The sequence below is a fragment of the Ciconia boyciana genome, chromosome 8, assembly GCF_034638445.1.
Source record: "Ciconia boyciana chromosome 8, ASM3463844v1, whole genome shotgun sequence".
Taxonomy (NCBI): domain Eukaryota; kingdom Metazoa; phylum Chordata; class Aves; order Ciconiiformes; family Ciconiidae; genus Ciconia; species Ciconia boyciana.
The window spans coordinates 22292155-22526358 of NC_132941.1; the positions used below are offsets into that span (position 1 = coordinate 22292155).

The 234204-nt window shown below is 51.7% G+C and overlaps 16 protein-coding genes across 43 annotated transcripts; 10 read left to right on the plus strand and 6 right to left on the minus strand.

Moving 5' to 3' along the window:
- The first annotated feature begins 3784 nt into the window (after positions 1–3784).
- Positions 3785–4723, plus strand: RPP25 (ribonuclease P/MRP subunit p25). The gene has a single exon (XM_072871002.1). The coding sequence runs from the start codon at positions 3960–3962 to the stop codon at positions 4608–4610; it is 651 nt and encodes a 216-aa protein (XP_072727103.1). The 5' UTR covers positions 3785–3959; the 3' UTR covers positions 4611–4723.
- Positions 4724–7651: 2928 nt separating this feature from the next.
- On the plus strand, positions 7652–16014 carry COX5A (cytochrome c oxidase subunit 5A). The gene is made up of 5 exons (XM_072871175.1): positions 7652–7884; positions 11681–11797; positions 12894–13015; positions 14420–14542; positions 15845–16014. Exons 1-4 carry the CDS (start codon positions 7803–7805, stop codon positions 14531–14533), a joined length of 435 nt encoding a protein of 144 aa, XP_072727276.1. The 5' UTR covers positions 7652–7802; the 3' UTR covers positions 14534–14542; positions 15845–16014.
- A 717-nt stretch (positions 16015–16731) lies between these two features.
- FAM219B (family with sequence similarity 219 member B) lies at positions 16732–21226 on the plus strand. 7 transcript variants are annotated; one of them, XM_072869489.1, is made up of 6 exons: positions 16732–16812; positions 18187–18268; positions 18557–18647; positions 19059–19139; positions 19427–19475; positions 20012–21226. In XM_072869489.1, the coding sequence occupies exons 1-6, from the start codon at positions 16735–16737 to the stop codon at positions 20168–20170; spliced, it is 540 nt and encodes a 179-aa protein (XP_072725590.1). In that variant the 5' UTR covers positions 16732–16734; the 3' UTR covers positions 20171–21226. The 7 variants fall into 7 exon arrangements, with proteins under 7 accessions (XP_072725590.1, XP_072725592.1, XP_072725591.1 ...); XM_072869491.1 differs by having other exon boundaries at positions 20015–21226; XM_072869490.1 differs by having other exon boundaries at positions 19062–19139.
- Positions 21227–21312: 86 nt separating this feature from the next.
- MPI (mannose phosphate isomerase) lies at positions 21313–25546 on the minus strand. Of its 3 annotated transcripts, XM_072869484.1 has the most exons (8): positions 25253–25542; positions 24674–24801; positions 24116–24316; positions 23891–24032; positions 23541–23723; positions 23240–23413; positions 22887–23095; positions 21313–22420 (listed from the first exon to the last, which is right to left on the minus strand). In XM_072869484.1, exons 1-8 carry the CDS (start codon positions 25266–25268, stop codon positions 22202–22204), a joined length of 1272 nt encoding a protein of 423 aa, XP_072725585.1. In that variant the 5' UTR covers positions 25269–25542; the 3' UTR covers positions 21313–22201. The 3 variants fall into 3 exon arrangements, with proteins under 3 accessions (XP_072725585.1, XP_072725586.1, XP_072725587.1); XM_072869485.1 differs by lacking the exon at positions 23240–23413 and having other exon boundaries at positions 25253–25546; XM_072869486.1 differs by lacking the exon at positions 23541–23723 and having other exon boundaries at positions 25253–25545.
- Positions 25547–25807: 261 nt separating this feature from the next.
- SCAMP2 (secretory carrier membrane protein 2) lies at positions 25808–40051 on the plus strand. The gene is made up of 9 exons (XM_072869488.1): positions 25808–25966; positions 31472–31552; positions 32205–32294; positions 33295–33412; positions 34154–34282; positions 34803–34962; positions 35479–35580; positions 37342–37459; positions 38527–40051. Exons 1-9 carry the CDS (start codon positions 25910–25912, stop codon positions 38671–38673), a joined length of 1002 nt encoding a protein of 333 aa, XP_072725589.1. The 5' UTR covers positions 25808–25909; the 3' UTR covers positions 38674–40051.
- A 79-nt stretch (positions 40052–40130) lies between these two features.
- On the plus strand, positions 40131–43586 carry ULK3 (unc-51 like kinase 3). Of its 7 annotated transcripts, none has more exons than XR_012043956.1 (16): positions 40131–40272; positions 40468–40608; positions 40811–40931; positions 41047–41151; positions 41238–41381; positions 41473–41555; positions 41654–41809; positions 41882–41987; positions 42100–42140; positions 42280–42382; positions 42488–42552; positions 42662–42740; positions 42831–42871; positions 42924–42994; positions 43094–43148; positions 43436–43486. XR_012043956.1 is itself a non-coding variant. In XM_072871280.1 (16 exons), exons 1-16 carry the CDS (start codon positions 40165–40167, stop codon positions 43450–43452), a joined length of 1413 nt encoding a protein of 470 aa, XP_072727381.1. In that variant the 5' UTR covers positions 40131–40164; the 3' UTR covers positions 43453–43586. The 7 variants fall into 7 exon arrangements, 5 of the variants coding, with proteins under 5 accessions (XP_072727381.1, XP_072727383.1, XP_072727382.1 ...); XR_012043957.1 differs by having other exon boundaries at positions 42834–42871; XM_072871280.1 differs by having other exon boundaries at positions 42947–42994; positions 43436–43586.
- A 5691-nt stretch (positions 43587–49277) lies between these two features.
- On the minus strand, positions 49278–51505 carry CPLX3 (complexin 3). The gene is made up of 3 exons (XM_072871103.1): positions 51345–51505; positions 50906–50993; positions 49278–49502 (listed from the first exon to the last, which is right to left on the minus strand). Exons 1-3 carry the CDS (start codon positions 51503–51505, stop codon positions 49278–49280), a joined length of 474 nt encoding a protein of 157 aa, XP_072727204.1.
- An 8996-nt stretch (positions 51506–60501) lies between these two features.
- CSK (C-terminal Src kinase) lies at positions 60502–72027 on the minus strand. The gene is made up of 13 exons (XM_072871097.1): positions 71711–72027; positions 65812–65889; positions 65309–65422; positions 64573–64685; positions 63637–63856; positions 63081–63174; positions 62941–63006; positions 62707–62806; positions 62470–62560; positions 62129–62202; positions 61821–62016; positions 61506–61592; positions 60502–61392 (listed from the first exon to the last, which is right to left on the minus strand). The coding sequence occupies exons 2-13, from the start codon at positions 65824–65826 to the stop codon at positions 61210–61212; spliced, it is 1353 nt and encodes a 450-aa protein (XP_072727198.1). The 5' UTR covers positions 65827–65889; positions 71711–72027; the 3' UTR covers positions 60502–61209.
- An 8965-nt stretch (positions 72028–80992) lies between these two features.
- Positions 80993–84316, minus strand: LOC140655574 (cytochrome P450 1A5-like). Its single transcript, XM_072870287.1, has 6 exons — positions 83459–84316; positions 82889–83015; positions 82244–82333; positions 82034–82157; positions 81546–81632; positions 80993–81299 (listed from the first exon to the last, which is right to left on the minus strand). Exons 1-6 carry the CDS (start codon positions 84314–84316, stop codon positions 80993–80995), a joined length of 1593 nt encoding a protein of 530 aa, XP_072726388.1.
- A 4857-nt stretch (positions 84317–89173) lies between these two features.
- Positions 89174–94641, plus strand: LOC140655531 (cytochrome P450 1A4-like). Its single transcript, XM_072870215.1, has 7 exons — positions 89174–89298; positions 90248–91113; positions 91344–91470; positions 91743–91832; positions 91921–92044; positions 92612–92698; positions 93944–94641. Exons 2-7 carry the CDS (start codon positions 90256–90258, stop codon positions 94248–94250), a joined length of 1593 nt encoding a protein of 530 aa, XP_072726316.1. The 5' UTR covers positions 89174–89298; positions 90248–90255; the 3' UTR covers positions 94251–94641.
- A 2805-nt stretch (positions 94642–97446) lies between these two features.
- EDC3 (enhancer of mRNA decapping 3) lies at positions 97447–126457 on the plus strand. Of its 2 annotated transcripts, none has more exons than XM_072869378.1 (7): positions 97447–97492; positions 99940–100121; positions 101582–101895; positions 110304–110639; positions 119534–119687; positions 121283–121500; positions 122637–126457. In XM_072869378.1, exons 2-7 carry the CDS (start codon positions 99958–99960, stop codon positions 122969–122971), a joined length of 1521 nt encoding a protein of 506 aa, XP_072725479.1. In that variant the 5' UTR covers positions 97447–97492; positions 99940–99957; the 3' UTR covers positions 122972–126457. The 2 variants fall into 2 exon arrangements, with proteins under 2 accessions (XP_072725479.1, XP_072725478.1); XM_072869377.1 differs by having other exon boundaries at positions 97454–97521.
- A 239-nt stretch (positions 126458–126696) lies between these two features.
- Positions 126697–137442, minus strand: CLK3 (CDC like kinase 3). The gene is made up of 13 exons (XM_072869379.1): positions 137343–137442; positions 136550–136698; positions 133910–134117; positions 131650–131743; positions 131325–131391; positions 130372–130488; positions 129710–129876; positions 129186–129280; positions 128671–128800; positions 128136–128218; positions 127695–127774; positions 127432–127522; positions 126697–127097 (listed from the first exon to the last, which is right to left on the minus strand). Exons 2-13 carry the CDS (start codon positions 136696–136698, stop codon positions 126912–126914), a joined length of 1467 nt encoding a protein of 488 aa, XP_072725480.1. The 5' UTR covers positions 137343–137442; the 3' UTR covers positions 126697–126911.
- A 10091-nt stretch (positions 137443–147533) lies between these two features.
- Positions 147534–182253, minus strand: ARID3B (AT-rich interaction domain 3B). Of its 9 annotated transcripts, none has more exons than XM_072869374.1 (10): positions 182011–182136; positions 178519–179189; positions 169051–169122; positions 167368–167440; positions 155152–155335; positions 153671–153930; positions 153192–153449; positions 150231–150329; positions 149732–149845; positions 149351–149489 (listed from the first exon to the last, which is right to left on the minus strand). In XM_072869374.1, coding segments are annotated over exons 2-10 (1644 nt in total). In that variant the 5' UTR covers positions 179101–179189; positions 182011–182136; the 3' UTR covers positions 149351–149487. The 9 variants fall into 9 exon arrangements, 7 of the variants coding, with proteins under 7 accessions (XP_072725470.1, XP_072725473.1, XP_072725469.1 ...); XM_072869373.1 differs by having other exon boundaries at positions 150231–150332; XM_072869369.1 differs by lacking the exons at positions 149732–149845; positions 182011–182136 and adding an exon at positions 182176–182253 and having other exon boundaries at positions 147534–149489; positions 150231–150332.
- A 2-nt stretch (positions 182254–182255) lies between these two features.
- On the plus strand, positions 182256–184406 carry LOC140655212 (actin, cytoplasmic type 5). The gene is made up of 2 exons (XM_072869375.1): positions 182256–182396; positions 182900–184406. Exon 2 carries the CDS (start codon positions 182911–182913, stop codon positions 184039–184041), a length of 1131 nt encoding a protein of 376 aa, XP_072725476.1. The 5' UTR covers positions 182256–182396; positions 182900–182910; the 3' UTR covers positions 184042–184406.
- A 1015-nt stretch (positions 184407–185421) lies between these two features.
- On the plus strand, positions 185422–191938 carry UBL7 (ubiquitin like 7). Of its 2 annotated transcripts, XM_072870281.1 has the most exons (12): positions 185422–185773; positions 185913–186146; positions 186714–186833; positions 187494–187576; positions 187698–187782; positions 188484–188541; positions 189082–189215; positions 189676–189725; positions 190440–190607; positions 190843–190965; positions 191351–191514; positions 191636–191938. In XM_072870281.1, exons 2-11 carry the CDS (start codon positions 185963–185965, stop codon positions 191486–191488), a joined length of 1143 nt encoding a protein of 380 aa, XP_072726382.1. In that variant the 5' UTR covers positions 185422–185773; positions 185913–185962; the 3' UTR covers positions 191489–191514; positions 191636–191938. The 2 variants fall into 2 exon arrangements, with proteins under 2 accessions (XP_072726382.1, XP_072726381.1); XM_072870280.1 differs by having other exon boundaries at positions 191351–191938.
- Positions 191939–196007: 4069 nt separating this feature from the next.
- On the plus strand, positions 196008–230781 carry SEMA7A (semaphorin 7A (JohnMiltonHagen blood group)). 4 transcript variants are annotated; one of them, XM_072870279.1, is made up of 16 exons: positions 196008–196059; positions 197139–197272; positions 198738–198847; positions 219258–219391; positions 220315–220365; positions 220671–220766; positions 221181–221265; positions 221820–221930; positions 223253–223392; positions 223765–223943; positions 224149–224257; positions 224948–225146; positions 226858–226973; positions 227592–227743; positions 228307–228374; positions 228713–230781. In XM_072870279.1, the coding sequence occupies exons 5-16, from the start codon at positions 220348–220350 to the stop codon at positions 229126–229128; spliced, it is 1689 nt and encodes a 562-aa protein (XP_072726380.1). In that variant the 5' UTR covers positions 196008–196059; positions 197139–197272; positions 198738–198847; positions 219258–219391; positions 220315–220347; the 3' UTR covers positions 229129–230781. The 4 variants fall into 4 exon arrangements, with proteins under 4 accessions (XP_072726380.1, XP_072726377.1, XP_072726378.1 ...); XM_072870276.1 differs by lacking the exons at positions 196008–196059; positions 197139–197272; positions 198738–198847 and adding an exon at positions 203865–204042; XM_072870277.1 differs by lacking the exons at positions 196008–196059; positions 197139–197272; positions 198738–198847 and adding an exon at positions 203865–204042 and having other exon boundaries at positions 228779–230781.
- Positions 230782–234204: the final 3423 nt, after the last annotated feature.

The following is a 234204-nucleotide window of genomic DNA, read 5'->3' on the forward strand; positions in this document are numbered from 1 at the left end:
TTTGACTGTTTGCCCACTCAAAATGAAGATTATCTTGAGCTCTGCTGTTTTCTGTTTGTGGTAGGGACAAGAGGTTTCTCTTGCTGGCTCAGTTAGTGGGGAGCTGGTGCTATCCTAGGATGCTCCTGGGGTTCCTCTGGCATCTTGAGACAGCCCCTGCACCCCAGGGAGCCTGGGGTTGTATCCTCTGGGGCTGGTCCCGGGAAGCAGTGGCTCCCAGACCCTGGTGAGGATCGGGGCAGGGGGTCGCTGCAAGCTGCAGCACCCCAGGGATCCATCTGCCTCCCTCCCTGGGGCTGCAATCAGCCTGGGCATCAGCCTGCCACCAAGTGCAACGTGATGAGCACCTGAGACTTGAGCCGGCCGATGTGACGCAGAGATGGACAGCGGCACCGAGACTTTCCTTGTATCAGATGCTTCAACTTTCCAACCCACTCCCATGCAGGGCCACCTCGGATGAAAGAAAATATAGAGAGGGCGGGTGGAGGACAGTGGCTCGGGTTACTGCTGCTCTCCAGCTGCCCTGCTCTCTGTTAGGAATATGTTTCTGGGTTTTTTCCCCCCTTTCCCAGGCTTGGCTGGGGCCACTGTCAGCTCTGGCTCCATGCCGTCCCCTGCAGCCCTCTCCAACCCTGCCACCAGCAGCCCTCCTCTCTCGGCTCCTCTGCCAAATGGCCCTCCCAAGCTCACACCTCCTGTGGGGTCGGAGCCAGGCAAGAGGGTCCTGCAGGGATGGGGAACCCCCCTGGAATGGGACCCCCAGCCCTGCGGGGTGCTGACAGCCCGTGGCACTGGGAGGTGGGATGCTCAGAGAGAAACTGTAATGGGGAAAGGGAGGAAGAAACTGGTCCCTGGATCCCAGTGTGACCAGAGCGGATGCTCAGGAAGGACAGACAGACGATACGCAGGGTGTAATTGCTTTATTCCTATTTTTGCCTCTATTCCTGCCTTTACCGTTTGCCTCTTCTCCATTTTAAATGACTTTCCCAGTGGTTTTCTCCCAGTCCCCCCCATGGCTGGGGCTGTCTGTGCCTTTGTCCCCCCGCCCCCACTCTCCTCCCTCTCCCACCCTGCTGTTCACTGCGGCTGAGCTCATTTCAGCTATTCCTTCACTTGGAATAACCGATCCACTCTGTTGTCCTCCAACAAATAAGCTGACAGGCTAATGAATGGCTTCAGATGGTAATTAGCAACGGAGTTTCTAATAATGAATTTCATTTACATTTTAAACACTGCAGAGGAAAAGCAAGACCCTGTCATTAATGCCCCCCTCCCCACCGCAGCCTTTGCCTTGGGGGGAGCACACCCTCCGCAGCCCTTTGAGGGATGCAGAAAGGCTTGGCCGTGATTGCACCTCGCCTGCCTCCATTTCGGAGGCTGCAATAAGCAGAGTTTGTTAAGCAGCAATTAGAGGCAGGGGGGAGAAGCTGCTGCCGCTTCCATCATCCGATGGGTGGGGAAGGTGCCCCGATGCCATGAAAAATGGGCCACGGGAGGCAGCAGCTGGTCCTGGGCCAGGAAAGAAGGGCTGGATGGTTCACCCAGCATTAGGGATTCATCTGGCTGCAGGCTCGGCACCGAGCAGCCCTGGCTTGCCTGGAGCCCTGGCGCTCCCGGTCCTCAGTGGCCACGTAACCCTCCCGTGCTGCCAGTGGCTGTTTGCACACCTGAATAACGACTTGGAGGGATTTCTCAGCTCCCTTGACCGCACACGGTCTGCAAACGGTTGCTAAAATCCTTCCCAATTATTTTCCTAGGGTTTTAGCAACTTTTGAAGGCAGCAATTTCCCTGAGAGGCTTAATCCATCCTTGCTTGCCCAAGCAAGGAGCCAAGAGCCTTCTGCAAGGATGCCACAAATAGTCACCAAGCAGAAAGGGGGAAAAATGACGTTGTTTTGTCTCATATGAGCAAGGGATTCATGGTGGAAGCACAGCGACTAGGCATGCTCCCTACCGCAGAGCACCCTGCGGGACTTGGGGGATACTCAAAGCCTGAATCCGCTGCCGGTGCTGCGGGTGAGCCTGGGAGCATTGCATGCCCTGCCTCAGTTTCCCCCTCTGCACCAAAGGTGCCTCATGGGGTGTTAGCTGGATCAGGAAGAGATGCTCTCCATCCCCTTGGGTTTTCCAGCACAGCAGGGCACTGCTCTTAGATGGAGCATCCCATCCCAGGTGGGTGAGACACCGGTGCTGTCCTCCCATCACCTGCAGACCCCCCTGGACCCCAGTCTGGTGGTCAGATCAGGAGGTGTCCCACACCCGCCCTCCATTTAGGGCAGCAGTACCCACAGAAAGCTGCTTTGGGGACCACAGGGATGCAGGGGTTTGCCACGGCCAGGAGGGGACGGCCACATCCTGCCTTGCCACAGCCTTCACCTCTGCAGATATCGGATCGACTGATTTATTTATGTATTTTTTAAAGCCCTGCTTGGAGTGAAAACAATCCAGGGGCCTCCAGAGGCTGGTAAGATTTGACTGCAAGTCAATACTCGGCATGTCTTTCCAATGTGCAATGATCCATCCCCCAGCCAGCAGGGCAGGAAGCTGGGGGTGCTGGGGGCGGGCAGGGGACAGGCAGGTGACGGGGCCAGCCTGGGGCAAGGACATCACCTCTGCCCAGGGCCAGCACAGGGCAGAAAGGGGAGATCTTCTGGCCTGCGATAGGTATCTCCGGGGATGTATTGCCAGGCAGCAAATATGATGGTGATCCCATGGCAGGCAGCTCCACGTTGGGGACATGGAGATGAGCGAGGGACAGGGTCTGGGAGAGCAGCCGGGAGGGATGGGGAAGGAGGAGCAGGAGGGAGTGAAATCACCCATGAAAAACGGCTCTGCCGTGACATCTACTCCTCGGGACTTTTGGGATGGAGAGGTTTTCCTGCGGGCAAAGCCAGGGCTGAGGCTGCAGGATATTGGGGGGAGCACAGCCCCGGCGCACTCGGTGCATGCCCCAGCCCCACAGCCGGTCGACAGGCAGCTGGGCACGGCCGCGATGCCATCTGCCAGGATTTCTCCTGCCTCCGGGTCCCAGGACTGAAGTAGCTTCTCTGATGGCTAATAAGGATTGACTTCAGGCTGCCAGCTTTCCCCAAGTACCTCCTGCATCTCCGTGCCATCCCCGGGCGCAGCGTGGCCGGGACCCCTCATCCCTCTGGGGATGCTGCCGGGGAGAGGGTGCAGGGGAGGCAGGCAGGCAGGCAGGCCGGCAAGGCAGGCAGGCAGGCAGGCAGGCCAGCTGCCCGCGCTCTGCTGACATTCGCAGTTAGCAGTTGGCGTCCTTGAGCAGAGCGAGCGCCGAGAGAAGGGACCAGGTTCTCTTTAAGGGGGCAGGACTCCGGGAGCATCATGAAGGCAAGAGTGAGCTTCTCCCTCTGCCTTCCACCTTCCCCTCCTTCCCTGCCTGCATGCTCCCGGCCGGGGACCTGGGGTCCCTGCCCTCCCCTTCGCCTTCCCCGGCTCTCGGTGCTGGGCAGGGATGAAGGCAGGAGCTGGGTGCTGGGATGGGAGGCTGAGCGAGTGGAGGAGGAGGAGGAGAAGGAGGGGAGGAAGGGGAGGGAGAGGGGGAGGATCTGCTAATTACACAGAACAGCTCTGGGGGCTGCTGAAGTCCAGAATGAAGCAAAGAGCAGCAGAAGCGAGTGCTGCAGTGGGAGCGGAGGAGCCCAAGCATCACCGAGAGCCGGAGCCAGCTGTCGTCCCTGCTGGGAGCGACCGGGGGCACCCAGGGGATCCTGCAGCCCCGTCTTCCCCGGGGGACAGCCTCTGGCACAGCCCCCAAGCCCACTGCCAGCTCCTCTGCAGTGAGCCCCGGGCAAGGAGAGGGGAAGGGGCTGGTGGTCCCGGGGATACAGGGTTAAAGTCAGCCCTCCTGTGGGCTGGGCTGGAAGGCAGCAGAGTCAGCCCTGCCATGGCCCCGGGGAGCTAGGAGCCCGAGCTGATCCGTCAGGAAGGGGCGAAGGATGGCTGCTGAAGGAGGGGGAGCCAAGCCCGTCGCCCAGTCCAGGATGGAGAACTTCCGAAAGGTGAGGACCTCAGAGGAGGAGAGCCCCTTGCCTTTCCCCAACCTGCCCCCAGATGTGGTAGAGATGAAAGTGAAGGAGGGCAGCAAGATCAGGAACCTGATGAACTTCGCCATGGCCCAGATGGAGCTGAAGGGCAGTCGGCAGATCGTCTTCAGCGGTTGCGGCAGGGCGGTCACCAAGACCATCACCTGCGTGGAGATCATGAAGCGGAAGCTGGGAGGTCTTCACCAGGTCACCAAGGTGCGCTACAAAACCTTGCTGGAGGTCTGGGAGAACCAGGACCCGCTGCCTGGCGGCCCGGCACAGAACCTGACCGTCCACAAGAACGTCCCCTCCATCTGCATCCTCCTCTCCCGAGACCCCCTGGATCCCAACCAGACGGGCTACCAGCCCCCGGAGCCCCGGCACGGGCTGGGGACGCAGCTCGGTGAGGCAGGAGAAGACACGTCCAGCTCCTCCGCCAAGGGGCTGAAGCGGCCCCTGCCACCTCCCCGCGAGGAGCTGCTGACCAAGAAGTTGCAGGTACGGGTACCCGACAGCCCGAGGGGCTCGGGGACCACAGACCGCCAGCTGGACCAGCACCACTGACCCCACCACCTCCTGCCCCGTCCAGCCGTACGCTGGGTATATAGGCAGGAATATGCCCTCTATACAGGCAGGAGATTGTATGCTGGAGAGTCTCTGGGGGTTTTAGCCGCTTTGCTGTGGATAAAGGCAGTGCCATGCTTGCTCCGGGGTCACCGGGGTGCTGCAGGCTCTCCCCGACACGCTGCTGCTGCTCCAGGTGACCCCCATGCATGGGGGCTTGCTGCTGGGGGGGGGTACCATGTCCCCAGATTTGGGGTGAGGGTTAAAGGGTTAAACCTGCCAGCCCTTGGTTATGGCCTGAAGGGGGGGCGGGGGGGACGTGCTGGGGGGACATGTTGGGGGGAGCTGCTGACCCTGCATTCAGCCACCCAGAGGCAATGCCACCACCAGCCACATTTCTGCAGCAACTCCCACGGAGCCAGAGCACCCGTTGCCTTTCACCGAGGGGTGCCCGGACTGGGGAAGGCGGCTGCACATCATCGTTCCCCATCGCGATGTCTCAGCCATCAGGAGAGATGGTTTTGCCCCAAGCCCGTTGGAGTAATACCTTCATTATCAAAACCACTGCAATTAGGCCTGGCAAGGAGCTGTCAGGTTTATTAATGCTGGGCTCAGCACCCTGCGGCGCCGTGATTCATCCCGAATAAAACACACAAACAAGCAGACGGGTCACTCCCTCCCCGTGCCCACAGAGCCGAGCGCTGTGCTGCCTGCCTGCCGGACAGTAGAAGAAAATAAAACAACCCTTCTTCTTCTCGCATCAGATATTCAGGTCTTTGCTCTCCCAGAGGTGTTTGTAGGGTCTGGAGCCAGGGTGAAGCCCCGACGTTGGGAGCCGGGGGCAGTGGGAGCGTTAGGTGGGTTGTCGTCGTGGCTGGAGGCAGTGCCCAGTGCAGGACGGGGAGGTTTTGGGGTTGTGGGCTTGGCTGCAGAGCCCTCGCTGAGGGCTGGCTCCCTGGGAAAGCCCTTCAGAGCAAAATCCCTGCTTCTTTCATGGGGTAAAAGAGAACGAATGGAAAATAAAAGCTCTTTAGAAATAGTTGAAATATGTCTATGGGAAAATGGGGGGATCATCTTGGTTGCTGACCGTGGCACAGCGAGGGTGGGACTGTCACTGCCGCTGAGCCAGGACAAGGGGATCCCGGACAAATCCTGTCCCAATGGGGGATGGGATCGGGACCAGTTTCTCCTACATGCCCTGGCAGCAGCCTGGCCCCCGCCAGCACGGCAGAGCCTGGCAAAGCCCCCGTGCCAGCCCTGCTGGCTGGCACAGCGGGGACCGGGGCAATGCGGGGAAGGCAGGGGACAGGTTATGGGAAGCCAAGCAAGCTCCGATCCACCTGGATCCCCTTGACCCAGCCCAGGCAGCCCCCAGGGGCACCGCAGGATGAATTAAATCCGTATTAATGAGCATACCCTTCCCAAGAGCCATCCGGGAGGGATGCTCCGGCTGCAGCTGCGTTATCTCCCTGCCTTGCTCCCGCTCTCCGGGGGCAGCGAGCATCCCCTCTTTTGTCAAGGGCTTGCTTGGCAAGCGCTTTGCTTGGCTGGGAGCGGGAATGAAAGGAGACAAGGGGAGCGAGGAGGAGGAGGAGGAAGCAGGGGGCTGTTTTGTTTGGCGATGACCTTGTTATCTCCCTCAGCAGGCAGCTGTTCCTCCGGGCCGGGAGGCTCACGCTTATCTGCCCTGCCACAGATTGATTCACTTCACTTATCTGCCACCGTGTAGTTGAATATTAATGTCCAATTGGGTTTTTTTTTTTAACGATTATTTTTGTGAGTTTGTGGCTGGGAAAGCTTTAGGCTCCATTCCACCCAAGAGTGATCGCTCTTGCCAGCCTCCTCTCTCCGGTGCAAACACCATTCAGGTTCAACCCTCTGCCCTGCACGCAAGGGGAGCACCGCGTATGGGCTCCTACCGCAAATGTACTAAAAATCATGCTAATAAATAAAACCCTCTGTAAATGGTCTGATCGGAGCCTTAAGACTGTCACAGCCACACAGCTGAGAACTAACAGCCCTTCACCTCCCCAACCCTGCCTCACTGTTGCCATCTCACATTGCTCCCAGCAAGGAGAAAGAGAGGAAAAAAAGATCACTCCTTTCTCTTTATTATTTTGTTAATGTGCAAAATTATTTTTAATTTATTTTATATGCAGGCAATTTCCAATCTTGGAGGCAACAGGAGCCTGGGGATTTTGCACTCCTCACTTTGTTGGCTGTGGACCAAGGATTTCCTGCATGAGAAAATGGTTAAAAAAAAAAAAGACTGTAACCCAAAATATGAAGCATTTAAAATAGCATGATGGCATCTGGCTCCACAGGGTCCTAAGTGGACATGGTGAGCAAAATTATCACGATGATCGTGTGCTGCATTGCTGAGGCACAGCCCCAGGTGCCTGCGAGGAACAATCTTCGGGGTCACTTTGTGAGCCCAGCAGTGTCCCTTGTGGTGGCCCGAGAGCTGGTGGCTGGGTCGGCGCTGCCCTCCTGCTGGCACACGGGGCATTGGAGGCTGAAGGCAGCACCCTGTGGTCAGGGTCCATGAGGTATGGGGACAAGGATGTGACAGAAGCTGCCTTGCCAGGTGGCCACCGGGGCAGAGCCGCAGAAAGCCTTGGAGAGCTGCCGGATCCTGCAGCCAGAGTCAGGCTGGGTCCCCCTTTCCCCTCACTCGCTGGGAAGAATTCAGGCAACTTCCCCTTGCCAGAGTTGGTGGCAAACAGCGATCACAAGTAGGGATAGGGAAGGGCCTCCTCACTTCCCTTGTAGCCCCAGTCCATGAGGGGATGCGCACAAGAGTCCACCTTGGGGCCGTGCCTGCACAAGCTCAGTTAACGGGGCTACCAGGCCGCCACACACAGGCAGCAGCACAGCACCACAGACCCAAAGCCCACAACACCACACGAGCCGCCGCTACGGCCTTTTATGAGGCGGGAGAGGCCGACAGCAGACCACCACCCGCCCCCGACCCCGCCACAAAATGGCGGCCAGCACCGCCCCGCGGGCGACGCGCTAAGCTCCGCCTCCTGCAGCCTTCCCGCCGTCACGCGGCGGCGCGGTGTGTCCCCGCGAAGCCGCCGTAGCCGCTGCCGCCGCCTCCTCCCTCCCTCCCTGCCCGCAGCGCGCGCGGTCCGGTGCCAGGAGCGAGCGGCGCGCGCCCCCGCTGCCCGGTGCTGCCTCCCCGCCGCCATGCTGGCCGCCGCCGCGCTCCTCCGCCGCTGCGCCGTCTCTGGCCTCCGCGCCGCCGTCCGCCGGCCTGCCGGCCCTGCAGGTGAGCGGCTGCCCGCGTCCTCCCCGCCCGCCGCCGCCGCCTGCCCCGACCCCACCCTGGTTCGGCTCGGCCCCGAGGGGCCCGGCCTCGGCGGGTGGGAGGCGGCGGGGCCTAGCCGGTGGCGCCGTGTCCTTGTAATGACCCGCCGGCGTCACTCGAGGGCAGGCCGCGCCTGCGGCCTAGTGCGCGCCGCCTCTGCCGGGCCCGGCCGCTGCCCCGCTCCCGCCGCCCCCGGTGACCCCTCGCCGTCACCGGCCACGCCGCCTCCTGGGGGGCGCCGGACCCCTTCCTGGGGGCTGTAGCGGGGAGCCGGCGGCGTCCTCCCTGGGCCTCTCTCGAAGGTGACATTGACGGAGGTCGGCGGTGACCTCCGTGGCCGGGCAGCTCAGCCCCAGCCCCGGGGGGCACCGGGCCTCCCCCTGGCCCCGGGGGCGATGGGGACGGGCCAGCCATGCTCCGCTCCTGGTCTCCTCTCGCTTTCCTTATTAACGCCGTAATTAATAGGAAGAGGAAGAAAAGCAGCCACAGGCGGTGGGGTGTGAATGCTGAGCGGGGAACCAGAGCTAAAATACCAAGACTGCAGAGAAAACAGTGTCCGTGCATCTCAGTTAAATAGCTTATTAACAGAGAGTGATCACGTTTACAACACTGAGACCTGTGTGAGCCTCTCCTGTAGCACATATGAATTAAACAGTTGCCGTAGGGAGTGGATTGCTGCATTTTTTGAAAATGCAAAGTAATAAGTGGTGGTCGTTCTGTTTGCATGCAGGGATTTCTTGCATACTTTTTAAAAACCAATTTTTTAAAAAATCCATGAAAATTCCTTGCTTGCAGTGCCTTTGTACTCCTGCTGAACCCCAGCTGCTCGTAGCCCTTGCTTACGAGCAGCCTCCATGTTCTTCTTTTCCAAGGTCTTGTATTACAAACGCCCCGCTTAACACTTCTGACCCAATTCACTGTTGCTGGTGGCCTCGGGGGGTTGTGTTTCGGCAGATCTGGGTTCATCTCACGAGCCTGTGCTCTGCTGTTCTTGCTGTGGGTTTAGGTTTACATTATGCAGTGCTGCAAAATGTTCCATATGTAATGCACATGCACACCTGGGCTTGCCGTTGCCAGTCTGGCCTTTTTCAGTAGATTAATGCTCTTCTTGGTGCATGTTTTTCTTCTGTGCTGGTTAACAGGGAAAGCTGACAAATTCTGGCACTCAGGGAAGATTTAACACATGTTTGTGTAATATTAGATGATTTTAGGCTTCTCGGACTCGTGAAGCTTGCTAAGTTCTCTTGAAAATGTGCCTCTGCAAACATAGGTGTCCTTTGCCTCTTCCTTGAGTTGGGAATCTCCTCACGGATGCGCTGGCATGGTTTGACTGTTACACATGCATCGCATGTGTGACAGTGACCTTGATGGACCCCATGTGAAATGCGGGGCACTCGGTTGGCTCCTGCGGCACTTCTGCTTTGCCAGGCTGGCTCACGGGGTCTGGTCTCCAGCATATTCTGGTCCTGTATATAGATGTAAATGTTAGTATGGAATACAAAGGGTGGTAAAGAAATATAGCAGCAATTGAAAAATGCGTCTTGGAAATCCAGAGTTCAAATTCTTGTCGTCTTTTTTGTTTTTCTTCAGGATCCTTTTAGTCTAACCAAGTTGTTCCCTTGTTTAAGACTAAAGGGAATGGTTTGGTTGAGTGCTCAGTGGAAAGAAACTTTAGTTTTTCAACGTAAAGATGGCATTTGAGAACTTCAATCTAGGCTTTTCTCAAACTGAGATTTGCTGTTTCTCTGTGGGATTTGCTTTCTGTTTAGGAAAAAAGTTTTCTCCCCCAAGCAACCAGCATCTGAGGGCTTTTCAGCAGTGTGCTCCCAGTCCCTGCCTGGGGCACTGGAGCACTTACAGAGGAGTGCTCTTGCTCTGAGTTCAGCTGTGCGTGCGATTTATTGGAGAAAGCAGGGTCAAAGATCTGTTTTGGAGCTGGGGGAGGGGAGGGATAGGGAATCTTCCTACAGAACAGCAAAAGAACATTATAATTCCATCTTGGCCTATCATTTACTTTTCCCTTACCTAATTATGTAGATAAAACAAATTAAAACATTTTCATGGTTTGAGAAGTATTGCATACACCAGAATTGCAACTGAAACGTTGGACCACCTTAAATTTTGTTAAAAATCTGGATAGTGTTCTGATTGGGCTGTCATTTAGTGCAATTAAAGATATTCCTTGAAATTGTTGTGGTTTGTTCCATTATATTTTATGTAGAATTAGGATGCTGCTTTGCAGCGTGCTACTCACTGTGCTCTTCAAACTAGAAAAATATATCTGGGAAGGGGATGCAAAAATGCAACCCAGTCCAATATCTTGTGCACAGAATGCAAAATGCGTGGTTTGGGGATTTCTTTTAAACAAAACTTTGTAGTTGGTCAGCATGAGTGGTTCATGCTAGGTTAAGAAAGAAAAAGTGACTAGCTATATCTGACTTCCTCTGAAGCAGAACTTCGAACTGGCAAGGTCATATCTGGTGTATGACCTCTCTGCAAATATTAGTGGAGTGAAATTACCAGCAGGGAAAAGGAAGCAGTCTCTAGCCAGGCTGTGTTCTGCTGGTAAGGCAGCTTTCAGAGTGCTTGGACTTTGCAGGGAGGACCCAGTACAGCTCCGATGTGGGTGGAGCTGGCTGTAGCCTAGATTTTAGCTCCTTTTGGAAAACTCTTCCAACTGTTGCAGATTAAAAACCAGACCAGCAAAAAAGCAATCTGTGATGGAGTCGTGTTGAGGGAAGAAATAAGATTATAATCATATCAACCTTATTTGCCCATTGGAGTACAATCCACTTTTGTGCTTTATTAATTATTAAATATTAATGCTATTACAACCTTGAGATCCAGGAGTTTTATCTTGGATAGTCACAGAGACAGCAGTAATTTTGTTTTCTCCTTCAACTCTTCAGTAGCCTGTAATAGCTCTTGTCCCTTGTGTTCTTTGTAATTGGGCTCAGGTCATTTTGCGCAGATTCCTAAAACCACTTTGAAACAGGCCTTCATCAGCTCTGAACTTGTGGTGGAATCAAAGACCTGCAGCTCGTTGCTGTTGAGTCACCCATCATAGTGAGTCTGTTGGTTGGGAAATCTGCTTTTCCTGGATTACAAAATTGGTTATGGAGCAATTTCAGGAGTTGTCTACAGCGGGAAGTTACTCCAGAATAAACCAGCGTATTCATCTTAAGTGGATAATGGTATAACTAATAGGATATAAGGGTTTATTTCCGGAAGGAATGCCACTGAAAAACTGATTCACGTAGCTAAATTCACTGCATGGACAGTCCTGTGGTTTTGAGAAGGGTCGAATGTGGGGAACAGAACAATTGTGCTACTTAGAGTGTCTGTTAATGAAGCACGTGTATGTTAGGTTTCTCTGGCTTGCTTGCCTCTTGGAAGAGGGAAAATTCCTGTATCTTATGGAAACAGGGCTCACAGAAAAACGTCTCTTTAGGACTGGTTATACAGAATTGTTTCTCTCTTGCATTTCCTCATCTCTCTTAAGTAATCCTGCTGGGATTACTGGATCTGGGAACACTTTGGAATTCTGATGTGAAACAGAAAATGCACACATTGCCTCAACACAAACAACAGGTATTTAATAAGCTATATTAATCCAGTGCTTATCCAGGCTGAGGACTGATCTGGATTGACTGTAGTGAGTGAAATACATATTTTATGGCTTTTGGTCTCTTGATCAGGACTAAAGTACACTTATTTTCTGTTTGCTCAAAGCCTCTTCCTTTCTTTCTGCATTCAGCTGTACTGCATGCCCGCTGCTACTCTCATGGGTCACAAGAATCAGATGAAGAATTTGATGCTCGCTGGGTGACGTATTTCAACAAGCCAGATATTGACGCCTGGGAGCTCAGGAAAGGTATGTTGAATGAAAAGGGAAGAGTAACATGGAGTAAATGTAACTGCTTTGTAATAGTTTTGGGACCAGAAATAACAACTTATTTTTACTTTGCTGTTAGAGAGCAGAAATGGTGAAAACTGGGAGTTTGGTGTAGGAAAGCAATCCTGTAAATAGCCAGCTGGGACAAGGCACTATGTGAGCCTTTCTTTATCTGTTCTGAGTCATCTGGCTGCTCTGCGTGCGCCTGTGGTTGCTGTGCTGCTGTTTGCTCAGCTCTGAGCCTATCGCAGCAGGTGATGGCACCTCACCAACCCAACAAGTGGGTTGGAAGGAACCACAGCATGCAGAATGAGGGAGAGTGGAGGCACAAGGCAGTGGGAGGCTTTGTAAATTTTAGTGCCCCAGAATATGTGTTTTAACACCTGGATGGGAGGGAGAGAAATGTTTGTTCTGAGGAAAGTGTATTTGAGCTCAACTGTTGCTTAGTGAATAACCACACACGTTTTTCTTTGGACTTTGACTTAATGGCTTGGCCATAACTCACTGTAGACTGTCTGGTTGTCTTCAGTTGTTATTTTCTGTGGAGTTGCCAGTTCCTATTAAACTACCCCAATTAGAGCTTATAAATGTGTTTGCATAACAGACAGAGGGATCATTCCAGCATCACCTGGACGACTAGGTGTTGGCCTCTTCCTTTGGAAAGGAGAGGAAGGGAATAGACAGCAGCTTGAGTTCTAGTTTCATTACACCTGTAGGAGTGAAGTCATTTGGATTTCTTAATGATTCCGTAACTGATGTGCCATGGTACAGACAATAACTCCTTTTGGGAACGTGCATGAAACTGGCCCACTGGGATTTAATGAAATCCACTTAAAATCTTAATCTACAGTAGTGAGCAACAGTGAGAGGGAGAAGAGCAAAAGAAAACCCTTGGCTCTGTGGATGTCCCCCCCAAATAGCAGTGAAAATTGTAATTAGCTTCTAATGGCGACTGGTGATGTGTGTTAATGCTTAATCCTTTCATGAGGTGGAGCAAAATAATGCTCAGCAGGTTCCTTTTGATAGCATAATGAGCTGATGCCAAGTTCCTCCTGGTGTTTTTTTATATTCACAGGCATAAACACGCTTGTGGGTTATGACCTGGTTCCGGAACCAAAAATCATCGATGCAGCTCTGAGGGCATGCAGACGGTTAAATGACTTTGCCAGTGCTGTCCGTATCTTAGAAGTTGTAAAGGTGAGTGGAATGGCAGCCTAGGGTGTACCTGCTGCATTCACACTGCTGAGAGCCCAGCAGCGGAAGAGTTTTTCTTGGCTTAGTGTTAGTGGTGCAAGGGGAAACCACTATTTCCTGCTGCCAGAATCAATAGCTTCATTATGAGCACGTGCTCCGTGGCTTGAAATAATTGTTTTGAGGTAAGAGTGCTCAACAGCATGGCTTCACAAGTATAACATTCTTACTTCCATATTTTCCTTTCCTGATGCTGACTCTGGCGGGAAAGTCTTTAAGGATTTTTCTTCCCTTTTTTTTTTAATAAGCATTACTAGAAATATCTCAAGCAACGGCAGCTTACTGGCTTCTTAAAGTACTGAATACTGATCTGGCTGGGAGTAGTAACTCAGGAAGCTGCATAGGCTTGAAAAACAACATAAACCAGCATCTTGAAACCTGAGTCCAGCCTTCACTTAACAGGGAGTTAAAATGGGTGGGGATGGAGGCAGGAGTTCTTTTATTTCAGTCGTAGAAGCCAGCAGCTATGCTCTTGCAACTGTTTTTTGCCACAACTGGGGAGGACTGACGTTGGAGGTCTTTGCTGCTAGCTGTTAAATCCACTTGCTTCAAACTCTACTCCACAATCAGTTGCTTCTCAGTTTGCCATTTCTGCTTTCTGCATTCTTCTGTAGAACTGAAACTCTCTCAGTGGTTTTAGAGACGTAAGACCAATGGAAGAATCTTCATATGTTTTCCTTATCTCTTTTTCTTTTTTTTCCTGTCCTTTTGTCCCCACCATCTAGGGGACAATTCAGTTTATCAGAACCTGGGGACAAGTATATGCTCTTCCTGGAGCTCCACCTAAATATTAGTCAAGGGGTGATGTTTTTCCCCTGATTTCCAAGCAAGTTAAACTTTCTCCCAGGTCTGCCCAAAAGCTGATTTCATTTTTCCCGTTTTACTGATTGGATGTTATTTTCATTGCATTTCCTAAGGTGTAAGCGGTCTTCAGGCTGGCTTGCAAAGCATGCCTTGTTCAAGGAGCTTGGCTTGGCCTCTGGTTTTGTGTGGTGTGACACACGTCACAGGTCACATCAGCCTGGTGTTAAGTGAGGGAAGGGTGTCAAGTGTTAAGAATAATCTGCAAATCCCCCAAAAGGGGAGTTCAGCATTATTCTGGGGTGCTTTTCAGCCATGGTTGATTGGTGGGAGGACTTTCCAGTATAGCTATATGCAAGTCTTGTTTACTTGATGCACAGGTAAAGCTGGGCCGTGCTCTCCTGTCCCGCATGATCCACCCTCATGAGCAGTAGGTGGATCAGGCCAGAGACCGTTTGTGAACACACATCTTGATTGCAAACCTGGCTGGTGTACGGTGGACCTTGACAGCAGCTTGCTGTTGAAATAATGTCATTCTTTTTCATTTAGGACAAGGCAGGACCTCACAAGGAAATCTATCCTTACGTTATCCAGGAACTTAGACCAACTTTGAGTGAACTGGGAATCTCCACTCCAGAGGAACTGGGCCTGGACAAAGCATAAACCTTAGCGGTAAGGGATGCAGTCACTGCTGAGACTCTTGGCATGGGACTCCTGTACCCTAAAACTCTCCTGGCGAAGACAGAGTCCTCTTCCTTGCCTTCATGGGTCTGTGAAAGGCTGTGAAGTTCAGGCTTGTAACGTGATTCTCCAAATATCTCTATAACTACAAGTCTCCTAGAAAAGGTAGTAACCCTTTTCAAAGAAGGCTTAAAAAAAGAACAGTGCAGTTGCTTGAGAAGGGATGGGGTGGTTGGCAACTATACCCAACCTCCCAGAAATTTCTGGGTAGCAGTTGTCGAGGCAATGGGTATTGTAGCACCTTGTTGGCAGCATGTCGACCTTTGCTCCTCGTCAGCTTTTCCCACAGGAGCATTTTTAGCAAATGGCAGGATCATTTCCTCTGGAAATGCACAAACTTTCATTGTATTGTCACAGTGTAGCCAGTTTAGAAAACTGGGAGACACTAATTATTAGCTTATGCTAGAAAATGGGCCCCTGATGGTAGTCGCCCAGCAACACTGAAGTTTCTTCATGTTACACTTAAAATAGCATCTTTTTCTGTAATTAAACACTAATTTGGAGGGCCCCTTGCTTACAGAATAAACAGATCAGCTGTAGCATAGCCACAGCTTAACTGCTCTGTGCACAGAACACTCATGAGCCTCAGTAGATAATTTCAGGAGCCGTGCATGTAGTATTTCATCCTGACTGCAGTGGCCTCAAGTCTCGGAAAGCCACTTGTTTTACTGCCTTTTTAGAGCTGAACTTCTAAGTACTTTCTACACTTGAAAACAACTATAACACATTTAGATCCACATCATATATACCAGGCTCTTGTATGAACTGCAGTATATGAAGGTGGTGTTACTAAGCAGCAGCTTCTCTAGTTAACAAGGATCTGTCGTTAGGTATAGGCAAGACCTGACATGCTATAATCCCAGACTAAAATGAAGCCCTAAATGAAAGTCCTCGTGGAAGTGAAGTTATGTAAAGGCAGTCTCTTAACTCAGTTCCTTCAGGAGATGGCCGGTGTCATATTCTGGCCTTTTTTTAATATTATGCTTAGAATAGAGCTATCAGGTGTCAGACTGCAAATAGTACTTAATTCCGGATCTTTAAGTCCCTGCCCTTCTTCTTGCCCTGGGATATGAAGTTGGGAATGCAGTAATTGCATTTGGAAGCTGTCTGTGGTTAAATGGGGCTTTGAGTGTAAAAGCAAGCAATGAAAATAACATATTTGAGACCCCATGGAAACTTTGTGGAGATAACGGGCTGCTGCTTTAATGGCTTTTCTGTTCTTTTCTGTTCCAGGTGCATTACTTGAGCATTTTACGGATGCTACCTGATTGTACACAGTCGCCTGGAGACACAAATGTTAAAATATTACCTTATTTGAAATAACTTCTTCCTTTATTGAGTCACAATGTATGTGATGTGAAGTTGGACCTAATAAAGGAAAAACTGGTTTGACTGCTGTGGTAGCGGTGGCTTGTGTGATTATTTATTTTCGCTTTTACGGGGAAGAGAAAGAAACAAATGGTAGATGTGCTCTCCCAGGAGAGTACGTGTAAGAGCTTATAAATCCTTATTTGCTTGGCAAAGCGTGTGTCCCTGGCCTCGCCCGAGCACCTAGCTCCACCTTCGGGAAGGGGAAGGTGAGGACCTGCCTGGAGGGCACGGTGACCCCTCGTACGCGCGGCTTTGGGGAGGAGGAGAACGAGGACTTGCGAAACTCCCCCTGCCCTCGGAGGACTCCTTTCCCTGCGATGAGGTCGGGGCCTGGCGGAGCCTCCGGCGTGGGTGGGAGGCTCCTGTTCGCCAGGGGCACGCTCTGCCTGCCGTGCCTGCGCAGGGCTAGCAGTCTGTGCCGGGAGAGATGTTGCTCCTGCGCGGGCAGGGTTTTCACCAAAAAAAAGGGGAAAAAGCAACACTCCTTTATTTTATATTTTTTTTTTCTCCCAGAAAAGGGGAATTTTTCAGGAAAAACATGAATTCGGGCAGGGAAGCGGTTCCCCGTTGCACAGCGGGGTCACGGCAGGGGCCGTGCGCGGCGGGATGTCCCGGTGTCTGTCCCCGTGCCCGGGGGGCGCCCTGCGCATGCGTGGCGGAGACCCGCACCACCTCCCCGCCTCCCATTGGCTGGGCGCCGCCGCCGCGAGCTGCCATTGGCGGGCGGCGCGGGGGCGGGGCGGCGGGCGGCCATGGCGACGGGCGGCGGCGGAGCCGGCTCTGGTGTCGCTCCCGCTGCGAGCAGACCCGGCGGGCGGCGGGGACCGGGGGTACGTGCGGGGCTGGGGGAGTGTGTGCATGGGGGTATAGGGCTGCGGTATGCGCGTCGGGCAGTATAGGGTATGTGCATGGCGGGTGTAGGGCTGGGGTATGTGCGTGGGGGGCAGTATGGGGTATATGCATGGGGGGTGGTGTGGGGCAGTGTAGGGTATGTATGTGCATGGGGGGGGTGGTATGGGGCAGTATGGAGTACGTGCATCGGGGTGGTATAGGGCTGGGGTATATGCATAGGGGGCAGTATGGGATATGTGCGTCATGGGTATAGGGCTGGGGTGTGTGCATGGGGCAGTATATGGCTGGGGCATATGCACAGAGGAGCAATATAGGGGTAGAGTGTGTGCATTTGGCTGTGAGGGGGTATACGCGTGGAGGCAGAGTGTAGGGTAGGGGCAGTGTAAAAGCGGAGCGTTGCAGGGGGCTGTGCAGGGAGGGGTATAGCACGTACGGAGGGGTATAGCACGTACAGAGAGGTGTAGCACATAGGGAGGGATACGGGGTGCGGGCAGAAGTTTGCTGCCTGCCCAGTTAACCCCGCTGGCTCGGGTGGCCCCAGCTCCCTGCGCATGGAGTTATTCCCGCGTGTAAGGCTCTGCCCTGCTAATTCCGGTTTAAGGCACTGAGGCTAATCCTGGTTGTGCTGTCCGATCACCACCCCAGGTCCTCTGCGTTGTTTCTTCGTTAACTGTTTCCTCTAAGCCCCCGTCCCTCCTGCACCGATTCTCTGCTCATTTTCTGACTGTTCCTCCATTTTCTTTATTAGTTATTATATTTGTAGAACTTTTTTTCTGCCTGTTGTCATTTAGCAGTGCTGGCTCTCCTTGGCAATAAATGCCTTACAGATGGGGGAGGCTTTTCCTTAAAGCCCTGACTCTCAGACCTGATTATATGACACTGCTTTCGTTTTAATGATGTAGTTTTATTACTGCATGGGGAGAAGCTTGAAAGGCTCAAAACCTGCGTGGAAATTAAAGTATCTTTATATTTTATTTGATGAACCTGCTAGTTAAATCTCCTCTATCGCATCATGTCCTGAGTATTATTGGAGTTAGACTTGCAAATAAAATGCCGGTTGCCATGTGCGCTTTTAATTTAGCATTGCCATTCCCAAATAATCCCTTCATCTGCTAATAGATGTGCTTATTCCTTTTCCTCTTCCTCCTCCGGCCGCAGCACAGGACTGGGGAGGAGGATCTGTCCCCTCCCAGCTCTCCCCAGCAGACGTGGTGGCAGATTTCCCCGCTGATGTTGAGATCCCAAGAATGACCAGATACTCTGAGATGACTCTGGTTTACTTCATCCCCTTAGAGAGATGCTACTAAATTTGCTTCTTTCCCTTTTTTTACCTGATTTGGGCTGAAAACAAGAGGCTGAACAAGCCGACGGATGCGGTGGAGAAAAGGGGACCGTACATCATGAGCAAGCCTCCCTCCATTCACGCCAAGCTCCGTAAGTGATGCTCGGTGTTGTCCCAGGGCCTCTGCCGGGATTCGGGGAGTCATCTGCGCCTCTTGCCCAGGGCAGGAGCGACCAAAAGCCTTCCTATTACTTGGTGGGATAAAACTGTAAAAAAATACACCATAAAAACCCCTAGGTGCTGCCTATGGAAAAGCACTGCGATGCTCCCATGCTCTCCCTAGGACCCACCTGCAATGCCCGCCCCGCCCCCTCCCCCCAAAAAAGATTCTTGGGGAGTGCTTGGGTATTTTTAGCTCTGCCCCTGTGCTTGGCTTTCAGAGAGGCAACGTGAGCTGGCAAAGGCAGCGCTGCGAAGGCAGGGGCTGCTGGGGGGACCCACACCGCACCAGCCGAAGCCGGCGGCTAAAAGGTCTGATCCCGTTTTAATTTTCCTGAGTTGTATTTTTCACATTCCTTGAGGAGACTGGGAAACTTGGAGATTAAAAAATGAGTTTGGGACTTTAGTCTGCTGGCTCTGTTGTGGCCAGCAAGCATCCGATATAATAAAAGATAGCACTTTTCCTGCAAAAGTTAGGAGTTGCTGTAGCAGGGGCCATGCTCCTCCTTCTCTTTGTTTTGGGCATGGTTTGGTGTTACAGATTTAATCGGGTAGCCTAGAGCTTAGATGGAGTTTATTCTTAGCTGATGGTGGTCCTGGACAATGTCTGGGTGGGAAGGGACATTCAGGACTGGGATTCCTGCCCTGGCTCCTCAGTCCGTCAGCTCTGTGGCTGCATTTCCACATCAAAATGTCTTATGGGCTCGTTCCTCTGCTTTCCAGCAGGTCAGTGAAGTTTAACAAGGGCTACACGGCACTCAGCCAGATGGCGGATGAAAACCTGGTTTCCCTCGATTCGGACAGGTGGGGACTGGGTGAATATCCCAGGATTTTGGGTGGGGGGTGTTGCAGGCTCAGAGCTGGCTTTTTTTTTGGGATTGATTTTCCTTGTCACTTGTAGTGCATCCCTAATTGCACTGGGCACTTCTCAGCAGCAAAACACTCCTGTTGTCCCAAATTTAACAAATTCAACAAATCCCTTGGGGTTATGCTGCCGGCTCCCTTTTTCCCCCCACCGAGATTCCCTTGTCTGTATCCCAAGCAAAAACACTGCTTCCCAGCTGGCTCTGATCATTTCCTTCTTCTCTTAGTGACGGGGAGCTGGGATCCAGATGTTCCTCGGGCTACTCCTCCGCCGAGGCAAGTTTGACCCTGATGGTGCGGTCCCCGCGGGTTCCCTCGCTCCCGTAGCACCTCAGGGTCTGTATAGGGGCTGAAATGAAGCATCACACTATGGCATGTGTCCATCCCTCAGAGCTCTGCTTTGCAAACTGCTGCCTCTGCTGCCCGATACATTGAAGCCATACATAAATCTCCCTTTTGCAAGCCCCAGCTGGCTGTCACTGCTTCACCCTTTGCACCTAAAGCATCGTCTACCCCCAGACCCTGCAGCGGGGCAGCTGAAGAGCTCCATCATACAAGGGTGTTACAGCCCACGGGGTGTTTTGGGGTGCATGGGGTGTGTGTTGGGGTGCTGCAGCCCAGGAAAAGCTCTTTGGTCTTTTGCTTTTGTCTTCTCTGCTCTGGTTGTGCTGCTTCTCCCCATGCAAAGGCACTGGAGGGAGGATGCGATCCCTTCTTGCTCACAGCCCTACACTTTGCAAGCCCTGGGACCTAGATTTTAGCCAAACTGGGACTAATTTTAACCAGCTCTGCCTCCTTTGTTCCCCTCCCAGCAGGTGAACCAGGACCTCAGCCGGCAGCTGCTGCAAGATGGGTACCATCTCGACGAGGTCCCCGATGACGAAGACCTGGATCTCATCCCCCCAAAACCCATCGCCTCCTCTTCTTGCCCCTGTTGTTTCGGAGAAAATCTGTCCTGTGTCATCCAGTAGACGCTGCTCGGCCAGGGCCGTGCAAGAACAGGTCAAAAGCCAGCACTTTCTTTGTCCTGTGGGATGGCTGTTGGTGTCCGTGTCCCATGCTGGGATGGTGACACAAGGACTGAATGATGCTGTGATGCTGCTTGTGGTGAGCAGCAGCAGCCAACCAGCCCCAAAGGACTTTTCCTTACATGCAGCAATATCAGGGAGAGGTGGCACGGTGATGTTTAGGTGGCCTGGATGGGACCTGTTGCCTGGCTGGGGTGGGAAGGGAGGAGAGGCAGAGCCCAGGCACCTCCATGGGGGTATAAAGGGAAGGAATTGGGAGGTGCAGCAGCAAATGCTCTTCGGTTTGCCTGACCTCCCCTTTTCCTCCTTTAATTGGCCACGTTGAAGATTAGGACCTGGCCCTGGACACGGGTTGCCCTCCCCAGCCCTCCCTAATGAAGAGGTGGTTGATGGTGGGGTCAAACTCCCGTGGTGTGGGGCCGGGCTGGGCAGCCCCGAGACATTTTCCTATTTATTTTTGCTTTAGTCACCCCTCCTCCCTGGCAGGCCGAGGCCAAGGCAGTGAGGTTGGGGTCAGCTAGCAGAGAGCTGCTTCATTTACCTATCTCGTGCTGCTTGCAATGAATTGCTGCCAGGTTCCCTCCTCCCAAAGCCTGGACTGATCTGAACCAAAGACTGCAGCTCCGATGGAGAAGAGAAGATGGGGGGAACCCAACGGAGCGGACTGGGGCAGGCTGCTGAGCCTGCAGTGTCTGCATTTGTTCTGTCCACCAGTATCTACCGCTCGGGCTGGGACCTCCCCGCTTTCTGCCTCTCGAGGGATCTGTTAAGTTCTGGGTTTGGAGCTAATGGCTTGTTCCAGTTCTCCCCAAAGCTGCTTTGATGGAGGTGAGGGGCAGCTGAGACCCCCCCATGCCAGCTCTGCACAGCTCCTTTTGGGTGCAGATTTGTGGTGGCTGGGGAGTCTACCTGCTGTGAACCTTAAAAGCTGCCTTAAATCATGGTCCTGCTCTACTACATAGAGGACAATCAGCTTCTTATAAAGAAACCTTATTTAGATATTTCGTGTCTAGAGACTTGAACTGTTTTGTTTTAGGGGTTTTTTTTTGTATTTTCCTTGCTAAAGGGAGCACTCAATAAACTGGATCTCATTACTTGGAGGGTGTGTTGGTGCTGTGGCGGGGGGCTGAGCCCCGTTCCCCCCAGCAGCCCCACTCAGGAGGGCTCCTTCACTGACCCTGGTGCATTTTCAGAGCGATCCAGTTTCCCTCGTCATGTTTTACCCAATTGTCCCATTTTCCTGCGGAGCTGCCACGTTGCCCGGGCTGATGCTGACACAGGGCGATGTAGGGAAGGCCGCAGCTGGCACCAAGGGGATGCCAGAGCCGCCCCCAGCCTCCATCGCCAGTCCCCAAGCCCTGCAAACACCACGGCTTCTCCCCATCCTCCTTCTGCTCCCTACACCACGCTGCCCCGTGCTGAGAACAAAGTCACCACTTTATTCACAGCACCGGAGGCTCTCCAGCTCCATCACCTCCCCCAGGCAGCCCCCTTTTACAGCTGGGGAAGGGGTGACATGGCTCAGAGGGCTGCCTGCCATCGGCCAGGCTCGGGAAGAGCCTACCAAGCACCCAGGAGCAGCAGAAAGCCTCAGCATCACATTCGCAGGGGGGAGCAGCAGCTCTTAGAAGTCAGGCAGAGATGCTTGAGACCCAGGGTGCAGAGCTCAGGCCTCCCTGCTGCTTCTTGGTGAGAAGGAAGGGGGGGAAAAAATAATAAAAGGAGTTGCTGTATGGTATTAGCAGCACCCAGAGGGCATGATGTCATGGGGACATGGCTAACGAGCTTCGAGGTGAGATGCTCTTCCTCTGCCTGCTCTGCTCCACGCCACATCCAAGGAGTCTATTCGTGGAATTGCTGTTTTGGGGGTTTAATAGATGGAGGGGAAGCTTCCAAGCGAGACGACTTTGCCCAGGCCAGTTTCTATCTATCTACTCGAATGTGGAGTGATGGGGGAAGGTGTCCGGGTCCCACTCAGAGGAGGCAGCAGGCTCGGAAGAGCAGCATGCCGTCCGGCGAGGAGAGGTGGAGGGAGATGCTCTCGTTGGCAGAGATGAAGAGCACGGAGCCACGACGCAGAGTCATTTCGGAGGCTGCAGCTGTGGAGGTGCCCATGGCTGTCCCTTGGATCACCAGCAAGATGCTGGCAGAGTCCACGGCAGAGATGAGGTACAGCTTGATGGAGGGGGGGATCTGCAATGGAAAGGGTCACTGTGGCTTGAGTCTCCTGCAGATTTTCTTCTCTTTGGAGAGCTGGAATGGGGTCATCCCCATTCCCACCCTGCTGCAGCCTTTGCTGTGCCCAAGCCACCCTGTGCCTGCAGCAGCCCAAACTCAAGGACCTCAGCTTAGCTGAGGACACCCAAGCTGCACTCCCAAGACCTCTTCCTGGTCCTCCTCTGCCTGGAGCTGCTGGAGAAGATGAGTGAGCTCTGGGCAGGGGGAACAGGGGAGGGAGAGGAGCCTGCAGTGCTGCCCAGGGGTGACACCAGCAGCCCCAAGCATCCCTCCATCCTGCCTGGAGCAGTAGCCACAAGGGCGAGCAAACCCATGCCAAGAAAACCCCAGCCAACACCAAGATGTCCTACCAAGAGCACAGCCAAGATGGGGGAAAGCTGGTGTCCCCCTGCATCCCCAAAGTGGACCCATTGCCGCTCACCTCTATCCTCATGATGGCAAAGTCTGGCACGGGTGGGTCGTAGAGGTAGACGCTGGGGTCGAGCTGGCTCTGCGCAGCCGGGAAGATCTTGGAGCTGCTGGGCGCCGGTGTGTAGTTGAGCATCTCACACAAGGTGAGGACATCGATGAATTTGGGGGTGAGCCCGGCGCGCACTGTGTTATCCGAGCACGCCATGCACTCCACGCAGTCTGCAGGGACAAGACAGCACTGTCAGCCCACCCCAGCCCTCCCGCACGTCCTGGGGGGTTCCAATCTTATGCAGGAGACCGCGGCCACCCGGGGGGACAGTCCCTGCGAGGTCCTGGGTGAGGAAAGCCCACAGCAATGCTCACCTCCGTGCAGGTAGGCGTGGGGCTCATTGGCTCCCAGGAACATGGCCTCCCCTGGCTCCAGCCTCACCAGGTTGAGGAAATAAATGGTGAAGCAGCCAATGTCCCCTGGGTACTGGGAGTGCAGCCGCAGCAGCAGGTCCCCATTGCTCCCCGACGTGTCCTTCCCTTCTGCCACTGCATGGGCAGAGACCAGGCGCAACACTGGGGAGGGAGCTGGGGGGGGGGGGTGCCCCATTCCCTCCCCTAAACACAGCCCCCCCAAAAGCATTCTGGGGGGCCGCGGTGGACAGAGAGAACCCACCTTCCTGGGAGATCCTTTTCACCAGCATGTTCAGCTGGTCGACAAAGAACTTCTTCTCGCTCTTCATCAGGCGGGTGAAGCAGACGCGGAGGGCAGCCGAGACGCCACGGGGGTCATCGCTCCCACTGCGTTCCAGCTGCTCCGCCGCCACCTCCCCAATCAGCGCCCGCAGCTCGGGGACAGCTGCCAGGGTGGCCAGCCCAAGTCATCCCCGGTGGCCGCCACCACAGGGGAGCCCAGCACCCCCAACCCAAGGTATCACAGCCACTGTCCCTACCCCGCACCCACCGCAGGGAGGGAAGGTGGCATCGGGGTCCAACCTCGCGACCACCCTCCCTCGCCATCCTTACCCTGGAGGAAGGAGACTATCTCCTCCACCGGCCGAAAGCCGCACAAGCCCTCGAAGGGGGTGAGAGCGATGGCCATCTCGGGCTTGTGGTTGGCATCGGGGTAGTGCTCGGGGAACTGGGCGTGCAGCTTCGCCGCTAGCTCCTGGAGAGGGGGGCAGAAGAGCTGGGTGAGCTCCCCAGGGGCACGGGATCTGGCCGGGGCTGCCCCCCTGGGGTTCTCCCTACCTTGTTGGGGTGCGCCTGGATGGAGAGGGCGGTGTTGACCGACAGCACCTTGAAGAGGAAGGGCAGGCAACCCTGGAAGGTGTCCTTCACTTTTGCCCCCAAGCAGGCGGGGTTGTCGGCGATCCACTGGCCCAGGGTCTTTTGGGGGATGCGGTTATCCCGGATGATGGCATCACCCCGGGGGTGCGCGCCCATCCAGAGCTGCGGGAGACAGACAGACAGACGGACCCCTGAGCTGGGCAGCCAACGGGATGACTTGGGCTTTTCTCGAGGCTGTTTGGCCCTGGAGGTGATTGATGTGGCCAAGGCAACTCCCTCGGGGGCTGAGTCATGCCAGGCTTCTCCTCTTCTCCTCTCCTCCTCCCCAGGCAGCCCTGCAGCCCCCCGGGGCTATAGGAGACCAGGGATGGGCAGGGGGCTGCATCCCTCCCCGAGCCAGCCAGACCTGGGATGGCGAGAGCCACAGCCGGTTGGGATGGACACATGGATTGGATGGACACACGGATGGGATCGACACACAGCCAGGACGGATATATGGATGCACGGCCGGGCACTCACCTCCGCGTAGGGCTGGTCGGGCTGGATCTGGACCAGGGGGTCACTGCTGGCCAGCAGCTTGGCCACCTCGCTCTCCAGCCCCACCTTCCCCCAGGAGTAGCTCTGCACGGCGCAGGAGAGGGGGAACACTGCGGGAGGGAAGCCATAATGTCGGGGTGGGGGGCAGAAATAACCCTCTGCCCCCCAAAACCCTCCCAGGCACCCCGGCGGTGGGGCCGTGAGCCGGGCAGCCCCAGGCCCTCCGGTGCGGGGTGAGAGGGGGCCAGGGCAGGGCGGGGACCGAGGGCTGTGGGAGGGAGGGTGTATCGGGGGGGGCAGTTTTAAACCATCCCCTTGGGGGTCCCCGTCCCCGGCTGCAGGCGGGAGTCTCGGTGCCCCGGCCCCACCGCCCTGGGCGTCCCCGGGGGGTGGCCCGCCTAGCCCAGGGTCCCCATCCCCACGGGGGTGCCTACCCCCCGGGGACAGCCTGCGGGCCCACGGGTCCCACATCCCCCGGGGAGGTGCCCTGCCCGCCCGCGGGTGCTCCCCGCCCCGCCGCCTCCCCCGGGCGGCTCCCGCTGCCCTCCGGGCCCCGCTCACCGCGGATCTCCGCCATGGCTCGGCGGGCACGGCACGGCACGGCACGGCACGGCAGGGCAGGCCGGGAGCCGTAGTCCCGCGGCGGCGGCTCCGGCGGCGGCACCGCCTCCCGCGGCCGGGCTGGGCGGAGCAGCGCCCTACGCGCACCCTATAGCGGCCATAGGGGAGCGCATATGGGGCTGCGCGGCCGGCGGCGCCCGGCCCGAGCACCGGCACTATCCGCCCGCGGGAACCTCTGCGGGCTCTAGGGGGGTCTAGGGGGCGCTATGGGGGATATTCTATAGGGGGTATTCTATAGGGGGTATTCTACAGGGGACGTGCTACTGGGGACGGGCTGTGGGCCATACGGGGACACCCCCTGCAGTCCCTGCCCCCTCCGCCCCCCATAGGCCCCGCTATAGGTGTCCCCCTGTAGAGCGCGGCCCCGCCTATAGCGTAACCCACCCCACCCCCCCCGCCGCGCTATAGGCGGTGACCGCCGTTGTGACGTCACGCGGCTCCGCCCCGCGGGAGCCGCCCGTCCCGGCGGGGTCAAAGCGCCTGCGCGGTGGGGGGTCAGTCACGTGGCTGGCGGCGCAGGCGCCCCGCCTGCCCCGGAAGTGCCTGGCGCAGCGGCGGCAGCGGGAGACGCGGAGCGGAGCAGCGGGGACCGCGCCCATGTCGGGCTTCGACACCAACCCGTTCGCCGACCCGGTGGACATCAACCCCTTCCAGGTGGGCACCGGGCCCGGGCGACCCCTTCCTCCCCCTGGCTGTCCCTCCCCTGCCCGCCGGCGGCGGGACGTGGCACTGACTGAAGCGTCGCTGGCCAATGGCGGCACCGCTTCTCCCCGCCGCAGTCAATCAGGGAGAGGGGGAGGGCTTAAGGGGGCCGGGACACCCCCTCCCGCCCCGGGTCGTGCTGCGGGGCCGGGACCCCCGAGCCCTCCGCGATCGTCCTGCCCCCGCCTCACTTATCCCTCTCTGTCCGTGGCTGGGGGTTCCGGGGGTCAGGCAGGAGCAGTGTGATCCAGCCGGGATCCATTGGCGCTGGGAGCCCCTCCCGCCGTCGCTTGCTCGAAGCCCGCATTTCTCTCCCCCTCCGCGTGAGAGGAGGGTCTCACGTCGTCCTCTACTTCGAGCCCCAGTCGCTCCCCACCTCTCCAGGCTTTGGGGAGGGGCCTTCAGCGCTAGCGGGATGCCCCTGCCTCGCAGGATGTCGAAACGGTTGCAGATGCTTAAGTTGTAGAGGTATTAAAAATAATCTAGCGAGAGACCTTTCTTGGCTGCGTTACATGGCAGTCTAACCAACTCTTGGGTCTCTTTAGGGTCCATTTTTAACGTGCTGCAGCGTTGGCTCTTAAAACTGTGCCTGTAAGGCAAAATGTGTCCTTTGGCTGTGGTTTTCAGCAGCCAAAGCTTTTGAGGCTCTTGGAGACTTTGTCTACTTTCACTGGGTTTTTCCTCTATGGGATTAACCTCTGTGCTCTGAAACATGGGCTCTTTACACAGGGACTTGGCCAGGAGCGGCCTCTTGGACCTGACTCATGTGGCAGTGGTGTGAAAATGAGTGTCCGGGCTTTGACTTTCATCAGTGAGCGGCTGCAGACGCTGCCTTACCTTTGCTGTTTGACTGGGATGTAATCTGCAGGAAGGCGTGACTTCCTGATCTCTGATTTCATGGCTAAGCCAAAGTGAAACTGTTTGTTGATCAGGCTCAGTAGTTTGAGGAATCAAAGTGAAATCAGAAGAGAAAAATCCTTCCTCTCCCTCACCTTCATGTTAATGTGTTCCCGTGTGTCTTGGGAAGGGTTTGGGTGACCGTGTTCCAGTGATATTCCATCTGTGGGGGGAATGTAGGCTGGCTTACATATACAGTCGCTGTTCCTGTAGGGATTTATTGCTTTGGCACTGAGGAAGTAAATATTCTGTTGCTTTATGCACAGTATAGCTGCCCCGGTATCTGAGTGAACAGGGCTGTGCTCGCCCTTTACTCACTGTTTAAACAAAAAAGATTGGATGCAATTTACAACAGGTAACTGATGTCAGGCTTACTTTTTAATGAGGACAAATGTACGTTGCACCATGGATGCCCCTGCGGTTCTCTGACAGCTCTTCGCAGCTACAGCTGGTCTTTTTGGCAGGTTTTATATCCTCCTTTTGGGAGTGTGAGGTTTTTTGTTCACCTTTGTCCTTTTTTTAAAGAAAAATTTCCCCAGTCATCAGCAGCTGGACGTGAGGAATCTCCGACTACTGCTGCCCGGAGCCTCGAAGCCCTGTCTCTCTGATTTGAAAATGGCATCTCACAATGTAGGACAGCATTGCCCCGATCTAGTAAATCTGATGAAATGAGCTCATTCCCTGCCAGGGTTTGGATCCATGTGCTGGCTCGGCGCTGTGCAGGGCTGGGGGGACGGTATGCCTGCCTGGCAGGCGCTGACATCCCCTTCCACATGCGCTGGAGATCTTGCTGAAAGACTAGAAGTGCCTTCACCCTCCCAGCCTTGTCACGCTGATGAATATCTCTTGGGCAGAGCACCAGGGTTGTCTGTCTTTGTTGTGGATTGCAATATAGTGCTTTGTACTCTGTAAATCGTGACATAACTGGGGATCTTTGCCTTTTAAGGAGACTTTGTTCATGATGTTGAAATGGCCTCAAGTTGCGCCGGGGAGGTTTAGACTGGATATTAGGAAATTTTACTTCACTGAAAGGGTGGTCAAGCATTGGAACAGGCTGCCTGGGGAAGTGGTTGAGTCGCCATCCCTGGAAGTATTTAAAAGACGTTTGGATGAGGTGCTTAGGGACATGGTGTAGTGGTGGTCTTGGTAGTGTTAGGTTTACGGTTGGACTCGATGATCTTAAAGGTCTTTTCCAACCTATACGATTCTGTGATTCTGTGTTCAATAAGCTTGATATAAAATAAGCTGGTTTGGTCCTGTTAAACATATCTCTGGCTCTTCTTTCTGTTACTTATTGTAACCGGTTAATGAGAGATGATTAACTGCCTTCATTTATTCAGTAACCTGCTATAAGTGGCAGCTGCCTCCAAAACTTTGATGCAAACTTCAGACAAGGCTGGAAACTTCCATCCTCTTTAGAGATATCGATGATAAAATCCTTGAGGTTTCTCTCAATGCATCTCCCAGGCAGTGGCAGTGCTCTGAGATCCTGCGTTGGTGGCTGACTGCAGGACTGGTGATATCTGGGGCAGTTACTGTGATATTTAGACAACCATGTTAAGTTCCAGGTGATTCTTGTTTGAGTTCTCTTGCCTTGATCTCATCTAGAGAGACATCTCATTTTGTTTTGTTTCTTCAACCTGTGGGAACAGAAAGAAACAGAAGAATGTCCTTTCTTGCACAAACCTGTTGTATCAAAGTCTTCCAGCAGCTCTGTCAGCTGGCACAGTGTGACAGCAACTTTGTATTTGCATTAAACACTGTGTTTGAAGACACTTTTAATCTTCCTGTCAGTGCAGTTTGGTCCAAACACGAAATTATTCTGCACTGGGGAATTTGAAGTCATGAAAAATGACATCATGCATCCCTACCACTTGTGCAGGCAATGGTAGGAAGGGCAACAAATGGGGATCTGCTCGCTGGCATTCTGAAGATCAATCTAATAATTGACTTGTGAGCACGAAGTTTGTGGCTGGACGTACTTATTAAATGAAACAGAATAGCTGGAGGAGTAAGAGACTCAGGTGCTCAGGCTCTTCCTTAGGTCTGAAGCAGGAAACAAGTTGAGAAGAATTGCTCAAGTTTAACTGGGTGTCCTGACAACTAAGCCCTCCAAAAGGAAAAGCATGTGGGGCCTTGGGAGCAGAGAGGAGAGCGCTGTTACTTCTTTGGAGGAGGGACAGCTGGGTAACATGGCTTCAAGTGGTTCAGTGTCTGAATCAAATCCCTGTTTCCATGTTTCACGGTATAAAGCGTCAGGCTTTTGCTTGTTTTAAGAGGGTCAACTGTCTTTCAGCCTGTAGCTTGCAGAAAATAACTGTAAAATGTGAAGTTTGTGGGCAACTTCTCATTCATCTCCTCTGCGTTTCTTGTGCTTACTCATCTTTCATGCTGTGTAGTCCAGGCTTGCGGAAGCTGGTGCCTTTATATCACCCGCTGTTTCACAGCTGCTGTTTTCCTTCCTGCCCTACCCGGGGCACAGAGGCACTTGTCCAAACACACTTCAGCTTTGTTGCAAATTCCCTTCTCTTTGTGTATCTATTTTAGACACACTTCCACAATAGCAAGCAAGTTAAGCTGAGCTGCCTTGCCTTACTAATTGGCCATACTGCCTAATTAAGTAATTTTTTTTTTTTTAAGCTATGCAATAAGATGAGAGGTCATCCCCCTTTGAAATCAAATTGTTCTGCAGCTGGAAGCAGTAAAACAGTGGTACTGCTCTCCCTGCCCTGCTCAGGCCGCTGGCAGCCTGTCCTTTTAACAGCAGTGCTGCACTGGTGAGCCTCCGCTTAATTTAGGAGCTTTCTTTTTGAATGGAGGTGAGAGATGGGAAGAGAAAAATGTGTTTTGCCTCAGTATTCTAGAGTTTCTCCTTATTTCTGAGCACTTTCTTCCCAGCCTGACCATTCAAGCTCTTAAAGTGGTTTGGCAGCCTTTGCTTTCCTCTTCCCATACCTTTTAAGGGAGTTTCTCTTCCTTGTGCAGTCATCTTCTGCTGGACTTTAGTCAGGCTGGGACCTTGCCTGGTCTGGATTAAATGGTATTGTGCTAGCATGCAGTAGCTATCATGTGTTAGCTGACTTGTAAGCTTGTGTCGACAGCCCATGTGTCTGCAAAACTGTTTAAGCTAAAGCCTCCAGAGGAGTAAGTAGTGAAATAAAACCTGTGCCTTGAGTCTTTGCAGTCCTTATTTCGAGTGTGACAGTTCAGCTGGTGCTCCACACTTTTTTACAGCCCTGCCTGGCTGGGGAGTTGCACTTCATCAAGCAGCATCCGAAACCTCCTCATCTGAGATCCCTCAGCCTGAGGTGATTCATAAACTAGTGCAACCTGTTGCATGAGGAGTGCCTGCTATCGAGGAGATGTGTGAAGTTACTCATTAACTGTTCTGTATGCATCTTGCTCAGCAGAAGGCTGCGCTAACACCCTGGGGAATGGCCCCAGTGGGTTGCAGACAAGCCAAATCTCTTTTCTGCAGTGCATGGACTTGGTCAGCCTCTGCACGCCTCGATTGCTCACTATTACCTTGTCGCAGCCTCAATTGTTTCTCACCCCATTAACCACAAAATTAAAACGACTGATCTTGAGACATGAGTTGCTCGGGGAGGGAGGGATAAAAAGCTACTTCTTAATTTTTTTTTTACTCACACCCAGCTATCCGGTTGCCAGGCTGTTCTTGCAGTAGGATTTCCAAGTTCAAAAAGTACCTGGCTTCTCTAATAACTGGGGAGAGAAACACTCCACAGGTCCCAAGTCTGTCTATTAAAGAGGGTTCTTTTATGGAAAGTAGTGTCTATAAAAGAAGAAATAAAAATAGTGAAGTGCATTGCAGGTGGGGGAAGAAAGGTGTTTTCGGCAGAGGTGCTGAGAGCCTTTTTTTAAACAATCAGACTATTTGATGGAGACAAGTAGGAGGTGCTGTGAGTACAGGTGAATGCAGCTGTTATGCTGGCAGAATTAAAACCTCTGAAAGTAATTGATGTCACACCTCCAGCTCAACTTCCCTGGTTGTTTTGCCTTTTCAGAGCAATCATTGGCATTTTAGCTTGCTGGTCCTGAGTGGCAGCTGGTACCTATCAGCCAGGACCAGTTGTACCTGGAAACTCATTTTGTGAGGCTCTGCTGTGCTTTGTGGATCCTCACTCACTTTGTGGTGCAGGTGAGGTCTGGGAGGTGGTCCCAGGTGTCCCGCAACTCTCTGACTGTGGATGAATGAATCTGTGTCCTGCTTCAGGTCTCTGGAAGTTAGGAATAACTCGCTGTAGGTAAGCAGTAGTAATCTGCAGAAAGGGCTCCTGTGCCAAAAGCTTGTTGTAGTTCTTCAAATATACCTCTTGGCTGAACAGGAGATTACTTCTGCCCACAAATCTTGCCTTGCTTATAGTCGTCATCTTGGTTATTTAAATTCATTGCTAGCCAAGGCCATCCACATGTGTCAGGGGTGCGTTTCACCCCATCCTGTTCCCAGTTAACAAATGGATGGAAGGCAAGCAGCATGGATAACAAGCTAATGATGACCTGTGTCCCATGCTGATTTGTCTTTGTGCTCTCTCCTTTCAGGATCCCTCTGTGACACAGCTCACAAACGCTAGCCAAAGTGGCTTGGATGAATTCAACCCCTTCTCTGAGAGCTCCCAGCTGGTACGTGCCATGTATCTTTGTGCTAGGTATCTTGGTGGTGGTGTTAGTGGTGTAGAAGGTCCCTTCGTAGGTGCAGCTTAAAAGAAACAGTGAGGCATTCACAGCTGATTTCCCCATGGACAGTAGTTCATTGCGTGCATGGCAAGCTACAAGCAACTGCTCCTGCACTGGAGCACTAATAAACTCCCAGCTGGAGCTCTCCACTCGCATGGAACAGCTTCTCTCAAACTCGCTGCTGGCTCACAGTAAAGCTATATGAAGTGTGAAGGGGAAGATGTTTTGTGGCAGGACACATCAATATTTATTTGGTCTCTGGGTTGGGAGCTGAACTCCTGCGGTGATACCATTGATGGATCGGTGCAAGAGCTTCATTCTTAGTTCCTGGTTGCTGTCATGTATGAGATGGGAAAAGGAGAACAGGAAGTCAGGGTAAAGCACTATTTGCAGTTCAAACAACTGATCAAAATCCCTTTTTTTTTCTCCTTTGCCTAATATCCATTATCCCAGTGCGTTAAGGAGCTAACAAACTTTTGAAAATGCAGAGTTGCATCCTGCTAGTGCTTTCTGTTTAGTAGTGCTAAAAATTGAACTATTATTTGCTAAAAGAAGCAATATGTGATGGTTTTGCCTTGTGGTTATGATTTATATGCAGACAAATGCAGCACGGACAACGCCAGCCACACAGCCCTCTGGCCGCTCGCAGCCTGCTGTTTTGCAGACATCTGTGGAGCCCACTCCCCAGGTATGGCAACCCCTCGCTGCCACCTTCCCAAGAGCTGGGCTGGAGAGCGTGAAGGAGCTCCCGTGGGCCTCTGAAGGCATGTGGGAATAGGAGGGGAAGGGGATTCTCTGGGGTTAGGTGTGGGAAGCTGCAGGTGATCTTTTCAACTTGCATTTGTACCTGCCTTGTGAAGCAGATCTCTGTAGGGAATGCATACACACAATTCTTTTTATGCCTTTTCCCTGTCCCTCTGGTGGCAGAGCTCACTTTGCCTTGTATCCTGTTTGCTCTGGCTTCACTTTGCAAACACTGAAATGTATCCTGCTAATGCTTTTAGCTTGGTTCTGGTGACTGGTCAACATGCTTGGTTCCAGGAGTGTAAATGCAGTCTAGCTATATATTGCAGCTGCTGCTTAGACTGGCTAGCAAGTACATGACTGCCAGGACCACCTCATCCAAAGAGCAGAGAAGCTGAGACTGCTAGGAGAAAGGGTCTGTTCTCAGAATAGCAAGCAGGTAGAAGAGATGCCTGGGAGGTGTGGTAGACAGCTGTCTTGCCTTCCCTTTGAACATCCTCTCCTAGCTAGGAAGGGAATTGTCCTCAAACTCAGCAGTCCTGTTTGCTGCTCTGTTGCAAGGCATTTAGAGCAGTGAGGCAAACTGGGAGGTAGAAGAAGCTGCAAGAAAAGCATAGCTTTGCTGAAAGGGAAGGGCATAGAGTACTGGCAACAGACTGGATAGCCTCTTGAGGGCTCTTCCAGCCCTATCTTCCCAAGGGATGAGAAAGGAACATCGGGTGGAGTTCTGCATTGATCTTGATTTTTTTTGTCCTCCAGCAGGTAAGGCAGAAAGCCTCAAGATGTTTCAGATCAGCCACGGGTATTCTGCTTTCAAATTGTCCTCCACCCTTGCTATTGAATTGCCTTTGCTTCTGTTCCAGTTTGGCATCGGGTGTGTTTGCTGATGGTATTGCCACGGTCTCAGTTCGGGAAGGACTTACCTTTTTCTTCCCCTACTTTAGGCTGTGGCTGCAGCAGCACAGGCTGAGCTTCTTCAGCAGCAGGCAGAATTAGAGAGGAAGGCAGCTGAGTTGGAGAAGAAGGAAAGGGAATTGCAGAGTAATGCAGCCAGCATTAATCGTGAGTAGTGCTTACTGCCCTGCCTGCAATGAGCGTGATGCCCAGGGAAGCCTGGGTTGCTTGGTTTGTCATGATTCGATGAAGGCCTAGCCTGTCCAAGTGTAGGTAGCTTTTTTAGAAGCCATGTGTCTTTCCTGTAGTCCTTCACAGCTGTGGCAACCCTCTTGGGACTGTACCTGTCATCCCATAACTTACAAGATGGGAAACGAGCTCAGAGATGAGATGCTGGAGAACAGCTCTAGTGGGTCTCTGCCCTCGAGTGTGCTCTCAGCATCTGCACTTGGCCATGTGAAGTTCTTCAAACATCAGTTTCATATCCATGTCTGAGCTGTTGTGTGATGCTTCCACATTAAGACTTTTCATTGAGAGCAATAAAGCTTTTTTCAGTCTTGAGGCTCTCTTAACCACAGCAAAACGATATTTTCCCCTAATCTTGGTTTTAAATGGCTGAATCTGGACTTGTAGTACTGAGTGGCAATGGTTGTGATGGCTCTTTAGCCATTGCAGGGCAATTCTGCCTCCCACGGAGGAAAGCCGTCGAAGTAGGCTGGTCTGCCTTGCTGCTGCCAGCAGACTTAACACATCCCTGCTGTTTTGCCTGCTCAAACCTAGTTACTTACTAAGACCTAGCCTCTTCCAAGGTTTTAATGTCAGAATGGCTGCTTGCAAATTATGATGTGCAAATTAGTCTTTCAATGAGAGAAGAGCAAATGAAGAACTGCTCCTTTCTCCTCTCCACAGCAAGGCAAAACAACTGGCCACCTCTTCCCAAGAAGTGTCCGATCAAGCCGTGTTTTTATCAGGATTTTTCTGCAGACATCCCAGCTGACTACCAGCGGATATGCAAGATGCTGTATTACTTGTGGATGCGTGAGTAATAGCTTGAACTGCAATAAAAATTCTAAGAAGATTCTGTATCAAATGCTGAGCTTTGCCCTACGGTAAACTCTGTAGGTGTTGTCTGCAAGGGTAAAATAATGTCTCCCTTCCTTTTTTTATGAAGGCAAATGTAAAGGACTCCAAGTTTATGCTTTGGGAATAGCTCATTTGTGACACAATTTTAATTGTTGTTTAATGGAGACTTTAACAACTCTCCTGAGACTCTGAAAGACAGTGGATAGTGCAGTTCAGAGATTGGGTGCAAAACAGTCTCAACTGTATTTGTCAATTTTGGTGCTCTGAAAAGATTTAAGATTTGGTTGTAAGCAGCAGGATCAGATGAAGTTCTTGGTTAAGCTCCGTTTTTCTTTCAGGGGAGGCAAGGAAATTAGATGGCCCAAAGTCTCCTTAATTTCTGCAGAGCTCCATGTGTTCAGTGGGAGATAGGGATGCTGCTGAGTTTTCCAAGAACTTACTGATGTTTTCTCTTTCTCTCTCCCATCCTGAACAGTGCATTCGATTACCCTGCTCCTAAACCTGCTTGCTTGCCTGGCATGGTTCACAGTCCAGACAGAAAGAGGAGTAGACTTTGGTCTCTCGATCCTGTGGTTTATTTTATTCACTCCTTGTGCCTTTCTCTGTTGGTACCGACCAATTTACAAGGCTTTCAGGCAAGTACTGTTTTCTTCTGTGATGGAGATATATCTTTTAGTGGGAGGAACTTTAGTTTTATCTGTTCCAATTGTGTATTGCCTGCAGGATTTTTCCAGCTCTTTGCGTCGTTAAATAGATCAAACTCACTTGTTCCTGAACATACTAGAAGTATCTGATGGAACTTAATTATGATGGTCCTTTTTCATCTTGAAATCCAAGCCTATCCAATCATAGGGACCTGCTTTTTTATTCATTTGAGAACTGTTTGGTACATAATGCGTTGAGCACACTGCATGTGTTAAGAAGGCTGCCTTCACCCCATCTTGCACGGGGCAGAGCAGTGGTTTTGCGATACGCAGTGGATGTGTTGTAAGTTGTGTTGCTGCATGAGTCCCTCCTGAAACCACCTCCCCTTAGCAGCTTTCCCCTGGAGAAAGGAATTCACTGAAATTTTGTTTCCCTCCTCTTAGAGAAGGGAGTCTGTGCAGGGATCATGTCCCTGGGTTTCACTCCTGCTGCCGTCTCTCCTGCAGGTCTGACAGCTCCTTCAGCTTCTTCGTCTTCTTTTTCGTCTTCTTTTGCCAAATAGCAATCTACGTCATCCAGGCTGTTGGCATTCCTGGCTGGGGAGACAGGTAAGCTTGGCTTCACGGGCTGCTGTGTCACAGCCCTGCATGGATGCTTTTTATCACCAGGGCTGTGACTGTCAGAAGCTTTGGGGTCAGTTTCTGACAGCTGTCTGTTCTTTCTCCCGTGGTTTTCCTCTCTCACCTGATACACAGCTTTGGCAGGTCCCAGCTGGGCTGCCTCTCTTCTCCGCTCTTCCTGTCCTAGTCCCAGCAAAGCTGTGTACCTTTGCTGTGGATGCTGCAGGCCAGCGCTGAAAGGAGTATGTGAAGTCTTCCATGCCTCCTCTGCTGCCTTCCCCCTCACTTAATACATATAATACTTATCCCTTCTTGATGCTGAGTCTCTAGTGTTGACCACGTCTGTGTTGTGTTAAAATGGAGCCTTCCCTGATGGAGGCTGTAGCGTGGGGGTGAGGGATCTCTGACCCAGGGTCTGGGTACGGCTTAACTCGGTACTGCTGCTAGCAGCCTGATCCTGTCCCCAAACTTTTCCTGATTTTTCTCTCAAGTGTGGTGTCGGTAGGCTGTGCTTCCAAAAGAAAAAAAAAAAGCAGAGAAGGTTTTATCCTCACCCTTTCTTGATAGCATTGTACAGAAGGGTGAGTCTGGGCTTCTGGAGTGGGTCCAACAGGCCCCCCGTCAGCAGTTGCCCCCTGCAGTGAAAGCACTGGCTTTCTTTTTGCCTTGCTGCGTTGGCTGCAGATCAGATTCCCGAGTTACTGTGAACAGTGAAAAGGTTAACAGCTAGTGGCTTTCTCCTGAGGGGGATCCTTCAGGTGATGAGCGCTGTGAAACTGCTGTCTATTTTTGCCCGCTGCCTGCAGAACGGCTCATGGGCAAAGCTGTCCTCGTGCTCCCTCCCCTGCTAGCTGGTGCTGCCTTAGTCATGGGGGACTGGGAGGGGGCACTCTGTTTTCAGTCTGACTTTGGAGAATGTGCATTGAGCTTTCCGCTATGTTTCTTCAAGCCAGACAGTGTGTTTATTTTTGGCTGTAGTGCATGGTGTGCCTTTCTGCTTCCGTGTGTGTGGTGTGCAGCATGTCAAATGGGATGGTTTGGCTCACTTGATTCCCTCTCTCCTGGTGGCACATGGCTTGCTTGGTTTAGCAGTTGGAAAGATTCCTTTCTCCAGCACCCAGGAGGGTGTTTTGAGTGAGGTATCTCGGTGTTTTTGCCCACGGCCAAGCAGTGATAACTCCCAGCATCCTCCCTGCCCCTTCCCTTCAACAACTGCCAGTTTCCTCCTTTCTGTAGCTCTTTACTTCATCCCTTCCCTCCTTTTCATCCCCCTCCCAACACTTACATCCCTGGCCACAGGGAGCTGTCATGGTGATATGTAGGTCTAGGCTCCAGATCTGCCAGCTGATCTCTTCCAATTCAGATGTACCAGCCTATCTTTACACTACGTGGCTGAATTTTGAGAAGGTGTTCATGGAAGTGACTTGATTTATGACAGTGCCAAGGGTATCAATTGCTGCCTAAGGGGGGTGGTTCAGGGCCAGGGCTGTAATGTGGGTGGGGTGAGCACGGCTCTCTTGTGTAGAGGTGGATTGCTTCTAAAAATGATAATGGAAATTCTGGCCCTCAAATGAGTGCCTGGATGAGCTCTGGGTTCCTGCTTCTGCAGCTGTTATGTTTGGGTTTGCACTTCCCTGTAACCTTCCCCCAAAGGCTCTTGTGCAACCGTCAGTGCCTCTTCTCCCTCTGCTCCATCTCATCCTGTGACGAATGCTTGCCAGCCTCACCCTGCTCTCCTCTCTCTTGTAGCGGATGGATCGCAGCACTGTCTGAGCTGCATGGGAACTTGGCCGTGGCTGTTATCATGATGATGGTGGCAGGATTCTTCACGCTGTGTGCGGTTCTCTCGCTCTTCCTCCTGAAGCAGGTGAGTGGCTTGGAGGCAAAGCAAGGTCTTGGCTGAATCCCAGATCCACAGGTCAGGCTGTTCCCAGGGTATCCTGGGGTTGCCACCTCCTCTCATCTGTCTGGGGATTAGCTTGTTTTTGAAGATGCAATTGGGGCACTGTCAGGTCAAGAGTTTTTAATGAAAGTATTTTTGCTTGTGCTTCCTGCATCGATACCAAGTTGCTTGAACACTAAGGGGATTTGCAGGTGGGAAAGTAGCCTTTGGGGAGGGAACAAGAGGCGTGGATGCTTCAGCAAGGCACGCCATTAACCATGCATGTTGGAATAAAGGAGGGTGTAGTAAGGCTTGCTGCATTGACTGCTGTGCAGAGAAGATGGCCAGCGAGGTCCCAAATGTCACCCTCATCAAACAAGGACATCAAATTTCTTGCACCTCCCTTTAGCTTGAGTCTGTCCAGAGTTGTCTGAGGAGAGAAGGCCATTGCTTTGTTTGGGTATCCAGGGCTTTACAGTCACTGCTACCACAATGTTGTGAGACTTTTCAAAGCCTGGTGGGATCCAAACGAGTGCCTTCCCACTGGCTCCCAAACACAAGCCCCTCTTCCTCCTTCTGATCGACCACAGAAGGGCTGCATTTCTGCAATTAACAGCAGAAATATGGCTTTGGGGAAGGCAAGGACAGGCTGAACTGGTCCTGTTTCTGTTGCTTCCTCCTTTTCTCCTAAATTGTATCTTGAAGGAAATAACTTGATGCTTGTAGTTGCAGGCACCTTCAGGTCCTGCCCTGCAAGCATCTGTAAATGCAGGGGTTAAGTATCCATACCATCATAGTGCGGGGAGAGGAGTTTTTGGTCTGATACTTGCCATTTTGCTGAGAACTCCACATTTTACCACAAAGGAGGGTCTCCTGAAATCTGCAGCATCATGCGCTGGGTGAGGTGGAGCCGCTGTCTCCAGCCCATCCTCTCTAGCTGCCAAGAGAGCTGGTTAGTGGTGGGGCTGAGAAAAAGCAAGCTGGCAAGCGAGGTGTGTGCAGCAACCTGTACCTGCAGGCTGATTATTTTTTTTCCTCTCTTTGTTTCCCAGGTGCATTCCCTGTATCGGCGCACGGGAGCCAGTTTCCAAAGGGCCCAGGAAGAGTTTTCCCAAGGCATTCTCACCAACAGGGGCTTCCAGAACGCAGCTGCTGGGGTGGCCTCCTCAGCCACACAGAGTGCTTTCCGGGGAAACTAGCCCTTCCCGGGGATGCCTCCCCCTCGCTTCCTCTGCCATTGTCACCCCAACCTTCTTTTTTTTTTTTTTCTAAAGATGCACTTTTTGGGGGTACCATGTTAGTTCTGTGATGCCGGCTCCAGATGAGAAGAGGTCTGGTGTTTTTAGCTTCAGCTGGCCTATGTTTATGAAGATTAGTTTTCCCTGTCTTTTTTTAGGGTGTGGGGAGATAGGGGAGACATTCTCTGAAGCAAATATATTTCTCTATCCAGGACATACCGAGTGTTTGTGTCTCTTCCTCCCCTTGCCCTGTCTGTAGCAGGAAGGTGAGGGGAAGCAGGTTTTTAGTTTTACTCTCTTCTATTGGCCTTTGCTATGAACAATTTGATTATCTGCTGTTTTTGGGGGGGGGGGGGGTTGTAACTTGCATGTAGCTTATCTTGTTAATTTTAAGAGTGGAAACTGTACTTTTGGTTTATTACACTTACATGATGCTGTATTTTGACCTCTTGACTGCTCAGCTTCCTGAGAGTTGGGGTAACGTGGCACGAAGGAAGACCTGGGAGCAGGGGGAGTTAGAGCAGAGGGGAAAGGTCTTTCTTGTTGTGTCGTGTCCCCCCCCTGCCCCCTGGCAGATCCCTCCCTCCGCTTCCACAAGGATCCTGCAGACGATGGCCCTCGGGGCTCCTGTGCCCTTTTGCCAGCACCCACGGCCCTGGGCACGGAAAGGGGAGGAAGGGATCGGTGGCAGCTGTGTCTTCTCTGTGGCCTTAAACCAGGGGAGGGAGGGGAAGAGGTTTTTGTTTGGCTCGGCTGTTCGGGAGCAGCAGCATGGAAGACGCCAGCTCAAACACCACGTGGTGCCTGCGATGTCCTTCTCCAACTAACCTTGAGAGCCTGCCAGCTGAGAGCATGAATGAATTTTTCTCCAGGGACAACTCCTTCCTGCCTTCCTCCTCCCACATATTATTTTTTTTCGGCTGGGAAAGAAGTGGTTTGATGCGTGTTTAGCTTCAAAAGCTGTGCCCTGAGATGGGATGTCCCTTGGGATGTGGTGAGGTGCAGGGGTTGGCGTGCTGGTTGTGGCAAGGCGTGATGGGGACAGTTTCCCCCTGGCCCTGCTCTCCAGCCCTGTGTGGGTGTCGATGCGGGAGGCGGTTTTACTTGTGGACTTGACTTTGCGCTGCCCCTTTCTGTCCCCTCCTGCCTAGGAGCGGGGTTGCATTTCGTGTCCCTATCCTCCACTGGCAGAGCAGAGCATGTGCTGGGGGGGCCAGGGGCTGCCCAGCCTCCTCATCCAGAAATCGGCGTTTTTACACCCCATTCCTCATGTATTATTTTTTTCCCGCGTCTGATCTTTTCATGTAAAAAAAAATAAAAATTAATAATAAAATTTATATGTGCTCAGAACAAAACGCCCCTCCTGCCTGCGGGGGCGTGGCTGGGGGCGTGGCGAGGGCCGGGGTGCGCCGGGAAGGCGGAAGCGGGGCCGGGGCCGGGGCCGGGGCGGGCATGGCCGGGGCCGGGGCCGGCTGGGCCCCGCCGCGCCTGGACGAGTTCATCCTCACCGAGCGCCTCGGCACCGGCACGTACGCCACCGTTTACAAGGCCTACAGGAAGGTAGGGCCGGGCCCGCTGCGGGGACCCCCTCCAGCCCCCCCAAATCTGCCCCTCCCCGCCGGGACCCCCGTTTTCACAGCCTGGGACCTGTCCCTCCCCACCCGGGACCCCTCTGGTAGGCTGGGGAGGGACCCCCAGGGTGGCTGCTTGGGTGGGGCCGTACGGGGGGGCTCCAGGGCTGGCTCCCCTCGGCAGAGGGACACGCGTGAGGTGGTGGCCATCAAGTGCGTGAGCAAGAGGAGCCTCAACCGGGCGTCGGTGGAGAACCTGCTGACGGAGATCGAGATCCTGAAGACCATCCGCCACCCTCACATCGTGGAACTCAAGGACTTCCAGGTGGGGCAGGGGGCTTCCCGGGGAGGGGACTGAGCCAGCATCTGTCCAGCTCAGGTCCTGGGGTCCATCCTGGCTCCCCAAAGGTGTATCCGTGGGGCTCTGTGCCAGCAACCGGGCAAACCGGTCCAGGTGGACCCTGCGTGGGTGGGATATGCGGTGGGACTGGCTAGGGCGGCGCGACGGGGTCCCCTTTGCCTCGCAGTGGGACAGCGACCACATCTACCTGATCATGGAGTTTTGTGCCGGGGGGGATCTCTCCCGCTTCATCCGCATGCGCAGGATCCTCCCTGAGAAGGTGGCACGCGTCTTCCTGCAGCAGCTCGGTAAGGGCACCCTGCCCAGTGCCCCCGCCAGCTCCATCGGGCACCCTTCCTGGGGATTTTGGGGGGCAGGGCTGTGGTGGTGTCCCCCCTGCCACGTGCCCATCTGCCTGCCCAGCCTGTGCCCTGAAGTTCCTCCATGACCACAACATCTCACACCTGGACCTCAAGCCACAGAACATCCTCCTGAGCACCCCAGAGAACCCCCAGCTGAAGCTGGCAGGTCAGGGCACATCCCCAGGGAGGGGCTCGGGGTGGCAATTCCTTCTCCCCCTCTCCCACAAGCTCTCTTTGCCCTCTCCCCTGTAGATTTTGGGTTTGCACAGTACATGTCGCCGTGGGACGAGAAGCATGTTCTGCGGGGCTCCCCGCTCTACATGGCCCCCGAGATGGTGTGCCGCCAGCAGTACGATGCCCGGGTGGACCTGTGGTCGGTGGGCGTCATCCTTTACGGTGGGCTTTTGCTTTTATTCCCGCTGGGGCTTGGCTCGGGGCTGGTTTCCCCCTTCCATCTCCCCCCGCTTCTCCCTCTTCCCTCCCGCAGAAGCACTTTTCGGGAGGCCGCCCTTCGCCTCCCGCTCCTTTGCCGAGCTGGAGGAGAAGATCCGCAGCGACCGGGCTGTTGAGGTAACGCGGGATGGGACGGAGCCGGGTGGGATCTCACAGCCTGTCCCTGTGCTGGGGCTGCAGCAGGGCTGGTGGTCTCAGCCCCCTTCCCTCCCTAGCTGCCCAGCCGGCCCCTCCTCTCCCCGGAGTGCCGGGATCTCTTAGGACAGCTCTTGGAGAGGGACCCTTTGAAACGCATCTCCTTCGAGCGCTTCTTCGCCCACCCTTTTGTGGATATGGAGCATGTCCCTGGCCCTGAGAGCCTCTGCAAGGCGGTGAGTGGGGTACTGGGGTGCTGGTCCCTGGGGGCATGGGGAGGCCGAGCCTTGACCCCTTGTCTCCCCCAGACCAACCTGGTGGTGGAGGCGGTGAAGAAGGACCAGGAGGGGGACACTTCCGCTGCCCTCTCCCTCTACTGCAAAGCCCTGGAGTATTTTGTGCCAGCTCTGCACTGTGAGTCCACTCTGGGGGGCTGTGCCAGGTGTGTTTGGGGGGGGCAGCACCCTGGGGGAGGCCAGTTTGCAGCCCATCCACCCCGGTGTTCGGTTGCTCTCCCCCCCCCCAGATGAAAGTGATGCTCGCCGGAAAGAAGCCATCCGTGCCAAGGTGAGCCAAAAACCCCTGGGGAGGTGGGAGACAGCATCCCCCCGTCTTCCCTGGCCAGCTTAGCTTGGCAAGATACCCCCTATCCTCTGTCCCCCATAGTGGGGATCCCTTCACCCCCTCTCCCCCCCACTGTGGGCAGGTGGGACAGTACATCTCTCGAGCGGAGGAGCTGAAGGCGTTGGTCACCTCCAGCAGCAAGAGCCTCCTGCAGCAAGGAAACCCAGCCAGAGAGCTCCTTAAAGGTAGCAGTTTTTGGGGACCGGCATCGGCAGAGGGGGCACATGGTGGGTTTTGGGCTGAAGGGTGCTTCCTGGGGGTGCTCCCCAATGCAACGTCCCCTCTTGCAGAGATGGCCAAGGACAAGCCTCGGCTCTGCGCTGCGCTGGAAATGGCTTCTGCTGCCATCGCTAAGGTAAGTCGTGGATTTGGGGGTCCCCTCCCCCCTCGAGTGGAAGGGGAAAGAGCAAATGGGAGCCGGTGTATCCCCTCGGCTGCAACCCAGCCTCTGGGATCTCTTGCAGGAGGAGGAAGGCAAGGACGATGGTGACACCCTGGAGCTCTACCAGCAGAGCCTGGGAGAGCTGCTGCTCCTCCTGGCCGGTGAGTTGTGGCTGTGGCGGGTGCTGCGGGGCAGGGGACGGATCCTGCGCCAGTGGCTGATCTGACGGCGCATCCCTCTTCCCTCTGCAGCAGAGCCTGTGGGGAGGCGACGGGAGCTGCTCCATGCGGAGGTGAGTGCCAGCCGTCAGGCAGCAGCGTGTCCCTGTTGGCATGGCTTTGAAGGGACTTTCCTCTCTCTACTCCAGATCCAGACCCTGATGGCCCGAGCCGAGTACCTGAAAGATCAAATGAAGGTATGGCTCCTTGGGGGCCTCTGGAGCACGCCTGGGGAGGCTCTGGAGCATGCCTGGGGGTGGTTTACAGGCTGGAAAACACTCTTCTCCCCCTGGCAGATGCGGGAGGCACAGTCCATGGGCAAGGAGGCGCTGGCAGAGCCCGTCCGGAGCAGTGAGTCCCCATCTCCGTCCCCTCTCATTCCTTTGGAGGGGGCTTGGTGAAAAGGGCCTGGGGAAGTGTCCCCCCTCGTGGCTGCAGTCCTGTGGTGGGGAATATCCCTACAGCTGCCACAGCCATGGGGATCCTATGGCAGGGAATCCTGCCATAGCCCGTGGGTAATCCTGACCCTGCACACCCTCCTCTCCCCCCAGCATGGGGTCATCCATGCCCGGGAGCCCACCCGGGCTGGGTGATGGTGTGTGCAGCCAAGTGAGTGCCCTCTGTCCCCCTCCGCACAGCCTGCACTTTGCAGTGATGCACAGGAGCCGGCCGGTGGGATGCTGCTTGCTGCCCTGGCACTGCCATGCAAAGAGATGCCGTTGGCAGGGTGGAGGAAAGATGAGGTTTTCGTCCCGTCCGCTTTGGGGTAACTGCCTCGGGGGCTCACCCTTGCCCTCCCATCCCCAGAAGGTCCCACAGATGGGTCCGCAGGGCCATCTGCCCCTCTGCCCGGGCGCTGGCGTCAACTCATTTCCCGACAGGTGGAGTCCCCTCCCAGCCCTGCCTCGACCGTCTGCTGCTGCAGCCTCCCCTGACCACGGCGGGCGGGTTATTCCACTCTAATTCCCTCTGCTGGCTGCAACAGGCTGGGTATTTTTATCCTGGCACCAGGCTCCAGCACAATATCCCCCCTGCCAGTCGCATACATCTTGCCTTTTCGGCTGGATGTTTCTTCCACCTCCCAAATTCTTTTGGGGGAGCCCTGAGTGTATGCACAGCCCAGACCCACAAAACCACACGGGTAGCTCCAGGCTGTTGGTGATAGCAGCAGGCAGGGGTTCGGGGACGCTGCCTGCACCTGCCCTCTGCTGTGCCTTTCTCACCCAGCAACTACCTCTCTGCACCCACCGCTGCTCGCCCAGCCTTGAGCACCCAATTGCACTGTCCCAGCCCAGCTGTACCTCCCTCTCGCTGCTGGAGCATCGGGGTCGAGGCTTTTGCTTCCTAAACCTGCCTGCACTGGAGTCTGGCAGGTACTGTCTGCGTTCATCATTTGTGTCATGAGGTGTTACCGGTGCTCAGCGGGGACTGATTGATTGTGCATGCTCCTCCGTGGGTATGGTTGTCGAATAAAACAGATGAGCAGAAATCAATCACCTTCAGGGACAGAGTCGCACAGCTGCAAACAGCAACACCTCCCCAAAGGCAGAGCCTGGGCATCCTGCCTGCTCTGCTCCTCAGGGCTCTGACAACCTGAATATCCAAATTATATTCCTGGGAGCCCCCTCAGCCCTGTAGAAGTCGCTTATCCGGGGTGGTGAGGTCTGCCTGTCCTGCAAAGCAAGGGACTTTTCTCAAAATCTACTGTATTTCAAGGGAATGTAATTTATTGTCTTTATTAAACACTTGTTTTCTCCAATTACTCTAGTCTCAGGTTTGTGCTTTAAGACCCAAGAGGGGTCTCCAGCCGAGCCCAGGACCTAGAGCCAGCCCAGGGTGCCTGGAGCCATCGGGAAGGGCCGGGGACCCCTCATCCCTGTCCCCCTACCCAGGACCAGACCCGGGGGGTCCCCCCTCCTCTCCTCCAGCCAGCCCTGGCTGGAAGTGTGCTACCTCCCCAGCCTCCCTGGGGACATGAGGCAGCCGAAGCAAGGTTTGACCTTGTTTTCGCTTCAGATTTTTTTTCATTTCTGTGTGTGTAAAACATCGAGCAGAACAACATGAAAGATTACGTAAAATCACATTTTTCCCAATAGATTTTTATGGTGGGTGAGGAACGGCTGGGCTGGGCAGGGAGGTGTGGGGGAAAGGCAGAGGGGCTGGAGCAAATGATGGGGTGATTTTTGGGGGGCCCTAGGGGATGGTCTGAGCCGTGACCCCAGCACAGCTCCTCCCGAGGCTGCCTTTGCCCCAGATGCTGCCCCATAACATGGTTTCTTCCCCCCACAGCCCCAGCCTGTAGCCCTTTGCGAGCTGCTCCGTGCCCAAGCTGTCGGAGAGCTTCCCAGGCAGATGTGGCAAGGCATTTTTATGTCTTTTTTATTATTCTGAGCAGAGATTATATCCTGAGGCTTTAAAGAGCTTTCAGACCCCCTGCCCTCCCCCGGCCTGTGGCTAGCGCAGAGCCGCTGGGGATGGCTGAACCGGCTGGCTGCAGCAGCCGGCACGGGTAATCGCATCTGCCTTTACGCTCTGCCGAAGACGTGACTGAATCCGGAGCCTTTTGAAGTAGGGAGAGGCTCCAGCCGCTTCCCCGGGGGTGACGGAGCTCAGGGCGCCTTGGCTTTGTGTCGGGGTGGATGCGAGTCTCTTCTGCGTCAGGGCTCGCAAAGCGCTGCCCAAATGTCACTGCCCAGGCTGAAGGGAAGGAGGCACGAAGCGAGCAGTCCCCAGCCCAGCAGCGTGGGGCCGGCTCTAGTGGTGGCCTCTGTCACTTGGCATGGCTTTGGCTGCAGTGGGGAGGAGCGAGCGCTGCCGTACTCCAGCCGCCTTCTCCCGTCCGTGTCACAGCAAAGCCCGGTGGGGATGCGTGCCGAAGCGGTCCTGCCTGCTCGTGCCATCCAGCCCTTGCAAAGGGCTCTTCCGATCCGGAGCCTCCCGTGCATCGCTCACAGGGCGGCTCTTGGGTATGGATTGTCACCCAGAGAGGGACACGGGCGGCAGATGGGTTTATCACCCTCCTTGTACCAGCCCGTGGGTTACTCGGTGATATGAGTTCAAACACTTTTAAAGGAAGAGAGGGCTGGGGAAAGCTGGGTCAGTGTGTGGAGCCAATCCTGGGCTCTCCTCCATGCTCTTTAATCCAGATTAATCCCAGTATCTGGACCAGCAGTGCAGCGATGCTGCAATGGGATAGACGGGGCCATCCCTTCCCGCAGCAGCTCGCAGGGAGACTTAATTGCCTGCCAAAAGAAGAATGAAGTGTTCAGCGGAGATCCCCCATCCTTTGATGGTGGTTCATTTGTTTCAGTGCTTTAACGATTGCTCATTTAATGCTTTGGCCATTGAGGAAACCACTCACATCATCCTGCGCTCACCAGCAGAAAGGAGGCCTGATCCTGCGGCTGTATGATGAGGGGTTGCTCCACATCTGGTGCAAGAGGGTAGGAGCTCTGCTTGCCCGCGCAGCATTTATTTCTAAGCTCAGCTGCCAGCAGAGATCCTCCAGCGCCCAATAAGGGCTTGCTCAGACAAAACCACGCCGAACTTGGTCCCATAGGTTAGGGAATTATGTAGGGGTTTATAGTGTAGAAGAGAAAAAATAGATTTTCTGCTTTAATCCACGCTAATTCCTTGCTTTACGTTTTTTAGCCCGTGTGTTGATGCCCAGAGTGGTCATATGGCATGCAGGCAGCCGGGATGCTCGGCTGCAGGGGTGCTCGGGGACCGAGCAGTGGGGAATGCTGGCAAATGGGATGCATCTCTTGACGGGCAGGGGACAGGCAGGAGGAAGGCTGCCTGCCCCTGCTCGCCCCACCCAAAACTCTCCTCCCCAGTATGGGCACCGGGCCAGCGATGGGAGCAGGGCGGTGGGCCCGGAGCATCCTCAGAGCTCACGCTGCTTTGCCAGGAATGCTTTACTGAGGCTTAACACGTCGCGGAGCTGAGCGGGAGAGCGCGTGCTGCTTGCTTTTCACATGCCTGGGGGTCATGGTGCCTCCTAAAATAAACCTGCCGAGCTTCACGCGGCCTTTGCATGGCGGCACGTGGGCCGGGAGCGAGCATGGAGCAGAGCCGAAGGTCCACGACTGGGGGAATGGGGAAGGGGGGCAAAATAACAGGTGGGGGAGAGGGTCCAGGCTGTGTCCTGGTGGGGTTACACTGGTTACGGGTGGGGATGAAGCAAAGGGCTGCATCCCCCAGCCCCATCTGCCTCCCTCTGCTCCGGTGGGGATCCAGCTCACCCGCGGGATGTTTTATTGGTCAAGCCTTGCCATCAGCCGGGGATTTAAAAGCCAAGCCCGGCTGGAGGGCTTGGCATGGTCAGTGCCTGCTCTCTGCTATCCCTTTCCTGGTGGGGGATTAGATGGGCTTGGGCTGATCCTCATCAGGTATGATCTCCTTTCAAAGCTAACGCTGCTTCTGCCAATCTTCCCCCTCCTTTCTCACCAGCCTCCAGCACCGTGTGGGGCTGGGTTAGGGCTCTGCCTGGGGCAGATGTCCCTCGAGCTGCCGGTGGGTCCCTGCGGGGCTGGAGAGCAGCCTGGTCCGTGGGGCTGGAGGGTTGCGATGGTGTGTGTCCCCATGGGCAGAGCATCATGCCTGAGCTGCGGCCAGGAGGCTGAGCTGCCTCTGTCTGTCTGTCCTGTCAGCCAAAGTGGTGGCTGATTTCTTCTCAAAGGTGAGACAAACTCTGACTTTGGAGGATATCAGGAGTTTCTCAGGACTCCCTGGCCCCAGCACGGTATTACCAGGGCACTGGGGGTAGAAAGCAATCTCCTAGCCATACCAGGGAGCTTTGCTCAGCCCAGCAGCTCGCATCCATGCTATAATTAATAATAATAATAATAATAATAATAATAATAATAATAATAATAATAATAATAATAATAATAATAATACCAGTTTCCCAGCACCCTCCCCTGCATTTCCTGGCTGACCTACCCCCCGCAAAAGCAAATTGCAGTTAATCCACTCCGTTGGGATTTGAAGCAATAAATTCCCAGCCTGTGCCAGCTCTTTCCAGGAAGCCTCGCTGCAAGAGCCCACCACCCGCCAGGATGCCAACAGGCCAGAGCTGCTCCAGCTTGAAGTCACACCTGTACTTATCATGGTCTCTTCCCTGCAGAGACATGTCCTTGCTCGGAGCAGCGCTGTGGACATCCCGCAGTGCCCATGAGACTGAGGCGGGGAGCTGGTGAGTGATCTGAAGGCTTTTTTACTAAAATAGCCAAAAATCTGTGAAATCTGGGGGTTTTGCTTGCTTTTAAACCCGGCTGCTCACAAAGAGCTGCTCGTAGCATCCCTTCAGTACGAAACATGGCAAAACACCCGACCACAACCAGGCGTGATGCTTTCTTCTGGATGATGCCACAAGAGATTTCTCCCTTGAGCTCCCATCACTGCTCGCCCCTGCCCTGTAAAGGGGATGTGCTTGATCTCTCTACACCCCTCGTACCTCAGGGCACCCCAACACCTTTATCAGGAAAGCACTGCTCGAGGAGAGAAATAAATGCATAGACATCTCCTGGTATTTATTCCACCGGTTATAACAGTACCATGGCATGGGGACAGCATAGGAGGTGGAGGGACACTCAACTGAGCACAGCGCACAACTACAGCATGACAGAGGAGGAGGAGATTTTCCCTTATCACTTTGTTCTTCTCCTGGAAGGAACAAGGACACGAGTGGATCCCGCCCCGGGAGAGGGAGGGTGTGCCACCACCGCTCCAGGGAAGGGCTGGTGTGGGTTCAGATGAGCACCGGGGAGGGGTTTTATTCCTCTCCGACATTAATTCAGGCTTCAGCCCTCTGGTCCTCAACACCCCCCTTCCCACTGGGCTAAATGGGATCATACAGCAGGTCCTTCCCGGCTGACTCCTTTGAGAGGGTCCCTCAAGGGCAAAGTGGTTGGTATTTCTTGCACGGATGGGGTGTTACTTCTCGTGTGATGGGTATGGGATGCAGGGGGGGGGTGGGCGCATTTCGCATTGTGCCTTGTCCTGGCAAAGCAAATCGGAGCCTCCCTGTCATTTCTAGGAGGCTTGGTCAAAATGTGTAGGCAGAGACATGGCATATGGCCACCAGTCTGCTGGAAAGCCTTTGCCTTCCCATGCTGATGTGGTTCAATAACACTCCAAGGTCACTCAGAGCTTTCCTTCCATGCAAACCCCCCAGCTCTCACTAAAGACACCCACTGCCACGGGCACAGGAGAAGGCGTTGGGGTACGGGGGGGACATGCTGGCTCTTTGCTCTAACCTCAGACCGGAGAACAAAACAAAAACCACACATCAAGGACATCTGGGTCAGGGACTTGAGGCTTCACACGGCTCAGAAGGAGGACCCGACTCACACAAGGCAAGGGTGACAACATCAGTGGGGTCCCCGCTGCAGGCAACAGCCACCACCAGACCCTTCGCTGCGTCCCCTCCCTTCTCCCCTGCCGTCACGTTGACGGGGAGGGGGGGGTTCAGCCGGGTCACATCACGGCGCATTTCTCAGCCGATTGCTTCAGGTCCTCTAGTGTGGCCGAAGCTTTGTCTTTCAAGGAATCAAGGTCCAGGTTCTGGATGTTGCTGAGCTGGCCGATAACCGAGTTCTTCTCTTCCTCCTCCTCGTTGTCCTGCTCGATCATCTTGGCCAGCTCTTTGGGCAGCTCCACGTCGCCTCCCACCAGCTGGATCTGGTTGTCATCTGTTTCATTCTGAAATGGGCCAGGAGAAAGTCACGTGTGGGATACTGCAGGTGGGAAGGGGAGCTTCTGGAGGCACTAAAGGCACGTGCAAGGTTCACACCGGTGTCTGCACGGGCTTTGGGCTGTCTCCCCATTTTAAGGTCCATGTGTGTTGGTCCCTGGGGCTCACAGTCATCCTTGTGCTGCAGGTAGGATGGTGCCCATAAGCTCCATCACTGCTGACCCAGAGGGGACACAGCTGAGCAGAGCCCAGGCACACACCAAGGGACACAGCAAGAGCTGAGATGATAACCCGAATGTGCCAGCATCAGTATAAATTGGCTTTCAACTTGCATTGGAGTGGCTGGGGAGGCTTAGGCACCCAATTAAGCTACACGCATGCTTAATGACTGCACCCACTGGAGATGGGGGTCAGCTCTGCGCTGGAGAGCCACAGGGAGACTTTGCAAGAGGCAGCCCTGCTGCCAAGCGGGATGAGTAATGAGCAGAAGAAACTTGTCGAAAGATTAAAAGGGACATCTCAAGCATGAGAAAGCAGCAAAAGGATCGGGGGGGCAGATCTGAACAAATCCCTGTTTCCCCTGAAGAAAAAATCTCCATCTCTTCTTTTTCTGCCTTTTCTCGCTGTTGGCAGGGGAAAAATAAATTCTCCAGCTGTTTATTTCCTGGCAATAAAAGGGGTGTGAGAAGCAGTGGCGTGTGCATCCAGGCTGGCTGAACAATATCAAACAATCTGAACAATATCACTTGGCTTAGCTGACCTTTCTGAACTAAAATTAGCCCGGCTCCAATTTAGAGTATTCACCACCGAGAGACTCTTGCTAAATAAAGGGTGCGTTTGGGGGGAGAAGAGCTTGCGGCAATTCCAAGAATGGCTGAATTATCCCTTGATTAAATTGTGACTAGTGAATCATTCATCGGGCAGAAATTCCAAAATAGGAGTTTAGCTGGGAAATCTTTGCCAAATAATCCGGGGAGAGGAGCTGGCTAATCCAGCTGGGAAGGTGTAACTCCGGCTCTGCTCCTGGCTATGGGGCTGGGAGTCCGGGGTGAAGGTGGCTTTCCCTCGTCCAGCTGGGGTTAGGGGATAAAAGAGAGGAAGAGAGGGATCAAGCAGGGCAGAGGGTGTGTGTCAGGGGTCCCACTGTTTGGGGCTGGTGGCTCGTGGTGATCAGGTCTGATGGGAAAGGACCAAGATTTGGGTGGAAGGATGCTTTTTAGGGGAACTGGTTTGCACTTGGGCTTTGCAGTTCAAAAACCCACCCAGCCAAGGGGGTCCCGTGCCCCTTCCCCTCCTTGCAGAGCAGGGGTGCTGTCTGTCCCTCCATGGTGCCATCCACCAAGCCCCCCATGAGGGTTGCTCTGGGGCTTGGCTCCCTGTGTGCCTCCCCCCATGCCCAGCACGGCCGTACCTTGGGGAGCCTGTACTTGTCTCGGAAGTGGGACCTGAACGTGGCCCTCTCCGCCTTGCGCTGGGCAAACTGGGCATCTCTCTCCATCCTGCGAACCACACAGGGCAGTTACCGGCAGCTGCTGCCCCCAGTCCCTGGGTTTGAGCATCTCTATCCCCCCCAACCCGGCTACCCGCCATGTCCTCTGCAAAGTCCCGGTTCCCCACAATTTCCTCCCCCCAGGGCAGTCTGAAAGGAGAAAACAATTCCATCTCACGGGCGAGGAAGCGGATTAAGGGATTAGGGCATTCATTAAACTCCCTCATAGCCCTGCTGCCCCCAGCGCCGTGTCCCCCCATCCACCCATGCATGGGACAGGGGGCTGCAGAGGGACTGCCCCATCCTGCACCGGACCCCGGGGGTCCAGCCCACCCCGGTACCCAGTGCCGGTCGCACTTACTTCTCTTCCACCAGCTGCCGCTGATATTCCTCATACTCCTCGCGGGTCATGCCCTGCGCCTCGGCCGGAGACTTCTCACCCTCGCTCTTCTCCTCACCGCCCAGGCCGCCTGTCAGGTTCTTCAGCTGCCCTCCCACCATGCTCTTCACCATGAAAGCCATGGTCGCAGTCCTGGAGGGCTGGGGAGTCCGGGGGCTGGGGGAGCACGGGTACCGGGGAGCCGGGGTGTGGAGTTACTGGAGCTGGGGTGCTGGGAGATCCGGGGTTAGTGGGGAGATGGCGTTCTGGGGTATGGAGGAGCGGGGAAGATGGGGTTGCGGAGTTATGGGGGAGGCCGGGGTACCGGGCTAAGAGTGAGCCAGAGTGCCGGGGAGCTGAGGTATGCTCGGTGCTGGGGTGCCAGGAGTAGGGAGCTGCTGGGAAGCTGGGGTGCTGCGGGTACGAGTTCCCGGGGAGCCGGAGTACCGGGTTATTGAGGAGCCGGGGTCAGTGGAGCCGAGTTCCCGGGACGCCGGAGTACCGAGTTCCCGGGGAGCCTGGATGCCGTGGAGGTGAGTTCCCGAGGCGCCGGAGTATCGAGTTCCCGGGATGCCGGCGTGCAGCGGAGCCGAGCTCCCGGGATGCCGGAGTACCGGGTTATCGAGGAGCCGGGACGCTGCGGAGGTGAGCTCCCGGGATGCTGTGGAGCCCAGTTCCCGGGGGCCGGGAGCCGGGCTGTCCGGGCTGCCGGGGATCAGCGGGGCCGCGCCGCCCCGCCGCCCATGGCGGGGCCGGGCTGACCGGGGAGCGGAGCCCGAGCGGCGCGGAGCGGCCGGCGCTGCAGCACCGGGGCGCGGACAGCTCCGGTGTGTGCGCGGCGGGCGGCGGCACCGCCTCCCGCCCGGCCCCCGCCGCCCCCGCCGCCCCCCGCCGCCCGGCAGAGAGGCGGAGCCGCCGCCGCCCCAACCCGCTCCGGGGGCACGAGGGTCCCGCCACCCCGGGGCAAACTTCGGCGGGGGAGGAGCCCCGGAGCCCCCAGCCCCGCAGGCAGCGGCTCCCGGCGGCAGCCCGCGCTGCCGGCCCCGGGGCACGGGCATGGTGGGGGCTGCCGTGAGCCCTGCCCGACCCTCCCGGGCACCGTGCCCTGGTCTCCTCCTGTTCGGGGACAGCTAGCCATGACGCCTGGCTGTCTTATCCCATCGAGGGGCTGCGGCGGAGCAAGCCCACAGAAACACCTTTTTTTCCACTCTATTCCCCATGCTTTGGGTCTGGCTGGAGGAAAAGCCGGGATTTAGCGCTCTGTAAAAGCCATATGTACCACACACGAGTCGCAACTGTTGTTTGCTCGCAGATCTAAGGGCTGTCATGGCCAAAAGCTTGTTCCTCTCTTTCCCAGCGGTATTAATGGTATTAATTAATCCTAATAAAAGCTGCTATCAATCCCCACAAGCACTGCCTCGCTGATGTACCAGAGCCGGCCCAGGGACCCACGTGTTAATCGGTCACCTAAATCAGGAGGCCGAGGACAGAGCAGGCATTGATTTCGTTGCGTAATTCCCTCGTCCCCTCCAGCTCTCCTGGATCCCATCCTACCCCCACTCCCACTCCCACTCCTGCTATTTCCTTTGACTGCAGCCGTCTCGTGGGCCTTGGGGAGTGAGCAATTAATGGCATCAGAAATGCACCTCCCTTCCAGATGGCCAGCCTGGCTTTAACATACATTTCTCCCTTTTTCTTCTCTGCTCATGAAAAATGAGCGCGGATCCAAACCCCAATCCCGGCTTGCGGGAAATCATTTCATTTCCGAAATTTAAAGACAATCTCTGCAGATTAAAATGATGGAACAGCTGTGAAGCGATAAAGTGAAAGAGGGAGGGGGAATCGGCCCACCTTCTCCCTTCCCCCCTTGTCCAAGGTAGCGCCAGGCAAAAATTTGTCTTAAAAGGAAAATAAAAATTTTAAAAAAAGTATTTTTATTGGATAATAATCTGATCAGCCGTTAGGCAGTGACCGCTGCTGTTATGGATCAGAGCCCACTTTTGGAAGTGAGAAAAGGGAATTTGTCCCAGTGAAGGCTCTCGGGGGCTACGGCTAAATCCCGGCAGAGTAGAGCCCCCTGAATGATGCCGGCAGTTCCCCTGCATTCATCTGAACGTGCAAATTGCCTTTCCACACAGCCATGAGGCTGAGAGACACCCGTCCAAGGCACCATTTGTCACAACTCAGCATCACCCACAGCATCTCACCACCACTCAGATGCCCCTGTGGCTGCTGTCTGCCCTGACCCAACCCTGAGCTGGCTGCTCATGACTCCTACCAAATGTTTGCAGTGATTATTTTCACTTTTCACACCGATCTGCAGACCCTCTAAGCATTTTCCCATGGACAGCCCATGGAAAATGAATTTTAACCCACAATGAGCTTTCACAGCCTGCTTAGAAATAGGCTGAGAGCCCCAGGCACTCTGCAGACCTCCCATCACCAACAGTGTGTTCAAGTTTTGGCTGTCAGTCACAGAAGAACTGGATGAAAAGAGGGGCAGAGATGAGGAAAAGCATCCCTGCTTGTGTCCCAGAGCTGCTTTGGCCTTGGATGCCGGGCAGGTTTGAGCTTTGGGTCAGTCCAGAGCAGACTTCTGATGTGGCTGGTCCTAGGATCTTGTTCAGTCTGGATTTCTATCTAAGCATTCACTAACAGTAAGAGACTTGAAGTCAGGACCGATTTTTTCCAGCTGGGTTAGATGGGTCAGCTACCATGTAGCCTCCCTGTCTGAGAAACTAAGAGAAAACAGCTCTTGATGAGTAGAAATGCTTGGCCAAAGCAGCTAGGTGAAAATTAGCATGTGATTACCGGCAGCGGCTGGGACTCAGTCACTCGTGGCAGGGATGCTCGCTCACCAGGAGATGGACGTGCCCCACGGAGGGGGACCATGAGGTTGTTCTTTGCAGCCTCTTGCAGCCCAGGGTGGTTGGGGAACTGGTTTTTAGGGATGGAGCAAAAGGCAAAGGAAAGGACCTCCAGCAAGGTCTCACAGCTGCTGGCAGCTCTCCCATCCCTTTGGCTCTTTGGGCCATGCTCTTTCCAGGGAGGCCAGTGTCCCATCTGGAGGTGGAAGAGAGAGGGAACCCAGAGGGTGCAGAGGTGATCAAGCCCACGGCAATGCTTCAAGGTGGTTGATTTCCCATCTGCTTTTCTTTGGGCAGCTGAACTGTTCCTTATCCCTGAAATATATTCAAATAAGAATGACTCATCCTCCTCCCAGGACTCTAACCTGCAGTAATGAGATGTAAATCCTTGCATGACCTATTATATTAGCTTAAGCTATATCACACATCTCCGTGGATTAGACGGGAAGGAGATGAAACGTCGCCCAGTAGCAGCCAGCCTCAGACAAGCTGGTGGAAGTTAAGAGGATCCTCTATGAGCATTGACACCTGATTTGAATAGGATGCAAGCAGTTCCATTCCCTTTGCCATGGTGAGAGGGATCATTTCAGCTCTTCTTTCCACGTAATGGGAGAACTGGCTCCAAAGCCACACCTGGAAGCTCTCTCCTCAACCAGGGTTTCATAGGATGCTCCAGAGATCCCTGAAGGGGACCAGAAATGGCCAGGATTTCCTGGAGTGGCTGGTTCTTGGAGTTTTCCCATAGATTGTACAGGGGAGAGGAAGCGCCTGTGACCTTGACTTGCAATGCAATAGCAATAAGGCCACTGAAGGGCAGCAACCTGATCCTTGTCAGCCTGAAATCCAGGGGAACACAAAGGTTTAAACCTTTGAAGACCCTGAGTAGGTGAGTTAATCCTGGAAAGACGTGTGTGTGTGCTGGAGACGCGACAGGGGAGGAAATGAGAAGGCGTTTCTAAATAAAGCAGGCAGCCTCTCTGCTGGGAGAAGTCACGCTTGCACTTGGTGGTTGATTGTCACTTCTTGTGACAGGGACAGGCACTGCAAACACAGGGACCTCTGCGCTCAGCCCTGACCCTGGGTGCACAGGAGCAGAGTCACCTCTGCTCTTCCCACCTGCGGGTGGGGATGCTCCAACGGGATGGGGACAGGGATACCCTGCTGTGCCCATCACTGCCATGAAGCCGGGGCAGCTGCCTGCTCCGGGCACGGGGATAAGGCACAGTGACATCCATCCCGTGATGACGGCATCTGGAACAGACCCAGGAACTGAGCATCCCCTGGGCAGGGAGCTGCTGCCAGCAGTGAGGTGGCTCTTGCCTTGGGCACAGTGGGGGACATCTGCCCCCTTTCTTTGAGGTCTCCACCAGCAAAAAAGCAATAGAGCAGGAACTGATTAAACCTCAATACTGATTAATCTCTGCTGAAACATCTTTTTTTTTCCATAGAGCAGCCAATGAAGGTATGTTGTGTATCCTCACTGGCACAAGCAGCTTCTCTGTGTAAAATACTTAGCTGTGAGAAGGTAACTATTACTCCAGGACAGTTATTAAGAAGTTATTAAGAAAATGCTGAGGGTCTGAAGCACTGGGATCTGGGGGGGAAACGCAGAGGGACCGCAGGGGGGACAGCCTGGCCAGAGGGTCCCGGTGCTGTTATGGACCACCACAAGCTTCAACTACCAAAAGCTCAAGAGAAAAATGTCCTGTGGTCTTGAGCTGTAGCATCCCTTCGAAGGGCAGTGAGTTCTCTTCTGCTCAGCACTCATTGGGGTAAAAGTGCCACTGAGTCATTAACATAGGGAATAAAGAAAGTTTAGGGTAAGGGTGTTGTAAATTATCAAATAAAATTACTTCCTTTCATGTTACTTGAATATCATTAAATAAAGCTAAGAGCGTCGGGAGTTTGTCTTGGCCAAGGAAGATGAAACGCGACGCAGCAGTCAGCTTTGTATGGAAATGAAATCAAAGCTGCCTTTTCATGACCTAGGGAAGCCATTTCAATGCAAAGCCTTCCTACTCCTATAGAACCAAGCCTTTAAGTTCCAAAAATCTGTCATCATTGCCTAAGGACAAAGAAATCCCATAGAGGGGGGTTTATTACTGTTCTTAATCGATTTTAAGCCTTAATTATACTCAGGCAGTGCTATATATCACATAGGCTCTATGTCACATGTTGCATCAGGTAATGAATTTTTTTTTTTTTTAAACTTGTGTTTAATTGCATCCCAAGCTCTCATGCATTCATGCGGCTGCAGAGCATCCCTCAGTGGGGATTTCACTGCCTGTGCTTGTGGCAGCACCGGCTGACTGTGAGAGGGGGCACAAAGGAAGATATTGCAAGGGCCTTTACAGGGTCATGCTCATCTCTTCTCTTTCCCAGTATATAACAACTAAATAGTTTTATATTGCTAGCATTATTTTGATAATGAATACCCTACCGTTCTGTGCAGTATATCTCCCTTAAACCTCTGTTATGGGTATGCACACGTGTATATACACACACATGTATGTGCACTACAAATTATTTTGTTCAGATTCCCACAAGCTGAAGACCATCAGAGCCCTCACTGCTCAGGGAGGTTTAATGCCAGCACACGGAAAGGATCAGGCCTTCCCCATTTATTTCTAGGCAGGAGAAGATGCGACAGCCAGGTACCCTGACAAACCCGGCACCTCTGGCTGGCCATCCCCCTCCTCACCCTGGGGTGGCCTGGCAGAACATCCCCTGGGAGACCCCAGACGGTACCTGGGAAGGGAAGATGGGAGTGGGGATGCTGCTGAGATGTCCCCCCACTTTCCTCTGATCCCCCTCATCTCATCACGGTGTCTGGCTGAGCACCCTGGCTGAGCACAGGGCTGCCCAGACTTGGAATTAGGATTTTGAGCACTTTTGGATGGGTGGGATGGGAACGGTCCTGCCAGAGCTGTGTGGAGGGGGACATACAGCCTTCGCCCCAAGGGATGGAGGATGTTGGGGATGCCGTGGGTGCATTATCAGAAGAGGAGGATAACCAGGCAGGGGAGCAGGTCGCACAGAGCAGGGGTGGTTATAATCCCTGTTGGCACACGTGCTGGGAGGAGAGATGCTGTTGGGGGGGTGAGGAAGAAGAGGGAGGTGATTGGGGTGGGGTGGGGCTCCCACGGCAGAGTCTGCACCCGAGCAGTGACACAAATACACACGGACAGACACACAGAGCATGTAAACAGGCACATGGGGAGACCATGTGCTGCTTCGCTGCCGGTGGTGGAGAGCAAGCCCGGAGCAAAGGCACACGCCAGCTGAAACACACACACAGCCACACACACACACACAGTTTTCCCACGGGCAATCTTTCCAGCCTTGCCTTCATTTCCTGGAGTGCTCGGAAGGAAAAGCCAGAGAGTGGAGCTGGAGAGGTGAATGACACCAACCGGTGATGGGAATGGCTTTGTACATCACGCTAAAAATAGTCCTTGTGATAAAGTCAATCGCAGAGCGGGAGGAGGTGCAGGCAGTGCACAGATGCTGGCGAGGTCTGCCAGGGGTTCGGAAGCCTGCACATCACGGATGGAGCAGAAAGAGCCTCGTTAGGCCATAATTAGAGCTGGTAATTTGCTCCAAGCAGCACTGAGGGAATTAAGCAGTGGGCAGTTTGGGAGGGGGCCTGCCTGGGCACGTTACACCCCTTCCTCTTGGGATGGATGCTTTGCAACCCTGGGAAATGGGAAGCAGTAAGCGATTGCTGCAGCTGGAATTGTGCTGGGAACAGATGGGCACTCTGATTTCCTTTGAAGTGAGTCTTGGTTTTTATTTGTTTAGAAGAGGAAGGCTCTCCGCATCTCTGGGGCTCGTGGGGTAAGAGGGAGAAGGCAGGCAGGGGCTGGGACATGGGGAAGGCGCTCAGGAAGAGCCAAAGCCAAAGGCAAGAGCCCCGATGGAGAAGGGAGAGGATATCTGCAAGGAGCAGAGGGCAGCAGGGCAGGGACAGGCAGCACCAAGGGAGCCAGAGCCAGCACTGGAAGAGATGCTCTGGCCAGGGTGACCCCAGTGAGTCCATGCAGGGGGGCAGGTGGAGGAGCCGGCAAGGCTGGGACAGAGATGGTGGCCAGGGAAGGAAGAGCAAAGCACGTGTGACTTCAGAGATCGTCCTTTCACCTCCTGCAGCTTCTGCAGACCAAGACACTCCCAGCCCGGCTGATCCCTGGCAGCAGATACCCTGAGCCAGCTGGGGATGCTAAGCTCCAGTCCAAGCTGGGATCCTGACCAGCGGTGCAGAGAGGAGAGGCACGAGGGCTGCCAGAACTGAAGGCTGAACTTTCAGGAGCTTTTTAAACCAGGACCTCCCTGCGTCTCTGCCCTCCTTGCATGCCATGTGGCAAAGGCGTAGGGAGAGGCAAGGTCCATTTGTGCCATGGCATGGGCACCCTGGTGTTCGGCAGCGCTGGCCTCACAGGCAGCAGAAATAACTCCCTGCCTGCTGTTGCCGATGATGATTCACACTGCAAACTTGAGGCAGGATTGGAGCTGACACAACTGGGCCCAGTGCCGATCTCCTCGTCGCCGACGGGAGGAGGAGGAGGAGGAGGGGACATGTTGCGAGCTAGCACCCGAGAGCCACAGTAGCCCCTGGGTGTCACACAGGAGCCAGCAGCCTGTCCCCTCTTCCCACACAAGCGGCGGCGGGCAGAGCTGGTCCACAGCCTGCTGATGGGTTCACAGCTGATGGAAACAGTCCCAAAATCCCTGGGGAGAAACACTTAGTGGGATACAGGCTGTCCTCGGCTGTGCCTCGCCAGGCAGCAGCCCAAAGCAGGGGGCTCGGAGACAGGAGTCAGGAGCAAACAGCCCTGTATGGGGGAAACTGAGGCACAGACACTGGCAGCAGGAGGGGCTTGGCAGGTTTAAGCTCCCCTCTTTGCAGTGAAGACTGGCATTTCTTACAGCAGCCCTCTCTCGGCATCCTCCAACCACATCCCAGAGGATGCTGAGGATGTCAGTACAGCACCAAACACTCCCAAACCCTCCCCGCCTGCCCATGGGAGCAGGCATAGTCACAGAGATCGGCAGCACGGTGCCATTTAGAGGAAAACCAAAGGACTAAATGAGTTTTGGTTTAGGTTTTCTCCCATTTTTTTGATGGCTGGCAGGGGTCCATCGGCTAGCGGTAACCTGGGGCAAGGGGACCAGAGGGGATGTGATGGGGGACTGGACCAAACCTCCTCCCTGTTTGCTGATGTCTACCATCACATGAACGTGCCAGACATTTCTCGCCATTTCAAAAACCATGTTTCTTGCAGGCTTTGCCTGTAAATGACTTTAATCTTCATAAGCCTGAAAAGTAAAGCTGCTTATATGGCTGGGGCCTGCTGGAGCACTAGGAGGAATGGGGAGGGGAAATGGACAAGAGGTGGGGGGCATTGGTCCGGGAGAAATGAAACCCTACAGTGGATCAAGCCCCACCACATCCATCTCCTCTGGACATCCGGACACCCTGAGGTCTCAGGGGAACGGGGTCAGGAGCACTCGACTTCCACAGCCACTGCCACTTCCCCTCCGCACCCGAGGGCTCTTGAAGGCTGTGTCACTCCATCCTCCATCCCACCCGTCCCACCTAGACCTGAGCTGTGCCTGCTGTCCCAGAGCTCCCTGTTTTCTCCTCCCCCCCTCCCCAAGAGGAGTCTTGGTCCCAATCCTGGCCCCAAACAGACTGAGAGATCCTGACTCTGCCTTCCGAACCAGGCAGCCGGTAAAGCCAATGCCCCACGCATCGTTTAACGCTGCATAATTCTCCCTTGGCTGAAGGGAACTATTTTAAACCTGCTGAGCCCTGCGTGCCAGATGCCACCTCCACTCAACACCCTTCAAGAGTGCAGGGACTCCGTGGGGACACCTCCTTTGGGGTCGGGGGGCAGGACATAGGGGGTCCCGCCTTTAGCCAGAACAAGGTCCACCAGGTCCAGGCATCAGCCCCAAAATGCATCCCCACATCTTCCCCCAGCTGGTCCAAGCATCTCCAAGGGTGGAAGATAAAGCCTGGGTTAAAGGGGAGCTTTGCCATCACTTGGCAGCTTCATCACTGTCACAGCCTCGCTAGTTCTCATGGGTGGGATGGAGCCAAGTGATGCCCAGGCTGCTCATCCCAGCTATGTGGGGACTCTAGGCAGAGATAGGGGGACCGTCCCCACCTTGTAACCTGTCAGGGGATCCCAGGACCCCCAGGGTGCTGTGTCTCCCCCCAGGGCTTTATCCCATGGGAGCACAGCCAGAGACAGAAGGGTGGTGAGGCAGGATGTGCCGCGTCCTTATGGAATGGTTTTTTTATTACCGTTTTTATCTCACAGTTGGTAGCATTACATGAGAATAAAGCACTGGACAGGACTGGAAAAAAAGGCCTCTGGAGACAGCATGCAAACATTGCAACAAGTTTAAAGCAAAACAACCCAAAAAAAAGCGTCTCGCGGGGACGCGGCCGCGCTCTCCCGACTGGGCGGCGAGTCCAGCGTCTCCCCTTTAACCATCACTTCTGTCGTTGGGGTTTCCTTTTCGTGTGTCCGTTTCATTGGCTTATTTATTTTATTATTATTCTTCTTTTATTAACCTTCTTATATCTTTTTTTTTTTCTTCTTTTAATTACATTAAAAAATAAGATTCGTACTTTAGTAAAATGCCCAGTGCTCAGCTGGGCCCTGCTTGAAATAATAAAAAACCAACCAAAAAAACAAAAAACCCCCCTCAAAACTGAGAAAACAAAAAAAACCACCCAAAAATAAAAAAGAGCCTGGGAGACCAAAAAAACCCCAAAACCTGACCAAAAAAAAAAAAAAAAAAAAAAGACTGATTTGGAAGTTTGGAAGCGACCAGAAGAACTGGGGGGGAACACCCCCGGGGTTCCCTTCCAGCCGCTCCTGGTGCCAGGGCCGGGCAGGGGGGCTGCCCACACCCCGGTGTCCCCCCCCAGCGTGGGTCCTCTCCGGCTGCCGGGGTGGGTGAGCCCCCCCTCACAGGTAGAGCTCCTTCTCTTTGATATGCACTAGCTGTTCACGGAGCTGGTGGAAGGATGGCCGGTGGCCGGGGTCCAGGGTCCAGCACTTCTTCATCACCTCGTAGACGACGGCAGGACAGCCGTCGGGAGCATCCATCTTATAGCCCTTCTCCACGCGGGGTACCACGTCCTTCAGGGGCTGGGGGTACAGGGGACGGTTTCAGGATGCAGGGGTGTGCGGTTCCCCCCCCAAACGGGGGCTCAGCCCCCCCCAAAACCAGCCCTGAGGGGAGGGGGATGGTCCTCACTTACGATTCTCGGATAAGGCACTCGCCCGAAGGAGTAGATTTCCCAGAGGAGGATCCCGAAGCTCCACACATCTGACTTGGTGGAGAATTTCTGGGGGCAGGGGGGAAAAAGAGAGGCCCCGTGAGCGGCCTCAGGCAGGGATGGGGGGCAACAGATCTTCCCCACCCTCAGGGCAGCTATTTTTTGGGGGTCAGACAGTGGGAACTGGAGCTCAAACACCATCTCTGCATGGAAAATTTGGGACAGCCCGGGATGTGCCCCCTTCCTCCAGCCTCCACCATGTCCCTGCAGCCCAGGACCCCGTCTCTGCTCACCCACCTTTTCTCTAAGTGCTTCTGGTGCTGTCCACTTCACCGGCAGCTTCCCTGTGTCCTGCGTGGAGGAGGCTTCCTTGGTCAGCCCAAAATCGCTGACCTTCGCAATGTTGTCCTCCGAGACCAGGACGTTCCTCGCTGCCAGGTCCCGATGGACAAAGTTGTTGGCTTCCAGGTACTCCATGGCTTCACAGACATCTCTGGTTGGGGTGGGAGAGAGAAAGGCGTTAGCGAGGTGGCCCCAAAACGTTGGTGGGTGCAGGTCAGGGTGGTGGGCACAGCCAACCCTTGGTGTCTTGCTGTCATACTTACAAGGAGAACTTCAGTAGGCAGTCTGCACCGAGGACTGACCGCCCGCGTGACCGCAGGTAGTCTACTAGGCTGCCCTGGAGGGAAGGAGACAGATGGTACCACAAGGGTCAGGATCCCACCCGCCACCCCCTCCCACGTGGAGCAGGATCCGGGGATGATGTTCCTCCCTTGGAGCCAGGGATGCCACCCCCAAACACCACAGTGGCCCTAGGGAGATGTCACCCAAGCTGGGATGACCCAGCTGGGTCTACCAGGGTGAAGCCCTGTGACCCTGGGGGGATGCTGGGGGCGGGGAAAAGGGGGCAGAGCGGGAGGGAAGGTGCCCAGGGTGGGGGTCTCACCTTGGCCATGTATTCAGTGACGATGTAAAGGCCGCTCTTCTCCTCCACGATCACGCCCAGGAGCTGCACCAGGTTGCTGTGTCGGAGCTGCCTGCGTGGCGCAGGAGGGCTCAGGGCAGGGTTTTGGGGAGAAGGGGAGGCTCCCACAGTCCCTGCAGGGCATCGGGGACCACCCGCCTCTGCTCGTACGGACAGAGGTCCCCACTCCCTTGTGTTGTCCCCCCCAGTAACACTCACGTCATCACGGACGCCTCCGCCAGAAAGGCTTGCGCTGTGGCATCGTTTTTAATGCACTTCACGGCAACTTTGTTCCCCCGGTAATCCCCCAGCATCACGTCTGTGGGCCAGGAAAGATGGGCACTGGAGGCACTGGGAAGCATTCCGGCCTCCCGGGCCCCACCCTCACCTTGGGGGGGCTGCAGAGGAGCCCCCCTCTTAGGGCCACCGCGGCACTGGGGACACGGGGCTTACCTCCAAATTCCCCTTTGCCAATGATCTGCAGCAACTTGAGGTCCTTCATGTTGAGGGCCCAGCCGCCTGCGCGGGGGAGAAGGGAGAGTGAGGGGGTGCTGGGGGTCCCCAGGAGCTGGGGAAGGGGCACGGCCACTCACTGCGGGAGAACTCGTCCTGCGCTGCCACTGTCCCCTCCATGACCTTCGGTTTGATGAGGCGGGTGCAGAGCCCGTCCGCGTCCGTGGTGTAATGCTGGGGGAGACACAGGTGAGAGGCAGGTCTGCCACGGCCACGGGTGACGGGCCGTGGTGCGTGGGTGACACCCTGGGGTGGGGGGCTCCCCGCCAAGGCGATGCCGGGCTCTGGGATCCCACCAGGTGGCAGCACGAGGCCACGGATGGGACCGGCAGGGGCTGGGGGGGGGGGGGGGGCGGTCCCTGTCCCTCCTCCTGGTCCCTCTGTCCCGGGGCGCATCCTGCCTTGCCCATCCAGCCGCTCCTTCCATTCTGCCCCGTCCCTCACCTTCCCCCAGGGGTCTGTCCCCAGCAGCCCCAACCCATGGGGCCAGAAGAGAAGGTGCCACCATCTCCTGGGCTCCAGACCTACAGCCCCACAAGCTCTGACCCCTATGTCCCCCCCCAGCCTCAAACATATGGTCCCCGGGCTGGGGACAGGAGCGGTGGCAGCTCCTGTCGCCGGCAGGTGAGACCTCACCTCCACCAGCTGCATGAGGTTTTCGAAGTAGACCTCCTCGTCGATGCTCAGCTTGCTGGAGGAGTAAATGATGCGGTAGTGCTCCACCTTCCCCTCGCAGCTGACGCACAGGGTGTAGTCCCCGGGGTAGTTGGTGCTCTCTCGCACCAGGAAAAGCCCTGTCTCGGGTGGGTACAGCAGCCGCTCTGCCTGCTCCCGCGTGATCTTCCCGTGAAACCACCTGCAACGGGGCACACAGGGCAGGTCAAGGACTGGGGATGCACTGGCCGGACCCCCGTGGGGCTGTGCTTGGGGGGGATGGGAGCACGGAGCAGCCTTCATCCCCGCCTGCACGGGGCCAGCTTGCCCATGCTCCTCCTTGTTGCCCCCATCAACCCCACGACACAGCTCCTTCCAGGGCATCCTGCTCCCCTCCTCCTGGTCACCAACCCAGGACTCAGCCCCTCCGCACACCCTTGGGGGCTTCCTCCCCACTGGCTCCTCAACTGGGGGTCACTGGTGGCTCTGGGATGCAGCAGGGACATCAAAACCATCTATCCATCCATCTGTCCATCTATCTGCCTGCCTATATCCTATTCCTCCCGTACAGACGCCGTTCCAACTGCCCTTCTTTCTCCCAGCAGCCTTTATAACAACAACTTTGGGTAAAAGACCCATTTTGAAATGCAATCTAACCATCCATCATCTTCCTGGCTCTGCAGGCAGCTCCAAAGGCGCTCAGAGCTTTCCCCAGCAGCAGCAGGTCCCAAATCAATGCTGCTGGGAAAGCCCAAGCCCCTGCCCCTTCTGTCTTTCAACCCCGCTAAGCCCTGCGAGGGATGTTGCTTCTGTTGGGACACGGGGTCAACGGGGTCTTTGGTCTGACACAGTGGGGATGCTCCAGACCAAGCCAGCTCCCCCCAGATTCACCTCGACAGAGACCCAGCAGATACTCACGGCATGAGGCTGAGCTTGATCCCAGCTTTCACTCCTTCCCGCTTCTGCACATAGTTAGCGGGGATGATGCCCTCCCGGCCCACCTTGTTCTTTGCCTTGTACCAATTGGGATCCTGTGGGAGACAGCAGAGATGTCAAGATGAGCCTGCGGCCCCCAAAGATGGCAGCATCCCACCAAAGAAGCCCATGAGGGTGTCAGCGCTGCCCCTCCGTTCCCAGCCAGCTGCCTGCGTGGCCCCAAGCACCCCGGCACCCCCTGCCTGGCTGCGGGCAGGATGGGGTGGGCAGGGGACAGCCACAAAGGTCAGGGTCGGTGCTGGGGCCAACAAACCCAATGCTGGTGGCCCCGCGGAGGTCACTGCGATCCCCTTCCCAGGCAGCTGGGCATCCCGGAGCCCCCCGACCCACGGCCTCTCTCTTTTTCTCCCCTGGCGCCAAGCACAGCACTGCTCCCCGATTGCGAACCTCTCCTCTCCCTCCTCCACCTCCCAGGAGGCACTTGAGAGGCTTACATTTTGGAGAAACCTTAACTAACGAGGCCATGAATTAATTAACCGACTGTGTGGCCTGATTCCTGCCCTGCTGGCTCTGTGGGACTTCCAATGGGACCAGAGGATCCCACTGGCATGGCAAACGCCGTGTTGCTGGATGCAGGGATGCTCCCGGCATCCTGTGGAAACCCAGCACAGGGGGCAGCAGCAGCCCAGGGGGGTCCGTGGGGCGGCGATGGCCTTACCTTGGTGACAGCGACAATGGTAAGGACATCTCCTTTGCTGAAGGGCAGGTCCTGCTCGGCGGTACCATGGAAGTTGTATTTGGCGATACATTCTGTACCGGATGGCCAAACGGCCTGGCCGGGGAGAGGGGAACGGTGTCAGAGCCTGGCTGGGCATGTCTCCCACCCCCGGCACCCCCTGACCCCCGGGGATCCCCCCTACAGGGATGTGGGGCTCCTGTCCCTCTGATGCAAACCCAAACAGGTTTCACTTAAACCAGAAGCAGTTGGGGGGTTTTGGGCAGTCCTGGGAGCTCAGACGGTGTTTTTCAGCTGGCATGGTGGGAGAGGGGGGATGACACACAAAACAACAGGTCCCCGTGGTACCGGGCTTCTGCAGGGACATGGGGGGATGGGGACAAGTGTCCCCATGTCCCTCCTCAGCCCTGGAGCCATCTCTGAAGCAGATGGAGAGGCCGGAGAGCCTGCTCCATCCCTGCCTCTCCTCTCTGCCCGGCACTTACCTGCATCCCTGACATCTTCTCCGGAGGTTGGGGGGCGCAAATCTCACAGGGGGGACACGTCACTTGGTACCATGAGACCTGCAGCGGGAAAGGACAACTGAGAACCGGGCATGGTGGGGAGGGCTGTGTAAGGACGATGCACAGGGAGCAGCCCCCCCGCAGAGGATACTCCCTGGGCCATGCGAGCATCTCTTCTACTGCCAAGAGGAACAGGTCCTGTCCGAGGCACTGCTTCCAAAACGTTCCCAAACTGATGCGAAAACCCATCTGCAGGAGCTCCAAGTCCACTCAGCCCCCCTGCAGCCGGGGACCGGACCAGTGTGGAGCTACTCGCCTGGATTATAAGGTATTTGCACGGATACTGCTGCGTGGCCACCACAGCATCTGCATCAACGGAGCAAGGAGAAATATGGTACCATACAGAGGGACAGAGGTGCCCAAGGATGGGAACAGAGCAGAGACAAACTCCAGGAGCAGCTGGAGCCCATTCCCCAGCCCGGGGCAGTTACTGCACCGTGACGGCCGGCTGGGAACCAGCAGTGAGAGAGAAGCTTCAAACCCTCCAACTCGCACGTGTACGACTGCCTCTGCCTTGCAAAGTCCCCCCAGGCTCACCCTGCAAAGCCTCCTCCATCCATCTATGGGGGGCTGCCAGCAAGGCGGTTCATGGTCCCTGCAGCACCAAGGGGGAAACTGAGGCATGGGGCGGCAAGGGGATCCAGACAGCAAGAAGTAGCTCCCCCAAGCCCCAGGCTCACACCTCGGCAAGCATCTCGGTCCCTTCCCTGGCAGCACCAGGGGCTGTGCAGCCAGAGCCCCGCTCTCCCATGGCGCCTGGAGTCCCACGTGGGGAAACATCCAGCCCTGGGAGCTTCCCAGGCCCGGGATCCAAAAGAAATAAAATAAAGCTATTTCCTGCAGGATAAAACCCATTGGCACTCTGGGACACAGGAGCTCCCGCCAGCTCCTAAATCCCAGGGGGATGCACCGACCCAGGGTGCCGTGCTCCCCCCGGCAGCGCCCCGAGGCCCTGGGCTGGGTCGCATCCTGCCCTGGCGCGTGGGAGGGGAACAAACCCGGCTTTATTCTTGCCGCTTTGACCCCCGGGAAGAGATGAAGTCACCGGCCCCGGCATCAAACCCGGCTTTCTTGGGCCGGGGCACTGGGGTCATGCTGGGCTGGGGGCACGGAGCGGGACGCACCGGATGCAGGCAGGGTATCCCTGCCTGCACACCCCCAAAACCACCCAGGTATTTATTAATTCATCGCATCAATTTGGGGCCATTGGCGGCCACTGCTCCCAGCCCTGCTGTCAGCAGCTCAAAAAATTTTGAGGTTCCAAGCTGTTGGGAAGGAGGAACTGAAACAAGGGGCAAGGCCGGCAGAGACGGGAGGAGGAAGAAGATAAGGGGCAGAACCGCGGGGAGGAAGAGAGCGAGTGCAAACACAGCCCCGTTTCCACTGCAGCCGTGCCCGGACCCCTCCGGAAAAGGCATCACGCTGCCACCACCTCCCTCACCTTGCCCCAGCGCAGGGACATGACACAAGGCGCTTTATTTTTGGCATCAGAGAGGAGAAACCGAGGCTCAGACGCTCACCCTAAGGACATAGTTTGGGGACTCGAAGCTGAGCACTGGGTTCAGTGAAGCCCATCACCGCAGCATCTGGGCCCCGTGCGTCAAGTCAGTTTTATTCCCAGCCAGCCCCGGAGCTGTTGATGAAGAAATGCCTCTCGAGACGGCACCCAAACCCAACTTGATGGCAACCATGAGCCTAGGGACGCTGCCACGGAGGTGGCTGGGACCCAAGGGAGGGCAGTGCTGGATGACGCCGGACCGGAGAGCATCAGCTGGGAACGCAGCCCCCCGAAACGTCCCCGGCTCATACTCTCTTTGTTTTCAAGCTGATTTTTGGTTAAATCCTGAATTTATACCCAACATGGAGTAAAAATTTCAGCAAAGGGTCTGGATACTGCCAGTCCGAAACGCAGCCCAAGAAAAATAGGGAATAAACTGCAGCCCTCCATCAGTCCCTAGAGGGATTCGGCTAAAGTCTGGAAGGAGCTTGTTTAAGACAAAGTTCCCCTGTGTCCCTGCAGAGACAAGTTCCCACTGCCGGGGTTTTCGGCCCTGTTCCCCATCCGGCACCCGGTGGGGACGCCGAGCAGGAGCCAGCCCTGGGTGTTGCTCAAGCAGCTGCTCATCCCCAAAGCGCTGAGTCAGCACTTCCCACCGTCCAGGCACTCCGACACCGCTATTTTAGAATAACCAAAGGAGAAAAAGCAGCAGGATGGAGGTTTCATCCAAGATGTGGCCCCAGTTGGAAAATCCTTGCTGAGCTTTGCCCACCGGCACCGGGTCGGGATGCCAGGTAGCATCACCTGGAAGGGATGCCCGAGGGTCCATCCCTGGACCGCAGCCCTTCTGCAGGTTGGAAAAGCCATTTTCCAACCTGCATGAGAGCCGGATCTTTCCAGTCCCAAAGGCCAGTTGTTTGGGCTTTCAGCTCACGAATGTCACCAGCATTTATATTTTATAAATGCGGAGAGGATACAAAATTTATAGCCTGCCTTTGGGCTTTCGAGCCTTTATAAAGAGTATTTTTTTTCTCTTTTAAAGAGGAAACTGTCCCAGCAAACCCCACCAAGAGGAACACGCTCCAGCCCGTCCCAGCATTTCTACCTTCCCGGACCATGGATATTCATGGCAGCAGACAGTGGCATTGTTATAAATATAGCGCAAGAAATTTGCTTATCAGTTTTACAGGGGTAGGCGGTTAACGGCACCGGGAACTGCCCTTTACAGAGCCCCTGATGCCCCTTTCTATATTTTGGCACAGACCTTCTTCCTCCCCAGGGTGACTTTTAAGCAGCAGCCTGACTTTTTTTTTAATCGTTACCTAATTTTTGCCTCAAAGCCGAGGCTTTCCGAAGAGGAGGAAACCACACGCCCCCAAGAGCACCGAGCTCTGGGGCCGCTGCCAACCGGCCCCCCGAAGGCACCGCTGCCTGCGGTGGCCTCATGTGACAGCCAGCGGTTCCTGCCGATCGCGTCACCCGCCGTCACCCAGGCTGGCCCCAACCTCGTGCCCGCGTTCGCTTCCGCCGTCCGGGCTCATCCCTATGGGTTGCCAGGTTGGGAGAAGGATGCAGTGATGCCGGCGTGGATCCAGAGCCTAAAGGCAGCATCCCCTGTCTTCCCCGCTGGAGAGCTCCGGGAAAACACAGGCATCGCCCCTTCTCTCCTGAAGCAGAGGTGCTTCCCCAAGGAGGATGCGTAGCAGCAGTCAGCTTGAAAAAAATAAATAACAACTACAAAAATAGCCAGGGAGCAGCCCAACCAACTTGGTGGAGCCGAGTGCCAGGTTTGGCTATTTTCAGCCCTGCCAGGCGAGGGTTTCGCTCCCCCTGGAAACTCCCCATCCCCAAAGGGGTGCTCAGAAAAGTAGCCGGGGCGTGCAGAGGAACCCACCAGCCTTTTCTCTGCTGAAAACTGCCTCCATTTCTTCCCCGCCCTCCGCCTGAGCATCCTTCGAGCCACTCTGCCCAGGCACCCTGGTGAGGAACCTCAGCCCGATGCTGCACTCCAAGAGAGGTCAGGGTACTTGCTGGTCCCCACCACCTCCCTCCCAGCCCTGCTCCTGGATTTCCCTCTGGGAAGCCTGGCTCAGTGTCCAAGAGCCAGGGAAGGCAGGCAGGGCAGGTATGGCAGATACCTTTGCCACCCTGATAATCCAAAGGGCACCAGGGAAACGAGTCGGGGGAAACCTTTCCTCTCGTTAATCACCAGCATTTCCTTCTCCTGCCAAAATCGTGCTGTGCCAAACCCGCAGGCAGGCGGGGACCAGTGCCCAGGGGGAATTTGGGACCCCCAGACCACTGGCACCATGGGACGGGTTGCGGGAAAGATGCTGCATTTCCATTTCAAACCCAATTAGCCGGAGGGAAACGGGGAGCAGACCCTGCCCAGCACCAGCTAAGGACGACTCTATTTTAAATAAAGTTTAGTTGTAGATGGTAGGAAAGCTTCATTCCCATTGAAAATAGGCATGCAGGCACCATCTGCGTCCACCCCGCTCCGCTCATCCATCTCACCCTCGCCGAAACATCTCCCAACGCTCAACAACCCGAGTTTCTTTAAACTTCAAAAAAAAAATTAACCCAAAACCAGACAACATCCTCACTCTCTCCAAAAGATCTTATCACCTGTTATTACAAGTAACACCTACGATTACTATAATCGAAAGAAAAACGTTCCTCCTTTATCTCATCAGCGAGCTGGCTGTGCTCACAGGGAGGGTTTTGCTGCTGCTTCCCCGACCCAGCCTTGACTGCGTGCCCTGCCGGGGGAAAGAGGGGGTCTTCCTTTCTTTTTTTTGAGGGGGGGGGTTTTCTTCTTTTAAAAAGAAGAAGAGAAGATGTTGCTGTTCAGACCACAGAAGGCGCCTGGGGGACAGTCAGAGGCAGGTGGAGGCCTAGAGAGATGCTCCTGGCCTCTCCATTGTGGAGGGGTTTTCCTGGTCCTCTTTCCTACAAAAAAACTCATCAGGGTGATTTTCCCTCCTCGTTACCCCACAAATGGCCCCAGCATCCCCTTCGCAGGTCCCGGAGGGTGTCAGGGCGTCCCCAGGGATGGGCACGTGGCGCAGAGAGGAGCGGCTGCCAGTGAAGCCGCCCCAGTGCGGGCCTGGGGAATGCCGGGATGCGGTTGAAAGGTTTTCTTGCAAACACCCACCCAAAACTGAAAAGATGGGGGAGGCAGCGGTCGCAGGACGAAGCGCACCCCAAACTCCCTGGGTTCACGGGGTCGACATCTTGGGGGGCTTATCCCGGTGCTGCTCCCTACCACGAGGCTTTGCTTCATCACCACCATCCTGCTGGTGCTCAGCGAGGGACGGGAGGATGGGGACCTGCTGGGACTACTCCCGAAACCTCCCGCGTCCCTCTGCCGCGCTTCCACGGATCTCTCCGGCCACTCGCCGCCTTGCCAGGATCAGGATGGGCTCCTGCGTGGGTCCAGTGGGAACAAACCCCACAGGAGTGTGGTGGGTGAGATAGCCCCTGTCCTGGGAGGAAGGCAGCCATCCCCCTCCTCCTGCTCCCCGGCCCTCGCACCTTCGATTTTAATTTATTTTTACTTTTTTTTCCGCACGATGGCACGGCCCCTTTCACTCTCGATAAACCTACAAGCAACTGCCGCGGCTATAAATAACCCGTCACCGCCTTATTGACCAGAAAAAAAAAAAAAAAAAAAAAAATCGCTGCCAGCCCCTTTTGACGCCTGGACCGAGCTCCCTCCTTCCGCCCCAACCGCTCTCAAAAACCCCGCCAGCAGCGCGGGACTCGGCCTCACAGTGCCAAAACGGCCCCGGCCTTTGTACGGGATGGGGATGGAGCGGGAGGAAGCTGTGGCAGCCCCCTTGCCGGGCAGCGGGCTTGGGGGTGAGGCGACAGCCCCCCAGGAGACGGGGATGCTGCTGGGGTCCGTCGCTCTCTCCACGGCTGGAGCTGGAAGGATGCGGCCCCCGGCCGACGGGGGACGATGGGGTCCCTGGGGACAGTCGCTGCGCGGGAGCAGCAGCGGCCCGTGACGGGGTCACCCGCCGGGTCGAGCGGCACGGAGGCGGCTGCACGCCCCGCATCCCCCCCGCGTCCCCCCGCATCCCCCGGCCCCCGCCCGCCCCGCAGGCCCCATTGTCTGGGCTCCGCCGCCGCCGCGCTCTCGGCCCCCGGCCCCGCTCCCCCCGCGGCGGGGGGCGCGGAGGGGGCGCGCCCCCCAAGCACGGGCGGGATGCGGGGTGGGGGGGTGGGCGACCACCCCCCGATGTCTCCCCGCCCCCCGCCGCCTCCCGGGGCAGCGGGGGTCTCCGGCACGGCGCGGGTGCGGGGAGCGGCACTCACCTCCCTCCGGGCAGGGGGCTCAGCCCGCCGCCGGCTGCTCCATGCGGCGCTGCCGGGGGCCTCCGGGCTCGGCTGGGCCGGCGGGGGGGCGCGGGGGGGCGGAAGGGGCGGAGGAAGCCGGAGCCGCCGGAGCAGCCGCCGCCGCCGCCGCCGCCCGGCGGGGCCGAGCTCGGGGCGGCGGGGAGCCGGGGCGGCGGGCTTCGGGGGCGGCGGGGTGTAAGGGGGGGAGCGGCGCGTCCGCCGCCCGCCTCGGGCCGGGCGAGGGGCGCGGGGTCCGCCCGGGGCGGCGGGGCCTGCTGGAAGGAAGCGGCGCCCGGAATCGGAGCGCCCCGAGCAGCGCGCCTGCGCCGGCACGGCTCGGCTCGGCACGGCGGGGCACGGCGCGGCGCGGGGCCGCCACCTGCCGGGGGCCGCCGCGCCGCCACCGGCACCGGCCCCGGCACCCGCATCCACCGGCACCCGCATCCACCGGCACCCGCCCCGGCACCCGCATCCACCGGCACCCGCATCCACCGGCACCGGCACCGGCGACGGGACCGCCGCCGGCGTCCGCACCCGGCACCCGCACCCGCACCCGCACCGGCACCCAGCCGTGCCGCCCGCCCGCACCCCGGGCCCCGGGTTCCTGCGTGGGCCGGGGGTGCCTCCTCCGTGGGTGCTCGCATGGGCACAAAAACGCACTAAAGTGATGCTAAAATAATACTAAATTACTAATGAAACAATAGTAATAAGAGAACAATAAATGATAAAAGTAATAAAGTGCTAAAATATCAAAGTAATAACAAAATAATAATAAAACGTAACATAGCGTAACATCTGGATGATCTTTAAGGTCTCTTCCAACCCAAGCCATTCTATGATTCTATGATTCTATAACAACAACAACAACAATAATAATAGTAATATAATGGTGATGGTGATGGTGATGATGATGATGATGATAGGGGGTGAGGGTGGTGGAGCCTGGCTGCAGCAAGGTGGACAGAGAGCAGGGGTAGCCGTGGGTTGGGCACCTCTCTGCCATTTCCCTCCCTGGCTGGCTGCAGCACCTCAGCATCTTCGGAGACCGCAGGGTGTTGGAGGGACGGCAGCACCCCGCTGCAGGCGGCTGCCCGGGCCCGGGGCTCTGCTGCCTGCCTGCAAATGTGCCTTAGGTGTTGGGGTCTGTTCCAGCAAGTGAACAGAATGGAAAGAGGGATGGGAGAGAGGAAACAGGATTTGGGCGTCCTGGCATGTTTCCTTATGCCCCACCATGATGGTCCCTTGGGATGGTCAGGTATCGGCTCAGTCCCCAGCGCATCCATCCCCTGGAGAAGGGCACAGGCTCATGAATGCAGGGGCAGGGCAGCGCTGGCCTGGCAGCAGGTCTGGCAGGGACCAGAGGCTCCCCCACTTCCTGCCAAGAGGCCACGCTCGCTGTGGGCCGCTGGAATGCCGAAAAGCCTTGCCGACACCGAGGTGGTTGTCACTTCCTGCCCCAGCGCTGCTGCAGCCATGTACAGCAAAGCAGGAAGCCCAGGCACCAGCCTCCCTTCGCTTTTTAGCTACCCTCACTTCTCCCAGTGCTTTGGCATCCCCCAGCTGAGGCATGGGTGACCAAAAACTGGCCGGGGGGAATGATGTCAGCAGCTCCGCTGGCCCAGGGAGGCTCTGAAGAATGTCATTGCATGGGAAGAGATTGCGGCCAACTTCCCTGCATTGAGCGTGATACCCCCAAGGATGTTGGTGGGGGGCAGGGGGGGCAGGAACCCTTCCCACCCACCTCTGCCCCTCTCCTGCTAGATACGGGACTTTGAGAGCTCAAAAAACAAGCCCGAGTCCTAGCCCTGCACGGCTGGGAGGGGAGGATGCTCTCCCTGGGATGAGAGGACCAGGGAGAGGTGATGGAGTTGTTTGCAAGGGGGACAAGGGAACCACAGAGGATGGGGAAAGTCAGGGGGCAGAGCCAGGGAGATCCCAGTGGCCAAGGGAGTGGGTTGCAAAGCCCAGCTTATTTTTAGGGAGCACATCCTTGCTTTTATGGCGCATGGGACAGAGCCTGGGACCCACTGCTGGAGTCAGGCACCCCAGGGCCTTTGCAGCCCCAAGCTTCCCCAGGGGCCTGGTGGGTTCATTCAGCACTGGGGAGGTGGGGAATGGGCTCATCCTCACACAGCTCCCGAGCAGAGCGGTCCTGGGAGGAAATGAAACCAGCTCATGCATCTGTTTGCATCAGAAATGCACCCACAGATGCAAGCCCAAACCCACCCACACACGCATCAGTGCACCCACCCGGGCTTGCACACGCATCAACGCACCTGTGCACGCTCACAAGCACAGATGGGTGTGCAAGCATGCGTGTACGGTGTGTGCGTGCGCATGCCGACGCCCGGTTGCACACCCAGCACGCCCAAACCCAGCATCACTGTTCTCTGCTGGGTAAAGATGCAGCCCACCAGGCTGCCTGCAGCTCAGGGCCAGAGTGCTGCCTGCTCCTGCCTGCCCTCTCCCTGCCAGATCTTGCCTGCTGGGACCTCGACACAGCCCTGCTGGCTGTCCCCTCCACTGCTGTGCAGACTCCCACGTGGGCTGCACGCAGGGGTGACACGGCCACGGGGACCAGAGACGGAGGAGAAGAGGGGGTGAGACTCAGGTTTTTCCCTCCGGGTGTTTCCATCAGCAGGTGGGAATTTTGAGATGACTTTTTGTGTGACAGTAACTAGAAGTCCAGAAAGACCCTTCCTTGCACTGCCAGATCTGGGAGTCCCCCCTCCCTGGGGCTGGGGAGCAGCACAGGGTTGGTGGGTCTCAGCTCTCAGATGAAAAGACCAGGCATGAACCCAGCTTGGTGGGGAATCGTGCCCACTCCCAGGTTTTCCCAGTCCATCAGACCCAGGAATAGGGCAATAGCCCACCAAATGCACAGCCAGCTCAGAGCTGCTGTCAGTGGTTTTTTTGCCCCTTTGAAGGTCCATCGCTGAAGCCCCAAGACCACCAGCATCCCCAGGGACGGCTGGAAGGTGATGGTGGCCGAGGCTGGGCCATGCAAGAGACCCGGAGGGGAATCCTCTGGGCGCAGCTTGCTGCAATGTCCCGGCTGGGATTTTTCCCAGGAAGGGTCTTGGCTTGAGGGTGGGTGATCCCCTGTCTGGGAGGAAAGGATGGATTTGGCCATGCCAGGAGGAGATGTGGATGGCCTGGCCTTGCACCAGGAGAGGGGGCCCTTCAGCTGGTGGGAATCAGCAGGAAAAGGGAAAATAATAGAAAGAGAAAAAAAAATGCAACAGAGCATGTTGTGGCCAAGGAGCAGCTGAGAATAAAATCCCGACCAGGCGGTACTCCTTTGCGTAAGGGAGCAAAGTATGGGCGATCACCCGCCCTGTTGATCTGCCTCTTCTCTGCATCCCCTGGCTGGTTTAGTCCCTGTAGAGCAGCGGGTTTGGTGCCTCCAAGGGATTTCAGGCAGTGCAGGCTGGATGAGAAGTGGTGGGTAGGGAAAGGGGAGGGTTGCTGCCTTGGATGTACTAGACAGGGGAGAATCTGCAGGCAGTGGCTGGGAACGTCAGAGGAAAGTTAGCGTAAAAGCTCCCAGCTCATTCGACCCTGGAGAATTCACCTTCGAGCTGAAAATACCCTGAAGGGAACCAGGTTTGGCTGGTTCTGCAGCTTCCAGAGCTACAGGGGCGATGGGGGACATGGGGTGCTCTGCAGGGGGGGTTGGTCCCCTATAGATCTCCCTCCCCAAATGTGCCTCCCCAAAAAAACTCCGAGCAGGGGTAAACCCCCTCGCTCTTCTGTGCTCAGCAGTGAAAGGCACTCGTGGAGCTGGTGTGACAGATGCCACGGGAGGGCGTTCACGTCCCAAACCCCAGCGAGAGGGAACAAAAATGCTTCGGAAGCACCAAAGTGAATTAGGATCCTGCCCCCCCCCCCCAGTGCTGGCAGCTGGCCCTGGCTCTCGGGGGGCTTCTCCCCCCCGTGCCAGCCCCGAAAATCCTCTTGGGTGCAGAGGGCAGCCTCATTTCAAAGCCTCTCCCGGGGAGCCCTCGTTTCCAAGATGGTTTTAATTAAAGCAGAAGGGGAGCAGGCTGGGGACACTGCCTGTCGGTGGGTGGCTTTTCACCTCCAGCGTGGGGTCAGGCTGGACCCCCCACTCTGCCTGTGTCGGCCGCCCCCCGGCACCGGGGGGGTCAGCACCAGCCCTACTTTACCCACCCTGAGCGGGTTCAGGGAGCTGATTTTAGGGGCATGAGACCGGAGCAGTCAACTGGGACCCCTTATTATGGGACCAACTAGTGGGGGGGGTCTATGGGGGGAGATGAGAGCCTTGTGTGACCCCCAAATCCACCCTTGCTCTGTGGTAGCTGGTGCTACCCTGCCGCCGGCAGACCCAGCACAAGCTTTGGGGACATACAGGTGACTGCCAGCCCTGGATGCATCCTAGCTGTCCAGTCCGCATCCTGCTTCCGAGGCTGGGTTTGAGGAGCACCCGAAATCCCATTGGCTTTTGGCTCATGCTGCCAGTGCTTGCGGGACCTGGTGGCCCCTGCCTCTGTGGGGACGTGTCTCTGGGGCTGCTCCCCATCTCTCCCCTCTTTTCCTTCCCCCCCAGAAAACCATGGCCGTGGCCATGCCAGCATTGGGGGACAGCCAGGTTTGAGGTCATTCCCGGGAGCTTGGAGCTTTTCTCCAGCAGCACTTTGCAGGGAGCGGTTATCTCTGTACCTCTGTTGTTCCCTTCTTAACCCAGGGACAAACTCCATCCTTACCTGCTTTCATGTTCTCTGATTAACAGGTACCTTGTACCTCTAATGAGATGGAGCAATTGATCAACCCAAACACTGTCTCATTTCCAGAGGGAAGATGGAGGTGAAGGGTGGGAGGAGGAAGAAAAGTTCATACTGATTTGGGAGCCCTCACAAAATAGGAGCAGAGCCATTTACCAGGTTTAACGTGTCCAGCTCTGTCGTCTTGAGCTCTCCTCCATCCACAGGTCCAGCCTGGGTTGAGCAGAGGACCAGCATCTTCTCCAACCCACTGCAGAAGGAAAATTCACCAGAGGAAGGTCCCACCAGCTCCAGCACCCCAGAAGATTCTCAGTCTTGGAGGCTGAGCAGAGATTTTCTCCCCCAAAAGGCAGAAACTAGCCATTATCCCGCAAAGCGGCTGCTCCTGGCGTTCAAGGCATGGGGGAGCCCAGCTTTGTCCCAGAAGTGGAGCTGCAAGGAGAAAGGTGGTGTTTGGGGGTTCCCTTCTCCATGGGAAGGAGCTCCCAAGGCCTGATGGTGCAGCAGGGCAAGTGGGATGCTGGGGCAAAGCTCACCACACTTAGAGGATCAGCTGCCACCAGCTCAGAGGGAGGTGTCCCCAAAACCCCTGGCAGAAAGAAAGCATGCATGACTCAGAAATACAGAGTTTAAGGTGTGATTCAGAGCTTTATTTTAAGCTCTAGGACATCAAGAGATGATATTTTTGATGTCCAGGGACTGTCACCAGTGTTGGGGACAAGCAGCAAAAGGGAGACACCCAAGAGTTAATCCCCATGGGGAGATGATTCCCAGAAACAGATTTCACGGGAAAATAAACAAACAGCCAAAGGAAAGAAGTTAGAAATACAGGATGCGCCTTTAACGAGGAGGGTCATTAAGTGTTGGAGCAACTTCCCTCTTCCTTCCATCTGGGAGGAAGAGCCACAAGTGGTTCCTCTAGCCCATTTCAGGGCTGGGTACAGGCTTTCCTGGCGAGGAGATGTCACCACCCGGAATGCTGGCACCAGGCAGGTGTCTCAGCTCGAGAGAGAAGGTATGCGGCTGCCTGAACCTTTCCCGGCAGGAATGAGGGAGCTGGGAGCGTCCCCCACTTTGGAAGTGGAGCTGGAGCCCAGCTGCCATGGCTGGTCTGCTGACTCATTTTAAAACCAACAATAAAAGCAATTGGCTGCGGGGTGATAAAAGCTCCCCTGGCTTATCACCACCCTGGTTCCAGTAACGAAATCACTGCACTTGCAAGCTACCTGGGGAGTAGTTGGAGGCCTTAACTGAGGAAGATTGTTAGGGGAAAGACAAAGATAGGGGAGTGGGAGTCCCTTACCTACTGTGAGCAATTGGGGCTTTCATTACAATGACCGATGAATTTGTTTATCAGGAGGCAACGGGGAAGAGGAGGAGGTAAAGACCTGACAACCTGCACCCCTGAAGGGAGCAGGGTGCCTCCCTCCCTTCCTCGCAGAGGGTCCCTGGGCGGTGGGGGGATCTGGGGGTGCAGCTCCTCTCCAGAGCAAAGAGCAGTGCAGAGCTGGGGTACCTTGTTTGGTGCTCGCGCCATGGTCACTGCTCTCCTCCCTAAGTGCTGTGGGCTGCCAAGACACCTGGCAGAGAAAACATCTGGTCAAGGAGCCTGCTCAGCTTTGATGTTCCAACCATATTGTCCAGGAGCAGGCAGGATGCCTGTCCTTGGGATCGGGGTGGCTAGGATTGAAGGGACAGTTTGATGGCAGCATCCCCAGCAAGAAAAGTGGGACCTCACCTGGGGTCACTAGGCTGTTGAACGGGCCAGGATGTCCAAGGAGATGTGTGCATGCAGGGCCATCAGACCAAGATCTCAGGGGGTCCTTCTGCCTATGTAAGAAACGTCTTCTGCAGAGGCATGGGATGTCTCCATTGGCATCAAGGGGAGGGAGAGATGCCAAATGAACATGGGGCTTTACAAAGTGAGGTGTTTTGTCTCCAACACCATGAAGAGAAGGGCTGCGCTGGGAAGGATAACCACCTGCCCATTTCTCTCCCCTCGAGCCTCTTCCCTTCCCATTCTCCATCCTGACACTGGGGTGAGTTTTTCTTCTAGGTCTCTGGTCTCCAGGCTGTACCCGATGGAGACTAGCAGCAGTGTCCCCAGGGGAGGCAATCCTGGGGAGACCTTCCACCAGCAAGGGCCTGTTTCACCTCAGTAACGTTAATATTAATCTGCTTATCTGCCCCGGGGCTATAAAACACTCATCTCCAAAGGGAAAAAAAAATTCCCACTGTGCTTGCTTTATATCTGTCCTTGCTTATTGCAGGCCTTATCAGCAAACACAGCCAGCCTTCAGGGCAAAAGAGTCACGCAATGGCTCCAGCAAATGGGGCCTCTGGTCCTACACCAGCATTGGCATTGTGTGTTCCCACTGCAGCTGGAGTCACCGGGCCAAGTCCATGAATGCTTCTCCACCCCACAGAGATGGTGTGACACACTGCCGAGTCCCTGGCAGTCTTGGTGCTCTTCTGAATCACCAAGTTAGGCACTGAGAGACCCAGATCCATGTCCAGGATGATCCCACCTTCCCCTGCAGTAGATGAATGCCAGCTTTGGGATGTCCCTTGTGGAAAGGTGGTTCATGACTCTATTGCCTTGACCTGTGGCCCTTGTCATAGGTAGGGGAGATGTTATTTGGCTGATGGACCTCATGGGTTGAGGTCCTAAACCATCCTTCCACTTTTCCTCCAAGGCCTCTGATAGCCTGAAGCTCAAACAACAGTTTGGACCTCCTGGTCCTCACCCTTGCTTTTCCTAATATTGGGATTATGACATTGAATGGTGAAGACAAAGCCAGTGTGACATGGAGTGAAGTTGCTCAGGCTGGTTCAGTGAATTCAGGTGGGTCTGAGGCTGTATCATCTCAATGTTTCATCACAAATTGGTGACCAGGCAGGACCTGGACATAGTTACTCCTTTCATTCAGGCTTGTTTAGCGGGTCTGAACACCTCCCTGCTTTAGCTGGAATCTCCCTGAAGTCTTGGGCAATCGACTTCCCCATTTTCTTCCCCAGCACGCTCTTTCATTTCTGTCTCTTCTTGGAAGTTTTTGTGCAATGCATGATGAGTGATTGGTATTCGGACCTGAAAGGAGCTCTCATTGGTCAGGGTCTGGGGCTGTAGCTGAGCAGATGCCACCCATGGGAACAGATTCAAGAGCAGTGTGTGTTGCACCAGATGGTTATACTTGTTCCTGTATTGTTGCTTGCCAGGTACTTAGTTGGCTAATATGTCTTTGCATGCACATTGAAGAAAAGAAGGCATCTGGCTCTGCTGGCATGGGTTGACTAGCAGCCAATGTAAACTCTTGGGTTTCAGTTGGAGAAAGTCCTGTTCTCCTTCTCTGCCCCATTGTGAAAACACCCTTGCTCCAGCCCAGAATACCAGCAGCTTGATTTTCTCAATAGCAAGGGACTGCCTGTTGGGCTTGGTGGACCTTCTCACCCCAGGTGGACTGCAAAACTAGTGCCAGGTGCATGGTGGGACTGATAGCCATCGCAGTCATGGTAAGACACAAACCCTTCACAGCCATCACTAGCCCAGCATAGAAACATCTGGTGACCACAGTGATGGGAGAGGTAAAGGTGTCCTTCCTTGCGTCCTTCAGGGCCAGCAGGGACTATGGTGAATGAGGCTTAAGGTGGCTGAAGTCCTCCAACACACTGGTCCCTCCAGGGAGGCTTTCCTCCAGCTCAGTTCATTTGAAGGATCCCTCTCATTTTTCTGAAGAAAGTAATCTGAGCAGCAGGAGAACCCCCAGTGCAAGGTTGCCTGATAGATTCTCAAAAAGGCACTAAAGTGCTTTGAGCTCCTCTATGGACAAAGATAAACCTCTCCTGAATGGGATCTTAGAACAACATGACAAATCAGCTAGACAATTAAAAACATAATGCAGAAACAAGGGAACATCCTTAGAGGACTTGGAGAAGTATTAGTGTTTTTCCAAGATTTCCAAGGTTTTCTTCCCTGCAGGCACATCTACAGTGAAGGTAAATTTGAACCACTGAAAATTTGTCCCCTGATTAGTCTGGAAATAGTGATACTGGTTGGACCTCAATAACATCATCCTCATCTCCACCCAAGCTTTGGGCATCACTTCAGCCAAGATCTTAAACATCGATGGAGGCTGTGGGAATATGGCATGGGTTGGCTGTCCTTCAGCTATCAAAGAGCGATTCTGAAAGAATACAGCCCAATGGTATTCAGATGGTCTGGTTTTGGGTACATTCCCTTTCCTTCTAGCAAAAGACAGTTCACACACCCCATAAATGTGCTTTGTGGTACTAAGACTAGCTGTGATGGAATATCCAATATTTGATGGAATATCCAACACTAGAAATACTGGAAAATGAAAAAGGCAAGAAATGCTACAAAGTGAACAAGATAAGACAGGAGTTTCAATGGCTTCAGTTTATTATATCATCCCATAAAGTTTACCAGACCCAGCTTTGCTAGAAGGACACCCAGGTCTTTGCCCCCTGGGAATGTCTGGGCAATGTATAAGCCCACTGTTCAGTTGATGCTCTTCATGGGGAAGCGCTGCTTGACCTGGAAGTGCTCACATCTTTTGTGCTTCAGGGACAGTCCATAGAGCGGTGTCATGTCCACCTTCTTGCCATCGCAGACACTGAACTCCAGCTGCTGGAGCAAGGTGGACAGGAAAAGGAAGACCTGCCACCTGGCAATGGGTTCCCCAATGCACTTCCTTTTCCCCAGGCCGAAAACCAGCACCTTCTCCCCATCCACTTTGTTCACTTCAGTCCCTTCAGCATTGAGGAAACGCTCTGGGTTGAAGGTCAGTGGATCCTTCCAAATTTTCCTGGAAGGGAAAACATCAGATGCTGAGATGGTGTCTCCTGGCCACAGGTGTAGGAGGACACTGGAAGGTGGTAGCTCAGAGGGATCGGGGGAGCTGTCAGTAAGAATATCCCTGAATTCAGTAGATACCTCACCTGCTCCTTTTTCTCTTAAAGCAGGTTGACCCCAAGTCTGCCCAGGAAGATAACTGTGCAGGAAGGGGCCTGTACGTTGCTGCAGGAGGCTTTCTGCCTCTGAAGGTACTTACTCGTCATGATTCACTTGCCACTGATTGACAAACACGCAGCGGTCCTTTGGGATGTAGTAGCCATTCAGCACCGTGTCCCTGGTCGTGCTGGAGAGAGAAACAACTCTGAGAGTTTGGGAAGCAAAAAGGCTCTTCTGCATCATCAGGAGCCTATTAGTTTGCTCCTGATACTGCTGAAGTAAGGATGCGGCCCAAAGAGATGGCTTTATGAGGGGCAGTTGCATTGTCCGTGAGCTGGATTGGGCAACCCCTACCTGAGCTGGGTAGAGTATCTTCAGTGAATTCATCAGAAGGCAAGGATTGGTCTTTGGGAGCTCCCACATTACCCTGCACAAGAGCTGTGAGCTCCCCGTGTCCATGATGAAGCCATCATTCTACAAGTCGATAATAATCTCCCTGCCTCTCACCACACTGCTGCTGGTGTGGCTGTAACAAGATGCCTCAAGTCCACTTTGTCCCTCCAATTCCTTTGCAACCTTGGCACTTGCCTGTGTGGGATGGTGAAGGGCAGGAAGGAGGAGTGCCTGAACATCTCCAGGATAAAGGCTTCTGTGTAGGGCAGCATGCCCCGGTCCGACAGCCTCGGTCTCCTCTCCCGGCCAATGGTCTGGTCTGCGGGAGGTCAAGAGGAGGGAGCGGGCCCCTCAGCCCTCACCAGAGAGGTTTTGGCCCCAGAGGAAGCAGGTTCATGGACTCACCTAGTTCTTCCTGAATCCTCTTCTGGATGTCAGGGTACGTCACAAGATACATGAGGCTCCAGGAGAGGCCAGTTGTCACGGTGTCAAACCCTGGTGAAAGAGGAAAGCATGTAGATGAGGTCTGTACAACACGCAGGGCACATGCCTTGGCTTTCTGTCTAAGCATCGCATGGAGCAGTCTTGGATGGCTAAGAAGGCAGAGGACATCCTGGGCACACAGTAAGACTTGGGTTTCTATCCTGTCGGAGAAAACTTTGCTAAAATACTCTGCTCTCATTCATCCTGATTCACTCTTGGGTTATGTCAGGTTTGTATAACTTCTCTGGAATAGGGGGAGTTCCCACTCAAAGATGAATCAGTCAATAGACATCTCCCTCAACCAGGAAAAGCCACCCTGGCTTGTGAAGCTTGACTGAGCTATAAGCTGTGCCCTTCGCTTTTCCCTGAAGCCTCTTTCCAGAGCTAATGTCCCATGCTGGTCTCTAGGGGTGTCCCTGGAAGGTCCAGGAAGACCAGTGAGCAGGAGAACAAGTGCTTAGACCCAAACTGGCTGCCTGGTGTTGGACAAAGATGGGTCAGACAGAGCTATAACAGGAGGAGCCTGAGAAAATCTGCAGTAGCTGAGGGACTGGTGGGAAAAGATACCTGCTCCAAAAAGGTCATTCACAAGGTTGACGATCTTCTCCTTAGGGATCTGCGTGGCAGTATTTGATTCCACTTTTTTCTCCAGGCACTGCTGAATGAGGGAGTCAGTGATGTCTCGGATGTTGTTCTGAGAGGAAGAGAAGACAAGTCATGGCAGCAGAACCAGCAGAGGAATGGGTGTTACTGAGTAACAACATGATGCTGGCGGAGCCCAGGGTCATATGAGCTCTGGAGAACATCATCTTTCAGCCCCCATGGTCCCTACTCCTTTTGCAACCTATGAAAACAAGGAGATGGTTCTCCAGGGAACCTGTGGCACAGATCAGATGTTCAACCAACAAACTGGCCCTGTCACACAGGGCCATGGAGGAGAAGGAGAACTGCAGTACTGGACATGGTGAGACTACAGGTGAGTGAGACTACAGCTGGACTTGCTAAATGCAGCAATATCTGCAAGAACGTAGATGCCCGCTGATGCTTGGCTGCAAGAAGAAAAACAACTTGCTAATAGAGAGGGGCAGAGAGCAGGGACGCATCTCTGCTGCAGGTGAGGGTCCTGCAAGCTCTTACCTTGTCGTAAGTCTTGTAGTGCTCTTTGACAATCTTCTGCAGGAAATGGAGGAATCGCTTGTTGAAATCTTTAAATAAACTCATGGCGCGGCTGGGAAGATACTGGAGCACAGGGATGAAGTCAGCGGGGTTGCCAGCAGCAGCCACGTTGTCAAACTGGTCACTCACATTCACTATATTGAGCAGCTCTTGGTCATTTTGGTCATAACGCTTGCCAAAGCACATGGCACAGATGACGTTGGCCACAGAGACAACCAGGTACCGGTAAGGGTCAAAGCTCTTCTCCTCATCCATCAGCTGCAGGAACTTGGTCACCAGGTAGTCGGCCTCCTTGGAGACATGCTCCTCCAGGAGGCAGGTGGAAGAGGAGGTGGGGCTGGGGGCAATGGAGAAGGTCTTCAGGGCATTCTGGGCCAGCTTTCTGCGGGCTTTCCACACCTCTCCTGAGTCGGGGCTGAAGGCCAGGCTCTGGCCATCCGCAACATGGCGGAAGCTGTAGAGATCAGGGCGCCCCATGAAGTCTTCTCCTTGCTTCACCAATGCTTGCCTGATGGTGTCCAGCCCACTCAGCACCAGGACGGGCCGGGTGCCGATCCTGACCTCCATCACGTCCCCATACTTCTGGCTCAGCCTGGTCAGGGCTAGGTGCGTGTCCTTCCTCAGCTCCAGCACGTTGCCGAGGATGGGGTAGCCTCTGGGTCCTGGGGGGCTCTTCAGCCCCTTGGGCACGTGCTGCCGGAGGGACTGGATGAGCAGGAAGACCAGGCAGAAGACAGCAGCCGCAAGGAGGACCTCGGTGGCCGAGGCAATGCCTCGGCTTCCCACCAGCGACATCACAGCCTTCATCACTGCTGGCATGTGGGAACTGTAAAGGAGTTAACCAGAAGTGTGGCAAAGAGCCAGGATTAGAAAGAGGTTGAGTCCCACAGATGTCCCTGATGGTGAGAAAGGGCACCAAGTGCCCTTAAACAGTTCAGGGTAATGGAGCTGCCTCTGCAGCACTTTGGGGCTTTCAAGAGACAAAAGTTGGAGACCTATAAAGACTCCAAACACACCCGTTGTTTAAGGGGCACCTTGGCTGCCCTGAAGCCTCTGAGGGCTTAATACCCCAGCACCCACTGGCACAGCCATGGCTCCTGCCCAGGGGAGACGGTCTGTTTGCAACAAGGCACAGAAAACTGCAGCTGAAAAAAGCGCAGGGAGGCAGGAGGAGAGGAACAGCAACTCCTCAATGAAGCTGGCCCCACGTTCACCAAATCTGTGACGATTTATAGCCAGGACGCTGGATCTGCTGGGTGACCACCCGTGCGTGGGGGCAAGGGGAGCAGGGATGCCACGGGGCTGCCCTGCAGGAACGCATGGCTCGGTGGGTGGGCAGGGGAGAGAGGGGAGAGCCTGGTGTGTGAATTTCTCCTTCAGACCCAAATATGACCTTCCCGGTCCTATATCCATGTTCAAACACACACACACACATGCACATGTTGTCTCCTACCTGCAGGTCCTTGTGATAGAGAGGGCTGGTTTTACTGCCTGTGGCTCTCAGCAAGGATAGGCAGAAGGTGTCTGGCAGCTGCCTGCCCTGGGGAGCAGAGGGGATCCTCTTCTACCACCCGGACCTTCTTCTCCTGCTGCCTGGAAGGCCACGGCTTTATATGCGTTCCCTTTGTCACATGCCGGGTGCTTATCTCTGGGGGGTCATGGCACGAAAGCCCTGGAGAATAGCTACCCATTAACAAACAGGGCTGAGCCTGGCTGGAGCCAGCCCAAGAAGCCAGGGAAGATATTTCCTCAGCTCCAACAGGCTCTGGGGGATGAATAGCTATTTCTCGTGCTGCCCAGGGCATGTGCCTGCCCTAGAGCCCAAGACGGGGAGGCAGAAGGGGGTCCCTAAGCCCTGCACTGGGGAGGATGGAGGACATGCTCTCGGCGTCACTGCCCCATGGGATGTGGGTGCTAGCATTTCCCCCAGAGACCTCTCCTGGGCTGACCAGACTGTTCCCAGCACACAGAGAGGGCTGTCACCTCCATGGCCACTCTGGAGGTGGTAGGAGCTGCAGGCTCTGGCTGCTTCCAGCAGTGAGGGGATGTGTTTGCAGCAAGGCATCTGTGGCCACAGCCCTCTCCATCCCCACGGAATCATCCGGCAGGTCCCCGTGCCCTGGGACTGGTGGTGGCAGGACCTTCAGGCCCAGCGGCAGAGCCAGGCTCAGGTTAACGATTGCCCAGGTTCGCGTGAGAAGGCGGCTGGCTCGCTTCCCCCGGCTCCTCCGTGGCAAACAGGCAGTGAGGGAGAGGAGTGGTGGGGCAGAGGGGAGGAGGTGAGCCGGAGAGATAGGAGAGGTGAAAGGGGCAGTGCAGGGCAAGGCTGGGGCAGTTCATCCTTCCAAAAACAAAGCACGCCACCGGGCAGGAGATGCAGGAGCAAGTGGGGCTGCTGCTCAAGCTGGGGCAAAATTCAGGGCTTTGGGAAGTGCAGGTGGGATGGGCTGGAAACATTAATTAGCCATAAGGAATGAGCCAGAGCTTTGGGGTTCAGCCCTAAGTTTCATTCAATCTTTGAAAACTACAGTGGGAATTTGGCCCAGGTAAAAGCTGAGCTACTATTTAATAAAGGCTTTCAACATCTGGTCTAATCAGGCTCATTAATAGCAATGATGCTGTTCATTAACGCTTGGCAAGAACAGTTACAAAACCCTGGCTGCTAATATTCATTCTGATAATTGCCAGGCACCTTGCAGACCTACCAGTCCCGGCTTCGCCAGGTGATGCCTCCCAGCGAGGAAGATCCTTGGGAGTGCTTTTGGGGAGGCAGGCTGGGGTTTCATAGGAGCAGGGCAATGCGGGGCTTGTCTCGCAGGCTGGATCCGGCCGTTTTCTCCCATCCCTGTGGATCTACCCGGCTCCACTGCACGGGGATGGGCAGATTGATGCCCCCCAGGCAGCATTTCGAACCTCGGTGGCCTTGCACTGATGGAGAACCCGCACCAGCCCCTCCTGATCCATCATATCCCAAAGCGCTGGAGAAGATGGAGAGGGTCCTGGGGCCGCATCAGGAACCCCCAGAGGGGTTCCCCAGGACCCACCTGCCCCTCTTCCACCTCCCCATCCTCTTCCCTTCCCCCCCCAGCCTCCTCCGTGCTCACTGCCAAGCCCTGCAAGGGTTGGGTGCCTCCTGATGAGAACAGCGTTAAGAGCTGCTGCCTTGCATGCCAGGCAGCCTCACACCCCAAACACATCCTCACCCAGTGCCGGGCTCCCTCCCCGGCCACCACCCCTTGCTGAGCCCTCGGCTCCCCGGAGCTGGCCAGGGGGGCAGCCGGAGGGCCACTGCTGGTCCCCTGCCCTTGGCAGGGCTCGCACACACCTGCGATGTGGATGCACCTTGCTTCCCTCCATGGGTCACCACTCCGGGGAGGATCCCAGCTGCGTGCCTGTGGGTTTGCTAGTGTATATAGTCGTGCCAGCATGTGTGTGCAAGGATATACGTGAGCAACAGGACGACGGTGCCTGCAGGTGTGTGTGTGTGTGGCAGAGCATGTGTGTACGTGAACACATGCAATTACGTACATGCAAGAGCATAAATGTGCTATGCATTTGTAGGCAAGTGAGCTATTTATACATGTATAAGAAACATATAGCATGTTTGTGTGCATTGGACCAGGCGTGTGTTAAAATGTGCATGCGTGCACTGCGGGAGAGCACGGATGCATGTCAGCTCTGTATGTGCAACCTGTGTGTGTAGTCTGTATGTGCAGCAACACACCTGTATAGGTGTACATATAGACGGGGTGAATGAACGTACACCAGCCTCACGCACGAGAGGAGGGACGTGGGTTCTCCAGGAGCTGCAGGCGTGGGTGCCTGCGCGTTTTAGGAGGCACCACAGTGTGTGCGAGCGTGCGTGGAGACAGCTCCGCCTGGGGTTTCTGGACACGTCGACGTGTCCTGCGTGGTCCGTGTGTCTCGAGCAGTCCTCCTTCCAAGCCGTGGGGAAAGGCAGCGTGGGGGGCATTTGCACAGCGTGTCCCCTGGGGACGGACAGCCCTGCCTAGAACAGTCGGAACAGCCAGGGGAACCACTCTGTGTCCCCTGGACTCCAAAGGGGACATTCGTGGTGGCACAACTGAGACCCCGCCTTTGCACCGTGGGAAACCACTCTCTTCCCCCTTTCCCGTGGTGGGAGAGGGCTGGGATGCCTGGATCCTGTCAAGGGAGACATGCGTGGCGGGGGGGGCTGCTGTCCCCTTGCAGGTGATAGCAGCCTCCCGTGGCAGAGGGGACCAAGCCGACGGTGTAGCCGGTGCTGGGGAGCCCCCCGCCCCCAGCCAGCCGGGAGGGACTGATCCTGGGCTGCTCCGGCGCCGCCTTGACCCCGGGCCAGGCTCCTGGACGTGGGGCCACCGCCCCAGTCCTTTAAAAGGCATTTCCCCCCCACACCCATAGCGTGACTGCGAGTGACCGGGGCGGCCCTCCCGGGTCTGTCCGGAGCCCCTTCGCACGCGATGTCCCCAGCGCTACCTCTGGGACCCCCGGCGGGGCGGGACCCCCCGGCCCCTCTCCCATCCCACTGTGGCCAGGCTGAGGACAGGGGTGCGGCTGGAGGGGGTGAGATTTGGGGTGCGGGCTGGTCCCCCTTGGCCTCCCTGGAGGGCAGGTCCTGGCTTGTCACCTCATGGGGACCGGGGATGGGGGGGCTGGAGCTGCAAACTCTGCCTGAGACCCTCCTTGGTCCCGCCGAGCATCGCCCCCTGACGCGCCCCCATCTCCGGCTGCACCCCCTGCCCAGTCCCCGCACCACCTCGCCCCCCGGGCTGCTCTGTCCCCAGGGGACAGGAGGTGACAGAGGGCATGGCTGCTTCTCACGCGAACCTGGACAATCTTTAACCGGGCCGGGGCAGCGAGGGCCGTGACCCCCGGGGCTGCCCCACCGCCCCCTTCCCCACGGGGACCCGATCCGGGCTGTGGGCCAGCAGAGCGGCCCCGCAGCGTGGAGGGGGGACGGATCCGGTGAACTCCCCCCGGCTCTGCTCCCTCTGCTTTACCGGGGAGCACCGGCGGAGGGACGAGCAAACCCCCGCGCCGGCCAGCGGGACGCGGAGGGGGCAATCGCGGTGGGGAGGGTGGTCCACGGTCATCCCTGCGTGTTCGCGGAGCCCCGTGGGGGTTGGATCCCCGCTCCTGCCCGGCACCGCGCACACCGGGGCTATTTTCCCACGCTCCCGCTCGCCCCGCGGCTCCGGGCGCCGGGGACATCCCGGGGCTGCGGCGGCGGTGGGGGGGGGGCTGGATGGGGCCGGGTGCCTGCAGCGAGGGCTGCGGCGGAGGGAGCAGCGGAGCCGGGGCGCAGCCCGCGGGGGCCCGGGGGGGGGGAACCGGGGCGCGGGACCGGCGCCTTTAAGATCCTGCCGGTAGCGTGACTGGAGTGACCGGGGCGGCGCGGGTTGCCCAAACATCCCGCCCGCTTCGCACGCGATGCCCCCCCCGGTCTGTAACCCACGGGCGGCACCGGCATCCCCCGCCCGACCCGTCGGGACCCCCCTCCCCTTCTCCCGCCGCCTTGTAGCGTCCCCACCGGGGACACGCAGGGGAGCGGGGCTCCCACACCCCGCGCGTCGGGGGGGCTGCGCGGCCCCTCTCCTGCCACCACCGGGAGGGGAGTGGGGGGGGTCCGGGTTAGTTATTTAGGAGTTTGGACGCACGTCAGCTTTGATTAGGCTTCGGTCACGTGACATGAGGTTGCCGGGCCAATCAGAGCGAGCGGTGATGCATATAAAGCAGGAGCGAAGGGCGACCGGGGTACCTGCTGGGAGGATCGGGCCCCCAGCCGCTCCGCTCCGCAGGTGAGTCTCGTCGGGGCTGCGCACTGCGAGGCACGGCTCCCTGCCTGGAGGATGGAGAGGTGTGGGGGGCACTTCCAGCTCTCCAGGGGACCCCTGAGGGATGGAAAGCCGGGGGGTGCCCTGCTGCAGGGTGTCCCCTCTCTCCAGCTCCCCAAAACTCCTGTAACATCCTTCCCGGAGCTGTTGGAAGGTGATTTCTGAGTGGTCCCGGGGCTAATCCTTGTCCCATGGCCTCTCCTGCCCTGGGGTGGCCACGATCCACTGCCGTGGGCTGGGAGGGGGTCCCAGCTGGGCTGCACCCACTGGGGTGCAGGGGTCCCAGCAGCCCTCCCAGGCTCCTCACCCCATGGGACCTGGGTGTCCCATGGCAGGGTGTAGCACCTTGCCAAACCCAAGGGGAGGTGGGATTTCAGACCCAGCCTTTTCCTACCCCTGGCTTGGGGTTTTCCAGGGGATTTCTGACAGAGCTGGGAGCAGGGTGCCCACAGCCTGCCAGCCCCATGCTACAGCCATGGCTAGCTTTTGTTGCCATTGATCTTTAGGAAGATTCGTGGCAATGCTGTATTCAGTTTGCTGGAGAGCAGTGGCTCAGCATGAGCCACCAGGTGACTCAAATCAGGAGGATTCAGCTCTCCTGTAGTCAAGTACTCTGGAAAAAACTTTGCAGTATGAAAGAGAGGTCCTGTAGCTACGAGAGCATGTTTCCTACCCTGGCATACAGAGAAAAACCCATGGGACCTGTTGCTTCCACTCCTGGCTAGCAAAAAGAAACTGCTTTCACTTAAAAGCAGTTTCCTAAAGTGCAGAAAACGAATGCAGCTCTGGATCAGAAGTTAAGCCCAGCCTTCCTGCCCTCAGTCCTGTGCAGTTGCTACTAAGGGTGTCTCAAACTACAGGTGCTCCATGGACCTCCCCTCCTTCATAATGTCTCTTTGGTTTATTACTTAAGGCTTCTGCATGCCAGCAGTGATGAAGGCTGCAATGTCGCTGGTGGGAAGCCAAGGTGTTGTCTCAGCCACCGAGGTCCTCCTTGCGGCTGCTGTCTTCTGCCTGGTCTTCCTGCTCATCCAGTCCCTCCGGCAGCACGTGCCCAAGGGGCTGAAGAGCCCCCCAGGACCCAGAGGCTACCCCATCCTCGGCAACGTGCTGGAGCTGAGGAAGGACACGCACCTAGCCCTGACCAGGCTGAGCCAGAAGTATGGGGACGTGATGGAGGTCAGGATCGGCACCCGGCCCGTCCTGGTGCTGAGTGGGCTGGACACCATCAGGCAAGCGTTGGTGAAGCAAGGAGAAGACTTCATGGGGCGCCCTGACCTCCACAGCTTCCAATACATTTCGAATGGCCAGAGCCTGGCCTTCAGCCCCGACTCAGGAGAGGTGTGGAAAGCCCGCAGAAAGCTGGCCCAGAATGCTCTGAAGACCTTCTCCATTGCCCCCAGCCCCACCTCCTCTTCCACCTGCCTCCTGGAGGAGCATGTCTCCAAGGAGGCCGACTACCTGGTGACCAAGTTCCTGCAGCTGATGGATGAGGAGAAGAGCTTTGACCTTAACCAGTACCTGGTTGTCTCTGTGGCCAATGTCATCTGTGCTATGTGCTTTGGCAAGCGCTACAACCACAACGACCAAGAGCTGCTCAGCTTGGTGAACCTCAGCAACGAATTTGGGGACGTGGCTGCTTCTGGCAATCCTGCTGACTTCATCCCTGTACTCCAGTATCTTCCCAGCCGCACCATGCAGCTCTTTAAGGACATCAACAGGCGTTTCAACTTCTTTGTGCAAAAAATTGTCCAGGAGCATTACACCAGCTTTGATAAGGTAAGACCTTGGATGCTTTTGGATGTGGGTGGAGATGCCTACAGTTGGCTGCCTGCCTGGCAACAGGGGGAAGAGGATACTCCCTTGTCCCCTCACCTCTGCCCAGGAAAGCTCCTTGAAGCTTTTGAACCTGCAGTTAATCCCCCCAGGAGCCAGCAATGACTGGGGGAGGAGATGTTTCCCCAGCCCTGGGTGTCTATGATGTCCCTGACCCACTGGCTCTTCCCCAGGAGCACATCCGGGACATCACTGACTCGCTGATCGAGCACTGCCAGGAGAAGAGCGTAGGGGAGGATGCCCGTGTCCCGATCTCCAATGAGAAGATCATCAGCATTGTCAATGACCTCTTTGGGGCAGGTGAGAACACTTCTGAGGGTAAAGCCTCTCTGCTGGGAGACTGAGTGGGGGAACTGGGGCCATCGAGGTGAGACCTTGGCCATGCCTGGGTGTTAGGAGCTGCTTCTGGTCTCATGGGCGCTCTACTGAGCAGTGACCAGAGCAGATGGTTTTTCAGTGACAGCTGATGGGGAACTGCTCCATGGCAAACATCTAGAGTGATGGGGTTTGTAAATGGGGTCTGCTTGCCTGTCGTCTTTTGGTAACTAGATGCCTTTTTCATGTCCATCCAGGCTTTGACACTGTGACAACTGCCTTATCCTGGAGTCTCATGTACGTCGCCTTGTACCCCGACATCCAGAAGAGGATCCAGGAAGAACTAGGTAAGTCCATGAACTTGCTTCCTCTGGGGCCAAAACCTCTCTGGTGAGGGCTGACCCCAGCCCGCTCCCTCCTCTTGACCTCCTGCAGACCAGACCATTGGCTGGGAGAGGAGACCGAGGCTGTCGGACCGAGTCATGCTGCCCTACACAGAAGCCTTTATCCTGGAGATGTTCAGGCACTCCTCCTTCCTGCCCTTCACCATCCCGCACAGGTACAGGCTGGAGCAGCTGACCCATTATTTGGGGGCTTTTTGGAGTGGTTTTCTGGGAGGTGCCATTTAGGCAGATAATTGCCTGGGAATCAGTCCCTGCTATGGGGAATATTCCAGTGCACAGCCTGAATTACTCCTGTTAGAGGTCCCTATGGCTTTCATGCTCACTGATAGCACAGCTGCCACACTGTGCTGATGCCTGTGGCTGCGTCTGCTGCCCTTGGGGCTGGCAGCTGCTCGGCTTGCTGCCCGCCTGGGTTTGAATCCTTTGCTTTGAGGGTAGTTTTACTCCAAAGCCTTTGCTAGTGGAAGGGTGGTGAACACCCCTGGTTTATATTTCCCCTGTCTTGGGAGAAACCACATCACAACTCAACCAGCTTCCTGAAACCGTAATCTTTCTGCTTGAGGAAAAGGGTTAACCAAGACTATTTAGTCTCCAAAATACAAATTGGGGTATTTCCTAGCCAGTCCTTAAAGTACAAATAGGGCATTGAAAATGAAACACCTCTAGGACACAAAGCTGTGGGTCTCCTCTTAACTTCTCCTCTCCACCCATATTTCTTTCAGTACAACAAAAGCGACAGCATTGAACGGCTATTACATCCCTAAGGATACCTGTGTGTTTATCAACCAGTGGCAAGTGAATCACGATGAGTGAGTATACCAAATCCCCTGTGCTTATCCAGGCTGCAATGGCTTTGCTTGGCATTAAGATCGCTCTGATGCTTTAGAGCAACATGCCAAAATCTGAATGGCTCATGAAGGCAGGAAAAGGCAGACTGGACTGAAAATCATGTGGGTTTGATGCTGAGCCCTGCCTTGGGTCTCCTGGGCATGGAGCTGCTCTGGGTTGACTTGGTCACCGGTTCAGCAACTCCTCAACACCAGGACTTACCCAATTTATGTGCAGTAACATGGTGATGTCCTCAAGGCACTGGACTTCCCAGGTATGTGGGAGGGTTGGAGGTTGGGCTGCTGAATAATCAGGAATCAGTAGATCCTCCTGCCAAGCAGCCCTTGTGATCTGGATTGACGGCTCTGGATGTGCTCAATGGGAACTGTCTGGTTCCCTCTTTGAGGGAGGAAAATGTCCTGATGTGACTCTTGTTAAACTCAATAGACTCATGTTGTTATTGCTGATAATCAGCTTTGGTGAATGAAAGGGGATCTGGAAACCAAAGCCCCATCCTACCCCTCCACTGCTCTCCAGTAGAGACCCTTCTGGGGGGGGGGGGGGAGTAAGTTGACTAAAGATTGACACAGAAGGTGGTTCCCAGATCAGGTATTTTGCATCAGAAGCTCAAGAGCTTTGTATCCAAGTAGCCCAGCAGCACAGAAACATTACAATGTTCCTTCTGCTCCTGTGTATGCTGGTGAGCCTTGCAATGGGAACACTGTTCTTAGGGCCAGAGAGGACTCCCTGTATCCAGGCAGAAATTCTCAGCTAAGGCACTGGAAAATCCCACCTGGCACCTCCAAGCAGCCAGGCTGGGACAGGTTGGGCAGCTTTCCTAGGAGGATTCAAGGTGGGGAAACCCTCAGGTCTCTATCCTTTCTTTTTAAGAGGTACTGACTGATTTCTGTGCACAGATTTTCTTTCTTCTTTCAGCTGACACTGCAGGACCTCTAGATATTACATGCTGAATTAAATCCATCCCTGGTATCTGCACAGGCAAACACAATCTGAGTTTGAAATAGATTTCAATAGACTGAGCTGATGGGGTCTGACATGGAGTTGGCATTTTAGATCAGGGATAGAGGTTGCCAAAGTTTTTTGGATGGTGAAATGAAAGTATTGCAATGCTTCTCTCTGTGAGGAGTTTTTTGACTGCTGTCCCCACCCCCATCACCGTGGTGGGTGAAAACAGCTTCCTCAGGTGTGTCTCCTTTCTGCTCCAGGAAGCTTTGGAAAGACCCCTCAACCTTCAACCCCGAGCGGTTCCTCAATGCCACAGGGACCGAAATAAGCAAGATGGAAAGCGACAAAGTGATGGCTTTCGGCTTGGGGAAAAGGCGGTGCATCGGGGAGTCCATTGGCCGGTGGGAGGTCTTCCTCTTCTTGGCCACCATGCTGCAGCAGCTGGAGTTCAGCCTCCGCCCTGGGGAGGAGGTGGACATCACTCCTCAGTATGGACTGACAATGAAATACAAGAAATGCAAGTGCTTCCAGATTAAGAAGCGTTTCCCTATGACGAGCTCTCCATAAACTGCAGAAGAAAGCATTGCTTTGCAGAAGAAAGCCAGCCCTTGGAGTCAGACACTCAGCCTTTTGCTAAGGCTCTCTAGAAGCCAGCACAGCCCCTTGCTGTGTTGCTTCACTGGAGGCTTGTTCATCTCGTGTAAATGTGAGTGGGGAGGGATAAAGGTGGCTGTGGTCTCCTTGCAGCCCCCCTAGCCAGCTCCATTGCCCTTGCCTGCAGAAAAGCCCACCAGAGGTCCAGCCCGCTCATCCCTCTTGGGGAGGTCCAGGAGGACCACAGCCCTGCGGTGGGGAGGAGGATGCTTTGGGCTGGGAGAAGCAGTGTGGGATGTCGGTAGGGGTGTCCTCGCCCTGCCTGGTGCTACAGGCAGAGCTGCAGCCACTGTGGGCAACTCCCTTCATCCACCAAATAGGAATAAACCTGCAGGTTCCTCCTGAGAAACCCAGCCAGCCTTTTCCCACAGGGTGAAGGTCTTTCAAGCTCGTTTGGCAGAGCTGTTTGCAAAGCCTTCAGCTCCTTGTGCTGATGGGAATGGGCTCTCCCTGCTGCTCCAGCTGCCTGCTGAAGGGCTCTTGAGGAGATGCAGAGGCCAGACCTACCCCTGCTCCAGCACCTGTCTTGAGTGGACTCATTCTGGGAGCACCCTTGCATGGCTAAATTCCCTGAATGTAAATTCATGAAATGAATCCCTGAGTGTTTCTACCAATCCTTGGTGATAGCCTACTAGGAAAAAAATCTATAAGTAGTGCTGTTCACAAATTGAGGTATTGGCTAAACTCCTAACAAGAAGCCTCCTGGAAAATATCAAAGGACTGAGAATAAGGGACAAGAAGTAGTAAGAGGCACAGCAGAACACTTCTGGCTTTCAGACTAGGTATTTCCTGCTTTTTTTAACTATTTTCTTTTTTTAGCAAGCAATAGATTTCTATATTCAGATTAGTGAAAGAGCAAGGGTTTGAGAACTGCAGGAGATGCACTGCCTTATCTTGCAGTCTGCTTTAGCCAGTGTGAAGGTGAATTCTTATGGCAAACGGAGCAGTGATTCCTGCTTGTTTGTACCTGTGTGGAAAGCATCCGTATGCTGGGATATAAACTGCATAGTATTTCTAACCCAATAAATACTTAGATGAAAAAGTTTCTTAAGTTTCTTGTTTGGTTCTTGCTGGTCTTATTTCACTGGGAAAAGATTGGTGGGGGGAACCACACCTTTTTTTCATTCTTAAAAATCTGACTTGGGTATGTTGGATCTGGATTTTTCCTATGGAGACATGAGCTGGTTGTTCCTTTACTGTTGGGGCTGTGACACCAGTGGCATTAGGGGGACTTTTTAGTCCTTGTGGGTGCTGGCTTTGGTCTTCTCCCTGTGAGGAGATGCTAAAGCCTCAGCTGGGATTTGTGGAGAGGTGATGCTGAGCTCCAGCTCAGTTCAGGATTTCACTAAAAATCAGGACTAGCCCCTCTATCCCTGAAAAAAAAAAGAATTGGCCCCTCTGGGTTAATATGAAAAATTAAATAGCCCCTCTATCCCTGGAAAAAAATGAATTCTGAAAGGCTTGAAAGCAGCCTTTCAGAATCCTCAAGGAGGTGATCTACAGAGGGATGCTTCAGGCCATCGCCAGCTCCGTGCTTCCCCCTCTCAGAGCATGATTATTTCCAAGGCTTTGCATAACTTCCATTAAAAAAAAAGGCAATAAACACTAAATTGCCATGCAAATAATAGGGGACTATATGGACAATGGGGGTCTCTTCATACCTGAAGTGGCATCCCTGCAGGGATCAGACCTCTGGGGTTTCCAGTTTGGTGGGGTAGGAAACCATTCTTGCCCCACAGGCACATTTTCATGGGGCACAAATATTTAGCCAAGCCCTCAAATGGGGGTATAATGTCAGGAATCTTGGCAAAATTCAGTCTTCTGTTGAAAAGTGTGTTCCTCCCCAAATCCCTGCCCTGGGATGCTCTGTGGCATGAGCTACTCTCACCCCACACAGGGATAAAATCAAAGTAAGTGCAGAAAGGTTAATATTTGACTCCATCCATCACTGGGACATAAAGGACAGCTGAATAATTCAGTGGCTTTTTTAATGGTGCCACCCATTGTACCACGGAGTTATTTTTAATTTTGTGGCCATGCTGTGGAAAGGCTGATCTCGAGAAGAGGAGCCTTCCTCCTGCCGTGACCTCGCTCACCTTTGTGTTATTGTTACTGACTGATATGGTAATGATTTTGTTTTTAATTAGGGTCCCCAGCACAGCCTGCTGTTTAGCTTGGGAAGGTCAGCTGGTGCAGGGATCCAGCACCCCACCTGCTCCTTCCTCTGAGTAATGAGCAAAACAGCCTCCAGCTTTGGAGGGGGGCAAAGCAGATTTTAATGGAGCTGAGGAGAAAGCAGGAGATGAATGTGTCCATGCCTCTGCCGGTGAGTCGGAGGGAGGTGACAGAGGGGTGAAGGGGATGATGGAGGTCTGGTGGAGGGGTGATGGAGGTGTGATGGAGGTGACAGAGAGGTGATGGAGGGGTGATGGAGGTGATGACGGTGTGAGGAAGGTGATAGAGGTATGATAGAGGTCACAGATGGGTGTGACAGAGGTGATGGAGGTGTGATGGAGGCGATGAGGGTGGGATGGAAGTGACGGATTCATGATGGAGGATGTATGACAGTGGTAATCGATGGGTGAGGGAGGTCACAGAGGCAATGGAGGTGCGACGGAGGCGGTGGAGACGTGACGGACACCACGGAGGCACGGGACGACGTGTGACAGTGGTGACAGAGGGGAGATAAAGAGAGTATGGTGTTGTGGCAGACATGTAGCAGCGGTCATGGAGGTGGGATGGAGATGGCGGGTTTGTGATGGCGGTGACGGCAGTGTGGCGGAGGTCACAGAGGTGTGACAGACACTGCGGAGGACACGAGACAGGGCACCAGAAGCGCAGGGAGGCGTGAGCCAGCCGTAACGGAAGCGCCCTGGGGCGCCATCATGGGGAGCCCTGCGGCGGGCCCGTGCCGCGCATGCGCGCAGCGGTGCGCAGCTCTGCACACCGTGTGTCGGGTTTCCGTTGCGCATGCGTAGAGCGCCGCCGGCGTCCGCCGACGCGCCGGAGCGCTGCGTTACTGCGCATGGGCTGAGCGTCAACTCCTCCTCGCCTCTCTATGGTCGCCCGCCGGTGGCTTGAGCGCCGCTCGCAGGCGGGGCGCGGGGCAGGAAGTGACGGAAGCGCCGAGCGTCGCTGAGGCGGAGGGGCCACGGGTGAGGCGGGGAGCGAGCGGCGGGTGCAGGTGAGGCGGGGGAGCCGCCCCCTCCCCGTCCCCTCGCCCCGGGGGGGCCGGTGGGAGCGGGACGGGGTGAGCCGGGGCCCTCGGTAGGGGGCCGGGCGAGGCCCGGCCCTCCCGTGAGGCGCAGCCGTGGCGCCAGGCCCTCCCCGGCACGCCCGGGGCTGTCGTGGGGAGGCCAGGCCGGGGGAGCGGCTGGGGAGGGAAAGGCCTGCGGAGGCAGGGCTGAGCGTCTCCCCTCGTTGGGCTCCAAGCCTCAGCAGGCCGTCTCTTGCTGGGGTCCCCAATAGGGGGGCCTGTGTTTTCCTATGGGGATCGGGCTGGAGGCAGCCCACCCTGATCCAGCCTGGGGAGACGAGCCCTGCCGGGAGCATATATCCCCTGCCGGCTTGTCTCTCAGGTACAGCGCGGGTGGGCTCGGTGGCTGCTTTCCGTGTAAAGGCGTGAAACCACCTCCGTGCTAACTCATCTTTCAGATGGGGAGAACATGCATGGTGGCATCTTTCTTCTCAAGCAGCAGTGCCTGGCGTGCAAAGCTATCAACTCATCACGTGCTAAGTTATCTCTTACAAACTCTGTTTATTAAGTGCTGCATGCATGTTTGAGTAATCTCTGTGACTTGAGTTTCTTTTAAAACTTGCAGGAACATCAGTGGTTTACACTTGAAATAAGAGATGTGGGGGGGGGAATACAAGATATCTGCGAGTTGTATGACAGATACTCAGAATATAAGACAGAATATTAGACAGGAGGTTTGACTTTCCAGGTGTATGTAAACAAACAAATGTGCTCACGTTTGTCATGTGTGCTGAAGTAAATCATCCACTACATGTGTAGTTCATTCTGGCTTCTAAATGATTTGCACACAAAGTAGTAGAATGAGATCCTCTGAGATGAGGAGTCTCCCTTGTTTGGGTTTATGTTTGCACACAAACATAGATTTTATGTTTGTTTTTTTTTTTTCTTGGTAAAAGGAGGCTCTTATTTTTGAAAAGGATCCTTGTGAGATGGTGATGTGTACTGAACTCTCTTCCTTGTTTTCAAAAAGGGATACAAAAAGCAGGAAAGGGAATGAAATTTTAGTTTTACTGCAAATACTCAGGGATATGTTATCTGTGTTTTGAAAGTGCTTTTTATCAGCCGTCATCTTGGAATCTAGACATTGTTATTATGGGTTAATATAAATACACAGAAACAGGAAAGAAAGGAGGCTGTTCCTGAAGAATTTACGGCTTAGTGACCAAATTTAGTGTTTGCTTCCCTTTGAAGCATCCCCTGTTTTCAGTCCCCTGAAAGTTGAGGGAAGTGAGTTAGTTCTGGTAGCATGCATGCATCCTACTTATTTCCAGGGTTTTTTTCCTTGCATCTGTTTCCAAGAAGCTCAGGACAGGAAGGGCTGGAAGAGAATTAAAATGACTCTCACAGAAATGTGGTTTATATATTGATGTTCATCTTCCTGGGTTATCTCCTGTGCTTTCTGTCTTTGTGTTCCTTACAGTAAATATCAAGCATTCTCCCTCTTAGTATTGATTACAGCATGAAAGGCAAATATAGGAAAAAGGTAGTAATTTTCATTTATGAGCTTGTCAGCTCTTTTGCGCTACCGTGATGCTAGTGAGCCTGTCATCTTCCTGTGTTCTTTGTCTGGAGGAAGAAATCTCAGATCAAAAGATGTGCTTAGCTGCTTCAAAGTGTGTTGATACAAGTTCAGTCAAGCATCAAAACCGAGGGAATTACATGGGACTGAACATCTAACTAAACAAAGTGTATTTCCCCCCCTGTATTCTGGTAGAACTCGATGCTGGAAAGAACTGCAACTTTCTTTTCTCATTTATCTAATTGTGGCAGTAATACTAATACTCCTGGCTCTGGAGACCCTGAAGACTGTTGTCCTGGGCTCCAGTGTTGGTTTCCACCACTGCCACCCCCACCCCCCATATCTGTTTGTTGCCTTAAAGGTGTTGGTTTTCATTTGTATGTGCAGAGATCAATCTTCTCACTGCTGAGTATTCACAAAAGCTGTGCTGCCCCAGTGTTCGTATGCCAAAATTTTAAAAAGGGAAGTGAAGATAAATTCCTTGTTTGAAGTTACAGGGAGAATGTCCACAGACAGAACTAAATACTAAATATTGCTGTTGGAAGCTGTTATTCTTGAATTCAGTTACAAAATTATTTCTTTAATGATGCAAACGATGATCTGCGTTACAAACAATTGTATAGGCAAAGCCCTGTCCAGGGATTTACACGCTCACTGTGATCCTCGGTGTCTGTATGGATGTCATTTCCACCCCACAAAGAAGAGAGAAGCTGGCAAAGCCGGAGCCTGGGTGGGAGCCAGGGTCCTGGGTTGGGGGATGCCATTGATGCTGATTTGGGTTGTCAGTTTCTGCATCTTGTTACAGCCAGGCCTGTGTCTCTTTACAGCAATTGTGTGCTGGAAATATGGCTACGGACTGGCTCGGGAGCATTGTGTCAATTAATTGCGGAGAAAGCTTGGGAGTCTACCAAGGACGAGTGTCTGCTGTGGATCAGGTCAGCCAGACCATTTCCCTGACACGGCCCTTCCATAATGGGGTCAAGTGCCTCGTGCCAGAAGTCACCTTCAGGTTAGTGTCTGTCTTTCTTCCTCCTGTGCTTTTCCAGGCAAGGTCTGTGGTGGTTTGGATGTTTTGTTTTGTTTTTCCCCAGAAATGGGCTCTTTACCTTCAATCTCCCTACTGCTACTGAGCGTCTTTGGATGAGAAGTGCCTCTCATGTTTCTTTTAGTTTGTGTGCAGGAGATTACTTTCTAGCTCTGCGATTCTAGTGTTGGAAGTGATGTAGCTCACACTTGGAGGTTATTTGTGGGTGAGGCTCTGTGTCTGTATATATATATATGTATTGTGTGTATACATTCTGTTATTCGGTTTTCAGGTAGTTGAGGGGGCTGGCATACTCTCTTAAAGCTTGGCCCTCAGCATGTGTACTATATGTAATTAAAGTGCGACAGAAGAGACAGCAGAGTGGGAGATCAATTAGAATTATTGCCCCAATACAATTAAATTAACTGCAGTTATTAAATCCAACTCCATCCCCTCTGTCTCTTGCCACGTTCTTTCCTCCGTGTAGACAGGAGAGAGTTTTGAACCAAAAAGCTGAATCAATGCAGCAGTATTGTAGCTCTCAGGAGTTCTTTCCCACCAGCTCCTGGTAACACTGTGCTTAAAAAGAATAAATGAGAGTCACTCGTCACTGGATGTTTTCCTGTTGTCTGGCCTATTACAATAGTTAAGAGACGGACTCACTGATTTTTAAATAAGATTGATTCCCTGAAGTCAATACTCTTAATTTTTTTTTTTTTCCTCGGATTTTGAAGAGAGAGAGTGGGTAAAGACGATGACCATGTTCTTCCAGGAGATGTCTGGAAGTCTGTAGCAAGCTCTTGCTACTTTTGTGTCCCAGTTGGACAAATACTTAAGTTTAAAATAGAAGACCCTAACTTCTGATTTATTTCTTGCAATCAGTGCAAATAGAGGTCTTTGTAACCACTTCTTTGTTTAATTTTGACTCATGCCTAGTGCTGTATTAGTTTTCTTTATCCTTCTTCTGAGGAAACAGGAAGCACCATCCTTGCCTGAGTGTGAATTGCACTAATCTAAGGGTAGCTTTCTGTAGAATTGGATTAAAAGTAGTAGTAGCCTCAAGGCTGAGACTGATTATATTATCTAGAAACTGTTAAATTAATGCAGATTTCTGCAAAGGTCTGTGCCAGTTCCTTCCATTTTCTGCTTGACTGATTCCTGTTTCAGCTAGGAACAGAAGCTTTCAAACACAATCCAGGTGCAGTGTAGAAATACTTGAGTTGTTATTTTGAAGATTTATACCATTTCAGTTGACTATTTTGACATCTGTGGAAATATCCTCTGTGTTTGTGTATTAAAACACTTTTTTTTCTTGTTTCTATTGATAATGGTATCAGAAAAAAACCACTGTACAATGTTGCATGTTTTTCTTTAGGGGTTGTTTTTTGTAAAGGTACCTCGGATGCTAAATCCCTCAATGTCTGGTTTTCTTTTCCTGTTTTTAGGGCAGGTGACATTACTGAGCTGAAAATTCTGGAGATCCCAGGGCCAGGGGACAGCAGACAATGTGGGGACCTGCAGCAGACAGAAATGGGTATCCCTGGTGTTGGATGCCAAGTAGGTCCCAGTCAGAATGGCACTGGGAAAGTGTTAAAGAAGCCCATGTCCAGCAGTGCCCCGCAGAATATCCCAAGGAGAACGGACATGAAGAATCAGGATATTATAATCTCTCCGCAGCAGCAGTGCTCCAAGAGCTACATGGATCGACACGTGGAAACATTGACTCAATCCAAAGGCTTCCGTCGTAGACACAATTCCTGTGAGTATACGTGTTATCCTGCCACTTTCCTTTTGCCTACCTGAGTTACCATTGCAACATCTTTCCTTCTTCAGCAAGAACATTTCAAATGGTGCTGGAAACTTTTGTTTGTTTGCTTTTATACTTGTATTACCACCTGAAGCTCTGAAAAAGAGGAAGATAAATGTTGAGGAGAAAAACTTCACAAACTGTGTCTTGAAGTATTATAAGTGTAGATCTAAATGTCTGGCACTTATCTTTGCATCGTCTTCTAATCATAAAAGATTTAATCTCATCCATAATTTGGTATGAATGTTCATACAGTTTCATTAAAGCTTGCAGGACTGGGCTTACAAAGATATATGCGTATGCTTGCATTAAATGCCCTTATGCAGGTAAATAAAATGGTTTTATTGGGTAAGAATAGTCAGGTGAAGCTGGTTGCTTGACCTGGTCTGCCACTTCTGTGTCAGGTTTTTATGTTTGTTTTGGGGGTTTTGAGGTTGGTTTTTTGGGTGGGTGTGATGTGTTTTGGTGTGGGTTGGTTTTTTTTTGGTGGGGTTTTTTTTTTTTTAGAAGAATACATTCTGTTTCTCTAGGCTTCTGGCCACCTTACAGAAATGTGTTCAGGGTATATTGGCCACAGGGTTGCTTCACTGATGTCTCCATTGCTATCATGCTGATGCAGACCATAAATTCTAGCTCCTTTTCCTTTGTGGGGAGACTTTAAAACTATCACTAGAGTTCTTTGGAGGCAAATTTCGCTCTACTTTTCATTTCTTTTGATTCCCAGTGAAATACCTTTCCTTGCTAGACACAGGCTGGAAAAGTTAATGCAGAGAAGTTAGTGCTCTTCAGCTGAATAACTGGAGAGTAGATTATGGTGAGAACCTTAATTTGTGTGTGCTCTTTGTGCTTGCTCCTGAACCGATGTGGAGGAACAGCAGAAAGCAGCTGGTTCTAGCAGAGGACAGATCCCTATTTATCATAGCACTTTATCAGCTGAAAAATCAAGTACACAATTGTTGCCCTGGCTTCTGCAGGGTATTCCACGTGGGGCCCTAAGGCAGTGCTTGAGTACGTTGTTTGTGCAGCACAGTCCTGTAGCCAATCTAGTTAACAGGTTGGGAAGGTTGTAGCAGAATTTATGATGTCGTTATTTGCCCTTAAAAGCTGGTGTTACTTAGGTGCCTCGTGGTCATGTACTCGCTGTTTCAGAAGTCAGCTTGTCCAGAGTAACCTTCAGAATCGTGTGGGTAAGAAGGGGCTATGTGGATGGTTTTATTTATTAGGTTCAGGACCGTTTTTGATGGGATGTTGGTTGTGTTGTGGGAATTCGGCAAGCTTCCCATGCCAAACCTGATTTGAAGTTGTGTTGTTTTGTTTTGTTTTCTCTTGAAGCCCATTAAAGGAAATTAGTCTTTCTGAACTTGAAAATGCTGCAGACTGTTCTGTGTGTCTCTTATGAACATGGTAGTATAAAGAGGAATGATCACGAAAGCTGTTATGTTGCTCATACAGGACAGAAGCAGGGTGGTGTTGTGTACTTCAAAAATTAATTGGGATGCGAACTGCAAATTCATGTTCCTGAGAATGTGAATTGCTGAGAAATACCAGCCTTTATTTTCAGGGTGCGTTACTTCATTTAGTTTTAGGACACATAAAAGACACCATTTCAGAAGAAGAATGCTCTCCATGTTCTCCCCTCACCCAGCGTCCTGATATGATCTTACACCTTTCTTCTGTCCCTGCTGGCAAGAGCTTAGAGGTTGAGTTGAGAATAGTAGGGGTGGACACTACAGGAATTTGTGATATAACAGGGAAAAGGTGTGTATGAACAGAGGGTGGAGAGGAGCAGCAAAGAGACTGAAGGAAGCAGCTGCCTTCACTGTACAGCCTCCAGCTATGTGGGCTGGTGTTTGGGAGAGGCACAGGTGATATTTGGGAGCTCTTAGGAGGATGCTGTGTTGTGCTGGCTATGGTGGAACTGGAGGGACTGGGGCTGTAGATGGCTGCAAAGACAAATTATATGGTGGGACATGAGCTGGAGTATGAATAGAAAGAGATTATTTTATCAGTTGCACTACAATTGTGCCATACATTTCCATCATATACATCTTTTTGCCCTTCCCTGTTTCAGTCTCCCAAAGAACAGCCCTGTTTGAGTATGCAAAGAGCAATGTACTAGTGTTTTCTTTACTGCAGCATTTCTGAGAGAAGTGTCGTTGATGCCTATTTACATAAAAAGCAAATAGTTCTTTAACAATTTATTTGTTAAAGTGAATATTCAAATTTAATTAGTGAAGTGGAGATCTTCCCTCTCCCACCCTGTGTATTATTCTGCTTCACCAGCATCAAATGTTAGAAAATGTAGAGCTGAATAATGCCAGTTACGATGACTTCCTCATTCCTGTTATCTTTCCTATTTGAGAATTGCCCAATTGACAGCCTCCACTGTTCCTCTAAAAGGAACTGGAAACAAATTGCAATATTGTAAAGCTTTTCTATTTAAAGCCTGTATAACCATAACCTATTACAACATCACCCTACAAGTAATTACAAATGTTACTTGCTGTGTTGTTGAAAATACAAATTAACGGTCTCTAATGAGAATGATGTAAAGATACAATTGGTGCATCGCAAAGTCAAGCATCCGTTAGTTTTATTTCTGTTCATAAAATCTTCAGCCAGCTCTCATGCTGTGCCAAAATTGGGTATGTTCTTTTTTTCCTCAAAGCCCCCTGGGCTATGCTCTTTTCCAGATCTTCATCATGCAATTATTGAAACGTCTGTGTATATCCAGCATATTTCCATGACTTAATTGTTGAAGCATCAGTATCTATCCAGTGTATTTCCATGACTTCATATTTTTTCCCTTGCTTCTGTGTTTAGAAAAGAAACAAAACCAAGGGGGGCAAGGACAGTTAAACAGGGAGATCAAAGACTGTATTTATGTGAGAAGTTTTTGGACCTCTGGAAGTCTTCTTCCCCCACCAACAGCTGTATTATTCTCTGAAAGGGTTGTAACTCTCTTCATATTCACTTCTTTCTTTAAATGATCGCCAAACAGGCTTGATGGGAGTAGGAAGGCCAGAACGATGTGGAAGAGGAGGCACACACTCCTTGGTGACCTAACCATCTTCAAGCCTGTCTGGTTTTGAGTGTTTTACTTCTCCCCAGGCATAAACATCGCATAGTGCTTGCTGTAGGAAGAGAGCTGTGGTTCTTTTAAGGTTAACTTATTTTTTTTTTAATTCCTTAGCTCTTCCTAAATTCCAGTTAGTTGTTTGAGTATGTTACTTTGGTTGGTTTTAGGAAAACTTTTGAACTTCAGTGTCAGCTACCTAAATGTCTAAAGTCACTCTTGCTTTGCTTTATTCTGGTTGGATGGAGTGCATAGAAGGATTACCTCACATAATGCTGTTTTGCCAGTGACTGGTAGGTCTGGGATGAGCAGCGAGTGCTTCAAACCACTTCAGCCCACAAATAGCTTGCATCAGTTTTACGTAAGCACAACAGCAGGTCAGATTTTCTTTTACAGACTTTGTTTGAAACAAGTTGAGCAAGGTGCTATATGTAGATTATTGTTAGCTTGGATTCATTTTAGGGTAAATGAGGTAGAAAAGTGAACTCTTACCCTCTAAAATGTGTGTGTTTGGAGAGTAGGGCAAATGATGTGTGAATCTCAGGAGAGGGACTGAAGAGGTCCTGGCTCTATGCAGATGGTTGGTACAGGCGTCCGGAGAAGAATGGGCTGAGATTTCATCTAGAACTTAAGTCATATAGGGTTTAGTACAGCTGAAAGTTGACCTTTTGATGCCCTTTAGCGTGCTAAGTCAGGGACAAAGTTCCCCCTTCAGAGTACTTGTGTGACAGGAATCGATAAACAACAAATATCAGCGCAGGTTTCACAACAATGGCTTCCGTGCCATGCTGGCACCGGGCTTGTTCATGCCAGGGCTGGCGGCAAAAGTTCCCACAGGGATCTCGCAGGAAGGTGGCCGGCTCGCTAGAGACTTTAAGTTTGCTTGTGTGCTATATACGACAGGTTTTTTCCTAAGAAACAAAAAAGCCTGGGAAGTATTGTTTATCTTTTGAGGGAGGCACTTTTCTGTGCAGTGTCAAGCTGCCAACTTGACATGGAGCCATGTGCTGTTCTCCTTAATAAGCTTCATGCATACACACACAGGACAGGGGCTCTGGAAGTTGCCATCCAAAAGGAGCTGGACTGGAAAGTCTGGATTTCTGTAGCTGCTTGGCGGAGGACTGGAGCAGGCCATGGAAGCAAGTGCAGCTGTGAATAGGGGCTTTCAGGCAATGGCTTGGTCTGGTGTGTCACACTAGTGCCCTGGAAGGCAGTAGGCGCTTCTCCTGTTAGCCTTATCTCAGATTCTTCTGCCCGAGTTTTCCCTTCCCTCCCCCTGCCCCCTTTCTAGGTGTTTCTCCTCTTTTCCCTGAACAGTGTCAGCTGCCAGTCTTCTTGCCGGTCTAGATGGCAATGCTTGAAGAGGAACACCACTTAACTTTGCTCAGAGTTTGTAGGAGGCCTCTGCCATGTTCTGTGCAACTTCTGTTGCAGAGTTGTAATGCAGTCTGTGAAAAGACAGCTGGTTGTGTGCGTCAGCAGTATTTCAGAGTTGGCATCCATTTGTACGGATTAGAGAACTGCCCACCACAATGCTGGCACATCTCGTTTTGATGAGGTATGGTCTTGGCTCCCATTCATTGTGTCTGCAGGGGAGCCCGGGGAGCTTTCCAGGCATTGTTCTCACAGCTTTTCTAGTGCAGCTTTTTATTCTGTCAGCATTTACACACTGCTCACATCAGCTGCTTCTGTCCTCTGGATCCATTGCATGGTGGTGCATCTATCCCCACATTTTGCTTTTCAGGTCAGCTGAGGGTAGCATGGAGTTGTTTGCAGAAGAATCTGGCAATGAGTGTAAAAACTCTTGTTAGGTAACAGGAACGAACTGAGTTGCCATAACACTTGACATTGACACAAGAAGCAGGCTTGTTTTGCCATTGTGTTCATTGTAGGCTCCAGCTTACTCATCTGAATTCTGAGAGTCCCTTGACTATTGCATCAACGTGGAGTTTGTGAACATTTGGAGAACTCGGCCTGTTGCATTGGTCTGGGTTTTAATTTCTTGTGCAGCTGATAGCAGCAGCGCTGGGTGCAATTCCCTTGTTGGTAGTGGCAGTTGCTGGCTCCATACCAAGTTGTGTACAACTTTGGAGTGGTTTGTATGTCAAATTTGGAAGTTGTGCATTAGTAAAAAGCTTTCCCTTTCTGTCAAAACTATGTATGTAAATGACTGGTCGGTCATAGCTTGTATACTGGAATTCTGCTTGCCAGAAAGACTTATCCTTTCTCTCTCCTATATCGTGTTTTATCACCAGCAATTCTTGAATTCTGCTATCTGTCCTTCAGTGGCTTCTTGGCAAAAGGTGTATTACAGTAGTCTGTTCTCACCCTGTTGTTTATAAAAACTCCTTGATGTCTCCAGCAGCTTGAAAATCACTGTTCTGAAAATGAACTACCTGCTGTAGTTAGTAGTAATTTCAAATTATTATAAATAGAGAGTATTGTCAAAGTGTGGTGATGCTGACCACACAACTCTGTATGGCTAGTTTCAGTTGCTCCAGTACGTGCAGAATAAATATTTCATGCTGGCTGTTGTACTGATACTGCTGTTTTGAAGAGGTACGTGGCTTGTGCTGTAGTCAGTGGATTTTCATGATGCAATGAGGTTAGAGTAAATCCAGTAGGCAGGATAGCTACGTCGCTGCAAGAGACTTATGCTATTAGCTGTCTAACTTTGTGGATGCCCTTTAAGATATTTTATTTAACATAGCAGTGCTGTAGCTATAATGATATAATGGTGTTGGAAAAGAAAGGGAAAAGCAAACATCTTTCATTAGGCCAGGTGATAAAGCTGGGGAAAGCTGATTCTTTCAGTCTCTTCAGTGCTTGCTAGGGATGCTTGGGCAACACTGTTCTTAAACTGGTATAACTAGAGCATTCAAGCTTATTTTTAAAACAAAAAACCCACCAGAACAACAAATTACTCACATTAGGAAAATGATCATTTTGGGGGGTTTTGCTTGATGATTCCACAAAGCCTTGAAGATCTGGGGTCTTACCTCCTGCTTTTCAAGGTGGGAAATGGTGGACTCTGACTTCTTGTGCACCTTTGCTGTTGCTGGACTTGTGAATTATGGCATAATTGGAGACTGGAGCTGCAGCAGCTTTGAGAGGGAGTGCTTTAGGGTGTTCAGGTCTGTTCTGTTTAGCTCAAGTACTTAAGACACCAGAGAAGGACCTGCTGAGCATTTCAAAGAGCTTCCTTGCTGTGGGGTCTGGGAAAGCTTTCAGGGTAGTCACTTAAACAGTTCTCTAGAAAAAACAAGTGACATGCTGTCTAAAATAGGGGGGAAAATAAACGGGGGAAAACCCTTGCTGAGACATCGCATTCCTAATTGAGAATAAAACCAAGTATGTATCCTTAGCACGTCATCTTTCAGCATGGCATAAGTTAGCTGTGGTGTTAGATGAACTCAGTATCACGCTGTAAAGCAAATTTGCAGAGCTTACAAAGTCCTTTATTAGCTCTGAGAACTCAGAGCTGCCTGCCTGTATCTTCCTGCCTGTATCTTCCAGGAAAGCGCTCTCTGCTCCGGTCTGTTCTTACAGTGTTTTCTATAAAGGCTTCAGGTAATCATAAGGGTATTCTGAAGTTAATGGCTGCCACTGAAGTTGTGTAATTGAGCTCTTGAATAACTTCGCTCTAGAGAGGTGAGTTCTGTTTGTTAACTTGGCCGAAATCAGCACATTGGTCTTGAATGTGCCGGTTCCTGTCCTGATCCTGAAATGAATTAACATCCCTGTAGAAACAGCTGACAGGAGGAGGGTCCTTCGCTTTCTAGGTGAAGTGCTGCTCCTGTTGATGGAGTGGAGGATTTCATGCTTTGGAAATGTGGGAAATCAGAGCTCAGGTTTGTTAGGCAGCTTGCGGCTGCTGCACCAGTCTGACCCAAGGTTACAAATAAGCCTTTCCAGGCAGGGAGAAGGAGGGATTTGCCAAGACGAAGCTAGACTTGTCTGCACTTACGAAGGTGACAAGTAACTTTACAGGAAGCCATGAAGGTTGTGCCTATTGCAAATGTTTTGGGGATGTTTTCTAAGTATCCTTAGATGACTTCAAATTCTTCCTGTCTTCTCTCACTGATGGGCAATACTGTGTAAAGACAAAAAAATGCTGCTTTTTCATTTATAGAGGTATAGAAAGAGCACACATCATTGTGGTAATTTGGTGGTACTTTGTTTCTGTGTTATCAGATTCTGTCAAACTAATTTGTATAAATTACAAAGGTGATTATCAGAAACTATGAGAAATATTTTAGTAGAGCAAGCAGTTTTGGTGTGATAATTCTTACTCCATCTATTGGACACTGTAGGTGATACCTGTAATTGCTGGGATTGGCCTGAAATATTTTCTAGTAATTACAAATTTAACAATGGGCATATTTTTCATATATATATATATATATATATATGTATGTATATATATTAAAAAATCAGATTAATGTTGTCTGGACCTGAGTTTCTATGGGGGACCTGAATAATAATGTAAGAAATAAGCAAGTAGAGGGATATATTGACCTCCTAATTGCATATGGTTTTGTATCAGTCCTTGATCTCCAGCCATAAGTTGGGAATGAAGAGACTTTCATCACTCTTGCTCCAGAGAAATCAGGCTTTCACAATTACTTGTGATTGGAAAGAAGTGTATTTAAACATGCAAGATGATAAGTAAGTAGAATAATGCAATAGAAATAAGGAAAAGGGCTTCATATTGGTACAGAAATGTGTGCCTATTGATAGCAAGTGTGAGGAAAAAGAAATGCTTTATACTCGGGGTTTTAAGTTCTCCCTTAAAGATCATTAATAGGTGGCCAGCCTGTTATGGAAGAAAACATGTACATTAATCTCTGAAATTTAGGGAAATTCCAGAGGAGGTCTTGGGCCACATGCTTGCATGAGCACAAGCTCAGTATAGGAAGAAAACTGTCCTAGATCATGGCGAGCTTATTATCTTATCACTAATGTGACACTATCTTTAATTAAATAAAATGTGGAGAAACACTTGTTTTGCTGCTGTGGTCAAGCTTGTTTTTCTAACCTTGCCAGTGGGAAGCCCCTGAAAGTCTCTCTCCTGATGCTCTTGTTCTGTTTTCTGTTAGCTTATCTTAGCATGAGTAATGCCAAAGATGGGGTCTACAGCTTCTTTGGGAAGCGAGTATCCCTTGAGTCAGTGGACTGCAAGCATAAGCTCCCCTCTCTTACAATATTTGCTGAGAAAGTGTATGAGCAAGCACGGCTCTTTCCATTTATGACTCACTTTCAACTTGCTTTTATTTTTGTTTAGGGTCATCCAGTAGCCGTCATCCGAACCAAGTGACTCCAAAGAAGAGTGGCCTGAAAAATGGGCAAATGAAGAGCAAAGATGATGAATGCTTTGGGGATGACATTGACGAAATCCCAGACACAGATTTTGATTTTGAAGGGAACCTGGCCCTTTTTGACAAGGCAGCTGTGTTTGAAGAGATTGAAACTTATGAGAGGAGGAGTGGCACTCGTTCCAGGGGGACCCCAAATGAGAAACCAGCTCGCTATCGGCATGACGAGAACATCTTGGAATCGGAGCCCATAGTCTACAGAAGGATTGTCGTACCCCAGAACGCTAACAAAGAATTCTGCACGGGTATGCTACATCCCTTACTGATGAGGATGCAAACTCTGCCGCTTTTCTGGGGCACATGTGGTGGATTGTTTTCCCCAAGGGGTGTCTATCAGCTTAGTGTGGTACAAGCAAGGGCATTCATTTACGTAAGATTGGATCTGTGCCTTGTATCTACATTCAACCTTTATTTGCAATATTTCCGAGATAAAAAAATATTCAGATAGGGCAACAAGGTAGGTGTTTTTGCAGTAGGTAACAAAACTGATGGTTGGATAACAAGAATGGAAACTGAATAGGAGCCGTTTGAATCCTTGCTTTGATTTCAGTAGCATGACGAACCTGTGTGGACTTGATTGCTGGCTCTTGAGAGGGAGGGATGGTCTCAGGATTCCGGTACATGGTAGCATGTCATAATTTGTGCTTTCTTGGTAAACAGCTGGAGATTTCATGTGTTTCTGATACTCCTTGGGTGGTAGTTAGATATTTCCGCATGGTTTTGCGGAACTTTAAATGTCATTGGTATAAAAAAACAGTTCTGGCTCTTCCCATTCACAATTCCAAACATTCATTGTACAAAAGGCTTTTTATGTGGTGTGTCACCCCGCACTTACTTACTGTCCACTGCTGCTGTGTGAAAGATCGAGCCCCAGAAAGCTGGACAAACACATTCATGTGTGTGTAAAGAATGTCTTTCTCTCCTTTGCTTTATCTTAGTCTTAATTATAAAAGGAAAGAAAAACTTCTAGGCATATGTTTGAGTTGACGTATTTGTCAAGTGTATCATGAGGGGAAACTAGCTCAGCATGCTGGTGCCAGCCGCTGCACAGATGTTCTCCTGCAAGTCTGATTTCTGGTCCTTGCTGCTGCTAAGTAGCCTCTTGGATGGAGGTGAAGGTAGCAGGGTGGATCAGTGAGCTGCCTAGCTGCAGGGTGGCAGTGCTCCTAAAATTGAAATGCAGAGAATATTATTTAGCTCCTAATCCATGGCTGTGGGGAAGGGTAGAATTGGTTCAGTAGTTTTTTGGTTGTGTTTTGTTTTGCGGGTTTTTTTGGCCAAGCACCAGGTAATGGTGCTTTCACCAGGAGCCAGTTCTGTATGCTGATGGATTTTGCTATAAGGACTGTTTTTATTTCTATACATACACGTGCTATCAAGTGTAGCATATGTACTTTATGCTACACTTAGGTGCAAATTCCCTGTAACTTTAGCCTACTTGTGGTTCGGTTTGCATGCTTTCTAGCATTCGCAAAATGTAGGAACTTTGGCATTCCAGGAACGTTTGTTTTCCACATCAGAATAAAATCAAACTTCAGATCTTTTTGTAGAGAGACACTGAATAGCTAATATCCTGGTGGTCTGGCCACTGAGCAGAAGTGTGATGAGATCCTTGATCTGTCATTCTTTCTCTGCCCAGAAACTCCATCTGAGGTGTGAACACTTTACAGAAGGAAGCCAATTCATTTGCAATAATTTGCTGCTTTTCAGTTTAAAAAAAAGTAAATTTTTGAATGGTTCTGTTACACAATGACGTCATAGTTTTCCATTTGTGTCGTCCATCTTCCTATTGATCTATTCTGCTCTCAAATGAGATAAAAATGTACTGGGTCATATCAGAACTTGTCCAGTTCAGTATTGTGTTTCCAAGGATACTTAAGGAAAAGTGAAAAAACAGAGTAAACATGCAGTGAGACTTTCCTCTGAGTGCTTTGTCTTTCACAATTTTAAGGCTTCCTGAAGCAGAAATGATAGTTCAGTATTAATAGCTTTTGGTGAGGTTTGTTTTTTCTTCTGCTTAATTTAACCTGTGCTTTTTAAATCTATGCAAGCTTTCAATATCTCTACAGTGTCCTGTGGCAAGAAGCTCCACTGGTTGCCCGTGTGCTGTGTGAATCAGCACTTCTTCATTTTTGTGTGTGATTTACTTTTTTTTTATTTTTAAAACTTGCTACTTGTCAATTCATCTTCCCAGCTGGCTTGTTTGAGAGGAGACAGGGCCTCTATGTATGTCTAGTCTGAAACAAAAGCTAACCTACTGTTAGCTGCCAATTTGAGAAGTATGGCTAATACAGTATTCTAGCAGTACAGTTCCTGATAGGAAAACTCTGACATGCAATAAGCAGCAAGCAGCAGTAAGTACTTCAGGGGATGAAAGTGAAATCATGTTTTTGCTAAACTCTATCATCCTTTACTTATGGAAACTCTTGGCTCCCTGTTTGCGGCATGCTGAGGGGAGCAGCCCTGTGAACGGACTGCTGTTTTCTTGTTTTGTTCTTGGCAAGCCTGCACAGGGAGGGTGGCAAACGACTCCCCTCTGTAGTCGCAGGGTCTCGCTAGCCTCATTAGCTACTGTTGGGTGATTAGTCTCCTATGTGCAATTCTGGATTTGTTTGGAAGAAAAGCTGTCATGTCACACAATGGGCAGGGTATTGACAGCTACAGTTCCCTGTCGCCTGTGCTGAGCAGAGCACATTCACAGTCCTATGAATGATGATAAGAGTGTCCCAGTGCTGTGTCTCTCTAGATGTTTTTCCCACAGAGAGTGACTGCCTTTGTGTCCACTGAGGAAGTTTTACTTTTGCTTAGGAAATGCTAATGGCTATCTAGCAAAAGCTCTTGTAAATAGTTGTAACTTGCCTACTGTTTCTGGCATTCAGTCTAGAGCTTTTTGTAGCAAGTCAGCCCTCCAAGGGACAGAAAGATACTCAGTGTGCTTGGAGTAATGATGGACTGTCACTTGAAAAAAATCCTGATTTCTTTTGTTTAGCAGCTGGAAGGAGGATGCTAAGCTGTAGGCAGCCTGCCTCTGTTAGTGGCTCAAAGGGCAGCAGCTGCTGAATTAAATGAGAGTGCCAATAGCGCTGAAAGTAATCATTTTGGATGTATCTGTGGCAGGAATTCTCTTTCTGCTTCTGAATTCTCCCTACAGAGTTGTTTCTGGACTCCTAAGGGGAGCTTTACTTGCAAAAAGCACTTTCTAGTTATAGGAGAAATAAGTACTTCATAATTTTTTTTCCCTAGGCCAGTCTTGAAGATGATTGTCTTAAAAGAGCTCTGGCTGATAGAATGATTATTGTGTCTGCTATAATAGCATAAACAAAGGGATGCTGGTGATTGACAGTGAGCTAATATCCAGCTCTTGTCACTGTGGGAGAGGAAGAAGTCTGTGAATCCTTGCATGCTCTTTTATGCCATGTTTCCATGGAGCTAGGAAATAACCAGGACTGTGCAGCGGTAAAACCAGCAAACTGCTGATGCCAGGTCTCCAAAAGACTAATCTACAGGGCTTCCAGTCTGTGTTTTTATTACTGACTAAAATAAGTTGATCTGTGTAGGATGTAAACAAAGCTTGATAAACACTTCAGTCCACCAGGATGGTTTTCTGAGAGCTAATTTTATGGAGGCAGGCCATTGTGTAGGTATACTAGCGCGGGTTTTAGAAGTAAGCAGGGAATGAAGATAAGGATCTGTTCCAAACAAAAATAAAAACCTGAAGCTAATAGAACTTACCAGGTCTTTGATCATGACCGAGTTAAGTCCATCCCTGGGGTTCCACATTTGAATCTCTCCCAAATATATAATTAGTCTTTACTCTTTTGGGCTGGCTGCTATTGATCTGTCTCTCTATTTACCGTTACATGACTCTTGAAAGGGGAAGTACAACTTTAACAGAAATCTGCCTCCCTGGAAAGGCTGATCGTTTTTGAGGTGTGAGCTGTCTTTTTCCACTTCCAGAGCTGTCCAGCTAGAGAACTGAAATGTGTGTTGGCACAGGTCTGTCTCTGTTCCTTCTGTTGGCTATCAGCATTGAAACGATCTGTGTTTGAACAGCATGGTGTTTTGGGATCAGATCTTTTCACAGTAGCTGCAAAGCCAATGTTCCACAGGTATGTTGGAGCTCAGAGGAGTTTGCAGTAGGATGGAGTATCTCAGTTCATCATCAGTGACTTTATATTACATAATCTCAAGCATACCAGGCTCTCCAAATCGTTCTTTTTTTGCAGTTCATCTCTCCTTTCCTCTTTACTTTGTTTCTGCCAAGCAAGTGTCTTTATGAGCACACTGAGATAAGAGGAGAGCTGTATGCCACATAGGTAAGGTATGTATTTCTTTCCCTGATGTACTAATAAGGCTTTGTCCAAAGTAGGTTCTCTTCTCGTTAATGCTGTTAGTGTAGAAAATATGCTGTTTCCATCCCAGTGTCTCTTCTGGAAAATAAGTGGGATTTTTCAAACTCAGCTGCTGTAGAAATTTGAGATAGCCACTTGTCAAATGAAAGCAGGACTGTGCTCAAAAAATCAGACTAAGTGTCAATATTTATTTCTCTGTGCTTCCCCTAACCAGACTTCAGACCTGTCTGTCAAGAAACCTTTTTTCCCCACAGTAAGGAGATAGTGGGGAAAAAAAAAGCATGCTTAGCAGTAAAGCAATGTAGAAGGCAGAGCTTATGTGCCAGGGTCGGACTACAAAACTAAGCCTGAGTCTGTTGTGCAAGGATGATGCAGACAGTATGGCTTTTTTGTGTGTGCCATGTCCTTGACTGACTTTTCTACTCTGTAGCTTTTAGCTCTTCAGTCTATGGATGACTGCCTTACAGCAATTGTGTATATTGAATGTGTGAAGTGTTTCTGGGATCTTTGAGTTGAGTGCAAATTAAGTTCGCTTTATCCAACTGCAAGAGAAAACAAAGTGGTCATGGGGCAAAGTCTCTTTGTCCCTCAGACAGTTTTTTTGCTCAGCCGGAGTGAATTGTGCACTAATGCTGGGAGAGGCTAATGTTGGAATGTCAGCCAGAACTCCTGCAGAATTTGTCTTAATTAAAAAATAATGATGATTTTAAAAAAAAAAAACAAACTAGCCTTTAAGGTTGTGGAGAAAATCATTCATGTTTGTGGGGCAAGTAACTATGTTTTGCTTAGTCTGCAGGCAGGTGGCTGCAGCTTTACAGCCAGAAAAAGACAGCAAGTAATGTCCCATCTGCCTGAACTGGACAAGAGTTATACCCCCTTCACGTAACTGCATCTTAGACCATGAGCTGTGTGGCTCTGGAACCTGGAGTTGTTTATTGCCAAAGGAAAGAGTTAATGGCTTTACGTACAGCTTTCAGGAGATCCTAAGTCTAGTTCCATCTCATCCATTCCTGCAGCTTGCCTGTATTTATTTTAGCAGCTAGAGAGCTGCTAAAATAGTCAAGAGAAAAGATGGGGCTTACACACTGAGCTACTCAAGGAGCAGCCCTCTTTTTTTTTTTTTTAATTTTTTATTTTCCTGCAACTGAAAGCATGGGAGGTGTGTGGACTTTTGACAGCAGTGTTGCTCTGGGCTTGTTTGGGGAAAAACTCTTATTTCGTTAACTTCTGGAGAGTTAGCTCTGTCCTTCTGCTGGCATAGGGTGTTTTAATCCAACCAGTATGCATGTAACATTGCATAGTGAAGCTCGACGAGATAACTTGTTCACAGTGGTAGTGCTTAGGACAGTGTGCCTCATAAACGGAGAATACTTCATGTTTAATCAGGCTTCAGCAATACTCTGCGTGTCACAAAACTGTTTAGTCTATATCTGCCTCTTTTTTTCCAGGCAGCTGTAAAATACATTTACTTAATATTAAGAGGCCTGAGCTAATTTATTTTATTACCTTCATTACCAAACAATAAAGATGCACTGTCCAACCCAAACATAATTAAAGTTGGCAGGAGTTCAGTTTTGTTGCAGTAGTGTTATTGTTTGTGGGTTTACACGTTGCCTCCTTGATTGCTTTCTGCCAGAGTTTATTTAACTCCCTTGGCCTGGTTTTGATAAGCCAGTCTGACTGGTTGGACCTTGCGTGAGTGCGAAGAAGGGAAGTTCTCTTGGCGTTTAAGCTTGCTCCTGAGAGGGAGCAATTAGGACAAAGTGTAGCACTGGCATGCTAAATGCAAGTTAATCTCATGCCTCTGCTGCCTCCCAGTAACAAATCCCCTTTGCGTTAACCCACTGGGCACTGAGTTGCATCTAGCTGATAGTGAATGCGGGTTTAATAAAGCTCATGGTCTGGGAAAAGTGATTGAAGGGAAGATGTAAATGGTTACAGAGAAGATGTCGGCAACAGTTGTACTAAATTGGGTAGGTACAGAGTGTAGATCGGCTGTTTCACCCTTCCAGTTTGGGGAGTTTGTGCAAAATTTAAGCAGGGAATTTGCAGTCCCGCAGTTCAGAAGGAGCAAAACTACAGTTTGGGAGCCCAATGTTTCAGGTTAGCAGAGGATGTGTACTGTCAAACTGTTTGGAGAGATCCTGACCTCAGGTCACTCATTCCAAGTCCTCCCTCAAGCTCGAAAAACGAGACCTGATGAAGTAACAAAAATGTGAATGGGAAAGAGGCAGAGCCAAGCCTTGCGTGACTCTGGAGGCTAAGAGGGTGTGTGAACGCAGGGCAGGTGCGTGACTAGTGTGACGGGCTTAGGATTATTAGTGGCTTATGACTCCACATGTTCAGCGGCTGCTATCAGGAGTCTGAAGTGACTTTGATAATGTGCATGCTTGCATGTGTGCTGCATGTAATGAAAGACTATTAGTGGAGGTAGCTTAATCGGTGGTTAGCATGCAAGGTCAAGTGTTTGAACACGTTTGGACCCTCTGTATCTACAGAGCACTAGCCGGTGTGTTCAGAAATGAAGGCTAGAAGGATTCAGCAGGATCTACTCCACACCATTTTACTGTTACCTTGCAGGAACACCTCCAATTTGACTCTGAAACCTCAAGATGTACAAAACCTGCCATTTCCACCATAGCTTGACTTAGTGGTTTGTGACTGGGGCACCCTGGGGGAATATGGCAGTACAAATAATTCCTCACAATTAAAATGCATGCTGCTTTTCTTATTTGAATATGGCATTTGCTTGTTACAACTGGTTCTTGTTATGTGTTTTGTCTGCAAAAGAGCCCGGGCCCACGAGTAACTGTTAGGTTTCCTCTCTGAGCGGATGTGTACGCTGTGGCTGTTCCCCTTTGAGCTTGTATCGCTGCAGAGCGTTTTCACTGGGCCATGTCATGTTCCCATGACTCTTTCCCATTAGCACAGGCGGTCTGAGCCCTGCCGTGCTCCTCGGCGCTGGGCTGCGATGAGCACCCGGGTGGCTGCCGTCACCCTGAGTTCAGCAGCGGAGCGGCTGATGGGAACGTGAGGGTGAGTCAGGGCTGCTGGCCGTTGAACACCACAGAAGCAGTGTGCTGATGCAAGGACCGAGTTCACACTTTGGCCTGATGTTTGGCGTTGTGCCTGAGCTGTAGCAGGCGTCGGTCTGAGTCCTGGACCTTTTTGACCCATCGTGCCTGACTCCCATGCACCTCATCTGCCTGTCCCAGAGTAGGAACTAACAGTAAATTCACAGAGCCCTTGCTCAGCCACACTCTGCTGGGATTGCTTGTTTAGCTCAGAACAGTGCTTATGAAGGATGTGAACAGAAGGAGCTGAGAGCTTTTCTTGCTGACAGCTGTGCTGCAGCTACACAGCCGTCCTGTATGGGGAGGGAATTAAGCTGTGCTGCTCCTTAGCTGGGAGACAGTTAAGGACATCCAGGCCTTGCAGGAGGATGTTTCAAGGGAAGAATAGCATGTGTTTCTGATTCTACATAAGTGCGAATCCTCAAACACAGAGCGAAGGGGCTTGGATATCAGAATTATTTTAGAGAACAGTTAAAGAGGCTGATTTCTGTGGCTGAAGATATTCAAGGATATCTGGCTGGCTGCTGCAGCAGTTTTCTCACCTGTCACTTATGTTTTGGACTTCTCTCTCCATATACCATAAGTAATTAGTTTCAGTTTCCGTGTCCTCCACTATTCAACACACTATCAAAAATTTCTGTGGCTCCCCTCAGAGTGAGCTGCCTTTTGGTAGCAAGGAATCCTCTGTATTTATTTCCAGGAGAGTTTACAGATGTTACTGCAGGGCCTGTTTCTGTGAAGTCAGTGTCAGCTTGGCCTGCTTGGAGAAGGAAAGTATAAAGAATTGGCCAGAACACTTACTCAGGTTTGTGTTTCTCTTACTTGCTGACTCCAGGCAAGTTTGCTGCAGAAGTGAGTGGGAAGGATTGTATTGCTTCCTACTGCAGGCACTGTTCTTAGTGCTTAACAAAACCTCTCTTGTTTGCTTTTCCTTGATCCACATACTGGAGCATTTCCTGTCTCACAGACCAGGCTGTCAAAAACATCTGAGAAGTATTTTTCTACAGACTTTATTCTTTCAGCCGCATCATTCCCCCGCTGCCTCAGTGTATCGTGATTTCAGCTTTTGTGTCTGAAGCTAGCCCTGCTGGCATGGCACAGCTCAGGTGGTGGGGACACCTACCTAGTAAATGTGGGACATCTTGTTTTGCTGTGATATGTGAGTTAGGGGCTGAAAGCTTGGGGCTGGTTGCCACCGATGTCAGGAAGCATAATGCATCCAAGCTTTTTTGGTGGGAAATCTGGTTCACAGCTTCTCTTCTGACTTTCACAGTGATTAGGAGTGCTTATATGTGTTTGTGCATGGGTGTGGGTTAAAGCACTGGTGGCCTGGAGGGCACTAAGACAGAACTTAGTATTCAATCTGCAAGTCAAAAAGGCCTTCTCTGTACATGTGTTCCTAAAATTGCCAGCTGCCTGGTGGATTGGCATGGCAACGTTTATTATTTCAAGCCCAGCAGTTGTGTTTAGCTGTCAGTGCTTCACTCAAGCAGAGTAAGCTGACTCTGATGCACTAGTTTGGATTCATTTGATGGTCTCGGAAGGAACCTGGATTACTGGGTTAAGCAGACCCTTGGTAACAGCTAATAAGCCTTTTCACTGTCATCATTTCTAAGTGCTATACTATAAAACCTTACTAGACTGCAGCATTCTGGAAAAGTCTCTGATTATACCTGTTTCTGTCTTCTTCCCTTCCCTGTCTTTGAACCCTAGACTCCGGGCTGGTCGTTCCAAGCGTGTCTTATGAGCTTCACAAAAAGCTGCTCTCGGTTGCTGAGAAGCATGGGCTGACTCTGGAGCGGAGGCTGGAGATGACGGGAGTGTGTGCGAGTCAGATGGCCCTGAGCCTCCTTGGGGGACCCAACAGGTAAAGCTGTTCCCTTTCACTCTGCTGTGGGTTTGCTCCCTCTAAGAAGAGCTCAGCTTACCTTGTTCTGCTAAGTGGGGTTGAGGTAAAAGAGGCTGAGAGGTTACTTTTGAGGTAAATGTAATGTGGATGCCTGCTGCCACTTGCACTAATCCCTCAGTGGTCCTGCAGCTGGAGGCAGCTCTCTGCCTTCCTTGCATCTAAAAGAAAAAATTCATCCCAATGCTGTGCAGACTTGTGTTGTAGCTCATGCATCTCGGCCTGTTTCCAAATAATCATGAAAACAAGTGTGAGGCTTAGGCCCCTGAAGTGGGAGGAAGCCTTACAGTAGGTTTCCATGTTGGTGCTGCTTCCCCTCCCCCCCCCCAACCTCTCTAGAAAAGGGCTGGCTGAACATACCATCTTGGATGAATGACTTACTGAGTGCTTCTTTTTGGCTCCTGTGTCCCAGAAGCAGAAGTGTCTCTTGAGTCAAAGACAAAACAGACTGAGCTGAGATTTTTCTCTCCACTTACTGGGAATTTTTTCAGGGAATTGAGCTTTGCACAGGTGTAACCCAAGGCAGATTAAACCATTGCAGAATTTCTGGCAAGCTACTCCTTTTTGCAAATAAGTAAAACTTTCCTGTTTTTGTTTTTACATGTTACAATTTAATGATACCAATAAAACCAAAAGTCAGTTCACAAAAACAAAGTGCTGCTTAGCTTTTCACAATGCTAAATTAGCTTTCAGGCATCTACACCTAAACTGAGAACATCCTGCTCTTTTGGAGGGCCCAATTCAACAGCAGATTCAGAGTGCACTTACTGGTCTTTGCATGAATGTATGGGCTGACTCTTTTGAAGAGGTCTGCTCTATGCCTGCACTTACCATAGTTGTTGATGTGGGCAGACAATTGCACATGTGTTTTTATGTTGTTGATAGATGCTCCAAATTATTTGCTCTTGAAATGGAAGGTAAGCCTTAAGTCTCCATCTGTTTATTCGGTAGTACTTTACCAGGACCTGATCATTTGATTGAGTGATGACATACCAGGCAGCACTGACCCTATCAGCTGAAAATCCTACTGTAAGCTACCCTTGATGAGTTGCAGGTCATTTAAATAAATCAACTCTATTTTGCAGTTGATGAGGCTTGAGGAGTAGAAATTATTTTTCTCCTTTTTTTAACTGTGGCTCTGCTGATGGAGTAAATCACCCCATATTTTTAAGATTGTATAGTTAACATTCTTCTAAAATCAGAGGGGCAGAGGAAAAAAGCCTCCTAAAAGTGAAATTGCACTGGATTCAGGCTTGCTATATGAGCAATGAAAATGCCCCCTGCTTTGAAAGTACAAGTTGGCGATATGATGAACCAGGATAGACTGGGACCTTGTGCTCTCTGCTGCGGGTGCAAGGAAGTCTTGAAGGGAACCTGCAAGTAGAGCAGCTCTCTAGTGTCAGCGCTACAAAAGGATGTGGGTTCCTTCTCGAAGGCAGCGGAAGATTTGCAAAACACCTGTAAATTTGCATTTTACTGATTTTATTTTTTTTCTCTTACAGGAAGAAGGTAAGAGATTCTTGGGTTTATTAAGTCCCCTTTTGTCTGCGTTTTAGGCTGAACCCGAAGAACGTGCATCAGCGGCCCACGGTAGCCCTGCTGTGTGGCCCCCATGTGAAGGGGGCCCAGGGGATCAGCTGCGGACGGCACCTCTCCAACCACGATGTCCACGTCATCCTTTTCCTACCCAACTTTGTCAAGATGCTGGAATCCATCACCAACGAGCTGAACCTTTTCAGCAAGACGCAAGGCCAGCAGGTGTCCAGTGTCAAAGGTGAGTGAGGAGCAGATGTGCTCTCTGCTGCCCACGCGCCTCGCAGAGACCTGTGCCGCTCAGCTCCTCAGTGCCTGCCTGGTCTGGTGGCACCATCTAGTGGCACTGCAGGTGGCTGGTTGGAGGCTGGCGGGACAGCAGAGACTCGAGAGGTTCAACAGTGGAGCAGTTGTGCTGGTACAGATGTTTCCTGTATGAACAAATATGGAAGAGCTGCTGTATGGATCTGAGTCAGACCAGCCGTGCTCTTAGGATAAGGGCCTTCCTTGTTCAGCATATCGAAACTGCAAGTAAATGAGCATCCAACTGCTGCTTCAAACCAAGCAGACAGCTTTGCTGAACTAGTCCCAGCAGCTGTCAAAATTCAGATCTCGTAGTTTGCCCTAGAATAAACTGATGCTCCATCTTCTGAGAGAGAGCTGGCTTCTGTTTGTCATTTCACCAGCAGTATTTTCAAACCTGTTTCATTTAAACTTCTTGGGAGAAGCAAACTTGGTAATTAGGGCACTGCACAATATTTTGTGTTGTGGCAGGGTGGGGGGCTGCACTGTGCTGGCTGAGCTACTTGCCTGTTATAAAAGATTATAAAAGATTTTGCACCAAGGACTTTGTGGTCCGTGAGGTAGGAGGAACGCAGCAGATGTGGTACAGAGCAGGTGAGACTGACAGAGCTCAGTGGGGCAGGCAGCAGTGCAGCACACAAGCTGCCTTTCCGTAGGCAGAAAGTTGTCGTGTTCCAGAAAAACAGGCCTTTTTTTTTTCAGCTTGTGGAATATAAAATGGTTCTTTTATAATGGAGAGAGAACACCACTGCTTCCCTGGGCTGCCTGGACTGGTGAGCAAGCTCAGTGGCAGCATCTGGGGCTGCTCAAGTGCTGACCACTTGATGAGATTTTGTACCTGAGAGTCTGTGAATGATCTCCAGAGTGCTAAAAAGCTTTTAAATATTGGTGTCAGTGTCTTTTGCAGAAGGACAGCAATAACAACAGGTAAGGCCAGACTGTATAGAGTGGGATTGTGGGTGCTGGAGGCAAAAATGAAAAATCTGCTGGCAGCGCAAGGAGGGAAGGCACTGAGCCTTGGTTCGTGGTTTCAGGTTGGTCCTCAGCACTCAACGATGCTTGTGTTTCTTTCAGATCTCCCAGACACCCCTGTTGACCTAGTGATCAACTGCCTGGATTGTCATGAAAATGCCTTTTTGAGAGATCAGCCTTGGTACAAAGCAGTTGTGGACTGGGCCAACCAGAACCGGGCACCTGTCCTCAGCATAGACCCTCCAATAAATGAAATGGAGCAGGGCATCGATGCCAAGTGGTCGCTGGCCTTGGGCCTGCCCCTGCCCCTGGGTGAGAGGGCAGGGCGCGTGTACCTCTGTGACATTGGCATTCCCCAGAAAGTCTTTCAGGAAGTGGGAATAAACTACCACTCGCCCTTTGGCTGCAAATTTGTCATCCCCCTGCACTCCACTTAGAGCCCATCCAGCTCTGAAGGGAGAGAAGAGAGAAGGAGGAGGTCTGTCAAATAAGCTGTCCAGTGGATCCTGACTAGTAAACTCGTGATGCCTTAAGGATGTGAAGTTCTGGAGAGTTTTCCTTCCAGAAGAAATGTTGTGTATTTAAAAAAAAAAAAGAATAATCATAAAACGAAACAAAAAAAAGAAGGAAGCGAATGTTCCTGCAAAGCTGTTTTCATTCTCTTGTGCCATTGTATGAAGGAACACGCAGGAAGATGGTGTCTGTCCATGGTGGAGGTGGCCCGCTGCTGTCCAGGCCCGGCCGGGAGGCTGTTTAATGAGGGGGTGTATGTGGAGGTGGTACAAGTGACGAGTAGTTGGGAGGTTTGAAATGTGTTTCTCAGTCCTTCTGGGCAGAAATACCCAGCAAGGGTGCCCTGGTGGGAACAGCACCCCTTGATTGTGTAGAAATACCTTCTGTCGCAGTCGTACCAGGAGGGAGGATTTGGTTTTGTTCTATTGTTCTTTTTGACTCCCCTCCCCCCTGTTTTATGTTCCTGAAGGCAGTTGTATCTCGCTCTCCCTCCTAGACCCTCCAGCCCCTCAAGGAGAGCGTTCCCTCTTTGGAAAGCTCGTGTCAAGAGCCAGAAGCTCTCAGGTTGCACATGCTCTGGGAACACTGATGTCCTCAGCTAGGCCTTACTTGCTTATATACTCTGTTGGCTTTTTGTTTGTTTGCTTAGTGGATGAAGCCCAGGTCTATGCGAGCGAGGTGCGTTTTGGAAAAGAACTTTTCCAGGATAGTTGGGTTTTTTGTGTTTGTTTTCTTTCTTCTTTCTGACACAGTGAGTGGCTGAATCAGGGAAAGGATAGTGAAGCAGGGCAGTGTCACACTGAGTTTGTTGCGTGGTGTATGGTCGAGCTGATGTTTGTGTGAGTTCCCCCAGTGCTTCCAGTATCCCTCCTGCACTCAGTGTGGCTTGGGAAGTAGGTCATGGATCCATTAATTCCCTTTGGGCTCGAAGCCCGCATATAGGGCAAGCTTGTGTGTGTATGCACCCATGTGCTGGGTGGGAACCAGCTTGAGGAAGGACTTGGGTCCTTAGCTTACACAGTCCTGTTTGCCTGCGGGAGATGGTGTGGTGAGAGCTGCTGCCTTCCTGGAGGGGTACGGCAGGAGGCTCTTGTCTAAATTACTGTAGGGGATCTGCCCTGGGTTGCTCTGCTAATTGCTCTTGTGCTGCACTTGCTTCCCATGCACTGCCAGGAAGCGTTGGGTTATCTTTCTTGCACTCATTTTGTTGGCCTGATGGAGCCCTGGTGCAGTGCCTAGAGCAGGGACAAGCTGAGAAACCATCAGCTAGCTGGCTTCAGGAATCCATCGTGCCGGCTCTGTGCGCACTCTCTGAAGGCTTTGCGCCCGGTAGCTGACCCAGGGAAGCGCTTATCCTGGAGTGAGGGCTGCTGTTCCTTCAGAGGAACCAGGCAGATGCGAGGCAGGGGCCCTGTTCTCGCAAAGAGGTGCTCGGCTCCCTGCTTGCTGCTGATGCTGCAAGCGTGGGCAGTGCTTGAAGCTCTGCTGCTCTTCTGGTACATTACCTGTCCCCAGAGCTCCTGCAGGTAACTAAACCTTGCACAGACCCTTCTGGCGTCTGGGAGAGCTTCAGAGCTTCAAAAGGTGCCTTTTCTCCAGGGGAGCTGGATCCCTTCTGAAGCTGAAGTGCAGGGATGTGTGGAAATTGCCACCTACTGTTGTAGCTGCTCTGTCGCTGTGCTCTGCTAAGCAGGTAGCAAACCTATTGACCCACTTGTGCTGTGAGTGGTGAGGATTTACAGATCAGGCACCTGTCTTTCATCTGCTTAGAACAAAGGCCAAGTGTATCAAAGGAGGAGAGAAGAGACTTCCCTGGTTGAAAAGAAGCAATTGAGTAATTAATATTGCCTGGAAGTGCGGGGTGACGGGATCCCAGCCCCTAAGGACAAGAGGCTGGTGAGTGCTGGGCTTGCCCTTACAGCTGCCTGAGGTCTCTTCCCTGCCAAACTGCCTGGACCTTGCCATATCTACCTCAGCAGGATGAAAGGCTCTGCTCCTCTCGGTGTCTGGACCCCTGGCTCCCCTGAGCTTCTTTCCCCGCTGAGGGCTGGACAACTGAACCGCATCTGCTGGCTTATGCCAAGTGGCCTTAGCGCTCGCATGGAGGGGCTCAGTGACTTGTCAGTGCTGTGACTGGGGTGTAGATCTGCCCTCAAGCGGTTCCTCTCCTGTAGGCAGGGCAAAGCCAAAGCACCTATTCCTCAGGTGAACCACGTTTCAGCTAGAACTGTAGTGGCATTTAACAAGCTGTGGTTCTGACTTGGCTGCACTGAGAAGGGATAGCAATGTGGTTGGTTATTTAAAATACAGATGTGAGGCTTCCCTCTGCCTGTCTTGTTTCTTTGGCTGTTTCAGCTTCATCTAATCTTTAGCCAGGCAGAGAAGTGGCGGCTGGATTAAAAAGGTGGATGACCATCCCCTAGTCATTGCTGTAGTACAGTGTTAGCTTCAGTCCCCTTATTTTCACTTTCCTTGCTCAAGACACTTGATAAGGGAACTTGCTGTTTCAATTTCTGCTTTCCTTGAACCAGGCTGCAGGTTCTTCTCACCCCTTCTGGGTTTGGCTATTAAACTGTAGATTGTACGCACTGAGCAGTAACAGTGTAGAAGCATTCAAGGCTTCATCACAGGGTCCTTTTCTGCCTCTATGCTGCTGTGCCACTGGCTGAAGTTACATGCCCAGAGGGGCACTGAACCAGGTAAAGATGTCTTTGAAGGGATGGCAGCTGGGATCAGGTCTGTACTTGCTGCTGCATATCTCCAGGAAGCACTAAGGCCCTGTGCATTGCCAGCCATGCAGCAATAGGGTTCCCCACGTTTAAGCAAAAAAAAAAAAAAGTGAGCAGTGTTGCACAACAGGAGGGTACAAACCCTCATATAAGGAAAGGGATTCCCAATCCCTACTTGTGCAGTGTTTAGGGCACAGCAGGCAGCTTTGGGCTGTGTTTGGCACAGTTAAACTCTACAGTGTGCTCACGTTCTGGACATAAGAATAGATTTGGGTATTTGGCTGTACTTTTCCTTGGATACAAAGGCTTACTTGAGGAAGTACTGGCCTCACCCACATGAAATGCATCCTATGTGCAGGTGTGAGCTCTTCTGGAGCACTCAATAGACCCAGAAAGGGGTCTGGGTCCCTTCTTCTCCCCCTTCCCCTACATTGCCAGAGTTAATTCAAAGAATGGAACACTTTTTTTATCTGTGTTTGAGATAGATAGTTTCTACCCACCACCATCATAGGAACTGCCCACAAGTGCTGCTCTGGTCACTAACATGTGAAGATCACTGCACTATGTCACTGCTTGATATTCCATTTGTGACCTAATGTTTGTAACAACTAATTCCTGCCGCTACTGGGGGATGCCCTGAAATAAAGTGCAACTATTCATGTGTGCTATTTGTGTGCAGCTATTTATTTACCAGCTATCATTCTAGAGCCTGACACCACAGTTGGAGCAAGCCCTCCTGCTGCTCTGTGTTGTTCAGAGGAGCAAGGGCAGAGACCAGGGAGCATTTAGTCCACTCGCCCTCCAGTGAAGTAAAGGTTCCTGCTGCTTAGTTTCCAGTTAATTTTTCAACATCTCCATCTTCCTTTGCACAAAAGGCAAAGCTAGGAACAAGAGAACCCTACACCTGCCTACAAGGGAAGTATCAAACAATAAGAAACACTTTATTTTAACTTTACAACATATAAATAGACAAATCTGTGCTTTCCAATGTAGCTTTTCTTCCCCTCCCCTACCCAGGGTCCTTGTTGCAGTGCCCCAGCCCTCTGAACTCTGAGAGAAGAGAGCAAGTAGGGCTGAACTGCAGAGGCTAGACCAATCCCATATGTACAAATCCAGCAGGCATCGCAACCCCCTGTCATCTGCTCAGGTCCCGGCTGGTGCCTCGACCACACAGCATCCTTTCCTCTGCAGAGAGGCCAGCAAAGAAGGGATGCAAGAGGGCTTCTGAGAACGTGATCCTCCGGGAAGGGTCAAATTCTAACATCCTCCTCATCAAGTCAAAGAGCTGTGCATGCTCCAGTGAGTCGTGCAGCATGTACGTCTGAAAGAGAAGGGCAGGGGGGAGAGAGAGGGGTGTAGCACTCTAGTAGGACAGGGACTGAACCCTAGGCCCTAGTTTTGTGATGTACAGTGAGGTAATGGCTGTCTCCCATCCTGAAGTACAGCATCCCTCCATTTCCCTAGGACCTGTCCTGCTTCAGTTAGACTAATAAACCTCTGTTTCTGCACATGAGAGTTTAGGGCTCTCTAAAAGCCAGTTACTAAGGGAAATTCCCATCCCTGAGCCCTGCACTGCTGATCTGGGGAAGGGAGTGGCACAGCAGTTCAGCCTCACAACACAGCCAGCCCTCCACCAGCCGCAGAGCGGCACCTACCCGCAGGGGCTTGCAGTTCTCTTGGACGTATCTCCCATCAGACGTGTTCTCATCCCATACCAGGTTCCCGTTGTGGAAGTATTTTTGCTTCCTGCAAAGGAAAAGCGGTGTTCAGTAAGGCTACTTGTGGGACGTACTTCCAGCACATCTCCCATGGTTATACCCGTATAGGTGAGATCCAGTGTGAGGACAGAGAATTGGTATCCTGAGTAATTAGCCACAACAGTTGACTGGACTGTCTGAGTTCAGGAAGAGGTTCTTACCGAGTTTTGTGGATCATGTGAGATGGAATTGGCCCAAGGATTTTTTCCATCATGACAAGATGCTCACGATTCTCATGGGTCTGCAATGGAAAAGAGCAATGGTGCATTAATTCAGAACTGGGAGATCTGGTGACAAAAGGTCTGTCCCTTATACAGGTACAGGGGAAGAAGAGACAAGCCTCCGTCGGGAATGATGCAGGTCCTGTCCACCTCTGTTTCCCCTCTTGATTTTTCTATTCTTCACAGGCACAGTGAAGAAACCAGAAGTGATCTGAACCTTGTCCTTCCAGCAACGCACGAGTCCTCAAACCATGAGTTTATTTTCAAACTCAGCTTCTGGTTTTTAGTGCCTGATCTGCATTTCCCTTCCCTTCACCTAAGTTTGAGCCCTTTTAGACATTAAGGATTCTTAGGGTACAATGCCTCTTGCAAGAAGCATACCTGGAAGAGCGTGAAGCCACGGTAATACTCAAACAGAATGCAGCCAGTACTCCAAACATCACATGGCTGTGCCCAGCCCAGCTCTGCAAAGAGAATCAAGTTAACTTTGTGCTCTCAACAAGTCCCACCAGATTTCTACTAGTTCCGTGTTGAAACTGCAGGGATTACACAAAGACAGACGTAGAAGTTATCTGTGCGCTTTCCGGTGCTGCACACTGGCAAGAGGACTGTCAAGTCTCCCCCAGATGCTTCTGTTTCAGCTTATGCTGACTCTGCATTTCCCTGGAGCCGATTTGAGCACTTCCTGAGTCTCACAGGCTTTTCTCAGCTCTCTGCACTATCTATTATTACCTTCCATACAATCAGGACCTTGGGACCACAGTGGTGGTGTTGCAGCAATGCATGGAACAGGTTGTCCCCAAGAACTGGAGTGCTCTCAAGCTGGTTTTCCTCTAGATAGCATCGTCCTACAGCATCCCTGGGACAACTGTTCTTCTCCACCCATCCAAATTCCTGAAACCCCAGCAGTACTCACCCAGAATCACTTCTGGTGGACGGTAGTGCCGGGTAGCCACGATAGTGGTGTGGTGCTCATGATCAAAGGTGGCGCTTCCAAAGTCTGCCACACGGATGCTTGTGTTCCGAATAGATTTCTCCTCACAGCTCTGCAAGCAAACAAGAAGTCCTCAGCGCTTCCAATAGCTGGTTCAGGATTAAGCTAGGCTTTGCGAGGAGCCCTCTGACCCCTGAACTGCCATGTCTGCACTAATCAGAAGGATTGTAACTGTGAAACTCTGAGCTCTTTACATCTCAGATCAGTATTAAGGAAAGCCACTGAACATTCCACTTCATGGACTGGGGCCACTGAAGCAGCGTTAAGACTTTTAGAAGACACAGGAGAAAGAGGAGGCCTGGCTTCCAGTTTCTTCTCACTAAATAGACTTTCAAGGCCTTGTGGGGCACGTATGGAACAGGAAAGATCCAATTTCTGCAGGGAGGGAAAGGCAGGCTATTCCTGATCTATTCACTTCTCTTTTGGACATAACCCACCTTTTTCTCGTTGTACAGAGTGTCAAAATCGGAATTGACAAACAAGATGTTTTCTGGCTTGAGGTCAGTGTGAGTCAGCTGGTTGTCGTGTAAAACTGCACAGGTGGAGAGAGAAAAAAAAAATATATATATAAGAACCACACACTGAAGAACCCACACAACTCTGCCCATCAAAGTGCCACACCAACTCCTTCTCAGCTCCCTCCCAACCCACTGTGGTGACACATCATGGCCTAGCTGCGGACAAGGTATTTCTGACCCAGAGAAGGCACCTTTTGCACAGAAGAGCTTACAAGTCTCTCTTCTGTTCCTTTCAGGAGGAAAAGGAAGCAAGTCTAAAGGCTTGCTGCTCTATCCTCCACAGAAATCAGCATCTTTTATCTTTGTATAAGCTTCAGAAAAGGAGGAAAAATAGCCAGAATATCCAGCTACTATTTTGGGTTGAAAAGAAAAAAAAAAAAAGAGCAGGTGCTGAAGAACAAACAGCTGCTGGCAAGCCCACAGGCTGGCCCTGGGTGACTTACATCTCAAGGCATGGCAGAGCTGGTAGGCCATGTGCCGGATCTGAGGGAGAGGGTATGGCTGGAAGTTATTCTCCTTCAGGAACTCAAAAGTGTTCTTGCCCAGAAGCTCAAAGGCGATGCACATGTGGCCGTGGAAGTTGAACCAGTCTGACATCAGGACACACAAGCTGTGCAGAGAGAAAGACACGAGGATTAATGATCATTTAGGGACTCAACAGAACAGTCATTCTCCCAGTTGCTGGCTACTTCAGAAGTCGTTGGTGAGCAAAAGCTCCGAGCCAGCTGACTCAGAAGCACAGTAATCCCTCTATGTACACCAAAGAGACACCCCCTCCCCACTTTGGTCAACCACCTTTATATAGCGATCTCCAGTTCAAGTGGGACAAGGCAGCAGGTGGCTGTTAGACAGGTTCTGGCTAATTTTTTCTCGCTATGACCGGGCATGTCAGTTGTTAAGAGTTTAAGTAACCAAGTGTTCAGCAGAACTAGAGACAGACTCTCTTCTTCCAAAACGCAGAGGAATGAGACAGGTTCCCCCCCCCCAGGAGTCAAGTAGCAGGTATTCCAGTCCTCAGCCCTGTATTTTTTTGGACATCACCCAAGCAGACTGCTTGCCTGTAAGGATGTGGTACTGCCTACCCAGGAGCCTCGTAGGAACTTACAATTTGTTCTCCTTGTCCTTCTCTTTGATTTTTTTCAGGACGTTAATTTCCAGCCTGGCTGCTTCTCGGTACTTTCCAACATTTTTTATGATTTTCAGCGCCACCTGAGATTTGCCTCTGTAAGGGAAGAGACAAAAAGACGGAGTCAGAGAAAAAGCCTGTGTACACACATCCTCAGTCCACAGAGAGAGGGCACATCACAGTTATTCCAGTCGTGTTTTCATGAGTTAAGAGACCTAGTTGTTGCTGGGTCCCAACAAAGCTCTCAAGGTCTGCCAAAGATTTCTGCCGCTTGACCAGTAATTAAGTACCCACATAGAAATTTGAAGCGAAAGGCTATTGCCAGGTAACCCTCCAAAGAGAGCTGCAGACAGCTCTGCAAGCACACCATTTCCTGACACAGCAGTCTGTAAGGTCACTGCGCCTCCAGCAGCCACGTCCCCTCTCCAGCCGTGCCAGAGAGATTTCTGAGGAGGCAGGAGATCCCAGCAGCTCCTATACTAAGCTGACCCCATGGCTCAGAGCCAGACAAAAGGTCAGGAAGAGACAGGGGTCAAGTGTAATCACAGGAGAGGTTAAAAAAAAAAAAAAAAAAAGAAGTACCCCGGCAGATTAAGAGGTCACTTTCCCCAGCTGCCTGGCCCATCCCTCAGTTGGAGTTCACTGCTTTTGCAGTAGGGCAGTAGAACAGCCTGTGCCGAAGCCCTCAGCCACTGAATGAACTCCCTGCCGAGTCTGGAAACTCAGACGGCTGAGGTATGAACCAGGCCCCTTTCCACTTGCTATAAGAAATAATTTCTACCATAGTGACAAGTGGAAGGTGACGACAACAACTCGGTCCAGCAGAGTCCAGGCCCACACAAAACTGGCAGTGTTAATCCTGCCATGCTTGTGAGCATCTGGGCTTGATGCACAAGGGACAGACAAGTTATCTGGAAGGGAAAGATGCCCACCTGGCATGGTCCACACACTCCACCACTTTGCCAAAAGTGCCTTCGCCAAGGCTGCCGACAATTTCATCTAGGAGAGAAAACAGGAGTGGACATGAACTTCGGAGGCTTGGCGAGAGCTGAGGTCCTGCAATTTCACAGCAATAAAATGTCTCTCGCTGCTACACTCTTTAAAACTCAAGCGTCTATTGTCTGCCTCAGGCAATTTACTGGTCAGTCCATTTATAAGCAATAAAACACTAGAGACCCCTCCAGTACAATAAGAGAGATCTCGTCTAACATGGGGATAGAAAGTAGAGAGGTAAAGTTTTACGAAAGGTGGCTGTACATCGCTCTTGAAGCCAATCGCCGATCCTGCACACCAGGTGGCCTTCCTTGTCATCTTCCACGCTCCTGCTGCGCTTACTGCTCTGTTGGCTTCTCTGTACGCACCGCCCCCCGAAACGGCATACGACCAAGCGCGCACAGCGGGCAGTTCCGAGTGGCAGGATTGTGTTGTCATTCAAAGGTGGAGATGACGGTGCGTCGGTGGTTGGATTTTCCAGATCCCAGCATTTCATAAGGCACACAGCATATATAACGATAGGGATATTGCAAGGGACACGTCAAGACACAAACTAACTTCAAAACAGAAAAGTAATCAACAGCTACAGGTATGTAAAGAAAACTCTCTCATTAGCTACAGCCTCTGGTGCCACTGCCTCTTAGACAGGAAAATGCCCCCTTCTTCTCTGAAGGGAAGCAGCAGCTGGGAAGCTCCAGTGTTAAGGTGGCTTGGCTTGGCGCCACCATTCCCCAGCACCGGAGGATGCTGCCAGAGGCACAAGAAGGAGGGCTTTGCCAGAAGAACATCATTTTCTCCGCTGGCAAACGTGACGAAGGGTATACAAGCTGTCAGTTTGGACAAGCTGTCCAGTAGAAGCCAGAGTAGCAGTTCTCCCTCTGTGCAGCCTGCTCTTTTGTACCTCGGTTAATAGATGGCCAGCTATCCAGAGCCGTGTCCTGCCCTGGCTACGAACCAGCCCTTCCCTTCTGGACAGAACCAACTACCACACTGATCCTAAATCCATATGCTCGACTGGCTGCAAACAGACCTGGACATCGGCCTTAGGATGCATTTTTAAGTCTGGGAGAACTTTAGGAACAGGACAGTTAAATTAATCCCCAGGGAGCATTTCACTCCACTTCAGGCATCCACTAAAGGTAGGAGGTCACGTTCACCCCTGCTACTGCTAGCTTCTACTGGAAAACCAGCCGAACATTCCGGAAAGGACCCAGGGTCCACAAAGCAAGCTGCCCTAATTCCTGATCTTCTTCCATTCAGCCTTAAAAATAATTACAATCTCTACAGCCAAATAAATTAATACAAAGCTCTACATTTCCATGCCCAAGCTTCTATCAGGCTTCTCTTCTGTGCCCCTCACCCCCCAGCTAGTCCAAAATAATGAGCTACAATCAAACCCCAAAAGGTCTGCTGAAACAGAGGAGAAGGGAGAGAGGACAGTTGAGACAGCTGTGAGACTTCAAAGGATTTAGATCACGCCAGCCCAAACCTGCACACCGTTACCACCGCACGCACACACGCAAACCGCACTGGAGCGTTTTCATCATAACCCTGTCTCTTTCTAAATCTAAAATTAAAAAGTCAACTGGAAAGAAATAAAAGTAGGAAAGCAACAGACCGTCAGAAGTTCCCAGCCATGCAGATATCCACTATAACTGCAGGGATCAGGACTCGATCATTTAGTTGTAATAACATTTAAAGCAACAAACTTGTGAAAGATGGAAACACTCCTTACAGGAGAGAAGCAGTGAAGCAGAGACATCTGGTCTGATACCTCACAACACTTCCAGGGTATTCTCGGTCCCAGGACCAGCTTCCCCACCCAGTTCCAAATATTCCCTGTTAATCCTTGAAAGGAATACTACGTTTCAGGGTGGACAACGGGGAATTTTTCAAAGAAGCTGAAATCCAAGGGCACTTGTGTGGAAACAGGCAAAGAGGACACGTGCATATCCTCAGAAGGTGGAAGCCCTTCTGTAAGTACAGGGACAGGGGTTAATAACCACAGGGCTAACAGCTCAGGAGGACGAGACTGACTGATCCCATCTGGTACGGGATCCTGGCACAAAGTCAAATCGACATGCCTTCACAGGAGCGCTCCGTACCACCGCTGCATACCAAACCCCCCCAAAGCAGCAGCAGTATGCAGAAGCAAAGCCCTGGCCATGTATAAACCTGAACAATGACCGATCTCCAGCAGCCAGGCTGGCCTGCAGCCAAGGCTTGCCCTTGTTAGCCTATCACATGTGTGCCATTTGAAGCCTTTCCTGATCCCCTCCCCGGCCATAAAGAATACAGCTTAGTTTCCTCACATATTAAGGCTACAGGGGCTGGACTGGTAAAAACCAATAGCTACAAACGCTTCCCGCTTAACAAGACACAGATTTTGGACTATACATTCCATGTAATGAAAACAAACACAAAAATGGGATTAGAGGTACTCACCCAGAGTGTTCAGAGCTGAAAGGAGGTAAGAACAGTTAAAGCCCTGAGCAATCCTGAACTCGTTCTGGATGCTACTCACCGAGGAGGCACTGCTACAAGACCTGGTCCTGCGTTTCCGGCAGTGATGCTGATGCTTCTTTGGATGGTGCTGCTCTCTGCCTCTGGATCGCCGCCAGTTTCGCGAGCGGGTCGAGTAATAGTCCTCTCCAAAAGACGGGCTTCGGTCTTCGAATCTGTAGGCGTCGCTGTCCCGTCTGTATCTCCTGTGATAAGGCATCCTGTCATGGCTGTAGCACAAACAAGAATGCATTTATAAGCCTGGAAAAAGCATGAAAGGCAGAGTCCCGCTGAAACAAAGTGCTCTTGCTCCCACTCCCTGGTGGCAGGGAAACAACAGCAAGCATCCTAGCTTCAAACCACCCCTCCGCTGCAGCTCAAACGCTGACCACTTCTCAGCCAAGTTTCTTGGATAAGAAAAAGGAGAAAGTTTGCAAGAGGAAATGGTGTGGCACCTCCACGTTCAAGGAGCCAGGGGAAACCACCCACTTAAAGCTTGATCTGAGCTGCCTACCTTGTCTGAGCCACCTCCGCCACCATACGCCAGTGTTTCTCTAACATTGTTTCTCCTCCCCTAGGAAGGACTCTCATTAGGTCTTAAACAAAGGAGATCTGAAGGCAGCAGTGGTGCCCTAGTCACCACCCTGGCAGGGACTGGAGTCCCCTAAACACCAAGCCTTCGGTGCACACACGCACACCAGCTCAACAGATCATTAGCAAGAGCCAGAAAGAAAGTTTGGTCTCTGCAGTATAATCAAGCTTCCACACCTCTAGTGAGAACTGAGGGCTGCAAGTATGTAAGGGAAACTTTCGGCCAAGCTCATCTCTGCATCGGGAAGGGCCAGAAGACCTCAGACGAAGCTCCCCTGTGTGAGTATTTACAAGCTGGCGTCGCACACACAGTTTTAGGTATTGTGTGTCCACATTAACAATGAGAGCAGCTCTCCCTGCTCTGCGCTCAATTAGGGAGTATCTGCGAGCTGCAAGTGCCTCCAGCTAGAACTGCGATTCTGGAACTCCTGCCTTTTGCTCTGCAGGTCCCATGTGCTTTCTTGGCAGCACTGTTATGGTACCTCTTTTAAACTGGACAGCAAAAATGGTATCACGTAGCAGTGGCCTGATTGTACCCCCAAAAGCACAACTGTCTTCCCCACCCCAGCCATTGCAGTTGGTCTAATAAAACAGCTTCCACTACAAGCCTTGCTTCACACGTCCTTGAGCAAGAAGCCGCGTTTTAGGTAGAAGATGTTGCAACTCAGAAGAACAGTGTGTTGGCTTTCCAATGATAAACAGCAGTATTTTGGACAGACGCCTGGCCAGGTTGATGCTGTCGTATGTACCTAGCTGACAGCAAGAGCAACAGCTTCTTCAACCAAGACCTCACTGCAGCTGCTTCAGTCTGGGAACTTTTGTTGTTTGCACCTCTCTGCTTTGGCAACAATTAGCTCTCTTGCTTACAGCTTAATGGGACGCAGGTATGTGTGTGGTGGTTCATCTCATCTTGGATCAAGACTAAAATTTCAAACTGCTTGCCAAGACAGCAGTGGCTCTAGGTCACCACTGAACTATCCAAAACACAAAAAAACCCCAACGGCTCCATTCCAACACCGATACTCAACTCCAAACACACCTTTGTGAAACTTCAGTGTGTACTTTTAAGATACAGAGGATTCAGAAATAACAACCTAAAATACAAAGGAGTCCGGGAAACCTGAGAGAGGCTCACAGTCTGAGACTAAAGGGGCAAGAAGGTTTTCACCTAGCAAAAGCCTGTTTTCATCCAGATCTGTCCTAGACAACCCATCAGATGAAAGAATGGAAAAGCCTATTGTGTGTGTCAGCAGTATTTCACAATACGCTTCCTTCAAGTAAAGAAAAGCCAGGCTCCAAAGAGAAATTAATCTGTAGAACATTTCAGGAATGTAAGGATGAACTCAGCTCCCTCCTGGCTGCACCTGCCCCGTTCAACCAGCGGAACCGCACCAGCTCCTGTACCACCAAGCAGCGAGGACCACCAGCCTATTTTGATCGCACACTGCGATGTGTCAGCACGCGGCTCCCCATCAGCGCTCCCGCCTCTGTTCCAGAACCCTCACCGCAGCTCCTGTTATCAGAGGCCTTATCCACCCTGCTTCCAGTACCTAATTGTCCCTGTGGAAACGCTGAACAAAGAGAGGATCAAAGGTAAAATCCAGAGCCGAAGCAGGAAAGATCAGTTAGCAATGCTCAAATCCTTTCTGACAGCATAGGTGAGGGAAAAGTATTGTTACTGATTTGTAATAATTTCAGAAGGAAAGGGGTTGTCAGGAGAGAAAGTCTTTAATGCCTCCACAGCATTAGAACCGAGAAACATGATTGCAGAGCAGGCTGTTCTCCCTCATTAATATTAAAGACATCGCTTTGGGAAGAACTTTTGGCTAGATACGCAGGCAGAAACATATAAGGGAAGGCACCCACAATTAAGACCTTTACTTCCATCCCTGGGATTTACAGGTTTAAAGCTGATCTGCAGTCAGGAAATGAAAGCTGCCACCTCAGCGCTAGCTCTGAAACACCATCAGAATCGAGGACGAGTGTCTATTAGATAACCGTCCCTGCTCGTTCCCCCCTGACAGAGCGGCTGCTGGCAAGCGTGCCTCCCTCTGCCCGAACCTGCTCTTACCTTCTCGATCGCGATCTCCTGGAGAGATCCCTCCGGGGTGGGTATCGCAGCCTCCCCTCGTAGTCTCTGCTACGAGACCTCTTCCTCTTCCACCTGTGACCCAGGTAGCTCTCCTGCTCCGGGGACCGGTATCTCTTACAGTGATGCATCTGAGGACACGAGAGGTTTCCGACTCTTAAAACCCTCAGTCCTTGGCACTTTACCCGCTCCCTGAAGGACGCCTGGGCCTTCCTACCCCACCAGACTCCCTAACCTGAAGGGTGCGGACAGAGACCACCCCAAAGGGCGCAGGGAAGCGCGGCAACGGCCACGGCGCAAACCACCGCCGACCATGAGGACGAGACCTCTGCCAGCCCCTGCAGCGTTAAAGATTTTAAGCCGGAGGCCTCCCCTCGGGAGGCGGTGCGTGCCTAAGAACGTTACCGGCTATTTCCCCGCTGCCCCCTACAATGACCCGGGGACAAGCCGGTTCCACCGCCCCTGGCCCGCGGCGGTGCAACCTGCGATAACCGTTTGGCAGGGGGTGCCCGAGGCACGGGAACCGGAGAGCTCAGGGCCGCGGCACCGCCGCCCGGAGGCTGCCCGCACCGGGACCCGATCTCCTCCGGGGATACAAGTACGACACCGGGGCGCTGCGGCTGGGCCCGGGCCCAGGCCCAGGCCCAGGCCCAGGCCCAGCCCGACCCCCCCGCCCTGCCCCGCCCCGCCGGAGGCCCCGCCGGCCGGCCCCGCCGAGCGCCCCCAGCCCCGCTCCGCCCCCCCGGGCCGGCCCGGCCCAGCCCGGCTGGCTCACCGCCCCTCCGCGCCCCTCGGCGCCGCGCTCGGCGGGTGCGGCCCGGCCCGGCCCCACCGGCCCAGCAGCGCCGCCGCTCCCGCTACCACTTCCGCTTCCGGCGCCGCCCGCCCTCCCCGCGCGGCCAGAGCGGCTCCGCCCCGGGGCGCTCCCGCCGCCTCTCTGTGCCCCGGAGGTCGCGGTTAACCCCTGCCGCGCCGGGCCGGGCCGCGCGGGGACAGCCGGTATGAACGGGCCTGGGCGGGGAGCTGGGGTCTGCCTCGCCGTGGCCTTCCTCGCCGTGGCCGTCCTCACCACAGCCTTTGTCGCCATGGCCTTCCTCACCATGGCCTACCTCACCGCTGCCATCGTCACCCTCAACGTGGTCTTCTTCCCCCTGGTCTGCCTTGGCATGGCCTTCCTCACCGTGGCCTATGTCACTGTGGCCATCGTCACCCTCAGCATGGCCTTCCTCATCGTGGCCATCGTCACCATGTCCTTCCTCGCCATGGCCTACCTCACCCTCAACATGGTCTTCCTCCCTGGGGTCTGCTTTGCCATGGCCTTCCTCACCATTGGGCCTTCCTCACCACAGATATCCTCACCACGGCCATCCTCACCACAGCCTTCTTTGCCATGGCCTTCCTCGCCATGATGATTCTCACAATGATGATCCTCACAATGACAATCCTCGCCACGGCCTTCCTCACCATGACAATCATTGCTATGGTCTGCATCACTGTGGCCCATGCACCTTCTCTCCCCACAGGCTCTGAAGACACTCTCCTTCCACCAAATGGGGCTGACAGCCGCCATTGTCCCCACGGGGACCTGCCCTTGGGGCTGGAGACGGGTCACGGCCAGAGGGGTGAAGAGCTGGTGGAAGAGGTCCAGTGTCCAGTTAATCTGCGTGGAGAGAGGGCCTCAGTCCTGTTTATTTACTAATTAGCACCACGCAGGGGTTACGTGAGTGGGGCTTTGCTCCCTCCTGCCCCATGAGTAGGTGACCATCCCCTCCCACCCACGCCACTGCTCTGGAGAACAGTTCTTGCTCCTAAAGTCAGACCATGGACGCTGCTGGCCTGTGGCAGAGCTGAGCAAAGAGCACCGGGATAGGAAAAAGCTTCAATTACTCCATGTGTACAATCATGCTCGACCCCTTTATTTAGTGACCACTCATTTGGGCCAGCAATTAATTAAAAATGCCGACGAACACCTTTAGCACTGGTGCAGGGAGGGTTGGGGCAATATCAGCGAGTCCTTGCGGTTCTTCTTGCCAAGGAGCAGAGCAGGATGTGTCCCACCCCGTGGAGATTGGGAAGGGTCTGGGGAAGGTCTTGGTTGCTGTGGGACTGGGTGGAAAGGGTGGGCTGGTGATGGTGGGACTGGTTAGAAGGGGCAGTAGATACCACCACTGTGGCTGCCAGCGGGTGGGCATGGGGCTGGTCTCCCAGTTGGGTGATCTTCCCACCCATGTCCTACCATGGCCAAGGTTTCAGGTGCTCAGGGGTCACTCCAGGTGCAGGCACTGAGCAGGCGTCCAGCAGACATAGCAGAGAAAGGCTCCTGCTTTGCTCTTCTCTCCCCAAGGCTGAAGCCATCTCAGATGGGCTTGTTGCCCCCCGGAGCTGTTCGAAAGGGGGTTTTGCCAGCCACCACCCATCTCCAGCCCTGAGGTGGAGCCCATGATGATATGCAGGCTGAGACCTCACTTCTCCAAGGCTTGGAGATCCCCCTTCACTTGCTCCTCTGGGCAGCTGAGTCCTGGGCAAGCCCTGCCTGTGGGCTACAGGCAAGATCAGGGTCCGAGGGCGTCGGGCTGGATCTGGTGCCATCACGCTGACTCCAGCTGGCCCCGGCTGCACATCTCTCTCCAGTGGAGCAGCCCAGCCCCAGGGACATGGGGACCCACCTGCACATGGCCCAGTGGGGAGCTGCGGGTGTAGATGCGAGCCTGTGGCGGGAAAGGGGCAGAAGCAGTGTGGGACATGGCTGATGGCCTTCAAGCAGAGCTGGAAACACCTGTTGCCCCAAGAAGACCAATGCCACCCCAGCAACCTCCTGTGGGCAGCAAGAAATAGCTCCTCCGGGCTTGCCTGTACCCCTCCTGCAAGTGGGGGCTCAGACCCCTGGTTGCAGGAGGAGCTCCTGAGCATGGGTGATCCAAGCCACCTTCTTGGCCATGGTCACCTCTGTCCTGCTCACCTGCATGACAGTGAACTCCAAGGACAGCTCTTGCTGCTGGATGTCCCCAGCGGGGAGGTTGAAGAGGAAGGGCATGTTCCAGATGGGGTTGTAGCCAGTGATGGACTTGGTCTTCTTGGTGTCGATGACGTGGCCTTTGTGGTAAAGGTGGATGATGACATAGTGGCCTGGAAATGGAGACAGAGCCTTGGTGAGAGGGACCTGCTCTGGACACGCACCAAGGAGAGAGGCTGGACGTTCACGAGCCGGGTTCCTGCACAGCGTGGGCAGCCAAATTGGGGTGCCCAGGGGTCTACAAGACCTCCACGGGGCTCTGCGGAGCTGTAGGGAGAGGATGGAGATGAGCTGTCCATCTTGGTTGCACCTACCCCTCCCTGGTTGGGAGCAAGGACCTCCAAAGTCCTCAGCTCCCATCCCTGCCCACATCCCAGGCTTTGCATGGGCTGGGGGAGCCAGAGATGACAACAGCCAGCAGGACAGAAAGCCACATGCTATTTTTTTACTATAAATATGTATATTTTAAGCATTTTGGGGCCATATTGGAGATATCTAGATCCTAGCTGTGCCACCTGCACTCATTTTGCTTAGAAAAGAGAAGTTCAAGAGGAAGTAAGACTCTCTGCCAAGCAAAAGGAGGGGAAGCCATTCCCTGTGCCCACCTGGGCATCTCCTTGCCCCCCATCCATGCTCAGTGCCCTACCTGGTGTGCCTGGCATGCGTGAGAGCCAGCCCAGGTGCTCTGCCTTGCGGACCAGCACCTTGATGCGGCTGGCCAGAGCTTGGTACTGGAGGAGAAGGAAGAGCTGGGGGGGGGGGAGGAGAGGATGCTGCAGCTCGTGTCGTGGGTGCTGCGACACTGCAATTAAATGAGAGAGCAGGAGATGCCGTGAAACCTTCTCCAACCTCATCCAGCCCCTCCAATTCAGGGACGCTTGTCTCCCACCTCTGCAATGGGTGGGGGTCAAGAATGGGCAAAAATTAGTCAAGAAGGTGAATTTGATGCTTACCATTGCCATAAGGATGGTGCCAACTCTGCATTTAACCCTTCCGCTCCCAGCACCCCCATCTTCAGCAAAGCCCCCAAGCAGAGATGCTGCCAGTCGCTAAGATTGATGGATATTAATTGTGGGCAGCTCATGAACCTGCACCAGAAGGTGGGACACTGCGGGCTTGGGGGGCTGCTGCCTCAGCACCTTCAGTCCCCCCACTGCTTCCTACTGGGTGATGCTTGGAGGAGGCTCTGGCTCTCTCCGTGGAGCTTTAGGGCTCTGGGACCAAGCGGACCTCAGCCAAAACATGAGGACAACCCCACCCGCTGGAGACTGCTGCCTTCCTGACCTTTCTGAGCTTGGTTTTGGTGCTTGACAGCTCCCAGCTGTAGCTAGAAGACGCCCGGGGGTCCCAGGTGGCCTGAGCACAGGGGAAGAGGACCTCTCCCACAAAGGAGTCCTTGAGGCTGCGAAACCTGGCATAGACGGCGAAGCGCAGGGTGAAGCTCCTCAGCTCCTCCAGACTGTACCGGCCGAACCGGCACGGTTTCCCGTGGGCAGGGTGGAGGCTGCCGCGCTGCAATGCCACGCGCCGGGATGCCGGGAGCCACGGCAGCAGGTACACCTTGGCGTAGGAGCCCTGGCCACCCCACAGCCCCTTGGGCAGGTGGGAGATGCCGAGGACCATCATGGTGAGTGTGGCCTCGGCTGGCAAGTAGAACAAGTCGCAGTGGAGCCGGGGACGATTCTTGGGGCCGGTGCTGGAGGGCAGTGGGGTGGGGGGTCCCAGGACGGGGTTGCCCAGCGGGGTCTCCTCTTTGTAGAGGAGGTTGGCTCCGGAGATGGTGCAGTGGTGCTGCCATGCTCCCGTCGGCTTCGGGGGGAAAGGGAGGCTCGGCAAGGAGGCTTTGCCATGGAGCAAGTCCCCGTGGGATGCCGGCGACGCCAGGGGACCCTCCTCCACCCGGACACCCAGCACCTCTCCTGCCACCTCCTCGTAGTGCCGCTGGACAGGCACCGGCACTGTCCTAGCGGGCAGGGCGGGTCCGAGCTCCACCGTTGCCCGCTCCCAGATGAGGCGGGAGCCTGGGTGCTGGTGGTGCCACCAGCACACAGCGCAGCTCAGGAGGATGCTGAGGCAGAGCAGGGCCAGCCCTGCACCGAGGAAGACCTGCAAATGCACTGGAGAGAGAGATGGGCACTGTTAGCACAGTGGATCTCACCAGGGCTGGGCCGCCGTGGCTCTCTAAGGGTGATGGAGCAACGGAGAAGAGCAAGACCTGGGTGCCCACCTCCCCTACCATGCCTGTGACCCACCCCTCCATCTTTGCAAGTTTGGGTTGAACTGGAGCATCCCAAAGCCAGAAGGTGGGAGAGGAGCTGGTGGGGCCAGGACCATGCTTGGCATCTGCGGGCACAGGCAGCCTGACATCAGTCCAGCTCTGGCGAGGCTAAAACAAACCCGGCCTCACCCTGGGGACGATAAGGGCTATGGAAAGAGTGGCAGTTATCAGCCCTGCTGCTGGGCTGATGCAGGTTGGGCACGACCGACGATTAGCTGCTTGCTTGACAGGGGCACGAAACACATGGGGAGCCACTGGTGCCGCTGGAGGGGAGCGGGGGCACCTGCATGGGGGGATTTGGGGGTGTCTGAGCTGGATTCAAAGCGGCAGCAGTCCCCAAGGTCTTATATACCCAAGCCTGGCCCCAAAAGAGGGGGAACCTCCTCCCCGAGCTGTGCCCAGGGCACCGGCGTCCTGTGGGCGATGAGCTGGGCTTTGTCCCTCCTGGCGGGGATGCCCACAGGGTTTCGGGCTCCTCGGCAGCTGAGCAGGGTGGCATCTCTGCACATTGGTCATTTAAGGACCAGGCAACCAAACTCCTGGACATCAGAGCCGAAGTTTCTTAGGAAACTTGGGTTTCAGAGGTGGGCAATGAGCGCTGATGCAAACATTGCTGTGCCAGTGTAAAGCCTCCCCGTGCCTGGAGCTGGCTTCGCCTCCAGCCCTGCAGCGAGGGTTTATGGAGAACAGGGTCTGGACAAAGCTCTGCCAGAGCCTGAGCCATGTTCGATAAAGGGATCTTAATGTTTGAAAGAGAAAAGCAAGCGGTGTCTCATGCCATGGGGCTGGGCTTTCCTACCCAGATGCTTTAATCTGCGCTGGGCTCTCTTTGGCCCTTTGTTAATTGTTAGGAAAGCCAGGTTGCGGCTGGGATGAGCAGTGAATGGCGGCATTTAGGGGAGGGATGGAAGGAAGGGGGTTGGGATGTGAACTTGCCTGGAGGATTATATTCCAGCCCGAACAACGGCTGCCAATGCCCACGGCCATCCAGCCCTGGGAAAGCAAGTTGGGAGGGCTGGAGCGTGGCCACACCGGGTGTACAGACCCACACTGGTGTATTAGGGCTGGGGAGGAAGCAGGGAATGTGTATTGGATCCTTTTGGGTGCCTGCTTTTGGGTGCTGGGGCAGCTGGGCTGGAGGATGCTGCACAGGGACCTGCTGCACCAAGCAGGTAATGGGGCTGGGCGCTGGGAGGGCTGCAGGGATGTCCCGGACCACGGCGGTGAGGTTGGGGTGGCCACCACAGAGCCCCCCCCCTCACCTGGGACCTGGTCTCTGAGCACCCCTGGAGCAGGGGGAAGACCCCCCTCCAGCCCGGCACCGGGTTGGCACCTTCCCACCTCCAGTTTTAAGGCTGCCAGTGGATAAAACCCATGGCAGTGTACACCAAGGCGCTTTGCTCCCCACCATTGCCAGAACCCACCTTACCTGCTTTGGGCATCTGGCTTTTAAGGTGAGCGGTGAGGGCAGGCGAGTCCTTGAGCCGTCTCAGCTGAGCTGACGAGGAGAAAAGTTGGAGCTGGGAAAAGCCAAGCCCGCTGGTGGGCAAGAGGGGAAGAACCGCAGGGGGAAAGACTCTGCCTTCACCTGCCCTCCGGCCGGATAGGCTGGGACCGGAGCCCAGGCGAGGCGAGCGGCTCTGCCAGCCCGCTCTCCTCCCATAACCAGGATCCTCGGGACGGCGAGGTGGGGCGTAAAACACAGGCACGGCTCTTCTTGCACCGGAGTGAAATCAGCAGACACTGACAGGCAGCTGAATTTGCAGCCCTGGTGATGGGCACCAGCCGCATCCCCTGCCTGCCGCGGGGTCATCCAGCAGCCAGGACGTGTGATGCGAGCTCAGGGACTTGCCAGGCTTGCAAAGAGAGGAGGAGGAAAAAGCAGGTTCTCTGCATCTCCATTTTCATGTCAGCTTCAGGGCCACCGTGGGCAGCGCCCACCTAGCAGCAAGAGGCTCGTCCATCCTCCACAGAGAGGCAGCGAGGCTGCTCAAAGCACTCGCAACTTGCTGTTTTACAGCATCCTGGCCACAGGGTATGGCGAGGAAGCCCAGGGTGGCTCTGAGGATGGGGGGGCCGGGGGGCCGTGCCGACATGTGCTGCAGCCCCAGCACAGCCACCACCCTTGGATGGGTGTTTCACAGCCACAGTGGCCCATGCTGATGGAGGGGCCCACGGGCAGCATGGGCAAGCTGCAGGCAGGAGGGGAGAAGGTTCCTGCTCTGTGGCATGGAGATGGACCGAGTTTGGTGGGAAAGAGGAGAAAGTCACCCACCAGGCCCCATCCCAGCGCCCTCACACTGGCCACCAGCCAAAACAAATGCAACACCAGGGACCGGGAAATGCTGGTACAAAAAGGGCTGGAAACCAGTTCCTTTCCAACTGCTGAACTGGTTCAATGACTGGAAGAACAACATCAGGTGCCGTGTAGATAGCAAAACTGTTGGGAAGCATTAAATGTCCTTTTTTGTGCAGAGGCGGCAGTGACACAGGAGGGATTTGGGAGAGTGGCTCCTGCCCCAGCCTGGCCCTCGCAGAGCTGGGGCTGGGTAAGGGACACAGGGCAGGTACAGCTGCAAGCCCTTCAGCAACACCTGGGAAAGGAGATACAGGTGTAACACATGCCTAATGACTGTTTTCCCACAGAGGTGTGTGGAAGGGGTTTCCCAGCCAGCATCCGACCGGGAAGCTGGAATACACTTCACCCCACAGGTACCCAGCTCATTTCTAGCCACCACTCCAAAACCACATCACACCAGTCCACATATACAGCCCAGTTCTCCCCACAAAGGTACAAACTGGGAGTGTGAAGACCTGCAAGGACACAGACCTCATCTAGGCTGACCCAGCCTCTGGGAATAGTTTCCTGGGACGAAGAAGGGGCCCAGAAATCTTGAACTCACACTTTAGCGAAACAGCACAGCCACAAATCAGGCTTGCAGGGTCACCACGTGAAGAGGTAGAAGTTTATTGGAATATAAACATTCAGATAACGTGTAAGATAGAAAAAACCCAACAACAACATATACAGACACTTGTTGGAAGGAGACCTTGAGGTATTTATCCACCGCCTAGGCTATCACATTTCTTTTTTTTATTTATTTATTTTTTAAATAGGTAAGAAAACTAGTAGCAAGGCTGCTGCAGCTGTTTGGTGAAAACATCTTCTGATCTGAATCCGTTTGGAGCACACACACACACGCAGCGGCCAAAAGGACTTGGTGTGACATGTTCACATTCACTTTGGGAACCGAGCAGGCGCACAGCCTCCCCCTCGCCTCTTCCCCCTTTCCCAGCTCACAATCTTTTTACCTTCCCAGCATAAACTGGGATCTGCTGGATGAGGATGAGCAGGTTCAGGTTTGTGTTTTTTTTTTCTTTCCCCTAGTGGGCAAAGCCCACTGGCAAATCTCCCCCTGAGGCAGGAGCATCAAGGCTGCATGGAAGCAAGCTGGGGGCTTTTTTTTTTTTTGGCTGCTCACCGCAAAACCTTCGCTGGTCTGGAGTTGAAAGAGAATTAGCCACACTGCAAAGCAGAGCACTTCACACGAGGAACAGTCCTACCCGCAGTATCAAAACCCCTGAGTACTATACAATCGAACACGGTCGAGTGAAATGAAGCAGAGCTGGGGAGAGTGGAGGATCCACCACCCTTGCTCAGCCTTCCCCAGCTCCTGGCTCCTCCGCCCCATCTCTGCTGCTGGTTTCCATAACCCTGTCCCCAAAGCCTGGCAGCTCAGTAGGAGATCTGGAGCTCAGCGAAACATGCATTAAGCCAACTGCCAGTATTATCAAAGCCAGGCTTAGGGAAAGGGTTACTCTTCACAGTCTGAATGGCTGGTCCTTGTCATCATGTACTGAGAAAGGACCAGCTTATTGTTGCAGCTTATTTTTACTGAGGTATCTGTTATGCATCCCAACTTGATTCTTTCCCTGAATTGGATACAAAACAATCTGTTAGTCCCTGTCTATTTCCAGTCTAGTTGTGTAAAGCTTATAAACATTAATACTCTAGTAGTGTCAAAGCTGTTTAGCAATTCAGTGATTTGAGTGCCTTTCTGTGCAAGAAAACACAATGTTAGCATGTGATACATAAGCAAAACCACCCATTACCAACCTCTGCTCCCCAGGACCAGAGAAGAAAGTATAAGGAAAAGCAAAAAGTCCCCCAGTCCCACTCATAGGAAACAGCCCCCAAACCCACCCCCAAATAAAAAAAACAAAACCACCAAACAAACAACCAAAAGAAAACAAAAAAGGGGAACCCCCCCCCCCAATCTGAATGAGCCCCAGAGTCTGGAAAATCCTCTCCGAGCCTGCGAGGATGAAATGCTGCGGAGACCTGCAGGATCTGCCAAGCAAATGCCCTGCAGCCAAAGAGCAGCTTGGCTTCCCCTAGCCTAGCGGGTGGTCATTACTCCAGCTAAAAGCAGCTGGAGAGGGAACATCTCGGAGCAGCATCTATCTCAGGACATGTGCACTCAGCCACTTTCCCTCTTCCTCCCACCAAGTCCTCACGATGTCGGGTAGTGGGATAACTCAAACCATAGTGTATAAACTAACATATAGAAAGCACAGAGCCTCTCGCAACTAGGAGGTGCCGCCTGTGGTTTACACAAGCCTTAGCACAAGACCTCAGAGCTCTCAAGGACAGAGCAGCAGCCCAGCCAAGTAGTGCTGCGGGATTAAAAAGGAGAACCTGACATCTGAGAGTTTAAAGGGAGGATTATTCATTTTGTTTTCTATGTACATTTTTAAGCCCGATCTCCAGGCTGCTGATGGGGCTTTTCCTGTGGCAGTATCTGGCCCAGTGTTTTTCAAAGCCATGCTCTTTTCAGTAGTATAAAATAAACAGCTTCTGGGAGCAGGACATCCTGGGAGCACAGGGACCATGCCATGGCTAACCAGAGGTATTACAGGAGGGCATCTCCCCTGGACCTGTAAAGTCTCACGGAGTACTAAGACAGGCTTAAGTTGCTGCTCACAATGCATCGCAGAAATGACCAGGCAAGGAAGGGACAGATGCTTCTGGGCTGAGCTCGGGCTCAGCGATGCAGGCAGGCACAGCCTGTAACAGCAACGGCGCCTCAAGCCTCCCGTCCTGCAGAGAGCTAAATGCTCCCGACAGCTCTGCTCACCTGCGGGAGCAGAAAAAAGGTGACCTTCTCTTCTCATACTGGTATGACACACGGCAACTCACCCACCACTCTCCAGGAAACTGATTTTTAGCAGGCTGAACCTCAGGAGTTATAACATGGTTTTCACTTAGATCATAATATATCTACTAGCTCGGGTGGTTGTCACGCAGGCACCTATGTACAGGTGAAAAACTAGAATAACTTCTTATTTTGGCACCTCTCACAAAGGCTACCCAATATGGCTTAGTCTTGTAGACAGAATTAGCTGTGTCTGGGATAATGCAAAGTCCCAGCACAGCTGAGGAGGTGGCTGGGTGCAGCACCACAAGACCAAGCTGTACTTTCAGGTGCCAGAAACCACTTCCCTGTGAGAGGCCTAGCTAATTTGTAGTGTAAGCAGTGCTGTCATCTCACAGCTGCACTAAGCAGCTTTGCTAAAGGTACAGATCCTGGAGCTTGGAAAAATAATAGGGACTTTGGAGACATCCCTATGTCCAAAATGAAGGACAGATCTTCTAAGTCAGCAGTCACTCTCGCCCTCTTTTCCTACCTCTACCTGTCCTCCTGTGTCATGCACATACCCTGGGACAATGCTGTTCAGCTTGTCTCCTGCTGACCTAAAGGATGGGGAAGCCACTGCTCCTTTGCTCAGCTTTTTTTTTTCTTTTCTTTCTGTCTTTGGTGATACAATTAAAAATTTAAAAAAACCCACAATGTCAGCAAAACCACATATAAAAAACAAGCGATAAGATATGCCAATACTTCCTGAAGAGGTTAAAAAAACCAACCCAAAACAACCAAAAAAACCCAACAAGTACATATCTGAGGTATTTCATCTGCTCAAAAAAACCTGACTTGGGCCTGGAGGATGGGAAGGACATCACCAGGGCAGGATGGATGGTGCTTGGACCTGATCTCCAGGCTGGGGAAAGCACATGTGGGAAAGGCTAGCAGGAAGAGAGAGGACAGAATGAGGCCACCTGAGCAGGAGCCGAGTTCATGGAGTCACTAAATCAGCTTGGTTGGCTCCAGACACAGGAGAGCCATGGCCAGCCTTTGTTTGCTTTCAACTGGAGGTTTGAGGGCAAAAGGCAAGGAAGGGCTTGATTTCCTTTTCTCTGCTTCCACCCAGGAGAGCAAAAGGTCTTACTCAACTGAGAGCTGCCTTCTTTTTGCTCACATACAATTTGAAGGGGACTGGGCATCTGTAGGCTTGTTCAGAGACCAATGAAGATACACATGTCATGTTAACCATGACACCTACACACACACTGCTGCCCCACTGAATTAGATTTCAAATATCACCTTCTATTTTCTCAGCGCTCAGATGTGGAGAGCTTCCAGGGGCTATTGAAAGACACCTTACGAGAAGGAAGTGGCTCCAGGAAGCCTCAATCAACCTAAATGACAGCCCTTTTGTGTCAAGGGGGCAGAGGAACAAAACACCAAGCCAAAATAAGTTCAGGCTGTCAGGGTAAATGTCAGTGGGATGAGTTCCTCAAGGGGAGAGAGACAAGGTTGAGGGCATTTAAAACTTGGCTGAAAGCCTGAAGAAGGCAACAGTAGTGAAGAGGCCAGCACTAGCCGGGAGAACAAAGCAGCTGATCAAGAAGTTTTTAATGTGTCTATGGGTCAAACGTAGCAATGAGAAAGTCCTTCCCCTCTTGCCAAGACCTCAGAGAGGTGGAAGGAGGCTCACAAGCCAAGAGCACATGTTCTAGGGGAGGATAAGGAACACTGGACCACAACAGAGCCTGAAGAAAAGCGAGGAAGCTTGCCTGCTCTGCAGCCACATGGCCTTCTGCAGCACAAGCCATGGGAGGAGAGGGGCAAGGCACCCCACTGGCTATTAGGATTGTCAATACACAGAGTTGTTTTGTGGGAAGAGTCCTTGTGGCTACTGGTTCGAGGAGAACCAAGTTTCCCTGCCCCAACTCCAGCTCTTTCCACCTGCCTTGGTGACATCTCAGCCATCTCTCAACCTGCAGCTCCTAGAGACGACCCCTGATTGAAAAACGCCAGGCATGCCCCCCCCTCCATGTCCCACCCCCCCAACAGGAACACAGCAAACCCTGGGAGGAGGGCAAAGAAAACAAAAAGCAAAAGGGAGGAAGAAAGGTGAGAACAAAGAAAAAGGCTGGACAAACAGACGATGAAGAAAAAGTCGCTGGCATGGAAAGGTTTCAGCATCATCATCATCTTGCCGTTGGCCAACCACAAAAGCAGGTTCCTTGAGATGAGGTAATCTGTGCGACTCCTTCCCGGCTTGCTCCCTGCTGAGAGCAGAGAGGAAGAGCTGCCGGAGGCCAGTGTGAGAGACAGCAGGCTCGGCCATCCATCAGAGAGACCAGCTGGTGGAGGGCTCTGCGCTGGGGGTTCCCCGGGATGAGGTAGGGCTGGGAGAGCAGTGGGAGCTGCTGCTGCTGCTGCAGGAACTTTGGGTGCTGGAGCCTGCAATGAGATGGACGACTGGCTTCTGGGCAAAGAGCACTCCTGCAAGGCAGAGAGGTAAAGAGAAGGGTTACTGGGACTATGGGGTGGCACGGCTGAGAAGGATAGGGTACAGAGCAAAGGGCACTCTATCCAACCCCAAAGGTCCCATCCCAACAGAAAGAGGCTCAATGCAAGACAAGCAGGCTTGGAGACAGATAGGAGGGTCAATGGTGACCAGGATATAAGAAGGGATCCCACAGGACTTGTTCTGGCAGCCTCTGTCACAGGGATGTTGTGCTTACAGAAGACAAAGATCCCAAATGGCTTCAACACCTTTGGAGGAGAGAAGCACCTTTCATTGCACTGCAGTGCCAGGCCTCCCACTTGGGCTTTGTCCAAGGATGCATGTGTGTGACCTGCAGAAGTGAAACAGCCTGAGCAGAGTACAAGGGACAACAATTTGTGCTTCCCAGAGATGTGTGAGGAAAAGCTGAGTAAAGCCTCTCCTCAGCAGAAGAGGGATAATACTCCTTCCTGCTAACATTTCCATAGAAGTCCCTTCCCTTAGATTTTAAAAATACTAACAACCACCACCACCAAAAGGAAAGGGCATTAATCTTGACTGCCTAGGACCAAAAAAGATAAAATAAATAATCTCCTACTGAACTTTCTAAGCCGGACAGGTTGTGTGTGTTGTGCTTTGGCAAAGACCAGCCCCTGGGAGCACAGCACCCTCTCCACGTCCTACTCCGCACCACCAGCCTGGCACTCTACCCACCCCCAGGAGCGCTTCTTTCTCACCAGCATAAATTGTGCCGTTAATCTCCACCGACATGTTAATACTCCCAATGCCGTTAGGTGACAAATTCAGTGCTGCCGCTGCCGCCGAGTCCGGTTTATCTTCTTTCAAGAAAGAAGAGATGCAGAGTTAGAGAGTAACTATCCTGTTTCCCGCGCTATCCAGAGATGATTGAAGGTGTACACAGCCCTCCTTTTGTCTCTTATTTGGTGAGGAAATCCCCACACGATGTCTGCTTCCGGTCCTAGTGTAAGATAAGTCTACAAAGGTGTTTAAATGCTGCAGTGTGAACTGAGTATGGGCTGGGATCCCACCGGCATTTGCAAATCTCTCCCCGACTTGCACACTGGAGGGCCAAATTAACATCCCCTCCAAGGAAAAAGCTGCCAGCGCATGAGACAAGACCATATTTAAATTGGCTGGATTGTGGCTGCGTTTGCAGCAGACTGGGAATACGTGCACAGTCCTCTCCCCCTTCGCTGAGAGGTGGCAGTTTCTGGAGGAGCTGCTGTGACTCCCCACGCAGGGCTCAGACTGCAGCAGCTCCAGCGGCCGCTGGAGGGAGAGGACTGCCCACAGCACCAAGGACTCACACCCAGGGACACTATGCTTGTCTGCCCCTACGGTGCGTGTGAAATCTGTTTTTTTCTGTGTCCTCAGCCTGGGGAGTCCTTTCTAAGCTGCGATGGGCAGCTCTGAAAGTGCCAGTGCAGAGCAGGGGTTCAATTTGCACTGAAGTTTAAGGGGAGCTGAACATCAAACTCTCCTGGACACTTCTGAACCTCCAACTTAAGAAACCCGGAACTGTGAGCCTGGGTTGTAGGGTTGCTTCTCTGCGCTCATGAATGCGTGCTTACAGTTTGCACTGCTGTATCATGGTTACCAGCCCACCCAATGTTGGTTTTGGGGCATGGGGCTATTAAAACAGAGGTTATGCAGACAGTCTGCTCAGGCTCTGACACTGCATGTAAAATGCATGTTTTTAACTCCTTTCAAGTCTGCTGGGACTGCAAATCCACTGTCCCTGTAAAGAATGCTAAGGACATTGTTAACATTTAGCCTAAATGTTGCTATCAAGCTATGATAAGGTCATGCGGTGCTTTTCAAAAGTGCCTCCCAAAGCACTTCAAAGCACAATATTATTTTTGTTTTGCAGTTGGGAAAATTAGGGCACAAGAGACAGGACAGACTTGTCCACAGTCACCTAACAAAGGTGGAAATAGTATAATGGAATCCTTAGGGCTCAGCCCTCAGCCTGTTACTATTTGTAGAGACTAAAATTGTTCCTAGCATTTTGATTTAGGAAGTTCAGGGTGGAAAGAAAAAAAAAATGAAGTGAGATGAGAGGGAATGAACATTACTTGATAAAATTTGCATTCCCTTTTACTCACTATTTTAATTTTTGTTTTGTTTTTATGTAAATGTGAAATTTAGGTGGATGCATAGCTCTCAGGAACTGTGGTGTGAAGTCCCAATCCCATTATAACTCCACAGCAAGCTGCTACTGCTTCAAAGGGGAACCTGCTTTGACCCTTTGCCATATATATTTCTGGCAAAGAGTCTCAATAAAGCATTTACCAGCATTGCTAGCAAAGGCCTCAAGAACAACTCTTCCCTTTCTTCTAAACCGTGCCAAACTTGCCTGGCCTTGTGCCTACATCCAAATGTACAATTAATAGGGAGTCTGAGACCTTTAATTTTAATGGATCAAAAGGTTTGGAGGAAGCAGCTGTTGGGACTGAAATTTTCTGAGGCTCTGCTGTACAGTGAAGTGCAGCCCCCAGGACAGGTAAGAGAGCCACAGCACTTAATCAGCTTTTGAAGCCACTATATAACAGTATTGATTCTGACAATGTGACCTTTACAGGGTGACTCCCCTTTTACAAAGCATTTCAGGAGTGCATTTCCCAGGCCATGAATGCTGCTTATACGTGACCTTCTAACCCAGCCTTGCCAGGAGTTCTTTGCCTGGAGGCTCTGTGTAGGGTTGCAGCAGATGTTGGTAGAAATCACCTGACTTGCTAAAAGCCCCGGGATGTGTAGGGGCCCCTGCAGATACACAGGTCTTTGCGGCCTCCTCATCACACTTGACAAAGGATTCCTAAAAGCTGGGCATGTCTCTCCCCAGTCTCCTGCAGTCTGCTACCCATACGGAAAAAGCTGTTACCTCCATGATCAATTAAAAGGGTTCCTGAGCAGGAAAGGACAGAAAATCATTCCCTGCAGCACAATGCTGGCATGAGGCTCAGATGAGAGCAGGGTAGGGGAAAACTGAGCATCTGGCACATGATGGGCTTCCCCTCCAAAAGTCATCGTATTGACTGCAGAATCACAGGACTGCCTTTGGCAAGGCTAAACCATGCTCTCTGATCTGAAGTATACACCAGGTATTAAACATGAGGGGGTCAGATACGTGGCCCAAAGGAATTTCAGCCAACCCATGTGCTTCCCATGAAGGAAGGAGCATACTTACAGCATGCAACAGAGCACTGCTGCAAGGACAACTGAGCTAGCATCAACGGAAACTGGTAATTCCCCACAGCGCAAGTTCTGTGGAGACATAACAGCTTGAGTCCTGAAGCAATCTCCCTGTGAGCAACACAGGAGGTCATAAGCTTGCAGTAAGGGTCTTGTCATATGGGTCAAGTGGGTTGTATCAGCTTAGATGCAGAGCTTTCTGAACACAGCTAGGGTGCTTCTGAATCCAGCCTGAATTTCAGGATTATGCATCAACACGAATAGAATAAAACCAGCAGCAGTAAAACCTAACAAAATATTGCTACAGTTTAGCTTTGCAGTTATTGTGCTCCATTTTAACAGCTTCTTGACAGTGACCTCTCGCTGGTACTCAGAGAGATAATCAAACCTGTGTGTAAAGAGGTGTTTGACATCCTAGACTGGGAGCAGTTCCCTCTCTGCTGCAGTCTGCAAAGACCTTTTGTGTATCTAGAGGTGCTGCTTACCCTTGCCGTTGATTTTGATCTTCATGGGGATCTGCCGCGCCATGCTGAACAGGTTGCGCTGAAGAGCCTGCTGGACAAGCCGCTGCTCCTCCTCTGTCATCCGCGAGACCTTCTTCTCCGGAGGCTCTCCCGACTCCAGTCTCTCCCTCAGCTGCTCTAGGGTGGCTGTTCTTGCTGCCACAGTTGCCTGCTGGCTAGCCAAGGTCACTGGCACAGCAATACGATTTGGCATAGACACAGTCAAGGGCACACTGTCACCTAGAAAAGGCAAGAGTCATTTAGTCCCTCCCACAGCCCTTCCTAAAGCAAGCATGCAAAGGTTTAAACCACAGGCAGAATATTCTGCAAACCCTGAGCCACCCAAGTCCCACTACTCTCAAGTCCAAACTAGTCTGGGTGGACAAAACGGAAAATAACTGTTTCAGTGCCTGCACCTCTCAACCCAGCCTCCCTCTCTGCTGCAGGTAAAAGTAGCTGACCTTTTCTGACAGCTGCTGCTGGAGACACCCGAGGATTGCTGGTCCCACTGCCTGGCGCGATGCCAATGATGGGGAAGCGGATCTTTGGGGGAGACAGGAGGGAAGGAGGCCCCGTGGTGGTGGGTGAGTAGCTGAACAAAGAGGAGCTGTAGCTGGGCCGCCTGCCTTCCCGCCTGTTGCCATCGATTGCAGCCTGAAGCTCAGCAGGAGAACTGAGAGATTTCTTCTCGCATTCGTAGGCATATAGGTACTTCATATACCTGGGAGAGAGGTGAGCAGAGGGAAACTCAAGTAGGTTTCTCAAAAGAACATGAAATTACAGGCAACAAGCATTGCATTCAGGAGGACTTTCAGACTGAGGTCCTCTGCAGATCTGGAGTCTTTGTCTGCATACCATGACCACTGCTGTGCTTGGTTTGATAAGCATTGAGCAGTTTGGGTGTGAGGCACAGCTCTCAAGAAACTTTAAGTCTACTCAATGTTTATAGGGAAGCACATAGTTACATACTACTACACTCAGAAGGGCAGAAAAGAATCATCCAGAATTCTTTTACAACTGAGATACCATCTAAAATTATAAGAATTAAGATTTTGGACCCTAACACTTAAAGGAAAGAAGTTTGAGGAATTACCTTTGTCCAAGACATTTGTATTGGGCAGCACCAAACCTTACTGCTTTTGCTGAATTGTGGCACACACGTTTGCAGGAGACAGCCTCTTTGTACCAAAGCTGTAGAAATGGCAAGGAGCTTCCCTCTCTGGGACTCAGGGACTCTAATAGCTTCCAAGAAACTTGAGTCTGAGTAAGAGCTGAGTGTGGATTCCCAGAGCACAGCCTTCCATGCTTGAGTCAGTAAAGCACAGCTTTGCCCCCTTGCTTAAATTTTACAGTAGGTTTACTTTCACCATTCTTTTTCCTCTGCTTATTCTACCTTTTCTTCCTTTTTTTTGGCTTGCCTAATCAACATGAGGTACTGCACGTCAGAAGAGCAATCCTCACAGTAAGCAGATGCTAAGTCCAAGTTTCCACAACTTAGTAGTGACATTAAATGATCAAGTTCATACTTGATGCCTACAAATCAGGAGGCCTGCCTCCCTCCCTCCTTGCTGTGCTGAGTGCTTCAGAGAGAGCAAGACCCTCCTTGCCCTGAGGAGTTTAAGCTCTGAAGAGGCAAGAAAGGCACAGGATGGAGGGAGGCGCAGAGCACAGCGAACAGGGTGATGGCAATTAGTGCTGGGATTGTAGGGATGGAAGGGGAATGAGTTCAGGAAGAATCACTGCTAAGAACAACAGGAGGAGAAGGAATAGAAAGGAAAAACTGCAAGCCTTGGGTGAGGGGGATAAATAAAGCAATTTATCAGCTACTCCCTGGCCACAGAGTAGAATGTAGTCTTTCAATTTTTCCACCCCAGTCTCTACTTTGCACTCCCCAATCCCCACTCCGTGTTCACATCCATGCTTTTAGACCTTCTGGACTTACTGGGTTCGAAGCGTGAATGCAGCACTGGTGATGGAGGTGGGCAGATTAAGGCCTTTAGTGATCTCTCGCCAGATCTTCTTGTTGATGATTTCCACCAGCCCTCCTTTCTCAGTCACCAGCTTGTAGAGCATGTAGAGATCCAGGATCTGCTTTGCCATGATGGGGATCCGATTGATGGGAGTTCCTGAAGGGAAACAGCAGGGAAGGAAACATGGAGTCAGAGAGAAAATGAGGCCAAGAAAACTGGCAGGTTGGGGCTATCGATCCTCTTTCTAATAGGAAATTCAGGCAACTCTATTTTGTAGCCTGACTTGAGGCCTCTCGATGGATGAGTAAATGAGCCAGAGAAGTGTAGCTACATGGCACGTCCTTTTCATGAAAAATCCTTTCCTGTAGGCAAAAGCAATTATCAGACAAATAATAACCTGCAGCTAACAGCAACTTCTGAAATAGAAAGAGGGGAAGTAGGGACTATTCAATCCTAGGGGTGAGGGAGCAGCACAGAGGAATCATTTTTTATGAGCTCCCAGGGCAATCTCAGATAAAAATCTGTATTGCTTGTGCTCAGGAAGGGGCTGAGCAGCCAGGCAACTTGAGCTACTCGTACGCTGGCATTCGGCTCCCTAGCATTTGCTATCCTGTATTGCTTGGGAACTGCAACAGAAAAGGGTACATGACACTTGAGAGCATCTCCCTCCCCCACGTACGTTTATCTCTGTCCTCCCTCACAAGCACGTGCGTAACGTTTTGCTACAGCTTCTACTCTCACAAAGCATTTTCATCCTCTCACTCCTTTTCCCTGAACATGCTCCCATATGACACACCAATGAGGCCACACGTGTACCTTGGTAGCAACTGCAACCCAGCTGCTGGAGCAGTAACTTGTTGTGAGAAAGCTAGAGAAATTGTGTTGATGGTGGAGGTGAATAAATGAGCAGTGTAACAGAGCATCAGCGTGCCTGACTGCAGACACCGTGAAGCCAGGCATCCTTGTGGCTGCTGTGAGAAGCACCAGGCATCCAAGCACTTTTTGGAGCCCAAAACAAGGTCCTGCTCTATCCTTGCGAGGATAGACAGGGCAGACAGGGAAACAGCTCTATCCTTCCTGTGCAGTTTTGTCATCTTGTGGGTTAACAGAGGTAAGAAAATCTGATTTTTAACCTGATAGTGCCCTTTTAGCAGCACCTTAAAGTGATAAAGCGTGCAGGGTTTGAAAAGGTCAAGCTAATGAGATTTAGGCAAGGAGAGGAAGAAGGGAAAAAATGCTGATGTAGCAAACCTTTTATTTTGCATAGGAAACACTGTCCTGGATCAAAGAGCCGTCCATCTGAGGTCAGTATCCTGTCTACCACAATGGTCAGCACCAGCCTTTACAGGAAAGCCTGCGAAGCGCTGTAATGGACAATTATGGAATACCCAACCCACAGGGGAGACTTCTGCCACTGCTCATCAGCCAGCGATTCGGTTAATGCCCCGAAGCAGAGCAGTTTATGGCCCTTATAAATGGGTTTTATTCTGTTTAGTGAAAAGGAGTTCAGCTCAGCTTTGCAGATGTCCTCATTATACATGTAAGTGTAATTTTTTTTTTCCTCTTTTCTTTTTGAAGCCTGTTATGCATTAGCTCACAGTACCAATTCCCACAGGTTAATGAGATGTTGGACAGAAAAAGTAAACTTTCAGCTTTAAAAGGGCTGCCTTCAATTTCACCAAGTTACTAACTCTTGAACTGTAAGAAAACATAAAGAGCAACCTGATCAGGCTTGGTCTGCATGCTCCGTCATTTTATATCTATCATATCCTCTTTTCCTTGTCTAAACAATCCCTTCCCTGTCCACAACAGAAAAGTCCACAAAGCAGTAAATTTCACAAACTGCATCAGATCCTCTTCCTGCATTTCAGAGACAACAATTCCCTCTGGGAGCAGAGATAGAGACATTTCCAAACAGTTTAAATGCACTGTGGCTCCATCCATCCCAATGAGCCACCCCAAGCCAGGAGATGGCCCCTCCCAAAAGGCCAGCCTGTGTAAATGCAATCCTCAGTTTGCTTCGGTTTTTCCTCAGCCACCATTTTGTCTCGGTGTGTTATTGCAAAGATTAAGAGCACACCAACAGTATCATTTCAGACACAGAGGGCTGGGAGTGATCATGTTACCAGCCTTAAGTTATCATTCATCAGCTGAGCCACAGTAACCAGTCACACCCAGCCCACTCCAAATGAAAACCAGGGAAATATTTATCTCTGAGGGCCCTAGGAAGAGCCAGGGCTGTTTTTTTCCACCCCAAAATGCCCCTTCATTAACAGTTCAGCATTTCTGCCCCAGCAGCAAGGAAAGCCGGGATGTCCTAAGTGGCACCGTGCTGCCAGCAAAGTCTTTGCTCCACTGGGCTAGGATCAAGACCCTCTCTCCCATTCCTCCAGCAACCCTGTGCCACTCAAAGCCACCCACTTTTCCCCAATCCAATTTGGGGAATGGCATTAACTTGTCCAGAAGGGACTTTCATCCAGCTCTCCTTGGACAGTGACCAGATGGGGAGTGAAAGGAAGGGTCATGGGTAAGGCTCCTCAGGCAAACAAGCCGCTAATACAGAAGTATAAGGAAATATGTACTTTAATATACTGCATTTATCCTAAACACAGTTTTACTCTTCTCTAGATTCTCCCATGTCAGCATTTGAAAAGGTACAGAAGTATATTTATCCAAATGCTCCCATGAAAGGGATAAACATTATCTACATCAGTAGGAAATAAAGGCTTAAATATATTTCTAGAGAGCTGGCTCATAGCTGGAGTAGAAACAGCTATCAGATCTGACCTCCCCACCTCATGTTACTACCCCTTTGACACCCTCCCTTCCTGAAGTTTGCTTTTAAACAAGACCCACAGACCAAAGTGCCCTGAAATTTAATTAGTAGCTTTATAAACTAACCTAAAACTATAGCTATTTCCCCCCCCCCCGTAAAGTTTCTTTATGCAGGCTGACAAATTTTACAGCAGGGACAAAGCTATTTCCATCCTTCTACCACTTAAGCATGGAGATGCAATAATTTTCTTCTCATGCTTTCTCATAGTACCAAAGTAGTATCTCCCTGAGCTAGCAAAGAGTGATTTGGGTTTTGGACCTGGTAAATTAACTGTACTCTTCACCAAGCAAGCTAGGGCTCTGCATGTTTCATAGGATCTGACTGCAAAAGAGCAGAGAAGCACGAAAAGGCTGCTCTCGCATCATTGCCCTCTCCTCCCCCAGCCTCTCTCTGAGGAAAGGCAAGGCGATAAAGTCTTTATTGGAAACCCCCAGCGCTTGAACAGGAAAGGCTGAAAAACGAGTATCATGGGACGATTGGATGCTGAAGCCGAGCGGATCCTTTCACAGGCGGCTGCAAGGCTTGTCAGGGGCCATGATGGATTACTGTCATCTGGCAGCATCAGGATTAATGATCTGGAGGTCAGAGGGGAGAATTCCAGAGGGAAAGGTCAGCAGCCGGGGGCACAGCATAAGACTTGTTGCCTTTTGATGGCAAACTCATTTTACTGTACTTTTGAGACTCTCTATTCTGCCGACGCTCAGAAATGCTGTATGTACTGTGCTTGCAAAGAGGCAGAAGCCTTGCCTGACTCAAGAAGAGGGCAAGGAAGATGACTTGCTCCTCTCCTAGTTTTCTTGGTATTACTTTTTTTCCTTTTAGTATAACCCCAGCGACACAAGTATGGGGCATTCCTGCAAGGAATCAGCCAAAGGAGGGGGGGGTGGACAAGGAGTCTGTTTCCACTGGAAAATGGATGATGCATAGTGGATGAGCATGGGAGACCTCAGGAAGACAAGCTCTAGGGCAGGCAAACTCCTGCTACCAAAGACCCAAGGGTGGGAGTATAGCCCAAGGGTAAGAGGCTGTAAGACTCCAGACAAGCTACCTCCCCACCTTTGCTAACTAGAAGGGCTATAAAGAGGACAAAAAACCCAAGAATGACACTGGAAGAAGGAGGAATCATCCCATAGCCATGGGCTCCTGGTTTTCTGAAGGGAAAGACAGCTGTAACTAAGATTAACTGTAATTCATATTTCTAGAATAAAGAGTTTCCCTGGAGGAAGCCTCACTGTAGCTATAAACATCTCTGTCCTTCAAAGGAAATAAGCAGCCCCCTCTGCCAAGCTGTCTCACCCTGTTCAAAAGCCTCTTGTGTTTCAGGCAGACATAACACAAGCCTAAAGGGCTTATAAGGATAGGCTTGAATGTCCCCTACGCTGTAGAGGCAGAAGGAGCAACTGTTTGATTTTCGTCCTTCAAGAGCTCTTTAAGAAGGGTTTGAGGAAGCTGTAAACCCCAGATAATCTTTGAATGACTGTTTTTACATCTATTGGCACTGAACCAGGATCTGGGGGTGCTGGCTGAGCCACTGGCACACGCAGGCTCTGCTCCTGTGACAGCCACTCGCTCAGTGCTGGAGGGCTCAGCCTTCCTGCTTGTTGAAAGGGACCTAAGCTTTGGACTGTCATCTTCTTCACCCACCTAAGCATGCTGCCCAAGGTGGGCTTTTTCCCGCTCTTCATCCTATCTTAGCCAGATTTCAGATTTACACCTAGTTCTGAAGATGCAGACTGACAATAAACAAAGAAAACTGCCCCTAAGACTGTTCTTAACCAAATCATAGAAAATAAGTCCCCTCTCATTTTGCAGGGATTTGCCTGGCTTTGCGAGTCCTCCACGATGGGGATCCCCTGCCAAGAGCCACTCTCTCCTCATGCTGAGCCATGCCCACTGCAGGGAGTTCCCCACCATCAAGCAGTCTAAGCCATGACTCGTCCTGCATGCAAGAGACAAAGAGCAGTTAATTACACCCAGCCTGGAGCACTACTTTTTCAATCACCTCCCATTTTTTCCCTATCCAATTTACTTTCAGAAGTGTCCATTTTTTAGTAAGGAACAAAGGAGGTGAGAATCCCAAACATTTATTCTGCAGAGCAACATTCAAAGTGCAATAAAGCATGCTCTGGAGTGAAAAATAGGCATGGAGGGGGCATTTTTAAGCCACAACCTGTACAGGTAAGGAAAGAGCTGCTCTTTCCAGCTTCCACTCTAAATATGTTCAGAAGAGAAACAATATCAGACAGACAAAAGGAAGAGGTTTTCCCCAGGAGAATGGAGAAGTCCACAGTGATTTAAAATAATTTTGAACCAAGTCTTGAAGACATCTTCATGTTTCTTTGAAGGGAGACAGTGTAATTACTTGGTATGAATGATCTCCCCACTCTCCCAGGCTAAATAGAGGTAAAAATCAGTTCAACAGCAAATCAGCAGTGTAGGATAGGAACAAATCAACTTGAACCCTGCACTGTCTCAGTTCCCAGCTTGCTTGAATTCCTCTCCCAAGACAAATCCTGGCTGGCTTCACACGAAGCTGCCCCAACTCTTGGTGTGAAAGTTGTATTTGTTGATTTGGTTTGAGTCTGTCCCAAGCACTCAATGTTAAAATAAAAAGCAAAGGTATACAGAAGGGAAACAACCTCTCCCCTCTTCCTCCCTGCCCATGCCACAGCTGATCTAATCTCTCCCTACACACAGCATTTCCACAGCAGGCATTCTCACCTCCCAACGGGAATGTCACCACCTGATCCGCAAGCCTGCAGACCATTAGACACTCCTATCAAAGCAAGAGCCAGGATAAAGGGTAATTAATCATGCTCTATTTGACAGGAGGCCCACTTCTTATCTGCACCCCTCAAAACACCATCAGTTTCTGCTTCCCTCCTCAGTAAGTGAGGCTGACAGCAGCCCCTTATCAGATTTCAGCTGATGAACTGGAGGCAGCCTAACTGGCATCCAGTGCCCAGCTTATACTGGCCAAGCCTCCAGCTGCATTAACCTTCCCGCACAGGGTGCTGCTCCGTCCTTGAAAAGGAGATCCCATGGAGATTTGCTCTTGTACCCAGCTCAACTACAGTCCAACTGTTTGGCTGCTACTGTCACAGCTGGGTCCAATATATTTGCTATTACAACCTTCTTCACCAGATGTTGAACCACCATGCAACTGGTGGTGGGTTTCCATACATATGACCTTTGAACCGAATGGGCAAACTTCTCTAGGAAAAGAGAGGCACAAATACAGAAGGCAATGCAGAGAAATGGGGGCAGCTGGGAAAAATAAAGGTTCGTCAGGCAGGCCACACAAAGTCAAGAACTGGAGCATCTTCATGCCAAAACAGTTCCACCTTCTTCCATCCACTTGGATATCTACCAGGTCATCTCTTCAGTGCTGAGCCACCTCTGCTGCTTGAGTGTGGCAGTTCATTAATCATTTGAAAAACACGCTGTTTAAATTTAGGGGGGAAGAACACCCAGAAGTACCAATATAAGGAAGAGCAAGAGAAGACCAGGATTTGAGACAAACATCCAATCTTTGACATGCTGGAGAAACATGTGACAATTTAACATCTCAATCTTCAGGGGATGTGAGGGAAAAAAAACCCCTCTGACTCCATCCCTCAATGCTGTATACCCAGGAAGGAACACCTGGGATTCAGAGATCCTCAGACAGCAATTACTAGAGCAGACTGGTATCCCATGAGTAGAAACTACAGAAAGGTTCATGCAAAGCAACAACAGCCGATCACTTCAAATTAATTTCTTTTGTACCCTGTTCAGTGCCAACTCAGTTCACAACATTTAAGCTGCTCAAACATTCTTCATGCTGGCTAAATTTACAACAAATATCCTGTACGCCAGAACAAAGTAAACTCCTAATATTATTTTCCCATTAATTAGAACTGCAGCTTCCAATATGATTTTTCTTTGGAGCTAAAGCAATATTGACGCTAAAATCACCATTTTTCAGCTGCTTAAAACTAAGTGATATTAATTATTTGAACTGTACTGGATATTTTCCCAGAAAAGGTTTTTTTAGATCTTTCCAAAGGGAAACTTCAAGGCTTTATCCAAATCAGAGAAAAAATTCTCATGTCTGTCTGCAATGAATGTTTTCATGTACGAAAAACAGAAGGGGGAGAAAGTTTGGTTTTTGTGGGAAGGACCTAATAACTACTTCTAAATTATTGCTATTTGCAAATTTGCCCAGGTAACCTCCCCCAAAATATCAACTCATGTATCTGGTGGAGACTTAGTCACCTGGCACCTAAGGTCGATGAGCAAGACATTTTCTGCATGAGTTTTCTGGATGCTACAGAGAACCCTACCTCAGGTACAGGACTATGCATCCCCAGAGGAGCTGGATTCAAGCTGTTTGGCAATCCCAAGCACTTTGCTTTGCACCTGTTTTTATCCTAGCATCACTTAAAAGTATTTAAGTACATGGAGTAGTGCATTCTCTGTTCCCTGTTCTGAAAGGCTCAAACCACTTAAAGAATACAGAGGAATGTAAACCAGAATGCCAGTTTCCCCTACAACTTATGGAAATGTCATTCTTTCCATTCTTTCTAACAATATAAAAGTAAAAACCTAAAAATATTTCACTGATCCCCACTGCTTACCATTTGCACAAGACACCAGCCACCATTTTTCCTGAGTCTAAGTCAGAACAGTTGACCAAAGAGGTTCTTTAAAGGAGGCAGGAGGCAGAGATTTAGCTGTGTGCTAATCCAAGGGTCTAATGGGGAAGATGACTTTGGCTGGTTGATTTGGACCATCCGGAAGAGACCTCTGCAGCGCCTCGAGTGAGAATTTTCCACTGCAGAACATCATCTGCTATTTAGGGAAGCATTTGCTGTGGCTCAGCATTAAGCAGGTAGCATGAGCAAAGGATGCTGAGAATGTATGTCTATTGATGTCTCATTTAGAGAACTACACTGCTTAATTCAGATTCAAAAATACTTCCAGAGGATCAAAAGAAGAAACCTGCAAAATTGAGTCAGTAGAAGAATGAAGTATATTCCCCAGACAAACATTTCATACACAACACTTGGCCAATAGATAAATGAATCCATCAGTAAATGCTTTTGTCAATACCCTGGATTTGTTGTATTTCCACATCTAAAATGTGCAGACAGAGCATACAACAGCAGGAAAACATTAAAACCACACGGTCAGACTTACAAAGCCCCTTCTATGTATATAACAAAAAACCAGAATGGTCAAGCCATCTGGGAAAACCAAGGTCACGCAGAAACCTTGAACAGAATTAGTAGAGCTGTACAATTGGAGACGTTTTATGAGGTCTTCACAAAAGGCAGTACTTAAAATGAAAAAAACAGCTTCCCCTGAAAGGGAGCCTTTCCTAATACATCATAGCACGCAAGTTAGATCTCTTCCCCATCAAACCTTTTCTCAAGAGGAACTGTCTTGCACGAACACTGCTGATCCTTCCAGGGGATGAAACAGTGCCACTACTCCAACTCTCTCCTGACCAGCACTACTGGAATACAATCAGCTCAATTACTGGTGGCTGCCTTATTGGCTATAAGAGTCATGTCACTAACAGTCCTTCACTATCTGAGGACTAAAAGCAGTATAGCTATGCTACCCAGTACATGCTACAGGACTAACAGCTACATTTTTCTACTACTCATCATACTTATGTCTTCTATCACACACAAAAAAGATGGAGACAAAATTTAGCTTCAGGGTACATTCACAGGGTGAGAAGGACCTGAAAAGGGGAAGATGTCATCATCTCTAACACTGAGTCTGATCTGAGTAAACTTGTCCATCTGGCTACATACATTTCTAATAACATTCTTTTCATGTTATTTATTATGATAACATAATAAATGTTATCATAATGTTACAAATAACATTCTTTTCAGTAACATTCTTTCCCCCATAAAACATGGGGGAACACAAGATTACCCTGAGTTATTGTAATGGATGCAGCTCTAGCCTGGGCACTCAGCAAACTGCTTCTGCCTGCACTGCCGTCAGTGGCAGGCAGAACAAATCCAGCCTCCATGCCTCCAACGCAGCCCACTTCACAGCTCACTAGCAGAGAGGCCTTAGCCTGTGCCTTTAAAAAATGCCCTGAACCACAAACTTGCCCATACAGTGGCTCCTCATGCAGCAGGAGGTTAAAAACACAGCTTCTGAGAAAGCAGACCTCAAGACATCAAGGCTCAGCTTGTCATAAGACACCAGATCAGCAATGGAGATGGAGGGAAGCCACTGCTGAAGCTGCTTATCCCTGCTCAGTCCAAGGAAAGACAACCTTTGGTTTGAGACTGCAAAAGAGTTGAGAAAGGGGAAGGTGGAAGTGGTAATACAGCAAGCTAGCATCATCCCTGCCAAGCTGCATCAGATCAGTCCTGTTGTAGGCCTGGTTTGAAGCTAGTCCTACACACTAACTGCTCTCACCGGCTGGGCTCCCCTCCTCTCCCCATCTGCCCCTTCAATCACAGCCATGGTGGGACCCATTCACCTAAACACATACAAGGAATAAAACATCCAACAAAGGAAGAGTTACAGCTTTCCTCTCATCTCCCTCTTCCATCATTATTGCCACTGAAGGGCCATTTTATCACTTGCAGCTGTGGTCATTCAGTGACAACCTGCTGTGCTCAGAGGCAGATGAGACCTGCACATTTGATCTGCATTAAGCCTGTTTCATGGCTTCACATTTCTAGGTACATTCCTAACAGCAGCACCAACAACCAAATCTTTTCATCCCTCCAACTACTCAGTAGCTCCTGTGAAATCTGTCATTTATCTTTCACATCAGGCTTTTTTTGTTCAGCATCAGTTAGCAGTCTGTGCCCCAAATCCATCAGCCCCAAACAAGGGCCAGCACTTCTCAGGCTCCTCCTGGACAACAGCAAAATCCTCATCTTTACACCAGCAATGTTTATTAGCAGAGCTGCTTTTCATTCCCTTCAGACACGAGGTGCAAATTAACCAGCTCTTCACACATACTAGCTAAGAAACACAGCACTTTGCTCTCAGGTGCAATGAGCCCTCAGTTGTATCCATCTTTGGGAGACTCTTTCAGAACAAGGCAGCTGTTCAGCCTTGTTTGGTTTAGGATGCTCATTTGGCACAAAGCAAGGGCAGGAGACATGAAAGCCTAAATGGTATCCTATGATAACTTTGCTGTAGAAACTCCCAGATTTTGGAAGACCTCAGAATAGGACAGAGTGGGCAAGTCTGCTCACCAGAAAACCAAAGCCCTGCTGTAGATAGCGGTGGGGAGAGCAGGCATGGGAAAAGTGGACAGTACAGCTTCTGAAAAACCATGCCAATTCAAAAGATTTCCTTTGCAGTAAGACACAGCAGCTCAGATTAATGACAGAAGAGAAGCTGCCTCCTATGGCTCAAGGTATGCTGTTCATTTCTCCTATCAGCCTGAAGAGACTTAGCTCCCCAGAGACCTTCTGCCTATTTCTTTTGGGGGTGCCAAAACATAAAGCAAGCCCACAGCTGCCTCGTACCCTGCAATCTAGCCAGTTCCCCAGAGCAGGGCCAAACATTTCCAGCCCCTCTGGCAGAGGGCTGTCAGTTCATGGCATCTCTCCCCCATGGGTGCTGAGCTCTTATATTTCATTTTCAGCCTTCTAGCAAGCAAGAAAACAAGGGAGTCTCCAGAAAACAAATACACTTGAAAATGGCCAGATGATTAAAAGCTAAACTCCCACAGCAACCAGCTGGTGACCAGCTCAGCCCCTGCACCAGGAACATGTCAATTATAAATAATTAAAAGGTAATAGGAAGGAGACACTGAAGTATTAAGCAGATTTCTCTCTAGGTATCTGGAGGTTTATATTGCTGCCAATCACATCCTTCAGGTTATTGTCTTGTCTGTCAGTCATCCCAGCCCTTACATTAACATGTGAGCTCAGGTTAACATTTGCAAGTAAACTAATTAAGCCCAGTTATGCCTCTGCACACGAAAGCCAAAAATATCAGCAAAACCCAGCTCTAATTTTTAACCAACTTGGAAGCATAACCTCAAACTGCTGGAGAGTGAAAATTCACACAGGTCAGCTGTCAGCTCTACCCATGCCAGGAAAGACTGACACGGATATGAAGAGCAATTGCAATACCTGCATTTTGGATAGCCTTTCCTCTGCTTGTCATCTAGTCATCCACAGAGGGGGATGCATCTGAAGATGCAGGGTTCAAAAGACAACTGGAAATGAGACTCCAGCACCAACCCAGCAATCAGATAATTTTCAAATAGATGAGACTGAGATGTTGCATATTTATACTTCATTAGACTCTCGGGACACAATATTGCTGGTGACACTAAGGCAGGCCCCCTTCCAAATAAACACAACCTGGCTTGTTTGGTCCAGCACACTCTCAGAGAGCATTATGCCATGAGGGAGCAAAGGGTCCTTTTTATGTCTGTTCTTCACACCTACCTTAAGCAGACTTTTTGGAAACAATTAAAAGCTCTATAGCACAATTTAACACTTTTTGTCAGAATCGTCTTTGTTGGAGGAGTCTGTCTGGCCTGCCATGCTTGGAGAGGTAAAGGAAAAGAGCACCACAAAGTATTTACCACAAATGTTCAGAGACTTACGTTTTATACAATACTACATATAAGTACATTTTTGCACATAAGTACAGTTTGCAATGACGGAGCTGAACTTTGATAACTAGGGGAAAGTATCAAAGAAAGACTTTTGTGACAGCCCAGCTGAGCTACTTCACACATGCATCACCACTCCTGTGGCAAGGAGAGATGCAAGTTGCTGCCACCACAGGGAGGAATGTGAGAATGTTTCTAAACTCTGTGCTTCTGCACTCACTTACACAAAATAACTAAACGGAAAGCTGACGCATTGTGAATCTACAGGAAAATGTGGCTCAGTGTCTATTTTCCCAGTCCCCAGATTGCGTGCCACTACTCTATGCAGGCTGTGAAATCATTCACAGTCAACTTCCACATGCCATTGAAATCAAACATGAGAAGATGTGTGATCATGCTACCTGAAGAGGAGACCAGAGAATCTGCAGTGGTACTCAGCCTTCTTTCAAAAATCCTTGGGGAACCAGGCTTCTTGGGCTCTTCAGTGCATGGACAACTTGAGTATTAGGTAGAAGTGAGGGTAGAAAAATGGTTTGTGAAATTAATTTACAGGGCAGAGCAGAAGAGGTCTTTCCTACTGAGCTCCTTATCTCCCAAGGTAAATATTCTCAAGTCTTACTGCTGCTCTTCCAGATTTGCAGGTTCAAGGGCTGGATTTGTTCTTTCAAACTCAGGAGGGAAGAATTCAAACTGCAGCAGCACCCCTCTGCCCCATTTTACCTTAAGTTCAAATAAATGTTCACTCACCCCTCTTCTGCATAAAGATGAAGAGGTCATCCAGGAACTCTTTCCGTTCAGGGTCACTATCCAGTTCATAGAGCTGGGGGAAAAAAATAAAAATGAAGGCACAATCCACAATGGGACAGATAAAAATAAAATAATATTAGCTTCTTCCAACAGATGATCTGGTGTTTGTACTGGGAGAATGACAGGCAGCCCCAGGCAAAGAGGCAAAATGAGGAAGGATTCCTGAGCAATTTGGTGGACAAGGCTGCAGTGATAGTTTGAAGACCCTCGTTATGGCTTGCCTTGCTCAACCCCTCAGTAACTCATCCAGGCACAGTACAGACTGGCACCCTGAAGGGAACAGAATTCAACTCAGTTAACAGCACTGCTACAGAGCAGGGTTTGAAACCACCTGAAAGCAAAGGGGAGAGAAACTATTAAGACAAGCTAGAAAGAAAGATGAGACAACCAAAAGGAAGGTGACAGTGGTCCAAGGTGTAGTAGTGGTCTGTATCTTTGAGACACCAGGGATGTAAACTTCTCTGCAGCTTCTCCTAGCCTCATGATTCTCTCCTCCAGGGATTGTCACGTAAGTGACAAACTCCAAGTCCCTTGAAGGAGGAGATGAAAGGAGCTTTCCTGTAACTACTAATGCCTGGCAGGAAAGGCTCCTCTAAAATAAGCCAAAAAGCCTTGAAAAATATCAGAAACCAGCCTGGAACCAGTTTGCTGCAGAAATCATTTTACCAAAAGGCTTAAAAACCCAAGCATTTAAAACAAAGTTCCATAAGCAGCTTATTCCAAAGGTGAGGCACTGTATGCCAGCATTATCTGCTGATTTTTCAGAAGGGACAGGCATGAGTGTCATCTTACAACTACCTCTTGAACCGAAAAATCTAATTTTCACCTATCAAGGATCCTGTGAGGCCACAAAGTAACAGGCTGAAAGGGCTGAAGTCAGTCTCTCACTGAGATACCGGAGGATATAGAACAAGACAGAAGACAATGCTGTACATGAAGCAGAATTTAATTCCTTCTCTCATTTGCATTGAGGAAGAATCCTGCATAACTCCAGGAATTTTTTCACTGGTTGTAGCTACTCTTGTGGAGCAGCTCAATGGAAAAGCGAAGATTCACTGGGAAATATGTATTTCAGTCTCTCCATAGGTGCTGCTAGCTACTTGGTCTTCATCTAGTCCAAAAGAAGAGGGGCTTTTTGGGTTCATTTCCTGTGAAGCTCTGTGCTTTCTCACACACTGAGCTCTGGGAAGAAAATGCACTAGTGTATTTGCAGAGCAATTAGCTGCACCCTTTCAGAAAGAACCAGCTTAGTTTAAAATGAATTCCTCAGGCTGATGTGACACACAGCTGCCACATTCAAATCCACAACCAGTGCTAAGCATGTTCAAGAAATGAAATACTGTTCTCCCAGCTGGAGGAAGTATTGACTAAGATTTTAAATGTCAAAAGTCTGGTTATTAAATCTTAGTTCAAACTATATTCCAGTGACCAAAGGCAACAAAATAGCCCCAAACAGCACAACAAAATAGCAGGTTTGTAGGCAGAGGGTTGCAGGACAAAGCAGTTTTCTTACAAATTCACTATAGAGGAATAGTGAAGGCTCTGTAGTCACCCTCTGTCACAGATCAGGGGAAGAATTCCCCAAAGTTACTTCTTCCTCAAAATCCCCATGATCAGACTGACCTTGGCAAAGTCTCGTGAAATTTCTCTTCCTCGGCATCCATCGCCTTCATCGCTCCAGGTCACATTGCCGTTCTAGTGAGAGAGAAATGAAAGGGTGAAAGGATCGTCAGGGAAAGACTTTGCGGACAATTCCAGAAAGCTTGCAAATGTGCATTTTTGGGCACAAACATGTACAAAAGCAGCTGCTGGCTTAGACCAAGACGACTACAAAGATGGGGGACATTTGTGCATTTGTCACAGCACACTTTCCTGGAATCTCTGACACTCAGTCCAAAACTTGAAGTGGCATTTGGCCTTCCAAGTGAGTACTGAAGGCAGGGGAAGTTTTTCAGCTCTAAGATTTTTCCCCACAGAAATGTATCTCACAAAAGTTGTCTTGACACCAGGGAAAACTGTTCTAGAGGAAAGCCCTCAACACCTTCACCAGCCACCTTCCTTCATCTGCTAAACAGAAGCATGCTAACCCCCCTGGTAGCAGGTGCTTTGCTGCAATGAGGTCCAGCATCTAAATAGAGGTGCTGCTTTTGCTCTCCACATCCATCATTTTTACCAAGTGCACATCCTAGAGCCCCTAGTGAAAGGTGCAGGTGTTACCCAGGCATCCTTCCTTTCTGTTCGCCAGGTGACATCCAACTGCTCCCCTTCACACTTGGAAATGCCCTTCTGGTCTCCCCTTGCTTGCCTACAAAACCTAAATATGCCAAAGAAAGAGGGAAATAATCCCACTGGAACACTTCTTGCCAACCCAGGACCCTTACCCCTGGAAACTCCTGGATCTGGATTTTCCCCACAGAAATGGAAAGCTCAGCTTTGCTGGATTAAGGTTCATTCTTCGTAGGCATTAAAAGGATTAGTCTAGTTAGGCCTATTCTACTTGGTAAATCATCATCCTGAAGTGATCACTGGGGCTGGAAACCAGCAGAGGCAGCCTCTGGCTGTACAGCAGGACCAAGACCAGAAGAATGATCCTGAAATATGTTCAAGCATCTTTAAACCACAAACTTCATAAAGCTCTGGTATAGCAAGTGCTCCAGAGCCACTCAAGGAAAGAACAGCCGAATCCACCCAGCAAGGTAGCTTGGACTACCCTGTCCTGATAAACACACAGCATCCTAATGCAGACAGAAAAGCACTGAAGATAGCAAGAGGTTTCAGCACAAAACAAAAACATGTGTATTAGAGAGGTGGTCCAGTATCTGAAATCTTGGAGTCATCTGGTTGTGACACACACACTGAATTAGAAAGATGAATAGCTCTTGTCAAGGCCAGGGAAAGCTACATTTCCCTCTTTAAAAAACACTGCAGTGAGCTGCCCTAATGCCTGCTGATTTAGTTTGAGCCAGTAATTCCTGCTGGAAAGTCAATTATCCAGTGAGTCCCATCAACGGAAAGATATTTAATGGGGGATTATTGCCACTTCTGTTATGTCAGCTGTTTATTATAGCAGATCAATTCCCAGCCCTCTCTAGGAAGAGGTCTGAAGAACAGTTTTGTTCACAGGAGGATTCATCTGGGTGTCCTTTGCTAGCAGAGATTAAAAACACAGTTTTTTTGCTAATTACGGTAACATCCAGCTGCTCCTAAAACCCCACCAATTGTTAACTCAGATCAACAATCCTATGCGAACAGTCAGAATAAGAGACAGTCTCTTCAGAAGGCAGCAGCTATTTCCCATCCTCAACTTCACACACTCCAAGGCAAAATGATCTGTAGAGGGCTGAGCTGCTTTCTTCCCAAGTTTGTATTTGGTTATAAATCCAGAGAGCAAAGCTGCTTGTGGTATTAAACTGGGTGCTCCAAGCAGCAAAACGCTTGCTTTCATAGCAAACTTTAGTCACAGAGTTTATTTCACTACATTTGAGGACATGGAGAGGAAAGAGAAGAGGGCTTAAAGGAGACAATTCTCTACTGCCAGTGGGTTTGAACTTTGTACAATTTCCAGGAACAAAACTTTCCATGGGATTAAAGACTCTTTAGAAGTTATTTTACTTGTTCTATTTGAAGAAAAAGGGTAATTAGAAAAGAATTACAAGATTAAGGTTTGATGCAGAGAATAAGCAGAATACATGCACCCTACTTCCCACACCTACATCCTGAGATGCTCAAGAGCACAGAAGTAACACTCCCCCACACCTTGCTAGTGAAAAGGAGCTTAAAGCTAGCTGAAGCCACCAGTGTTTTGCCATATGTTCAGAAAATTGGCAGAGATGGATATCACCTGGCGTGACACAGTGATCTGAGGTGAGAGACAGCAGACAGTATTAGCATTTCCTCCTGCAATAGCTAGAAAGGTTTAAAGCCAGTTACCACTCCCCACATTAAGCTATCAGAAGAGATAAGGAGAGTGCTTCTCATCCACCTCGGTGCAAGTGCCAGCCACCACGGTGTAAATGAGCAAGGGTGCATTGAAACAACACATGGGCTGCGGAGACATGAGGACAGAGCACAGGTTTGTTTTGGGTAGCGGAGTTAAAGTCTCAGGCTAGCATGAAATGTCAGCTCAGCAGCCAGGGAATAAAGCCTTATTTATTCAGAGAACAGAGTACAAGCACAGACAGGCACTTTCCCAGGCCTCAGCTTTGATCTTGAGGGACTATTCTGCTCACCAAAACTTTTGGGTCCGTGCCAAGGCTACAACCAAAGATACCAAATATTGGCAGCAGTCAGAGCAGTGACCTGAGCACAACTGGAACAGGTAAATCAGTAAAGAGCCCCATGAAGCTACTGAAGAAGAGGTGCTCCATATGTAGAATAAACTACATTTTGCACAGCAAGAGAGCTCAGCAGGAGCTTTGGTATCAAGCTTCCTTTCTATTCCTCCTAGGAAAACAAAGTTACCCTATGCTGAGAAGCCCTCCTCCGTATGAACAGCAGGAACCTGAGAAATCAATATATCCTCACAAGTCATTAAAAGACCTTTGTATGAGTCAGGCAATAGTAGCAGGAAGGAAAAAACACTGTTCAGAGAGGCAGGTCATTCTCTGGGGAGAGTCCTGCCTCTCCCTCCACCAGTTTGTATCAAGGGAATTTGCTGATGTTTGACAAACAGCTCTTGCATTACCACGGGCAAGAATTTATCTGGTTTCTTGCAGAAAAGCAGCGCTGGCTGCGCTTTGCCTCCTGACACCGAGCATGAGTGGGAAGGCAGAGGTGTTGGGAAGGGCTGGCCACCTTCACGGGCTGCTGGCAGAGCCAGGGAGCCTTCCCTGTCCTGCAGACACGCCTCGGAGGCCAACAGAGCCCCCCCAGACCGCCCTCTCCCCAAGAGGCTGCAGGCCTGGCTTCAGAGGCAATTATATCTGGAGCTATTTTAGGATTACTCCCTAACCACCTGGAATATCTTATTAGAGGGAAGCTCAGATGTCCACAGCAATTTTGGTTTCCAATCCCACATTCAAAAGCCAGAGTTAACCCTAAGTTGCCAAGCAGACAGAAAAGGAGATGACAAACGCTTTCCTGCTTCATCCAGCCCATTCTTTTGAGGACAAAAACCTTACAAACAAGCAGCCTCAACCTCCCTGCAGGACACTTACCTCTCGAATATCACCTTCTCACATGTCTGTCCCTCCCAGAGACTAGAGAACTAATAAAAACTCTGTGCTCAATAAAAAAAGTGAAGTATTAAGGCAAACGGAACAGCAGCTCATTGTCTCCTTCTCCAGTTTTGCCTACATGAATTGCAGTCAGTGTGCAAACAGGGACATTGATGAGAAATTGGAAATGCTCCTTTTCCCGGTCATTCCCTTCTCTCCCACTCCAGTTTCATACAGCTGTTTGAGAGGGGCTCAGCTGAAGCCCAATGAGGTTTTACTGGACTACAAAGTTGTATTCAAATGGCAAACTCTGAACTGGAGAGAACCCACTAAAGCTTTAATATGTAAAAGAAAAGAGAAAAAAATTTCTGGCATGAAACTCAAAATCATTCTGCACCTCCTTACTGCAGACCTGCAGTTTTGATGGAGGTTTTAGGCCAGAAATCTGCTGAAATACCTACTTAGGGACAAGGCTAAATGTTGCAGTGAAAAAGAAAGCCCCTCCCCTACCCCATGGGTTAACTGAAAGCACTGAATCAATGAAAAGGTACAGGGGCAGCAATTTCAGGATTATCAGAGAATCCACAGAAATTCCTTTTGTGGGTAGAGTTAAGCCTTAGGAAGTGAAACAGATGCTATTATAAAGAAAACTGTTGTACTACAAAATGCTGATAAGATCAGGACTACTGCCCTGAGCTGCAAGTTCTCAAGCATGGAGAACCAAGTTACAATTACTGCGTGCACAAGCTGCCTGGTAAAGCTCTGCTGAAATTGGAATAAACCCTTGGCAGTCTTCCTAATAACAGAGCTCAATTCAATATCTACAGGCTTCAAAGATGGGTTTTGAAAACATTTTAGTGATTTCAGGAATGGCAAGGAAGGTGGGGAAGCAAAGAAAAAGAATGGACTGAAGTTAACAGATTAATTACTTTTATTAAGTTGCTTTTATGTGCTCCCATGACCTAGTGACTGCAGCACCAACATGATTCTTTGCAAAACGGGAATCTGCTTCCTTATGCTTAAGGAAAAGTTGGACTCTTTGTGAATGACTCCTATTCACAAATACTCAGATGAATTAACTAAAATGTAAGTGACAAGAAGATTTCTTCAGTACTATACAGCTGTGGGAAGAGAAATTCTCACTGCCACATGAGAGAGTCTCAGATTTACCCTGAAGTGAGAAAAACAGAAGTGTAAGAATACAACGCATTCAAGCTCTTTCCACCTACCGTTCTAGTGTTAGCTAGAATTTCTATAAATTGGCACCGAAGGAGACAAGCTGCAACTATTCCTAAAGATAAATTTAGCGCCCGAATAAATCCTTAAATGAGCCATATCTTCCCCAGGATATGAGCTCCTCACTCTGCTCCTTTGCTCTGCCTCCAGATACAGCACAGTTGCTGCAATATAGCATAACCTTGATGAAGCCTATGGAATTGCCCATTGAGATGAACATCTGGGGGAATTCTCTGATGTCTAATACAAGTTGTTTGTAGGCTGCTGCCTACAGTCATTATCACAAACTTTCTTGGTTCTCTTCTCCCATATTTTATTTGTTATATTAAACGAAAAGGAGACTTCGTTACCAAGATCCTGCTCTGCTCCAGCCACTGATGCTGTACTTTAAGTTACACATCAGCATGAACTCCAAGTTAGGTGCTACAGCAGAAGCAGACTGTCACAGGGATGAAGACTTAATCAAAACAACCCTAAACCATGAATTCAGGAGAAGCAGCAATTAGCAATTTAAGAATGAAAATCTGCTCTTACAGAAAACAGCTTTCAGTAAAAGAGAAACCAAATATCTAGCATCAGCTATTAATGAAGAATTCTCCTCCCACTACTTCCTAAAAAGAAAAATACCCAGTGACCTGCATAAGGAATTAATAATCCAACCCTTGAATTGGGCCCTGGGTATCTGAAATAACTAGGAGGCAAAAAATGCACCATGTGAAATGCAACTTTTTTATTCCTGGGACCTTCACCCACTCTGGATTAATGAGGAGATCCTGAGCAATACCTCAATATGCACAACACTTGAGGCACATACTTAAGGTTATGGAATCTCAGCCACTCATTCCTAGACCCTAGAGCAAAAGCAAAGTAATTATTTTAAGCTGACTTATCTTAATAAACACCATGACCTTTGTAAAAGTTTAGGTCAGGATTTTCAGGAGTGACTGGTGATTTCTGAGAATCTAACATGAGACATCCCCAAAAACCAGACCACAAACCACTCTGAAAGTCAGACAGCTGCTTTATGGAGACTTACCTTGCTGCATTTAAGAAGGCATTAAGTATCAGCTGATGCCTGAAAACCTTGGCTTTATTTTTACATTCCATGAAGGAATGCACGTACTAATGTGCGCGTTGTAGTAACAGCCTGACAAAATTGCTCATGCTAGTGCTGCTCACCAGCCTCGAGTGGAAAAGGGGCAAGCAGCACCAGCAAGACAGCGGCTGTGCTCCTGCCTTTCCTACACGGCTCTCCTTGGTAACCAGAGATATCGCCAAGCAATGCAAGAACCCACGGGAGGAGGACCCACGCCCAACCATCTGTTAAAAGCAACATTTTCACCCACGGAATTAAAAGCTCATTTTTCTTCAAAGACAGGCAGCCCACAATGCCCTTTTCGAGGACGGCTGCAGGAGCCTTCGGCTGTCGGAGCTGTGATGGATTTGCATGGAATTCAAGCAAGTCCGAGGAGCGAGCGAGCTGAGCACACACCCCCAGCTCTTCTTTCGGAACTGCAACTCCCCGACAAGCAACTCCACTCCCTTGTTGTTTTGTGCTGACAGGATTCCCACCGCCCCCGTGTCATAAGCTGAGCCAGCCCTTTTGTCTGCCAGCTTGTTCTACAATTATTTACTTGGCTGTCCAGGACTGAACAGAACAGGGCTTCATCTTGCTGGTAGTTTCCACCTTTCTGCCATCTTCATGCCACATACCCTCCAGGCAATCTTAGCCTTACACTTTCAAGATACATTTTTCTCCAAGGGCATCACTTTCAGAAGAACAATACACACTTGAAAGAAGACATAGAAGTGACTTTTCCCCCTCTTCTGCAAGCAACAGCCATTATGCATACCACAAATACTCCCAGAGCAGAGCTAGCTGGAAGCAGTGTACACTGACTGGTTATTAGCCTCCACCTCAACAGAAGCTAAAAAAAGACAAGTTCAAGGAATCATTTCAAAAAGAAACTGGAGAACACAGGCACTTCTGCATTTGATCCTGATTTTTCTGCCTAAAAACCATTCTACACAGATAAAAGAAAAAGCCCAATATCTTTAAAGCATGCATTTGAAATGAAAGAATTCAAGCAGGGCTTGCACTAGGGCAGTGTGCTACCATTTAGCATGCAGCCTTATGCGGACAGTCCACAGTTGCACACACATTTCTCCCCCTTTGCTGTCATGTCAGCTAACAGTTCTTGTCTGCCCCCCCGTTTATTCCTACCTCCACGCAGCCCCCCGCTCACCAGCTCTGAACTGGTATACTGCAGTTAAATTTTTACTCCCTGGTATGCAGACTCCACTGGTGAATGCAAACAAGTTGATCTGCAATATTTACCCTACTCAAGGTGAATATATTGCACCAGCATCACTAATATTGGGCACTTCAATACGGCCTTTTGAGCACGCCATAGCACCTTAATAACATCATTCACCAGCATGATTATGAATATAAGCCATGCCTCGCTGGGGCAGACCATCTAGCCCAGTACTCCATCTTCACTGACAGCATGAGGAGACAGTATTTCGGGACAGCACATGAACCTGCCCACTTTCTGCCATATTCTCCCACCATTCTGAGGTGGTGTAGCACAGTACATCCTTGATATTCCTTTATAATCCATTCCTTAACTCGATGTTCATGAATTTCTCTAATTCCATTCTTTACTGCTGTATTGTCTGCCTCCCCTGCAGTGAAACAGATTACTTTAACACAGCAGCAAGAAGGTTTTTCTTTTAGTTTTGCTTCCTGGTGAAGCTTTGTGCACTTTGGCTTCCAGAATAAGTTCGCCTGAAATCAGACTAAGCTGCAACCTACTACCAAAATACTTGATTATTGCTGAAATGGGCCAAAGTAACTGGATCAGTATTAGTGCACAGTATGACAATTGTAAAACAGGTTGTGGGTTTTTTTTTTTTTTTTACTATTCTACATCAGCTAAGACCAGATCTGGCATGCTTACGGTCATTCTCTTCCTAGAACAGGGCAAATGACCTAGGAATCAAGCCTATTAATTCAGTAAGATTCACAGGACTCTCAAGATAAGCAAGTATTGGAAAGAAGCACAACATACTTGTTAGCACTGGTTGAGCTAGAAATAAAAACAGCCAAAGACTAACACTATGTTTGTTGGTTTTGCTTTGTTTTGTTTTTTTAAGAAAGTGATCCCCCAACACCACCAGTCCTGCCTACTATTCTCCACCCAGAGAGCTGAAAGAGGAAGTTTTTGCCAGTCACTCCAGTCCAGTAAATTCTGAAGCAATTTCTCTAGCGACCGTCCCCTGACTGACATACCCACCTCATTTCCCTACAACAGCTTGAGTAACTCTCTTTGTCAACCCAACCCCTCTTGAGAAGCAAGTGTAGAGAAAACACAGCAGCAACTGGTTGCCTGCTGCATCCCATGCACCAGGGATGCTTTGCTTTATAGCATCAATAGTCACAAACGCCATTCACCTGGCAACTTAGAGTTCCTGCCACATGCATTGGAGTAGAAACACCACACTGGTATAGTTTTGCAGGAGCAGCTAGGTGGGAGCCTACAGGCCACGCTAAATGGAATGGGAAAAGAAATAAAGCTTGCAGAGCTTTAGCAGTTCCTCCTCGAACCGCTGCCCATGGCAGCATAAAACAAATCATCTTGAGCATGCAACCAACAGCTAAAGGGAGAGACTGCCCTGAGCACCCACAGCAAACTTTCAAACACCTATGGTTCACCAGCCACCACAAAGCAGCTCCAGCTTTTTTTACTTCATAGGGTTTGCAGGAGGGAAGGAAAAAACAGCTCTATTTTTGTCCATACAAGGTTTCTTAGCTCAAAGAACTCTGAGGCAAAACCTAACCCTCTTCACACTCAGGCTAACATCTGTAGAAAAGGACAATTAAGTCCAACTTTTTTTCTTTATTTAAACCATGCAGTCCTTTGGCTCAATTTCAATACACATAAATGCTGTAAATGTCTCTGAAAGTCTGCTCAACTTAGCTCTGTAACAAAGCAGCACACAAGTGCTACATTAACTGAAATACCCACTTAAAACAGAGAAAAGAATTCTTGATCCTCTGGCATTTATCTGCAAGGAGTAGTAATTCTTCATTCAAACAGAGAATTAACCTCCTACCAAAGCCAAGCAGTAGCTCCTTCCTTCCCACACATGAAATATAAAGTGGCTCTGCTTACTCACAGGATCAGTGGCAGGACACATACCCTTCCCTGCTTGCCCACAGCACCAACCAGAAATCCAAAGTTGCTGCATCCCAGAGGTCTTACACAAAGGGGTTATAGATGTCATATGTAAAATAACTTGAGTGAGGCATTAGCAGGCAAGTGTCTGCACCAAAAATAAATATAACACCAGCCTGTTCCATTCTGAATGGCACAGCAGCAGTGAGACAGAAGATAAATGAGCCAAAGATCAAACCTCTACCTCTCCATAAAGGTTTGTACAGATTGGGGTTTCTATATCATTAGCTGGAAATTTGTATCTAAAGCAAATCAACTTCTTGTGAAATCTCTTTAAAAAAGAATAAACCTGGAAGAGTACACCAGGGAAGCATTGCTCTGCACATGCCCAGTTCTTGCACTCTTTTCAAAGCACTTGCAAACAGCCAGTGCTGGTAACAGGACTCTGGGCTAAAGAAATCCTTGGTCTGACTCAATATGGTCATTCTTATTCAGAAGGAAGTAATGTTAACACTGACCTGTTTGAGCTGCTCGTCCAACCGCCAGTTCTGGCGTCCAGACGGGGAACCGGAATATGGTTGCTTAGTAGTGTCTTTACCCTGTTCTTCTTTGCCCTGCTGTCCCCGCTGGTGCCCCGAAGCTGGAAGAGGATTAGAGGTAGAGGCCGCTCTTTGGTTGTGATGGGTAACTTTGGGAGCATGAAAATATTTCAGAGCAGAGCAGGTTTCTTTTCCAGTCACATCAGCACCATCCTCAAGATCTCCACTTTCCAAACCCCCTTCTTCCTCCTCCTCATCTTCCTCCTCCTCTTCTTCATCCTCCTCTTCCTCTTCTGGCTCTGAATTCATGCTGCTCTGATCAAAAGCCCGTGTAGCTCCGGCTGCAGGTGGGCCTCTGGCCAAGGGACCAACAGCGGAGCCGCCTGAAGCCCTGCCAGATGCGGCTGCTAGGACAGCCTGCTGCACGGCCAGCTGCTGAGTGTAGAGCAGCTGGGCTTCTCTCATCTGCCTCTGCTGTCTCTCCCTGGAATCCATCTGCAGAGGCGTTTGCTGCTTCTGCTGCTGCTTCTGCAGCTGCTCGACCACAGCTTCCAGCTTCATCCCGCAGTTTGCATGGCTGGGAAAAGAGGGGGGCGTTTTTGACTTTATCTGGCAGGGTTCAAGCCCCGAACTTGGGAGACTGGCAGAATCTGAAAGATAGACAAATATTTGTCTGTATGAATATAAAATGCTTTCATCTTTTCCCCAGGAAGAGGATAAATAGAGTGCAAAGCCAATACTCTTTCCTGTGCAGGAGACCGTGAAACAATCAGCTTCATGTTTAACAGCCTCAGGCTCAAACTTGCATTCAATTTTCAGACTGTTTAATTGTATTTTCAAGCTGAACACATTTGCTATAACCTCAGTTTCATATACCCCAAAGACAGCATCTGAAATGCCTTTGTCCACTGTCCCAGCAGTTCATTTTTTTTGTCAGAATCCTTCCACACTTCCTAAATAATTACTTTTGAAATGTTAGGTTTAACAGCTAGGCTTTGGTTCTTCTGAAAACACTACCTTAAAAGGAGATAGCCAGGATAAGCTTGACCATATTTCTATTAAAAAAGGGGCAGGAATTTATCACACACCAGTTATCTCTGAATTCTTTTATGCTTTCATTACATTACTAAAGTCTTTACACTTTATATGTCTTTCTTTAAAAAACCCCTATATTTAGCCATTATTTTTCCCCAGGAGAGTGAGACGAGAAAGCAAAGACCACTGTAGCCTGAAACAGACTAAGTACCAAGCAACTCCTGCCTCTGGTTCCCAGAGTTGCCAGTGCACCTCAAGCCCCGGCTGTGGCCTCCGTTCGATTTTTCCACCCGAAGGACCCAAGAGCTTTCCTAGCTCTCCATTTTGACCTGCAGCAAGTCCATGCTGAGCCAGCACTAGCCTCCTCTTGAGGAAAGACCACAGTCAGAAACACAGCTCTGATCTAGAGTAAATCCTAGAAAGACGACTATGCCTTTAATCCCCAACCATTAAAATCAGCACGTGTATTTTGGACTTTGTGTCACAAACTGGACCTGCTGACAAAGACTGTCCTTTGCAGTTCTTTTTTTAATGTAAAAAGATGCTTAAATGGATCCCACTTGCTGCCCTTCAAGGTTCATCAATATCAAAATACAGTCAGCTTGGAGAAACAAAGGAAAGGCCAACTACAAACAAGCTACAGAGTCTCCTGGCCACCTCCTACCACCCTGTTTACAACCCAGCACTGTGCTATTCAAGCCACATACTTGAAAAAAGAGACTATTTTACTAAGACACATTTTCAAAACAGATACAGTTCTGTTCTAAAATAACAAATAACCTACCAGATACTAGTTTTAAAAGTGAAAGACAACTTCCAGCACCTCTAGTGCAACTCCAAGTCTTCCTCTAAGGTAGTCAGACCGCATCTCTCAACGTGCCCGTGAGCTACGATGCCCAGCTCATTTTTCCTCTGCAAACTCTTCCCTGTGCTAAATAACAGCCCATCACCAAAATGAAAAGCCTGGCTGGTGCATTTGCATTTTTATCTAGCGGGCAGCGGCATAGCTTTAGCTTGCAAATGAAACAATATAAAGTGGATTAGTGGTTTGAATGTCAGGAGCAATAATGCATTACCTGGCAGCTGAAAAGAGTCTTAGACTCGTTGGGAAGGCACAATACACCATCTGGCCTAGCTCCACGCACACACTCCTCCAGTAAAGCAACAATGAACCGGTGCGGGTGTTGCAACAGCAACCATAAACCAGGCTAGAGAACTTACAGCCCACACCTTGTTGGTGTGGGCTGTATATTGTTGCACCTGAGGCACGGTGAGGCATCACCTCTCCTGCCTGGGGGATATTCAGCAGGGCATGCAGCTAATACACACCTCGGGTACGTTAACAATAATAAATGACCTGATACTCGGTTAACATGCCGAGCAAACACACCTCAGGTGCAGCAACACCCTGGTATGCGGCACCCGCGTATTTCCTGGAGTTCAGGTACAATAGCGTGTGACAGGTTACAGCAGGATTTACGCACGGCTGACGAGGGTTTTCAGAGCCCAGCACAAACCTCGCGAGCCTCCAAAAAGATGACTTTTGGATAGAGCAAACACGCCCTCAGCGAGTATCGATGTTGTTGTGGAGAGGCAGCCAACTTTACAGCGAATTTTAAGTCAACGAGGAGATACGTTGCTCACAGCAAATAATTAAGTCGCAGTATCAGGACAGAGTTTAAGATAATAACTGCAACTAGCCTAATAACATTAAACCATTCCAGGTTTTAACATCCATTTTACCCCTCAGCATAGATATTTGCTTACTTTTTGTGTCTCTCCCAAACAAGGCAGTGAAAGGATTCAGTTTAACCTACAGCCTTTGTGCAGCTTTTAATCCCTGGGAGAGCACTTTAATTAAAAAGCCCCTTGATTTGAATTTTTAACTAGCTCTGTTTGCAGCGTAATTGGGAAAACGCCTGCCTGCGCGCCAACAGCGCTTGGAAAGAGGTTTTCCAAGGGGAAACCACCTGAAAGAGTTAAAGCGTGAGATGAGCAGCGGAGGCCAGCCTGCTTCCCAGCCCCGAGGAAGGGAGAGGTCTCCCGGGGTGGTAAACAACTCCATCGACCCCCCCTGCCGCGCAGCTCTACAGTTTTACCGGAGACCTCCCGTGCTCCATAGCCACCACTAAACCACCGACCCCCCCCTAAGGGGAACCTACCCGGGGAAGGGCGGTTGTACCCGGCAGCCAGTCCCACTCCCCCGGCCCCCAAACCAGCCCCACCCGCCCAAGCAGCCGGTGAGCTCTAGCCCACCCCCTCCCGCTTCGGTACCGGCCCCCGGTGCAGGCCTGGCCCCAGGACGGGTACCCCTCCATTCCCCCGGTAGCGCCCCTCCCTCCTCAGTTCCCCACCCGCCCCCCTTCACTCCCTCCTCCCCCACAGCCGCCCCAAACTCCCCGCCCCCGTCCCCACCGGGGAGAACGGGGCCGTTACCTCCCGCGGGCCCCGGGAGCGGGTCGCTGCCGGCCCGTGCGCGGCCGCCTCAGCTCCGCCCGCAGCACAACCTCTTTCCTTCCCTCCCCCCCCCCCGCGCCGCCCCTCCTCAGCCCGGCCGGAAACGGGGCGGCGGAGGCGGTGCCCAGCAACGGAAGCACCCACCCCACTTCCAGGTACGGCCCCGGCAACGGAAGGCGAGCGCGACCACCCCACACCCGGAAACGGCTTAGGGGAAAAGGGGGCGGGGCTGCAATCGGCCGGGAGCCAATTAAATCGCGAAGCGAGAGGCGGCTTCCGGTTCCGGGGGCATAAAAGGGCGCGCGCGGGCTGAGCCTGGCAGTCGCTGCGGAGGCACCAGTGTGGGGCTGAGGGAGCGCGCGCAGGTGAGGCCTGAGGTGGCGGCTTCCCGGGCTTCCCCCCAGGGTGGGGTTAGGGGTCCCCGCTGTCCCTTCGGGCCCTGGGAGGGAAGGAGGGAAGTGCATTACGTTGGGGCTCCTCTTTGTTCCCTCAGGTCTGTGACAGAGGTGTATGTGGGAGTCTGTGCTGGGGGATCCCTGCTGGTTCCCTCAGGTCCCTAGGGAGGGAGTGGGAAGGGCCTGTGCTTGTCTTCTCAGGGGCTGCATGTATATCTGTGCGTGTTTTGGGGGAATAAATAGCTGTTATGCCTCCCGGGTGTTTTGTCTCCACTCAGCCCTGAGGGCTCTGTGGGGCAAACTTTCAAGACTCCTCACCTTAGATCTCTTAGCAGTGCTGTTGGGGCTCCCTAGTTTATTAAGTCCTTTCAGACCTGTAGCACATGGGGGCAAGTGTCAGGGCTCCTTGATATTCCTGCTCTTGTTCCCTCTGAGGAGGGACTCTGACATCTCTATGTCCCTACTCCCCTCAGGCCTGGGCAGCATGGTGGATGAGGAGATTGCTGCCCTTGTGGTGGACAATGGCTCTGGCATGTGCAAGGCAGGCTTTGCAGGGGATGATGCCCCCCGTGCTGTGTTTCCCTCCATTGTGGGGCGTCCCCGGCATCAGGGTGTCATGGTGGGCATGGGGCAGAAGGACAGTTATGTGGGGGATGAGGCCCAGAGCAAGAGGGGCATTCTCACCCTGAAGTACCCAATTGAGCATGGCATTGTCACCAACTGGGATGACATGGAGAAGATCTGGCACCATACCTTCTATAATGAGCTGCGTGTTGCCCCAGAAGAGCACCCTGTTCTGCTCACTGAGGCCCCCCTGAACCCCAAGGCCAACCGGGAGAAGATGACCCAGATCATGTTTGAGACCTTCAACACCCCAGCTATGTATGTAGCTATCCAGGCTGTGCTGTCCCTCTATGCCTCTGGCCGCACCACTGGCATCGTCATGGACTCTGGGGATGGTGTCACCCACACTGTGCCCATCTATGAAGGCTATGCGCTGCCCCACGCTATACTGCGTCTAGACTTGGCTGGCCGCGACCTGACTGACTACCTCATGAAGATCCTCACGGAGCGGGGCTACAGCTTCACCACCACGGCTGAGAGAGAGATTGTGCGGGACATCAAGGAGAAGCTCTGCTATGTTGCTCTGGACTTTGAGCAGGAGATGGCTACAGCTGCCTCATCCTCCTCCCTGGAGAAGAGCTATGAGCTGCCTGATGGGCAGGTGATCACCATTGGGAATGAGCGTTTCCGATGCCCTGAGGCCATATTCCAGCCCTCCTTCCTGGGCATGGAGTCCTGTGGCATCCACGAGACCACCTTCAACTCCATCATGAAGTGCGATGTGGACATCCGGAAGGACCTGTATGCCAACACCGTGCTCTCTGGGGGTACCACCATGTACCCTGGCATCGCTGACAGGATGCAGAAGGAAATCACAGCCCTGGCACCCAGCACCATGAAGATCAAGATTATCGCCCCACCAGAGCGTAAATACTCTGTCTGGATCGGCGGCTCCATCCTGGCATCTCTCTCCACCTTCCAGCAGATGTGGATCAGCAAGCAGGAGTACGATGAGTCCGGCCCCTCCATCGTCCATCGCAAGTGCTTCTAGAGGGACTGCTGGCAGTCACCCGAGGGCCATCCTCGCTGGGACACGTGTGGGGGCAACCTCCTCCTCCTTCCATGTTAGACCACAATTGTTTGACTGTTACTTATTTTATGTTTTAACTAATCTGTTGAGGTCCAGAGTAGTGACATGTGCATTTTAATGGCCTGTTAGGCTGTAGCTCTCCTGTGGCTGGCTATCTGCTCCTCCTCCTTGTGGCTCTCTGGGGCTTGAAGTAGATGGAGGGCTGTTCACTTTTCCTGTGTCACGCTGATAGGTTGACACTAAAGTTAGACTTGTCACCTTTTGGTTTGTCACAACTGACTCCTTTGTAGGAAAACAAATAAACTTATTGGGCTTAAAAACTATAAGATATCATTTTGCTTTATTTCAGGGTGGGCTCTCTATCTCCTTGCTACAAAGAATTAGTGTGTAGTACATGGTTTTGGACTCAAACCTGGCCTGTAGCTGCCTGCTTAAAACTTAGAGAACAAAATTTGGGGTAAATGCTATACAAATAATGTAATGGCACCTTTTAAAGCTGCCTTGTGCTGTGCAGACCATTTTAAGAGCTGTTAGGGAGGAAAGCTTGACTGGTATGTGGCTCTTGCAGCCTTTCTGTACTTTCATGGTGACTTGGCTTTTTTTAGAACACAAACAGCTCCTCTTGTCAGAAAAAGTTGGTGACCGGAGGAGTAGTGGCTTCTCCCTTTTTTGGGAGAGGGTGACAAGATGAAGCAGCAGATAGCACTGAAGCTTGCTCAGCTCTGGGAAGCTGGTCCCTCCTGCTCCAGGAGGCTGTCTACAAGGGCTGCTTTTCCATGGGGGAAGGATGGCAGCCACTTAATTAAACATCATTAACTGAAAGGCAGCTGAGGCACTGGCAGCTCTTGATGTCAGAGGCAAAGGGGTGTGTTTGGTCATGTCTGCAGGGGCTTCTGACCCCTCGGGACATCCACCCTCCTACTGAACTGTGTTCTTCCCTCCTTAACCTCTTCTCAGCTCCTGATGTGTCATGGTTCACAGGGCCAGCAGTGGCAGTTTCCCTCCCTGCGCCTTGCCGTCTGGCAGGTAGCTCCCTCCCGGCTGGTGCTGCGGGGAGCCTGTCCTGCTGATCCCGGAGGAGCGGGCGGCAGGCGTGTGGAGGGGGGGGGGGTGCCGGGCCCCGACAGCCAGCGCCGGCCCTAGCTGCGGCGGGAAGTGCCCGCCCTCCGCCGCGCTCCCGCTTTTAAACACTCAGCCGGCCGCCTATTGGCTGGCTCCTCTTCGTCACTGTGGACCCAGCCAATCGGCAGCTTCCCCGGCCCGGAGCCGTTTGGCGTTACACACTGCCTTCCCCGGCTGACTCCATTTCCCAGGGTGCACTGCGCAGCCGCCACGCCCTTCCGCTTCCGGTGCGCCCCGGGGATGCGGGTAGAGCGGGGCTGCGGGGGGCGCCGGGCCGAGGCCTTGTCTGGGGGTCGCTGGACTGGGGGCTGCGCGGCGGAAGGGGAGCTGGCATTGCTGGACCCCTCGCTGAGTGTCCGTGGGTGCCTTGCTCCGCATCCCCCCTCCGCTCCACCGTCTGTGCGCCGGGAAGCGGGGCTTTCGGGGGCTGGAGAGCGGCCTGGGGAGGTGTGCCTGCCAGGAGAACCGGGCAGGGCCTTGCTCTTGGCTTCTCTTCTTCCTCGTCTGAGTGTTGAGGCTGGCAGGGATATTTCTGCCTTCTCTGTAGCTTCAGGAGTGGCTTAAGACTGAGGTAGGAACTGTGTGTGTTGGTCAGGCCTCCTGTTCGTTTCCTGTGTGCTTCCCAGCAAAGGCTCGCCCCGTGAATTTATAAGGTTTTATTGTCCGGCTGGGGGAAAGTTTCACTTTAATTTGTTTTCCTCCCTTTCCAGAGTTTTGTGGGTCTTAGGTTGGCTTGACTCTGTTCAGTGAGAAGGCTGATATGTCCTTGCCAGAGTGGCACATCGCGGTGAAGCTGGCAGATCAGCCGCTGGCTCCTAAATCCATCTTACGTTTGCCAGAGACAGAGCTGGGAGAATGCCCGCTCGGTGGGTGCAGCATCTCGTACCTCAAGCAACTTATCACCGGCAAACTGCAGGAGTCTGTCCCAGACCCTGAGCTCATCGGTAGGTGCCTGCGTGGGTCGTGTCAAAGTCCTGCCGCTTGGGGCCACCCTCTTCCTCTCCTCTCTGTGGCCAGGACACAAACATCCTGCTGTTAGTGGTTTTGAGCTGGTGGGGAGACTTGGCACAACCAGACAGCACGGTGTAGGGGGCTCAAAGCTTGCTCCAGAGACTCTGCTACGCTGCAGCAGTCTTAGTACCTTGCAATTTTGATAGTCTGTTCTGCATCTGCTTGGCATCACAGTGCTCCTGCAGTGTCGGTGCCCTTGTTAAGAAATCTTTTGACTTGCTAACACCAATGCGTCCTTGTGAGATCTCTTATGAGAACTGTGAGAGAGGTGGCCCTTCTAAAGGAGGTGGCCAAGTTACGTTCTGTGAATCTCAGCTCCCTGATTTCCTCCCTGAATCTCAGCTCTGTAACTTCCCTATGTTATGGAGTCCCTGTGCTGGTGAGCAGATGAAGTAGCTACACATGTGGAGCAATAATCCCCAGGCAGTCCTCACTTAAAGACCCCAGGCCCTTTCTCAGTGTGCCATAGATGTTTATCTTTAGATGTTTCTCTCTCCTAGATCTGATATACTGTGGCCGTAAGCTGAGGGATGACCAGACGCTTGATTTTTATGGCATCCAGTCTGGCTCCACTGTTCATGTCCTGCGCAAGTCCTGGCCTGAGCCTGATCAGAAACCAGGTGAGGAGGAGACAGTGTGGGTTGCTGTTTAGATGTCCTTGGGATGTGTTTGGTGTGGGTCCCTTGTGACTGAGGAGCAGCTTCTCTTCTGATTTGTTTCTGGGAGGCTGATGTGGGGTTTGCAGGAGGAATTGATCGATATCTTTGTGTGGAAATTCTCCACCTCTAACAGCAGCAAATGGGTGTTACGTTTTGCTGATGGGAGAGTTAAGGAATGAGCTACGTAATGTGGAGAGTGAATATCCCTTCCTTAATTGACTATGATAAATTTTAGGGTGTTGCCAGAGAACTGGGAACAAAGCAACTGGTTAGTCAGCTCGAGGGATGAGCAGGCTTGTGTGTGTTCTTAGTCTGCCTGACTGTAGAATAAGATGGGTTAGTTTAGAGTTGTTACTTTAATATAGCTCCTTTTGTAAGTGTAGGAGGATATATCTATATACTATTATATGTCTGGAAGCTGAGAGTGCAATTCCCTGTTACACTGTGGTAAATGTACTGAGACATTTGTAATCATTAGTCTGTACCCTTCCTCTCTTGGTCAGTCAAATCCAGAGGAATTAAAGAATCACCACTGTTACTGTAGTGTGGAAGTCCCAATGGCATGTAAAATGGCTAGTAAAGAGGGAAGAACCATGTTTTGCTCTGTTTTTCCTCCCTCAGAGCCAGTGGATAAGGTGGCAGCAGTACGGGAGTTCCGGGTCCTTCACACTGCCCTGCACAGCAGTCCTGCCTACAGAGATGCAGTGAGTGGGACTTCATACTTTGCTATCTGTCTGTCTTTTGTCTGTCCCCTCTCTGTGAAGAGAGTCCTTGAGTGGAGCCTCTTTGTGCGACACTGCTGATCTGCTCTGCTTTCTCTCGTAGGTCTTCAAAATGCTGGGCAACAAGGAGTCGCTGGATCAGATCATTGTAGCTACTCCCGGCCTCAGCAGTGACCCTGTTGCTTTGGGTGAGTCCAGATGTGATCCAGAGGATCTGAGGAAAGCCAAATAAAGTCAGTGTTTAATTCCTGACACGGGGAAGGGAGAGTGCCCCTTCTCTGGAGAAAGTGTCGTCTTTTGGTTCCTTTGTGGACCATAAGAGTAAGTGCCTGCTCAGGTGTCAGAGTTGTGCTCTGTTGATAATGTTTTGGGATGGACACTGGCTTCAAAAGGATTAGGGAACATGGAGCCCAAAGGAGAGCAGCGGGGATGGATGTGTTTTCCCTCATGCAAAGTGTTACAAAAATGTTCACTAAATCTAGCATGCTTTTGTTCTAGCTTGGGATGTTACTAGCTTTTTTAGCACATTGCTATGAGGCAGGTGAAATATGGGATGCAGTCGCAACCTCTCACAGCAAGCAGCTGGCTGGGCTGAGCTGGGTGCCAGATTTAATCCTGCCCTTAAGGTGGAGCTGTCTGTGCTGGAGCACAGCCTGTGGGATCTGCAGGGAAAGCCCCATCCCTTGGGTGTGTGACTGTGATCGAGAGTCTCTCCAGGAAGACGTAAAAGGCTTCAGAGAGAACAATAATAGAGTATTTATGGTGTCTGCTAGTGACTCAGTTCCTGAAAAACAATTAATTGTTTTGGTTTTTCCCATGGCTCTTGTTTGTCCGGCTCCTGTTTCTTGTATCCTGTCTTTTACTCATCGTGTTTCCTGGTCCCTCCCAGGAGTCCTACAGGACAAAGATCTCTTTTCAGTGTTTGCAGACCCCAACATGCTGGACACGTAAGTTCACGTAAGCTGGTGCAGTGACTAAGCGATGCCTTTGTCGCACTGTTGTATAGACCGCTTCTCTCTGGGTGGGAGAGAGAGTTCTGCTACTGCCTGCCAGTACAGATACACCAGGCCAGAGATTCAGGATAGAACTCTTCTTCCTCAGCAGGAGAAAGGAGGGAGCTGATGCTTTGGTAGGCATCTACCTCCACTGTTGGATTAAACCAAAGGATGTTTAGTGGGAGACAGGGCCATAACCTCCAGATCGTGGGTTCAAATCTGGATCTGGTTGCTCACATGAGAGTTGCTCCCATGAGAGCATATGGGAGATGTCAACATGGGATCCAGAAGGAACCTCAGCTGCTCTAGCTGTGTGGAGCAAGGTGGGGAGCTGTTTGTTGCTGGACAGCCAAAGGCGGAATCTGAGGTGGTGTTGGCGCAGCCAGTGGGGATGGCTCTGCCATTCCTGACATAAATTCTTTGCTGGTATTGAGCTACTGATCTCTTAGTTTCCCTGTGTACATGATTCATTTTTCCACTCTTTCTCTCCAGGCTAATCCCAGCCCACCCCGCGCTTGTGAATGCCATTGTCCTTGTTCTGCACTCAGTGGCTGGCAGCACCCCACTCCCAGCCCCAGAGACGTCCTCCCGAGGCATGTCCTCTGGCTCCTACCGGGACATGCCAGGTATGTTCAGCCACACAGATGAGTGGGAAACCTGCAGAGGTGATGTGCTGTAGGATTTGCCGACAAATCTGTGCTGTACTGACACAGTCATCTCCAGGCTGGAAGGAGGAGAGGTTTGGGTTCCTGAGCTGGGAACACGCACTGTGATTTGATAGATTTTGTGCTGTGAGAGACTCGTCTGGTCCACTTCAGCCTCAGGGCCTCTCCCAACCAAGCATGTATAGTGACTGTTGATAGCAGAGTGCTGTGGCCTCTGTTTTGTGCAAATGATGGGCCTGACCTGTCTTCCACTGACCTGCTGCACGTGAACTTGTTGGTGCTGAGGCCTCTGTCCTAACCAGTGTGTTAGCTGGGGCTGATCCTGGCTGCATGGCCAAGGATTCCACAGGATTCTTGTCTGGTGCCTAATTCCTGCCAGCACCCAGTTTTCTGTATCTGTTGATTCTCCTTTCTGTTGCAGGTGGCTTTCTGTTTGAAGGTCTCTCTGATGATGAAGATGACTTCCACCAGGTGAGCGGCTGGGTTGGGTGGAAAGGCTGTTTTGGACTTGCAATATGGGTTTAACTTGTAGCCCTTAAAGACTCCAAAAGTTTTCTCTCTTCCTGTCTCATGAACAGCATGAGCCACTCTGGCTCCTAGGGGTATTGTGGAGACAAACATACTGATTGTGGTGTGCTTGGATGCTGTTCACGTTAGGATTTTCTTGAGTAGGGTCACAGCAGAAGAATGCAGAAGCACAACTTGCAGCAGCACTTGTCCTCAGAGTAAACACCTTCATGGTCAAATTGATGCAGAGCCAGAGTTGTGTACAGATGAGCATGGCTGAGAAGCATGGGAGTGTTGGTCCCTGCCCTTCTTCTGTAATGTAGAGAGGTTTTCCTCTCCAAAGGACAAGGTATTTTGTAAAGAGAAATTACCTGTTTAGGCCAAAAAAGTGCCTGTCAATGGTTAATTGTTTTGTTATAGGCTAATGACACTTCATTTTTAAGCTGATGGATGATATATTAAAGGTTTACTGCCAGTTTCTGCAGCTTTGTAAAAGCTGAGTTTGTGGAAAAAAGCACATCTGATTCTGTCACTTTTATTTTTTAAAAGTTCCGCACTTGAGTTTCAAGTATTGTAGGAAAGGGATCCCTGGGGATGAGCACATGAGCCAGATTTTACTGGGACACGGACACCAACAGCAGCGGTGTGGTTTGTGGTTTTTTTTTTCTCTCCATGCAGAGCACAAGATCTACACCATCCAGCAGCACTTCTGGTTCCCGCCCTGCTTCCCTTGGCTACGCTGGGGCTGCTGGACCCCGGCCAATCACCCAGAGCGAGCTGGCGACCGCGCTGGCGCTGGCAAGCACCCCAGAGAGCAGCTCCCACACACCCACCCCTGGTACCCAGGTACAATGGCCACACAGCAGCTAGGGAGATCCTGCTGGGCCATAAAACCAGCACTTGACCGAGCGCAAGCCCTGCTCAGGTCTGGAAGTCCTCGCTGTTTTATTTTTTATGGCTGGGGTCTCCTCCATACAGGCTTGGGGTGGCATGATAGTGGGGGTGCAGCAGGCGTTGCCTGGTGCTGGCTCTGGTTCCTGTAACAAGTGTTCTGATCCATATGCAACTTATTTCCTCCTAGGGTCACTCCTCTGGGACCTCCCCGATGTCATCCAGTGTCCAGTCAGGAACACCCATCACCAATGACCTCTTCAGCCAGGCCTTACAGCATGCCCTGCAGGCCTCAGGACAGCCCAGCCTGCAGGTCAGTGTTGCAGCCTCTTCCTTCTGGAGCCTGTGAAAGCCCCATATCACATTGAGCATTGCAGGGTGGAGGTGGTTATTCCAGCTGCCTCCTGTGGCAGAACATTAAGCTGAAAGGGGCATCACTGGAGAAGTGGTGCTTGCAGGAGGCATAATAGACAGATGCAAAAGTACTAGGTGGAAGCAGGAGGGGTGGGCTGGTGAATGTGGGGAGTTTGTAGCAATACTTTTGAGCTTTCAAGATCTGTTTGTGCACTTAGCATTGTACTTGTGAGCTAGAGAGAGGGGGAGAATCCAGTGTGGAAGAGTGAGCTGTGGAGAAGGCTGTTTTGTCTCTGCTTGGACTCTCGCACCTACCCTTAGCTTCTTTTGTTTCCTGTCTGTAGAGCCAGTGGCAACCACAGCTTCAGCAGCTGCGGGACATGGGCATACACGATGATGAGCTAAGTCTCCGGGCCCTGCAAGCCACTGGAGGGGACATTCAGGCTGCCCTGGAGCTCATCTTTGCTGGTGGGGCTCCTTAGCTTTTTGAGCAGGAGAGGCTGGACTGGTGAGTTTCACCAAGGCAGCTGTGACATTCCTCGGTCTGGGACTCGGCCCTGAAACTCTTCTCTGCACTGGGGTTCCTCTCCAGCATGGAGCAGTTGGGGTGGCTGTTCCTTTCCTTGCAGGTAGACAGTGTGCTCCTGTTTGAGAGCACTGACCATGCTGAGGGCAGCTCTTCCAGCTCCAGATACCTCTCTCCAGCCTCCTTCTGGCCACCAGAGACGAGACTTCAGAACTTTGTCCAGCATGGAGCAAGAGGTGGCTCTGTGTGTTGGAGGGATGTGGCACCTACGGTTCTGCAGTCTTAGATCTTGTCAACACATCCTCCTGCCTGTTTCATTCCTGCCCATCTGACATGCTTCAGTCTAGCTTGTTTTGCTGTTGTGGTCCCTCTGTGTTTGACTATATTAAATGGACTGTATTCACTTGCCTGTTGTTTGGGTTGTGATCTGTCCCGGGTTGTGTTCCAGATCTGCGAGGCAGTGTGCTCACTGCATGAAGGAAACTGCTTTGCCTGTTGTAGGACTGTTGTTATTTCAGCAGAGGGCACTCCTCTTACAGAGCAAAGCTGCATCTGTTAGAAGAGCAGTGTTTGGGGTGTAGCTGACCTGCATAGCCATCCTGCCCTGAGTTAGGCCAGTACAAAAGAACTATTTGTGCTACAGATATTCTCCAAGAAGGTGCTGCAGAGAAGCATCATATCTCCTTAGCAGAAACCTATTTGTTCTCAGTTGTGTTGGGTGAGGCTGGTAGAGTCCTGCAAGCTGACAAGAACAAGGGTACAGGTGCAGGAGTTCATGGCCACCACAAGGTGACAGCAAAAAAACCCGACAAGCACAAGGGTTAAGGCAGTTGCCAGAGAGTGTGAGGTGCTGCCAAATGACTTTGGAGAAATGCCTTGTCTCTGACCCAGGTTAGTCTGGCTGCAGCCAGTGTTTTCCAAAGTGTCTTCTAATCCTGGGTGCCACGTTCGAGGTGCCTAAGACCTGAGCTGTAAAGACAATCAAAGGCATTTGCCTGTAATTACAGTCGATGAGAGCTGAGAGAAGTCAGAACCAGAGCTGGGCTTGGCTTCACTCCGATTGTACCATTGAGATTAACAAGGCATGAAAATGGGAGCTGGTTTGCCTGAAATGCCACCATGCGTTAGTAGGGAAGCTAAAAGCAGAAAATGCTTTCCTACCTTTGGGCTGCCTGTGCTCCCCTCTAATTCCTCTCCAAGTGCTAGGATCGCTTGCTGATACGATCTCAGCTATCACCCAGCAAATGCTGGATTGTTCTCTCCAGGGTAGCCTGTTGACTGATAGGCTTTAATCCTGTCTAGAGAATTAAGTCTCTCAGGAGGGAGGGACTGTTTTTATTTTTCAATATGTAGGAGATAAGATGTGATGGACATAAACCAGCTTTTCTGACTTGATACCCCCTTGCGGGTTACTGCCCTCATTACCTGCTTTGGAAACCCAGTCCAAATGATGGCTGTGATTTTGTGTGTGGAAACTGATTAATTTGTTCTCATCCCTGGTGCCTTCAGTCTTTCCTTTGCTGGGGGAGTGGACAGCATATGCACAGCATCCTCCCTCCCTTCCCCACTGTGCAGACGAGCCCTGCTGTCAGCCCTCAATCCTCCCAGGCTAACTGAGGATTAGCTGTATTGCAGATGCTGCTGCCCAAAGCTGGAAAGTATTTGCAGGCTCTCACAGACCTGCTCAGGGCTAGCAGGACTTGCTTTGGGACCAGGGTGACTAATTTGCTTTGCTGTACCATGTAAATTCTCAGCTTAGGCCAGCTTGGGGTTATTGGTGTCCCAGAATAGTATTTCTTTTCTGTCCTGACCTTGCTCTTATGATTTGATCACTTTGTTGACCCGCATTTTGTATTAAGTAGTTTATTCTGTTATAATGGCTATTTCTGCTTCTCCCTGTGTCCCCAGATAATTGAGAATTGCCTGGATGTTTTGTATGGAAAGCACTTTTTTCCGATTTCTTTCACAAATTGTGTTACTTGGCTTGGAGTACCACATCAGACATATTCTCTGTCTGAACTGGCTATAGCAGAGAGGAACTTGGCACCGATGTTCACGACGCAACTGATGCGTGCACTTCGCTTCCCTCATCTCGCCTGCCTTTGGCTGCCGAGAATAGACGTGCTCAGCAACCAGGCAAATTTAGAGATGCAGGGATGGGAAGAGAGGCTCTGCCTGGCACCTGCAGGGCTGGTGATGGAGGAGGAAGGGAAACTTTGCTGCAGGAGCTCTTGTAGGAGAGCGGAAGCTCACAGTTCCTCAGAACTGGCTCTGCAGCAGCCAGGTGAGCACTGCTTTCCCACATGCTCTAATGGCCGAGTGCCTCCTGCTTCTGAGCTTTGAGATGAAAGCAATGCTGGCAGCTACCTCTCTGTGCAGAGAAAGCTCAGCCAGCACAGCCTCTGCCAAGAGGGAGAAACTGGCCGGGGGAGGCTGCAGGAGGAACATGCTTGTTTGGAGAGGCCCTTTGCCTGGGGTTAGCAGCCTAAATGTGGCTTATGGGGATGTAGCATGAGGTCTCTTGTCCGAGCCAGTTGTCCTGACTTCTGCAGTCACTAGAGGAGCCAATATCCCAAGAGAAATACTGAACAAAACTGGAATGACTCTGGGAGATGCTGATATCCATTGCTTGCTGAGAAAGCAGCTAAGTCCAGGCCCTAACTTGTGAGTGGCTAAGCACAACAGATTCTGCTCTTTGGGGGCAAACTGAAATGTGCTATCTCCCACCTGCCTGTTCCCTGTGGTCCATCCTTGGTGCCACTGCCCTGACACGTTCCCCTCCTCTTTGCTACTTCCATGCTTGGGTTAGAGGTGCATCCGTTCTTGTTGGGTCTCAGCTTATCTGTATCCTGCCTGTGTGCCCAACCTCCACCACGCTCTGTTCGCCAGCCAAGCATCTGTGGCCTGACTGCCTCACCAGCACTGCTGCAGGAGCAGACTGGGAGGTGCTTGGCTGACCCTTTGGAAGAGGTGGAGGTCAGACCACGGTTCCCCAACGTAAGTGCTTTCAGTAGGGACTTTCTGGTTCTGACATCAAAGAGGAATTTTTGGTTCAGTTCCTTCTTTGCCTGTAGTGGAGCTGACAAGGGAAGCAGTAACAGTGGGTGTTTTCAGTAGTAATGGTAGCAGCTGTTTGTACTCCTGTGTTTTCGGTAATCTTGTTATTTGTTCTAGTGCTTGACCGTCAATGCTGGCGCATTGTGGACACCTGCAGGGTTGGCAGTTTGGCTGGGATCTAGGCTCTTCACCAATGTGCTCTACTTTGGCCGCCTTGATGGCTTTTTCACTGTTTCCACCTTGTCTCTTTCTGCCTAAGACAGTCCTGAGCTTACTGTCTCCATGAGGAGCAAAGTGGTGTTGTGTGGGGGGGTAATTTTCCAGCAAAAGGGTGAAATTGAGATAGAGCAGAATCTCCCAGGCTTCACATCCCTGATGGCTTTTGCAGTACCTCAGCCTGGGTGACTGCCCACCTCTGTCTTCCTCTGCTTTCACAATGATGCTGGAGCCTTCCCATGTGTGAAGTGAACGCAACTGGCAAAATCTATCCCAGGTGCAGTCGTTGATGTTTGAGGTATTAATTGTTTATGTGCAGATGCAGTCTCTCTGGTGTTGGGCGTGCTTGGGTGGTTGTTGGATCAGATTATAAACTGCCAAAATTTTCAAGCTCTTCAGCCCTGATTTCTGACTTCAAATGACTGTTGTTGGAGAGATTTCCCCTCATCCTCCCGTATGTCTCCAGTATTTCAGAATAAATGTTTCTTCCTTGGTCCCCCAGCCAAACAGAGGCTCTGAGTGTCCCCTGCTTGCAGGACCCTGGCAGAGGAACCAATTCCCTGCCTGGGCAAGGCACCAGAGCACCTTAAATCAGTGTTGCTGTTTTGCCCAGCTCCATCCACAAACAAATGTTCAGGAGCCAGAGGACTAACTATTGCAATGCCCCTGCTCATCATGGACATCCGTACTGAGCTGAGGGAACATCGTTCTTTTCTCCCCAGCACAGTGTGGGGCTACACACCTTGGCCCCCCAGCTCCTCTCTGGCACATTAATTCAGAAGATTGGTAAAGGTGACTTTCTCCAGTGCTCCAGGATGCAGCGGCTCAGCGTCTTCATAGAGACTTGCTAGGGCAGGAGTAAGCTTGGGCAGCCTGGCAGGATATATCCATGTCATGAACGGCAGCAGGGAACTTGTCTGGCAGAGCCCTTGCCCATTGGCTTGCTTCTTTGCAAAGGACTCGGTGCTTTCCTGGCTGCTTTCAGCTTTGTTCTTGTTTGTGGGGAATGCCAAAGTGTCAGGAAACACGTAATTTTTAGTTGTTTTTCTTAAGTTAGCTTTGTGCCTGTTCAGTAAGCTGAATGGTCTCACCGTGGGGGAGAGGGTAGTGCCAGAGCAAAGGGAAGATGGGGCAGTAGGACCTGGTGGAGTTTCCTTGGCAATAACGAAATATTGGTCTTACTCTTTCTCAGGCAAACTTTTGAGGAAGGAGGAAAGAGTTTTCCTGATGCTGGGACAACTGATCAGGAATAAGGTGAGATCAGGGCAGGTGATACAGCACAGCTTCCCAGCAGCCTGTGTCCCGTGGGACTCAGTCCCTTTCCTAGCACGAACAACACTTTTCTTTAGAAGTGATGAAAGGGGAGCTCTGTGACTTTAGTCATCAAAGCATCCTCTTAAGGAACTGTGCTTTGCACAGCTAAGAGTCTCCATGATGCTAACTGGAGAACAGCACAATAAAACAGTGCGTTTTTAAGGCAACTGACTCTATTTTAACTTGGTGAAAGCAGAAATGTACTGAAAATGTCACACCATGAAAATATTTCTATTTCCTAATATTTTCTTCTATATTTATAGTATTCTAATATTTATAAATCACAGTGTTTATGAATAATCCTTTGATTTATAGTAGTGCATGTAGTTCTAGTTCACCTTACAAGGATGCTTGAGTTTAAGAGTATGGTAAGCAAAAGGAAAGTTCAGAGGGAAGAAGAAAAACATCCCCTGATTATATCCTTTGAAGTCAAGACAATGGCTGAGCCACTGGCTTTGAACATGAAGCTTCCTGGCTCTAGTCCTCTTGAATTGAGCTTGGGAACTTTGAACAAGACAAAAGAACAACCCCAGCGCTCTTAAGGTGAGACCAGGGGATTTTGGGGAGCATTTCTGACCACACAGTTTCTCTAGCTGACTTCTGGGTGTTCCAGGCTGCCAGCACGCAGAATCGTTGTCCGAGAATCACTTTGAGACTTTTTTTTTCCCTACCACTGAAATAAATACCTTGCTGATTTAAGAGCATGGTCCACTTGTTCAGCAGGGTGTGCTAGTTTAGGTGTTGCGCTTGAGGGAAAAGCTGGAGAGCTGTGGAGTTCCACTCCAGGGGTGATAAAAGCATCAGATGGGTTATGCAAGATCAGAGCCAGAGTCCCCTGTCTTCCTGCAGAGGCCAACAGATGCTGCAGAAAAACTTTAAGAACAAGAGAAAGATCCATCTCTAATAGATTTTTTTTTTTTTCCCCAGCATCCAGTGATCTGAGGCTTAGGGACTTTTAGAGCTAGAAATGGGGTGTTAATAGTTAACAGCCCCCATGTGACTTTTTTCTTTGAACACAGGTAAACTTGCAGCCTCCATGCCGCCCTGCAGCAAGGAGACCTGCAGTTAGCCACAGATTCAAAGTCTGTGACCCACAAGAGTGTTCAGCAGCTGGAAGGAGGAGATGAGGTGCAGCCGTGGGACTGTGGCACAGGTAACTTCTGGGATGTCACACTCTAAAGGGGCACTGGTGGTCCCAGTAAAGCTCTGAGGTTTAATTTTTGGGTGCCTGGGACTGCTGTGGCCACTGAAGCAGCAACAGGTGACAAGGATAGCTAGGGGAGTCGGGCAGTCAGGTAGAAAATTGTCACTTAATCTCACTAAAGCAGGAAGGGTTGCTAATGACAGCAGAGCTCTGTAATCCCCCAGCAACACTCAGCGTGCTGCCCTGACATCCCACAGAGCAGACTCCAAACTGTTTATCTTTGCGTTAATTGGATTGTTTGTGTACGGCCCCATTCCAGGGAAGGGAAGGGAAGGAGTGCTGACCGTCCTGTCTCCGGAGGATTCCTTCCTGAGGTGTAGCTCCCTGGTGTTAAATGCTTTGATCACAAAGGATCCTCAGTTACGCACAACTTAATAATCCCGTGGATCCTGCCAGCTGGTGTCTGGTCACGCAAGTTCATGTCCATTTATTTTTCCTCCACCTAATTTTTTATTCTTTTCCTCCCCTCCCAAAAGTCTGTGACCTGGTGCTCATGGCTTCCTGCAATCACTTTTCCGAATGAGCCATGTGGGGGCTATCTGCACACATAATAACCAGGAAGCAGGTCACAGGCATGAAGCCTGTACAAGGAAGGGCAGATGAGAGGCAGGAAGAAAGAAGAGAGCTCTTCCTTGCCCAGGCCAGTGTCCCTTTCAAGAGTTTTGACAGGTCACAGGGAAAAATAAGTCAAACGGGTCCAGCACTTGATGGGATCCTGAGCTGTTTCCACTCTCCTGGTGGAAGAGATGGCAGGCTTCCCATGTCTGATGGAAAGAGAAACTGGTGCATCTGTGGTGCTGAGCCTTCGTGTCACCAGGCAGGCTCTGAATTTAGAGCCAAGGACAGTGATGAACTGCAGACACTTACCTTCTGCGTCATTTGGCCCAGGGTTGGCTAGCAGGGGCCAAAATAGGAAGAAGGAGCCGGAGGTAGACCACTTCTTAGATGTCTCTCCCTTCCTGGCGAGACAGATATCACTGCTGGAATTATTTGAACACTACGAAGTGACCTTTGTATCTTTAAAATAGTTTACTTTCCTGAGCAGCCTCCACTTAATCTTATGTGCCTTGCCAGCTGGTAAGAGATTCTGTTGGCATTTTTCCCAGCAGCAGTTTGAAGTGGTTTTCTGGGGACCAGGTAAGTTGCTTTGATTCCCCAGAGAAAAATGTGGACTTAAATTCCAACCCATATTATTGCAGGGGATGGGAGAGTAGATTGTGGAGAGTGAACCTTGTGTGTTACCAGGAGGAATTTGTGTGTTTAATGGAGCTGTTAAAGGGGGCATATAAAACCTTATATGGGATGGTGGGTGCTGGACCCTTCTTAGGACTATTCAGAGCAGTTGGCAGATGTGGGAAACAGTACTGCTGAGGAGGCTGCTTTGCCCACTGCTGAAACGTAGCACTTCCCACAGGAGAGCGTGATAGCTGCTGTGCAGCACGTGGCGATGCTGCCCTGAAATCCAGGCCCTGCCAGGAAGCAGAGGAGCACAGCGGTCAAGAAAAGAAACACCAGGAGTTTCAGGTAAGGAAAACACAGTCTGGCCTGCTGGACCCTCGTAGGAAGACAGAGCTGACACGCTGTGCAGCATTAATATATCAATGTGCAGCTCTCGTGGTGGGAATGCGGCAGATCAATCTCAACAAAGCAACTTGCTTCTGTCCTTTCTGTTTTAACTTTCTTTTAATTGGGAAGGGCTCTGCATTGGGTTTTATTTACTCTGCCTAAAGCCTTTGGCATCCCTGTCTGAGGGGTACGCATGCTTTTGGCAGTCTGTCACCAATGCGCATCTGTTTTACCTCCTTTCCTGTTCTGTTAAGTGAGTTCTCACTGCGTCACTATTGACAGTGCTGCTTGTTAATGTGACGAGCATCCAGGTGAAACACATTTGCCAACCAAATGGGTGTTTGCAATGGAAAGGGTGAGGGGTGGTTTGGGGTCATCTAGATGAGCTGAGTTTGTGGCTAGTCCTAGGGCAGGACCTCTCCAAGCTACTGGGATCAGTGAATAGTGTCATGAAGCCCTCATCTGGGAGGTCCTGCCTGGGGTGAGCCCCAGGGGTTTCCTCAGCAGAGGGGAAAGCACAGAAGAAGGGGAGTCCCAGCTAGTGGTTTTGTGTTGCTCTCCAAGGAGTTAAGTACAAGATGGCTATAGCACAGGTTTCCTTTGGCAAATTAAAGGGGTTGATTTACTAGAAAAAGATGTCCTGGGAAACATGGTTCCTACTCCCCTTCCCTGATTCATTTTTAAAACCCTGGGAGTGGCATTTAGCACATGGGGGCTTCTGACCCCTTTGGTGACATTTCCTGGGGCAGTAGATTTACTGTGCTGTCCTTCAGCATCATGGCAGAACTGAGAGGGGGAGGTATACCAACTGATCAGCCCCCCCAGACTCAGTCCAGCTTAAAGAGCTGATGGAGATGAGCTTGCATGAAAACAGCATGTCTGGAGAGGCTGAAGGGTTGACAGCCATTGCAGGGCTGTGGCTTTAGGAGGGGATGGTTTAGGCTGCGGCAGCTGTCTGGAAGGAATGTGAGTTGGAGGGGAGGATCTGTGTGTTCAAAGCAGAATGCAGCAGCTTGCTGATAAATGATCCGCGTTGCTTCCTTCCCACCTTACTTTAGTCCTCAGATGAGGACTAAAAGATCTGTTGGTCAGTGCCAAAAGAAACAGTGAGTGGAATTTCACTTTTTTCCTCTCAAAGTCCATGCTTTTAAGTCTACTTGCTCCCAAAGGCAAAATGCAAAGGATAAGAAATAGAAGCTCTGGTCTTCCAAAGCTCTACAGTGGTCATTTACACTTGTGTCCCAGCCTCACGGGACATCAGTCCATCCTGCAGCAGGGTCCCTGCACAGGCAGGGCTTAACACACAATTTCCCATGCTCTGTGTCAAAGCATGCAGTCTCCCAATCTCATCTTGGGAGGGACTGTGGAAACACATGCACATGTGTGGCATGATGGACCTGGTGAACATCCTTGGCCCTTTGTGCCATGTTCAGAAAGGTCCCTCTTTGTACTGTTCTGAAGCTGCCATGGCTGATAACAGCCAGAGATTGAGATGCGCTTGTCAGGTTTCTGGAAGAGATGGCACAACAGAGAAAAGATCTTGCCTGGCTTTCGCAGGGGTGAGAATGTTTGTGGTGTTGATATTTTTTTTTCTATGGAAGATTTGTCTGTGTTCAAACCCGTCACGCCTACTGGCTGTTTCCCAGGGTCATGTTCGAGGCTTGGGGTTAGCAGAAGGTAATTGATATGTTCTTGTGAATAAGGTTCTAACATACCTGCTCTTTCTCTAATGAAAAGATGCCAACTAAAACTGGAGGTTTCATAATAGTTAGACTGCCTGGGCCAGAAACATTCAAGCAGTCTGTCTCCTCTGCAGCGATGAATAAAACTGTTCCTCTTAAGGAAAATCTGTGCTTTATGACTTTTACAAGATACTTGGGGGAAGCTGCCTTCTGATCCATGTTGGAACCGAGTAGCATGATCTGGAAAAAACTGCACATAATTTGCACTGTGGAACTTTTGATACTTGAGTAAAGCAGAGGGAAACCTCTGCAGGAGGGGGCTGAGCGGGGAGTTCATGCCTGGAATCTGATCTCTTGTGTACGCATTTGTTGTTGGGTAGTGGAGGACATGGCATGTGGCTGAGCAGGTCCTGAGCAAACACTCACAGAAGCACTTGCCTGCTTCCAGACGGGTGCATGCCTACTTAATGCACAGCGGGGTTCTGGCTGTATTCAGGGCACCATTCTGTGTTCAGCACCCCCTGCAAACTGGTACAGGGTTGGAGCAACCTTGAAATCAGCTCTGCACTCCTCCGAAGCGTACAAGCTGGGCTGCTCCTTGATCAAATGTGTGCAGCATTGCACTGTGCTGCTTTGTATATCTCTATGGGACAGCCCTGCCCATGGGGAACTCCTGGTGGGGTTATTTTCCCAAGGCATTGCACAGTGTATGTCATGCCACTCCCTTGACCCTTTAGATCTTGCCTGTGTGTTGAAGTTGCTTTCCCAATGTTGTCCTGTGCAATGATCTGATGTTTCTGCATCTGTGGGAGTCAGGCTCACCCCAGCTGATCAGTCACGTTGCTGCCCTGAAGGAGCTTGTGGGGAGGAAAAAGGACGCTAAGGGGAGCTGTAGCTTCTGGAGGGAGCAAAGGCATTTGGGTGAAAGCTCAGCTTTAATGAAGACCATTCATTTGAAGAGTTGTAACCAGCATTTTGGGTGGGATGCTCCTATATATTTGCATGTTCCACCACTGTCACTTTTTTCTCCTCTGCTGTGGGCTCCTTTGGTGAGCTGCATGCGGAGATCTCACACAGCTTTGTATTTAATTGATACACACCAAGCTGCCTGCTGAGTCTCTTGCTTAGCAAAAGCAAAAGGTGCTACAGCATCATTCTGAATCCAGGACCACAATACAGTCATGTTCATGGGGTGGCTCAGCTCCTGGTCTAGGAGATGGAGTGGTATCATGTGTTGAAGTAGAAAGAGCCCAGAGCTGAACACTTCCAAAGTCTTGGCGGAGTTTGAAGCTGAATTTTATACACAGGAGCATTGTATTTAGCTGTAGGTGGAAAAAACCCTAAAAGCTAACCATGCAGAGTCCCCAGCTGTGTGTATTAGGGGCAAGGAAAAGGGAAAAGCAAAGGATTTACTGTTCTAAGACAGAAACTCTCCTCGTTCATCTCTGATTAGAACCCTTCTGTGTTTCCAGTTGGCAACTTCGTCAAGAGTGGGAGCTGAAAGCCAGTTTCCCAGCCCACCAGCTGCATTGTGTCATAAAAGGCAAAGCAGATAATAACCTATGCAACTCTCATAGTGTAGCCCAAATTTGGGGTGGATGCAAAATGCTAAGTCCCCGTGTTTATTAAGGAACCAGCATGGGTTGTATGGCTTAGGCTGTTGATTTACAAACGATGTTTCTTTTTCACTCCTGACTGTGTGAAAGAGCCTTAATGAATTAGATGTTTTTCAGCAAGCCTTCTCTGCAAGAAAACAAGTGATAACAGGGTTTAGCACCTCTGGGAGCAATGGGGCTGGTGGAGAAATACAGCTGCCTCTGGGGGGGAATGGGCAGTTGTTTTGAGGTGAGCAGCAATACAAAATGGTTCAAGACTGGGAATCACCATGTCCAAAAGTGAAAAACCAGAGATGATCTGTGTGTTATCTTACTGTAATTACCCAAGCAGATATTTGGTTAAAGAGAAAGATGAAACCTGATGCTTAGAGTTGGTGGGAAATTCCTGTGGGTCCTTAAAATACACCATTAGCTGGCTCATTAATTTTTTGCTTCCTCCAAAACACCCCCCTTGCCCTCCCACTGTTCATCTCCTTTAGGAGCAGAGCAGTCCTGGGCCTAGCTTCAATACCAACTTTAAAGAGCGCAGCTGCGTCTCTCATTCTGGTGAGTTCCCTGTGGGGCTCTCCTATTCTGGTCACGTCCGACCTCTCTTTCCTTGCATGTAATGTCCTGCTCTTCTCATTAACAAACCTCACAGCACTTCACAAAGACCGTCAGCCCTTCCTGGCATCCCGATGGGGAATCAGGAGGATGGGGAAGTTTGGCAAAGCAAAGTGACTTTGCAAAGGTTGTGCCACAGCCCTGGGGCAGGCCAGCCCCCCCCCCCCCCCCCGCCGCCAGTGTGCTCAGCATCCCGTCCTTTTGGAGAACATGAACATCACAAAAGTTAGGGCAGGATCTTAGGGAAGGGAGTATTTCTTCACCCCAGCTCCCAGAGGATTTTCCACATGCACTCCGAGATGTCATTCACTGCCACACTCACACCCGCATGCTCACAAGCACCATGATGCGAGTTCGACTGGTCTGGTGAAGAGGTGTGGGACACAGCTGAGTCGTCATCGTGTCTCTGGTATTTGTCTCATAGTCTTCCTGACTTGTGGTGAAGAAAGAATTTTTGGGCAGTGTTTTATTTTGCTAGGAGTGGCCCTTTGCTATTATCTAATGGTAGCACTAGCAGTAAGAGAGCTGGCACACAAGATATGCTGCAGCCTCGCTGCATCCTCCTGATCGTAGAGCAGGGTCTTCTATTAGCGAGCTGTTCCTGCTGCCACGTTATCTGAGCACGGCTTTCTGGCCTCGACACATCCCTCTATTTAAGCAACTGGGAGCGGCATCCTTTGTTATTGGTCTCTGCACCCTTGGTCTGCTGTTGCTTCTTGTGTGTTCTTAACACACACATTTTCATTCTTATTTCATTTGTATCAATCTTAATATTTGTTTTACAAGTCTCTGATAAGTTGACTGCAAGGCTTGGGTCAGCTGCAGCTTTTCTCAGGAGCCTGAAGGTGAATGAAGCCATCAGACCCCCACCTTCCCCTTAAAGAAGGATGGGAAAAAAAAGAAAGAAGGACCAAAAACCCCAGCAAAGCCTGCAGGCACCAACTGCTGAAGATCAGGTGCTAAATGAAAAGAGTCACTTTGGATTTTTTTTTGAGGTTTGCTTCCTAGTAAGTTAAATGTAGTCCCGCCCTCTGTTTCAGTCATTGGCTGCCCTGGATGCTGCCCACTCTTTTGTATAACGCAAGGAATGCAGCTGTCAGCCTCACAAGCTCATGATCTCTGCTTGCTGAATAAGTAGAAATGGGCAGGAGGTCGCCCGTTGCCCTCTTCGTGGCCCTGTGGGCCAGCCAGCTGGGCATGTGGGCAGCGGGGCGCTCCAAGGTGAACCCCAGGATCATCACAGCTCCGCAAGGTAAGTCCCAGGCTGCGGTCGGTTGCAACCTTGAGATGCAGCAGCAGCAGCAGTGTCTGCAGCTGACAGCTACTCCCTGTGCTGTGTATTTTCTACCTATGTCTTGTCTTTTGAGAAGAGTTGGTCTTTTTTTATTTCTTTTGTCTCTTCAGGGAGACTTGGCTCTCATTAAAATGAGTGAAAATGCCTGTGAACTCAGGAAGGGGCTTCTGGCTTCCTTGATTGCTTTTAATTGAATTTTTAGATGCCTGTTCTTGCTAAATCCCTTCCTTTATATATTCTAAAAACATTTTCCTACAACCTGGGTATATTAAAGGCTGTTGAAAAGCCCTGAAACAGACACAGTAACCATTTCCTCTAACTTGCAGGGAGGAATGGAGAAGTGTATTTGCATAATACAGTTAATTTTGTTATTCATCTGGTGTACTTACCCTGTTAGCTGCAAATGAGTTCTGTGAGTAAATATTTGCAGAAGATCTCTATTCTCTGAGAAAATATATACGTCTGAAATGGCACACAAGGACTTATAATCAGATCCAACCTTAGCAGAAACTGAACAAAGAAATGTTTTCAAGGAGCAAGCTTAGAGTACGGCCCAAGCTTCATATGTTGAAAAGAGCAGACTAACGTTTACTGGTTTTATCATGTGTCTTCCAAGCTTTTTGATTAGTACCCTCCAGGGAGGCTTTAACAAAAGACCCCGTCTTGTCCCCGGCGGTTCTGATGTTTGGCTAAGCCGGCGCGTTCAGCTGAGCTGCGGATCTCATGCTGCTCTGCAGTACAACAGCTCCTCTGTGTTCCCTATTCGCTGACAACTTCAGAGGACATGAATTTCCCGTGGTTTATTCTGCACCATCTGTTATTCTTCTGCCATTATTTATTATGTCCTTCTTCAGGCCCATCCCTGCCTGCGGATGAAGGGCCAGGAGCAGAGTGAAGGGCGGTGGGTGCGTGGCTCGGAGGTGGCCTCTGCCCGTCGCACAAAAGGGAGAGACACTGGCAGGGAGGGCAGCAAAAGGTTGCTTCTAGTATTGCGTCATTTCTTCTATTCACTGGGAAAAGAAGTGCCTCAGAAAACGGGATGCAAGAGGGGGAAAAGGTGCGGAGCCCAGGACTCAGCAGAGGATGGGAGTCACGTATTTCTCCATAGACGTTTCCCCTGTACCTCTTGGGGGGATGGGAGGGGGGAATTACAGGGGTCTGGTGTGTTTAGAAATGCCTGTCCTGGAGTAAAACTGTGCTGAGGGGGATGAGCAAGCTTGGGTGGTTGATTTCCACCTGTCTCTGTGGGCTGTTTGGCATGCACATGCAGTATGGTCATTTGGCCTTTCCCTGCATCTGTGTCAGATGGTGGCTTTCCCAGCATTGAACACAGCAAGGATCTGTCACTGAGAAACACCAAAGACAATTAGTGTTAGGACACTTCCCTGAAAGGGGATCAGCTTATGCTTATCACTGTTTCTCTCTTTTTTTTTTTTGTGTGAGAACTTAGCTGGGACACAGGTTGACAGGGATTTCAGTTAGGGAGGTATCAGAGGTAGCTGTGTGGCACGCTCATTAAGAGTCACTTATGTGTCCTATTTAACAGATTGTATTTTGCTTGGCATAACCTCTACCCATTAGGAAGTGGGTCTGTGGGTTAAGAGGAGTGTGGAGAGGGGGCTCTGGAGGAGGGTGAAGAAATGGGACAGGGGCCAAGGGGACGTGGTCGGCGGCAGGGAGCCCTCTAACTGCCCCAATGCTCCAGACACAGTGAAAGGCAAGTGCAGCATCTTTAGTAAAACCTGCAGGTCAGCACACTGCTGCTGTCTGCATCCATGTATAGAGGCTCGTCCCTTGCCATGGGGGTGACGGTGTTGCAGGGCTTGGTTTGCGGCTCGAGCCCTGGTCCTGGAGGCTGGGAGTGGGATAGAGAAGAGCAGCAGTCTGGTACATTTGCATGCATGTTCGTGATGGGGCTGGGTCTGGTGTGCTGCGTTTGCTGTGGTGCAGTGCTGGCCTCAGCCCTGGGCTTTGCAGGAGCTATCAGTTCTTCACATAATTAAATTTCTTACATGCCACAGCCCATCACTAGCACCACGTATGGCAACCTCAGCAAAGACACCTAGAGACGTTGCAGCCCTGCGGGCGAAGGGAGATATTCCTGGTGCTGGCCGGAGCTCAGCGCTCTCCAGGAGGGAAGAGTACATGTGTGGGATCCTTTGTTGGGCTGCGGCACTGGAGGAGAGCAGGAAATTGGTGCTGGGCAAAGCTGCAGCTGTCCTTCCATCTCAGCCTTGGTCCCCTTGCCAGCACCCCACCAGACTGCGGGAAAGAGCCCTGGCCTCGCTGCAGGCAGCCTGAACTACTCTGCTGTTTTGCCCTGTCGTCCCTCGTTGTCCAGTTTCGTAGCAAGAAATAGGTGAGAGGACATTGTGAGCTGGAAAAAAAAAATGTAGCTGGGCTTAGGTGGCATGATCCTGAGCTCAGATCTGAAGACAAAGAAACCAAATTGGCCTGTCTCGGTGCTTGGAGCTGCCTGGGTTTAAGTAATTTCACAGTCCTGGGGACTTGGACTTGCGGCAGTGGGTGGCTAGAGTACCATGCTCTGCAGATCTGCCTTTCTACGAATGCAGTGCCTATAAAGCCAGCCCCAAGGCCTCGGCCGCAGCTGCTGTTCTGCCTTTATTTTGCCTCCCTGATGCCGCAGTGCAGGAGGGAGTAAGGAAGGGGCATACTTTTTCCCAATGTCAGCCCCATTTCAGTGTTTGCTTGGGAGCGTTTGCCTCCAAAGGCAGGGTGAGGGATCCCTGGAGCCCTCCCAGCAGCTGGCACAGGTGGCTGGCTCTCGGGTCCAGCTGGGTAAGCAGTTATTTGAAAGCATGTCTGACTCGGCAGGATTTCTTCCTCTTAGGGAAAACACACTCGGAGCAAAGGGCTGAGGTCAGCTCCAGACAACTGGTCATATCTAAAGTGCTTAAGATCCTTTTTACTGACAAGGACTTTGCCCCCCTTCCCCTTTGCAGCTGACCCAGCACACAGATGAGTCAGGGTCTCTGCTGGCTATTACCTTCCCCAGTGTCCTAATGAACGAAGACTGTAAATGGCAGGTTCCCTGTCTGTTGAGATTTGCAGAGTGGGAGTGAGTTCAGCCCTAGCAGCCTGGGCTGGCAGAGAAGCAAGTACTTCAACCTTGCACACTGTGTTTTTGCTTATCTTCCCTTTTATTTCTATCCTCCCCCTGCCTCCATGTATTTTTCTAAATAAACACTGACCAGCTGGGCTTTGCTTTGAAAAAGGTGCGTTCACATCCCACACTGAGCTTTTGCTTGTCAGCACAGATACCGTGTTTACTCTTCTGATCCATCTGCAGAGACAGAGACTGCTGTGTCCCGGGGCTGGGCAGAGCTGTCTGGGTGACAGAGTGGGCAGGTGACAGCCCCTCTGTATGGAGCAGGAGTGTGGCATTCCAGGCTGGTTGTCTCATGACCAGAAAGTCACTGAGCATCGGGAGAGCAGAGGAGTGCAGTGAGGAAAACAAGGAGCCTGAGAGCTGGGTCAGGTTCCTGTTGCCTGGGGCCTTTGGTGCAGAACAGGAATAACTTTTAGCTACTGCCATGCTTAAGATTGTCTTGTCCCTGTTTACTCACACATGCGTAGATCTGAGACAAACTCTCAGTCCCTCTCTGGCTGCCTGCTGCATTCACACCTTGGGGTAGGATGGGGTCTGACAGTTTAATTATTCCCCTCTTTCTCATTAACAGATGAGGCTGGAAGCTGGAGGGGATGGGTTCTGAGCTGGTGTGTAGCTCACAGGAGATAAGCAGGTCCTGCAGGGGAAAATAAATATATACTTGACCCTTGGCTGCCTTTACTGGGTAAACTGGCTCTAACCTGCCCTGGGTCATGGGGCAGGAGGGGAGTTGAAATGCCAGTTCCTAGAAACTGCCTGTGCTGCCCGTAGTAGCTCCTGGGCTTTGCCAGGCTCAGCTGCCTCTACTTGCCATGGGAGAACTGTGCCAGCAAGCACCTCTGAGTGCTGTAGGAGCTCTTCTAGGAGCTCTTCATGCCCACCGGTGCAATGGTGCTGCGTTCAGCTAGCAAAGGAAGAGACCTGACCAGAGATGAGGCCAGACTCGTACTGATTGGGAGTGGTGGCAAAATGAGAGATTGTGCACTGGCTTCTACTCCTCAGTGACAGTGGCACTGTTTTCTCAGGAGCCACGGTCCCCATGGGTGTGAAACATCTTTGTAGGACAGTTTCACGTGAAGTTCTCAGAGCATCAACATTTCCAGGAGAAAGCTTCTCACTTTCCCAGCAATGCTATTTTCTGCAGACCGCTCATTTTCACAGGGTATGGTATCATAAAATGTTGGTTGAAAATATTTTTTACTCTGTGCAGAGTGAAAAAGAAAAAACAAACCAAGCAAGTGAATCACAGCCACCTCCTGTTGCAAGAGCGTGACACAAACAACAGGCATGGGCAACCTAATACAAGTTGTGGCTGCTGCACTGAAATGCTCAGGGCTGGGAAGGAGAGCCAGATGCAAATTGCTGACCCGCTGCCCAGCTCTGTGCCAGCCCTCAGGCTGATTCAGGGGTCAGAATTGCAGGAAATTGGCCTAGGAAGGTTTTCTGTAGTTGATGTAGTCTGTCTTGGTGCCATAAAGCAGGACAAACTAAATCTAAGCCTGAGTACTTGAGTGCAAACTAAATCTAAGTAGTGAGTACAAGATGCTTTTTAAAGAAGCTTGTATCCAGAAAAAGGGCTGGAAGGTTAGTTGGAAGGAGGAAATTGCTTGTTTTGCAGCCAGCTCTTTCCTGTTGAGGTACATCCTATGGTGTACGGCTATTCCTGGTTGCTCCAAGAATAGGATTTGTTTCTCCTGTTGGGCATTCTTTTCTTTTCAATCCCAGCTCCACCCGGTGTAGTAGGCTGTCTCTAACTGTGTCCCGGTGTCTGGTGCAACAGAGAAATGCTATAAGAGTGCCACAGGAGCTGGATGCAGAAGCATCTCCTACCATCTCTACTAATTTCAGAGCAGCTTAAGTCTGGAACAACAGGCTTCGTATAATAAACCTAATATTGCCTTTAATGACAGCTTTGATTCTCTAGTGCTATAAATATCTGGTCCCCAGTTGGAACCCTGTTGACTGGTGTCAGCATCCTCCTGCAGCGATGACTCCACATCTAATTACCCACCTGGGTTAAATTATTCTCCTTTATCAGGCATGCGTGGACTGGGAGGGAGAGGAGATAGCAAGTTTAAGGAGCTGTAGGAGTTTCCTGGAGGAATGCATGGACAGTCCTAGCCAGACACCTGTCCTTGGGCTGGTCACAACAACCGTGGCCATGGGTTTGCTCGTATCTTGGATAATGCAAGTTTTGGAAAGTCTAATCTGAGCGTCTGGTTTCAAGCGACTGACTGTAATGCAGTGGTTTGGCTTTCCAAGTCTGAGTAATGCAGCACTGCAGCCAAAGGTGGACGTGAGAAGAATGGATATTGTGTGTTCCCGCTGGTGGGGGTCAAGCAGGCAGAAAGGGGATGCTAGAGAGGTCTGCATGGCCTTCCCTGGCACAGATCCAGAAGGCTGCAGGGCTGAGACCTATCTGACATTCGTTACAGAGGTGGGAAACCTACAGCAGCAGGTAGGAGGGCTGCAAAGAGCATGACAGGGCCCTTCTGAATCTAGTGAGAAAGTCCCCTTGCTGCATGCATAATCTCATCTGTTTTCTGTAGGGAACTGAAACTTCATCCTTGCTCTGGAGCCACAGATCTCTCTTCCCACCTTTAAACCTCTGTAGAGGCTGGAGGCTCCACAGGGGGCTGCACAGGTCCCCTTGCCCCATGCCCACCTCCTGGGTAGCCTCCCCTAGGCTGGGAGAAGACGGCATGTGCCCGAGAAGGGTTTCTCGGCTGCCCTCCCTAACCAGCAGCAGGGAGGTGGGAGATGGCTGCCAATTAAGCTAAAAGGTAAAGCAGCCGTTTTGCTGGTGGGTGTGCATAGAGGTGCTCAGGGCAATTTTTATTCTGGAAGGCTTTTTATGATAAATCAGTCTCTGGAAACTGATCTTCCTAGTGGGAGGGGCAGCTGTGCTCTCCAGATAACAGCTCTCCTGCTAAAAGCATCCTTTTGTTGTTCTGCCGTTGTTCCAGTGACCGTATAATAAAATACTATAATCACAGGCCAAAGTTCCCCAGCTTCCAGCAGGAACATGACACAGCTCGGGACTGTCATTACAGAGAATGGCTTTTGGGAAAGTAACAAAACCTGGCTCTAAATTTAGCACCTGCAATCCGTAGGGTGCAGCAAGCAGCTCAGCTTCAGGGCTGGTAGGGAAAAAAGTACCTGCTAGATGACAAGCTGCACCCGTGAAATCAAAGGCTCTGGACTCATCTTGCAGTGGCACCGGCTTCAGTGCTGCATAATTTTGGAGGGGGTGAGCATGCAGGGGGGGCCTGGGGATGTTGGTAATGTGTTAACATGCATAGAAAACACTGCCGTGCCTGTCATATAGTAATTTTCTGTTTAAAAAGGAGAAACCCATCTTTCCTGGAGCGTGAAGCACTCTGGTTCAAGCCTTTAGAGGGTAAGTGGAGCCCTGCAGTGCTGCCTGTGCTCACAAAGCCCTGCCTGATGGGAGAGGCTTTGAAGTCAAACCTTATTCCTTCCTGGTTGCAGGTTAGGGGTGTCTCTAGCTGCTTGCTGAGTGGGCGTTTGGGACCACTGCCAGCTCTGGCTCTGGCTTGGAGGCCCCTCACAAAGGGGATATAGGCTGCATAACTCAGAAGAGCTTTTGAGCAGGCGCAGCCATTGCCCAGCAGCTGGGTTACCAAACCAAGAGGTTTTTTTCTCTTTCTTCCTGCTCTTGCTCACCCCTGCACTGAATACTGCTGCTTGCTGCCAAGATGCTCCAGAACTTACCAGAAATAGAGTGGAAATCGTTAATGCGCCAGAATATTTGCCTTCTGTAGTGTAACTCTAAAAAAGCCTATTTGTCTAGTTAGAGTGTACTCTGCGAGCTTGAACCTTTCCTCTGTGCTAGTGCGGCCCTCCTGGGCATCTGGATTGCGCGCAGGCTGAGAGCTTTTGTAGGATATATCCCAAGTAAGTGAACTGAATTGTTTCCTGTGCTCCAGACAATTTTGCTATTGATGGCAGGGATCTCTCGAGGGCAGCAGAAAGCAGCCACACGAGCACCCTGTGATTGCAGGGTCTCCAGGAACGGTTGGGGAAGAAGCCAAAGAAAAGGCAAGCAATGTTGTATGCTGGCAGCCAGGAATGTAGCTTGGCCAAGGGTGGAAAAGTCCCGCTGCAGGGAGGATGTAGCTGTTACTAGTATATCTATGGCCTTGCTCTTTCCTTTGGAGGGGTGCTTAGAGAGGGAGTCGGAAGCAGTCAGGGAGGGGTGTGAGAAAAGACAGCATGAGGTTTCTTGGCAGATGATTAAATGCTGCTTGTCTCCAAACTGTCTTGGGGGAGAGGATGAGAAATACCAAACAGATTAAACCCATCGCTCTGATTTGCTGCAAACTTAATATAAGAAAGAAGAGTGAAATCTGTAAGGCAATCAGGTCTGGGTTTGAGTAACGTGGGCTTCCCAGTTGCATGTCTCCCCTCTGTGCTTTCACACCTCTTCTGGGTTTCCCCCAAGTGCATGGAGCCGTCTGCAAGGGTTCAGGGTTACACATCCCCCTGAAGCTCTCCAACCTTCTGTGGATTGCCTGTGCTGCCCAATGCGGGGCTCACTGGTTCTCCGCATGAAGGATGATGGTCACAGATGGAAAATGAAACGGAGAGCAGCACATAGCCCAAGCCCTCACTCTCAGTTGTGCTGCTTTCAGGAACCGAACCACAACACTTCCTACAGGATGGAGGGCATGGGAAAATTACGGTCAGGGCTTTTACCCACCCCGGGCTGATGAGAAAGCCCTCTGCCTTCCCTGGGAGACCATTTTATTTACTCTATCCTTTCTGGGCACACACATGCTCTTGAGATGCATCTGTGGGAGTGTCTGGCTAAAGCAAAGGCAGCTGCTCTGACCTTACAGCGTTGCTGCCCTAGCTGGCCAGTGCCCTTCCCTGCCCGGTGGGAGAGGCTGTGTCGGTTATGAAATACATAGGAGCTGACTGATGCCTGCAATAGGGCTTGTTTGATCTGCTTTCCAGACCCTGCTCTTTCCAGAGCTGCTGGTCACAGCCGGTGACTGCTCTTGGACTCCAGCAGTCAGTGCTAGAAATGAGTGTACCTGTGTTTCATCAGTGGTTTTCCTGCTCGTGCTGTGTGCTTGGGGCAGGAAGAGGGGAAATTTAAGCAATGTGGCTGCTGTGTAAGGCTCTCATGGTGGGCATGGGCACAAGCTGGGGGTCTCCCCATGGCAGGGAGCTGTGTGGCCCCTAGGAGAGCACAGAGGGCTTTAAGGAACACAAAACACATATGACTCTGTCCGGTCCCACTTCAGCAAGAGACACTTTTAGCACTCTTTCTGGTTGCCTGGTTTCTGCTGCTGCTCACCGATGCCTTTTGGCCCGTGGCAGACTAATACTGCAGAGGAGTTTTGGGGGGTCCCTGCAAGCATCCTGAAAAGACAGTGGGGGAGAGGGGAGACCAGGAGGGGAAGGCAGGCAGCACAAACCCCTTCTGACATGCCCCAACCACTGGGCTGATGGGCACCAGATCATGGCCATGCTCCCAGTCTGCTACCTCGTGCCAAGCTGAATAGGTAGGGGACAGGGAGGGAGTGAAAGGGGCACAAGGATAGTATTTGGCCCTGGGAGGGCTCTGGAAGGAGCTCTTAGGGGTCCAGGATAGAAATCTATAGGGGATGGGGCTGTATTGGTTCTGCTCTTTTTATTTTGCTTTCTTTGAGAAATTACTGATGTTGGAGCATAGGTTGAACCGAAATGGTGCAGGGCTGCCGCGCACACCGAGCGATGTTCCCTGATGATCCTTCAGCCTGTGCCCCAGCTTCCCCAGTGCCGAGAGGTGGCTGTAAGGATCCCGGCTCCCAGGGGTGCAGCTAAATCCCTCGGCAGTGTGTGGTGGCATAAGCTGGGGAGAGAAGGGAACAATGGGCCAGGTTTTTTTGTAAGTAATGAGAAGGGAAGTGGTTTCCCACATTGTATTGTATTGCCTTTTTGCCCCTTTCTCAGAAATCCTTCCCGCAAAAGCCTATCATTTTCCACCAAGCATGTTGGAGACCTTGCAACTCACAGCCCTTCAATTACTCTGTGGCAGGTCAGAGCAAACCCCCCCAGAGTGTCCCTCCTGGGTCATCTCATCTAGAGACAAATTGTTCCTATAAAAAACCCCATCGCTGTGGGGTCTGCTGGGTCCCAGAAAGAGGACGCCTGCTTGGGGCATCCATCCCCTGGGAAGGGGATGGCTAGTGGGTGAGCGGGGCTCTGGGGAGCACCTTCCTGGCCCGCCTGTGGTTTCCTTGTGTCACATTGCTCCTGTCGGGTGAACTCATGGGGGAAGGAAAACCTAGCTGCTTGGTGAACACAGCAGCTCCCCAGAGGCATACTTCCTCCTTCCGAAATGTCTCAACTTGGGAATTTATAGATCATCTTAAAAAAAAAAAAAAAAAAAAAAAAAGGCAGCTTGGCTTCTTGCCAGCATCCGTGGTAGAGCTGGGGAGACAGATGGCATGTGGCTTTTGGATGGGAGCGGTGTGGTTCAGTCCTTCTCCCGGGGATGGAGGGGGACCCATGGCAGCCCCGTGGGGTGTCTCTATCCCTCTAGGGTGGGTGCTGTGACTTCCCATGCTCCCCTGAGAGGGGACCATCTGCTGGTGGGGCTCCTGGGGTTGGTATCTGGCCAAACGGGTAGGAAATCCAGGGATTGTCCTCCTGGTCTTGCCTGGGGAAATAGTGAAACTGGAACTGCACTGTGGAGTGATGTCAGAGCTGGGACCAGGGTCCTGGCCCCAAAGTGGGTGACTAAGGCAGCGGACCTGAATCACATTCCTGGCCCTTAAAGGAAAGCAGTTGATCTGCTTGTGCTGGGCTGCTTGTCATGCATCCTGTGTGTGCTGGGGAAGTGGGAACAGAAGAGGGATCGATGTCATCAAGTCGAGACGGCTCTCATGTTCCCAAAAGCGGGGTGATGTGCATGAGCCTGGAGCACACAGTCAGCCCTGACTCACAGCTGGGCCCGCATTGCTGGGAGATGAGCGCTCCTGGCACAGGTAGAGGGGATGAGAGACCCAGGGGACTCCCCCGCATTGCCAGTCCTTGAGTCAGCATTGAAAAGGCAGCTTTTCCTTCTGCTGTCAGAGCCAATCTCAGTCGAATTGCAGCAGAGACATGCCTATCAAGGTCATAATCCGTTCAGTCTATTCAAAAAGGAAGACAGACATAAAACCTGGGAAATGAGAAAATGTTTGAAGGAGGGGGGAACCAGGAGAGGATACAACCAGTGCCGTGATTCAGGCAGGAGCGTGCTCGCTGTCAGACCAACAGGCAGCAGAGCAGGTGGCAGTGTCATCGGCGTCATGCCGGGGAGGGTAGGATGTGTGATGGTGATGACTGACAGCATTATAACATGTTCTAGCAAGAATAGTTCCCGGGGCTGCTGGGTGGATTGCCTGGGCATCGGGGAGCGTGGCAGTGCCGGAGGCTTGGCTGCGTTTGCCACGGTGGTGAGCTTCAGCGCTGCACCAGTTTAAATCCCATTTTGCCATTTGGTGGGTGGCCCAGCCCTGTGTCCCCATCATACAGCAGCAGCAGAAGTGTTTGGGAGAACACAGGCAGCTTAGCTAAAGGAACTTCCCCTCCTCAGGGCAGCACAGGCCCCATGTGTGGAGCGGGTAATGCCAGGGAGCAGGTAAACCCCATAGCTGCCTGGTTTCCCCTCTTCATGTTCCAAGGGGGGTCCCACTTAACAAGGGTTTTATAAGCAGCAAGTAAAGTATCTGCCTCTCGTCTGCATCAGCGCCGCTCCTAAGAAGCAGTGGATTCTTATCTCGTCCTCCTTCCATTTTTATTTTTCCCAAGCTTTATTTCAGTTCCTTATTTTAAAATGCTGGCACCAGAACAGATTTGAACTATCACCTCCATTTTAGGGAGACGCAGTCCTCCCCCAGCTTCAGTGAATCGTAGACCTGCAAAGACTCGCCTGCTACCAGTGCTGGGAGCCGTGCAAGCCAGTGACTAAGCTGAGAGTCTGGGATGCTGGAGCTGGCTGCCAGACCGGGGAGCGGTGGAGTGTGGAGGGGAGAAGGACTGCCGTAGCTGAGTCAGCCCTCCAGCCAGGATGAGAGCTGGGTTGTTGAGTTTGTCTGCAACGAGGCTGCGTGCCCACGCTGCTTCTCTAGTTGGACATCTGTTCCGGAGGTGGGGGAATGCTCCCCTTCTGCACAAAGCTCTGGGATGCTTTGGGAGCCTGACCTTGCCATGGTGCTGGGGAGAGCCAGGCTCTGCCCAGGCTCTTGGTGCCTTTCTGAAGGGGCTTTTGGACCCAAAGGGAGCCAGAGAGCCCTTTGGTGTATCATTAAAGCTGGATTTGCCCAAGCCATGTCTAGGGAGGCAGGCCCATTTCACCCTATCAGATGGGAAGCAGGATTGCTCTGTCTGTTATCTGCATTGCTCTGTGTGTTTAGGACAGGCCTCCCTGCTCTCATCTCATCCAGAGCATCTCCCTCTTTGTTTCTCTCCCCTGTTACCTCACCCCGCAGGCATCCTTCTGAGATGCACCGGGCTCCCTCCTTCTCCCTCATTTAATAGTATTCTTCTTCTTCAATCTGATGTGGTACTCTTCATCTCGCCTGCAAAGCACAAAGCCGCTCTTTCTCGCATTCACTCCTCTGGACCCGTGTTAGCATTTCAACTGACAATTGTGCCATTGATTTGCACGCTGACAGTGGGCTCTGCAGTAAATGCCAGGCAAAGGGACTCAGCGGGGTTAGCGAGGCTCTGGAAATGAGCTCTGTGTCTTCTGAAGCTCCGGACTCGATTTTGGAGGCATGGTGGTGACAGGGTCGTGCCTTCCCCCTTCCAGGGGGGCGAGCCTTTCTTTGCAGTGTCAAAAGCAGCCTTGAACTTGCTAGGAGAGGCATGTCCCCTTCTTTGGGGACATAGTGTGGGCCATTAGATGCCCTCTGTCTCATTATCCCCTGCCTCTTGAAGCCATGTAAACCCCAGGCTCCTGGGGGTGCAGGGCAGCTCCCCCCAGTCCCGCTGGATGAGAAGCAGAGGCAAAGGGGATCAAACCGCTTGCCTAAGCCGAGCTGTTTAAGGCAGAGCAGGGCTGAAGGCCAGCTTTGCAGGTCAGCCAGAGGGCTGATGCGGAGGCAGAGGGACCCCAGCAGCTGCTCACGGAAACACCTTTAAAAGGCTCCCTTCCAGATCAAGTTAAATCAGCACTGGAGCTGCAAACACGCTTCTGGGCCCTGGCTAGCAGAGCTGTTTATGCTCAGCTTAGTGATTCAGTGCAGTCCCCGGGGAGCAGTAGGATAAATAATACGTTGGCACCAACCAAATTATTGTTTTGGGCTTGTTTGTTTCTGGCTGTTTGGAGAGAAGTGTGTCCTTGCAGGTTGGCACAGCTCTCAGAGCCGAGCTTAAGAAAGAGGCAGTGTTGTGAAAAAGCCGCAAAATGAAACCAAAGGTAATAGGAGCACGTGGGACTGAAATGTGCAAAAGCATGAGGTGGAGGAAGAGGAGTGGGGAATGGCTGCAGGTGTATATTTTCCTGGATTAGCAGCAAATTTAGGGGCCGGGTTGGAGGTTTGAAAACAAGAGCAAAGTTTGCTGAAGTCCAGCCAGACCTGCTTGCAGCGTGTTGGTGATGGGTTGTGCTGGCAGTGGTAGCTGGATGGGGGAGAAGGGCTTTAGGGGCTCCCGTGTGCATGGGCTGTTGCCTGCCTGCTCTGCAGATTGGGCCAAGAGGGGGATTTTGAGGACTGCTGGGAAGGGGGGTGGTGAAAAGGGGGTTAGTCCTCTCCTCCCCAGCAAGCATAGACTGAGTCTGTGGCTGATGAGATTCCCCGGGCTAGCTGGCATGCCCGGCTGGCTTCCCGCTTGTAGGGTCACTTAGGCAAATGAATTGCACTGTCGCTCTGAAAAGACAATGCCAGCTTCTCCAGCAGGCAAAGCACATGGTCAGGAGTTTCTCAGAGTCCTTGGACAGAGGAGAGATGATAGGGATGGGGAGGGGATGGGGAGCAGGCAGGGACTGCCATCCAGCCAGGCTTTCCTGGCTGTGGGATCCTCACTCCTGAATCCCCCCCAGCTGCTGTGCAGCCCCATGGCCTCCATCTCATGGTGCAGGGGAAGGGCAGCCTGGAAGTGTTGCATTAGCAAGAAGCTGCGGGCTGGAGGGCAGCAATGGTTTCTGTACCATGGCATACCTCCACCCTCTCTCTTTGTGGCTGAGGTGCCCTTGCAAAACAGCAGTCTGTGGGTCTGGCAGGGTTTCCCATCACCAGGCAGTGGCTGGCAGCAGCCCCGTTAGCCAAGCCGGTGATGGGAAAGCCTTGCTGGCTGGGTGCCGTTTAACCCCACAGGGATTAGAGACTCCGAGGAAGTGCGACCAGCATACTGAAGTGGAGAAAAAAGCCCTAATTCAGTAGCCCCAGTGACCTCTAATACATCTTTTTTACTTTCAGCTCTGCAGAGCCTTGGTGGGACCCCTGCGCAGCATGCTCCAGGCAGAGGGGGAGTGCTGAGCTGTGCAAAGATTGTCCTTTGCCTGTCCTGCCAAGTGCCCCTATAAATAGAGAGGGACACGTGCCACTGATTAATTGCCTGTCTATGCAGGCAGCCAGCTCCCGAGGCAGACACAGCCTTTGTCTGTCTGCTGGGAGCAGCAGCGCTTGCCAGGAGAGTCCCCCTCTTCTTTGGAAAAGGGAAAAGAGGGAGAGATGAAAACGTAGTGCCCTCTCACACTAAGCAGAGGCCAGTCCTGATGGGAGACTTTTCCCCCTTGGAGGAGCAATCCCTCTCATGTCATTACTGCAAACTGCAGTAGAGGACAGGGTAGCCTGCATCAGGGCACATGTGTCATGTGCATTGCACCCTGCTGCGGAGCTGGGCCCTGGCACGGCTGCTCAAAGCTGCCCAGATGTGGCTGCACCATCCCGGAGAGGGATGCAGGACCAGCAGACCCTGTCGAGGGACAGAAAAAGCCCCAGGGGAGGAGGCTCACAACTGCACTGCGGTGCAGGGCCAACCTCCCACACCTGAGCTGGCAACACAGAGGGTAAGGGAGGATGTTCTTAGGAAAGAGAAGCTGGAAAAGTCAGAAGGTGAAAGGGGAAGGAAAGAGGGGAGGACAGGCAGTTCTTCCTCCCAGCTGGGTCTGGAAAGCTTTTTATCTGCAGCAACTGGTTGTGACATGGGTCCTAGGTCTTGCAGCTCTCTTCTTGTTCACGTCTTGGGTGTGGAGCCCATGAGTTGCAGCTTTACATGCCCCCTTCCCCTGTCACATGTGGGCTCTGGCCTGGGGGCTCCAAACCCTGTTGGTCCCTCCTGGCCCTTGGAGGGAGGATGCTGACAGTGCAGCTGGAAGCTGGCAAGGAGAGGTGTCATGCTGGGCTGTGGCTGGTAGGAGATTATCTACCCCGCGGGCACGGAGGGGTTGACCCCCAGCTGCAAGGCAGCGCAGCAGCTCCTCTCCTATTCAGCCGGATAAGAACTTGCAGCTCCAGTTAAGCATGTGCAAGGTCCCGAAGCAGGGCACGAAAAGCTGCAGGCATGTCAAATACAAGAGGGTGCAGGAGCCAAATCTATGAGGCAGTTACCTGGAGTGGTTGTCAGAGGATGGCCAGAGAGGGGAGGGAGCCCTTCACCTCGAAGCTGGGAGGCAGGAGGCACTCGGCCATTAGAGCATGTGGGAAGGCAGCACTCACCTGGCTGCTGCAGAGCCAGTTCTAAGTCACTTTGAGCTTCTGCTCTCCTACAAGAGCTCCTGCAGCAAAGTTTCCCTTCCTCCTCCTCTTCCTTCATCACCAGCACTGCAGGTGCCAGGCAGGGCTGCTCCATTGTGCAGCTCTCCTGTCCCCTGGGGCCAAGGGGACAATAGCTCAGCTCTGAGCCTGGGAACTGCCTTTCCCTGCCGGCCTGGTGCTGGGCCAGCCATCCCAGAGGGCCCCCAGCCCCGTGTCCTTGTTTTTCTCATCACTCACACCAAGGACAAGGAGAGGGAGTTGATCAGCCTGAGCTGGCTGCGGGTGCTCTCTGCAGTCAGCTGCGGTTCCCCTGATGAGTCTCTCCTCTGTGCTGTTCCTAGGTGTGAAAGAGTATGCATTTCCTAGGAGTGAGAAGTACCCAGTCTTCTATCATAAAGAAAACAGCTCAGCCATCTACATCGGGGGAGAGGGAAAGCTTTATTACTACGACTTCACAACCTATGAGAACTACACGGTAAGGATGCTCTGCTAACAAGTTTGGCCCCCTTATAAGAAAGTGTCCAGTATCTGTCTCGCAGCCCAAACGCTAGATACCTTGCTCAGTGTCTTTGCCAGCAGCAAAGTCACACCTGGAAGGGTCTGGTCTCTGCCCAGACTGCCCCATCCATTCAGGAAGCTGCAACATCAGTGTGATAAATGGCTGCTGCAAGGGGGAAGTCTCCTACGCTAGTCGTGGGTGGGTTCTTCCCAGCCTGTGATCCTCCTGAGGTCTTTGCTGCCCCAGAGCGAGGATTCTTCCCGTGAGGCACCCTTTCTTTAGCATGAGAAGGGATGCTCAGACTCATGTTACTGGGGAGAAGCTATGTTCCCATCCCTTTCCATTGTTGAAGCCCAGGCTGCTTTTCCTCAAAAGCAGGAAGTTCTGGATCAGCTGGGCACTGAGTTAATTCAGCAGGAAAACCCCCCAGTTGGCTTTCTCATGACCCCTTCTTGTCCTCAGACAAGTCGGTTGCTGAAGTTTGGGCCCAGATAATTCCCTTCTTGTTCCCAGGAACAGTGTGGTTCAATGTGTCCCAACCCTCGGACACCACCACCCACTATTGAACACCCATTCCCCGCAATGATGCATCCTCTCGCGAAATCCTTCGGAGAGCAGCTCAGGCTGGCTGCCAGTCATGCCTGCTGCTTTGGCCCTGCGTCCCCACTTCTCCCTATCACCTCGAGTGCCTGAGAGATCCAGCCCAGCCTCCCCAAGGGTTTTCAAATGCTGAGGTGGGGAAAAGGGCTGCGTTGCAGTGTTTAATGACCTTCTTGCCAACGTGTTTGCTTTGGTTCTTGTGAAGAGAGTGACTAGCATGTAATGCATGGGGCTGAGCCCCCATCAGTTGGCTTTTAGAGGGAAGGAATTAAAGCATATCTCTTTTTCTTTTATCCTAGGAAGACTTCCCAGTGAAAAATGAAGGACAGTGCATGATGCCCGGGAGTTTGGTAGGTCCTACCTGTGGTGGAACAGCTTGTGGAACAGCTGGATGGGTGAGGGTTGGAGGACTTGGGTTGAAGGACTGCTGGGGAAGGAACTGTGTATGGTCCTCACGTGCTCTCTCTGGGTGAAGACCTCCAGTGCCTGTGGAGCAGATAAGATGAGATGATAGTAGTTTCCTCCTCTGGTTTTAAGACCGATGAAAAAGCTAAGAAGCCATATAGCAGTGTGCTTGGTAGTGCTGTGGGCTTGCAGCTGTGGGGCTGTGCTTTGCCATTCGCAGATGCTCATGGTCCTCTTCTTTCTCTTGCAGGAGGACAATAAAAATTACCTCACATTAGTAGAGAAGTATGGAGATGGGATGTTAGTGTGTGGGACCGGCGCCTGTGCTCCTACCTGCTGGAACTTGGTATGCTGTGGCCACCTGTGACGGGACTAGAGCAAAGCACTTGCTGTTTTGTTTCGTGGTATCTCTATCTGTAAAATGGTGCCCTGATCCTCACTCCTTCTCAGAGTGCTCTGAAATGCCCAAATGCCAGCTGCCTCGAGGCGCTTATCGTGACAGCATGGGACAGCCCACATGAGCAGAGGTCCACATGTGCCACCTCTGTGCTCACTTGTCATAGCCCCCCTCTCCTCACCTCCTGCCTGCAGCAGGGGCTCTGCCTGCCCCATTCGACGATGGGCTGCATCCTTCCCTCATTGGGGCTGTGCCAGCCAAGGAGAGCTGCTTTCCTCCTGTCCCAGGGGTGGATGTGGGCACCTGGCTTCCCTGCCTTCCCTGAACTGATCACACTTAGGGACCATTTCTGTCCTTACCCAGACGCAGAGAAAGGAGAGCACTTCATGGGATGGGAGAGGTATTGCTCCTTTCACCCCTGACTCAAATACCCTCGTCCTTGTTGACGGTAAGTCTGATCGCTCACATATTTTCAGTCGTGCTGTGCAGGAAGGCTGGGCTCTCTGTAACAAAAAGGGGCACTTTGAAGCTGCTCCGAGGGCTTTATCCCTCTGTTCTAGTTGGCCATCGGCCTTAGTGCTTCTTGCTTTTGCCTCCTCAAAATGCACATCCTTCTAGGACAGAGCATGGCACAAGATTATTTATTCCTGTCCAGGGCATGGGGGTTGAGTCTCTGTGCAGGAGGGTAGAGTGCAATGGAAACAGCGGGGAAGGAGGGTCCTGCAGTAACTCCACTGCTCTGGACCTGGCAGATGGACAGATGAGGATCCTTCCCAGAGGTGGAGCAAGAATCTGCCCCTGCCACTCTTTAAGGAAAAGGACTGGGGGAGTCCTGCCAGGCCTGCTCAGTCCTAGGCAGTGAGGACTGGGTTTCTTGACCTATATCCACCATCTCTGTGAGTCCATGTGCCCAGAGAGTTCTTGTTTCTTTGTTTTCTTCTCACAAACCCTTCTGCCCCCTCCAGAAACAGCCTGCTGCAAATGAGCCTTCCTATCCCACAGGTCATGACATCTACTCCACCATCAAGAAGAGCCAGCAGAATGGCAAGATACCCCGTTTCCGTCGAGTGAGAGGGGGTGGAGAGCTCTACACAAGTGACACAGTGATGCAGAGTAAGTATGGGGGAGATCCTGAAGGCGTAGGACCCGCTGCTTTGCCCCACCAGGCAGATAAGTTGGACTCTGTCAGTCCACAACTGTGGGCCATAAGTACACAGCACAGCTTGGAGGGGTACATCCTCTCTGGGCTGTAGCTCCAGAGCTTCTTGTTCAGATTCAGTCACCCTTAGAGCTGTGGAGTGGGCTGATCTGGTCCCCGTCCACAATGCCAGTGAGGAAGGACCCAGCGGCTCCCTCCAGCTCTCTTGCTGCCAGCTGGGGGAGTTTCTCCTCTTTGCTTCTGGGGCAAAACAACTGACAAGTGAGTTCCTCTTGCTCACGGTGAGGAGATGGGGAAATGGAGAGAAATGGGTGGCAAGTCCCCTGTCAGATGCTGGAAGGAAATATGGTTGTGTAAAGGTGCCTATCGGCTGCTATGTGGTGGTGGAAACAGGAAGATCAACTTCTGTTCTGGGCAGTGACTCTTTCCAAATCCCCAGCCAGGGTGAGACCTTAAGAGAGGAACATGTTGGGCTGTGCATGGGACAGGGTGGGGAATAGAGAGAAAGGACTCTTCTCAATTTCCATGAGCTTATTACATTGCCTTCCCCCAAGCCTCCCCAGTGACACTGAGAAATGGGAGATTATTGAACCCCTGGGCAAAGAAAAAATCCAATCAAAATGACACCAAGGCAAAACAGAACTTGTGCATGCAGGGCAATGGAGGGTGCAACCAAGGCACCAGCAAACAAAACTGATAGACCCAGAGCCGCGAGGCTGATCCCATGCTTACGTAGAACTCCCTGCCATGGGGGCCTCAACTAACGATGCTCAGAGGGACCCTGCCGCTGCTGGGGCTGCCCTTTATGGCAGTGGTGCATTAATAGGAAGAGCATCACTGGGTTTTCCACAGCGAACACAAACAACAGTGCAGCTTGCTCCCACCGAGGGAGCCTTCCTCTATGATAATAGCTCCGCTGTGCAAGAAAGGAGAATGGGTTTCCTTTGCTGCTAAGCAGCCGAGGCTTCACCAGGCTCTGGGGTCTTGGCCTTCAAGGGAACAGGATTGTGGAATTGGGCAGGAGGGAGAGGAAGGGGAACGCACTGGGAAGGTGGCACATGAAGAGCAGTTGTTAGTGTAATGCACTGGTCAGGTGTAGAAGATGGGCTCAGACCTATCCTTTGCCTGGAGCACAGGTGGCATTTGCATTTCCTTATCTTGTCTGAGGGTGAGTGGTTAGCTGCAGAGCACACTGGTTTGGTGCCCACTGGTGGCTTTTCAAATGAAACTTGTGTGTTCAGGCCAAGGTTTTCTGATGGCTCATTTCCCTTCTCAGACCCTCAGTTTGTCAAAGCCACCACATTAAGGCATGAAGAGCCTCACCAGGACAAGATTTACTACTTCTTTCGTGAAGACAACCCGGATAAGAGTCCCGAGGCCCCTAGGAACATCTCCCGAGTGGCCCAGCTGTGTAAGGTACCACAGGAACAGTGTATGGTGGGGAGGCAAGAGTGTTACAGGGGTGGCAAATGGACATGCCAGTTCACCTGGTGTTATCGGCACATGATTTGGCCCCTCTGGCTCAATTCTGTCCTCTGCCACAGAGGTCGTGTGGGGTATGACCATGTCCTTCAGCCTTCCCATCCTCTGGCTTCCATCTTGCCTGTAGGGGAGAGAAAGCCCTGTTCTGTCTCGCTGGGATGTTAGAGAGGTACATGATTGTTGCAGTGACCTGCATCAACTATACCTCTGGAGCATCCCCCAGTTATCCATCCAAGATGCTGGACAGTGGGGGACTTCGTGTTCTCCTCTGCCAAACCCTGACTCCCTGCTTTCCCTCTCCTCCAGGAAGATAAAGGGGGAACCAGTTCGCTCTCTGCTTCCAAGTGGACCACCTTCCTGAAGGCCAGCTTGATTTGTGTTGACCCAGTCACCAAAGGCAACTTCAACTGGTTGCAAGATGTATTCTTTGTCCCTGCGAGTAACTGGCGGCACTCCAAAGTCTATGGGCTCTTCACAAACACCTGGTGAGGGTCTTTGCAAAACAGGGGGATGTCCTGTCTCATGGGCCAAATCCTTTCTTTCAGCCCTTTAGTCTCTCTGGCAGGCACGTGAGTGGAAAACAGCCAGAGTGGACATGGTCAGCAAAGGTGCGATGCACACAGCCATGCCCCAGCCGAAGGGGCGATGGCCAATGTCTCCCTGACCCTGTCTTTGTCTCGTTGCCTACAGGGGAAGCTCTGCTGTTTGCGTCTATTCCTTTGGGGACATTGACAACGTGTTTCGGACATCCAGACTCAAAGGCTATAATGGTCCCAACCCAGAGATCAGGCCTGGGCAGGTGAGTGATAAAAAATGCCCCCATGAAGTGGAGAGGCCTCCTGAGGCCAGGAGAGCTGGTCCCTGCTCTGCCACTGCAGTTGTCAGAGTAGCTGGGGCAGGTGAGGGGATGGTCCCACCACTGAGCAGCCAGGTGAGAACTGGGGCAGCGAGGAAGGTTGTAGGTACTGCAGGAAGTATCTGAGCTTTGTTGCTGGAAACAAAAGGAGTCTGGATAAGGTCCAACGCCTTCATGGAAAGCAAGGGGAGATGGGCTCTTACATGCCTCAGCAAACATGTCTGTGAACTCTTGTGCGTGAAGCTGGAGGACAATGTCTTGCCTTGTGTTTGCTAACCCTGCAGGTTTCACTGAGCCAACCTGCAGCCCAGCCCTGTGGTTACAGGCGCACCACTGACCTGGCAGCAAACACCAGGGTGGGGGAGGCTCCCCTAAGCCTCTGGGGTGACAGGGTGTGAGTCTCCTAAACTGCGACTTCTGCAGAGGAGATCGCTGGTAGGACCTGGCATGAGCACAATCACAGCAGCCCCAGGGCTAGTGTTTACCCCCAGGGCAGGGTTGTGCGCTGTGCCTGGGCATCGTCCTTTGGGCTGAAGTATCTGTGCTGTGCCCTGCCTTGCTCTCCTGCTCTCGAGCCTCATCCTCAGGGACCTGCCTGACTCTGATGGTGGCTTTTGTCCCCTCTTGCTGCAGTGCGTTTCCTCTGGACAGCACACCCCAAGCGAGACTTTCAAGATAGCCGACAGCCACCCGGAGGTGGAGGACCGGGTGGAGCCCCTCTCCCCCACCAAGAGCCCCTTATTCCACAACAAGCACCGCTACCAGAAGATCGGGGTGCACGAGGTCTCTGCGGGTGATGGACGCCGCTACAATGTGCTTTATCTGGCAACAGGTACCGAGAACCATTCCCTTTGGAGTTCCCCAGAGTTTGCTTTCCCCTTGAGGGCGGGGAACCCAAGGGAAACAGACGAGACCCCCAGTGCAGAGCGAAGCAAGGGGCTGTGTTCCCAGCTTGGCATATGTTTGTCAAGCAGAAAAGAGCTGCCAAGTCCCAGTACAGCTAAATACATCCAATTTGGCTGCTTAGGCAAAGACAGACTGAAAGTGGAGTCCTAGCACATGGGATTTACCCGGTTGGGCTGCTTTGGCCTGTGGTAGGTCTCAGGCCAAGTGTTTTTAGGGCAAAGGAGGGGTAGCACAGCTCTCCCCAGCTGCAGCTTTACACTGTCAAGCAGAAATCCTTTGCAAAGGGCCCCACTCTGTCATCTCCTGTCTCTGCTTGCTCTAGTGCAGCAGCGCGGACTTCCTGCAAGGCCAGCACCTCTGGCTGGAGACATAGCCAGCTGATCACAGCTGCTGGTGGTCCTGGGGCAGCCAGAGATGCTGCAGAGCTGGGCCAAGGCAATTCAGCTGCAGGTGAACGGGATGGAGAGCAAAAGGTTGGCAAGCTCAGTCAGGCAGCTGCCTGGGTTCCCATGCAGTGCAGCTACTCGCTGCCCAGAAGGTGCAAAGGTCCCTAACCCAGTGCTTCCCTCTCTTGCCTGCCTGCCTCCCTGGGCATGCTCTCTACAGCTGTGCTCATCCCTTTTTCTTGCACTGTGCTGGGATTTGTTCTCTGGCACTTGTGGAGGGACTTTCTACGGCTTTTATGTCCTAATCTGTGATTAAAAAAATGCAGACAGTGCTCAGTAGGTGGCCTGGGTTGGATTAGGGCCCACGCATGCTCAGATTGTTTTTATCTTGCTGAAAGCCTTAGCTTAAATGCAGCTAACACCTTGCAGAGTCCTCCCAGGAGATTGCTCCAAGATGCAGGGCTTGACAGGGCAGCTGCCCACCCTTGCTGGGGTGGGTGTGGAGGCAACGGCCAGCACCTGGGGTGTCCTAATCCCTGCCTGACCTGGGGTCACATCTTTCACCTCCCCCTGGTTGATGGTGGAGAAGGGAGCGACTATTTGGGAAGGGGAACCCATGTAAGTACTAAGAGAGGGTAAACGATCAGGATTCCTGAGCCCTGTTCCCTCAGGATCTGCCTTTCCATGCCTCCACCAAACTGACTAATTTTCTTAAATCACCAGTTTGGAGTCATTTAACTGAGGAGGGGAGTCAGTTTAATTAGAAAAACAGAAAGGCAAAAACCCAAGTTTCAGCCTCAGGCGAGTGGTGAGAGGAGGCTCACACAAGAACAGGCCAGTGATCAAAGCAGAGCAGAGCTTGGGAGCCGTTGCTTTTTCTTGCTGAGGCTGTTACAGTGCAGCTGATCAAAGCAGGCACAGCCAGGTCTCGAAGGGCAATGGGAAATGGGTTCCTTGTGGCTCTTGGCTGGGAGGATGACAAGGCTCTGCTGTGGGAAACGCTACTGTCTGGGGGACAGTTTCCTAGCAGAGCAAGCACGCTTCTTCTGAGAAAGGTCCTGTCTTCTCTGGGTGGCTGGTTTCAGGAATCCAGTCAAGCCTGGCTCTACAGAGTGGGTATTGTCTGCCACAGCGAGGGCTGGAGGCAGAGCTGGTTCTCTGCCTGGCTTCCCCACCCCTGCCTGCAGCCCCTCTGCCTTGCCTTTCTCTTCTCAGCATGCTTCATCAGGGCTCTCCCCTCTTTCTTTCTAGACAAGGGATCCATCCACAAGATCGTGGAGCTGCCGGACGGGGTGCAGAACATCATGGAGCTCCAGGTCTTCCCAAAGAAGGACCCGATCCAGTCCATGATCCTGGACCACAAGAGGGTGGGTCTCTGCCTGCTCCATGGAAAGGAAAACAGTGGGTTGGGCTGTAGCTTTAAAAGCAGGCAGCAGGGGAGGCAGGGACAGGTGGTTTAATGACAGCCACTGGATCTGAAAGTAGCCTCTGGGTGGGTTTCTGGGGGGTTCCGCAGTGTGCTTTGCTAAATCCTAACAGCTGAGCTGATGTCCCCAGTCCTGGGTAACTCTCTGTGTGGTCAGTGGGCAACGGAGCTTTTCGAACACCTCCTCTCCTCTGGAGGCGAGGGAAGAACAAGCCTGTTTGCTCCCTGGGCCAAATCCCAGCACAGTGTTCTCCCCCTGCAGTTTCCCTCTTCTTGTCACCTCCGGGATGGAGCACCAGCGCTGTCTGACAGCAAGGCTGGACAACACTGCTGTCACTGATGGAGCAAACTTATTTATACACAGGGCTGGTGGGGGAAGGATGGCTGCTTCCCTTCTCATGATAGGGACATATGACTTCATTGCCTGGAGACCTACCAGCCCTGCTGGTGAAATCCCCACCCCAATATCACAGTGAAGCTGCAGGAGAAGTGCTTAGACACTCGGGTGGCACTGGGACACAGTGCCGAGATGATCAGCCCCTCTGCTTCCTTCCTGCAGGCGATGCTGTACGTTGGCTCAACAAATAAAGTCATGGAGATACCCATGGACATGTGCAGGGTGTATCGCAACAACTGCGACAGCTGCTTGCTGGCAAGGGACCCATACTGCGGGTGGTTCAATGGGAGTTGTCAGTCAGTTTATTTAAACAGGTATGTGGCACTGACAGCTTGCTGTTTCTACATCACCTTCAGCTGATTGCTTTCAAGTGAGAAATACCCAGACCCTCAGTATTCCCCTTCCTGGCCAGGGCTGCACATGGTTTTGAGGCCATCTTCCCATCACAGAGAGAGATGAGCCCATCGTGTCCAGGCAGTAACAGCGTAGACGTCTGTGCTGTCCCCAAAAACTGTGCCTCTGCAGGGATCCGTCCCTTCCACAGCACCCCTGCTCTGGGGAGGGAGAGGGGCTGGGTGCTCGATGGGTTTTGAGCACTCAGCCCCTCTTTTGCTGTTAGAAATGCGTGTAGCTCTGCTGGTTGCGATGCTGTTTAAAGCAGTTGATTGTGGTGAGCTCCTGGGTCTCATGTTTGTCATCCACCAACCTCCTAAGTGGGGGTGTGGGGTGTGTTTTTTCCCTACCCAGGTAATAGCAGGTGTTTAAACTTTCTTCCTTATCTGATCCACCACATCTTGTATAGGCAATTCCTTTCCTAGCCCTGAAGCGCTGCTTCCCTGACGTTAGTGCTTTGTTAATGCTTGTTCCCATCTGCTAGGGAGGTACATCAGAACCTGAACCTGGACCCGTGGCGAGGAAAGTGCCAAAAGGGGGATATTAAGGAAGGTATGTAAAGGTTTTGAGCTGTAAGCCATTTATCCAGGGGGTGTTTGGGGCAGGGTGACTGATTCTCAGGTCTTTGTACGGGCTGTTCCAGGTGTTGCAACTCATGGCTGGGGAACTGGGAATGACCATGCTGAGCCCAAGACACCAAGCAAGTCTCAGCTTGGAGTTAATCACTAGATAATGTATTTCTGAGCTGGGTGAGAGGGCTCAAACTCTGTGTTTGCTGATGTCCAGGGAGAAGAGTCCCATGGACTTCACCAGGGGTGGGTCAGGCCCTGCCATTGTTGTTAAATGGCCATGTAACATGTCCCCATCAACCCAACTGTTCTTCCCTCCAGACTTGTGGGGGAATCCGTGGTTCCTGGAGATGCCTGCCTCATCCCCCACTTCTCAATCTCTTCCAGTAGATGACTATCAGAACATCACAGTTGTCCCTTTCTCCCGCTACTACCTCAACTGTCCCATCGAATCCCACTATGCCACCTACAACTGGTACCACAACAACAGCCTCATCAAGACCTGCAACACCACCCACCCCCAGCAGGACTGCTTCCACTTCATCCAGAACGTGAGCCACATTCACTATGGCCACTATGTCTGCATCTCAGAGGAGGATGGCTTCAGGCAGGCTCTGGTGAAGGAGCGCCTGGTGAACCAGCTCAGGTTCATGTCCCAGAAGGGCCAGGCCACCATGACATTTGGCTCTTGGTTGCAGCTGCTCCTGATGGTGGTATTGGTGGAGCTCTTCCACTGAACGCGACAGGACTGTGTTCCTGCCATCCTGGCTGCTGCCGCTCTTCCTGCACTTGCTGTCCGCTCCTGAGGCGAGATCCCCATTCTCTTAGTCACTCCTTGGACATTAATCTTTGACTGTCTCAAAAGGGGTCCTGGGCAGCAAACCCTCCATCTTTGGCCGTGGTGGAAGAGTCATGGCGAGGAAGATGCGACTGCAGGGCCAGATGGAGGAGGGTTTGGGGACAGGGAGGGAAGGGGTACCCTAACACACGGGGGATGTTCAGAGTACCCAGCAGTGCGAAGGGAGTGGTGTCAGCCTCTCCCTGAGCCCACGCTAGTAGCTCTGTACTGGTTATCATCCTGAGCCTACCCTGGGTGCAGACATTCAGGGGACTTCTGCCGATGTGCATGCACTGATCCTCAGGGCACAATGACTCCTCTCTTTGGGAACGTGCATGTGATGAAGAGGAGGAGCCAGCCCTTGGCCTTTCTAACTGTTTGATCTGTGCTTCGCTCCGAGTGGGGACTGATGCCTCCAAGTTTTTAGTGGCTAATGGCAAGCAGTTGGAATGCTCCCAGTGTCACATACGAGTCCCCTTCTGGTCTGGAGAATTGGGCTCTGGAAGGGTTTTTGGGTTTGGTTTATTGTTTTTTTACAGTTGGCTTTGTCATGGGAGGGAGATCGAGAACTAGCGCTGGAAATCTGCAGGCAAGGGCAGGCACAAAGTTAGTATTTTGCATGGAAAAGCCTCGGAAGATGACTAGATTTGGGGTGTGGGGAAGGACAGACCGAAGGGGACAGGAAGGGAAGGTGGAAGCAGAGCCCAAACCAAACCCAGGGAGGCCTTGGGAAGAAGTTTTAAACGCACAAATCCTCTGCAGGCAGCTAAGGGCATTTATCTGTGGGCAGCAGGCAGCCCCTGCTCCCAGCACCTCTCCTCCGGGAGAGGGACCGGGCTTCCTCAGGGAAAGAGGCGGCAGGCTGCTGATCTCAGGGCGATGCTGATGGGCTCAGGGGGGCTGCGGCTGTCCCCACCACCCAGAGCAGATCTGCCTCTCTCCCTCGCAGTGAGGGGACAGGGGAGGACCAGGGTTTGCTTCCCTTGGGCTTTGAGGTCTCCGAGCAAGACTAAACTGTGAAAAATGTGTGCAAGGGACGATCCCACACCTTGTACAAGCCTTTCCCAGCCCTCTTGACTGCCGAAACGCGCAGCCTCGGGCCGTGTAACGGCGGGGGCATTGTATCTCATGCTTCCAGTAACCTGTCACAGTGGCACAGCTCCTGCTTCGTGCCTGCTCAGAGACACTCAGGAGTGCCCGAGGGGTCTTTTTGGTAAGGGGGAGAGATGCCATGTGCCTCTTGTGACCGCAGACTACGGACAACAGGCCAGAGCTTCCTACTGCACTACATTTTCAAGAAACCCACCCAAATCTAGGATAGAGCTTCTTACATCCCTTCTTAAAGCACTTTAACTTTGTGAACTAACATACCTATTTATTACCAACTGATGATTACTGTACTTGTATAATTTTATAATATTATAGAAAGAGGATTCAAATTAGAGAAGAGAAAAAACAAACAACACAACAGCTACCAAAAAAACCTTTCAGAGCTGTGACCAAAGTGAGAATGTGGTTGTTGAAATAAAGAGTGGAAAAGAGCAGGCGAGTGCTGGGTTTCTCACCAGGAGCCGAGGGATGCTGCTGCAATGGTGTCTGGGGTCTCCCCTGTCCCTCTTCACCTATGATCAAGGGGTCCCCCCACCCCCTTCCATGTCTTACCTGCCTCTCTTCTCCAGCAGCAGCCCCAGCCCAATGCCAGGCCACCCCTCATGCCCTGGGCTTGCTGCTCCCACTTCAGGCTGGCACCATCAGGAGTGAGAAGCCAGGCACATTCCTGCTGGAGAATCCCAAGGGGGTTGTTAGCAGCACCCCACTCATCACCACCCACTGCCTGCAGAAAGCGAGGGATATAAATATCGGCGGTAGGTCTTTGTGGGTGCGGAGCCGTCCCAGCACCTTCTGCCTGCAGCTCTGCCGCTCACTGGGAGCTGGGACAGGCAACGTGTAGCTCCTGCGCATCCTTGGCTTTGACGTCAGGAATGGCTTTTAGGAATGAATGCATGGGCTGCCTGGCTGACAGCCTGTGAAACAGAGCGGTGCTGAACTCGCAGCTCTCTTTTTGCTGGTTTGGGGGGAAAAATGAGCTGATGGTTGATAGCTGGGGGGTGGGGGAAGGCCAGGCTTGGGATGGAGGGAAGCAGGGAATAGGAATTCAAGCCTTAGAAACATGCCAACAAAAGCAGGAGGGAACAATAACCTACCCCTCTCTTTCAAACCCTCCATTAAAGCACCTTGGCACAAAGGCAGAACCGGTTGCAGAGCCCAGCAGACCTGTCGCAGTGCTCGGCCCCCTTTTGCAGGGCTTTCAAAGGGTTATGGCTTCATCTGAACCTGTGCCCAGCTACCTTTCTGTGCGCTATTCTTAGTGCTTGCTGCTAGGCCTGTTCCTCCAGGTAGCGTTGGAAAATATTTAGGCACTGGTGGCTGGGTAGGAGCCCCCCGAGCTCTAGCCCTGGTTTGCAGCGATGCACTGGTGAGCTCCTCTTTTGCAAAGCATTGGAGGTGATGGGGGACCAGCTGGGGGCACAGGGACAGTGGTGATGGGCACCTCCGTTCCCTGGGACCTGTGCTAGAGGACCCAACCCAGGGTTTGCAGGAGGGTTTTGGAGGTCCCTCATCTGCAGGGTGGGGGTTGGCAGCTGAAAGCGAAAGCTTCCCCTGCCTTATTTCTTTCTTAGCGCTTAGCATATGTGGTAGCTTACATCTTGACGTAAAGGAGAAATGAGCCTGAAAGGCAGGCGGGTTTCAGCGGAGCTAAAACAAGAAGTGTGATTTCTGGCAACCCCCCCTCCACGGTGGGAGGAGGTGGGGAGCTCACCCAGGACGGGAAGGGAGGGAAAGCCGGCACCCAGGCGTTACTGCTTGGGTGCTGTATGCGGACGCTGAGATGCTTGCATTTCCAGCTCTATTGCTGCCAAGCATTGGATTACCAAAGCTCTAAAAACCCTCACTAAAACCCTGAGCACCGAAGTGTTTTGTGGTGCTGTGGGAAGAGGCGAGAGGGAGGGCTGGGAGCAGAGCACAATGGCGATGCTGAAACCCCCCGGGAGCGGGCTGGAAGCAACGGGCTGGGGCTGTGCGGGGCACAGGGCTGCAGTAATGCCATTTCGGTGGCCCCGGTTCCATTTTCTTGCCTGAGAAGCAGGTGAGAGCATGGGACTGAGCACCACAGGGCCAGCCCTGCGTGACACAGAGACCCCACGCACCCACACAGGGGCTGCAGCAGCATCTCCTTCCTCAGCCCAGCCTTTGCAAGCAGGTCCCTGTCCCTCCTCCCTGGGCATGGCCAGGAAAAAGATGGAGCCTTTTGCTAAATTTCCCGAGTAAAGCAGCAAAGGACCAAACATTTCAGGCTGTGTTTTATCCTGGCCCGCCTTTCCCCTGGCTGCCAGCTGTTTCCTATAATTACAATGAGCCAAAAGCTGTGGCCAAACACATGCAGTGGGGTTTATCACAGGCTTCAGGGCTGCTGGAGGGAAAAGCTGTGCGTGGGGAGGGGAAAGCCAAGCCATCGCTGCCCCCACCCTGACTATGGCCACATTGTTCAAGCGAGTTATTTAGGGAATCTTGCTTCAGTGGGAGCGGGCACACACAGGAAGGTCAGGTACTGCAGCGGCTTCTCCAGGCTTCCTCCACGCAGGCGGAGGTGGGGATGGCCGCATGCCTGAAACAAAAGTCTTGAGAGTGTTTGATTTTTCCCAGTGCCGTTTTTGAGGGCTATTTCTGCCTCCAGCCTTGCTGGAGGCCTTGGAGGCTGCTTTGGGAGGAGGGTTTGCTAGGCAGGACAATAGACCCAGGAAATCTTGTATCTGCCTGAATCGGATGCAGGAGCTGGTGAGAAATCGCACAGTAGCTGCCTGCTTGCTTCATGCAAGCACCCAGGGTATGCAGTGACCCAGCCGAGATGCTGTCTCCAGCCGTAGCATCCCTCTGGGCAGCCTTTCCTGGTGGGATGGGGGTACAGAGCAACCCCAGAAGGATCCTTCTGGAGCCTGGAATTGGGATGTCCCGATGGTCAACCCTGGTTTAATGAATGCTGGGATCCCAGGGATGGGGAAGTGCTGCCACACCAGGGCAACATCTTCTAATCCTCCCTGTCAACAAGCCTGAGCCCTCTCCAGGTGTTTTTCTTATCTTACATCTTACCTGACTCAGCCCGTGTTGCTGCCTGCTTCCCCTGGGACAGGCTGGCAAAGGGGAGTCATAAACTGAGCTCGCGTGTCTGGATCGGGTCCCTGAAACCATGCCACCCACCCAGCTCACTCCCAGCTGCCTTCACCCTCGCTGCTCCTCTTTGTCCAGCCTGTTTTTCCTGTCCACGATGTGGCAGCTCTGTTTGCAGGGGGTGTTTGCTGCCCTGCAGCTATTTTCCCCTTTTCCCTGAGGATCTCGGGATTTAACCAGCCTTGGGCAGGTGTCTGTCTGTCCATGCATGGTTCTGGGCTCCTTTTGCCCGTGGTCCACGCTGGGGCACGGGGGATGTGGTGTGGGTGATGCTACGTCACCAAAGCAGGTCGGGGCTGGCCATGCTGAACGACGTGAGTGAGAAATTCAGCTACTTACTAGAAATGAGATGACCTAGGAGATGCTGGAGGAAGTTAAACCGGGGATAAACCAGCGTGCTTTCCTCCCACGTGGCCATGCTCGTCCTCCCCTCAGCCACACATGCGAAAGCTTTTCCCCTCCAACCATGCATTTCCACCCCGAGATCCCCGAGGGGTGATCGTGGCCAAAGGACGCATCCCATCAGGGTGAGATACCCCATCCCAGCTCGATAGACCCCAAAAGCCAGGCATCAGCCCAGCAATTTTTAGGTCTGGGACTGCACACAATAAATTCATAAGAGGAGATTCAGTTTAATGGAGCAGGACAATAAAAACAAGCTAGAATAGACTCTGTTTCAGATTAAAGCTTGTCCTGGCTGGGTCCGTCCTCCCGATGAGATGCTCTGGGTGCCCCTGGCAGCTCCTCG

What these genes read in the sequence shown, in the direction of transcription:
- ARID3B (XM_072869369.1), bottom strand. Translation starts at nt 179,100, where the DNA reads ATGAAGCTGGAAGCTGTGGTCGAGCAGCTGCAGAAGCAGCAGCAGAAG. An exon ending in TGGACGAGCAGCTCAAACAG is followed by an intron (nt 169,123 to 178,518) that starts GTCAGTGTTAAC and finishes CTCTCTCACTAG; the next exon opens with AACGGCAATGTGACCTGGAG. An exon ending in TTTCACGAGACTTTGCCAAG is followed by an intron (nt 167,441 to 169,050) that starts GTCAGTCTGATC and finishes TTTTTCCCCCAG; the next exon opens with CTCTATGAACTGGATAGTGA.
- FAM219B (XM_072869489.1), top strand. Translation starts at nt 16,735, where the DNA reads ATGGCGACGGGCGGCGGCGGAGCCGGCTCTGGTGTCGCTCCCGCTGCG. An exon ending in CCGAAGCCGGCGGCTAAAAG is followed by an intron (nt 18,648 to 19,058) that starts GTCTGATCCCGT and finishes TCTGCTTTCCAG; the next exon opens with CAGGTCAGTGAAGTTTAACA. An exon ending in CGGGCTACTCCTCCGCCGAG is followed by an intron (nt 19,476 to 20,011) that starts GCAAGTTTGACC and finishes TTCCCCTCCCAG; the next exon opens with CAGGTGAACCAGGACCTCAG.
- LOC140655531 (XM_072870215.1), top strand. Translation starts at nt 90,256, where the DNA reads ATGCCAGCAGTGATGAAGGCTGCAATGTCGCTGGTGGGAAGCCAAGGT. An exon ending in GAGGATCCAGGAAGAACTAG is followed by an intron (nt 91,833 to 91,920) that starts GTAAGTCCATGA and finishes GACCTCCTGCAG; the next exon opens with ACCAGACCATTGGCTGGGAG. An exon ending in CCCTTCACCATCCCGCACAG is followed by an intron (nt 92,045 to 92,611) that starts GTACAGGCTGGA and finishes TATTTCTTTCAG; the next exon opens with TACAACAAAAGCGACAGCAT.
- LOC140655212 (XM_072869375.1), top strand. Translation starts at nt 182,911, where the DNA reads ATGGTGGATGAGGAGATTGCTGCCCTTGTGGTGGACAATGGCTCTGGC.
- CSK (XM_072871097.1), bottom strand. An exon ending in ATCAAGCTCAGCCTCATGCC is followed by an intron (nt 63,857 to 64,572) that starts GTGAGTATCTGC and finishes GCCCCGTTGCAG; the next exon opens with GTGGTTTCACGGGAAGATCA. An exon ending in GCGGAGGCGTCCGTGATGAC is followed by an intron (nt 62,561 to 62,706) that starts GTGAGTGTTACT and finishes TGCGCCACGCAG; the next exon opens with GCAGCTCCGACACAGCAACC.
- LOC140655574 (XM_072870287.1), bottom strand. Translation starts at nt 84,316, where the DNA reads ATGCCAGCAGTGATGAAGGCTGTGATGTCGCTGGTGGGAAGCCGAGGC. An exon ending in ACTACAAGACTTACGACAAG is followed by an intron (nt 83,016 to 83,458) that starts GTAAGAGCTTGC and finishes TCTTCCTCTCAG; the next exon opens with AACAACATCCGAGACATCAC. An exon ending in GAATGACCTTTTTGGAGCAG is followed by an intron (nt 82,334 to 82,888) that starts GTATCTTTTCCC and finishes CTCTTTCACCAG; the next exon opens with GGTTTGACACCGTGACAACT.
- SCAMP2 (XM_072869488.1), top strand. Translation starts at nt 25,910, where the DNA reads ATGTCGGGCTTCGACACCAACCCGTTCGCCGACCCGGTGGACATCAAC. An exon ending in TGGACATCAACCCCTTCCAG is followed by an intron (nt 25,967 to 31,471) that starts GTGGGCACCGGG and finishes CTCTCCTTTCAG; the next exon opens with GATCCCTCTGTGACACAGCT. An exon ending in TCTCTGAGAGCTCCCAGCTG is followed by an intron (nt 31,553 to 32,204) that starts GTACGTGCCATG and finishes ATTTATATGCAG; the next exon opens with ACAAATGCAGCACGGACAAC.
- ULK3 (XM_072871280.1), top strand. Translation starts at nt 40,165, where the DNA reads ATGGCCGGGGCCGGGGCCGGCTGGGCCCCGCCGCGCCTGGACGAGTTC. An exon ending in TGGAACTCAAGGACTTCCAG is followed by an intron (nt 40,609 to 40,810) that starts GTGGGGCAGGGG and finishes TTTGCCTCGCAG; the next exon opens with TGGGACAGCGACCACATCTA. An exon ending in GCAGCGACCGGGCTGTTGAG is followed by an intron (nt 41,556 to 41,653) that starts GTAACGCGGGAT and finishes TTCCCTCCCTAG; the next exon opens with CTGCCCAGCCGGCCCCTCCT.
- RPP25 (XM_072871002.1), top strand. Translation starts at nt 3,960, where the DNA reads ATGGCTGCTGAAGGAGGGGGAGCCAAGCCCGTCGCCCAGTCCAGGATG.
- CPLX3 (XM_072871103.1), bottom strand. Translation starts at nt 51,505, where the DNA reads ATGGCTTTCATGGTGAAGAGCATGGTGGGAGGGCAGCTGAAGAACCTG. An exon ending in CGGCAGCTGGTGGAAGAGAA is followed by an intron (nt 50,994 to 51,344) that starts GTAAGTGCGACC and finishes TGTGGTTCGCAG; the next exon opens with GATGGAGAGAGATGCCCAGT. An exon ending in ACAAGTACAGGCTCCCCAAG is followed by an intron (nt 49,503 to 50,905) that starts GTACGGCCGTGC and finishes GGCCCATTTCAG; the next exon opens with AATGAAACAGATGACAACCA.
- SEMA7A (XM_072870276.1), top strand. Translation starts at nt 203,931, where the DNA reads ATGGGCAGGAGGTCGCCCGTTGCCCTCTTCGTGGCCCTGTGGGCCAGC. An exon ending in CTCCTACCTGCTGGAACTTG is followed by an intron (nt 220,767 to 221,180) that starts GTATGCTGTGGC and finishes GTCCTTACCCAG; the next exon opens with ACGCAGAGAAAGGAGAGCAC. An exon ending in AAGTGACACAGTGATGCAGA is followed by an intron (nt 221,931 to 223,252) that starts GTAAGTATGGGG and finishes TTCCCTTCTCAG; the next exon opens with ACCCTCAGTTTGTCAAAGCC.
- EDC3 (XM_072869378.1), top strand. Translation starts at nt 99,958, where the DNA reads ATGGCTACGGACTGGCTCGGGAGCATTGTGTCAATTAATTGCGGAGAA. An exon ending in CCGTCGTAGACACAATTCCT is followed by an intron (nt 101,896 to 110,303) that starts GTGAGTATACGT and finishes ATTTTTGTTTAG; the next exon opens with GGTCATCCAGTAGCCGTCAT. An exon ending in TAACAAAGAATTCTGCACGG is followed by an intron (nt 110,640 to 119,533) that starts GTATGCTACATC and finishes TTTGAACCCTAG; the next exon opens with ACTCCGGGCTGGTCGTTCCA.
- UBL7 (XM_072870280.1), top strand. Translation starts at nt 185,963, where the DNA reads ATGTCCTTGCCAGAGTGGCACATCGCGGTGAAGCTGGCAGATCAGCCG. An exon ending in CAGTGACCCTGTTGCTTTGG is followed by an intron (nt 187,783 to 188,483) that starts GTGAGTCCAGAT and finishes GGTCCCTCCCAG; the next exon opens with GAGTCCTACAGGACAAAGAT. An exon ending in GACCCCAACATGCTGGACAC is followed by an intron (nt 188,542 to 189,081) that starts GTAAGTTCACGT and finishes CTTTCTCTCCAG; the next exon opens with GCTAATCCCAGCCCACCCCG.
- COX5A (XM_072871175.1), top strand. Translation starts at nt 7,803, where the DNA reads ATGCTGGCCGCCGCCGCGCTCCTCCGCCGCTGCGCCGTCTCTGGCCTC. An exon ending in CCGGCCTGCCGGCCCTGCAG is followed by an intron (nt 7,885 to 11,680) that starts GTGAGCGGCTGC and finishes TTCTGCATTCAG; the next exon opens with CTGTACTGCATGCCCGCTGC. An exon ending in CGCCTGGGAGCTCAGGAAAG is followed by an intron (nt 11,798 to 12,893) that starts GTATGTTGAATG and finishes TTATATTCACAG; the next exon opens with GCATAAACACGCTTGTGGGT.
- CLK3 (XM_072869379.1), bottom strand. Translation starts at nt 136,698, where the DNA reads ATGCATCACTGTAAGAGATACCGGTCCCCGGAGCAGGAGAGCTACCTG. An exon ending in CTCTGTACAACGAGAAAAAG is followed by an intron (nt 128,801 to 129,185) that starts GTGGGTTATGTC and finishes GTTTGCTTGCAG; the next exon opens with AGCTGTGAGGAGAAATCTAT. An exon ending in TCCACCAGAAGTGATTCTGG is followed by an intron (nt 128,219 to 128,670) that starts GTGAGTACTGCT and finishes TTCTCTTTGCAG; the next exon opens with AGCTGGGCTGGGCACAGCCA.
- MPI (XM_072869484.1), bottom strand. An exon ending in CCACGCCTACCTGCACGGAG is followed by an intron (nt 23,096 to 23,239) that starts GTGAGCATTGCT and finishes TTGTCCCTGCAG; the next exon opens with ACTGCGTGGAGTGCATGGCG. An exon ending in TTGCCATCATGAGGATAGAG is followed by an intron (nt 22,421 to 22,886) that starts GTGAGCGGCAAT and finishes TTTCCATTGCAG; the next exon opens with ATCCCCCCCTCCATCAAGCT.